The sequence below is a fragment of the Mesoplodon densirostris genome, chromosome 8, assembly GCF_025265405.1.
Source record: "Mesoplodon densirostris isolate mMesDen1 chromosome 8, mMesDen1 primary haplotype, whole genome shotgun sequence".
NCBI lineage: Eukaryota > Metazoa > Chordata > Mammalia > Artiodactyla > Ziphiidae > Mesoplodon > Mesoplodon densirostris.
Window position 1 is genome coordinate 3,276,982 of NC_082668.1, and position 283,051 is coordinate 3,560,032.

A 283,051-nucleotide genomic window follows, 5' to 3' on the forward strand; every position below is an offset into this window, starting at 1 on the left:
GCTCTGCAGGAACCTTGGCACTTCGTGGGCTCCAGATGCACCGGCCACCGTGCTTCCTCACACAGGTTGGGCCACGTGCGTCCTCCGCCTGCCGCACCCCGGCCCCCCAACCACCTACAATTACTGCTCAACCTTCAGACCTCACCCCCAATATCCGTTTTTTTAGGGAAACCTTCCTGGCCCTCCACACAACATCAGGAACGTCCGCCAGTTTGGAAAACATCCCACTCTTCTGCCGTCCGTCCCACATAGCAGGGTAATTAACTAATGTCCAGCGTCTGTTTCTCGCTCTGGACCGTGGCTGGTTGCTGCCGTACCCCGCGCCCGCTGCACAGGCCCCATTCGTATTTGTCGCAACCATACACGCGTGAGTGAACTCCCGCCTTTCCCCGGAGAAATAAACGTCAGGTCCCGCAACGCAGCTCCAAAAGAACTTTAGACGCGCAAGTCCGCCCCGGCGCCCGCGAAGCGAGGCTGTGGGACCCGCTTGGAACCGAACGCAAAGGTACCACATTGGGGGATTCTGGAACTCCAAGGCCCCCGACGTACGCGCAAACCCTGCGGACCACGGCGGTGCCCCCGGACCCTGCCCGCTTCCCCTTCCAGGATCCGCTGGAGGAGGCCTCGTTGGCCTTCTTCACGCCGCGCGGCCCTCGGCGCCGATGGGCCCTTGGCGGGGACTCGCCGCCACTGGGCTTCGCTGCCCCGATCCCCACGCTCCCGGCCTCCGCCCTAGCCTGCCCGCAGCCGCCCGCCCCGCCAGCCCGACTCCCCGCTTGTCGTACCTCGGAACCGCGCTGTCGCCGCCGCCGTCCGTGAGGCGTCCCGTCTCGGCCGCTGCCTCAGAGGGAGTTGCACTCCTCGTGCAGCCGCGGGTCCCGCCGGGTAACGGCCGTCCGCGGCCCGCCCACTGCCCGGCGGGGCGCTCCCATTGGCCGGTGCGCACAGAGGCGGCTCTGTGATTGGCCCGGCGTGCGGGCGCGAAGAGCGGAGTCACCTGCTGGGATTTTGCATTTCCCGTGGTGGGGGAGGGGAGACGTCTGGCCCGTGGGCTCAGCTCGCAACGACTCCCAGAGAGGCCTTAACTGCTCTGCAGCCCGCGACCCGTGACCTTCGACCCGTCTGGATGGCGCGGCTGTGCAAAGCCACTGGAGGAAAAAAGCTGGGCGGCGCTCCCCGCCACCGCCGGCAGGGGCCCAATTGGCCCCTGGTTCGGGCCCGGCGCCCGCCAGGTGCCGCGCCCACAGTGTCTGGACAGCCGGCCCTGGCTGCCCTCCTTGGACAGCTGTCCCCACCGACACGTGTCCCTTCTTCCTGTCTAACACAGCGTGTCCTCCCTCGAGGGGTCTTTTACAATATCATTAGCAGGGCCCGGGCTAGGGTGAGAGAATGAGGCATTTACTTGCCTTGGGCGCAGAATTTAAGGGGGCGTCAAAAATCTCGACAATCAAGATAAGTGATATTTTAATGCAGTCGTTGAAGGCAATCAAAAGTAATGAAAAATCCAAGATGGACAAAATAGCCCCATCAGCACTCCTAATTTTTCCTTCTGCCTCAGGCTCTAACATGGCTCCTCAACGGACTGTTATCCTGTCTTTAAAAATGTTCACTTTTTTCATCATGAATTTTTTGCATGGATTTTGACTTTTGCTTAAATCATGTTGTTTAAAATCGTTTCAGGTTGCATTAAAATCTTAGTTTTTGGATGCCATCTCCAGATAGCCCCCACTAGCCCTGGGGCAGTGGGGTCCTTGCTTCTGGTAGTTTCTGGTGTCTGTGTGCGTAGCCTGAAGCACTGCGTTTGCTGCCCGGCAGCTCTTACATAATTGATTGGGGGCAAGTGTGGCGTTTTTATGAAATCTGTCAATCTCTTTGTGATTTAATGCAGTGATTTTAACCCCATTTCAGGTTCAGAATAATGGTATTTACACAGTAGTTTTTACTTGTTTGTTTGTTTTTTTAAAGTCAGGACAGTGGTTACTTTTCTTATTTTTTTGAAGTAAAGTCGATTACAATATTGTGTTAGTTTCTGCTATACAGCAAAGTGACTCAATTATACATATAATATTCTTTTCTTATGGTTTATCATAGGATATTGAATATAGTTCTCCGTGCGATACAGTAGGACCTTGTTGTTTATCCACTGTATATACAATAGCTTACATCTGCTCACCCCTTTACGTGCCTTTTATGATTTGATTATTTTAACATTTCCTTTTTTATATCTTTTAAATATTTTAACATTATTAAAGTCACATGTATTTAATGTAGAAAATTCAGGAAAATGTAAAGAAGAAAATGGAAATTCCCTATAAACCTACTTCTCACAGAACCTCACTTTGGAGGCTACAAACGTGACATGATTTTGCTGAATGACTCTTTTACTGTGTTGTAGAACCTGACTTTTACATTTTATTTATCACTTTTCATCTGTATTAAGTAAGATGGAGCTGTAGCAGGTAGTAGACCATGAAACTTGTCTGTATCCTCTGTTCTGTCCCCATTCTCATAAACACTGTCATGAGTTTGGTCAAAAACATGATGAAGGCTGTGATCAAAGTTAGTAACATAACAAGAAACATATTTTCATTTATGAAAGGTTTAGAATCAGTCTTGTTAGTTCCCCAACCAGTGATTTAACCCAGGCCCCCTGCGGAAGTGTGTAGTCTTAACCACTGGACCGCCAGGCAATTACCAATGTTACTCTCCTTTTGAAAGTTGGGAAAATCATAAATTTCATAAATTTGGATAACTGGCCTCTAGGGCTCTGAAAGAAACAGGAATGGTGGAACAAGGAAATTTGATGAAGAAAAAAGTGAGGAGTGAGTGGTTCAGCGAATTAAGCTATGGTTTTGCTGATGGGCTTGTAACGTGAACACGTTAACACCTGAAGAACACATGAAGACCCTCGAGGTTGGTCCTCTCAAGCAGAGATGAGCCTTAAACACCCAAATTTGCAACTTTCTGGGCCTTCTGTAGTAGGGGAAGAATGGAATCTTTCTCTCTGGACTGTGAAGTGTCAAGATATTGAAGAGCATCATGGAAAGGGATGCTGGGCTGCATCTGGAGGCCGACTTGGGAGCAGGGGACTCAGGCTAGGAACCCACACACTTGTGCCTGACCCTGTGGCTACAACAGTGATTCCTAAATTGTGCTCTGCAGAGTCCTGGTCCCAGAAGGCTCTGAAAAAAAAAAAAAGACAGGTTCCATGATCAAACAGTTTGGGAAATTGTACCTGGTCCATTTTCCTCTTAAGGAGTCCCAGTGACATTCACAAGTAAATACTCCTCAACAAGCCAACCCATTGAGTGTTATAATTGAGTGTTACCGAAGAATATTTATTTATAGAATTCTCTTTACTAATATTCCTAGGAATTAGTAGTTATAGTTGGGAAACACTGGACTTATAGTAATAGTAGTAGAATAATGAAGAAGCAACATGTGCTACCATTTCTTGAGTGCTGTGCAGCAGACACTGTTGTAAGCATTGAACCTCTGGTGCTGAACAAGACTTTGACCTCCCAGCAGAGCAGAATGGTTACAGGGGCGGGCTGGAATCCTATTGCTAATTCTAATCTAGGGTCCTCCATTTCATAGTTGTGTCCCTTCAAGCAAGTTGCCTGATTTTTCTGTGCCTCGGTTACCTTAGTTATAAACATGGAGGCAGTAAGAGTGCCCACCTCAATGGATTATTGCAAAGATTAAACATGATTGTAGATGTAGGGGAGGTAGTGACATAATCAGATTTTTAAAAATTTGAATAGATTGGAGGTGTGAAGGACACTGAACAGAGAAGACCAGGCAAGGGTACTTTGCCAATGATAATGGCCTGGTCCAGAGGAATAGCTATGGTGATGGGAAAAAGGATGGATTTGTGAGGTATTTTGTAAGTAGAATCGATAGAGCTGTGTGCTTGAGATCGGAGTGGAGGTGGGTGAGGGAGAGGAAGGGATCAAAAATAACGTGGGCTCCGGACTAGGCTGGTGGCATGGATGCTGCTGCCTTTGTAGTGGTAAGGATCTGGGGAAGAGAATCATGCAGCTGGGGCTGGGGAGTGGGAGAGGGACAAGGAATTCAGTTTATATCGGAAGACTTGGCTTTGTAAGCTGAACTGGATTTTGTATTTCTATACTCTGCTTATTGTCTTTTGTAATCTTTCATTAAGTAACCCTTTCCTGATCCTCCTCAATGCCCTTTGCTGGGCCCTCCTCCTTCACCCAACCCCTGTCAGGTTGTTCTTAGCTCTTCCTGTGCCCTCTAATTATTTACACTTTCTCCCTAGGCAAGTCTAGAAAATCCCCTCTTTGCTGATGACCCCTAAATCTACATCTCCAACCTGGGTCTCTTCCGCGAGTTCCATGCTCAGTTCTCTGCCATCCTGGAGGGATGCAGGATGCCTTCCAGTGGAGGATGAGAGATGGTAAATAAAACAAAATCTCTTGTGTGATAGACAGTGATAATTTGAGAAAAATGAATCAGAAAAGGGAATGGGAATTGTTGAGGCCTGGCCATTTTAAATAGGGTGGTTGGGGAAGCACTCACTATTCCATGCCACAGCTGTTTTTATGTTTCATTAGCTTCTCAAACTTGATGTGGCCTAAATGGAACTCCTAAGCCCTCCTCTTTGACTTACTGTTTCTGGAGGACTACATTTCACTTTCACTGTTGCATCAGGTAAGATCTTACTGTTACGTTGTAGTGTGCATCTCAGGCATGGGGGTCGTTTCTATTATTACACATGAACCCATCTGCTAGGTGTCAAGAGATTGATTCTGCACGAATGATTTTTTCCTAGGTACTCCTATAATATTTCAATGTGTTTATTTGACTATTCCATTTAGATAGCGTAAGTTACATTCATACATATTAAATCATATTTGGTAAGTAAATTGAAATGCTTAGGTTTTTTAAATTATTTTTTTATTTTTTGGCCATACCATGTGGCATGTGGGATCTTAGTTCCCTGAAGAGGGATCGAACCCGTGTGCCCTGCAGTGGAAGGGCAGAGTCTTAACCACTGGACCACCAGGGAAGTCCCGGTTTGTTTTAATTATACTTAAATTATTTTTCTAATTCTAAAATAAGCATGGACAAACTTAGATTTAAAACAAAGACATGCTACTGATGCAGAATCGAGTGGACGTGTAGAAGCTAGTACTATGACTGAAAAAGTAAAGAAAAAAAGAGACTGGGAGGAGGTGTGGTGTGAATTTCATAATAAATATTGATTTCAGTTTTCTGGGAAGAGCAAAATGAAAGCGTGCTTTGTTACATAAAAAATGTTTAAAGGGCTTCCCTGGTGGCGCAGTGGTTGAGAGTCCGCCTGCCGATGCAGGGGACACGGGTTCGTGTCCTGGTCTGGGAAGATCCCACATGCCGCGGAGCGGCTGGGCCCGTGAGCCATGGCCGCTGAGCCTGCGTGTCCGGAGCCTGTGCTCCGCAACGGGAGAGGCCACAACAGTGAGAGGCCTGCGTACTGCAAAAAAAAAAAAAAAGTTTAAAGATGACAATATTAAGAGAAATTTTCAGCAAATACATAGTATGATGGTTTAGAAAATATGTCCACAAATTCTTTGATACTCTTTCCTTTAATATCTAGGGATGCTGCTCTACATCCTACAATGCTCAGGACAGACACCCAGCACCCAGGAGTGATGTGGCCCAGGACATCAGTGGTTTGAGGCTGAGAAACGCCGGGTTACAGGGATGAAAAAAGCAGCAACAAATTCCCAACAGCCACAGGAAACGTTTTATTCTATGAAAGAAATTTAAAAATTGTGTTCTAGCTTCCTGTGGATGAGGAAGTTTGTGCAACATGGATTTGCTGTGTCTGTAAGGATTGGCACAAGGGGTACCAAACTACAGGTTTGACTTCCTTCCGAGCCACTGATTTGAGAAACACCATCTTCCCAGGGCTGGTGAGACAAGCAAGAGTCGCTTCTTCACCAACTGTGAGACTTGCCTAGGCTCTGGTTTCCTCATCGGTGATATGGACTTAATAATAGCATCTACCTCTTTAGGGTTTTCATGAAAATCAAATGAGTGAAAATATGTAAAAGCATCTAACTAACTGCCAGGCATGTCTAAATGACATATAAGTGTTTGCTGTTATTAGTGTTATTTGTGAGCCAGATGGATATTTCACTGGTTAAACATGTTTGTATGAAGATGTGGAAGGAACGTTAGAGGTAAGACAATGGAGTAGACGTTTCTCTTCTGCTGGCTGGAAGGACACTGCAGGAAGTGTCACTGCAGGAGCTCCCCTTTCTGGTTCCTTCTGTTGTGCTTTCTTCCTCCTTGTTCACGGGGCACCTGTGGTGAGCAATTCAGGTCACCTGGTGGTGCTACCCTCAACCAAAATTTCTCCCAGTCTCCCAGTCTCGGCCCAAGTTTTCCTGTCTCCTGATGTCAGCCCTCTGTCACCCTGTAACCTGTCTGCCCCTAGTGAGTAGTGGCCCCAACCCCTCCAATGAGGTCTCAGTCCCAGTTTGTCGCATTCTCGGGTTCTTTAGATCCTCTTTCATCCGTAGTAGTGAATCCCCTATTATGAGTTAATCATTCTTTACATTACACTTTCCCTGTTCCAATTACTGGGTGGCTTCTGTTTTTGGAGCAGACCGATGCACTGCATTCTTGAAACAACTTGGAACGTTTAATGCTCATTAAGTAGAATTTCAAACTAAGTCTTTTGAAACCAATCATCCTAAAACGTGTTCTAACAAATCTTACGTAAATATAGGAACCTGTGGGGAGTTGGAGCTGTCCTGGGATTAATGCAGAGTAGGTTTCCACATACAAACATTGTTTTTTGAATATGCAGCAGCTATAGCAGGTCTGTGGCACTGATGTGTGGATTAGTGATTGGATAGTTTTATGTATGGAACACTCAAGAAGATCTGAATATCCTCGGCACGAGGAGACCGAATTTCTCTTACCCAGTGACATGTAGCTTTGCGTATCCCAGCTCCAGACAGTGCTGGGGGACGGAACTTCGTGACCTCTAGCACTCTGCTGGGAATGTTCTCTTAATTATATATAATTAAGGAAAATGGAATAATTATATATTCCAATTCATGTCTAGCAGTCCACAATGGGTATAGTTATGGATGATGTTATCTTGGTTTGCACTTGCTAATATCCTGAAAAGCTGGCCTGCTGAGCCAGCCTTATGTGAAACCCAACGTATACAAAAGAGTAACTGAAAATCAGCAAGTAGCCCAACATCCTTTACTTTTGTCCTCAGAGTTACTGCCTCTACTCTGGTCTGTAACTTCTTCAGTTTACTTTTTATTCTAAGAGTGCTGATTCTTCTAAGTGTTCTATTCTTATTCACTGTGAATACACCTTTTTTAAATAGAGAAAGAAAAGTGCATTGATTTGATATGCTAAAAAAATAAAAAGATGATCCAAAATATACAGAACAATTAGTATGGAATAAAGATATTTCTCAGTGGGAAAAAATTAAAACCATATTGCTGAAGTCTTTCAACATTTCACTTTTTAATTTTTCCAACAGTACACTCTTTAAAAGAAGTTAACAACTTCAATTCCAAATATAAGGATTCAATAACGCGAATGAAAAGCTGTCATTTTCAGTGAAGCTGTTGCCTAATTACCCTGGAAAAAAGTATTCTTTTGATTGAACTGATGCAAAAATCCCTTAGAAAAGCTTCATTTTTGCCTGTAAAGAGTCTTCTTAAGGTCACTTTTACTTCTAGACCATTCCCTTGTTTCTAATGAAAGAGTTTTGCTTGGTAATGGCTTGTGGTTCCACAGTGTTTTGTGTATGAAAAGCGTAGACTAAGAGATACTACTGAAGTCGCTCAAATTGTAGATTCTGCCACAAAAGGAAGTCCCAACACTGAAACATTTCCCCTTAATGTTCAGCAAGACACATGAAAAGAAAACTCAAGTCCCACTTTCATCTTTACTTTGATCACCATTTAAAATGGCGTGAAGAGGCTGCTGCACGGTCGGAAACAGCTCCACGGCCCAGTGTGCTTATTAAATGGCCTGCAGGTTCGGAGCGGCCGCCCCAGCCCGGGTTGCAGTCTGCAGACAGAGGCATCTGGTTGCTGCTGGGGGTCCCGGGGCTGAGCCGGGTGCTCCCCGGGGGTGTTCTCTCAGAAGCAGGGGAAGAAGCAGTGCTCCCAGACAGCAACAGAACAGCGTGCGAAACAATGCTCTCCATCCACCCAATCATTTCCTGTTCAGAACTGGCCTTTACTGCTGGGACAAGAGGACACTCCTGTTGGCTTTCATTTTTTCCAGACGCTTCACTAAGTGGCCATTGCTCACCTCAAGCTCTTCTGTTTTGTCCAATGCAGAGCGAAGCTGGAAATAAAGGCAAAAGGCAGTGAGCTTGGATTCCAAGCCTACTGAAAAACAAATTACGACCCAGACCCACCGAGATTCTAAAAATACACATATACCGACACGTGTGTATACGTATATTTCTTAATTTAAAAAGGAACACAAGGCACAAGATTCTGGCCTCATGAGTAACTAGGGAAGTTTCCTCTTCTGAAATAGTTAGACCCCAGTCAGAGCACAGTCTTGGGGATCCTGATGGTCTCACAGAAGGTGAGGCAAACAAACAAACAAGAGCTGAGCCAGACCAGCTGCGGGAGGTGATCCCCACAGCCCTGGGCAGCTGGGTGCTAGGGCTCTGCAGCCAGAAACCAAAGTGGGAATGCCTGAGGCCAGGATGATCCTACCCGGGCCAGGGCCACAGAGCCTGGGGTTCACAGCAGGAGCCACAACAGCAGAGAGCTGCATGGACCGTCAGGCAGTGAGGAAGAGTGGAGGTGCCCTAAGGCGGGGGTTCACAGCCCTGTGATTGTGGAGACATGCATCATTAGAACAGAGTCTACAGTTCTGCTTCTGATCCAAAACCCTCCAGGAGGGTGGGCAGGGTCCTGAGACAGGTTAAACGGCCCTGCCCTGCCTTTCACCAGCAGAGGCAGAAGCAGAAGCAGAAGCCCTTTTTGTAGAAATTTCCCCAAGTCAGGCCTGGAGTATAAATTCAAGTATATAAATTCAAATCAAGCATAATCTCATAAAACACCAAACACATGGGACAAACCATTTGAGTCAACAGAAGCAATAAACAACAGAAATAGACCCCAAAGACTGAACGTGTTTCAGTCGTCAGTGTGGAAAACAGAACAGCTGTGTATGAAATCTTTAAAGAAATAAGGATGCAATCAACAAAGGCACCATAAACAGGAAACAATCAGGAATGAGAATACGAAACAAAAGGAGGTGAAATGGAAGATCTACAAAAACTGTACATTATGCAACGTTGGGAGGTAAGGAGATGGGAAATGGAAAAGACAGATGGTAGAGAAATGCAGAGGGTCCATGAGAAGATCTGGTATCCTCTGATCAGAGTCCCAGGGGGAGGTTGGAGTCTAGGGAAGAGGAGTTACTGAAGGAGATCGTGGTTGAAAAATTTCCAAAATTTATTTAGAAAAAAGACCTCACAGATCAAAGAAACACAACATATCCCAAGCAGAACGAATAGCAGTAAACCCACATTTTAACACATTAGAATGAACTGTAGAAAATCAAAGGCAAAGAGAATGGCAGAGCAGCTAGAGAGGGGAAAAAAAAAAGATCACCTAAAAAGAGTCAGAATGACAGATTTCTTAGCAGAAGCCAGAAGATGGTGGCATGATAGTTGCAATCACCATAGATAGAAAAACCACTGACAGGTGATTCTGGCTCTAAGCTCCTAATTGGCTGAACTACAATTTCCTTTCTGGTGTGAGCACAGTCCTTCAGAGAGGTTTGGGCAGAATGATTCGGCCGCAGATTTCCCGGCGGTAAATCCCCCCTCTGCTCTCCCAACTAGAATATCATTACCCATTCTTTTCCTAGAAATAGCCTAGAAAAGTTACCTCTCTTTGAAGTTTCCGTTTTTCAGCCTTGAGTTCATCTTCTATCTTTTCAGCATTTTCAGCAGCCAATTTATAACGTGATACTTGGCTTTCTAACCTTATGACCTGAAAGGAAAGGAAAAATCATGTGTATAAATTGATAGGCCTGTTTTCTTTCCCCGACTGCTTTACTATATTTGCGATCAAAAGGTATAACTTAATAAAATGAGAGAAAACACCATGACAATAGTTATGATCTAGCATTTGGGACTATTACAGAGGTTCTAGGCACGCAAGCTATGGGTTCATATTTATGAGCAAGCCAGTACTGACACCCATCAGGGACTCATTTCCCCCGTGACCCTTGTCCCCAGTGTGGTTCCCGCAGTGCAGATCCCATGACACCATCTCTCCCCGATGTGGGTCGATCCTGCAGAAGCAGGCTGGTGAGGCAACGGCTCCACCAGGACCTCAGCTCCAGTCTAATCTCTCCCAGGGTTGGTGGGTGGGGAAGCAGGAAAGGGAGGAGAGAGGCAAGGGGCTCAGAGAGCAGGGTGACGGAAGGCGGCTCTGGGGTGGCATCTGCGGCCAGAGACTCAGCCTGCCCTCAAAGGCATGCTTCCGAACACGCGTCGCTTTCTAGGTGCGCTTCTCATCTTCGTCTCTACAAAAATTCCAAAAAGTTCCAGCCACATATACCTACAATGGAGGGGGTAACAGTACCTGCTTGTATCTCTCCCTTCGGTTAGGACACAGTCGGTCCCAGGGCCCAGCACGCTGGAGGCATGAGCGCCCCAAATCTAGGGACCAGAGCGAGCTGCTGGGCTGGGAGGGAAAGAGGGAAAATCCAGGCAAAAGGGACATCCCTGCATGAAGCGTTTTGTAATTAACCGATTGTTTTATTTTTATTTTAAAGAACTGTCAAAAAAAACCCTAACCACATTAGGTACTTTCTGCAACTAACTGTGTTTATGAAGGATTAGTATCGATTGTAACAGCCCAGATCCTAGTTATGACCTCTCCCTCCTCACGTCCTCTCCTTGTAGGAAATACACGAGAGACTTGCTGCCTTGTTTATCCCCCTTAGGACCTTTTTTGGTTCTAAAATTCTCGGCTTCTTTTTGTCCTCAGCCCTCAAGCCTTTCTAGCAAATAAAACTTCAGTTAATCCTCAGTTGGGCGGCCAGTGATTGCTTACAACTGTGCACGTACATTTTGTTCTAATGCAGTTATCTCTTGCTCAGATTTTGCAAGTTTAAATTTGAGGTCGCTGATCTGTCTGTTGGCATCCCCTAAAGGTTGAAAGAGAAGGAAAATCTGTTAAGCTCTTGGGCTTTGAAAATGTTAAAACAATAGTTACTGGGAACCAAGCCCTTACTTTATAATCGTTTTGCCAATCTGTAAGTCCTGGCCTGTGGCCTCACAACTGAGGAGGCGCTCTTTCTCCGCAGCAGGGAGAGCGCCCTTGAGCAAAGAAGGCAAAGAAATGGTAGGGGGAAGGGGGGAGGGGGAAGGGGAGAGAGATTGGGCCTGCTTTTGTCCCCGTAAGCTTCTTTCTAGTTTACTGGCACAGAAAAATACCTTCCGATTTCCCCATACAACCAGCAGATCCAAAGACTGCATTCAGCGTAGTAAACGTGGTTTCTAGCAGCGCGTCAGCTGGTGGCACCTGTTCTGTTTCTTAGGCTCAGACAGAAACATCCTTGCTCTGCCCACCTGCCCATCCTTGTTCTAGCCCACAAGGAAACATCTTTGTGCTTCTGTACTCAGGGCTTTTGGGGGGACGTTGGGAACACCGGCTGTTCCTTGCCACGATAGTTTTTCTCCTCCCGCATTAGTACAATAAAAATCGCACATGGCAAAGGGATTTCTTCTACACGAGGATTGACATTTACTTTGTAGATCCATCACATGCACGTCCATCCCGTTTTGTAAGACCCCATCTTCCGGGTGCAGACTGTCTAATCTGATATTCCTCTGTCTCTCTTCCAGCTGCCCTTTGAGTTTCTTAATCTGAAAACATCCACCAATAAAGCACGTTAATTTCTCTATTCTAAATGAGACGAGAGCCTATCAGAAAGGAAGCTGCATGTAACGTAAAAGCCCACACCCCCTAAGTACAATCCGATGTTGCCTTGCAGTTATTTCGTGTGTCTCAAAGGGGCCAGAGAGACAGGGGTTCCGTAATGAAGCAGGAGAGAAATGTAGTAAGACATTACAATCCACCAGGAAGACGGGGGAGTCTCTCCCGTTTCATAAAGGAACAAACCCAAATAAATAAATGAAAAACCTTGTGCCAGTTAGTACTCTTCTTAGAAAGTAATAGTAGTATACAGGATGAAAATGGAATTCTATTTACTGTAACAGGCATGCATTATTTTGTAACTCTGGGCGAGAAGTTATATCTAAGGTTGAAGTTCCTCTCGAATTCAGGAGGAGATTTTCCATAAAACAGTTCTGAGTGTTTATCTACAAGTTCATAAATCAGTGCACGATTCACCTTTGCTTTATTCACTAAAAAGCCAGGAAGGGCCACCTGGAGCCTTCCAGGCACAGCAGTGCTGTCCCCAACAGAACCCAAACAGGTTGTAGGTTTGCCACCTGCAGAGAGCTGGCCTCTACATAGCTTTCTTCCTTCTGAGAGAGACACACGCACATAGAGTAGCTGGAATTGCAGTTAACAGCCGTGACTGTAGAATCTTCTGCTACGTAATGGGGTGTCTCCCAGCCCTTGCTCTGTGAACCTCTCATCTCTGCGGACTTGTTGGAAGTCCCCCCAAACACCGACAGGAGCACAGCAGACCCCCAGTGACATACAAACCATCGGTGCATGCTGCTTTAAGAACACAAGTACAGAATTACCATGGACATATGTTTTTAAAAGATCACAGGCACTTCATGAGAATCCTCCCACCACACTGGGTGCCTTATCCAATTTTGAAAGAAATCTTCAAATCTTGTAAAAAGCGAGGCAAATACCTTTGATTAGGCTTACGTGGGAAAATGAGAGACATTGAGCTTCCTTAGAAAGTGATTGTGGAATAATTTAATACTACCCTGCATACGAAAAAGACCAAATAGGACAACTGTGTAGTATTTCCCGAGGCAGAAGAGATCAAGGAAGGTAAACTATAGTTGAAACAACTTGGATCAGCTGTAACAAAGAAATACCTGCTGGACAGGGGTGCTGACCACTGAGAGATTACAAAAGTGACTTTTACAGGCCAGTGGAAGAGGAAGGGTGTTGGAATGTCTGGGGAACACCCTTGCCACTCAATGCTTAATCAAGGCCTTCTACATAAATCTTTATTTTAAGCAGCAATTCATGTAGCATGTACCAAATTCAGACCAAGGCCTTGAATCTTTGGGACATCCTCTCTAAATCTGATATGATTTCTGATGTTTTACTTGAGTAAGAACATTAAGAACACTGGTTGGCTTGGTAATTATTTTCAGCCACGATGCATCAGGGGTTTCCTGATGAAGCAAGAAGCTAGAATGGGAAGGTTCCCGGTTTCAGGCGCCCCGTTCCAGAACTCGTAAAGTAATAAAAAGATCGTTACCTGTTCCAATAAGCATTCCCGTTCATCAACAAGCTTTTTCAACCTAATATCTAAAGAAATCAGAAAGATACAGGTTTAGGTGACTCCATGGACTGCCCCTTTCAGCAGATTGCTAAACTGAAGAAGGAGCATTGGGGTTAGTGAAACTGATGATGAAGGTATTACACACGTACCACAGCGAATGAGGCCACAGACAGGACGGGGGAGGAATTCAGCCAAGGGGGGTGAACTGCGGCAACCTCCCACACATGCTTGTCTCGTCAGGGCAGCATCCGGCTGCATGCAAACAGGCTAGTCTTCTACTCTGGGTTAGCATGCAAGAGCTCTAGGGCCAAACCACACTGCAACACAAGATCTCACAAGGCTTCACGGTTTAACATCATTAGCAAGGTACAAACACACTGAGCATCGGGATCCAATATCACCAGCATTTTCGTTAGCCTTGACTTCCCAAGTTTCCATCCCACGAGTGTGGAGCTTCCTCATTTCTCCCAAAGACTCACCAGTGTCAGAGTTCTGACTCTGTCTACGAACCCTAAGTGTGCTGAGAGCACATCTGGGAACCCGCTTTGCTGCTATTCTTTTGAGGAAGAACGCAGCAATAACTTAGGTTTCTGTCATTCTTCCCACCCCAGATGCAGAAGTTTGCATATACATAAGCACCTAGAAATCCCCCAAACAACTCTCTGAAGGGGCATTGAGTAATACATTCTCCAGAGTACAGAGAGGAAACCAAGACCCAGGGAGGATTTTAGGGGCAAAACCCTACACCAGTTTCAGGGCAAAGCAGGACGACGTGATGGTGGCGGGTGCTCACGTGTGCTGTGCCCTGTGTGCCAGGCGCTGTCCCAGCCACTCACACCACCTCCCGTGAAGCCCTCCAGGTGGGCACGGCTGACACGTCCCTCTTCTACAGATGAGGACCCAGGCCCGGCAGCTTTCCTAAAGCCCCAGGGCTGCACCCCTAACCCCTGCACCCACTGTTTTCCTAAACGCAGCCCTCTGAGTCAGACCGGACTCCTGGCCGGAGGCTCTTCTTCCCGAGGCGGCAGGGCTCTCACACTGCCCAGGTTCTGATTAGCCGTGTGAAATGGAAATAATTCATACGAAACGCACCTTTGCTTTCATTAAAAAATCATCTATCCACATTCTAATCCAAGTTACGTGTTTTCGCTAATTGTTTTTCCAAACATCCGAAATTGCTATTTTGAAAGGCACAATAACACAATAAATGAAAATAGAAAATGTTACGCATAAGATACATTGATAATCCTTCTGAGTTCCGTTCTAATTTCCATACAAACTGCTTCTGACAGGTGTTTTATTCTGTCCTTTCCATAAATGCACCCAACACTGAAACAAAAATTAAAAATAAATTGAAAACCTGGCTCTCTTATTCAATATCACTTTTCATTTTATCTTGTATATTTTATATTCCTATATACAAAAACCACAGGCATCATAAGAAACATTGAATATATCAGAAAGAGATTTGAGGCTCACATATCTATTTACAATTTTATTATTATTTTTCTGTTAGAAGACTTCAAATATCTTAGACAGCAAGTAAAAAAATTGTTAAAATGTAATAATAGTGCTAACAATAAAAAACAAGCGCGGGCTTCCCTGGTGGCGCAGTGGTTGAGAGTCCGCCTGCCGATGGAGGGGATGTGGGTTCGTGCCCAGGTCCAGGAGGATCCCACATGCCGCAGAGCGGCTGGGCCCGTGAGCCATGGCCGCTGAGCCTGCGCGTCCGGAGCCTGTGCTCCGCAACGGGAGAGGCCACAGCAGTGAGAGGCCCGCGTACCGCAAAAAAAAAAAAAAAAATCTGACCTTTAGTCTTATAGTGAAAATAGGAAAAATGGAGAGCGACAAATGGAACTTTTAAGGAAGAGAAATTTTAAAACAGAAGTGGAGAAGATTAAAACTAAATAGTTTCAGGAAACTGGAAAAAAGAGAGAAGCAAAATTGTTTGCTATAAAGAAAATAAGCACTGAAATAAGTCAGAGAAAGACAGACAGTATATGTTATCACTTATATGTAGAATTTGAAAAATAAAACAAACGAATGAATATAACAAAACAGAAACAGACTCACAGATGGTAACTAGTGGTCACCAGTGGGGAGAGGGAAGGAGGGAGGGGCAAGATGGAACAGAGGATTAAGAGGTACAAACTACTATGTGTAAAATAAATAAGCTACGGGGGCATATTGTATAGCACAGGAAATACAGTCACTATATTATAATAACTTTAAATAGAGTGTAATCCATAAAAATATCGAAACACTATGTTATACACCCGAAACGAACATAATATTGTAAATCAACTATACTTCAATAAAAAAAGAATTCAAAAAAGAAGTGAAGATGAGTACTGCTGTTTTTACAGTCTTAAAAGTCAACAAGTCTAACCTGTGAAGTGAACAGTGGTGCATGACTGGCAATTACTGTGATACTCAGCAAGAGTGCTGCAAACCTATACTCACTAAACAGCCTTGCTCATCATTGGTCTCTAACACCCAAATGATAAGCATTAAAGAAAATGAAGTCACACTGTCTCGAACTCAGAGTTTTCTTTTACACTGGGAAGTTCAAATCAATTGGCAATTAAAGTTATTTTAGTAACGTTGTTAAAGGATTTCATTTTTTTTAATCTGTTTTTTATATATTAAATTCCACCACACTTTCTGGTGTGAACTTTAGAGACCGGTAAAACAAGGAACAAAGTGGCAAGGCCATACAGTCAGTCACAGGGGCAGCAAGCAAGCACCGGGACCCCCCAGCCCTGCTCCAGAGGGGCTTGCGTGTTGTGACCGCGTCTGTCCAGGCTGTAAAGGTCAACCACCAGCAACAACCATGGTCACTGAGCACTTACTCTCTAGTGCTTTACTGGGTCTGATCCTCACCACCACTCTAAAAGGCAGGTTCTAACCCCAATTTCAGAGAGTAAAATGAGACACAGTAAGGCTAAGTAGCTTACTCATCATAATATATTATCAGCAGGATAATTTTCATTCTGTGGGTTAATTTCACCCAATCCTGGGCCTCAGGCCTCCTCTCCCCATTGCAGAGCAAGTCACCTCCCTCCATATTCGCAAAGATAATGATCAGAAGACCGACATCTCAGGAAATCCACTGAGTGTGGTCCTTTCTCTGCTCCCTCCTTGCACTGACTTAATTTGATTATAATCCATGTGGTCAGTTTTCAACTTCCCCAGGGCTAGCCTCCCACGCCAGGATCGCCCCTCCTTTCCGTAAAAGGCAGAACAGGGACAGGCTGCTGAAGAGGTCTGTACAGATGGCAACTCCCTACAGCAGCTGCTGCTTCAGTTCAGCAGAACAGCTGAAGACTTTCACGTCTCAAAAAATTCGTTCGTCTTTGATGTAAGAGGGGCAGAGAGGGTGAAAGGGAGAGGGCGAAAGAGTTTTTCTCCTGAAAGACTGTCCTCCCTGTATAAGGTCAGCACACTGAATAAGCACATATTCTGAATGGAGCACGCTCACAAACACCCCTGCCTTTCCTTCTGGAGCCCGGACATTTGGAATGAATCTTACTGTTGTGTTCCCTTGTTTCGATGGCCATGGTGGCATGTCATACAAGGCGGTCTCCTAGAAAAGGAATCTATCAATGGAAAACAGGAACCCTAAACTGTCTAAACACCCAGAAGCAGCATTCCAGGGTCCTAGTGACAGTGGAAATTTAAATGTTCGGGTCATTAGGTTTTCCATTAATTGGAAATACTCAATGTTATAGAAAGTAGTCAATGCAAGATATCCCATTCTTAAACACTCTTTTCAAAAATTTTACTGCTTCCCAACCTTTGTATGTTATAAAATAGCCTATAATTCAAAATGCTCAGTTACCTTTCCCTATTTTTTACAGAAACTCATAGTTATACTTACATATTTTGGAAGGAAGATTAACATTTTACATACAGTAGGCATGTTCTGGTTTGGGGTTGAAAAATATCCCAGCTTTTTGATTTAAAGTATCAGTGATCGATGCTTTTCTCTGTTCTGCATTATAGTGAAACCTCAGTGGTCCAGGTTCCTCTGGGGTTGCGGCTGACAGGTCACCTTCTGATTCTTTTCTGAGTCTGAATTGTTTGACATTGCGATCTTTCCAAATGGCCTTATACACTTCCACACCTTCCTACACTGAATATACCAAAGGTAACCATTTCTTGATAATTCAGGGGCCTTCACATGCACATTAATTACTGTGTGGGGCTGTAACAGCATCTCGCCCTCGGAGCAGAGTAACTGATGTCCATAATGAAGGCTCTTAGATTATCAGGGATGGTTTGGCCCTTTAGAATCCTTACCTTCTTTTTTGCTGACTTTCCAATTCTCTGCTGCTTCCACTAGAGATTGGGTCCTACGTGCTTGTTCATGGGCAGAGCGCCTTCCATATAGGAAGTGATCTACATGTTTATTGATTAAATGAGGGATGGACACTTGAGACTGCTGGCTGGCTGGCTGGAGGGATGGGAAGCCTATAATAATGCCCTTAAATGTGCTGTTGAAAAACATGGGGAAGAAAGGAAAGAACTTAAAATGGTTTGATGATCTCACCACTGAGTGAGTTTGGCTGTTGAATCACTTCCCCAGAGGCCTTTAAAAGTAGGAAGGAGAGCTGTTTCCCAATGTGCATTCCGGTATGAACGCAGCTTTGCTAAAGTTAGAGATACCAACTTTAAAGTCCTTTGCAGCCCTTGGACTTGATTCTCTAGCAAGCCCCACAGTTTTCTATTTATATGGCACAAGTGGAGAGAACTGATCAGTCCCACTATCCTCTGCTTCAGGACACTTATGCAGAAATAGTCAATGTTTATTTGAAATTCTCATCATTCTCTTCAAAACATTCTAAGTATTGGCACCTGTAAGCAAAGCAACAAGATGGAGACCTTTCTCAACTGGGCTCTTCATCAGAACCACGGACCACAGGAGATTCTATGAGGAAAGATCTTACTCAAGGGTGGTCCAACACTAGTCCCAGTCTAGACGCCGGGGGAGAAGCTATTCACTACTGACGATGGATATTACGCATGAGGCCTCCATAGAACCCCAATTGGGAATTAGCAACCCAGAGGTAGATAAAAGTAGATTAAAGATGATATTATGTAGCCACAGTCAGAATTCAAGTAGCACAAGAGTGATCACAGGCTTGTAAAATTATAACATGTTTTTATTTCAAATTTTGTTGAGGTATTGGTCATTTTTGCACTCAATTATGTCTTGTAACAATAATACAAAGTCATATGATCTCATAAAGTGTCAACAGCATTCAAACTGTACATTCCTCTGTAATTTTAATATTCTATAATGGTTTTTAATTTAACTTTACAATTATTTTTAAAATGTTTCTTTATATAGAAAATATATATCTTGTTCAGGAAGATCAAAACAAGAAATTTCTGGTAAGAATATACTGAAAAACAACAAATGAAAATATTTATACAAGAATACCAAGTGATTCAACTATTTAAAATATCCTGTTAGAGTCTAATCAGAAGTTTGCACAAGAATAGCATCCTTTTGTCTTGCTCTACTGAATAATGATTAGACAAATACAAAGAGAAGTAATTTTAAGGTTAAAAAAATAAATTTTAGAAATGATTCTCCCTAGCCAAATACTGCAGTAGGAAATGCAATTACAACATGTATCTCTTCCAGAAAAAAAAAAAAAAAAAGAAGTCTTTGTATAAAATGACTTTGGTACATAATTGTCATGAAGTCAAAATCTCCTACAAAATAAATTCAGGTATCCTCAAGAATGATATCCAAAAGTATTGGTCTGAGATAAAATACTTATATGAGGTAAAGGCAAGTAAGCTATCCCTAGTGCTGTAAGATGTTTATTTGCTATCCCTAACATGATTAATTATTGTCCTAACATGCAAATCTCATCATTCAGTGACCTATAAGCTGTTTGGCCGTTTATGCACTTTTTAAATAAAATACCATACAGGTTATATTATACATATCAAGATCAAATATGAAAGCACATATATTTAAATGAGACACCTTCATTTAAAGCATACTCATAATGTGGAAATCTCAGGATACTATTTGGTCACTTCAATTAGATGTTGATACATTTGGTCAAGAATATGCACATTCATATCAGCTTAAGGCAAAAGCTAAATATTTTGATGCTGATTTTAAGCAGAAATAAAACAGTGTACATTATTGTTTGATGCTCTTGGAATGCTCTCCATTAGAACTAACTCCAGTAACAGAAGTGTCCTTCTCATCTGGGTGATAACCTTAGTGATGAAACAGAAATCTACAGGTAACAGTCTATAGCTTCAAGGATTAGATAACTTGGTGGTGGATTGTCATTTGGTGCATCTATACCAATCTAGAACATTTTCTGGGTCTCACCGGTGGAGTCTCTCACGGTTGGACTTGCTGTGCAGTCCTGGTCCCTCCCCAAGACCCCACCTCAACCTACGACAAGGTACACTCCTCTTTGTTTCTGCCCTTCCCGTGTCCACCTCTCATCTCCTCCCTGCTTTCTGAATTAAAGTCCCCCACCTCGCCTGCTGGTGCCACGTCATCATTTTCTAGACCACTGCTATCTGGAACCTTCCTGACTGTCTGACCTAGATTTTCCGATGTCACATGCTCTTCTGTGCCTTCTGTTTGACAGGCATCGTTAATGTTCTTTGAGGGACCTTCATCTTGGAGCAGGGTGCTGCCTGGTGCTTCCTCACTGTCTGGACCTGGAGGACGGCTGGGAGCGGTGCCATCTTCTTCAGCATCATCTTTTACAGCACCTTCCTCTAACTCTTTATTACTGGCACTGGTGCCTGATGACTGAACTGTATTATGGGCAAAATCCAACGTGTCTCCATCAGCTACTGCTTTCCTTGTCTTAGTGTTTACACCAGAATCGTCTTGGTTAAGTCCTCCATCCAACCCAATTTTAGGATTTTCTGGACCATCGGCATTTTTACTGCTTCCTACCGCAGTGTTCTGTTCTGGGTTTTTAGTGACCTCATTTTGTGCTTCTACAACTGGTTTTTTGTCAGTAAACTTTACCTGCTCTTCTTTCACTTCACTGAAATCTGGGTTTTGAAATGTTAACTCTTTCTGAACATCTTTGGTTTCTACAGGTGCTGGTGATTTTTTCTTCTTGTTTTTCTTTTTCTTGTTCTTCGTTTTCTTGTGCGACGAATCCAGTGCCTCTCCCTGTGGGTCATTCTTTTCTTCATCGGGCTCTTTCACATCTAGGGGTTCACTTTCAGCATCTACCGTACTTGGACCTGGCACCTCCTGAGGGCTGCTTCTGGCTTCTGGAGAACAAGGAATGGCTTGGACTTCCAGCTTGGTTGGTTTCTCATCCCTTAATTTTCTTCCCTTACCCTCCTCTTCATTGCTCGCCCCACCTACCTCTGTGCTCTGAATTGGGACCTCCTTGGGCTCAGCTACTTCCTGGTTGGTGAGTTCTTTCTCTAAATCATGCCCTGAGCTTGGGTCCAAGCCTTCTGGAGCATCTACCTCACATGTTTCCTGGTGACTCACGGTGTCAGCGATACCCCTTGGGGGACTTGAGGCCACTGTGCCCACCTGCTCCCCCAACCCAGTGAGCCCTGCCTCCGGCACAGCCTCTGCGGGGTTCCCGCTCTGTTCCCCAGGGTCTGCACTGCTCTCCCCTCCAACTTCAGGTATGTGCAAAGCAGCAGCCTCCTGACGTGGTTCTATGCTCATCTCTTCCAAGCTGGTTTCAAAATCTTCCTGTGTTTCTTTTTCCCACTCTTCTGCATATTCTTTACTTTGGTTTTTGATATCCAAGGCATTACTGCGGCCCTGCCCAATCCTAGGACCTGGGATTTCACCATCTAGTTCACTGTTTATGACCTCACTTGACTCAACCTGCTCTGTGTTTTCAAAGAAGGAAGTGTCCTCCAGAATTTGGCTTTGAACCTGTTCCTCTTTCTCAGAATTGACTAACGTTCCCGGGGAGGGGGCACTGTCTTCAGAGGTTTTCTGGTCCTCGGCAGTGTCACCAGGATGTAACACCTCTGTGTCCACACAGTCCTTTCCTGGGTCCTCTTTGGGCTGTCTTTGCTCAGTGTTCTGCAAGATTTCTCTTTTCCCCTCATTCTCCACCATTTCAATTTTCACCTCCACTTCATTGGCTCTTCCTAAAAGACCATTGAGAAAGTTGAAGGGACCCCATGATGTGGTTGACCACACAACATATATTACAACGTAAACACATGTTCTCTTTCCCAGCCAACCCCGCTCCTAAAGAGAGAGAGCCATCAGAGAAGCACGCGGACAGAAGCCTCTGCCAGTTCTGTGCGGCAAAGCAGCCATCGCGTTAGCAAATGTTGGATCAGCGGAGGCCACTGCCACCGTGTCAAAGGCAAGAGTGGCTGCTGGTGCCACCTGGGGTGAACTGACTTTCAAAGGTGAAGTTAAGTTTTAACAAATAAGAAAGAGCTCTGGATCAGGCAGCCAAACTCTCCAAGATGAGGGGGTTCAGAAGGACGGAAGGTTCGTGGTCCCCATTCTCATTTCTGGATGCACACGGGGACCCCACTCCTACTCTTCCAGCTGTCAAACTGCACTGAATATCACGCAGCTCTGAGAGCAGCTTTCAAATAATTTTTAAAAGAAACATTCAGTTCACCTTAAGAAACTCAGCCTCAAGGTCAATCTCAAGGGAAGCCACTTTTGAAATAGCTCCTGGAGGTAAAAAGAACTCCACCCCCCACCCCCCCCCGCCCCCCGTCACTGTCTTCCTGGGGAAGCAGCCCGTGCCCTCAACACTTGCACCTTTCCTGGAGGGAAGGGGGCCGGTTACAGCAGGAGGGGAGCGTCTCAGATCAAGAGACCGCTTAATTAGATGTAAATCAATCAGCGATCAAAGAATTATGAATGAAAGAACCTGCTGCTGCTTTGGAATGAACAGTTACAGTCAGTTACATTTTGGATTCTCCACACAAACAACATCGCAGCATATGAGCTACCACCACGATGCTGAAAGTCAGAGCTCGGTGATTTACGACCAGCGGTCTCCAGGAAGATGGAGAGCCCGGCAGGATTCTATTCAGAGTCAGCTTTGCCTCACCCCTTAAAAATCTCTAGTATTGCATACGTTTTATAATGTACATTTTATATTAACTAAATATTACACAAATATAAATAAAAAATAAACATATATCTTGGGAAGTTCCTGCAATTCTTTACGGGGATATGTGATCAAAAAACACATGGAGGGCTTCCCTGGTGGCGCAGTGGTTGAGAGTCCGCCTGCCGATGCAGGGGACACAGGTTCGTGCCCCAGTTCGGGAAGATCCCACATGCTGCGGAGCGGCTGGGCCCGTGAGCCATGGCCGCTGAGCCTGCGCGTCCGGAGCCTGTGCTCCACAGCGGGAGAGGCCACAGCAGTGAGAGGCCCGTGTACCGAAACAAAAACAAAAACAAAAACAAAAACACATGGAGACCACTTACAAAACCGATGTTTCTAGCTCTTTAAGTGTTCATTACACGACAGTTATCAAGGATTTATAAAATGTATATTTGAACAAGAGCAGCATGATAAATTCTAGCTGCTCAGGTAGGGAACATAAAGGTAGGATGGACATTCATCAATTTATCTTCCCTCAGCAACTCTGACACAACGAAAAGAGCTGTTTCTTGAATAGTCATCAAGGTAATGAGGCACCTTCCCGGAAAGTCAGTCCTGGGAAGCTGGGGCCTACAGGTCCTCTTCATGTCCATGAAGAACCTTCCAAATGGAAACTACAGCCATGGTCCCTGACCTTATCCCAGCCTCACTGTGAAAAGCTGGAAATGGTTGCAAGCGAGGCCTTACTTGCTGGCTACAACTTCAGGCCGCCCACCACATGCAGAAGGTTTATCCCAAAGCCAAGTATATTACGACAAATATTAATTGGTGAATCTTTTCAGATATTTGAAAACTGTGTAAAATATTCCTACAATATATTGGGTTTCCCAATTTACATTCTTTCAGAAGTAAAAATGTGACATACAAAGGAACATCACCTCTGACAAAGGGGCAGACGTTTTCAGACTCTTGTTGGTAAGGAAAGCCCTCCGCAATGACCACACTCACCACCCAGGGCTCCCTGTCCATCTCCCTCACCACCCAGGGCTACTTGTCCATCTGCTGTCCACAGGCACTTCAGACTCTCAAAATGCTTAATGGTGCACAGGATTTGCAGCACTGGCTTGCAAATACAGTCAACTAACTTACTTTACGGCTCTGCTATTCTGATCTTTTGACAATTCTGTAACAGAATAAGTCACAACGCTGTGTTTGGCACATAACTGAAGAAAACCAAATACAACAGAACTGTCAACACGGTCACTTAATTTTGAGATTATTTTCCTTGTATTCACAGTCTCACTGGCAGCTTTGAGAAGCAAAAGAAATGTATTCTTAAGCCATCGGTGGTGAGCACTGAACAGAGGTACATGCCAGACAGCACACGTGGGTGATGGCATCGTTTGACAAGGAAGTTCCCATGAAGTGACAGAACAAAGGGCATGCTGGGTGATTGTTAATCGATCAGTGATGATTACATCAACTCCACCAATGCATGGAAGGTGAACCAGTGCTGACTGGAAGATGCAAGGATCAAAGGAAAACAAGTACTTACCTAGCGTCCCATCCCCTGTTGTCTTGAGGGCATTTAACTCTTCCTTTGTCATCTTTGTAGAACCTTGATAGCCAACATTATTTAGAGGGTCTGAAGTCTCTCCATTGGTAGCTATTTCTGAATTTAGGATTATTCCATGTTTCTGGGAATAAAAACAGGCTCATCGTAAGTGATACTAGGTTAAACTTTATTTTATAAATAATAATTTAAAAAACCCCTATTTTTCCCTAAGCAGAGGAAAACTCTACAGAGACAGAGGAGCGCTAGGCTCCACCCCTGTAAATATTCTATCAACACACACTGATCTGGGATGTCTTCCTCCAGGGTCCTTCTTCCTTACATGATCCCAGCCACGTCTTAATGTGCTGGTGACAAAACACTTTCCTCGGGCATCCTTTTTCACTGTAGGCTGCCAGAAAGTGGAGCATCAAGCAAATCACTATAAAGTGGTCTTTACCTCTAAAACCCCGGCTGTGTTCTTTAAAAGGACGGAGAAATATGTACGTGTTCTGAAAGGAATGATGAAACTTGGCTGGAATTCGTGCTCACGACACAGCAAAACACTTTAAACCCAGTGACGCTTCACAATGCCAGGATGCCCCCCTCACCCGGGATCACCCCCTCTCTTACGCCCTCCTGCCGCCCATAGCTCTTTCTCTTCTGCTTGGAGGAATTCCCAGCCCTGTACTCACACCCTGGCGAGGAGAAGTACTGTGAATCTGAGCCCTAAGCCTGTTCCCTGCTGGCTTACTGCTCTGGCCTTGACCCTTCATTATAAGTAGCTGACATGGATGTTTCCATTGGCTGACGCGCCAGCCCATGGCCATACCCCCTAGACTCAACACCGCCTTCCTCGGTGCCGAGAGTCCACCCAGAGCTCTGACCCCCGCTGCTGGCCGTTGGTTTATTTTACTCAGTTTCCAGCCAGCAGCTGAAGACCCCTTGATATGGTCCAGACAGAACTTTCCTACCATCCTCGGGGTCTCCAAGTCGAACTAGCGTCAGCCACGCCACTCTTCAGCTACAGAGGTCCTTATGTTCGAGACTTTAATATAAGAAAGAAATACATTCTCTAACTTGGAGTAACGTCCTGGAGAATTTACTGGTGAGTTTGAGAAAAAATTTAGACAGCCTATCAAAAAAATTCTTGGAAATCAGAGTTGCTTTCAAGATCAGATATGCCTATAAATATCTAAAGACAATCAGCCCCACGGAATCCACGCTGACTTCACATGTCTCTTTGGGGTCAGTTAACTCAAGATTTGATTTTATTAACAGAACTAAAATCAACGACATAAAATTAATGAACACCACTATCCACACACATTCGTCCTTGAGAATCCTGGAATTTGCTGTTGTCGCCTGGATTTTTTAAAACTGTACTTTGGCTTCGTACCTTTAATTCCTCTTTCAGCACGACTACTTCTTCTCTAAGATCGTCTCGTTCACTCCTTATGGAATCAAAGAACTCTTTCTGCCTCTCTAATGCCTGAGTGTGTAGCGGAGCAAAGAGAGAGAAGATTCGCACAGGTGAGCAGACGACTTCAGAAGCAGGACTAGCAAGGAGGCTTCTACTATGTAAAAGGCTAACATCGGCAGGGCATTTGACAGACTTTGCTTAAAGATATAAACACAATGCAGTGTTAAGCTCTGCACTTAGTTTACGCCAGCCAAGAAACGTCGCTGTGCATGCTCCCTGAAAGACCTTAACGTTCTGAAGTATGCTCTCTGTTTTACACCCTCTCCTGGCTTAGTCTGTGGCTTCACGGCATAGTCGGAGAAGGAACAGAAGCCATGCACCCATTTAAGTGAGGGATAAATAAAGGAAAAGAAGAAACGTTTACAACCCCCCAGTGACAACTATTTTAGGAATTTAGACTATTTTTGTACGTTGATTCTCGGTGTTTGTTGTCACAGATAAACATAAAGTGGTCCTGAAGCAAACACAACGCACACACAGACATGCGCACAAAATCTTAAATAAGCGTCGGTGAGCATATCAAAGTGAAGGCAAGGTGCAGCTTCACGATGGAAAGGCGCTGACGTTTGCTTCAGCATCTAGAGATTGTTATCAGAGCCGTGTGGAGTGAGTCGCCGTGTTTTGGAAGCCGTTTGGCATCGCGGAGCACAGCCGTCACTTTATTAAGCGTGTTCTTTCTCCCTACGCGTCACTCCTAAATGCAGACGGGCTGCCTCTTCTTTCCCTGTGGAGGGAGAGGGGCTGACAGCTCCCTGGGGAGGCTCAAGGTGGGGATGCGTGAGGCACAGCGCCTGCCACCTTGCAGCTTCCTCAAAGCCCTTGGAGAAAAAGCCCAGGCAACAGGGGACAGGGAATTCCGGAGGTCTGAGCCTCCACGTGTGAACCTGCCCAGCGTGCCTTCCTCACTCCTTTGATCTCTGCACCGCTGGCTGCTCACAGGCAGGCAGGGAGCCCGGGAATGCTGACCAAAGGAGAATCTCCACGTTGGAAGTCCACTTCCAATTTGGAGTTAATGTCAATTTGGGTAAGTTCGTGTAGTCTCTCTTTTATTCGTTTTGTGTCCCACGGGGGTCACATGCAAACTCATACAAGCCTTTTTGCAAACCAAAGATTCTGAAAGCATTCAATTTGCTAAGCAGACTGCCCACTTGAACAGATTTCAAAGACTTGAGAATCCTACCCCTATCTTTTTGTCTTTCCATTCTATTGTTTCCTGAAGATCAGAAATCTCCCTGATATAACTCGCCTGTTTCTGCTGTAGCTGTCGGATTTCCTGAAGAATAGGAACAGATAGAAAGAAAGCAGATACAGGGTTAAATGGGAAGAAACTCTGCAGTGTAGACAACCCCTGAGCCAGCAAGCGCCCTTGGAGGTCCCAGCACCATTTTTCCTCGCTGATCCCAAGTTCGTTCTCAGGATGCTGGGACTTTATCCTTGTCCTTTTCCCCAGCTCCAAGTGTAGGAAGAAAACCAGCTGGAGTGAAATTCTCACTTACAGGCACTAGAGTTCTAACCAAATTAAAAAAGTAAAAAATCAAGCCTGTATTAGTTTCTTTTTGTCGCTGTAACAAATTACCATAAATTCAGTGGCTTAGAACAACACAAACTTATTTTCTTACAGTTCTGGGGCTCAGAAGTTCAAAATGAGTCTTATGGTAACCCCAAGGCATGGGCAGGCCTGGGCTCTTTTCTGGAGGCTCGGGGCAGGGGAGAATCTATTTCCCCCTTTTTTTAGTTCCTAGATGTGCCCACAGTCCTTGGTCTGTGGCCCCTTCCTCACGTGGCTCTGACCTCTGCCCCCGTGGTCACATCTCCTATTCTGCCTTTGACTTTCCTGCCTCCTTCTTGCAAGGACCCTTTGGATCACTCTGGGTCCATGCAGATGATACAGGATAATCTCCCATCACAAGGTCCTTAACTTAATCACATCTGCAAAGTCCCTTTGTCTGAGTAAGGTGACGTAGTCACAGTTCCAGGGATTAGGACATGGACATCTTGGGGGGCATGATTCGGTCTGCCACACCTCCTCAAACAAATAGAAAACCACCAAAGAATGAGAATCTTCACTAATAAAAGGAACTGTCTCCTCAAGCAAGGCATAGAGAATTTGCCTAAACTCAATTTTCAAGAAAACTGGTAGCTCTAGTAATGACCCAACAAGATGCTCCTAAGTCACACACAAAGGAAAAAAAAGAACAGAAAAGAAAAACAGGAAAAACTACTCACCTCAAGCATTTCTTCTCTTTGCTTCAGGGCCTCTTTCACCTCAGCAAACTGAAACTGGAGGATACTGTGGGCATGCTTTTCCCTTTCAAATTCCTATAAAGGAGGAGAGCATTCAAGTTCCCGTGGAATCACATTTTTCTGTCACTCTAGTTCACGTTCTTATGATTTACCTTTACCTGGAACAAATCACCTGTTACCATATCATCACAGTTTTCAAGGCCTTTTTAAAAAATAAATTTATTTATTTTTTTTGTTTTTAGTTTTGGCGGTGCTGGGTCTTCGTTGCTGCGCACGGGCTTTCTCTAGTTGTGGCGAGCAGGGGCTACTCTTCGTTGTGGTGCGCGGGCTTCTCATTGCGGTGGCTTCCCTTGTTTCAGAGCATGGGCTCTAGGTGCGCAGGCTCAGTAGTTGTGGCACGCAGGCTCAGTAGTTGTGGCTTGTGGGCTCTAGAGCACAGGCTTCAGCAGTTGTGGCTCACGGGCTCTAGAGTGCAGGCTCAGTAGTTGTGGCACATGGGCTTAGTTGCTCTGCTACATGTGGGATCTTCCCGGCCCAGGGCTCGAACCCGTGTCCCCTGCATTGGCAGGTGGATTCTTAACCACTGTGCCACCAGGGGGGCCCTCAAGGCTTTTTTAACAACATGAACCAGTTTCTCTGCATTTTCTAGAAGACACCCCTACGATCTACTGTAAAATTAACCTGAGGACAAACATATGGACACCAAGGGGGGAAAGGGGCGGGGATGGTGGTGGTGTGGGATGAATTGGGAGATTGGGATTGACATGTATACACTAATATGTATTAAATGGATGACTAATAAGAACCTGCTGTATAAAAAAATAAATAAAATAAAATTCAAAAAAAAATTAACCTGAGGAGTTGATGCAGCTGACAGTATGACCCGATTTCTTTACAGGTAAGCCGTGCCCTGGGAAGGCCCCCCAGGCTGTCTGCTGAGGGCCTGGAGGAGGCAGCTTTGCAAAAGAGCGGTAATAAAATCATCCGAGTTTGAAATACGCCGATGAATACTCTTTGGGGCAAAAAGGGATGGTCTACCTTGGCAAGTTTATCTCACTAACAGTAGGCAGTCAGCTCTGTACCTCAGAGACAAAATAGAAACAGGCGGGGGAAGCAAAGCCCTTGTCAGCACAAAGCCGCTCCCCCAGTCCAACCCTTCCCTGCATGAAACTCATCCCTGCGCCCGGGCAACACGCTCTTCTTGTCTCCCACTCAGCTCAGCACAGGAGTGCAGTGCCTAATGATGGTGTGGTGCCCACCTAGCTGCCAACAGTTTAGGGAACAGCAGGGAACACCTTCCCTCGATTCATTACCAGTTATTTTAGAAGGGATTTGACCTTAGCTCACCCTGGCATCCTGTGCTCACCCACTTTCTGAAGTCTGGGAGTGACTGGACCCTCCTAGCTGTGACAAAGACATGTCTGTCAGGCTTTCCTTCGCCCATGGTCCCCACCTTGGGTCAACGTTCCAGGATCACCCCATTTCTCTGAAATTAGATTTGGGGCTTCTTGGTCTACTTCCTGATGCCTAAATGAGGGCATTCTAGGAGTATTTAGAATGCACTACAGTACTGTTCCACCCAGGTGGGTTCAGAATATGCTCTCTGCTCCTAAATTATGAATTAGTTTCAAAGAAAGCTTTCATGACATCAGGTCTCATAAGAAGTTTCTCCTTTGTTTCAGAGGTCAGTTATCAGGAACTTCATGGACAAAATTCTTCTTTAGCTTCTAACTCAACTACAGTAGTGAAAGAAGGAGGCCCTTGAGTTGTTATGGTATTTGGCTTTAACCCTTGGGATTTAGAGGATATAGCTAGTTAGGAAAAAAAAAGATAATGATACTCACAAATTAAATTTTCTATTTATCTCAGCAACTCTGAAAAATTGGATAATATTCTAGGATTTGACAAACCAACTAATTCCTTACAACATGAAAAACAAGTATTCCTTGCTGTCTCACAAACAACAGCTAAGCCCAGCCTTCACCAAATCAGCCTGCTGTCATTAATTTCAACACATGCTCATGCTTTTTGTTGATATCGTAAGTTAACATATTAATTCCAGTGGTTCTTAATGAAAGCCCAAATAAGGTTCTACCCTTTTCTGAGGTTAATGAAGGTTTTTAATTCTCAAGTGGAGTAACCGTGTCTTTTCCCAATCAGCAGAAAACAAATGAATATAATTTTCTTAAAATCCTTGATACTTGCAACTATTTCTCTCTGGTGTTGAGATAACAAAATAAGAATGAAGAAATGTATATTAACAGGAAAATCTTGAAGCATCTAATTGTGCTTTGTCCAAGCATGCTGGGTCTTTCGTAGGCACGTTTTTTCATGGTTATGATTTTACCTTACATGCAAAATGCACAAATGTCCTCCTAGTAAAATTGTCTCTAGTTTACATATTGAAATTGTGCATACCAATATTGCAAGTCCCTCAGCAAAGAGCATGGTATTCTTATTCTTATATGTTTGGGCTTCCAGGGCAAGTGGAGAACTATTGTTTTTAAAAAAGCCACACACACACAAATATATACATACACGTGTATAACATGTATATACCATATACCAAATATATATACATATACATACACACATTCTACCATTCTTACTTATACCATACGTATATCCTCCCATCCTTACATATATCATTTATATATATAGTCTACTATAATTACATATACCATTTATATACATATGCCTGTGTATATATATATTCTCCCATTCTTACATATACCATTTACATGTATATTCTCCTTTTCTTTTCTTTTTTTTTTTTTTTTTTTTTTTTTGCGGTATGTGGGCCTCTCACTGTTGTGGCCTCTCCCGTTGCGGAGCACAGGCTCCGGACGTGCAGGCTCAGAGGCCATGGCTCACGGGCCCAGCCGCTCCGCGGCATGTGGGATCTTCCCGGACCGGGGCACGAACCTGTGTCCCCTGTATCGGCAGGCGGACTCTCAACCACTGCACCACCAGGGAAGCCCATCTCTCATCTTTACATACACCGTTTATATATCTATATATTCTCCGTCCTTACACATAGCATTTATACATATATACACTCTACCCTCTTTCTCGCATGAGCACATACTTTGCTTTTCTCCTCGTACTGCCGCCTGGACTCAGCCAGCTGCTCTTCAAGCTCCAGCATCGTGTCCTTTAGCGTATCGACCTGGTACATAAAGTTTGTCTTCTCATTGTCTAGCTGAGCGTTGGAAACCATGGCCTTCTTATATTTTTCTTCAACTTCTGCTAGTGAGTCCTGCAGAAAATAGGTCATGTTTTTGAACTTGTAGTAAGGAAACAAAAACACATATTAGTTCAGTATTTTTAACAAAACCTCCAAAAATGCAGCCCTAAATTTAGACTTTATTTCTTAGAGCAAATGAATCAGAAGAAGAAACACATGGCAATGTGAAATGCCCCAAAAGTCTCCCTTTTCAATTTGCTCCAATTCTCATGACCCAGGAAATTAGTTACTAACTGTGTGTAGGGATGAAGATAACTGACAGTCATTAGGACAAGGCGGACGCTGCGTGGAAGGGGATCTGGTCACAGAGGCAGCAGAGCCCTGGCTGTGGGAATCTGATTCTGTTGCCCGCTGTACAGCTGTCGGAAGTAACCACTCAAGACACGTGACCAGAACCTGGGACAGAGCCAGTGCTGGGGAGGGGGAGTGCAACACCTCCCACCAGTGGCCCACTGTCCCCACTGGGGCTTATGAACCAGGAAAGGCTTAAGTGGAAGTTCGGACGTTCAACCCATAGGAAAACTCAACAAGGTACACAGGCCTCACCGGGTAGGTCCTGGAGAGACAAAGCTCATTCCTTTGAAAAGACAACCAGGCAAAGAGGCCTGCGAAGTAAACGTGCCCCCCTCAACCCAGGGGCTCACACACCGGCAGGGCAGGCAACAGAGTACAGCAGCGTGTGGATCCCGGAGCACAGACCAGCGGGAGACGACTCTGGGAGAACAGAGAGCAGCATCCCAGGTGCAAAGGACCCTGAGCTATAGAATGGCGGGCACTGGCGGGTCGGGCGTGCGTCAGGTGCTCCCAGGAGGCTCTGCGGAGACCAGCGCTGCCCTCGCCTGCACTTGCAAACCAGGGCAAGGATTTCAGGTGGGACCAGTGACTCCTGTGCTGCTTCCATGGCTCTCTTTCCAACTCCAGTAGGAGTTGAAAGCCAGAATCTTAATTTCCCCCCCTTTTTAAAGAGCGGTGACAAATAGGAAACTGATTAATTAGTCATGTGATTTGGCGCCCCTGGGATACTGAACTCAGACTGGTTTGGGGGTACTTTCTCAGGAGCTGGAAAGGAAGGAACAGATTTACCATCTCTTGCTAGACTCATGAGCTGCCCGAGCTGCCCTGTGAAGCCAGAGAATAAAGTCCCTGACGCCCCACCTCACTTCCAGGGAGCCTGGCAACTCAATTTCCTGGTCGGCACAATGCAGTAATTCCACATTCTACAAGTACCGTGTATTTACTCAAATAAATCCAAGAAGATACACATTCAGACATTGCTTCGGTTAGTAAAATGGCACAGTATGCAAATAATTTGTGTGTTTCAAAAGCACAGCAACAGAACTTCCTTATCGGGAGACATCAGGTGTTTTGAGAAGCAAATTAAGTTGAAGCGCTCCTTGTACGTAAGGACTGCGGAAAGTGAAGAAAACCAAAAACCCTTCTTCAAGTGTAGGGTATGCTTCTGTGGGAAATGAGAAACTGGGTTGAAGCCAGCTGTGGTGGGGAGGTGAGTCCAAGACATGCACCAGGAAACACGTTAGTAACATCTGCTAACGAGGAGTTACAGTTCTCGAGTCTTGGTTTCAAAGCTGCCTTTGGGAACACCCTGAGCACACACCCTCGTGCTACTCGCATTCCTGCCACTTTGAGGTCTAGAGTCTGGGGCCTCTGTAGAGCAAGCATGCAGTCTGAATGCCTTCTGTAGGATTTTTAAAAGTTAAGCTGGGTTAATATCACGAGTCCACACTTCCGTAAGCTGGTACCTTCATCTCTTTCAATCCCTGCTTGTATTTGCCTTCTACATCCTGAATCTGGTCCTTTAACTCATTGAGTTCCTGGGGGAAATGGCAAAAAAGGCAAATGATGTCAAAGGGAAAAATGGACAGAGACCACAGAGAAGGAGAGGCGATCCTCTGAGTCTTTTCTACTTCTGGGCGGTTTCCTTATTTGAGTAGTTGGAGCAGCAATCTTCTTTTAACTTTTTTAAGCGTTAAAAGGAAAATAAGATGAATTTCAACACTACAAAGATGAAAATTTAGGCGTATCTCATATGATATTTTCACACAATTTTATCAAAGGTATGTGTCTTCATATATTTTTACACAATTTTATAAAACAGGCAAATGAGCTTCTGAAAATGGAACACGTTAATTTACTCACATTTAACAGTTCATTCAAGCTCTTTGAGTTCTGCTCTGTGCTACATACAGTAAGATAGTGAAGACAGAAATCAGCAAAGTCTTGTCCCTGCCCTTACAGAGCCCAAGGACTCTACTTTCCCATCTCGTTCACCGCCACATTCCCAGGGTCTGGTGTCTGGCGTGAGCTGGAGTTGCAATAAATCCTTACTGAACGACTGAATCATGCTCACAACCCAAGACCAGACACAGATTATGACTGCAGCGAACTCTACTTCAAGGCGGGAAAGGATGACCAAAGGGCTGCAGGAGGCCGAGGGACCACACAGGGAAGGACATTTCAGGAACAGCAGTCAAAACATCGTTCTTATAAAGCACAGGAGTTGGAAGGCGTCTGCAGGGGGACCTAGTCCCACTGGTCCTGATGCTTAAGCTCTTGTCTGGCCTCCCTGGCAGATGTCATCCATCTGTTCAGGTAGCACCAACGGAAGCTTGTTCCCTTTCACCAGTTTTCATTACTAGAAAGCCTGTCCGTAAATGAAGCCCAATCTGACCCAGAAGCGTCTCCCTGGCCTTGGCGCTCTCTCCAGAGGACAGGAGGTCTGGTGACTCAGCCCTCCCTCTGCACAGCCTCCTTTTCAGACGCAACGTCCCTAGTTACTTTAACAAGCAGAGGCCTATTTCTCTGTCACACACTCAGTGTTGAGGATGCAACAGAGAACAGTGTCCACAGACCGGTGGAGAAGGAAAAGTCACTAAAATACCATGATGGGGTCTACTGAAGGCATATTACGCATATCACAAAGGGAACGGAAGGGCACGCTGCAGGCAGAGGGCGGGGATGCGCGAGGGGCGCGGTGGTACCTGTCGGGGGCAGCGAGTAATCTGTGTCCAGCACCTTCCAATGCTGTGGGCAGAATGTCCACTCCTGCTCTGTGTACAGAGGTGGCTGAGCACCTCAGGGCAGCGTGGTGAGGGGTCTCGCCCAGGTGTGCCCGGGGAGCTGAGGGATCCCAGCGCAGGTGTGCTGGCCCTACCGGGGCGGGGAAGTCAGGGGCGGCTCCCTGCAGGAACCAGAACCGGGCCGGGCCCAACTGTTACTAGAACACCAAGCTTAATGGGAAGGAGGGGAGACCAGACTGAGAAGAAGGAGCTGGAACTTTACAAATTAAATCCTATTTCACTTGAAGACTGATTTTCACAGGTTTCTCTAGGTCATGCGTAAGTAGAGAGCCTTACCTTGATTTCCCTAATGGAGGCCTCGGTGTCAATGGAGATGGAGGTGTCCCCGCTGCCCCTTCGAGAGGAGGTCCCACCCAGGGAGGCCAGTGTGGCTGCAGACAGGCTGGGCAGGCCACGAGACCCCTACAAAGTGGCAAACAGCAAATGGGATTTCAGCCCAAACCAAAATTATTTCTTAGTCTACTATGATGGTACCTTTACTTGAATTCACTTTCCAAATTGGAAAAATCTTCGGTGGGTTTATGGTGAGCAACAAAAAGGGGTTCATCTCGAGGGGCCTCACGGATCCTCGGGGTTTGTCTGGATTAACTGTAAGCTCCATGGCTGGGCCCATTGTGAATTCCTTCACTGTTCTGCAGGTTTAACATACACACTGGAAATGACCCCCCCCCCCGGGGGGGCCCTAAAGGTTGTGTGTTGCCTGGTGAGCCACCCACTAGTCCTGTTCATTCCATGGTGAAATTCTTTATTAAAGATCAAGCAATATATTTTCTTGTTAGTTTCATCCATACATTTCGGGACCCTCATAGTTTATAGATGACACAATATAAAGCTCTACAGAAATTCCTTACCTTCTCTGTGAAGTCTTTTTCTGGTCTCTCTTCAACCTGGAGAAGAAAATGGATAAATAGTAAATACTTAAAAGCATTAAACGGAGAATCTGGATTTAGGGAGTAAGATAATAATAAAATAAAGCATCAGCTTCCTTTGTGATTTTAAACACTCTTTTGCCGTGAGACTCTCGGATACGCTGGTGTCACAGCGGTGGCCCACGGGCAGCTCAGTGAGCCTGGTTGAATTTCACCGCGTGGTTTTTCAACTTTCACAATTTCCACAGGAAGACGATTTGTGAATGAACTGAATCTGAACAGGATGACTTGACCAGTTTCTACGTGTGTGCAGGCCACAGTGTGGGACAGGACAGGCACCAGCCTCGTTCACCCACCACAGTTACTATGATCGGAATGTGAGAATATGACCAGGGTTCTGGGGGCTGGAAGACGCAACCACACAGAGTTTTAATTTTGACTATCACTAAACGTGGTCTCCAAAGCAAGAGAAAGCAGTGGGGCCAACTGCAGCTGTTCCACTGCTTCTGAGTAACTGAGTCACTGTGAAAATTCTAGTTTAAACATTTTGAGACAGACACCCAGATGTGGGGAGCTGGCTGGGGGTGGGTGACGGTACAGGAGAATTTGCTGGGTGAAAAGGGGGACCCCAAGAATTTGGCTTTTCAAAATCTTTCCTGTTTGGACTGTCTCTGAATCCTCTCTTTTCCCTCCTGCAAGCAGGGGTCTCTGCGGGACCCCCAGCAGCCTGTGGAGCCCCAAGACAGCACATCTGCTTCAACCCTATGGGAGACCCCTGCCCTGTGAGGGTCTGTTGGGGTCAACAGTCTCAGGCTGCACTGGTGCTCTTTCTTTCTTTGCTTAGCATCCAATGAAAGGCCAACTTTCTCTTCTTTTTTTTTTTCTTCCTTTTTTTGGGCACATTGAGGGCTCCTTTCCGAAAGCCCATGGGAAAGGTCCCAGAGGGCGAGAGAACCCTGCACCAAGTTGTCTCCAGACTCTCTGGATTTTCCCAACATGCCTCCAATCCCACCTCCTGTAGCTCAGAGGTTCTTAAATTTGATGGCCAGGGAGTCAACTAAAGATGCCCGTGATGGGTGGGATCACACCTTTGATTCAGGAGACCTCATGAGTGAGCTGGGACCCTGCAGTCACCCTTGACTGCTTACGCCACAGACCACCCAGACTGCAGGTGGACAAATCCTAACGGGTCTGGGTCCAAGGCCACCGCAGAGCGGCTCATGAACAGGTCAACTGCCCACAACGCCGTCACGCACGGGGCATGTGGGTGCAGGCGCTAAGCACAGGTCAGGATGCCGTAGTGGCGGCGATTTCCTGTAAAGATGAGCACTTCCTGTCCTCTGCCCACCCTGCGCCCGTGCTAGGCTGGATGCCCACATCCTCACCATCCTGTCCCCCACCAAGGCGGCGCACTGACTGCCACCTTCTCTCCTTCACGCTCCTCAAACCTTCTTTCCAAGGGCAGGATGCCTGAAGTAACCGCTAGAATAACACAGCAAAGTGTGAGAGCTAATCAGCCGACCAAGGGGATCAGATGGAATCATACAAAATACTTAATTCAAAAGAAGGCAACTTCTGAAACCAGCTCTGAGCTCAGGAGAGTCAAGCTCAAGGGTCTTCTGCTCGACAGATCCAATTTTGCCCCCGGGTCTGGCTCCAAATCCACTGCACCTGGTCTCACGCACCCAGCTCACACCTGGGTCTTCAGCAAGAACTTTCTACTCTCAGCTAACCAGTCTCCTTCTTGTCCTGAGGACAGGGCGTGAAGGAGCTGCAGCCCCCAGGCCAGCGGGATGACCCTCGCTGGCCTCACTCCCAGCTTGCTAAATAAGCCCCTGGGCGGGTGGGGCTTTGGATTCTGGCATTGCCTCCGCCCAGAGGACTCTCCTCTCCACTGGGCCACAGCCGGCTGGCCTCCAAGGACAGGAGATTTCCAGACACTCTTGGCCACGTGCATCCTTTTTCACTCTCGATGTGGCAGTCACAGCCTGTTAGGTAAAGACAGCTCACTCACTACCATGTCGCACACCGCCTGCCATTTGTTGGCACGTGCGTTTAGTGTGTGTAAACTTATATATTTATATTTTTTCAGATGTGCATGTCACACCAGTCTAACTAGATATTCTGGAACATCTGTAGATGGCCTACAATTGAGATGGTTCTATCTCATCCTCCCTGGCAGAGCCCCAGGGAGCCCCCGACCAACATTCTGAGTCATGAGGATGATTTTAGCATTTCAAGTGTGGGTCTCCTCTCCACTTGGGAATACAAATATTCCTGAAAATTTCAAACAACGAAGGAAAAGCTAACTGTCCAGCCCTTGCTCTGCTGCAGAATCCATTCATTAGATCTCCTGGACACAAGGCCTTTATTCCCTAGAATAAGTTAGTTTGCAGAACAAATATTAATGAGATGAAAATAAAGAGGGTAATTTAACTGTTGGTGCAAAGGGAAGATTCAGTTGAACAGACTATCAAGCTACCGTGAGAAGCCTGTTGCTGTTTTGCTCTGCAATTTAAATAGTGTCTTTCCTGACTGTTCATCAGCAATAGATAAATATTGCCTAGAGAAATGAAGCTCCAGAAATCCTATGTTCACCTACAAAGACATCCGTGCCCATAAAAGAAGGACCCCACTTTCTTTTTTGTAGTATTTCTTGTGAGAAAGATGAGAAGAACTATACACCAGACCCCAAAGCACTGGTTTCCTGGGGGCCTTTAGCATAGCTTTGTTCTGCATTGTTTCACCATAAACACAAACACTGCTTTCGTAATTTGCAAAACACCAAATAAGGGAGAAAAACCCTAAAACCATAGCTTTCTCTTTAGTTTAAAAGTAGTTTGAAAAAAGCCTTTTTTCTGAAATAGATATCGAACTCAGAATGTGAAAATTCAGGACATGTTTTTAAGTAGAGACCACGGAGGGAAAAATTAAGCTCTCAATGAGATTTATAGCCAATCTATGCTTGACTATTGTTTCCAATCTGTATTTTACGTATCAGGGTGACTGACGTTTGTCTGTTTTCTGAATGACAAGGGACACGTATATTTGCCAGCCTTCCTGCAACCTAAGAAGTGCGCGGAGCCCCATGGAAAGTGGTGCAGTTTTGGTTGGGGGAGGGATGGATTGGGAGCTTGGGATTAGCAGATGCAAACTATTATATACTGAATGGATAAACAACAAGGTCCTACTGTATAGCACAGGGAACTGAACTATATTTAATATCCTGTGATAAACCATAGTGGAAAAGAATATGAAAAAGAATAACCACCACTTTTCTGTACAGCAGAAATTAACGCAACATTGTAAATCAACTATATTTCAATAAAACAGAAGGAAGGAAGGAAGGAAAGGAAAGAAGGAAGGCAAGGCAAGAGGAAGGGAGGGAGGGAGGGAGGGAGGGAGGGAGAAAAGCCGCGCAGCAGCATGGAGCCATTGCAGTCCCACCGGATGCCACTAGATGGCAGCCTGCGTCGAGCGGAGTGGGACCAGCCCAGGGAGCCTTGGTCAGGCAGGGCACCCCTCACTGCCCCTAACAAAGGAACAGATAAGTAACCCTGACGGTGAGTTTAATTTGACATAAAGCATAGTGCTTTATCTCTGAAAATAATATACAAAGAAACAGAATAGATGGAAGGGTTTTAAACACTGTCGTTTCTGCTGCATGATGTGACCCAGGGCATGCAGCGGACCACACGTGCCCCAACATGCTGCAGCCCACGGCAGCACGGGACCTGGGACGAGCCACAGGACCTCGGGGACATCGCCTTCTTATCCGAGGAAGGGCGGCAGCACCACAGACCTTGCAGCCTGTTAGCCTTCTTACTCTCATTTACCGAGCAGTACTAAACGTTTTAGGTCAGTGCGAAAACTCTATAGTAACAGGCTTATGAAACATGCAAACCAGTATTTTAAATCACAGTGGAGTGTATAAAAAGGCATCTTTTAAAATCTACGGGAGGTAGTCACTTCCAAAAAATTTCTGTGAACTTTTAAATTATGGCAACTCTTCCTTTCAGAAACAAACGCTTAACGTAGCACGTTAAATATTTTATTAATTCCAACCTTCTAAAATCGTGTCTAAGTGAGCATACTATTTAGGCCCACTTAAATACAATGTCTGGTGCGGTTTCAAATTCCAAGTTTTCCGTATCACCACCTGGCTTGCCCACCTTCCTCAAGACAGAGTACAGTAGGTGGGCGTGGGAAGACCCTAGCAAGGGGGCCAGGGACAAAGGGACTTTTCCTCGCGGTGCCCCAAGGCCCAGATGGGAAATGGGATCACGGAAGCAGTGTCATCAGGGGTCCCCCTCGAGAAACCAAGTGACAGTACCGAACGCTGCTCAGAAAACACCCATTTTAAGGGTAATTTTCCGTCAGATATAAACAGCAGTGGAGGCTACCATCAGAATGGAAATTTCTGGTTTTAAATCCGATAATATTGACCTCATCCTGAATGACTGGTCCTTGAACTCCTGTATTTATAATTCAAGACCTGTTTTTCCACCTGGTTCCTGCTTCCAACTCTTCCCACGACACAGAACGTGAGTCATTACAGTCTTTTGTTTTTCTGACTCAGATGGGGCTGAGATTCCTGTTCACCACCAATGCTTCTCTGAAAACACACTGGCACGTGAACCTGGGCGCCACGCAGGACACCCCTGACCTGTGCTTCCGTGACCCGGCAGGTTCGCTGGGTTCTGAGGCCTGGACGACACAGCTGCGTCGGCCCCTCTAGGCGAGGCCCTCTGCCGGTCTGTTCTCCGGGCCTGGATTACCCAGACGCCCGAGTCCAGCTCCCTGGAAGCATCCTGCCTTCTTCCCTCGAGCCCGTGCTCTGAGTTCTAAACTGTATTGCGCCCATTTGCTGACGTCTGCCTCTCCAGCCTGTGGGTCTGTGAGGGGAGCAGGTGTGTTCCTCACCACTGCAACCCTGTGTCTAGAACATTTGATAAACACTGGCTGAATGAACGGACCCCAACTTCCTCAAGAGAAAGATTCTGAAGAAGAAAATAGGGCTCACCTACAGAACGTGAAAAATGAGATGAGGTTCCATAGTGTATGCCCTTCTGAGATGGGGCGGGCACCCTCTCTGCTCCCCACGAAGTTGGAGGACCCGGGGGGTGGGGCACACTTCGCATCTTTGGATGCTGAGGTACCTTTATTTTCTCAAAGTGGGGCAAGCTATCACTTCCCTCACTCTGGTTACTTTTGTTCTTGGACAGGGCGCCCCTCGCCCGCCCCCTGGGGCACCAGCCTACATCCCACACCCACAGCCTCCCAGGGCTGCCCCTGCCCCGGCTTGTACTTCCTCCCGGAGAGGCCCCTGCCCCCTGCCCTCACCCGTACCACCCCCTAGAACCATATTCCTGATGGATCACCAGGATCATTCTCCCCGAGCCATAGTGGACAACACTCACAGCCCTGGAAAACTCGCCCAGGAGAAGCAGGTTATCAACCCAAATCTTTTCTTGTTTTTGTTTTTCAAGCATATCATTACTCGTCTTTCCAGGTGGAGTTCAGGAAGTCTATGTGCCTGGCCAGGTGTCCCCAGCCAGGAATGAGAGCTGTGACATCTTAACCTGGGTCTTGGAACTCCCTGCCCCCTTCCTGCTCTGCGTCCTTCTGAGAGGCCAGGAGGGGTGGGCCACTCACCCCACGGGCCTCTCCCTGGGCACCGCCTGTCCCTGCAGCTCCTCCCTCCCAGGCAGGAGGACCAGGGGAGTCTCAGCAGAAGTTTCCTGGTCTCTTTCCAATCAACAAGGCCAAATGCATCCACTTACACTGTTCGTCTCGCAAGCCCAAAATGCAAACTCCCAGCCCTTTCCAGGGGTGTGACTGTCCAGGCTCAGAAAATAGAAATGGGGCAGATTCCGTGGAAGAGGACTGAGGTTTGGAAGCACAGAGCAGAGGGTTCACTCAGCTCTGTCCTCCAGACTCTCTGCAGAGGCCAGGAATGCTGTCCGCGCTCTATCCTTCAGATGACCGGGAGCCACCATAACTGCGTGGAAGTGCCCTGTGCGGTACACAGGTGTCTCTGCCTTCTGAGGGCCACACCCAGAGGCGTCCTCAGCTCTGACGCCCCACACCTGCGTGAGGTGCCCGGATGCTGACCTCTGCTCACTAACCGTGCCAACCTGAGTCAGTCAACCTTTGTAAATGAGCAGCTGAGTCAGGGGAGAAAGGAGACGGAACCGATGACCTGTGTGTAATGAACTGAAAAATCAGCTCAGTCAAGCCCCTGGGGGTCTTGCAAACCCAGGGCTCTCAAGGGACCAAGGGACGGTGGCGGAGGTCTTGCCAGGCCCCCCAGTTACCAAAAGACCTCCGCCTCTCGTCCTCAGGCCCCAGGGACACGGGCACGATGAACGCTCACCTCTCGTGTCCACTAAACTCACTTTGCAGGAGTAAACTGTTGTCAGATTTAGGAAGCAGATGACAGAGGAATTCGTATGTGGTTTCAGTCTCTTCCGTCCGGGGAACTAGACTGCGTTGCTATGCTGTGACTTCATCCTGATGCCCGAATAAACCCAAAGACATCAGACCATCACGGGCTCCCAGTTCCCTGCTTCGCTTGAGCTGCGCCAGGCAGGGAGCCCAGGAGGGGTCAGGCCTCAGCTTCTTCTGATGACTGTGAACTTTCGTGTTCCCCAAAGTGAGTGCCAGAGAGCGAGCATTACGCCTGAGGACGAGCGGCTCTCCACGTCAGATCTATCGTGGGAAAACACCGATGACTTGCATCGGAAACACGCAAGCAAGGGCCTGAAGGCGGAGGCAGGCAGGCAGGCAGGTCCGCGCAGATGGGGGCTGCTGACCTCGGAGCAGGGATCCCTCAGTTCACAAACGCTGCGCTTCAGTCCTGTCGGCCACGTGCAGAAGAAGCGACTCGCCAGGTTTTGAACACTGAACGTACATGATATGGAACAGCTGGATATCTTACTCTCCCTGCTTGACTGGTCCTGGCTGGAGCAGTAAGCAGTGGACTTTGTGGGGTGTCCATCACCCCACGTTTCCTGCCCCACCTGAGCGCGGTCAGGAAGCGGCTTCTCCTATTCCCCTCATTGCTGGGGGGCGAGGGGGGCAGCTCTCAATTCCACAGAGAAACAGGCTCTCCTGTTCTAATACTTGCCTGCCTCATCTATCTTTTGTTTTCTCACCCACGATGTGTAAATGGCGGAGAGAACGTTTCTCTACTAGCAGGAAAGCATCAGGGCAAGCCCAGTGACGAATGGCTCTGGTCTTGGCCTTGGAGTCAGGGAAAGCAGGGCAGGCGTGGGGGGACCGAGGCCCCCGATTCAGCAACACGGGCTCAGTCTGCAAAAGGGATCCATCCCTCTGTTTGCGTCGCCAGAAGAAGCAGATGTCTGCATTTGGTGTGAAGCCTCCTGGCTTTAAAAGGCTGCATCTAATTTCAAAAACAAATCAGCAGCACCCCATGGGTGCACGTGTGCAGGTGGGCGACTCAGCCCCACGGCCTCTTCTCTGATGACCAGGAACACTTCCTGAAGTTTAGACATCGAGGCGTCTAACTGTGGTGTTGTGTGAGTGAGTTACAAACCACAGTCAAGCTCCAAGTTCAACTTTGCCCGTCTTCGCCGCCTTCTGCCCAGGGTCTAACAGGAGGGGTCCTGGCCCTTGGTGTGGCAGCCCCCGTGGTGCAGGGCTGGCATGCACACCGCTCGGCACACAGCCCAGCCCCTGTCCACTGGACGTCCTTCCCTGGTCACTGTTTCAGCCCCCCTTCCCAAATGTCCCCCGGGCAGATGTGCCCTGCCAATCCCTTATGGTCAAGAGAACAATACAGTTGCCTCATACAAAGCATCAGATGCAGTGAAACTGTCCAAAATACCAAAGACCATGGGAAAACCACACAATAATGAGACTTAAATGATGGAGGCTAGGTAGCAGGACCCCTTGCTTTCTGAAGCAGAACTTGGGTCATCTCAGGCCGGGTGACAAACAGGAGAGCAGCTCTGTCGTTTGTTTCACAGGCACTGAACAAAGGACCAACAGGACAGTGGGGGATGGAACAGAGCTAGGGACGCTGTGGCACTCGCAGGCCGACGCTTTATCCTAAAAACTGTTGGGCTCCAGTAACAGGTAACGTTCCAAACAAAATGTTTAAAAGTGAACCCTTCAATCTAATGGTACAAATGGACTTACTTACAAAACAGAAATCGAGTCACAGATGTAGAAAACAAACTTATGGTTACCAGGGGGGAAAGCGGGGAGCGGGGGAAGGAGGGGTAAACTGGGAGATTGGGACTGACATCCACACACTACTATATATGAAACAGCTAACTAATAAGGACCTACTGTGTAGCACAGGGAACTCTTCTCAATACTCTGTAATGGCCTATATGGAAAAAGAATCTAAGAAAGAGTGGATACATGTGTATGTATAACTGATTCACTGTGCTGTACATCTAAAACTAAGACAACACTGTAAATCAACTACACCCCAATTAAAAAAAGATAAGTTAACTGCGACAGATACAAAAAGAGCCTTCAAATTTTTAAATCATAAAAAAACGCATCCAGGCACATGGCTACATTTCTCCCGCACTGCGCAAAGTTCCCATCTCCCAGTGAGACCGCCATCTCTTCAGCGCTGTCAGCAGCTTCCTAGATGGTCCTTTGCAAACTGAGCAGTGCAATTCTCAGCTCACTGAATAGTCATTTTCTAAATTTGGAAGCATCTTCCCCAATCCTGCTTTTGCTTAGACCTGAAATAAATCATGGAAAGCCTTCCTACTTTCTCCCGGTTCAGGCGTTTGCAGGTGCAGGGGGTCTTCTTACGGGACAGAGGAGTGAAGGGTCCGGGGGGGGGGGCAGGGAAGGGAGGAAGTGGACGGCAGCAAGGGCGAGAGGCCCACTCACCACTGGGCTGGCCCGCGCCGAGCTGCCTCTCGAGGAGCTGCGGGAGCTGGACTTGAAGTGGCCGCTGTGCTCCGAGGGCTGCCCACCCAGCTGGCCGCGGGACACGCAGACGGAAACAAAGGAACAGGTCAGCGAAGATGCAAGGAGGACGGAGGCCACGAGACAAAGGCTCCGGTTAGCTGTGAGGCCAGCCAGGCGCAGCCCAGAAAGGAAGGAGAGGTTAGTGCGGCCGCTGGCCGGCCCTGGGAAAGGAGGCTGTGTCTTCCCAGCATCGACATGTGGCCACTCAGAACACAAAACTTAATCACACTATCAAAAGAACACAGATTTCTTGGTTAGTAGGAAGAAAGTAACACAGAGCATCTGTTCAGCTGGGGTGTGGAGGACACCTAGTTTCGGCGCAGAAAAGCCTCCACGATGTGGAAGAGACAGGTCTTGAGAACGTTGAGCTGCCTGCCGGCACAGAAACTGAAGAGCCAGACAAGCGGGGCTGGCTTCGGGGCAAAATGCAAAAGTTTGCTTCTCTACTATCTTTGCAAGTGAATACAAAATAAGATTTAGGGTTAATACGAAATCAGGCAAGGCTTTTTAAAGTGCCACAGGACCTTCTATCTGGTGGCCTGCGTGTACATCTGTCTGTCTACCCATCTACCTAAACTTTCTCTCTTCTAGTAAAGGAAAACACCAGCAACTCGTGTAGCTGGAGGCTATGCCCTCTTAACTTTGATTTGTATTCACATTTGTGATAGCCCTAAATGCATTTTCAGTTTAACAATAACAACAAAATCTTACCTTCCTATATGTGTACATATACCCCTTATCCCCGCCCTCCCACCCTCCCTATCCCACCCCTCTAGGTGGTCACAAAGCACCGAGCTGATCTCCCTGTGCTATGCGGCTGCTTCCCACTAGCTATCTATTTTACGTTTGGTAGTATATATATGTCCATGCCTCTCTCTCACTTCGTCCCAGCTTCCCCTTAAGCCTGCCCCGTGTCCTCAAGTCCATTCTCTACGTCTGCGTCTTTATTCCTGTCCTGCCCCTAGGTTCTTCAGAACCATTTTTTTTACATTCCATACATATGTGTTAGCATATGGTACTTGTTTTTCTCTTTCTGAGTTACTTCACTCTGTATGATAGACTCTAAGTCCATCCACCTCACTACAAGTCACTTTGCTATACAGCAGAATCTAACACCACATTGTAAAGCAATTATACTCCAATAAAGATGTTTTAAAAAGTATGTACCTATCTGAAGAATATCATAAAATAAAAGCACTTCATGAGACCTTAAAAAGAAAATCTTACCTTCCTCTTGAACAAGGCAGGGCGGGGGGAGGGCGGGAGGGGAGGCGGAACTCGAACACCATTTAGGACCACAGGCACTGGCAGACTGAGAAGCTGGTCTTCGAGGCCTGTGCGGACTGTCCTCTCCCTGCCCCCAGGCCCCCTGGAGACCCGCAGGCACCATTCCTACTGCAGGTTATACGGGGCCACAAAACTTCAGGCACCAGCGACTGAGAAGCTGGTCTTCGAGGCCTGTGCGGACTGTCCTCTCCCTGCCCCCAGGCCCCCTGGAGACCCGCAGGCACCATTCCTACTGCAGATTATACGGGGCCACAAACCTTCAGGGGTGCTCTAGATCCTTATCGTAAATACCATCTCAGTTTGCCTGTTTATCCACCAGAGAGGAATTCCCCAGGGCAGAGTCTGTGTCTATTTTGTTCCCTGCTGAATCCCCAGCGACCAGAGAGGCCTGGCACACAGTAGGTACTTGAGCAATACTTGTTGAATGAACCATTTCAAGTTTAGGCTGTAAATAGCCTTGGTCAAGATGAGCGAATTCCCCAGACCCATCTTGCCTGGACTCATTCCTATGTTGGATAAATATTTATTGTGTATTTACACTTAGGTGTAAGATGCTATTTCAGATGCACAGGTAATACAGCTGTACATACACTGTAAGAATCACTGTCGTGTATGGCACATACAAGAAATCTACCAGCATTACTAGGCTCACCTTTTAGCTTTATTGTTCAAAATAAAGGAAAACACCTAACGTCAGCACTTTAAAGCAGAAGTATTTTGCCTTCCGGTTTGCTGATACAAGAGAGAGGAAAACTTCCTCCTGTAGACAAATCCTAGTGTATCCTGTCATTCGAGTCCTGGTTTATGGTGCTGAGATATGACAGATTGTTGTTAATACGGTTTATCTCTGACCCAAGTTTCCCCAACTCCTGAGTCTCAAAATCATCCGATCTGATTTGATCATGCGGAAAAGGATAAGTGTGAAGTCTGTGTCACTGTGGTCCATGTGGCACCTTTGAAGTCACCCATACTCTGGAGTCAGCGTGGCTAATGTGGGCTGAAGTAAGTTATTCAATAGCAAGATCTGAGTCCAGGGTCCGTCTCTTATCGGCCATGAGACCTTGCGAAAGCTACATATCTTGTCATCTATGTCATGAAGTAGAGACGCTGACCACACAGGTTCTGAGGATTATGCAAGAGAATACAAGCTGGGCTTTTCTCAAGCTGTCACTTTCTGCTAGAAGCAACTTTCACGGCTCCTGGACCAACTGGCATCGGTGGTGATGACCGCTTCCCAGAGGGTCAGAACTAAGGAGGTCACGTCACACACGGCCAAGAGTCCTTCCTACAACATGCACACAGCTTACTAATGGTAAGGAAGGTACCGAATAGAGAGGTTTTGAAGCAAAACCGTTCTACTTTCAAGAACCAGTCATTTAATCATTTAACTGTAATTGTAATTAGTCCTTTAATTGTAAACACATACTGTGTCTGAGGCTAATTTCTTGGGAGAATGGAGATGGGGACAAGTCTTTGAAAGTGGGCTCAGGACTGTCTTGGGCAGGCCTGGGGTCAGCCTGGACTCAGCTCACAGTACTACAAGTCAGGACAGGAGGGACCCCCAAGGCGCAGTGTCCTCACATTTTTGTAGGTGTTATTTGTCAGCGGCCACAGCTCCTAGCTGCATAGAGAGCCTGGGGAGACAGCCTTCCTGGGCGTGGGGAACTCCGCATCCCCTTGCAGGGCTATCCTGAGGGCTGGGGGTGGGGTGGAGATGGGAAAGGATGAGAGGTCAGTGAACCTTCCCTCCCACCAGGCCTGCTGATCTGTGGCTGGCACACAGCTGATGGCCCAGAGATCTCTTCTGAGGGATTTTATCCTGGGGTTCAATTTGTCCCGTTTAATCCAGCAAACGCATGCTGTGCTCCTTTTGCAAGAGAGTGCAGTGTTAGGTGCAGAAAAAAAAATATCTTTTGATTCTCTTTTATTTCTTCAGGCTGGTGTGAGACCAGGGACGTGAGCCCTATTTTAGGCATTCTGCTGTCGGGACAAGAAGACCTTTTACTTCCTAACTCCCTAAAGCCATACCTCCCAGGCAGTTCCTACAGGAGGGTTTAAAGCACCAAATAACTGCTACACAAAAGAGCAATCAGCGATGCCAGTCACAGTGCCCCGAAGGTCAGGAATCAGCTACTTGAAAAAGTCCAGCTACAGAGGCAACACTTAAAGAGAATCTATGGGACGTACATCCCGCCAGACATTAGAAGTTCTGCTTTGGTGCCTGGGAAGATCCATTCTCTTAAAGAATTAGGCTGCTGCCTGTTACTGATAAAAGAAAATCAGTTAGTTGCATTTTACCCGTCCTATAGGCCTGAACTATCTCATCCATTAGGTATGGTTTATGAGATTTTTAAGGGCCTACAAAAATATTTAAGAACTTGGAAAAAGATTTAATATAGCGGGTTCAATGGCATTAAAATTTTATGCAATATAAAATTGTTCAATGCAAGTGTTTAATTAGATGTCAACAAAAACTCCTGCTACGTGGGACTGACACATACACACCACTACGTATAAGACGGATAACTAATATGGACCTACTGTACAGCACAGAGAACTCTGCTCAATACTCTGTAATGGCCTATATGGGAAAAGAATCTAAAAAAGAGTGGACATATGTATAACTGATTCACTTTGCTGTACACCTAAAACTAACACAACACTGTAAATCAACTATACCCCAATAAAAATTTTTTAAACTCATGTTACATCAATTATTATAATTAACATTTATAAAAACTACATTCTGAAGAAAACTGTAGGCTACCCTGGCTTACTTCATAAGAATTCCTGAATATTCATGACTGGAGAAATATAATATATCATAAAGCTGGATCATTTAGCCAATTAATTAAGTAGTCAATTACTTCCAAAAGCAAAATTATAAAAGCACTTTCAAGTATTTCTTAAGCCATCATAGTTCATGTGGGGCGTGGATGCATCTTTCTAGGATTTGTGCAGGAGCCTCAGGATGCAGAAGCATCTGCCCCTGGGGAGGGCTGATTGGGTCCAATGCCCAGTTTCAACTGATCCTCAGGACAGGTCAATCAGTTTCCTCACTTCCATGGGCTGATCCCATTTTGTTTACCTTTATCCTTCATTCATTCACTCATCTTTTTCATTCAACAAGTATTTCTTGTACAACTACTACACCTTTATTGAGAAACCCTATCACTTCAAATCCTTCAAAGAGGTGAAAAGACAACAAAATAAAAAAAGGAAATTCCTTATGTGTAATATTCTAGTCCTTAAATTTGTTCATCTTCCTCGATCATCCAGAGGTGAGAATAATTTGTGGCCTGTTGAATTCCCTTTTGACTCTTTGACTCCTTTTATTATTATAAGATCACTTCATCCCTTGTTGCAGGCAAAGAGCAGATGAAACTCAATTAAGATGAATTCTCCCTTTGACCTCAACATAAACTGATGAGTGAGGACATTAAACTAACCACCAAAGGCTATATGACTTACGTTATCCATGACCCTTATTATCATGGAAAACTGGGATGAGACACTGTTTCCTCCCTATAACGCTGGTTAGTTATCTCCCAGGGCTGAAGCTGTGCTGAGAGAGTCACCCCAGGGTCATGCAGCAGAAAGCTCGGGAAACACAGAAAGTGCCTTACAGCGTGGGAACCGCAGGCACTGCTCCGCCGAGCCCCACCGAGACTGCTCTCATCCGACACAGACGCCTGTGACGAAAACAGACTGTCAGGACAGGACACCTTTCCTCTCTCCATCGTCACCCAGGAAACACTGAAATGTAAGCTAAGGAAGAGTGACACATGCCAGGAACACGTCCTGAAAAACGTCACAATGGAAGACATGCAGGAAAGGCTCAAAACCACCTCCACAGGCAAAGACTGTGCAGCAAAAAAACAGGGTCGTGCAAAAGTACAAGTGAGAGAAGTTTTAGTTGCTGTCAACCAACTGGCATGCAATGAAATCTCCTTTAAATCTATGACTCTGAAAAATATTCCTTGCTAAGTAAAAACTTGTTAATCTAGATTTAAAACGAGCAGATAGTTCAAATATCCTGAATTTTCTCATGGCATCCTCATAGTTGATGCTTAGAAAGTTACTCCAATATGAAGTGACTTTGTAATAAAAAGAGCATGTTGATTATAGCTCAATTGTTTTATAATTCTTTAAGAATTGCTAACTAGAGAATAGAACATTTCATTAACTTGAAAATCCTATGTAATTAATCACTAAGGGTAAATGAGGGTAAACAGGAGCTTATAATACCATGAATGGAACTTTAATTTTCCCTATTTCTCCTTGAGGACACAGCGGGTTTGCTGGACCAGTTATACATCTAATTCATAAGTGTGCAATCTGATGGAAATTCAGAAAGTTATTAACAATAAGAGTATAGCTACTTTGAATACTTAAGTTTCCTGCAGGGCATAAGTACCTGGTACTTAAAACTGGAAATTTCCAAGATAATATAACATAATGGAGTAGTATCTGTTAAGGTTACCAAAGCAATCAAAAGCTATCTTTCTTTTTTGCCAATAGATTAAGTAAATGTTGCCAATACTTTATTCCTGCTAACAATCCTATACAAACACGTGTCTTCCCCAGCTATTGTCAACTGTCGGGAGAAATAAACCCCAGATCTGGCCAAAGGGGGCTGCCAAGTGTAAACTCCACAGAAAGGGGTAATTCACCCCCAGAAGGGCTGCAAACAGGTAAGTCCACCGCACTCAGAGCAGGTGTTTGGTGGGGGAGGGGCGCGCATGCGCGCTGAGGGGCGGGGGGGGCGGTTAGGCGGAGTCGGGGGGTGATGGGCGGAGGGGGCAGGAGCGGGCAAGGGGTTGTGGGAAGCACACGCACCCGGTAACTCCCAGCCGGCCGGGCAGCGCCGTACATACAGGAGGGCTGGAGGATGAAAGCAAATGGCAGGTTTTTAAACCCTTGAAAAAACAGCAACAAATAATAGTGATAAGGTAATCATGATGCTTTTGGTGATCATGACAGCCAAGTTATTGTACGGCTGTTAGAAGGGAAAGAAGTCCACAAAGGCACCATGCCTTCAATACCTCTGATAGATAGAAACCCACACTTACAAGAAAAATAAACATGAGATGATTTTTAACTTTAAAAATAGTGAACTTCCCCAGAACCTCTGAAATACGGCTACTTTCGGGCATCTCTTTTCAGGCATTCCTAGAAGAAAGGGTCAGGGAGCGAGATAGAATGGTGACAATGTCAACGACACCAACAAGAGCCCAAACCCACGACTCAAAATCCCAGGTGAGGAAAGCACTTGGGGGTGTTAATACACAGACTTCCCCACAGCAACAGTGGGGCAGGAAGAGCCTGTTTGCTTCTATCAGAGGATCCCAGCAACAGCCTCCAAGATACACAGGAGCTGTAGGGGGGCTTCAGCTGCCCAGGGCTGGCACGTCTCTGGCACAGGGGAACCCACACCCGAACAGAGACGGAGCCTGTGCAGGGTGTGCTGGAACACAAGGGCAGCTCGCTGGTGTGACCTGAGCCTCACCTCCGAAGAGCATCATAACCTGTTTACTGGCAGAGGCCACGGAGAGCCCAGGGCAGGGGGCGCACAAGCTGGTCAGGGAACATGCAGGAACAGGGATGAATCACTCAGCAACGCAAGAGACACGACAGTGCAGGGAGATGGCAGTTCAACCTCCATAACGTGATGTGTTCTTGGAGCTCGGCCTCCAACCTCCACCTACGAGAACAGGACTCCTATACCTGGAGCTAAAAAGGCCAAGCACCTCGGGGATGGCCTTGTACAAACAGGAAACACAGCGGAGAGCGAGCCAGAGAAATAACGCTGTTCTCCCCACTTTCCAAGACGGAGGAGTTAAGATTATGCACAAAAGCCTTCCAAATTGCTTCCTGGATACATTTACAGGAGAAAAATGTGTTTTTAAAAAACAAAGGAAACCCCAAATGGGGAACAATTGCTGGAAAAGGAGGAGAGACCCAAGAGACCAATTTTTTGGACTTGAGATTTTGAAATATACATTTAATAGAGCCTCCTTTTCCCTAAACTCCTTTTTTAAAAAAATTGTAAGGTCTTAAATTATTTTGGATTTGCTTTAAAAGGATGAGAAAAGTCTTAGCCAGTTAGTCAAGCCAATTGAAACATCTACTAAGCTTTGCTCTTTGGACTTCACATGGGAAAGGCTTAAGTATCCACGTCCATTTAATCAGCAATTCAAGTGACAACAGAAGGAAAGAAGAGGGAAGAATGATGTGAAAATGAGGACAGACCCGGTTTCCATTCTGGGCAGCCGGGGGTTTGGGAGCAAGGCCACGACTGAGAAGCCCGAAGTCGGAGCGGCAAAGTCCCTGTAATCAGAGAAAACGGGCGGGAGGGGAAAAAGGCTCACAGCTTTATTTCATCTCAAAGGCATCATCAATTCACACGAAACTGACTTCTGCAACAAGATCGGTAAAGGACATGCACTTGCCGGGAAGAGAGAATGAGGGGAAGGAAATAAAGACAGTCCAGTTAACTGACCAAACTATTACCTGGGACTAAATTAGGACTTGTGAGTCTACACATAGGCAAAAACAGGTTGCATTAATTTGAATTGATAGCAAGGTCAGTGGGGTTTTGAAGGTCTTTCTAATGCAAATTCTAATTTTTACAGTTTGGTGGGAAAAACTCAAAATCAGGAATTTGCAGAGATAGTAACCTCAATTCTACGTAATAAAATATTTCATTGGAGATGATCTCGGGCTTGGTTAGGTATTTACACAATGCACATGTGTTCAGTATTCACAGAAGACATGATAGATTCAGTGGTACATTTCTGAGACCAACAGTCTATACAAGATTTCTGGGGAATACTACTATATAAATTAGCGGTTTCCCCAAATAAAATGTTCTATCCACATTAAAAGACCCTTGAAGAGGAGGCTAGCTGTTTCAGATTTCCATGTCAGCAGTATTCTACTGATCACACAAACCCAGGGCAGCCCTTTAAAGGGGATGAAGTAGCTCTGCTCAGGTAACTTGGTGGCACCCTAAGACACTTCCCCGTCCTTTCGAGACCCCGTAACTTGTGCCTGTCGTTCCTATGCCTTGGATCAGGTGCACCAGAATGACCTGAGGGGCAGGCAAGCGGAATCCTGGGGTGGGCAGGGAGGAAGTTTCTAATATTTTAACACAAACCCTGAAACTTGTTCCAGTGGTTGGGAGAATGCCCTGGGTAGAAGCCATGTTGTCAATTAATTTTGGTGAATAAATTCACATCCAAGTATTAGATAACTAACACCATGTTCTATTTTACAGAAAGTATCTACACTTGGAAGTAAAGTTTTCTGAATGACGAAGTGCTCTTTTCAAAAGCAAAATCTCCCGCTGAATTAAGAAAATGCACACAATACACAAAAAACTCAAGGTGTCAAAACCCGCCAATCCTTTGGTGCTTACCAGATCTTATATTCAGCCAGAGTTCACATACTAGGGGAAGGCAGGGTTGGTGTATTTATTATTATGGGGGGCAGCGGTGGGAGTTTGGGGCGTGGGCAAGCTGATGGGGAGACGGAGAAGCTGCAGCAGTGTCTGGAACGCCCCCTTCCGCCCTCCCCACGCAGCAGGAGTAGAAAGTTGGGGGCGGGGCTGAGGCACGACAGGGGTGAGGACGAAGGGAGGACTAGGGTGAGACTACCGTGGCTCTACCTGGTTAGTTTCTATTTATTCTTTCTTTTCCCCTACGTATTCTTTAAGATTCAGTTGACATTCTTTGTTATGACACTTCCTGGCAAAATCAGTTTCTGTACTAGTGCGAGGGGCGGGGGACGGGGAGGGGGTCTGTATTCTGTTTTAGAAGTAAATGCTTCCGGAGGATCTAATTCACCTGCTTGTCTCTGTGACTTCCCTACCTGAACTAGTTCCCTAATATTTGCTGAGTGAATACAAATCTCACCGAGGCAGGATAAACAAGCCTTACCTATTAGGGCTCTTAAATAATTGAGAAATATTTGCCTATCAAGATTGGTGTATGTTCTTAAAGTATGGGAAGGAATGTTATTGTGTGGACGTTTGGATTTGATTTGATTTTCATTCCAAGTCTATTCCATCCTTGTGAAATTGCCCCAAATATGCATGTACCCTGCAAAGTAATTCTGCTTTCAAGAATTCTCAAGGAAAAAATTTCAGGGCTTTCTTCTTTCCCTTTTGATTAATTCCAACTACTAAACAGCCACATACTTTCTTTCACCGTACCTAACCCAACACCACAATTTGTATTCAAACATTTGAATCTGAATTCAAATGCAAGAGAATGGGCTAAATCCGAATTAAATATATCGTGTTAATTACCACCCCAAAATGGACTTTAACAGTTATCCAAATGAAACTTCATAAAATAGACACTCAAAGAGAAAAGAGAGTAGAATTTACACATATAGGATTGCATGCTACAAAACCTGTAGTTTCTGCAGAGAGGATGTGAAAGATTTAAATGGAAACCAACCAAGGTGTCCTCTCTGGATGATGACAAAGTAGAGAATCTGCTGTCACCGCTGTAGCTGGAATTCTGAGCAGCAAAGAAGACAAGGTAAGTGATGAGCACTTCCTTACTCTCCCCAAAGCACCACCTGTCCCGGTCAAAAGGCAAATATGGAATGACACAACCAAACCAGTATTAGTATTCCAGGAATGCAGAGGCAGCTAGAGAACTGATACCCGCTACTACAGCAGAAACTCTTAACCACTAGGGGTTCTAAGCTGTGTTTTACTTTTCAGTGTTTATATCTCAGTGAGGTTGTGTGATTTAACTATTATCATTATTTAACTATTTATATTTAAATTTAGCTATTATTATCTGTAATTCCTTGCTAAATCTCATGATGGACCATCTATAACCTTAGTCTAGACTTTCCATATGACATCTCTTCTTAGGTAACTAAAATTCCATTTATTGCACAATTTTCACTCTTTCCTCAGCCCAGCACGTCTGAGGGCTACAGCTCAGCCCTGAAGCTCCAGGGAGGAAACAAACATCATCAGTCTGGGCATCTTGTTCCTGCCCACAGACTGGTACTTCTGACGTCTATGAAATTTCTCATTCCCATCCAATTTTTCTCCAAGCCCATCCTTACACTGTTCCTGGAGTTTTCTGCTCCTATATAAGATGCTACATTAGAAGTACGTTACTTGGTCCTTCAATCATTGTATTGGGTTGGCCGAAAAGTTTGTTTGGGTTTTTTGTAACCCGAACGAACTTTTTGGCCAATGTAGTATTTCTCGATTATTTATTAAATCAATTTTATATCCAATTTCACTCTGTGGTGAACAGTTTTATAATCAAGTTCTTTTGCATCTGATTTCTAGAGGCATTACTTAATCTTAACTAAATCGTAAGGCACACTTCTACCATTTCAACATAAAAATCAAAGATTAAAATATATGGATATATGTACAACATAAAGCTTGATGCCACCTTGTATGGTCACAAACATGCTGGCAACTACATGTTTGGGATGCTCTAGAGAAGAATGTAATATTGGGTAGAAGTTGGACTAAAGAACTTCTAAAGTAACTTCCAACTCTGAACTGTGATTCTTTGTGATCAATCTGGTGAAACTATGCATTTAGGGTGAAAAGTTACTAACGTAGTCAATTTAACCCCAACAAGCAGTGGGAAGCCATCAGAGCTCCTGTCCTATAAAGCCAGCACTAAACAGCCCTCAGGGCTGCTGAGCACAGGAAGCAAAACTGTCAACATCCTGTAAGAACGGAAAGGATGTTGCTTGCTTCTGTCCCCGGAGTGCTGTATTACCTTAAAGAAAAACGTAACAGAGCTTGAGAAAGTCCAAAGGCTGTCAGTGCAAAAGGCAACATAAAGAGGAAGACACAGCCTTTAAACTGGGAGGATTTTTTAGTTTGGAATGAGAAAAGCTTAGCTGAAACAGAAGTGTATGCAATCTTTAATAGGAACGAGAAGGTAAAACCTGACTGGCCAGTTTCAGAACGCTAAGAGGGTGTCCCGTTACCCCTTTGAAACCTGAAAATATAATTTAAATGTATATATGATATTGCTTAATATAATTAAGGCAAATGAAAAGAAATACTGTTTTATACAGCTAGTAATAAATTTATGACTACAAGAAAATAAATGAAGCAAATGCAGGAACAGGAAGATTTTAGATAATTTAATGTATAAGAGATCTGCAGCAGGTCAGGAAACTGAATTAAAATGTATCTGGTTTAACCACCTGAAATCCCCAATGACTTCCTTAGGAAACCCTGAGACCTCCCCCACTTCTTCCTGACTGCCCTGCTATTGGTTCATTTCTTCTCCTCTCTCCCCTGGGACAGCATCCCTCAGCTCCTCTTCCACTTCCTACCCTGGAGCTGTGAGCACTGCGAGCATCACTGTTCAGCAAAACACAGGCTCTAGGGTATGTGTCTTTGAAATTACCAATGAGAGAGGTGGACAACAGTGGAAATGTTGAACTTAAGTATATTTGAGAGTGGAATACACTTCATATGCACATTACACACATACACCCAGGGCAATAAAATAATGACGGAGCTAGTACTTAATTCGACCTTTTAATACCTAAGAGATTCCTTTCAATGTCCATCTGTTACCTTAACACTTAGAATGTTAGAAGACGAACAGTCTAAAAAAACAACCAACTGAAAAACATTAGTTTTCATTCTATCATGCACACACACACACACACAACTACTATAACACAGGAAAGAACCAAAGAAGCTAAATTTAGCGATATTTTAAAAAAGCTTTGCAGCAACCTGTTTGAATTTTGTGTCATGCAAATTTACTAACCCTGCCAGATCTTCTATTCAGGGCCTGTGATCCATATAATTCTCCATCATAACCATTTGTCTGTTTCAGCGAAGAAAAGGAGAAAAACGGACATCAGTATACAAATGCAGACACAGGTACAGACGAGCAGGGAAGAATTCGCCGGGTATGAAGTGAGTTTCTGGAGTCGAGCGGATGGACAAGGCCAGGGTAGCACACATCCCGGCAGGCCCCCCGCTGCCTCCACGCTCCTGATCTGCTCGACTGCGCCTCAGGAGAAACCAGCCCCGTAGGCGGATCACATCACCCTCTTGGTGTCACCGGCGACTATGGGGCACTCACTAGGGGACGGGAGGAAATGCCAAGTCCCCATAGAGTGAGGCGCACGGGCCTGGGTGCCCTTGCTTTCCTTGGCAGTTTTTGGTTCTAGTTTTGTGCTGATGATGCGGGAATCCCAGCCTGTGAGGAGCCTGGATGCCAGGCAACGTGGGCTGATGACCTCCACCTGAGTCAATTTGTCTTGAGTTCTTGGTTCAGCGTGAAGTCCTTAAAAACCACGGCTCATCATGAAACTGTATTCAGAAGATTCAGAGAGAGCTTCTACTCAATTTATAGATGCAAATGTTCATCATGGAAAAAATGTCTATCATGGCAGTATATCCTCTCTATCAGTTTTTCATTCATCCAGTCCTCCTACTTTATTTTTCAAAGTGAAATCTGAGCACATATTTCATGATTTCATACTTTGTTCTCCAGAAAAAAAGAGAACGATTCAGTTAAGCATAGGCTTGTCTCCCTTCTCTTCCCGATTCCCAGCCTAAGCTCGGGCTCTAGAACTGCTCTCATTCATCTATAAGGAAATTTCTGCTGATTCAAGATAAGAGCTGCCAAGTGTCAGGGACATAACCAGCTCCTGAGACAGAAAAAGGAGAAGCAGTCCCCACAAATGCTAAAAATGGAAGGAGATGCCAGGGGATCATGGATCTGAGTTGAGATTCCAAGTAGAAGCTTTGTCATATGACTTTAGGCAAGTTATTTAATCCACTGGAACCTCTACCTCCTTGGCTGTGAAAACATGCAGGGTAATAAATACTTTACAAGGCCACTGTGAGGATTAAAGCTGATTAAAATGAGTGCCCAGATCAGTGCTGACTGTATGGGTAAGTGCTTGGTACCGAGGAAGGACAGGATACGTTTCCTTGTTAAAAGTTCGGGGGAGGGGAGACGGTTCAGCACATATTATGCAGCTGTGACGTTGATGAAGAATAAATATATGGATTTCCAGGCAGATTATAAATCCAGATTCATGAAACCCTGACTATAAAACTGTGTACTTGTGTTACAATTCAAAAGCAAGTCTATTTGAAGTTTCTAAATGAAAAAGGGTATGTAGAAATCCTTCAGAATTAAAAATTAAAACTATGAGTACATTAAAACATTTTTCTTGTGTGTGTGTGTGTGTGTGGTACGCTGTCCTCTCACTGTTGTGGCCTCTCCCATTGCGGAGCACAGGCTCTGGACGCGCAGGCTCAGCGGCCATGGCTCATGGGCCCAGCCGCTCCGCGGCATGTGGGATCTTCCCAGATCAGGGCACGAACCCGTGTCCCCTGCATCGGCAGGCGGACTCACAACCACTGCGCCACCAGGGAAGCCCTAAAACATTTCTGAAATAAATTTGATAGTAAAAAACCTTTGGCGATTGGCAGGAATTTTATTCAGTCTAATTTCCTTTTTTTCTCTCTCGAGAGAAATAATCTTGCACGTCAAGGACTTGTATATTTCAGACCTCAGTCTTATTCCTTTGATATCTGTTTAGAAGCTAGTTTCTGGAAAAAATTAATATTGAAGGCTAACATCAATCAATTTTAGATGATTTTTACCTTGCTAATAAATAAGGAAGAAAAATGTATTACATATATAAACCCTCTGGCTTTCCACTGTTGCTTATAAAATACATACTGCTGTAGATGGATTTTTCCTTTTTGATCTTCTCATTCTCTTATTTAGCCTGCAGCGTAAAGCAGAGGGTGGGTGAAGGTTGGGAGAGCAAATGCCCTCCTTCAGTTGTCCCTTTCTCTTCTGGCCTTCCACGAAAATGCAGGAAAAACCCTTCTTTTGAAGGCTTTGTGGAACATCCACACTTTTCTGTTGTAATGAAACTCTGTCATGGAGAATGTATCCCTACAACGTATTCCCAAATCTGTAGACCTCACCAACAACATCTCTGTAGTGAGAAGTACTTTGACCTTGTTAAATAACACACCAACTTTCTCCTCTTGGGTCGTTTTTCTGTGTTGAATTCAGATGGGTGGAGCTGTTTTTAGTGGCATAAGAGGGTAATAAGGAGAGTTGAAATGAACTGTAACAACATTAGAATAAAAAGTCCACAGAAGGCATATATCACCTTCATCTTAAGTCAGGTCTCGGATGTTCACCTAGCTTTGTTTTACACAATTTTTTTCAACACTCCTCAGACCACCTGCATCCTGGTCACGGGGCGTGCTTCCCATCCCAGGACATCGGAATACCCAGAGGCCTGGGAATATGCATTTTAACAAGTTCCCCAGGTGAATCTTACATATAGTAACATTGAGAAGCACTGCTCTAAGACAGAACAAAATAAAGACATTCACCAATCAGCATTTTCTAAAAGAGGATAAGTAAGATATAAGAATAAATGTCCCATCAAAACCAGTTATTCTAATGGTAACTTGTGATTAGTCAGAATGCTAACCACTACATGCAGCGCTGTCAAAGCATAACCAGCTTCATGCGTGACCATGCAAAAGGCAACTGTTATTATTTTAATGAATAGTTTTAGGTATTCTACTGAGTCAAAAGACAGAGCACCTTCAGGGGCATTAGAGATGGGAAACAAAATAAGAAAGGCAAAATCAAAGCTTTGACGTGCAATCCTTGATGCACTCAATTTAGTTTTAAAGTGGAGAACAGCAGCCTCACTGGGAGACTCTGGGGACAAGTGTGCTGTGCCGATGTACGGTCCTGTTAATTATCATCTTAAGGGTAAAAATATATTTTGAAAACCAGAGTTTGCTAGATATTTTTTCAATGCAATGGAATGAATGAAGCACAAAATCCTTTTGGAAAAAGTTCTTCAAGTGAAGAAGTGTATAATCCGCTATAATAATTTCAGTGCTGAGTCACTTTAATGCTGAGTGTGATTAATGCTGGTGAGATTACATTTTTCTTCCTTTTAGTGTAATTTAAGTTTACAGGTTTTCAGAAAGCATAAGGCATACAAACTCTTCTAGATGGATGTAAGAAGGGAAATTCTGAATTTAAATCTAAAGGCTTCGTTTTTGTTACTGGGTTTGGGGTCTTTCTCAAAGAGCACTTTCTGGCCAAAGAGCCATCTGGGACATTTAATTTGAAAGGATACAGATTAGAAAATAATAAATTTTTCATTAGATAAAATGACTTTAAATTCAATCTTTTAAAGGAAATGTAGAGGCTTGGGAATTCTTGATCTGATTTGAGTTCCCTGAAGAAGACACCATCTTTCCCATCTGGTGTCTGCAGCTGCTACCCCAAAGCCTGGCAGACAGCGGTGCTCACAGGCCGCCGGGTGCGGGAGATGGTCAAGCACCCACACCTGGGTTCCAGACCCACCCATGAGGGTCAGAGCTGTACCCAGGAGGCCCTGGGAAGAAGAGAGCTCACTGTGGTGTGTGCACCTGCCCTCCGGCTCTCAGTCCCCAGGTAAGAACAGGTGCGTGGCATGTGTGTCTTTTAAAACAAAGGTATACAAATGTTCATGAGATTAGTGGAAAGCCACAGGTTATTATCTCCCACGCAACACTATTAGGATCAGGCCACATGTCTGCCCAATCATCTCACCCAAGCGTAGGGACCCCCGTACTCCACGTCAGGCTGCGACTGTCAGAGGTGGGATAGGAGAGAAAAACAACAGAAAAGAGTTGCCCAAAATCAATTAAAAAGCTACGTAAGGCATAACGGAAACATAAAACAAAAAACAGGCAATCTTGAAAATCTTAATGAAATTAAATTTTTTTCATGACTTCTAGGATCTCATATGTATTTACAAACGCAATTACATTAGCATTACCATAAAATCCATTAGCATTAAATAAAACTTCCATGGCAGATGTTGCTCTAATTCATGGAATCTGAAGCAGTCTGAGCAATCCTTTCTCCTCCTCTACCTAAAACATTCTATTTATGTTAGGCAAAAGGTCAACAGATGTGTCACTCTCAATTTTTAAGTAAAGAAAATAAAGTACTAATGATATCTAAATCTAGGTTTTCTGAGAATGTCCAAACAAACGCTAGAAAAAAAAATTTCTTCCATTTTTAAGGGTTGATCATCACTGTCAGTGGAGTGAAGGCCTGTATTTTGAGAAAGTCAAGAGAGAAAAGATAGGGTCTTTGAACTTTGCAAACGAAAGATTTCCAAATATTAAAAGATGAAAAACAGCAGAAACTGGCCCTACGCAGAGATGGACTGAGATGAGCCCCCCCTGGCGGGGGAGGCGCAGTGGGGACCCTGCTTGCCCACCAACCAGGAGAGGCCATTTCCCGGCCCCCGAGGGGCTTTGGGATTGATGCTATCACAGAACCCTGGCCCTGAGCAGGCCTCCTCGCTGCTCTGGGCTTGTTCTATGTCTGTAAAAATTAGAAGGCTTGACTCTTATCCCTAGGATCCAAGTTCTCAAGGTCTGTGATGTTTAACGAGAGTTATTTCTTTAGATCAAGTGCATCACGGGAAACAGCAGGGGAGCACGCCACCCGGCTAATGACGAAAACCCATCCACTGCTGACTTTCCACCTTCTCCCCGTCTCTTACTCAGCACCCTAATTGTGGAGCTCCTCCATAAACTTTTATAGCCTAAAACAAATAGGCTTGTATCTTGGCAAAGAATGGTGTCCAGCACAGAGATTTAGCTCATTTCTGGTTAAAATCGTTGAAAATGATATAAATGCTATAAACACCCAAACAACCACTAATAATACAATAGTTTTAAGCTCTTTGGGATCAGGGAACCCTCTGAGAATCTTAAGAAAGTGACATTATTTTCCTAGAAAAATGCAAGTACAAACAAAATCTTGAATTTCAAGGAGGATCGCAGATGGAAAATGCTGTTTTGAAAGAGAGTTTGGGTTCTTTCTCCAGTCTCTCTCCTTTTCTCTCTTGAGCCCAAAACAGTCAGGTTTTGCCCTCACTATTTCCATCAAAAGTGCCCTTGTCAAGCTCACCAACGTCTTGGCCAGTGGTCATGTGAGTCCTGTGCTCACATGATCACGCCCCTTCTCCTTGAAAAGGTAACTTCTTCACTTGGTTTCAAGGACCCGACCTTCTCCTGTGCCTGCTGGACGGCTGTAATTTCCGACCCTTGTCTACAGATTCTGCAAACTGAGTTTTGCATTGATAATGTTTAGGTTACATAAATCTTACTTCCTCTTGCGTGAATCATGTCAGAGGGTATGTGAGGAAGTTACAACTACATGGCTAAGGAGAAAGTTTCAAATAGCAAGGAAGCTCTTTAACTGACTTCACCTTTGAACTGTAACTTTCCGGTAAAACCACGATGGATATGCTTTTGGCACCTTCAGGACAATGACAACTGTTAACAGCAAAGCGACAGTGTACAGCCATCCTTTGCTATCTGCGGGGGGTTGGTTCCAGGACCCCCCCAGATACCAGAATCTGCAGATGCTCAAGTCCCTTATATAAAATGGCGTAGTATTTGCATATAACCTACGCACACCCTCCTGTACACATTCAGTCATCTCTAGATTACTTGTAATACCTAATACGATGTAAATGCTACATGAATAGTTGTAAATACAATGTAAAATGCTATGTAAATAATTGCCAGTTCAAGTTTTGCTTTATGGAACTTTCTGGAATTTTTCCCTCCAAATATTTTTAATCCGTGATTGGTTGAATCATGCAGAACCTGGGTACATGGAAGGCTGCCTGTATCACCTTTATAGTTTATTGTTATAAACAGCTAAATTAAATGTACATTTGGTGCGTATATAAGAAGGCTAGGAGTTACATCACGATTTAATTGCCACGGTGATTAAAAACAAGCCTTGTGCCCCATACAGTCCTTCAGTAAAATGGAGTGGCTGCGTTGAGACCGAATTATTACCAGCAGAGAGATGCAGCTTTAATCCAGTGGTAAACCTCACTGACACGCTCAGATTAATTCACTGACTTAAAGGACTAAGCAAAACACGTTTTTCTCTACTTCACTTCCCAAAGCATGCCATGTTTTCAAGTATAATTATGAAGATTTTTGGAAGGTTTAAGGAAAAATGTGTATCTGTGTTTATCAACCATCAGGCTGTCAGTGATGAAGAGATTTCATTATAGTTGATGAAAAGGAAGGGCTCCTGAGGCCCCAGGCTGGATGGATTCAGTGTGCTCCGGTTTTCCACCGGCAGCCTACAGCAGCTCTCAAGGAGCTATGGGAAACATCACTGAATAACAGTTACTTTAACTTGTAGTTACTTTAACTGAGATTCCAATTTGCTGGCGAGCACGTGGACTTCCATTAGGGCAGAATGAGCCTCCATGCTCCCCTTCACCGCGCTAGCAATGAGGCAACTTACTCTAAATGGGGCAGCTTTGTGATGTGGACCAACATGAAGAAATGAGGACTTCCTCTCGGGGGAGAAAGACAACAAAACTGCTCACGCGTATCAATAATCTCTCTACATCACAAAGAAACATCCCATCACTGAACAGATTTTAAATAAGCACCTTAGTTAGATACTGACTATAAGGCTACAGGGATAACGAACAAGAACTTTGAATGCAGGGATGGAAGGGCCAGGGACGTGGACACAGACTGTACCATGCAAACTCCACCATCCTGGTTACTGACCCTCAGACTTCCGCGGCTACCCGCTGACATGCGCTCATCTTCATCAGACGCCTAGTAAAAAGAAAGGATGAAAACAACCATGAGGCGATGCTGTAACAGACACAGAGAAACCAATGACCAGCTCTCGGGGAAGCGGCTGAGCCGACACATGGCAGGGGGGCAGATCAGGCCCCTCTGAAAATCTCAGTGCACGTGAGCCTGGGTTTTCGCCAGAAGGGCTTTGTTTGTGCACCTCTGTTTAACAGAAGACTGTTTCTGCATAACATGACTTTAATTTCACTACAGTGATGCTGTTCACTTCGCTGGTAACCTACAAACATGTAGCTTAATGCATATTACTCTGCAAATTATCCATGGGTATTCAGTAACAAAAAAAGCACTACAACTGTCATGAATACATTAATACTCAGAAAATTTTCAAACACCCTCCCCTCACCAAAGTCAGGTCACAATGCTAAAAGCTGAGTTCACAGTCTTTGTTTAGGTAACAGTATAAGTGTTAGTTAATTTCTTTCATAAGTATCATTAAGATATAGATATAGATACAGATCTATAGATAGATGTACATACATATATAGATAGATGGATAGAGAGACAATTTATGTATTTCAGCCATTAAAACTGCAAATCAGACTTCAGTCAAAACGCCGAGGTAATGAATGAACACGGTACTAACCGACGTGTTTCTTCTGGATCTACGGGAGTAGCGCTCACTGTCTTCCTACCAAAGCAACGGAGGACACAGCACCGAAAGGTTAGGGCAGACACAGGAGAAGGCTTAGATACTCCATAATACAGTATTTCTGATATAAATGTCAAACAAACATTTTCTTTGCTTTTGCTTAAAGGCTTCAATTAAACCACTGGGGGAAAATGTTTTCTTCTAAAAGTGGGTGGGGGGCTTAGGCACACAAATAATCGGCATATTTCATTTTGGCTTTAAAAACAAGTGCATGTTGAGTGAAAAGCAGGGTCTTAATTTTTTCCGAATTGAATGTGGTCCATTTAAATCAGCCTACTTTTCTTCTTACGTTCAAAACCTTACTCACTTCTCTTCAGGAATCGGAAGAGAAATCATTTTCGTAAGAGACCCAATTCGGATGCCACCCTATCGATTATATTTTGTGCATTCTGAGGTGCTCCATTTTGCATCTGGACGTCTCTGAAGTTGGGGCATATCTTATCATCAAAGTTGCTCACGATTATAACTAGCAAATTTTTTTTTCTTTCTCAGTGGTATATAAAACACTGACACATCTTTTAACCGTGTCTTACGATTTGATAAACATACATCTGCCTGTGCCATATACACTTAGAATGATGGTTTACACGTGACAGAGTTTGAAGTTAATAACTTTTTAAATAGAGGAGTTGTGTGCTCTTTATATTTCAACAACTGTTTTCTTTTATATTATACACAGATCTCTAAATGTTAGGTAATTTTATACTCCCTTAGATTATTTTATGTGTAAGGGACACCTAATAGGACAGTTCCATACTGGTCAGGTTCTCAAATGCTACAGGTATGTGATGATGTCCATGAGGCCAGTCAGCAAGGTGACAAGGACAGGAAGAGGTGGGGAGTGCTCAGGTGGATGAATTCATGAGAGAAGGCATGAAGCTGTGCTCCCTCGGGACCAGTGGACAGCTCTTGGAATCCCCCTCTTCTAGAACCTCCCGCCAGGAGGCAAGATCTCCCCCTGGGAGGGTCGTAAGGACAGGGGTATCGTGAGGGGCGGGCCAGCTCTTAACCGACTAAGGAGGACAGCTAAGTCGTGCCAGGAAACAAGGTGAGAAGGTAAAGGAATTTTCTCACCAGAGGACAGTGGTTTCTCAGGCACAGCGGATGAGGTTGGGGGGGGGGGTACCCAGCAGCGAAGTATAGAGGTCGGAATGGGGTGACCGGGCAGCTGACTGCAATCGTGAGTGAAAGAAATGCAGCATCACGCATCCCCCTGGATTCCAACTAGAGCTGGCTGGACTGGATGCTCATGGGAAGGTTCTCACGCCGGGGGCACACGCCCAGCCTGAGTGTCCCTGGTGGGGAGTCCACTGCAGAGGAGATCGGGGTCATGGTCGGGGTGGAGACCCTCACAAACGCTGGCCTGGAAGCTCCAGGAGTCAGCCGCTACTGAACAGACCTGACACCAACCCTGGCCAGGGCACCTTCTAACCAGGCTTCACGTGGGATGTAAACAACCAGGCCAGATGCAAGCATGCCCAGCAGGAAATCGCTCAGTATCAAATTAGGGTGCAACAGGGACCTAGCCATGTAATTAAACTGCGGAAGAATCCAATTACAAACCATTTAAGCTTTTAAAAATCAGATTCAAGGCCTACCATCCATTGCTCGATGTCGCCCCACTTTGTATCCAGCCCATAATATTTCTACAGACAGAAGGGAAAGAAAATTAGGCAAGAAGTGCACAGGTAATCGCACAGGACACTGTTCTGACATGCATTTCCAAACCGTTGCCAAGCCTCAGGGTCAAGGTAGCATGCCAAGGCAAAGCAGGGAAGCACATGGTCAGGCTCTGACCCCCACGCAGCCTGTGAGCCTGTGAAGACAGACCCTCCCAACCCGCTCCCTGGGGGAAGACAAGAGAGCCCAGGACGAAGCAGTCCTGGAGCGAGGGGGTGGCCTCTGTAGAGACCAGGAACTCAAACTGAGCCCAGCAGCTTTCAAGCCCCTCTGTAAAGCTGTCCCTGCCTTCAGAGCAGGTGTACTGCGGGAATAAAGCGCGATTTAAGAGAAGCCAAAGCCATTCCCGTGTTGCTACAAAAGGAATGAGAACACCAGAGGAAAGCGGGAGAAATGGTGTGCTGCCCCTAGATTTCTGGTACCCTTGCTCCAGCTATCTGATAGCCATGTTAAATTTAGGCCCTCGAGAATTTCTAGGCTGTGGACGTCTTTATAACATGCCACTGATGGCAAGATGACCAAGCAGGCTGTTGCAGAAGAGGTCTTGGCCCAGGCAAGAAAAGTTCTGCTTGGTGTTTTCTTTAGCCAACACCTCCATGGTTTCAGCTTGCCTGTCTAAACCGCAATGGCCCAAGTTAGAAACAGAAAAGCAGATTCAGGGTGGCTACTACTGTTACTAAATACAGTAATTCCAAATTCAGGTGGGAACCCAGGTAGACTCTCAAATAATGGGGCTTTGCTGTCCTCCTCACTTTTCCCTCAATTTCCAATAAGAAAAACAAGAAACAACCATCCAAACCTCCCTATTGTAGGACACAGATGGGATTTTCCTCTTACACGTGAAAAGCTTATAATCAGAAGAAAAAAACTGGATGCTAGAGTATACGACAATTTTTGACATGGTTTTACAATTACCAAAACAGGCTGCTGCTAGGTGTGGTTTAGGTTCCATTTATTTTGAAGGGCGGCCAGATTTAATATATATATATGGCTCTACGATGGCCTTGCCCCTTTCTCTTAGAGGTGGCAGCAAGTAGAAAACTGGAAGAAGGAAATCGGGAGGGAGAATGTAACGATGCTTTAAAAAATTCAAACAGGGCTTCCCTGGTGGCGCAGTGGTTGGGAGTCCGCCTGCCGATGCAGGGGACGGGGGTTCCTGCCCCAGTCTGGAAAGATCCCACATGCCGCGGAGCGGCTGGGCCCGTGAGCCATGGCCGGTGAGCCTGTGCGTCCAGAGCCTGTGCTCCGCAAGGGGAGAGGCCACAGCAGTGGAAGGCCCAAGTAACGCAAAACAAACAAACAAACAAACAAACAAACAAAAATTCAAACAATACAGAGCCCTAAGATCCGGAGCACATAAGCCAAATCTTTTTCCGTAAGTTCCTTTCCTTAGACTATAAATCGAGAAAGGAAATAAACGTACACACTTCCTAAAGTCATGTTTTAACATCAGTTTCAGTGAAATGCAACGGCTTAAAGCTATTCTGCGTTCAATTCATGTTAGTCCCACCCACTCTCACTGTCAAATTCCAGATATGAAAATTTGATGCCATCAACCCTCCTTTATCTCATGGCTTAACTGCAAAGACAGAAAGAAAATGTGGTTTTTAAAAAGGAGGGGGCCTATAGAAATTGACAAACAGTAAATTCCAAAAGGAGTCTGTGTTATCCGATTTTCTATTTCCATATTTCCCTTTTTGGCCAATTTTATACCCATATCAAATACTGCATTCTACCTATTGTTCTTTTTAGGACAAAAATAAGAATCAGTATTTAAAGTCTTTCATCGAGTCCACAGGTGGCCTTATAAACAGCTGCTGTAACTCTACAGCTGCATCTCCACGCCATTCCATGGAGGGAGGACACCCCTGCCAACAGTACGTGCGGTTAACGAGTAGTCCTGGTGTTAATAGCTGGCAGTGACAGCACGGCAAACTCTAGAAAGTGTACGATGTTGCACGCGTAAACTGCTATGATTAGCCAGCGAGTCATGCAGAAGGAAGCAAAAGCCAGATGAACGCAGAAGTGCTCGACTTTCAGAAACAGCTTTGATTCCGTAGGAGAGAAACCGTGATGGATGTAGCTGATGGGCTGGGACAGAGACTTACTGCTTCCTTTTCCGTTTCCTGAGTCTCAGTGACAAGGAAAGCCTTCCCTTCGCTTGGACACGTCTTTATGATAAAAATGTGTATCTGTTTTCCCATGGAGGGCTTCCTGTGCTCCCTCTGGTTGTACTTTGTATACAAATGACCATTCTGACAAAGTTCTAAGGGTGTATCCCTGGTGAGTTGGTAAAAGGAAAATAATCTCGATCCAGCACCAGATGGGAATGAATCAAAGTGGAAATGACCAGATAGGAGTTCCTTGTCTAGGTTTTAGGCAATTATGTCCTGCTCCATCGGATACTGCGATGGTTCCCAGCCTTGTCTTTTACCTATGAAATTCTTACCTAGATTCTCTGTGTATGGGTTGGAACTCTAGCTTCAATATACATTTCCAAGTGGACCCTGCAAAAACTAACAAAGTCCAGATAGATTCTGGCACCTACTTAACTGGTTTCTTAACACTCTGGGGGACAGTAGTTATGCAGAGTGAGGGGGGCAGGAAGGAAAGGCAATTTGGAACTGTAGCTGGTAAAGGAATCCAAAAACAGAATTTTAAAGTTACTGATATAGGGTATTTAAAGGGTCGGCACGTTCTAACCTATGGAATTAAGTCACCTTGTTTTGATTTTCTTGGTTGCTCTCAAAGACAAATATAGTCCTTCTTTATCTATAAACTAAATAAATTTGTAAAAACGAAGCTATTACAGGTGTCGTAAGTAACAACAATTCATTCTGGGGAAAGACTCACCGTGAACACTTTCTATAAGTTCTCAGGGAACCGCTTACTCCTTCCTTCTTTATTGCTGGATCAGGAGTCACTGACTTGGTTGTTTTCCTCTTTATTTTCTGTGTCTGGCCTGCTCAGTGCATTTATTTCTAAACCTCAGCTGCTTTTACAAAATACTAGGAAACAAGAGAATATTGGGGATAGAAGGCAGGTGTGTTTTAAGCTGTTGGATTTTACTGTTATATCATCATTTTCTTTTTTTACTCAGATTTTAAATCAGTATGTAATAATCTCCTAATGTATGGTAATATGCCTTGATAGCTTAAACCCTTTCTAATAAAATTATATGAGAGGATAATCTTTCTTTTTAAATATCTGATTTCAAAAGGTTTTCCAAACTCTGAGGTGTGATTTTTATTTTGTCTTAGAGTTAATTTTTCTTCTTCAACAATTTTCTAATTTCTTGAGAAAAGGGAGATGGGAAAAGCTTTCAGTACACAGGAATGTGTGCTGACGGCTGCTTTGCGTGTGGGCTGAAGTGGGGACCTAGGCGTTCTTGTTCAAACCAATTCATAATAAATAAAGCAGTAAAAGAAGCAGTAAGAACTTGGATGAGTTTTCAATCAAAGGTGTTATTTCTGAAAGGTGACCAGGTCCTTGGCAAGGGAAAAAGAGTACATGCAAATTAGAAAATAAAGAAGGAAGAGCCTACCTTTTGAACCTGATAGATCTATAGAGAAGGGCAAAAGAAATTGGGAAAGAAATATAAAATACAGTTACAGAAGTACAAACATCAGAAAGAAAGGTTCTGTAAGTACCTAGAAATATGAATAAAAGCCATACTGGAAAAAAGGTGAAAACTGGTAAAATATGAATGAAAAAAACCTCTTGAAGTCTCACTGAAATAATCAGTAATTTCATAACAGATTTTACATTCTGTTTTAGATATACTGGTGAAACACAGGCATGTCCACACAAGTCTACAAGAATCCTGCTACTATTCTAATGCAGAAGTTTGTATAACCTGTTACCGTTAATGGGAAAAAGAACTTCATCTTCAATTTAAAATTTCTTTTCACCGTGATCAAAGTTTAATAAAAAAGTACAGAAATTTAATTGGAAAGTCAACTGGTCAAATTCACACAGAGTGAAGAAAGAGGCTTTCACGTTCTGATTCTGATGCAGAATACGTGGAAAATTCAACAGATACAAACAGAATACCAGGAAAATTCCAGCCAAATGGAGCGATCACTGGAATATAACTGAAAAAAATTTGAAAAGCTTATTATCATGCCTTGACATATTAGTTTGCTCTAGAGCTTTCTCCTAATTTTGTAGTAATCTCTAGGTAAGACTGAGATGTCTACTCCACCCATACATTCATTCATCCATTCAACAAAACTCTGACTAAGTCAGGCATTGACCAAGGCACTGCCACAACTACAAGACTTGAGACTCGGTGTTTCTCGGTGGGTGAGTGCAGATCAATATATTCAACACTACGACTACTGAACATTTTTCCTCCAACAGAAATGTTTATCAGGTCAGTAGCAACAAGAGATACACTCTGATCATCATGAGATCACCTGGGCATCATACCACCATTTTTTTCCCATTAGTGTAGGTTCTCGAACAAAGTAAAAGGTTCACTCAGATTTCCCAAATATCTACATATTCTCCCTAATAAATCCATTAAAAAGGAGCTCATAATCCTTTGAAACAGCCCCCAAGCACAGCCAATGTAGTTGGTTCTCACCATCCGCACGGGTGAAAAGAGCCATTCTGGAGGGTGCAGTGGGCGGCTAGGAGGGCTGGGGTGCCTGGGCCATCTGGACAGATCTGCAGCCGGCTCGAGGCCCCCATGTCCTCAGGGTCTGCTGGGGCTTGATGACAGGTCTACACTCCTCCAGCACTGATGACACTTCTCACCTCTCCTCTGTGCGCACTCTCATGCTGGCCTTGGAGGGTCCCAGGCACTAGTGTGGCTTCAACCACGACTCATCTCTGACACCCCCCAGTGGTGTGGCCAGCTTCCTGCCCTCCTGAGCCCCCAGCGACAGTCACTGCTCTCCAGGCATTCACAGCCTACGTCTGCCTGCAGCCGAGCTGACCTCCCTGTTAAGGAAAGCCTTGGTCCTGCTCAGAAGCACCTGTGCAGAGGTAGGGTGGCTCACCAGCCGGTGGAAACAGGGATTGTGTTTCTCAATTTTTACACCAAAATATCAACCCTACTAGTTAAACACGGGTCTTCCAAAGCATATTCATTTCCACTTAATCAACAACTTAAAATGCCAGTGCCTGGGCTATCAGATTGTATAACCTCAGATTGTGGTGCTATTTCTAATAATAGGCCCGGAGATGTGATATGCAGAGGGGAGACCGAGGGATGTTGTCTGTACACCAACCTCAGTCCTAAAAGCGCGTCCCCAAACCTGCAAGCTTGTCTGTCTCCTCTCTCTAGATGTGCACACGAACGCCCATGCACACCCACGGGCCCACTTGTGCCCACTCCCCCAGCCCGGGACACGGGTCACGTCAAGAATCAGCTAGACGAACAGCTGCTGCTCCCGTGTTCTCGGTAACACTCAGCGGACACAAAGGTCCGTTCTGTGTTTATATGACGAGCCCTGAATCAGCACCAAGGAAAAAAACTTGTTTTTCAAGGTGCACATCTGCTTGCAAAACGCCAAGGACTTCGTGGATCTTCCCCCGCCTTGGTGGCGAGTGGCAGCGTGCTCTCTGCCGAGGTTAATCCCAAGGGTAACACACTGACGCCGCCCTTTGTTTTCGCTGTTGGTTATACACTTGATCTGGAGGCAGAGGATGTACTGGGAAGACTACAAGCTTGGCAGCTTTTCCAGGTCCAGATCTGCATCCTGGCCAGCCACTCGCTCAGCTTCTGGGAAAACTGTCTAATTAAGGTCCGTCTTCCTCGCCTGTCAATAAAACCCAGACAGACCCCTCTCCAGACTGACAGCACCCAGTCCCGGCACCGCCACATGCCAGGGGCTCCAGGAGGTCCCTGCCAGGCCCCCCACCCTACCCCAGATCTCTCTGACTACGAATAAAAGATACGTGTATTTTATTTTAAACCTTTCAAATGTGTTTTGAGGAAGCAGACATACGCTTTAAATGGCAATGCGCTTCTGTCCCAAGCACACTGAATTTATGATAGCAAAACTGTCCTTTGTATGAGTCAGTGCTCCTGGGATCACACATCGATACAAACCACCGGGCAGAGCCAGGGCCCTCTCTCCATCCTCCAGGCCTCTGCCATCTGACTCTCATCACCCACGGGGCCTTCTTGCCCGTCCTGGCTTTCCCCACCTGCAGCTTCCTCGTCCAGGGTCTGCACTCACCCACCGTGCTGCCCGGAGTTACTTTCTCTGCTTCCTGCCTGACCGATACAGGCCCCCCACCCAGGGTGTCATTCTGCACCTAGATAATTCACAGCGTGGGGCTGGGCCATCAGGCACACGGCCTGATCCTGAGAAAGGTCCCTGGAAACATGTTCCCACGTCTGAAAGCATCTCCGCGGTGGCTGAATGCTGAGGGCACCCAATTAGCAAACTGTTTCTGTGTGAGACCTTCCATGGAACTTGAATCACGACAAAACATTTTCATCCCTGTCAACCACCCAAATGTCTTTACCGCAAGAATAAAGAATTTCACTGCAAACTATTATATAGAGGATGGATAAACAACAAGGAATACATTCAATACCCTGTGATAAACCATAAGGGAAAAGAATATGAAAAAATGTTGGTATATGTGTAACCGAATCACTTTGCTGTACAGCAAAAACTAACACAACACTGTAAATCAACTATACTTCAATAAAATAAATTAAAAAAAAAGAATTTCAAGATTCTAATGCCATCTACTAACCAACGACACTGTGTGTCTGACCGAGTGAGGCAAATTGTGGCATTTTAAATCAGATTTCCCAGGTTTTAATCAAATTTTCTCTGCAAAGCCTGAGGTCCTTAGCAGGCACCAGACACCCCAGGGCAGGCCACGATGCACAGGAGCTGGACTTGAATCTCAGCTCCTGCCAGGCCAGGTTACTTCAGTCCTCCGGGCTCCCCTGTCCTGAGAGTACAGTGGGGCTCCCACGGCCTGGCGAGGCTGCTGTGAGGGGCAGGGCTGTGCCTGGCGCGGCAGGCGGCGGGGGACCCTCCACACGGTCCCCCCTCCCCCCACCGACATCCAATGCCCATTTAATGATACCAAAATTAAATGGCCCTGACTTAGTTTCCCATCTTTGGGTAGCAACTGCAGTTTGTTTTTGTTTTTTGTTTTTTGCGGTATGCGGGCCTCTCACTGCTGTGGCCTCTCTTATTGCGGAGCACAGGCTCCGGACACGCAGGCTCAGCGGCCATGGCTCACGGGCCCAGCCGCTCCGCGGCATGTGGGATCTTCCCAGACCGGGGCACGAACCCGTGTCCCCTGCATCGGCAGGCGGACTCTCAACCACTGCGCCACCAGGGAAGCCCTAGCAACTGCAGTTTTGCGACTTGAAATATTGCAACCGAAGTGCAGGAGTTCGGCAGCAGGTCACTCTGCAGAATTAAATGCAATGGGAGGGGACTTTCTGTAACTCCAAGGGGGAAAAGGGTGCTTTGCTTTGAAAGGAGGCCCTTCAAATAAGTGGTTTCTTACTTAGCCAAATTCCTCTTAACTTTCATTTTCTAAATCAAGAACTTCTGCCAAAGAACTCTGTAAGAGGCTGCTTATGTTATCAACTATATATTTAATTCAATTCTGCCCATAATTAAGGCTAGAATATATTATAACTTGGAAGATAGATATGTATGTATATACTATGTAATTCATTTTGGCCTTGATTTTGTAGAAATTTTACCTTTGTGAGAGTAACTTTCTCTCACTTGTGAGACAAATGATAAAATGATTATCATTGATAACACCACCAACAAAACCAAAGGCAGGCCCCCTGACAGGTCAAGGTCATCTTTCCCGAGTCCAGTGGTCCAGCTCCAACAACAGAGTGGAGGGGACAGCCACAGGCCACCAGAAACACTACCAGGCGGCCACTCAGTCAAATGTGGCAAATCCTGGAGGGGCAACAATGTATTTTGAAAAATTCTTCTTACAGCTCTTTTAAGGCCTTAATATAAAAAAGACTGGGGGCTGGAGGGAAAGCCGGGGAAGCAGAGGAAGGAATGAGCCTCTGCTGGCTCTGGAGAATGCAGCCTCACCCTGCAAACTGTGATGAAGCCACTGCGTTAACCCCCGAGCTTCCCTGCCAGTTGGTTTCCAAAGCAGAGGGGAGGGGCTGGCAGTGTCCTGCACACGGGGGCTTTGCAAGTAGCTACCGAATGGACAGGAATATTCTAAACAGACATCGATGCCAGGCAGTTTGAAAAATCAATTTGTTATTTAAAATCTCTAACTTAGGGAATTCCCTGGCGGTCCAGTGGTTAGGACTTGGCGCTTTCACTGCTGGGGCCCGGGTTTGATCCCTGGTCAGGGAACTGACATCTCGCAAGCCACACGGCTCGGCTCAATCAATCAACCAATCAATCAATCAAATCTCTAACTTAAAAACCAGTCCAGGCTAAGAGAACTATTCCATTAGGTGGCCTCCAACGAGTACTCTTTATGTCAGAGTCTGGTGCCCGGCTGTTGGCTGCCGTCAGGGTGATTCCTAAAGCCCAGGTGACACTGTCTCAGACAGGTTAAGTGACAAAGGTCTACAAAACAACACCACCTGTCCCTTTTCTCCAACTTCCAGTCCAAATACTCCTCCCCATAGAAGTATTTCTTCTTCACATCCCCAAGTGATGCCTAAAATACGGTCGAGGTGTGGCTGCCCCTCTGCTCGGGCCACTTCCCAACATCACCGCTGCCGTGTTGTGTGGCCTTTCTCTCAGGGACATGTCCCCTCCATCCCCATCACTCTGGGGGCCACCTTGGTGGCCCCCACCCTCCCGTCATCAGAACCCAGGTATGACTCTCCTAACTAACCCCCTGGGCTTGAGTTTCTAGTAACCTTCAACAGATTCTTGGAGCCACGTGGGAGAGGTTTCCTCCTCAAGTTCAAGCCTGGCCACACCCCTCCCCCAGAGTACACACGTCCACGCAGAGCGGCAAACCCCGCAGTCAGGCAGGGGACGACAATGAGCACCTCGCCTCTACAGGGAACGTGACCTTGGGAACCTGGCAGAAACTGCAGTCATTTTATGAGAAACTGGAAATCCAGAGTTTCATCTGAGACCTCACAAGTTTTAAGACACCGGTTCGACTTTGAAAATTTGGCTACATGAACCAAACCAGACTCTGAGTATGAAAATCATCCCTGGGGAAAGCAGCTGGCTGCCTCTCCAACACAATACATTCAAATCTTCCAAACAAGCAGAGCCGCCGGTGGGCCTGGCACGTGGGCCTGGCACGGCTGCTCCCTAGACCCCGCGAGGCCGAGGTCCACGGGAGAAGGCGGAGACCATGGAGAGGGAGTCGCTCATTTGCTGCGTGGACTTCAAGGTCACAGGAAAGCCCACCCCTTGAACTGCGAGTGAGAGAGCCCTCACGCTGCCCACGTGGCTTCTGGCTCCGGCTCAAGGTGGTGAAAGAAAGTAGCAAACAGCATTAACAGGTGTGTAAACACATTAATATCCACCTTCCCAGGAGGGCAGTTTCTTTCCTGATTATTTCATCCAGTGTTTATTCTGTTCTCTGTATCACACACAGGCTTCAGGCCTCATGAAACCTATGAAAAAGTGTAAAAACCACAGGGGAAGTATTTTAAATGAGACTGGTTAGCCTAAATAAATAATAACCTGTTCTTCTTTCACATTTTAATTCAGAGGATGGGCATTCTAGCTCAACAGTTAGAACCTCAAGTCCAGAGCCAGCATCTCTTGGTTCCTTCCGGCCAGAAGGCTGGGCCGGGGAGATCCACGTGGGCAAGTGCTCTGTGCGGAGGCTCGTCCCAGGATCCGACAGGTTGAGTGTCCAGGATGGGCCATCTGGCATCCGCATGCTATGCCATGCCCTGGCCTGACCTTGAACCAAAGTCACAGGCACAGGTGCCTTCAAATCGAGAGCAACATCAGAGGGGCAGGTGCCCCCGCGCGGGCCCGCTCTGCCTGGAAGGAACCCTCCCGCGAGAACCGACGAGGAGCCCGGCGTTACCTCTTTCTGCTGCCGTTCCAGCTCCTTCATCCTGATCTCTCGGGCCTCTGCTCGTGCCGCGCGCTTTGCCGCCAGCCTGGCCTCCGCCTGCAACAGACCCGGAGATGGCATTAGGAGACAGACCAGCGGCTCCTGTCCAGGACACGGCTAACAATGATGCTCTTGTTCAGAGGTTAATACATAGTAACACAGACTTGTAAGCGTTAAAAGGGTCCAGGAATCACAGTCACCATTGTTACAGTAATCACGATTGCTCCCTTTTATTGCCCCCTTACTAAATGCCAATGGGTGCTATTCTGAGGGCTTCATGTATATTATGCCATGGACTCCTCGTACCAGCCCTACTGGGGAGATGGTGTTACCACACCCAGTTAATAGACAAGGGAACTAGGGCACAGGGAGGGTAGGGCGCCCACGGTCACACAGCCCATAAGTGGCAGGGCTGGGCGGTCTGCCTTCCTCTGGAGCGATGACAGATGAGTGCACAGAGCAAAGCACTAGAGCTGGACAAGACCCCAGGTCACTGGTTGAACCCCTCCCTTTACAGACCAGGAAGCAGAGGCCCGGAGAGGCCGCCAGACCTGTCCAAGGTCACAGGGCTGAGACTCTGCCCCTGCTTTCCAGAACTCCTGTCCAGTCACCCCTCACTACTCCCCGCTGCCCCCCAGGCACCTGAGCACTGGGAAGCCCATCTTTTCTCAAGCAAGACATCTTCCACCAGAGCAGAGTGGTTCCAGCTGTTAAATTAAAACAAAATCTGGCTCCATTTAACTACCTGTCAACTTGCAGCTGATTTGCCCTATTCTACTCAAGAGCATCTAAAACGCTTGACCAGGACCAGCCAACGTTGTCGGACGTGGCACTTGAACCTGGTTTCACATTCTACAAATCTCGAGCTTATTCATTATCACAGGTGACAAAACGGCCCAGTGAGGTGAACGGTGCAAGGCTATCAGGATCCAGGTTTTCTGGTGTCAAACAAATCCATCCTTTCCACTTAATTTTTTTTTTTTTTTTTTTTTTTTTTTTTTTTTTTGCAGTATGCGGGCCTCTCACTGTTGTGGCCTCTCCTGCTGCAGAGCACAGGCTCCAGACGCGCAGGCTCAGCGGCCATGGCTCATGGGCCCAGCTGCTCCGCGGCATGTGGGATCCTCCCGGACCGGGGCACGAACCCGTGTCCCCTGCAGCAGCAGGTGGACTCTCAACCACTGCGCCACCAGGGAAGCCCTCCACTTAATTTTTTATGGGAATACACTTGTGATTCTTCCAACAGTTCTAACAGCTTTCGCTGTTCCCTAGGTCATCTTAAAACGGGGCCATCGGAGACGGCCACGTGCTTCTGATGTGGTCATTGGGGCCAGCAAGCAGTGAGGTGGCCCAAATGTCCTGTTGTCCAGTTTCTTCCCAAAGGTCAGGCACCCTGTACCGCAGGCTCCCACCAGGACCGTGGCTCCTCATGTCAAGGATGTCCCTTGCCCTCACCCCACAATTATATTGCACAGAACTACAAATGCGTCTTCTAAGTTCTAATCTAAGCTGAAAACTGACCGCAGCTGATCTGTCAAGATTAGCTAGCTAATGTCCTCATAAGGAATTTATTCTATAACACGCTTCATTCATGTGGTTTCTTTTTTTTTTTTTTTTTTTTTGCGGTACGCGGGCCTCTCACTGCTGTGGCCTCTCCCTCTGTGGAGCACAGGCTCCGGACGCGCAGGCTCAGCAGCCATGGCTCACGGGCCCAGCCGCTCCGAGGCATGTGGGATCCTCCCGGACCGGGGCACGAACCCGTGTCCCCCGCATCAGCAGGCGGACTCCCAACCACCGCGCCACCAGGGAAGCCCCACGTGGTTTCTTTATCAACCCAAGCCCATGTCCTTCGAATCAAGGATGTCAAAAATCACAACTGCATCAGAACTTTGATACCTCATTGCCATTTTCAATTTTCTAACCCACGTTACATTGTGTGATGAGCCATTCGCTCAGGGTCTATAAAAAGATCCAGCCAAAACGGAGGGGAGAGGAGGGGAGAGGAGGGGAGGGGAGGGGAAGCTTTGGTAGACCGACCTCTGGGTACACTGACTCCCTGCAGCCCCATCAACGGGCCGGGAAGAGGTCTGTGTCCACGCTGAGTACAGCTGCCTCTCCAGCCCTTCCTGGGCTCCCTGGCTGTTGGCCCAGGTTCTAAGCCGGTGTGGACCAGGCAGCCACAGCCCATCAGCTTGGGGAGGGGGCGGTGAGGAACAGCGAGGGGATTCAGGAAAAGAGAAGGGAGGGCATGGAGGAAGAAGAGGGGGGTGGAGGAGTGAGAAAGTGAGAAAGAGGCTGGAAGAAGGAGGGGCTGCCAGGGGGGGACAGGGGAGAGAGGTGTGTGGCAGGCAGAATTCTAGGGTGGCCTCCGAGATTCCCGTCACCGCGGTACGTGCTCTGCATTCTCCTCTCCCCTTGAGTGTGGCCAGAACGGTGAGTACGACAGATGTCACTCCTGTGACTGGGTTACATTATACTGCAAAGAGAAACGTACTAGTAATGAAGGTCCCTCATCCGCTGACTTTGAGTTCATCAAAACAGAGCTCCATTGTGGGCCTGACCTCATCAGGTGAGCCCCGGAAAAGTGGGCCTGGAGGTCAGACAGAGACTCCTGCCGGCCTCGCAAAAGCAAGCTGCCATGTGCGAGGGGGCCTGTGAGGGGTCGCATGACAAACAGTGAGAGCGGCCCAGCTGACAGCCATCGGGAAAATGGGACCTCAGTCCAAGAGCAGGAGGTGAATGCCACCAACAACCACGTGAGCCGGGAACAGGACTGAGCTCCAGAACGGATGCAGCCTGGCCGAGACTTTGACCGCAGCCTTGGGAGACCCTGGGCAGAGGGACCCAGTAGGCTGTGCCCAAACTCCTGACCCACGGGAACTGTGAGATAATCAGCATGTGTTGCTCTAAGCTGCCACATTTGTGGGTATCTGTCCCGCATCAGCAGACGACTGACACGAGGCGGTGAGGCCTGGGATGATTCCTGCTCACACGTGGGTGCCTCTGTGACTAAGGAGCCCGAGCCCCTGCACGCCCACCTCCTCCCCAGCCTGTCCGGCCAGCCCCCTCCTCTGCTTGAACTCCTCTTGGGACTGGAGCAAAGATCCTCGAAGAGACCACCTCTCTAAGCAGGTGGTCCCTGCCACCTGAGATGGCCTCCCCACCAGACTGGCAGGCCTCCAAAATCATGTCCCATCAGACCCCAGCTACTCTGGTGGGCCTCTACCCACCAGCAAAGGGCTCCCGTCATGGCCCACCTCCTCTCTGGTCCTCACGTCCACCCAGCATGTCTGTCCTGTCCATGAGAACAACCCCCGACCTGAGGGACCTGGCCTTGGGTTGACAAAGGGACCACATGAATGAATCAAGTTACAGGACAAGCTCCCTGTGAGGACACGAGCTAGCCAACCCTGAAGACAGATCGATATGGTCAAGCTTCACCTTAGATTAGAATGTGGAAAGGAGATAAATAATTCAGTACAGTTTCAAATGCTTGCAGTCACTGCCATATGAAGCACCTACATCTCACAGGATTCTGACATGACTCATATGTGGAGAACAAGGCTCTCATAACACAGGAAGTGGTAACAACCATGCTTGCTTCTGGGACTCTGGCTAAAAGCTAACAGATACATAAGCCAACGTTTGAAGGGGCACAAAACCTATGCACAGCCAACTTCATTAGCACAAAACCAGTATCAGCAGAATAACCCCAACACAACCTAAGATGCCTAAAAGAAAAACCACACAGAGCTCTGACAACACAATTCACTCTAAAACGCCGACATTGCCAAGAACACAAAACAGCCAGACACAGAGCATCACAGATGATGCTGATTTAAGACAGCATCAGAGGAAATGTTTGATAAGATCAGTCGTTCAATGAACAGAGAGTACAGAATAGCGATGGTCCACCCTGGTGACCTGCAGGCATGAGTTCATTCCCCCCAAAACTTCCAGGGAGGCCCAGCCCTGCCCTCTAGTTGCTGACCATCAGGCGAGCGGTTCCAGGGGTCGGTGTGCCCCTGGCCAGGGCTTCGGTGATGCAGGACAAATCCGCTGCAGACTGACACTTTTATAAAATATAAACTCACGCTTGAGGGCACAGCCAGGTCACACTGTTTGAGTCTCCAAATGCACACTTTCACTTTCTGTCCCTCGCCTGTAGGGGACTGCAGCTTCCTGGCCATCAGCACTCCAGCCCAAGCCTCGCAGCACTGCCGAGACTGCAGGGGAAGGACTTTCAACGTGCAGTCTGGGGCCCCAGTCTCAGGGGGTGCACACAAAGCTCTCGGGGACCACGTACAAGTGACAAGTGCTACGGTGGGTAAGAAACCGTGCTGGGGCTGCTCTGGAGGAGAACGTAACCCGTCCGGGTGTCGGGAAGGCGTCCTGGAGGACGGGAGCCCGAAGCCAACGCTGAGGGGCAAAGAGGAGAAGGCCAGGCGAGGGGGCGGGCAGCAAGGGGCCAGGACGGGGCGGCGGAGTCCCGAGGGCCCGGCTGCCCGCGCCAGCCTCAGCCCCGCTACCTGGAACCTCATCTTGAAGGAACGCGGAACCACTGACGGGTCTGAAGAAGGCAGAGCACAGCGGGGTCTGACTTTCGCTTTAGAAACGTGGCTCTGGCTGAACGTGGGGACCAGGAGCGGGGTGGGGAGGGCGGCGTGAGACCCAGGAAGTGAGGAGAGGCTGCTTCTGAGCGGGGGGTTGGGGGGAGCCCGAGAACATGAACCACGTGCCAAGGACGAAGCCGGGCGGAGAGGCGAGAGGGCCCTGGAGGGAACGTCAGGAGCCCAGGGTCCCAAGGAGGCCCACGCGGCCCCAGGAGCCAGCCCGCGCCCCGACGGATGCCACTCCCCCAAACCCGAACCCAGGCACACGGTCTGCTGACGCCTCCGGCCTCGGAGGTGGGGCATTTTTCCACCCTGACCCCCTCCCCGCCGCGCTCCCAACCTCAAGGGAGACGACAGTGGCCGAAGGGCAAGGATGGAGCCAAGGAGACGGACCTATGGCATTTAGGGTACAAACAATAAAATGCACAGGGCTGTAAAGCAAGGTTTGGGAAACGAGGCTTCCCAGGCTCCCCGTCCCCCCACCCGCGATGGCTGTCAGCCGTCGTCCTTCAGCTCCCACTGGAGGTCAAGGTCCGTGGGTCCTCCACTGGCTACTAGCCCCCAGCCCGCTCGCTGTGACCACACGGTGCTGGCAGGGCCGCGCTCCCACCCAGAGCTTGGTGGCCGGGCCCGTCCAGCTGCTCGTCCCTCAGCCCACTGTCCTCGAAAGGGGCTCTGGAACAGGCGTTGCTCCGGACCCCAAATCCTCCTTTTTTGGTCCAAGAGCATGTTTGTTGAGATACACGCTGAGACATGCAAGGATGACGTCATACGACCTCGCTCAGGTGGGGAAAGTGGCCTCAGGCTGGCAGCTGTGGGGCTGGTGGCAGGAAGCGGGGCCCTTGTGCCCCAGCGGCGGCCCCTGGGGCTTGTGAAAGATGCAGAGTCTCCAGCCCCAACCCAGACCCGCTGAGTCAGGGCCTCGGGTGCAGCCAGTCTGGGCTTCAACCCGCCCCCACGGAGCTGGCTGCTCCCCCCCAGTGCGACGACCTCTGCTTTCTGTTATCCCATCTCCGCTTGGGTGTGTTTGACATTGTTCATAATAAATAGCAAACATTTTTGAAGGAAGGAAGGCGGTGGGGGAAGGGAGCAGAGGCTGAAAGGGAGAGAAAGGGAGGGAAGGAAAGAAACGAAGAAGCCCCAAGGCCAAGCTCACTGCTGCGAGACGGTCCCCTGGCGCCCTCGCTAAAAACCCTTGCAGCGTTGCCCCCCAGCCCTCACCAGCGGGCGCACCTCCAGGATTAGGGAGGAGGGGAGACAGCGGCTGACCCAGCCAGGCCTCCTCTGACGAGATGGAGGCTCCCTGGCCTTCTCAGGACCGCCCAGGGTTGGTGGGGAACGCACGCCAGAGTCCCAGCCCCCTCACAGGGGACACAGTCCCCCAGGATCCTACCGTCCTGACCTGGAACCTCATAAACAGAGCTTTACAGACACGGGGCTTTCAAGCAAGGCACCCTCTGACGGTGGAGATGGTTGGGAAGAGAAGATTCCTTTTATCACCAAAGTTGCCTCCTAATAATTCTAAAAAGCTGAACCCTTGATTCCAAAGTTCCACTTTTACAGTTTATTTTACCAGAGATAGATAAGACAACACGCTCTGACACTAAGGTGATACGTATGGTCTGAGAGATGCTAAAAACACACAAAGAAGCACGAGTCTGAGCCCCAAGGCCTTCTAAACAAATGGCTAAAAACAGCCAGGCGCACCCAGCCAGGGTCTGGGACACCAGCCCTACAGCACCCTGCAGGTCCAGGGGTGGAAGCACGGAGGCCACCGGCCAAGGGTCCGGCCACAGGGGTGCACAGGCTGGCTGAGGAGGCAGACAACCAAAGTGATGCTTCTCTCTGAAATGCCCTCTCTCGGCGGCCCAGACCCGGGCTGGGCTGGAGAAAGGCTGGAGGGTTATGTGAAAACGTCACCGGCAAAAACAGCAGTTACTTTGGTGATGGGTCTCTGCACTAGGCCGAGGGCTTGATCAGCTCTAGTTCTAGATCGGACCACAGAGCAGAAGTGGATTCTACCAGAGCGGGACACAAAAGTCAGCGGATAAACAGATGCACGCCTCTTCTAGCAGTGACCCTGACGGGCCTCCTGCTCGGAGCACCAGAAACTCCCAGCTGCAATAAAACTGTCATCCAGAGACAATGGCTGCTCCTTTCTTCAGGGTCAGGGAACTCAGGGACAGCCCCCTGCTTGGCCTGGGGATTGAGCAAAACTAAAAGAGAAGTTATGCGCCAGGACGGGAGGAGAACGCCCTGGGTGAGGCGTGCCCTGCCCTCCGAGCCCGGCCCCTGCACAGCTTCCTTCCTCCCTGACCTCCTGTCTGTGCTGGAGGTTTTGTAAGCAGTGGTGGACACTGCCCGAGGGTGCAGCAACCACACACCGCCCCCAGTACCCTGCACCCCAATTCCAGTGACGTCGGGGGCTCTAAGAGCTCTGATAATATCTGTATCCTTTTGTGGCTCCTAGCCGTTCAGCTCCACATCATGATCTTCGAAAAGCACAAACACGATAAACATTGATGGAACCGAAGTCCTGCCTGCTTGGAGACGACAGAGGTGCCCAGGACGTAGTCTCAACAGCTTTCTAAAAAGCCCCACACGACTTCCGGAGTCCTGACTCTGTCTGCATACTTCCTGAGCATCGAAGCTTTCCTGGGATTCAAGCATGGTGTGGAATTCTATATCCCAAGACCTCTCACCCCGCAGTCCCAGAAAAAGTTCTTATTCTGTTCTTAAATTCTCCTGGGGTTCCAGAATTCTACATGGAACCTGGAAGGGGTTTATGAGCCATAACTCTAGGATGACTCTTGAGAAATGGGCCTGAGCTGCGTCATCATTTCCTCCACCTAGAAGGAGAAAGCCCTGGAGCCTGGAAAGGCACCGAGATGATGCTCTGGGAGCCGCTCCCAGTCTGCCCCGCAGAGCCCGGGGAGACTTATTACTCATTACTGACGTGCAAATCAGTGACCCTAATGCTCTGTGATGGCAGAATTTTCTTCAGGCCACGTGATATGTTACCACTGTAGTTTGTAACCTCTTGGGAAAAGTTAAAGGATGTATTTAAGGTTCACTCATGTGAATATAATAGGAATATCATGCAGTTGAAGCCTGCAGTGTGACAAAGAACTGGTTCTGCTTAGAAACAAGCAGGGGCCCTCTGTCTCCACGTGTGACTGTTCCTGGGAATGAGGAAGGACTACAGCTCCTGTTGGGCAAGGCTGAAAGCTCAGAGTCGCTGGTGAACACACACAGCCCCGTGTTAAAGTGTTTTACAACATGCTGCAGACAGTGCAAAGGAGCCATGAGGCTGTGATACAGAATCCCTTTCCTGACTTGCCTTTTTTTTTTTTCCTTTTTTTCTTGAAGTAGAACTGAGTTACAATGTTGTGTTAGTTTCAGGTATACAGCAAAGTGATTCAGTTATTTTTTTCATATTGTATTCTATTATAGGTTATTACAAGATATTAAATATAATTCCCTGTGCTGTAAGATATATCCTTGTTGCTTATCTATCTTATATACAGTAGTTAGTATCTGTTAATCCCAAACTCCTCATTTGTTCTCCCTCCCTCCCTCCCTTTCCCTTTTGGTAACCATAAGTTTGCTTTCTAAGTCTGTGAGTCTGTTTCTGTTTTGTACATAGATTCATTTGTATTATTATTAGATTCCACATGTAAGTGACATCATATGGTATTTGTCTTTCTCTGTCTGACTTCACTAAGTATGACAATATCTAGGTCCCTCCATGTTGCTGCAAATGGCATTATTTCATTCTTTTTTATGGCTGAGTAATATTCCGTTGTGTATATATACACCACATCTTCTATCCATTCCTCTGTCCATGGACCTTTAGGTTGTTTCATATCTTGGCTACTGTAAATAGTGATGCTATGAACACTGGGGTGCATGTATCTTTTTGAATTAGAGTTTTTGTCTTTTCTGGATATATGCCCAGGAGTGGGATTGCTGGATCATATGACAACTCTATTTTTGGTTTTTAAAGGAACCTTCATAGTGGCCGCACCAACTTACATCCCCACCGGCAGTGTGGGAGGGTTCCCCTTTCTCCACATCCCCTCCAGCATTTATTACTTGTAGACTTTTTAATGATGGCCATTCTGGCTGGTGTGAGGTGATACCCCATTGTGTTTTTAATTTGCATTTCTCTAATAATTAGTGATGTTGAGCACCTTTTCACGTGCCTGTTGGCCATCTGTATGTCTTCTTTGAAGAAATGTCTATTTAGGTCTTCTGTCCATATTTTGGTTGGGTTGTTTGTTTTATTGAGTTGTATGAGCTGTGTGTATATTTTGGATATTAAGCCCTTGTCAGTCGCATCCTTTGCATGTATTTTCTCCCAGTCCGTAGGTTGTCTTTTCCTTTTGTTTATGGTTTCCTTTGTTGTGCAAAAGCTTTTAAGTTTAATTAGTTCCCATTTGTTTATTTTTGCTTTTATTTCTTTTGCCTTGGGAGACTGTTTTTGGGAGATCTAAGAAAATATCGCTATAATTTGTCAGAGAATATTTTGCCTACGTTCTTCTCTTCTAGGAGTTTTATGGTGTCATGTCTTATATTTAGGTCTTTAAACCATTTTGAGTTTATTTTTGTATATGGTGTGAGGGAGTGTTCTAATTTCACTGATTTACATGCAGCTGTCCAGTTTTCCCAGCACCACTTGTTGAAGAGACTGTGTTTTCTCCACTGTATATTCTTGCCTCCTCTGTTGTAGATTAATTGACCGTAAGTGTGTGGGTTTATTTATGGGCTCTCTATTCTGTTCCATTGGTCTATATGTTTGTTTTTGTGCCAATATCACGCTGTTCTGATTACTGTGGTTTTGTAGTACTGTCTGAAGTCTGGTAAGGTTATCTGCAGGGAAGCCCCAGCAGATAACTTTTATTATCACCTTGGTTAAGTTTATTCCTAGGTATTTTTTTATGTGATTTTAAACAAGATTTTTTTTTACTTTATCTTCCTGATACTTCCTTATTCGTGTAAAGAAATGCAGCAGATTTCTGTGTATTAATCTTGTATCCTGCTGCCTTGCTGAATTCATTTATTAGTTCTAACAGTTTCTGTGTGGAGACTTTAGGGTTTCTCTATATAGAGTGTCATCTAATCTACAAATAGTGACAATTTTACCTCTTCCCTTCCAATTTGGATACCTTGTATTTCTTTTTCTTGTCTGGTTGCTATGACTAGGACTTCCAATACTACGTTGAATAGAAGTGGTAAGAGTGGGCATCCTTATCTTGTTCCTGAATTTAGTGGGAAGGCTTTCAGCTTTTCACCACTGAGTATGTTGGCTGTGGGTTTGTCGTAAATGGCTTTTATTATGTTGAGATATGTCCCCTCTATAACCACTTTGGTGAGAGTTTTTATCATGAATGGAATGTTGAATTTTGTCATATGCTTTTTCTGCATCTATTGAGATGATCAGGTGGTTTTTGTCTTTCCTTTTGTTGATGTGGTGTATCACATTGATTGATTTGCGTATGTTGAACCATCCTTGCAACCCCAGAATGAATCCAACTTGATTATGTGTATGATCCTTTTTATGTATTGTTGTATTTAGTTTGCTAATATTTTGTTGAGGATTTTTGCATCTATATTCATCAAAGATACTGGCCTGCAATTTTGTTTTTTTTGTAGTGTCTTTGTCTGGTTTTGGTGTCAGGGTGGTGGTGGCTTCACAGAATGAATTTGGGAGTGTTCCCTCTTCCTTTCAATTTTTTTGGAATAGTTTGAGAAGGATACCTATAATAAGTTCTTCCTTGTATGTTTGGTAGAATTCCCAAGTGAAGTCATCTAGTCCTGGACTTTTGTTTGCAGGGAGGTTTTTTTCTTTTTTTTTAAAATTACAGATTCTATTTCACTTCTAGTAATCAGTCTGTTCAAATTAGCCGTTTCTTCCTGACTCAGTTTTGGCAGGCTGTATGTTTCTAGAAACTTGTCCATGTCTTCTAGGTTGTCCAATTCATTGGCATATAACTGTTCACAGTATTCTCTTATAATTCTTTGTATTTCTGTGGTCTCAGTTGTTATTTCTCCTCTTTCATTTCTTATTTTGTTTATTTGGGTCCTCCCTCTTTTCTTCTTGGTGAGCCTGCCTAGAGGTTTGTTGATTTTGTTTATCTTTTTAAAAAACCAGCTCTTGGTTTTATTGATCTTTTCTTTTTTTTTTTTTTTTTCTTTTTGCGGTATGCGGGCCTCTCACTGTTGTGGCCTCTCCCGTTGCGGAGCACAGGCTCCGGATGCGCAGGCCCAGCGGCCATGGCTCACGGGCCCAGCCGCTCCGCGGCATATGGGATCCTCCCAGACCGGGGCACGAACCCGCATCCCCTGCATCGGCAGGCGGACTCTCAACCACTGCGCCACCAGGGAGGCCCCGATCTTTTCTATTTTTTAATCTCTATTTTATTTATTTCCTCTCTGGTCTTTACGATTTTCCTGAGTTGACTTTGCTATAGGAAGCGGCAACCGCTACCAACTTTTGTTTTCTCTGTAAACCCCCAACTCCTCATATGCAGTAGATTCTAAAAATGGTTTGCTATTCAAAGCAACCAAGCAGACTGGGCAGTGTGTTCTCCTGAACAGGCAGGAACAGGAGAGGGAGCGTATACCAGCTGGCAGCTCAGAAGCAGTGGCGATCCTGGCCTGTGTACCACGTGTCCACGGCCCCTGTGTCCCTCAGCTGCCACGTGCATTTTACTCCACTCTCAACATCTCACCTTTCCAAACCCCTCGCTCAGGCAATCACAATAAGTTCCCCCACGAGGGGTCCTGCTCTTTACAGCCATGACTGTAATTATGATGGCCACGGACAAGAAGGCACTTTGGGATGACAGTTGTCAATGGGGGAAGTGCCAACGCTTGAGAGGGCTTTCTGGAACTGTTGGGGGCGGTGCTGGGACGTCACAGTGACTGGAGGAGGGGACTAATGGCATTTAGGGGCAGGGTGTGGTATGCCAACCATCCTGTACTCAGGCCTGCACAATGAGGAACTTCCCCATTGGCTACTCAGGCAGATAGAAAAACCACATTATAACTTTCAGACCTACAAATTCATTCCAACTCACTTATAAATTCAAAATACATTCTGAGTAGTTTTAACATACACTGAATATTCCAGGGATGCAATCTGCATGGAAATCAAGGGAAGATCATACATGGCTTTGTTCAGAACCTTCCCAAGAGTTACTCTCAATATTCACATTCTATCACTGCAATTTACTTTCATTTTATTTCTTTTTAATGTTACAGTTAAAACATTATATTGACTTGCAATTATGTGTGAAGGGAGATTTGACCACCTAGGAACTTCATTTCAGGTTAGGAATAAGGATGTTAAAAGCTTGTTATAAAAAAGGGGCATTGGGTCTGACAGAGCTGCAAACCACAGTTTTAAAACTTCGGGGTGGGATGGGGGGAATGAACCCCTCTACGGCACAGCCATGATTGTTGAAACAGCCCAGGCACAGGTTCAGGGCACAGGTCTGGGGGCCAGTGCTTAAGCCACAAAATAAACAAGACACATTATCAATTTTACTTGACGATTTGGAGGACATAAAGTTAAGGACTAAAGTTTAACTGGTTACTTAAAACACTATGTTTCCATCAAAATCAAATCAGATGAGTTATGGACTGTAAAATGATCATGGAATTTTATGATAAAACAGCAGCCTTCAAAGAAGCCTTTACCTTGCAAGGCCACTTTACGTCACTGCTTGTGAGGGGCTGGCTCGTAGGGGACCAGGTGGAAAAGCTACCTCTCACGGCTGTGGCTGTGGTGTTCTCAGCGGGGCCCTGAGTTTCCAAAGACAGAGACTGTCCAGAGAGGGGTCTCGAGACCAAGCTACCAGCGCTGGCTCTGTTGCTGACCCATTATGTGAACTTGGACAAACTGCATCACTTTTGAACATTAGCCCTCAATACCGGGGGCAAGGGGACCAGGTGACGTGATCTCTGGGTGCTCCCTTTGCCTCTGAAATGCTATGTCTCTACACTGGGGTGAATTCTTTGCACCCTGAGACTGTCCATCGAGTTCTCTTTCCCCATTTTGCTACTGGAAATCTCCTGACCTTGCTTCTCAGAAAAACATACCAGAATAACAAACATTTTAATCAGGAACAAAATTATTCATGTTCCTTTATCGAGAGCAGACTAATGACCTTTACCTATTCAAACTTCACAACACAATCTTTGGCTTAACAACGACCCACACTCAAGCTGATGAATAAAAACAGTGCACAGTATCTTCCATGCAAATAAATTCTCCTCTTGTTGTTAATACATTTAAAATTTTTTTCTGAGATGAGTGATGTTCACACTTCCTTCAACAGTCTCAACATATTGGAGTTACAAGCAAGGGCGTGATGGCCACAAATAACCTTGTGTGGGACCGACAGGACCGACGGGTGGCAGGTAAGAGCAGCCTGGCCTCACCTGTGCAGCTCTCCAGGTGACAGGTTCCCTCCAGCCAATGCCTCTGGGCTCCATACCCTTCACTTCACCTGCTCCACTCAGGGTCTTCCTTGCAAACTCCACACCTTTAAGGTGACACAAAACACTAACATTGCTCCTTCTCAGCATAAGGCTGGACCCTCCAGCAGCTCCACACTTTCCCATGTAGGCAGCACACAACAGCCTTTCCTATGCTCAAGTGATTCTCCTGGAACCAGCTAGGAAAGAGCCAGAAGGCATCATTTCCATCCTCAACAAGTTCGTCTGTCTGGATGGTGGTGAGGAGCTGTACAGCACGCGGGAATGAGGCTGCTGCCCAGCAGCTCCCAGCGTGGCTTGACGCAAGTGACAGCTAAAAAGTGGGTACAGTATGAAAAAGAGAAAAATAAAAATTTCTGCAGCTCTGTCATTTCTACTATTCCTCTCCTTATTTAGAAAAAATACAGTTCATTGAGTGTTCTTTTGTCTGAAAAACTACCAGACATAGAAAGGAAACGTTAATGAAATGAAGACTTCTCAGTATGCACTCTGGAGCAAGGTCTTGTGTCCTAACAGGCTACCTTAGTAAAAAGAAACCCTTCAGCCCTGATACTGGGGTTGTGAGGCCCCAGGAGAGCCTGGCAAGAGCAATGATACTCGCTGACTGCCTGCCAGACCCTGCCCGAGCATCGTGTATGGTGGTGACATCATCAGCACCAGCTCTGAACCAGCAGGGCTGGGTCTGAACTGGCCCCCACTGCCTGCTGGCTGTGTGGCCTTGGGAAAGTCCCCTGAACTTTCTGATTCCGTTTTCTCTTTATGTGTAAGTGGAAATAACCAAACCACCTCTGAGGTTATGCAAGGGGGAAGGGAAGACTTCTACAGAAAACACTTAACAGGGCTGACACGGCAGGGGTTTGGGAGATGCTACCTACTGTTACTACCTACACAGCGTCTTCTATGACGACAGTGTGAATTCAGCTCACAGGAGGTTTAAAGCAGCAGGAGAAGAGAAACATGCTGAAGCACTCACCAGGAGAAAGAGTGCTGGGGAAATTTCAGAGGAGGCAGCTGGAGACTACCCACCCACAACAAAAGCCCACTCCTACTTCTCTTCCCACAGGAAGATTACACATCCACTGGCCAGAGATAATAAAACAGATGTGAGGATCAGAAATGATGTTGCTTTGATAAGCTCTATTACACAAACATATAAATGAAATATTTTAGTTAAAATGAAAAGTCAATCTTCCTTACAGTAATTTAAACTACAACTAGAGTAGTTGTACTTTAGCGTCCAAACAAAACTATTTATATGGCTTTAAAGTTGTCAGTTACAGTACTAAGGAGAAAACCACTTGAAACTCTGGCCCTCCTCCGAATGAATACATGAGGTGCAGAAAGGGGATTTTAGTGGTGGTATGCAATCAAGCACATGGCAATTCTGAATCACTTAATCTTGGATGTAGTCAAAATTGTGCTTTGTTTAACTTAGAAGAAGTTCATTTACTTAATTTTATCTAGACTGTCTGAATAATGAAAGTTCTGGTAAATCCATTCCATGAAAATATGGAAATAAGCTGCTTTAAAACACACACACACAGAGTAAACTTTGGGTGGCCCAGAGTAAAAGCAGTAAAGTAATAAAAATTCCTCTTCTCCCTGACCCACGTCTAACATATAGTGAGATGTAACAGGCTTACTGCCTTAACAGGTTAGTATTTCGAACCTTATGGCCAATGGGGCTCCAAGATTAAAACTTTTAAATATGATCAGATATTTTGGAAACACTGGCATATGAGTAACTAGTCATAAACATTTCCTTTCAATAAAGATGTTTAATAAATAAATAAATAAATAAAGTCTGTGGGTTCTGGAAAAAAAAAAAAAAAAACACATTTCCTTTGCTGAGTCACACAGCCTGATTTTTCAGGGATAAGAATTTCCTCTTGAACATTGCCTTTTGAGGAGCAAACACATCGCACCAACATGTAGCCTCATAATTCTGTAGAAACCAGATAAGAACCTCACTCTAATCAGGTAATACACCAATCAACTTTGCCTGAAAACACTTCAGCCGCTATAAATAACTCGATTTCCTGTGCTCACTGTAAGTGGCAGTTTAGACGCAGGGTTTACAAAAAGTTTGCTAAGGAGGCTTCCACTACTTTGATATTAGTTCAGGCTGAACAGAAACTAACCCTTAAAGAAAAAGGGAAGTTGCGTCTCCATCTTTGCCCTAGTGGGACACTCTTACTATTATAAGAAAAGACCTAACTTACTGTTTTTATATCTTAACTGTTTGGGAAAATGATTCGTCTAAAGCAAACCATGATTCCAATGCTCAAAGGTCTCCTGTTGAGCCCAGCAGGGTCGGCCCCCCAGCACTGGGTTCACCCACCCCCGTTCATCCACATGTCCCCTGGCCACCAGGACCTGGGGACCTGCACACTGGTACCTACAGCAAGATGAGACTCGGGGGTCCACGTTCTACCCTAACAGCCTCTCTCAGAATGGGGCTGGCCGTCTGTGAGGACTTAGTGCTAATCGGTATGTGGAAAACGACCAGAGGTGACACAACCCGGCACGAACATGGGGAAGTTACAAAAGTTAAAGAAACATGGTATCTACACTGTCCTCTCCTGCAAGGAGCCTGGACTTCCTGCTTGGATCCTGCTTTTTTCTTTGCCCCGTGAGATGGAGCTGGACAAATCTATCTCCTCCTGCCAACCCAGCTCTGGCCTCACACCCAGGTGGCCCCGGCCCTCCTCCTCCTCTGGAGACCCCTGTTCCCGGGACACAGGGTCTCTGGGCACAGAACACAAGCCAGCACAAGCCAGTCTGAAATGCCCACCGTTCTTCCGCTGGAACACTACCGCCTAGGATGGCTGCTGAGCGACTCCTTCTGACACATCCCACCCCACCCCACCGGTCCTTCAGCAACGGTTTCCTTTTCTTTTCTTTCTTTTTTTTTTTTTTTTTTTTTTTTTTTTGCAGTACGTGGGCCTCTCACTGTTGTGGCCTCTCCCGTTGCGGAGCACAGGCTCCGGACGCGCAGGCTCAGCGGCCGTGGCTCACAGGCCCAGCCACTCCGCGGCATGTGGGATCCTCCCGGACCGGGGCACGAACCCGTGTCCCCTGCATCGGCAGGCGGACTCTCAACCACTGTGCCACCAGGGAAGCCCAACGGTTTCCTTTTCAACCATTAACCTCAAAAAACAGTCCTGCTCTAAAAAAGTTTTTGCTGCTATTTACTTGAGCAAGTTCACAATTGATTACTGAAAACCCCTAGGACCAAATGTGTTTCAGAATTCAACATTTTTGGATTTTAGAAAGGTAACAAGATGCATACACCATATATTCTGTAACAACCCAGAGTAACAGCCCTTAGTCAAGAACCTTAACAGGGCTGCAGAGAAATGTACGAATATTCACACTAAGAAGAATAAAGACTGAAAATAGCCTCCCATCAGCCAAATGGGACCTGAGGACCTTGGCACAGATCCCTACAATAAGATGAGACTTGGGGGCCGCGAATAGCCTCCTATCACTGCTAACAACTTACAAAAAAGAGAAACAACTTCTGATTTTCAGAGCTTACTGGATCCTGGAACTCGGGGTAGGAGAAGGTGGGCTGTGCCCACCGAGCACCTCCTCAATCAGCAGCTGTTCCGGTCTCTCCTGTCACCAACTCCCAGCAGCACCTCTGTGACGCATCTCAACCAGATCCAGTCCCAGGGTTAAGTGAAGGGTTAATGAGACCGTGCAGCCAGCGCCTTCGGGTGACAGGTGTTATTTCTACTCCTGCCTCTGACGGCCTGGCGCTCCCTTCCTCACATCCTGTTCTCCATGGTCACTCTTTTCTTCTCCTTGCCCAGCAGTTCATTCCTCTGAGCTCAAATCTTGCCCAGGATTAACATCAGCCTGTTCTTGCCATGTATGGTTTGCCCAGGCGGCTCCTGGGGAGCTTGGGCATCTCTCAGTGGCATTCCCATCCTTCTTTCTTCCAAGGGCCCTTCCCTGATGGTGATTCAAGGATCTCTCTGTAGGTTCCCAGGTAGGTTAAGGGGTAGAAACCAGCTCCAAAGGCCTGGTCCAGGGGTGGAACGTTATGTCAGGTCAGAGGAGCACACTAAGGAGGACCTGAAAAATATCCACCCACCTGTCCTCGGCAAGGAGTGTAATTTTCAAGTGTGTATTCATCAGAATCTATTTCTACACCCCTCTCTGGTGTTGACCGGGAAGCTCTGGGCAGGGCAGTCTTATTCATCTTGAATCTTCCACAAACACCCAGTAGGTGATTAATTCCTACCTGGTGAAGGAGTGACTATTTGGGGTTCACACTTTTATCAAGGTTCCACACAGGCCGGATAATGTGGAAATCTAGGGTCTCTCTCTCCCTGTCTGTAGTACTAACTTAATGATGTGCTTCTTTTCCAGACTACGCCCTTTCACCTTTAAATATTCCCATCCATCAACCACAAGCCACGTGAAAAGCGGTAGTTACAAACCTTCCCCACCTCACCCCCTGCCCGATTTTAATGCCAAACGACTCCCACATCCACGGTTCTAACGCTGGGTGCTGAGCCGGATAACTGCAAAATCCCCCAGAGGGAGGATCCCCTCCGGACCCGGCGACCCCAGGAGACCAGCCAGAGTGGATCTGGGAACTGGGGTCCTTGGGGGAACTAGAGAAACCGGGTGCAACCCATTAGTTCTAAGGCCCAGCGCAGGGTAAGTGCTCCAAGCCACCCAGCCACTGGGGGTGCCAGCCTCAAAGTGAGGGCACCGCCTCTGGGCACCAGTTCCTAGGTGCTGTATTTTGTAAAACATCAAACTAGCAGTTCTGAGCGAAACTCTAGACCACGCGCAGGTCTCACACCTCGGCTGGATCCACGGCCGAGTCACGCAGCTGGGCAGAGCCCGTCAAAAGGCCGTAACTGCGGGCATAAGGGACCAGACGAAGTTCCTTTCCGTCCGCTGAGGGGCGTTGCCCAGGGAAATGTGCTTTCCAGGGCGCAAGGGGGGGACAGTGCACACCGAGCCGCGAACTGAACCGAGAGCAGGCCACCCCCCCGCCCATGCTCGCGTGGGGACGTTCGTTTAAGGGGGTCCCCGGCCAGGCGAGGCAGCCCCACACCTTCCCGGGCACAGATGATTGCGGCGGAAGGTGCCGCCTGCCCTTGGCTCCTAGAACATCAACAACGACCAAACACTGGCAATCAGAACCAAAAGTTTCGAAAATGTGTTTTCTTCTTACCAGTCTCTGAGCTTCTGGGCTCAGACAGTCTATTTCCTGGTTCTGCGCGGCCGCAGGGTTGGTCATCCTGCCGGCTGCAGGTCCACCTTCTCACACAGCAGGGAAAGGGAGCCAACGCCCGGCTCCCCGGATCCGCGGGCAGGCCGGCTCTCAGCGCAGCCACATGCCGAGAACGGCGGGGCTACTGCCCGGACACAAATCCGCGCGTCGGGACGGGAACCTCGCCCTTCCCAAGGCGGGGTCGCGCCTCCGCGGTTCCGGGGCTGGAGTGCGGCCGCAGGGGCGGGGCGCAGGTGACGGAGCCCGGGAGCCCGCGGGCCTGGGGTGGCGGCACCCGGGAGAAGAGCAGTTGGTGCCGCCCCCAGCCCTCCACCCACGAGGGTCCCGCCCGCGCTCCACCACGCACCCCGCCCGCCCCGTTCTCAGCGAGCGCTCCTCCCCACGCCCCAGCGGCGCGGTTATTAATCACCACCCAGCCCTCCTCCGCCCCCCTCCCGAAAGGCGGGGGGGGGGGAAAGACCCCAGCCGGCCCCGCCCACAGCCCCGTCGGCCGCCCACCCGCCCTCCGAGAGAGGACGAGCTGGGAGGCCTCGGAAGACGGGGGAGGAGTGGGGAGGCGCCCGCGCGTGGCCTGGGTCGCCCTGGGGAGGAGCCTACGCGGGGGAGGGTTCTGGGCGAGGGGCGGGGTCCTCTGGTGGAGGAGCCAGAGCGGGGCGGGGTCCCGGGGGCGGGGCCCGCGGCGGATTGCCTCTCAGACCCCGCCCCCGGCCCCCTCGCCGTCGGTGTTGCGCTCCCGCCCCAAGGTGTTCTCCAAATTCAGGCCGAAGTGAGCTTCTAAGGACGCTGCTACCTCGCCCGAGCCCCGCGGCACCTGCTGGTCGGGGTGCCCAGCTAACGCGTCACCCGGAGAAAGGGCCGGCTTCCAGGGCGACCACACCGCGCGGCCCGCGCGGGTAAGAGCAAGCATCCGAGGGCCGGGTGCGGCCCCGCCCGCCTCCCCCTCCGCAGGCGGCGGCAGAAGAACGCGGTTTGGCGTGGATGCGGCGTCTCAGAGCCGGGGGGCTGCACCGGCCAGGGATCCGGCGGGAGGTCGTGCGGTGCAGGGGCCGATCCGAGGTCCCCGCCGGGCGCCGCGCGGGGAGGGCGTGGAGAGGAGCGTCCAGCGGCGGGATGGGGCCCCGGCCGCCCAGCACGCGCCTCCTCCAGCCGCAGAACTCGCGTCGCTCGTTCTTTAGCAGTTCTACATACAAAGCAACGAAACGTCTCCTGACCTCGCCAGGCGAAGCAGAAGCGACGGGCAGGAAGCGACGCAGATTTTCATCGGAATGCCAACCTGCCCTGGCCCAGCCCGCTGCCTGTGGCGCCTGGAAGCTTTCCGCGCCCCCCCGCCCCGCCCCGCCTCCTACCCTGCGTCCAGGCGGCCCCGGGCCCTTCCTGCCCATGCTCTGGGGGCACGTTTTCGGAGGCCGTTCTCAGAAAGACCACCTCCCCGCCCCCGAAACGAGAACTTAAGAATAGAGCGGCTGGGCCTAATTCTCTGCAAAGGCGGCTCCAGCGAAATCCTCGACAGATCGCAAATATACATTTAAACGTTACAGTCCCCCAGTTCCCCACTCTCTGCCCCACTCACCTCCTCCTCGGTAACACGTTAGCGCAAGGCCCGTGTGCACTCGCCTTCCCGCTCTGGCTTCAGGGCAGGGGCTCTGGAAGGAAGGGTGTATGTGTTGGGGGGCGTAGGGGGGTGGGGAACAGAGAAGGTTCTGAGGGACCGAGGTCCTAACCTAGGAGAGGGTAGGGACAGCAGAAAAGCAAGGCCGAGTAAAGACCCAAAGTGGCCTCTGCGGGAGAAACAGCAGGTTTCCACTTTGATGAGCTGGAACACAGCGCCAAGCCTTGTTGGATAGCAGCGTTAGGTTGGCAAGAATAATTTTCAAAGATCGAAATGCATACCTTTAATACCTTGTTTTCTTGCTATAACACTTAAAATATGTCAGTGCGTTACAGTTCTTGATTCTATAGAGTTAAACTGGTTGGCAAAAATAATTTTAAGCTGTTCTACATAAACAAGTACGGGACTTAGGGAATCTTTGGTGGAAAGCAAAGATGATTTTAGTTAAGAGCTCCACAGATGAGAATGATAGCCAGTTAATAAAATCGCCTTCTGGGAGTCTTCAGTTTGAATATTCTGATCTAGATAAGCAAATTCTAGAGCTACTTGCCACCTGGAACCTTATGACCACATCTCCCTGAGCAGGGCACAAGGAACAGGCTTGTTTTGTCCTGACTGTCACAGGGCAGTGCCTGTAGACACCTGCACCCTCCCCAGCTCCCAGGTGGCCGTCCAATGGCTACTTACCAGTTTTATGAAAACCACACAGGGAAGGGGTTAAGTGGCTCTGGAATTAAACCATCGGGCTCAGTTCTTCTCTGCCACTTACTGTGGGATCATGACTAAGCTATGTAGCCCCTGTGTCTCGAGTCTCATCTGAAACATGACAGTGATAATGCAAGTGCCCAAGGCGGAGGGGAGGACCCCCAATGAGCACAGTCAGGGGAGCCGCCTTGCTGCCTCTCAGCCCGCTGTCTTCTCCTGGCCTCCAGGCGCCCAGGCCTTCCTGCCCTTCTCCGCAGCAGGAAGGAAGCTGGGCAACAACAGGTTTAAATGGCTGAGGACTGGGAGAGATTGTGGGTAGCCCCAGAGAAGACACCAAACGCACAGCCTCCACAAAAGCTGGGAGAGGGCCTGGCTGGAGGACGCTATCATGGAGGAAGAAGCAACTGGTTGACTAGTTTTATTTCCAGGAACAAACGAACAATACCAACAATAAAATAGTGATAGTAAAGGCACAAGAGATTTCTGATTCTACTAAGCAGTAGCAAATTAGAGAAAACTGCTTTGCTAACATCCTTCTAGATGAGAGGCCTCTATGTTCTGACATGTGTTCCAGCCCAGCCATACCGTGAAGATGGCTCAGACCCATCCCAGCTGTAGGGAAATGTCAGTCTGTATTTTAAGTGGTGCTGAATTCACACTTCTTGGTGTTACTTAGACCCCGGGGCCCCAGAACAAAGTGTAGAGGGTCTAGTTGCCTTCTGTTCATTTTGACATAAGTAGCTCTCTAGTGAAAAGTGCCCCTTAGGAAGCCCCTTCCCAGGCAGTCTCCACCCCCCGCTTTTTTTGTGTGTGTGTGTGGTACGCGGGCCTCTCACTGTTGTGGCCTCTCCCGTTGCTGAGCACAGGCTCCGGACGCGCAGGCTCAGTGGCCATGGCTCACGGGCCCAGCCGCTCCGGGGCATGTGGGATCTTCCTGGACCGGAGCATGAACCCGTGTCCCCTGCATCGGCAGGCGGACTCTCAACCACTGTGCCACCAGGGAAGCCGCCCCTTTTTTTAAACTCAGCAAGGCCACTTGGGAGGATGATTACTGAGTGACTGGAGCCTAGAAACTTGGTGCTGGGAAAGTCCACACGGAAGTCAAAGAAAGTGACATTTTGTAGAACGGAAGCCATGGACGTGCACTAGTATATTTTTACCCCAGTGCTCACAGCTCTAAAGACCACTTGGCTGAATAATCTAAATCCTTTAGCTTGAGGAAGACAAAACTAAAACCACCTAAGAGTGTCAGGTGAGAAGAAATCAGACAAGAAGCCCCAGGTTTTAAGTGTCCATCGACAGATGAAAGGATAAAGAAGACGTGGCACATATATACAATGGAATATTACTCAGCCATAAAAAGAAACAAAACTGAGTTATTTGGAGTGAGGTGGATGGACCTAGAGTCTGTCATACAGAGTGAAGTAAGTCAGAAAGAGAAAAACAAATACCATACACTAGCACATATATATGGAATCTAAAGGAAAAAAATGGTTCTGAAGAACCTAGGGGCAGGACAGGAATAAAGATGCAGATGTAGAGAATGGACTTGAGGACACGGGGAGGGGGAAGGGTAAGCTGGGACCAAGTGAGAGAGTGGCATGGACTTATATATACACTACCAAATGTAAAACAGATACCTAGTGGGAAGCAGCCTCATAGCACAGGGAGATCAGCTGGGTGCTTTGTGACCACCTAGAGGGGTGGGATAGGGAGGGTGGGAGGGAGACGCAAGAGGGAGGGGATATGGGGATATATGTATATGTATAGCTGATTCACTTTGTTATACAGTAGAAACTAACTGTTGTAAAGCAATTATACTCCAATAAAGATGTTAAAAAAAAAAAAAAGAAGCCCCAGGTTTCCATCCTCAGAGAGGTTGGCGGAAGAAACCCAGGGCGCCTTTGAATGGTCTGAGCAGCATGCGGGCTGGGGAGGCGTAAGGAAGAGGGTGGCCATCCATCCGGACTGCACCAGTGTGGGCCCAGGGTCTTTATATAAAGAGCTGTGAGGTCAATGACAGGTTCAGCATTCCCTTCTTTAGGTCAAGATCCCACTTCTAGCAGGTGGACTCTATTTCCAGCCCCTTCCAAGCTGCTGGGCAGTCACTGACCTGCAAGCACCCAGTCACTGTTTAAACCCAGGGACTCTGTCCTGAGAGGCACCTTAGGTTTTGTGGAAGCTCTGTCTTGGGCATTCCTAAAAGCCACCATGGTTGTGGTGCTCTGAGCCCTCTCAACAGAAGTGTAATGTCGAAAATCTCAAAAGCAGTTCTCTGATGTGCAATAAGATTACACGCAGGAACTTAATTCCTTAAGGGAGCCCCTAGAAGAGAACAAAAGGGAAGCAGAATGATCTAATTTTGCTCTAGGAACCTCATACTCATAGCTAACCAGCAAATGCCACAACATTTAACCACTTTGGGGTCACACCCAAACTTGGTTTACTGGTCTTCATGGTGCTGGGCTGCTTCTGGGTTCACTAGCTTTGCTTCCTGCTGTGGCTGGTGCTAAGTGCTAGAGCAACGGAGACAAACCCTTCCAGGATGTAGCACAAGGCAGAGGGCAGGCAGGGGAGGGCAGAGTGGTTCCTGGCTGCACCCCTAGTTAATAACCCACACAAAACCATTTTCCACATCACAGCCACAACAGCTGTTTTTCATGAACATGAATCCCTAGCCATACTGATTACAGCAGAATAAACATCTCTATATTACTTCTACAAACAGTGAGTTTACATGTATGTTATAACTTTATATGGATCCTTCTGACTAATATAAAAACCACTTCATATTATAAAGCTGGTTCATGAAGTGACTACCCAGATTTGCACGGCACCTGTCAGTTTACAAAGCATTTTACACAGGCACACCTCAGAGACATTGTGGGCTGGGCTCCAGACCACTGCAGTAACGTGAATATCACAATAAAGGGAGTCACACGAGTTTTATGGCATCCCAGAGCATATAAAAGTTACGTTTGCACTACACTGTAGTCTTTTAAGCATGCCAGAGCATTGTGTCTAAAAAACAATGTACATACCTTAATTTAAAAGCACTTTATTGCTGGGCTTCCCTGGTGGCACAGTGGTTGAGAGTCTGCCTGCCCTCACTCTCCCCAGAGACTATGAGTGGGCTCTTCCAAAATGGGAGCAGGTGCTCACCTCACAGATGGATGGATGGATGGATGATTCTCCCAGGAAAATGCAGGAAAGGACTTTGATAGGTTATCATTAACTCTCATTGATCTTAAGTATTTTATATTTTTGGTAGCAACTGAGAATAGAAACTCTCTTTTTAAAACGGCATGACTTTTAGATTTTTTTTTCTTTTTTTTGCATAACTACCTGGCATGCAGCAATTCACCACACTTTTTTTTCATTTTGTATATATTTTGGAAATCCCTTTGGATTTTCTAAGGAAGGTGATGAGCTTGAATTTTGGTTGCCCTGAACCTGAAGTGGGGTAGAAAGCCTTGAGGAAGGTGTCCAACGGGCACTTTGGCACCAGAAGTATGAACCGGTTTAAGGTGGTGATAAAAATGGTAGCATGCATATAACAGAAAAGAGGCTGAAGGAAGGAATCTGGGGACTCCTACATTTAACGAATGAGAGAGTGTCAAGAACAAGCCAAGAAAGACAACGGGTAGTCAGGGAAACAGAAAATTAGAGGCGCCTTCTGGAAGCCACTATTCAGAAGGCTGGCGTGAATGCTGGTGTTAAGGTAGATGGAGTGAAGAGGGCAGGGTCGAGAAAGCCTTTAATTTGCAACTAGAAAAACACCAGCTATTGTATCCTCTTATTGAAATTCTACATTTAAGCATTTTCAATGGTTCGTGCACACAAAATAAATGGCACGTTACAGCCTCGGAGGAAGACAGAATCAAGAAGAAGGTTTTGGGTGGGAAGAGATTTGTTCATGTGTCCATCTGTTTTTAAGGATGGAAGAGACTTGAGCCAGTTTGGGGGCTGGAAAGTGGGAGTTAAAGGAGATTGAGCCAAAACAGGGTGGGCGTGTGGGAGACTGCTGACTAAGGGACAGTGGTGAGGGCATTTCTGGACTTTCAGGATTTGGCCTGATTCTGAGCTAAATGGGGATGAGAAAACCAAAGTAGCCAGGAGAGGACAGATAACAAGAAGCACAGTCCTGGTGCAGAGACTGGACAGAACTGAGGGACGAGGAAGGGTGGGAGGAGCAGAGATTGAAGGACCCGCCAGAGAGCTACCTCTGGTCCAGCCAGGGTGATGCTATTTTCAGTACCTGAGCCCAGAGCCCTTCCATGGGACTCCAGAAGGCCCAATAATGCTGCCACAGGGTAAAATCTGTCCACAGTTAAAATAATTTCTAATTTATTTTACCCTGGAATTAAGTTCATCTCCAAAAGTGTCCAGCAATAAGTCCATAGCAATCTTGGAGGGGGGAGGGATGTAGCCATTTTTTCAATCCATTCCTCAGAACTGTTGACCCTTAAGACCAGACCAGAAGATCACAGAAACCCCCCACCATATACTGTGCCCAAGGAAATGGCCACAAACACCTCCAATAAAGCACCTCTTAGGAAAACCAGTTCTGTTTTTCATGAACACAACACACTGCAAATATCACCCAATTATTTTCTAAAAATATTGAGAACAAAACAACTCAAATCCATTACATATTTCTCAATCACATAGGAAAAGACTTTAAGTCAACCCTAATGCAAAGAAAAAATATCTATATATGCACTCAGAATAGTCCATTTAAGAAACTTTTGATTGGGCTTCCCTGGTGGCGCAGTGGTTGAGAGTCCGCCTGCCGATGCAGGGGACGCGGGTTCGTGCCCCGGTCTGGGAGGATTCCGCATGCCGTGGAGCGGCTGGGCCCGTGAACCATGGCCGCTGAGCCTGCGAGTCTGGAGCCTGTGCTCCACAATGGGAGAGGCCCGCGTACCGAAAAAAACAAACAAAAAAAAAACTTTTGATCAAAATAGATAGTAAAATAGGGAAAATAGGCTTTACTTTCAACAACTGTATTCACTAGCTAACAGAACACCCCACTGATAAGAAATAAATGAAACGCTTCAAAATATATTTAGGAATATAAAATGATGGTTAAAAAACAGAAGCAAAATTTCTTCTAGATTCTCACCGATTTATTTGGCTCTGGCCTTAGTAATCTTGCCTATGAGTTTAACATTCTAGGAGAGATAGAATGTGCCTAACAATCAGAGCCATGAAACAAATCTTTACCCTGCTAGCTGAAAAATCCAGAAATCAATCAGGCTACAAATGTGATTGACAAATGTCAGTCACAGAAAGGAAGTGTGGGGAACACAGGAGTTTATAATCTAAATTTAAACAGTACCCATAGCAAATAGGGAAATTTGAGGGCACATAGGGTGAATTCAAAGGTTTAAAATCCAGGCACTCCTACTAAACAGCTTGACTTGAAGACAACCTGACTTCAGGACAAAAATATCAGAAGTAAGCAACCTTCCAACCTAAGGTACAGAAATTTCTGAAAGAGCATCCCTAAAATAATCCTTCTAAGAAAATGAATTTTCCTAAAGGAAAATAAAGACTGTAACACACTTTAGCACAGCACTAAAAACACATGCCCACACCCTAAAATAAGGGTTTTCCCTTCTGCATTTTAGCCCCTGAAACAAAGGGCAAAGAAAAGTCATCAACTGTTAGCCTCCAGGAAAGTACCAGATTATGGGCACCTTTTTATCATCAATCCGTATGAACCAGATATCTTTCCAACAGACTTAACATAGAACATAAAAGCCTCACCTTTGAAAAATGAAGATTTTAGATCAAGTTTAGGGACGAGTGAAGAATAGCCATCTGGAGAGACATGTTTAGCGTGAGAGTGGAAATTCTGGAATAACAGGAGATCAAATAGCCACTCTTGACCACGTCACCTCTGAGTGCCAGCCGAGAGGTCAATTAAAGGCACCTTTATACCCGCCACCTCACTGGGCAGCTTTGACCCGCCTACCTTAATGGAAGGGCGTGGTTACCTAAGCCCATTGTGGATTTTCCAAAGCCTCTTTTGACCCGTGGGTTTGACTTTAGTTAGTCAGATTACACTGAAGCCCCTTCCTCTTATCCCCACTTCTGTTGAGGCGTTTGTATTAAATATGGGGTGAGGCTTTATGAGGAAACTCTAATATAAATATAGAGCAGGGTTTCTTAATAGCGGCACTATTGACATTTTGGGTGAAATAATTCTTTGCTGGGGTGCCGTCCTGTGCATCAGAGGATGACTAGCAGCATCCCTGGCCTCCACACACTAGATGCCAGTGACACTCTGCACCCCACCTGAATGACCAAAGGTGTCCCCAGACATTTGCCACATGTCCTCTGGGAGGGAAAGAGAACCCTGTTGAGAACCCCTGATCTAGAGGGTTTGAGCCTTCATCCAAGGCACTCACACTGTAGAAGGACACTGATTTATCAACTTACGTAGACAAGTCACCTCAACAAATAAACAGCTAAACATGCACAGAAATAATGATCAAGACAGAAATATTTCAACACGTTCTCTAATGTCCATAGCCCTCTTTTTTTTTCAAGTAAGAACTCAAAAGCAGGGCTGGGTGCCGTAGTCAGGAAGGAAGTCAGCACCAGACACTGAAAGGAGCCACAGGGTGGGAAGTTTGAGGCTGAGATTTCAGATGTGGTACAGTCATGCCAAGACCAAGGGTGTAATGGTGGAGGTGGGCTGGAAGGAAGAACGTTGTAAGTGAGAAGGTCGAAGAACTGAGTTTTGCCTCCTGACCCTTTGGGAAGGCCCAATCAAAAAGGGGCAAGTGATGGAGCGCAAAGCCAGAGCCGGGGCGCGAGCAGCCGGCACAGTCAACACAGCACAAAAGTCCTCAAACCTCCAAAGCAGAGGTTTGGGAGAAAAGCTGGTTGGAATCCCTGCTCTGTCGCTTACTAGGTTGTAGTTTCCGGCAACTCCTGTGACCTCTTCAGCTTCCCATGTGACACAGGAGAGACGCAGCCACCAGGCAGGTGACAGATAAACGGTGGGACCCCAGGCTGGCACCTGCCACACACTCTGCCTGTTATTCTAAAGAACACAGATTAGTTTTCCTGCAGATAAGAGACTCTGGAATTACAATTTACATACAGGTTTAGACAAACCATAGGTAGAGTCCCGAGTCACTTAACTGGCTCGGATTAGGTTTAAGGCTTTAGTGTCTGCATTTTTGAGCACTTGGAGCTTTGCCCTCTTTCTAGAACCTCCCCCCTCCACGCCCAGAATTTTGGGCTTATTTTGGCCAGAACCAAGCTTCTGGCATCGTTGGTCCTTAGACAAGTGCACTGTGAATACAACTCTGTACAAATGTACGAATGTAGACAAAGACTGGAAGGAAATGCAGTAAACGAAAGAGCTGCTCTATTTAAGTGATGGATTCGTGGGAATTTTATTGCTTTTCAGAATACCCTTAGATATTGTTTGAATGCTCTTTTTTTATATAATAGTTTAAGGAACTTGAACTTTATTCAGGAGGCAGTAAAGGACCCACTGAAAGTGTATGAACAGGGAAGTAGGATTTTGTTTGAACAAAGAACCTGTAGGCTACAAAAAAGTTAAAAATCACCCTCATTATTCTTTTGCAAAAATTTCTTGGCCGGTCTCACTATTTATTCTTCCAAGTTAGCTTTTAACTTTAAGCCAACCTTGTCCCTTACACTGGGATTTTATTTGAATTACGTTATACTTATAAATTATTTGGGATGGATTAATATCTTTTTAATACCGAGTCTTCTAATTCAGAAACAAGGTATCTCTCTCTCCATTTTTTAATCTGTGTCCTTCAGTATATTGTTATACTTTCCTTCATATAGGTCCTACATATTTCTTTATTCCTAAATGCTCTTTTGAATGGGATCATATCTTCTGGCCATTATTTTAAAAAATTATTGTGGCATATGGGAATGCTATGGATTTTTTTTTTTTTTGGAAGTAGGGAAACTTGTTCCCTGAACATATTCTTTTAATTAATTAATTAATTAACTTTACCTTTTTATTTTATGTATAGTTGATTAACAATGTTGTGTTAGTTTCAGGTGTACAGCAAAGTGATTCAGTTATACATATACATGTATCTATTCGTTTTCAAATTCTTTTCCCATTTAGGTTGCTACATAATACTGAGCAGAGTTCCCTGTGCTATACAGTAGGGCCTTGTTGGTTATCCATTTTAAATATAGCCATGTGTACATGTCAATCCCAAACTCTCTAACTATCCCTTTCCCTCACCCTTCCCCCCTGCTATGGATTTTTGTTTATATCATCACAAATTATTTCATTGAACTCTGTTTTAGACTGATTTTTTTGGATTGGCTATGTACATTATCTGCAAGTAGTTACAAATTGTATCTATTCCTTTTCAGTAGTTATATTGCGGATTTCTTTATCCTGTCTGAACATCAGAACTCCCATCATTATAATGTTACAGTAGCCCTGGTCTGCCATCTCTTCTTAAATTGGATATTCTGCAATTAGGGAAGTAATAAGGACTCAGCAGCTTTGTGGGTTTGTGCTTGCACTGTAATAATACAGGACAGGACACCAGCCTTATTAGCATTTAAACAGCATTAAAGTTGCCTATAAAGTAAACAGAGAATTTGTTGTCAGTCACCTGATAAAGCCCCTGAAAGGAAAGAAATTATAAGTCTCAGAACAAGACACTCTTGCCTAAAGGCCACAATCTAATTTTGACCAATAAAAGATAAACAGGCAAAGCGACTTGAAGATTAGTACTGAAGTCAGTGAAAAGTTTATTATTGTGAGTGTTACCATACAATTGTTTTCTGCAGGGAGAGGCCCTGTGGAGGGATGACACTCAGATTCTGGGGCCAACACTGCGTGAGCGGGAAGCCACACCCCTGCCTAGAACTTGCTGTTGGTCTCGGGCCAGTTAACCTCTCTATGCCTTGGTTTCCTCATCTGTCAAATAGGAGTAACAATGGCACCCAGTTCATACCATTTATAAGGATTAAATGAGTGATTATTCATAATCAGTATTTAAATAAATAAAATGCTGGCTGTGAGCATAGCGCTTGGTTTACAAAAGGCACAATGTTAAAAAGTACTCCAAGGCGCATTTCACCTAAATCTCATGTAACCAGTCACCATTTACAAAGGGCTGTGGGAATTAACTTTTGTCCCAGACCAAGGGCCCCTCCCTCTTGCCTTCCGGCCCCACCCCACTGTGGCTTCTATCTCAGCCTGCATCTCTGCGGGCCCGGAACCCACAGCCTGCAGGGCACACACTGGTGCAGGGGAAATATATGAGCTTGTTAAGCCCATGGAACTGGAAGACTAACTGGAATTCTAAGTCGTGAGGCTCTAGTAGGAGCAAAGCCATTATTACTTTTCTAGAACGAGTGGCCTGAACTTTGGGACAGTTATTGTCTTTCAGGCCCCCAGTCACTGCCTGGTTGAGAGCTGTGCCCCAGATGGCTGGACTGGACTGTGTCTGCAAAGAATGGAATTAGGCAACAGAAGCCCAGGAACTTCTCTTTTTGGGCAAAGAGACTCTCTTATGGTACAATTTTTGAAAAAGAAGAAATTGTTCCACAGTGAAGCAACTGAGAGTTTTGAATAAAAATATTCAAAGTTTTCAGTTCTAATATTCTACAGTTATTTAAAATACATTTAAGGGGATTCCCTGGTGGCGCAGTGGTTGAGAGTCCGCCTGCCAATGCAGGGGACGCGGGTTCGTGCCCCGGTCTGGGAGGATCCCATGTGCCGTGGAGCGGCTGGGCCCGTGAGCCATGGCCGCTGAGCCTGCGCGTCCGGAGCCTGTGCTCCGCAACGGGAGAGGCCACAACAGTGAGAGGCCCGTGTACCGCAAAAAAAAAAATTAAAATAAAATGTAATAGAACTATCTCTGTCTTTCAGCATCTTTATCTCTGGAAGGAGGCAAAGGGGAGTAGGCAGTGAAGAACGGGAGAAAGCAGGGAGACACAGACACACTTGGGAGAGGGTCGGCCGCCAGCGGCTGCCTCTTGGTGGTCACCGGCAAGCATTCCCGAGGGGCCTGCGCTAAAGGTTTCATGTTGGCTTAATAATGTCAGACAACCTGAGGGTCCACTGAATGGATAAATACATGTGGTGTATCCATACAATGGAATATTACTGGGCCTTAAACAAAGGAAATTCCGATACATGCTTCAATGTGGATGAAGCCTTGAAAACATTATGCAAGGTGAAATAAGCCAGATGCAAAAGGACAAATATTGTATGATTTCACTCACAGGAGATACCTAGAATTGTCAAATTTATACAGAAAGTAGAAGGTGGTTGCCAGGGGCTGGAGGGGACATAGGAATGAGATTTAGTGTTCAATGGATGCGGTTCCATTTGGGAAGATGAGAAGAGCTCTGGAGATGGGTGGTGGTGACGGCTGCACAACCGTGTGAGTGTACTTAATCCTACTGAATTGTACACTTAAAAATAGTTAAGATGGGGAATTTTATGTTACGTCTATTGTACCACAATAAAAAATAATTTATATTAAAAGTTTTACACTGTTAAGAAAGTGGCCAAATCGACCTTGGGATATCTACTTTATGGCATCCCTTCTGGCTATAAAAATGGTGTCTATGATGAGTATGTAATAGAATGCAAAATGCTTATGACAATGTTGAGTGCACACACACTCAATACACACACACACACTAATAACATCTATGAAAAAATAAACAACAACAAAGACCTTAAGGAAATAAATCAAAATAGAGCCATGGTTGTCTTTATGTTATAATGCTTTTTGTTTCCTTCTATTTTCCAATGATTATTTTGTTATGCATGTACTACTTTTAAAGGGGGAAAATAACACAGAATTTTATTTTTCTCTGTAACTTTATTTGAAAAGAAAGGAAGAATGAAAAGAAAAACCTTTATGCCTTTTGTTCCTAGAGGCTTTTAAACCTAAAAGGAAACTGAAATTAATTAGGCTGCCCACCACTTTCACTTCTTTCCTATTTTTGTACCATGGATGCCCCTGGCAGGCTGGTGAAGCCTGTGGCCATTCTCAGAATGGTATTTTTTTTAATTAATTAATTTTTGGCTGCGTTGGGTCTTCGTTGCTGCACGCGGGCGTTCTCTAGTTGTGGCAAGTGGGGACTACTCGTCTTTGTGGTGCGCGGGCTTCTCACTGCGGGGGCTTCTCTTGTTGCGGAGCCTGGGCTCTAGGCAGGCGGGCTCAGTAGTTGTGGCACGCGGGCTCAGTAGTTGTGGTGCACGGGCTTAGTTGCTCCACGGCACTTGGGATCTTCCCGGACCAGGGCTCAAACCCACATCCCCTGCATTGGCAGGCGGATTCCCAACCACTGAGCTACCAGGGAAGTCCCAGAATGGTATTTTTAAATGCTTAAAACAAAGTATATAGGGTTACAAAGGAAAGTGATTATTCTGAAGCATATTATCAAAATATATTTTTAAATTGTGATATATCGTATCAATCACAGTCCAGACAGGAAAAAAGGAAATTACACCAGTGCTATTAATAGGAGCAATTTAATACAGGTGTTGGATGACTGAGAAGGCAAAGGGGACTCGGGTAACACAGAGGTAATACTTTGTGGAACAGCTAGGGCTGGGGGAACAAAGGGCTCGGTTAGCATACCCCAAAGGCTCGGGAGGCACTGTGCTCCAGAATCTCCTATGCGGCTCCATGACGGTGGTTTCTGAGAGCATGAAAAATACTAGAAATGGAACCGACCGCGGCTGCCTGGGTGGAGGCCGTTGCTGGGGTGATGCTCACAGAAACAGGAGGCAGACAAGGAGGAGTGGGTCCTGTCTCCTTCCTTGGCCTCACAGTTGCCCTCTAGGGCCTGGGCAGAGCCCGGGGAGATGAGGTGTGTAACAGGGCTCCAGCCCCAGCATCACAGGGCTGGGAAGAAGCGGGGTTTGGAGCAGAGAGGCAACAGCTTAATAACTAGCCCAAATACGAGCTTCTTTCTTAGTGTACTGAGTGACAAGAGCTCATATCCACCATGATATCGACACGGCCCTGTACATTTCCACAGCTGTCTGCAACCACCGAAAACTGACATAAAAATAGTTGGTCCTTGGTGATGAAATCACACACACTTCTAAAGTTTTGGGCCTACATTCATAATTGGAGGTAATGCTGCTTTTTTTTTCCGATCCGATTTCAGGGATCCTTTGAAATCTAAACAAAGACACTTGGAGGACGATTGGACCCAAAGTTAAGAATCTTTCTGGTATTTCAAGATGTCGAATACAGTTCTTTTTCTTCCTTAATTTTTGCTTAAAAAAGTCACATGACTGGGCTTCCCGGGTGGCGCAGTGGTTGAGAGTCCGCCTGCCGATGCAGGGTACGTGGGTTTGTGCCCCGGTCTGGGAAGATCCCACATGCCACGGAGTGGCTGGGCCTGTGAGCCATGGCCGCTGAGCCTGTGCGTCCAGAGCCTGTGCTCCGCAACGGGAGAGGCCACAACAGTGAGAGGCCCGTGTACCGCAAAGAAAAAAAAAAAAGTCACATGACTGATCACATGATCGATCACTGATACCAGGTTTCTTTTTATGCTTTGGAAGGGAAAATAATACTACCGCAAATTCACGCCTTGGTGCATCTCTCTAACTGATATTATAAACCATCCTGCAGATAGTAAATAGTAATTTTTGCATTTCGTTGATCATATTATGCCTATTTCTGAATGCCACAGAAAATAAAGTAGACACACAACTGTGCTTACATCCTCACCTGCTCTCCTGGGGGACATGGATTCCTGGGTGGCCTTCAGAGCTCTTTCCTGTAAGGTCCCCTCTCAGCCCCACCACTTTGACTGTGACCCAGATGTCCCCCAACACCAGGTCTCTATTTCTTTTCTCTTGACTTATCCAAGTTTCAGCCCACCTGCCAGGTGGACATCTCTACCCGGAGGTCCCAAAGTCACCTCAAGCTCGAGACGTATTCAAAACGGAACTTGTGTCACCTCCAAGGGTCTTTCCTCTGCATTTCCTCCTCCGAGGGGGCACTACCAGCCAGTGCCTCCTGAGAAGGCTTTCTCTAATGTCTCTGGGCTTCAGTTCCCTCATCAGGGAAGGAGAGGTAGTAACAGTCACAACCTCCGGGGCTGTTGTAAGGACTCAACGTGCTGCCAGGTCTTGACATCAGTAAACGCCCGCCCCTGCGAGGCTGGTGCTCTCCCCGCCCCCGCCGGCAGTGCATCACCAAGTCGGCTTCCTCTCCTAATGTCACTTCGATGTGCCCCCAGGGCCACTGCCTTAACCCGGCCTCAGCGTGACTCCTCAGAATGATCAGAATTGTCCCCAGTGCCCACCCCACCCCCCATACTGCTGCAGAGTCTTCTCATCCACTCATTCAGTCAGTCATCACGTGTGGGTGAGGGCTGCCACGGGTCAGAGACCACGGATGTAACAGTGAGCAAGGAGCAGCCACACCTCCGGGGGAAAGACTGATGTTAAATAATTGCCAACTAAGTAATTAATTGTCATGGTAAGTGCCATGACATTCAATGAAAATACGCAGACAGACGCAGACAGAAAATACAGCATTGTGTTTCTAAGGAAACAAGAGGTGATTCCAAGCAGGGAGGGGTGGGGAGGGAGAGCCCTCCTGTGAGACCTGTGAGGCTTCCCTCTGAGAGCCGGGCAAAGGGCAAACTCCCACACATCACCAAGCCTTCTAGATGCCGGCCTGGCGTCCTGCCACCAGCCACTCAATCATTGCCCTTAAATCCCACAGACCAGCGACAGAAGACTGCCGCCTGGTGCTGACTTCAAACCTTTGAGACAGAATCCCCATGTTTCTTTTTTTCCACGAAGACAATTTATAAAAACGTAACGGTAATTGTAATCAAGGAGGACCCAACCCTCAGCTGAGGAACTTTGGTAACAAGCTCATTTATGTCAGAGTTTTAGTGAGTATAGAAACAAGATCACTCTTCCGTCCCCCAGATGGAATATACACGCATTGGTAAGTCTACTCTTAATCTATAAAGTTTGAACAATTCCACCGACTGTAGAAGCATTTCATCATGCTCTAAGAAGAAATGAAAAACTGTAACTATTTACTAGAGTCACTGAAAGTCAGTATTTTCTGGCTTATCTATAGCAATACTTGAAAATACAAGGTAAATCACATTGCAAGGTTTTGTTTAGAGTTTCAAGCTAAGGGAAATATTTTAAAATATATATCATCAATTCTAAGATATTTGTAAGGTCTTATTTCAATATATGATAAAGTAGGTATTCTCTTAGAATAACCAGAATAATAAACCAAATATAAAACGAACTTAAATTTAGGTCAAAATTTTTTTAAGGGCAAGACAAAATTTGTGTTATGCAGGTGCAGAAAATTTTCTGCTTTCCAGTTTGAACAAGTAATAGGATCATAGTGGATACCTAAGAATTTTTAAATCTTTGATTTCTATCAATTTTTTATTTTTCAAATCTTAAATTTCTCATTGAACACAAAAGTCTAACTCTGTTGCCTAAGAACCACATTTTCCATTTCTATGTTAAGAAGCTTTATGTTGTCTACCACATTTAAAAAGTCACTAACAAGGGCTTCCCTGGTGGCACAGTGGTTGAGAATCTGCCTGCTAATGCAGGAGACACGGGTTTGAGCCCTGGTCTGGGAAGATCCCACATGCCACAGAGCAACTAGGCCTGTGAGCCACAACTACTGAGCCTGCGCGTCTGGAGCCTGTGCTCCGCAACAAGAGAGGCCGCGATAGTGAGAGGCCCGTGCACTGCGATGAAGAGTGGCCCCCGCTTGCCACAACTAGAGAAAGCCCTCGCACAGAAATGAAGACCCAACACAGCAAAAAAATAATAATAAATTAATTAATAAACTTCTACCCCCAACATCTTAAAAGAAAAAAAAAGTCACTAACAAGACAAGAAATTGAGGGCACTGACCCTTCCTCTGTAAAGGGTCCATCAGTGACTATATGTCCTGAGACTGAGCTGCTTGTGGTGGGCTTCCATAGACTTCTAGAAACTGTGAGGACCTAATACAGTACCGTTCACACCGCTGCAGAGATTAGAATGAGAAGAAACTCTCAACCTGGTGAACAGTGAAAAAGCCTTAAGAAAAATGTTGCCACACCGGTCATTCATGTCACTCTAACTGTAATTTACTTAGAGAGGTGGTCTAAGATATTTCACAAGGGAAACACGCACACGCATGCCCAGACTCATGTAAGGCCTGTACTGAGCAGGGGCCCTAGCCCCTGGCCAGCTTCTCCGAGGGGACCACGGAAGTGCGGGGAAGGAGCAAGGAGCTGGCGGGAGGCCCACTGCAGCCCCTGAGCCTTGGCAGGGCTCCCTGAACCGGCCCCTTCTCCTGCCCCCAGCTCTTCCTGCCGCATTTCTCTGTGGTTGTCGTGAGAATACGAAAGACTCAACACAAATGTCATTGCAGTGGTTCACCTCTGATTGGAAAGTGTCTGACTTAAGTGTCCAACAGCGAGAGAGAATCTATTCTGTGCCATACTGGGTTTCTGACATGTGACAAAAAAAATAGCTTTCGTGGGACCATGGGCAGTGCCTGGTTTGTTTTCATAGGTTGAGGCTAAGTGCTTCAGAGCCCGAACTGATGTGAAAAGTCTCTGGCTCTTGGATTTGCACCTCTGCATGGCAGCTTGGAACCACCCACTACCACTTGCAGGGTATGTGAGCAGTGCACGTTGTTACACGGTCCTCAGCTGACACCACAAGCCGACACAAGCTCACTGCTTATCACTTGCAAAGGGGGATACTGGTGTTACAGCAACAATCGCCATGCGAACCAGAAGGGGTTCCCTTAGTTCAGGATCCCGGGACCCTTTTTGGATGCAATGGACTGGTTCTCCATATATGACCTGAAGATATTGTGAGTCTCTTCAGATACAACAAGGGGGTGGACGGGAACCTTGGAAGGGAAGGTTCGCTGTAAGCACCCCCCTGGCACCCGTGTGCTACGCTCAGCACCTCCGCTGAACTCTCAAATGAAACATTTCTCCATGAGGCTGATGACAAAAACAAGTGATAATACTGTGTACCAGATGCTATTGAAATGCCTGACATGCTTTATTCTGCTATTTCTCACAATAGCCCCATCAAGAGAAAGGATCCCACTCTCCGATTTGGGACCAAGGCAGAGACGGGGTGAGTGGCTCGTCAAGGTCCTGTAACCAGGGGGCAGTGCAGCCGGATGTAGCCCAGGATGCAGAACCGGCAGGAATGTGGTCCCCAAACCTTCACCAGATGGTCTCTGAATGCTGTGTCAGATGCTGCATTGGCACTTTACGGGTTTATCTCATTTAAGCCTCAACAGCCCTGAAAGGTGGGTATAATTATTGCCGGGCATCTGTGCGGGAACCGTGGCTGGGGGTTGAGTGATGGACTCCAGCTGACACAGGTTCAAGACCGCACGGCCGCACCAGGAGCTCAGCTGTGCTGCCCTCCCCATAGTCCTGGCTCTTTCCTACCCCATCCCTGTCTCCATCGGACAAATGTTTTCTTTCTTTCTTCAAACCACAGCTGGAAGGGGCCTCCAGACATGATCTGGCCTGGTCGCTGCTTCCAGCAGATGTCACTATACCAGTCTTGACAAGTGACCTGTCCAAGGTCACACGGCCAAGTAGCCACACCTAGAACAGAGCAATCTCCGTTTCAACAACACCACTTTCTGCCCTGCCAGTTGTGTTATAACAGCGGCAAATAGCTTTACTGGGGACATTTCAGGCTTTTTCCTCTCGGTGAAAAAAACCAGTTGACAAATCATCCTTAGATAATGCGTTATTTTTTCCCTTTTGGAATTACAACCATCTACCCACCATTTGTCAAATGTCCAAGAACACAGGAAACGTACTCCTCCCAGCTGGTTTTTGTTAATGGCTCGGTGTCTAATATTCAGATTTGTCCAGACTCTCATGATCTCCTGCCAGAAGCTGACTCAAGCCCACTCTCCAGGCAGTGGTGAGCGAGGCTTTGTGTCCAGCAGACACATCTCACACAGGGGTGGAAGCTGAGAACTTGTAGGCTTCTGCTCGTCAGCAACTGTTTCCTAGGGAACAGTGTGGTGGAACAGCCAGTCGGTGTTTAAGGGGATTGTGTTACTTTTAAAGAGAGGAGTGTGCGCGTATGCATTTACCAGAGGTAGAGTCATCTTTTTGGTCCCACTTAAGTCCAACCTTCTGCTCTCATTCATCTGATCAAAGTACTGTGACGGCTTCAACATCTTATAAGATAAGCCCAGTGGAGAACCTATTTTAGGGCTATCAAGCACCTGGGTAGGCATGTTTCTTTCAGGCAATGAGGCAGATGTTCAACTCCTAATCTCAACTGAGAAAACATATTTGCAATAGCTATGAAATGGGTTAATAAGCAATCTACAAATCACCAAAAAAAAAATTAAATAAATACTAATACTCCAAGACATGTTTTGGCAATTTGAAAAAGAACTTCCAAAAACGAAGAATAAAAAAGCCACCAGCTTTTAGCTCTCAAATTTACAAAGGCTAAGAATAATCACAGCACTTAATCTTGTGGTGAGGAAGACACTTTCTTTCAGACAACACAGATGCCAACGTAAACTGATATAGCCTTTCAGGAAAGCAGCTTGGAAACAAATATCAGGGTTCTCACACATGTTTTCACTTTTAAAATCTATATTTGCACTTCTAATATTCTAATTTAAGGAAATCATTTGAAGTACAAAACATTATTTACTCTTAAAGACATTCACTAAAATGTTACTCACAACTGAGAGAAAAAAAAAAAAACCTGTAAAAAAACCTTTCCAAGTCCAACAACAGGAAAACGAAGACATGATGGAACACCCTCAGTGCCATATTCTGTGGCCATTAAAACGTTTTTCAGAGCATTTGATACCAAGGTTGCACTAATTTCTTTCCTTAAGAAAGACAATAAAGAATGCAGTATTTCCAAATATACAATTGAGACTATGTTCAAAAACATCCATAGATAAAAGAACGGAGGGGAATAAAACCAAATGTTATTCTTGGTCACAGTAGGGGGCATAATTTTTATATTATATAATTGTCTGAATTTTCCTTATTATTTTCTATAATAAACATGTATTACAGTTAATGTAATAAATTAAACATTTCCTTTCATCAGCAACTATTAGCTTTGTTGGTAATTTCTTCATTTATTCAGCCAAAAACCTGTTGTAAACCAAACTTCAGGATAAATGCTGTCAGGAGACTATGCGGTGAGTGTGAATGCTCCCACCCCAGCCTGGGGAAGTCAGAGAGGGCTTCCTGGAGGAAGGGCGAACTGAGTCTAGAAGGATGGAAAGGGATGGGAGACACTGTTTGGCAGCTCAGTACGTTTGCAGTGCAAGGTGCTGGGGGAGAGAGATGGGAGATGTGGGAGGGGAGGGGAGGGGGAGGGGAGGGGGAGGGAGGGGGAGGGGAGGCTGAGAGGCCCCTGGTGTTATGGGGGAGGGGGAGGGGGAGGGTGGAGAGGAGGCTGAGAGGCCCCTGGTGTTATCCTAAGACTTGTAACTTTACCCTGGAAGCTACAGGGAGTCATTAAGGGTGGTAAAGAGGGAGACTGTGGCGTGAGGTCTGTGTTTGCTAGGGATCCCTGGGACACCAAGATGAAGACCGGTTTGAGGCGGGGGTCAGTCTGGGAAGCCCACAGGCCAGGAAGCTACCAAGGCAATCACGTGAGGTGAGCAGGCCTCAGCCAGGCCGTGTTCACAGCTCCACAGTGGCAGGAACATGGGGGGGCGGTCCTGGCTCAGGTGGCCGTGAGCGCGTAGGGACGCGAGACACCGGAGGGTCAGCGGCTGGTTGGAGATGGAAAGCCTCAGAGTTGGGGGTTGGGGATGTCGGGTCGTCAGGCCGAGCTCAAAGGGGGGTCAGGGCGGGACGTGGAGACATCGTGAGGGGTGTTAGCGCCGTGAGTGTGGCCGGAGTGGCACAGAGAACAGCCTGGGACGGGGCAGAGGAGAAGGACCGGGGCGGGGGCGCGAAACACATGGTCGGAGGGTCAAACGGCAGGAGGGGAGGCTGAGAGGCCAGCCCGGTGTCACGAACACGGCTCCCCGGCTCCTGGTTAGGTGGATTCAGGCCCGGGTCAATCCCAGGTGGAAACCGTGGGTACCACACAGCGGACGGCGACGGGCGCGTGAACGAGTCGTGCTCCCATGTATGACGTCAGGAAGACCGCTTCTCCGCCCGCTCTGTGGCCTCCGCAGAGCAGCGGGCTTGCCTCCCGCCCGCAGGCCTCCTGCCCATCCTCCCCGCCGCCCGCCGCCCGCCCCGTCTCCAGAAGAGAGAAAATTCCCAGCGCCCAGAGAGGGGCCGGAGGAATAAAGTGCCGATCAGCAGGGACTGCCCAGTACCTGTACAGCAGTAACGACGGCTGTGCCCTGCTTGCCCTGCTTCCCCGGCGGTGGCGATGTCCTTACACAGCCAGCCTGCCCGAGTGCTCGACGTGGGGGACAGGAGTCCGACTCCAGAGCTTGTCGCGTGCCTGGGTTCTCTTACTTAATTTTTACCGCAGCCCCTGAATTACAGCCATTTTCCAAGTAAGGTCGTGGAGGCAAAAAAAGGCGAGATAACTTGCCCCAAGTCATGTGCCTGGTCAGTGGTGTGGCCGGACCCTGCGGGCTCCTCCACCAGGAAGGCCCTGGCGCCTGGGTGTTTTGAACCTTGAACCAGAGACACACGGGGTCAGGGGCCACGGGAGCAGCAGGGGAGTTGCCGTGGAAACCCTGCGTCAGAGGCAGTCCTGTAAATCAAGCCCCAGGGGAAGAATGGGCCGCTGTCCCAGCTCTTCTGGACAGTAAGGATTGCCTGCCCCCCTTGCCGCAGGGAGATGGTGTCACCTACCCAGGCTTGGGGGCTTCTCTCTGCTGCACCAGCCAACTCAGCCTGCTGAAGGATGTCGAACAACCCCCCTCTGCAAACACATAAGATCGCTTCTACAGAGTTTTAATACTAACAAAGTTTATAAAGAGCATATATTTGTTGCTGTACACCTGAAACTAAGACAACATTGTAAGTCAACTGTAGTCCAATATAAAAGAAAAGTTTTTTAAAAACAGCATATGTGTGCTTTGTTTTTGTAGTACCTTTTGGCAGTTTCATGGCAGGAAATGAGTTGCTCAGCATAAAAACCCTCCTTTAAATGTTGTGCTGATAATCCGTAAGGCATCAGATTAAGATATTTTGAGTTGCAGCTGTCTCTGGGAACCAACTCATTCTTGTGAGAAGAGTGGATTCCCATGCTGACTCTGAAGTCTGGGAGAAACGTCAGGATCCCTATGTTTTGTAGATTACAGATTACTTTATTTATATGTTTTATTCAAAATCACAGGCTCTTAAATTAAAATTATTTCAAAATATAAAAACATCAGAACAATTCACTCCAGTAAATAAGAAAATTAGCATTTTTTCTTTTTAAACTAAATTACTATTGTATTTTACCTTAATGTTTATTTGAAACCCTTAGACTTTAGTTTCGTTAACTTCAAAAAGCATCAGTAAATAGTTTATTCCACAATAAGAAATGCTGCATTATTTAACAGTAAGAAGCTTATTTAAATGTTTCATAAATAATTTAAATTGTATGCGTTCTTTATGATACGTGAGAAACTTAAAAATCTTTCAGCGTCAGCACAGTGCAGTGGGCTGATAATAACCCTCAAATCGTTTATTAGTTTCCAGAAAAAAAACCTACATGCAATTTTATGAATGGAAATTCTTGGCTGTCATGAAACTCTGCAAGGTAATGGAAAACTAAATCAAGGGGGCATGTAAATCAGTATGCTCCAAAAAATGCTCACATCATTTGAACCCAGTGATTTCACTTCCAGCCACGAACAGAGATGCAGGCAAAGATGATTAAATGTGAATGTTTCTCTCCATATTATTTATAGCAGAGGGAAATAGGGGCGGAAGGAAATAAACTGTGGTAAATATAGATAGAACACTATAAAGCTACTGGGTAGAAAAAGTGCATTTAGAATGATTATGTTATAAAATGATATTTTATCAAATTCTAGAATTTATCAATTTTAAAATTCTATAAAATGCTCAAAATTCTAGAATTCAAACAAAAAAGTTCAAAGAAGGCAGCAAAACACACTCCCAGAGACCAGACCTTCACACCTTCAAGGAAGTCCATTCAGTTTTTGAGCAGCATTACTTGCTAGAAAGTTCCTTTTTAAATAGAATGAAGCCTAGCTTCCTTGGAGCTTCTGAACCTTGTACAGAACGCAGCCTGTTTCTCCCAAAGGCGGCAGTGATGCCCTTGAACATGCTGTCTCATCACCAGACCCCAGCCCCTGGACATCTGCTCCTACAGGGCTGTCTGTTAGTGGAAGAGGGGTGCCCACCCTCTGGCCAGCGACCTGTCTGTCTCTTTTCTTTTCCCCTGACCACACCTATTCACAGCACTGTCAGGAAGGTGAAAGTAAAAGGCCTGGTTTGTAACAAGCACTCGGTAAAGTCCAGTCATGATTTTTAACAAGATTTTCAGCTCCTAGAACAGCCTTTTGCCTTGAAGTGATCCTTGTGGGGACAGTAGGTCTGAGTATCCAAGAGGAGATGCAGGGGATGCTGCCTGAAGCAGCAAACTGGTCTGAAAACGAAGGTGCTTTCAGAGCTCGGGGCAGAACCATTGTAACTGGACCAGGGGATCGGCAGTGGAGTCTGGGACTGAAGAGCAGCCATCAGCAAAGCCTTGGGCGGGCGAATGGCAGGCACACGCGGAGACAGAACCATGCAGGATAGGAATCCAGGGTCCCCGCCACAAGCCTGACCCTGATCTCTGCCCCTCCATCTCCACTCCTGGATCCCTGAGGTTCAGTCCACCGTGGTCCTTCACTGAACCCTCAGGCTCAGATCATCAGGGAACTCCCTGCTGCAAGGTCCCAGTGACATTCTTCTACTTGTGCCCCTTTGGGTCTTTCTGCAGCATGAGACACTGTCAGCTTCCCTCACGCGTCTGGATGACTCTCCTCTGCCCCGGCTCCTGGTGTGTGCCAGGTGACGCTTCAGCTCCCCTTTGTCCGTCCAAGGCCCCCCAGCGCTCCGTCCTCAGCACCCCACTCTCCTGATCTCCTTAGGAGACCTCATGGGCCCATGTGGCTCCGACCATCCCTGAATGAGATGACTCCCAATTGCAGGCCCATGTGTCTGAACGTTTGCTAGATCTTTCCATTCGGGCAGCCCTCAGCTACCTCAAACACAACACTTTCAGAAGGCAACTGAACTCTTCCCTATTCCCCAACCTGCCCCACCAACCCACTGGCTCCCCAGTCTGAATAAATGGTACCATCACAGTGCACCATCCTCCCCCAAGCCCAGAAGTCAAGCTGTTCACCTCTTTCCCTCCTTGTCTTACAGAATGGCCACAATCTTTATCAATCATGTTTTAAAGCCCAAAATTCTAGTCATTTTAGTTAAACAAGTTCCAGGTGTTAACGGTAACCAGTGCATTTTAATTCAGAGAAAATAGGTTTCACTATAAATAGCCAGATGGAGAAAGGGGGCATAAAACTGTCCTAGATATAAGGTATTATTAATGGATTTTACTGCAGAACAAACAAGTATTTCAGGTCAGCTTATGACCTATGGTTATACATCTTCAAGTCCCAAGAGAAAGGAAAAAAATACTTTCTGTAGTTGGGCCTGAAAAAAAATGTCTTTCCTTATCTTGTTGAAGGCCTTAAGAGCACAGGACACACACCACACACTTCAACCCCGAAGAACAAAATCATACATGTGACACTTAAGGACACTGTCCCTGGTTGCATACTCTCCTCCAAAAATTCATGTCCACCCAGAACCTGTGACTGTGCCCTTGTTCGGAAATGGGCTAAGATGCAATCAAGCTAAGACGAAGTCATCCTGGATTGCAGATGGGCCCTCATCCGATGACTGGTGTCCTTATACGAAGAGAGAAGCCTGAACACAGAGACACAGACAGACAGGGAGAAAGCTCTGTGAAGACGGAGGCAGAGGTTGGAGGGATGTGTGTACAAGCCAAGGCACCCCAAGGTTCCGGTGACCCCCAGAAACTGGAGAGAGGCAATGAACAGACTCTCCCTCAGAGCCTCCGGAAGAAACTAACCTTACTGACACCTTGATTTCAGGCTTCTGGCCTCCAGAACTGTGAGAGAATACATTTACGCTGTCTTAAGCCACCCAGTTTGTAGCGGTTACGGCAGCCTCAGGACACTGATACAAACACACTGTCATATGTTGCCCTGGGCACACCCGTCTTCAGATAGATTTTATATTTTGCCCAAAGGAATTTGGTGACTCCTATTCTGGGGACTCACAGGTACCTGGGTCGGGAGAGCCTTTGCCAGGCAGCCTGGCCATGTAACTGCAGATGGTGGACTCAGAAAACCGAGAAACACTGCCATCTTTCTTTTTGCACCTGTCCCTGGGCAGGGCACGCTGGATGTACTCCCCATGACTGGTATGTCTCTGTCACAGACCTCAGCTTCATTTCAAAATCCCATTGACGGCGACAAGGCCGTCGGTATCCTCATCACTCTTCTGCTTCTGCCCAAGAGGGTCAGCAGGAAGGCCAAAGACGGCACCATGGGTGAGGACAGAGGCACCCATACAGCAACGTCCCCTGGGCAGGGACTGCAGGTGGACCAGGGGCCCAGAGCAAGACAGAGGGGTAAGGAAGAGTGAGCGGCCAAGTCCCAGATTCAACTAGGATCCAGAAGGAGAGAGGGGGTGCTGGGGAGGGCAGCCCGACAGCTGAAGACCAACCCTCCTTTATACCAGGGCGCCAGGGCCGTGCCTGGGCTGGGGATGCAACAGAAAGGGTCCAACCCCACATCACGAGCTGGGTGTCTGACTTCCAGAAAGATGGAGACAGGGGTTCTCTCTCGGGAGTGGCCTCGATTTCTTGTGCTTATTCTTCTCTTATATTGTTGGTCTTTACAACTTCTCGGAGTTTTTTGTATCAGGAATATCAGCCTTAGTGATTCAAGTTGCAAATATTTTTTTCTGTTGTTTGACTTTCTTTTGATCTGTTTTTAATGTTGGCTTTCACCATAATGAATACACGTAAACATTCACGTTTACATAAGACAAATGTAAACATCTTTTCTTTTGTAACTCCTATGTTTTGTATCTTACTTTGAAAGGCTTTCCAATATTATTTCAAAATTCTCTCATTATTTCTTCTTGTAATTTTATGGTTTCATTTTTTTATATTTAAATCTTTGATTTTCTTATTTTAAGTTGTGAAGCATTAGCTGACTTAATCTTATTCCACATAATTTGCCATTTGTGCCCAAGCAATTATTTAATAATCTATCTTTCCCCAATGGTTTGAAATGCTCCTTTTGCCATATATTTCTTTATTTACTTCTGCATTTCCTATTTTGTACCTCACCTACCTGCCTGTTCTGAGATGTATGCCCAGGACCATATAGTTTTATTTATTACAGATTTATAATGTGTTTAATATCTTAAGGCTAATCCCCCTAGGAATTTTACTTTTTTGGAATTTCCTGGTTATTATTGCTTGCTAATTTTTCTGTACATATCTTAGAATCAGGTTGTCTAGTTCCAAAAGAAAGCCTATTGCTATTTTGATTGGAACTGCCATTATGTAGATTAATGTGGGAGGCTTGATCTTTTTCTGAAGTTAAGTCATCCCACTGAAGAACACAGTATGCCTGTCCTACTATTGAAATCTTTGGCATCTCTAAGTAATGTTTTAAAGATGACTTCACATAAACTGTGCTGATGTTAACCTTACTCCTTGGTATTTTATGTATTCTGCAGCTATTAAATGAGGCTTTTTCTTCCATTATAGCTTCTAACTGGTCATTGCATGATTATATGGAGGCTACTGATTTCGGTGCAGTACTTTACAGCCAACCAACCTACTGGATTCTTGCATGGTTTGTAATCGCTTTTCAGGTGGTCCTGTTGGTCACAGCATTTCCACACTGGTTTTAACCTTAGTCCTACAGCTCAATGGGTACAATGTTCACTGCCAGTTCTTTTGTGTAGTGTTTTCCTTATTTCTTGGTTGCACTGATTCTCGAACTTGGGGTTTCAAAAAATACCAGCAACTCGGTGGCAACAGCAGAGCACCTGACTTAATTAGTGTGGGGTGTGGCCTGGGCACAGGGATTTGTAAAGGATCTCTAGGTGATTCCATTGAGCAACATTACATGGAAGACACTGTCTTTAATAGTTTATTCAAGAGGGGCTTATGGCAGTGATATTCCTGAGTTCTTGCATTTTCAAAACTGGGATTTTATTTCCGTACACATCCTTTCAGAGAAACTCTATGCATATATAAACAAATACAACATTTTTCCTCCTCAATTTTTTTTTTTTTTTTTTTTTTTTTTTTGCGGTATGCGGGCCTCTCACTGCTGTGGCCCCCCCCCCCGTTGCGGAGCGCAGGCTCCGGACGCGCAGGCCCAGCGGCCATGGCTCACGGGCCCAGCCGCTCCGCGGCATATGGGATCCTCCCAGACCGGGGCACGAACCCGTATCCCCTGCATCGGCAGGCGGACTCTCAACCACTGCGCCACCAGGGAGGCCCCCTCCTCAAATTTGAATGACAGTTTGGGGTATACTATTCTTGGTCATCCTTCCTTTTCTTAGCTTTGTGGCTATTACTCCAACTGTCTTTCACTTTGTTTTTAAAAAAATTTTTTTTTGGCTGCGTTGGGTCTTTGTTGCTGTGCACAGGCTTTCTCTAGTTGGGGCAAGCGGGGGCTACTCTTCGTTGCGGTGCACAGGCTTCTCATTGCGGTGGCTTCTCTTGTTGCAGAGCACGGGCTCTAGGCGTGTGGGCTTCAGTAGTTGTGGCACGTGGGGTCAGTAGTTGTGGCTCGCAGGCTCTAGAGCGCAGGCTCAGTAGTAATGGCTCACGGGCTTAGTTGTCCCGCGGAACGTAGGATCTTCCCAGACTAGGGATCAAACCTGTGTCCCCTGTGCTGGCAGGTGGATTCTTAACCACTGAGCCACCAGGGAAGTCCCTTGTCTTTTACTTTGATTGTTACCATGGAGAAGTCTGAGGCCAGCATGAATACTTTTCCCCTCATGTGTGACTTGATCTTTTTGCCTAGTTTCCCGTGGAAATCTTTATTATGGCTGTCTAGAAACTTTATTAGACTATGTCTTGGTATTGACTGTACTATGACTCTATTTTCTGGGTCACAGTGTAAATTTAAATCTTCTTTTCTTTCTGAGATGTTTTATTAATTTATATTTTGAAATATTTATGCTGTTCTGTTTATTTTGGCTTCTTCAGAGATTCTAATTTTGCATGTTAAATCTCCTTTGCCTGTCTTACTAATCACAGCAGCATCTACAAATGCTTAAAAAGTAAAAGTCTGTACAGGTATAAGGCATATTTATTTTTGTCCTATAGGCTTACTTCTCCAAAGTGAAATGCATACTCTTCTCATTATATTTTTTCTCATCCTTTTTTAGTTTCTATTTTTATTTGTACTGTACAATGAATTAACTTTCATTGTGGTAGTGCATGTATAATTTACGAATAAGTAACCATACGTGTGTTGGATGGATATTCCATCAGAAATCTGCTGCTGTCCTCCACAATACTTGGTGTCGATACAGAAGTACTGAGCACTGTGGCTTTGAGGTGTCTGAGGCCCACAGCCAAGAACCACTGTTTTCAAAATCTAGCCAAAGTCTTGTACATATAGTTGCTCAATAAATATTAGTCGTTTTACTGATCTTGGAAGGTAATATTTCAATAATATAATAAACCATGTATCTCAACTTCGTCCTCCAAAAACGGCATAAATGTAATTTGAGTAAATCTATTCAAAGATTTCAAAATCCATGCCCCCCGCAAAAAAATCCATGCCTCACTCCTGCCCAGTATAATAGCTAGTACCTTTCCTTTAATTATTCTTACTTTAACCCTTAACTGCATACAAAAGAAGGCTGCGGTCTCAAACAACCAAAAGGGAAAATTATGTAGGTCGCACTGATTTGCTTAGGCAATTTTTGCTTTATTTGGTTTTTAATATATAATACAATTGCCACCAAAAATTGGTCTTTTTTTTTTTTTTTTTTTAGGCTACATAGGTAATTCGTGCCAGGTAGATCTTCCTCCTCCCCATCTTCCCAATCCCTACACACAAATTACAGGTCCAGGGAGTCAAGGTCAAAAACCAAAGGAAACAAGAGAGAAACAACCTTAATAACAAAACTGACAGTCTACTGCATGAATAAACCTCAGAGTGGGAACCAAGAGCTTACATTTCAGAAAATAAGAAGAGACCAGAAAGAGATGCCTGCCCTGTTGGAATTATGGGTTTTGTTCAGTAATAATCTGAGGAGAAAAAAGTAGTCTTTCTCTTGTTTTGTCTTTTATTATTTCAACTGAGGGTTTGGATATCTTTGGATATAAAAAGATATAAGGGCTTCCCTGGTGGCACAGTGGTTGAGAGTCCGCCTGCCGATGCAGGGGACACGGGTTCGTGCCACGGTCCGGGAAGATCCCACATGCCGTGGAGTGGCTGGGCCCGTGAGCCATGGCTGCTGAGCCTGCGGGTCCGGAGCCTGTGCTCCGCAAGGGAGAGGCCACAACAGTGAGAGGCCCAAGTACCGCAAAAAAAAAAAAAAAAAAAAAAAAAAAAAGATATAAAAATATCTTTGGATACTTTTCCTTTTGTTCATATGATTGGGTTTCAATCAACACTGAGCTGGTATGTTTTCTACAGGGAATACACAGAACTGTCTTTGGTTAAATCATATTATGAGGTTAAAAAGATGAACTATATACATACAATCACAACACAAGCAAGCAGATCAGCTTCCGTGGATTTAGATTTAGACAACCTTCCCCATGTGCTTTGGTGGCCTGGAGAGTCTTCTAAAATCACTGTAACCTTGCTAGGCAATTGCGATTTCAAAAAATTATTTTTGTTGTGCCCTAGAATAGTAGTTCCTAAGTCAATCTGGGCACAAAAATAGTTTTTCAGTCGTCCGAGATGTCCACGCCCCAGCCCGGGCTCGCCCCCAGCTCTGAGCACCCCTGGCTGAGTGACCTCCCAGAGGGGCCACGTCTCAAGCCACCATGTGCTGGTTTCTAAGCTACTGACTCACATGGTAAAAGAATAACTAACAGTTTAAAATGCCTTTCATGTGCCAGACACCCTTAACATTGAAAAAAAGTCACTTGTAAACTGAAACCAACTAAATATTATAAATACTGAAATAAATTGAAAACATTAAGATCCACTCGATAACAACTCGATCCACTGTTGGGGCCGATCTAAAGTTTGATCTGAAGTAATTTCATTCCAGATTAAGATTTTACTGCCACTGCATGTCACAGCCATTTGTCCATTTCCTAAAATTGTCAGGTTGCTCTAATGATGAACGTGTAAGTGATCTCCTCCCTGAACAGACAGGCCTTGTTGGGGCTAAAGAACTGTAAGCACCTCCTCACTGAAGCATTTAAATATAGTAAGAAGGGGACATCAGGCCTGATGGAGTGAGGTCAGCCCTGCCCGGGAGAGCTGCCAGGAAACCTGGCAGCAAGTCTGGGTCCTGACAGCGAATCGATGTGTAGCCTTGGGCGAGTCCTAGGCCCTCTGAGTCTGGTTTTTCAAATGAAGGAGATGGGCTGGAAATAAATTATCTCTAAGACCCCTTCCAGATCTAAGTTATTATGATGGCTTGATTTAATGCCATGCATCTAGGAGAGCACTTGTCACCTGGCCCTGTTTGATCTGAGCGGAGAGCTCAGTGATGCTTTATGCACCATTTTTAGAGCCAGAACTTTGGCGGGAACAGCTGCTCTCCACCAAGTCACGGAGCCCAAGTGCCTCCCCGCTAGGAAGCACCTCCGGGTCGACCCGCCCTCGTGGCATCCGCAGGCCGGGTGACAGAATGGAAAGGAATGAGGTGATGAATGGCTCTCAAACAAAAAGCTGGGCTCAGAGCTATTTGCAGACAGACAGAGACTCAGGAAAGCCTGAGGTCGCCAGCCCGGCTTTCCTATCTGCTGACCCAGCTGCTGCTTCCAGGGCAGATGACCACAGTGCGCCAGGCCGAGTGACAGGCCGGAGGCGTGGAGGAGCCGGGCGCACCCTCAAGCCTCCCCAAGGGCTGCCCACCCCACGGCCCGTAAGCGTGGCTGACACCCGAGAGCTGTCATCTGCTGGCGTCGTTCTGATGGTCCCCGACTGCAGGGAAGCCTTGACCATGGGTGCCCAGAAGTGGAGCAGACTTGCCAGGTCCCCAGGGAGCTGCCTCTGATGAGGTCACACATCTAGATTAGAACGTTTTCCAGTCCTAAGACTGTGAAGGGACCCGGACAGAAGGGGAGGCTCACTGCCCACGACCACCTTCCCTTCCTGGTGAAATGGGGGCGACGGACAGGGTGCCTGTGGATAAGGCACAAGGGCGGGTTACAGGGAAGCATGATCGTGTGTGTGTGTGTGTGTGTGTGTGTGTGTGTGTGTGTGTGTGTGTGTGTGTGTGTGTGTGTGTGTGTGTGTGTGTGTGTGTGTGTGTGTGTGTGTGTGTGTGTGTGTGTGTGTGTGTGTTAACAGCTTTACCGGGGTATAATTCACACACCAGTCACCTCCTTTGGGTGTACAATTCAAGGATTTTCGGTACATTTACAGAGCAGTGCAACCATCGCCGCACTAATTTTAGAACATTTCCATCACCCCAGAGATATCTGTTTTATATAATCTTTTTGGTATGATCTGTTTGTAGACACACTCCCTGGAAGCATATTTAGCCTGGCCTGAAAATTATACCAAATCAAGAGTTTACTGGATTTTTTGCTGCCTCCAAGGTCACCATGGAGAAGTGGCCCAAAGTGATCCCTTTCTCTCCTTAACTTTGTACATTTTTAATGTATTGCCCTCGATCTTCTATACAGCTAAACTCCTTCACAGAATGACCCCCATTTTCTCTTTTTTAATTCCTTTCCCATCCCCACCTCCCATCTGGCACTCCCCACCTCGCCCCTGCAGTCCGATCCTGCCTCAACTTCCCTCTCTCCCTACACCCTTTTCTTTTATGGTAAAATACACATAACATAAAATTTACCATCTTAACCATTTTTAGGTGTACACTTCAGTGGCATTACGTATATTCACGTTGTTGTACAACCATCACCACCACCCATTTCCAGAACTATTTTCATCTTCCTCAACTGAAAGTCTCTTCCCATTAAAGACCAACTCCCCCTCGCCCTCCCCCTGCCCCTGGCCCCCACCATCTCCTTCCTATCTGTAGATTCCACCTCATATAAGTGGAATCATGCAGTCTCTGTCCTTTTGTGACTGTCTTATATCACTTAGCATAATGTCTTCAGGGTTCATCCATGATGTAGCATGTGACAGAACTTCCTTCCTTTTTTCCAAACTTAAGACTATATTACCCACACTGTACATTTCATCCCTATGACTCATTTACTTTCTAACTGAGAGTTAGTACCTCTTAATTCCCCTTCCCTATTTCACTTGTCCCCCATCCCCCTCCCCTCTGGTGACCACCTGTTTGTTCTCTGTATCTATGACTCTGTTTCTATTTTGTTATGTTTGTTCAGTTGTTTTGGTTTTTAGATTCCACATTTAACTGAAATCACACAGGATTTGTCTTCCTCTGACTTATTTAGCATAATACCCTCTAGATCCATTCATGTTGTCACAAATGGCAAGATTTCATTCTTTTTTATGGCTGAGTAGTATCCTATTGTGTGTATATGTATGTATGTGTGTGTATATATATATATATACACACACACACAAACACACACACACCACCTCTTCTTTATTCATTTGTCTATCCATGGAAACTTAGGTTTCTTCCGTATCTTGGCCATTGTAAATGATGCTGCAAAGAGCACTGGTGTGCATATGTCTTTTTTTTTTTTTTTTGGCTGTGCCACATGGCATGCGGGATCCCAACCAGGGATCCAACCCCTGCCCCCTGCGTTGGGAGTGCAGTCTTAACCACTGGACCTCCAGGGAAGTCCCACATATGTCTTTTTGAATTAGTGTTTTGGTTTTCTTTGGAAAAATACCCAGAAGTGGAATTGCTGGATTGTATGGTAGTTTTATTTTTAATTTTTTGAGGAAACTCCAGATTGCTTTCCATAGTAGCTGCACCAATTTACATTCCCACCAACAGTGCACAAAGCTTCCTTTTGCTCCACATCCTCGCCAACCCTTGTTACTTCTTGTCTTTTTTTTTATAATAGCCATTCTGACAGGTGTGAGGTGGTATCTCATTGTGGTTTTTACTTTCATTTCCCTGATTAGTGATGTTTCTCATGTGTCTGGAGCTATCTGTATGTATTCTTTGAAAAAATGTCTATTCAGGTCCTCTGCCCATTGTTTAATTGGGTTGTTTGTTTTTTGGATATTAGTTTTATGAGTTCTTTCTATATTTTGGATATTAACCACTTACTTATTGGACATACCATTTGCAAATATTTTCTCCCATTCAGTAGGTGGCTTTTGTTTTGTTGATAGTTTCCTTAGCTATGCAAGAGCTTTTCAGTTTCACATGGTCCCATTTGTTTATTTTTGGTTTTGGCTTTTGTTTCCCTTGCCTGAGGAGACAGATCCATAAAACTATTGCTAAGTCTGATGTCAAAGAGAGTATTGTCTATGTTTTCTTCTATGAGTTTTATGGTTTCAGGTCTTATATTTAAGCCTTTAGTCCATTTTGAGTTTATTTCTGCATATGGTGTGAGAAAGTAGTCTACTTTAATATTTTTGCATGTCGCTGCTGGTGTTCCTGACACCATTTATTGAAGAAGTAGTTTTTTCCCAACTGTATATTTTTGTCTGCTTTGTTGTAGATTAATTGACCATATAAGTGTGGGTTAATTTCTGGACTCTCTATTCTGTTCCATTGAGCTATGTAGCTGTTCTTGTGCTAATACCATACTGTTTTGATTACTGCAGCTTTGTGGTATAGTTAGAAACCATGGAGCATGGCTCAGGGAGCAAGGTTAGGTTGTTTATTTGAGATTTTTCTTGTTTCCTGAAAAAGGTTTGTACTGTTTTAAACTTTCATCTTAGAACTGCTTTGGCTGTGTCCCATAGATTTTGGGTTGCTGTGTTTCCATTTTCATTTGTCTCCAGGTATTTTTTAATTTCCTCTTTGATTTCTTCCAGTGACCCACTGGCTATTCAGTAGCATATTTTTTAGCCTCCATGTGTTTGTGTTTTTTACAGGTTTTTTCTTATAGTTGATTTCTAGTCTCATGGCATTATAGTTGGAAAAGATGCTTGGTATGATTTCAATCTTCTTAAATTTATTGAGACTTCTTTTGTGGCCTAGCATGTGATCTATCCTGGAGAATGTTCCATGAGCACTTGAAAGGAATGTGTATTCTGCTGCTTTTGTCTGGAATATTCTATATAGATCTGTTAAGTCCATCAGGTCTAATGTATTGCTTAAGGCCAGTGTTTCTTTATTGATTTTTCTGTCTGGATGATCTGAGAATTTCCTTCTTTTTATAGGATGGATAATATTCCCTTGTAAATATATATCACACTTTGTTTATCCATTCATACTTTGATGAAAACTTGGGTTGCTTCCACCTCTTAGCTATTGTGAATAATGCTCCTATGAACAAGGGTGTACAGATATCTGTTCCAGATACTGATTTCAATTCTTTTGGATATGTACCCAGAAGTGGAATTGCTGTATCATAAAGTAATTCTATGTTAAATTTTTTAAGGGACGCTTTTCTCTTGAAACTACTCCAATCGGGTGTCCACCCTTACTACTCCACCGAACCAGCTCTCATCAAGGTCACTTCCAAATCCAATGGTCACTTCTCAGCCCTAGCCTTCCCCAACCCATGGGTGTTACCTGACACAGGTGATCCCTTCTTTCTATAGATAGTTTCCTCACTTGGCATCTGGGATAGCATTCAGCCTGACTTGCTGGTTCCTTACCTTAGTGACCTCTCAACACTGGCCCTTGTTCCCTTGGTGATGTCATCTATACTCACACCATCAATACATTGGTGACTCCCAAGTTTATATCCCCAGCTGAGATCTTGCTCTTGAGTTCCAAGCTCACATCCACCTGCCTCGTTTACTTTCCCGTTGTATGTCAAATAAGATTTTCAGATGTTACATGTGCAAAAATCAACTCCTGACTCCCTGATTTCTCAGTTTTCCCCATCTCAGAAAGTGAAAGCCCCATAGCTTTTTGGATGGGCAAGTTTGCAGTGGAAGGACCTGTACACACAGATCACTAAAAGCGGGACCACCAGTGAGGAACTCCCGATGTGACACAACAGGAAGCACACAGCACCACCTATGAGGGAAAGGTTTGCCAGAATCTGGAGGAGCCCCTTGAGTGACGCTGCCCAAGGCACCTCGCCACAGGTGGCTCCTGGGCAGGTGAGCTACCGAACAAGTGTGCCGCCAGTGCAAAAGGCACTGGATTTCAAGGCTCAGTGCCTTAGAAAGAATGTAAGTCTAGACTGTAGGACAGGCTAATGGTCGAGTGACTTGGTTTCTGAAAGAACATGGTGGGGAGAAGGGAGCTTCCATGGATTAAAAGATGCTTAGGGGCAGCCCTTGATGCTGGACTATGTGTAGATCCTGATTTGAAGAAACTAATTGTAAAATGATATTTTTGAGATAATAAAAATCATAAATGTTTACTATGTTTGGGTATTAGATGATACAATGAATTAATGTCAGTTTTGCCATGTGTGAAAGCATTGTGGTCACATAAGAAAACGTTCCTGCTGTTAAGTTATGCATACTGACGTGTGTAAGAGTGAGGCAACATAGTATCTGGAATTTGCTTATTATGAGCAAAGGAAAAAAGAAAAAGCTGGATGAAGCAAATATGGTGAAATCTTATTGAATCTAGATGATGGATGGATGGGTGCTCATTGTACTAGTCTCCCTAATTTGGGGTACGTTTGAAATTTTTTACATTAGAATTCATTTTTATAAACCTCCAACTTAAAGAGTGTGATACAACTTGTAGAAGTGAACGTCAATGTACCCCTTAGGGACCATGAGTTAACCTCTGGGTTCCCTGCATCAAAAATCCACACCCCAGAGGGACCCGGGGAGCATTTCAGAGGAGCATGTGGGGGAGAGCAGAGTTGTCAAGAGAGGTAACTAGGTCTTCCCCCCTAAAACTGACAGGTACTCAGCTCCCAGACTGGTTTCTGTCAGACCTCAGCATCCCTCTTCTGGTCGCTCAGGGCAAAACCCCTGGGGTCTCCTTTTGGTGTCTCTTTTCCTCACCTATCCCATGGCCAATCTGGGCTGCACAGGCATGTGGAATCCGACCACCTCTCACCACCCCCACTGCTCCTCTCTGGCTCAGCGACCATCACCTCTCACCCTGGGTCACTGCCTCCAGCCTGGTCCCTGCTTCTGCCCTCACGTCCTCCTGTCTGCTCCTCCTGCAGGGCTAGCCCTGCTCAGGCAGGTGATGGCCATGCATACAAGAGTCGGTCTGCAGGGTGTGCTCTGGGGTTCTGCGGTGCACAAACTGCACGGCCATCCACGGTGGTCCTGCACATGGCACCATGAAGAATCCTCTTAAGACACAGGCCAGAGCAGGCCGTCTTCCACTGGAGCTGTCCAACAGCCACGCATCTCACGAGGAGAGAAAGCTCAAGCCTCACCACGTCCTGGAAGGCCCCACAGGAGGTAGCCCCCAGCAGTCTCTCTCCCTGGGTCACAGCCTCCCCACTCAGGCCTGCTCTCAAGCTGTGGCCTTCGCACCTGCTGTTCCGTCTACCTGGGATAACGCCTTGTCAGGGAGCCCCCCCACCGATAAGCCATCACAAGGGCAGCCCCATTTCCCTCCTTACACCTCTCCTCCTGCTTTTCTGAAAAGCCCTTTCAACCCCTGACATGCTGCAGAGCTGCCAGTTTGGAAGTTTATCTTTAGGGTTACAGGGGTGGGGACTTTGCCTGAGCACTGCTGTGTCTCCAGCACAGTGGATGTGATCAGTAAAATCGGCCCAGTGGCCGGAGGGCTATTTGTAAGTGAGGTTGTTGAGGTAAGCACCACGTCTTCTCCTTCTGTGGCCCCGGCACACTGTACCTGCAGGGGCTAGTCAAGACTTGTTTGTCAGGTCAGAGAAGGAGTGAATACCTGAGGCAACAGGGACATGAACAAAAAGACAACCCAGGGTTCATACCAGCCCCGTGGCTATTCCACGGGGGGAGAAAGGAGACATTGAACAGAGGAATAAATAAAATGAAAAGTAAAAAATGTCAAGCTCCTTTGCAGTCCGCTATCAACGGTGGCCTGAAAAATACCATCTTCCTTTTGAAAATAAAATCTAAAAATACATGGAGAATGCCCTCAGGTTGACCCATAATTGCATCTACCATCACCGCGCTCTCAGCTGAGTACAGCTAATTAAATAGTGCTCATTCCATGGGTGGGGAGAGAGGGAACTGGTCCGGGGCCGGGCTGTCTACCACCAGCTCTGAGCTAAGTGGGGGTCCCCAGTGGGGGCCATGGATGCTCGCAGACTGTGGCCCTGGCTCTCCCCTCCAGCTCCTGCAGAAGCCACGGGCCTGGCAGCCACGCCGCTGACCACAGAAGTAAGGCAACGGGTGACAGCCTCCTCTCTGTTTTCAGTCCTGACTGTTCTGAGAATCCCTTTGGGGCAGCCAGAATGGCGGAACAGATGTATCTCATGGCAATGTGGTACCCAGAAGGGAGAAAGAGAAAAAAATCCTGAAAAGATGTGAGTCTTTCAGGAATTTGAGAAAATGAGGGGAGAGGTAATAAACTGCTTGATTTCATTGCTTTTTCCTTCCTTTCCATGGCAGCCTGCCATCGCTTCCTGCTTGGTGAGGACCCTCTCCAGATAAGTCCTCCCTGGGTCTACACAGCTGGGGTGGTGATGGGGGCACAGGTGGTTTCTAGGAAAAATGGTTTCAGTAGCTCATCACCAGAAAGCATGAGAGGCGAAGAAAAGTTGGAGTCATGTGACTTGTCCAAGTTCACAAAGCAAATATCCTGAGAGGCGAGATTAAACTTCAGGTCTTCTGAACTGAAGGTGTCTTTTTTTTTTTTTTTTTTTTTTTTGCGGCTGAGCCTTGTGGCATTGGGATCCTAGTTCCCCGACCAGGGATAGAACCCAGGCCCTCTGCATTGGAAGCGCAGAGTCTTAACCACTGGACCACCAGGGAAGTACCTGAAAGGTGTCTTTTATACCAGCCTGTGGTGGGCACTCTGGACACCGTTGGTGAGCTGCCACATGCTTTCAGAAAAGAAAATCCCTAAAGTAGGGAAAGAGGAGAATTATGGCATCAGGAAAGAGCCAGCAGGTGCCAGGAAGATGTGCCAGACAGTCATGGCCGCTCCCAGGCTCCTGCAATCTTAAAACACAAGTGCCACGTGGGACATGCAGGAAAAGGTCAGGTTCAGGGCTTGCCTCCACCCACATTAAGTCGTTCAAATGTAACTAACACAGGAACAAAATGAGGGCAATGTTACAATCCAAACGAAGAAAGCAAAACAAAGCAAGACGACCAGTGTCCTCAGGTACTGCCTCAGTTTGAGGTTGGGACGCTGCCGTAGTCAGGGGCAGCCCTCAGTACTTCAGAATATCAAGGAGAAGAGTAAGTTCTTCCCCCAGGTTCTGGAACATTCAACAAGCAGAGGTGGCTTCTACATCAAGAAGAGTCTGAAAGGCAGTCTCGGCAGCAGCCCCGACTGCTCCTAACAATTCCTGTGAAGGCTGAGAAGAGGCAAAGGCCCATTCCATCTCAGCTGAGACGCAGGCCAGGGCCGGGCCCGGGGGGGCCCTCCCGCTAACGAAACGCTGGCTGAGGGGACTGGAAGCAGCTCTCCGCGTGGTGCTCTCAGGCGCTGTCTTAAGGGACAGAACATGCTCAGAACCAGGGCCCCACGCAGCCCCTGCCCCCCACCCAGCCACACACCCTGGGGGCTGCCCCACCTAAGGGGAGGGGCCCTCTCCTGTCCCAGCAGCGCACCTGTGGGGCGGGTCTTCCTTCCTTTTCTGCTTTGCACAGAGGCCGTCCCATCAGCCAGGGGAGCCATTCAGCACGCTCCCTGCCGCCTGTGCCTGAAACATGTGCCATTTCAGGGCAGAGGTGTTAAGAGCCAGTGAACAAGTCGCTGTGGCCTCCGCCCAGAAGCCCTTGGGAAGGAAGTCACTATCGGGCAGTGTCCCTGCGAGGCCACAGTGAGCCCCTCAGACATGTGATGGGTGTCTACTGTGGGCAGGAGGGAAACTTCTGTCGTTTCAGACCTCTCAGGCTTGCGGTGTTTGTTACCACATCGAAACCTAGCCTATCCTGATGACACAAGGGTTTCAACTATTAACACTAAAGAAAAGAGAATTCAATGTGAAAAAAGTCAAACATGGAAAATACTAGTATACTATAACTGGGTAGGTTTACAATTAAGCTAATAACTGTTGAGAACCTTTATAAACTGAAGATTTCACCAAATGCATAAAGCAAAATGATGAGAAGTAAAGGAAAAACCAACAGATGGATAAGGCAAGTCATTTCTCCTTTCTACGACCGTCTCTTCACTTTTGATATGGGAATGATATTACCAACCTTAGTCTGCTCAGGCTGCTATAACAAAAAGCCACATAAACGACTTAAACAACCGTTTAAACAACAGTTCTAGGAGGCTAGAAGTCCAAGATCAAGGTGCCAGCAAGTGTGGCTAAGGGTGAGGGCTCTCCTCCTGGCTTGTGGACGGCCGCCCTCTCCTGTGTGCTCACGTGGCCTCTTCTTTGTGTGCACACGGAGAGCGAGCTCTTCATACAAGGACACCAGCCCTATAGGATCAGGGGCTCACCTTTATGGCCTCATTTAATCTTAATTACTTCCTTTGAGGCCCCATCTCCAAATACAGCTATACTGGGGATTAGGGCTTCAACATATGAATTTGGGGCAGGGGTTGGGGTGGGGACCGACATTCAGTCTATACGCGGCCTTACGGTGTCACCCTGAAGATCTAGCGAGTTAATCAAGGGGTATTAACCACTCAGTAAACGCTGCTACCACTCCCTCTGTTGTTGTTATTCTGATCTTACTACCAAGGGTGCCCGCAATGAGCAATCAACCTCAGGAAAAGAAGAAAAGGACCGTATCATAGGACGAAGAGCTAGGCCACAGCTCAGGGAGAACTGCAATTCCGAACCCTCCCTAGAATCCGATGAACGCTGACTTGTGTGGATTTCACGCTGACATTTTCTAGGGAAAGGTTTATAATTCTCTGCCATTTAGACATTTCGTCTTTAGCAGTCTGGTCTGCATTTTTTTCTCTGATTTTTCTCACATTCTATGGCTCATTGTTATTTAAGATAATTTCTAAAAGACAGGTACTGTGTTTTCCCTTCTTTCCACTAGACGTTTCCCCTCAAGTCTTTGCTCACTTTAACAGTAGAAAAGCAGGGAACACAATTAGCAAAAAACATGTCCACTGAACCTCAGGTATTTAGGTTTAACTGCAAAATGAGCTTCAGCTGACTGAAGGTGATTGTTTTCCGCATATAGATTTCTTTACAATGTCACATGTTCAAGAGCACTTCTAGGCCAGACTTGTGCTTTGAAAAACTGAGATCTCGTCTCAAACTAGGCAATAAATGACTCGACTATGAAAAGTGACAGTGAGTTAAGATGAAAAAATCATTATTCTTTCCATTCGTCGTGTAAGACCTCCATTCAGTAATGACCCACACTTTAGTCTCCCCCTACCCCCTCCAAAAAAGAAAGAGAATTATCTTCCCAAGCATATCTCATCCCCACTGGGGAGGCAGCAAGGCCTCTCCTGGCTGCACCACGAGAAAACTGGAAGATGGAGATGAAAACTGGAAAACGTCCCTTCTGGTGGGAGGTGGGAGGAGGGGGACCGGGTGTGGGGCAGGGAGGTGTCGGCATATCCAGGCCACAGCAGTGAGTGAGCAGTACACTCAAAGGGGCTGGAGACCCAGAGACCCACCGCGCCGGCGTCCCCACAGCGAGGAGAAGCAGAAAAGGCCATAGGTTTTGGCCAGGAAGAGGCCGGGTCAGGTGCCACAACACCCAGGGCTTCCCGGTCCCTACTCTCAAGTTCACCGGATGCACCAAATAACTCGCTTTTTGTATTCACACTTAAAAAAGAATGACGCACCCACCGATGAGCTTTAGGGTGACCCAGGATATCTGCATAGCATCAAAGTATCGCTCTCCGAATGTGCGGATGATGGTGATGGTTTCAACCTAGGACCACACATTCTTTGATACCCCTCCCTCCAGGACGTGGAACAGAAGTCCCCTCCCCTGAGATGGACTGGATTTAGGGACTTGCTTCCTGAGGACAGAGCAGGGAAAGGGAAAACAGTAACTCTGCTGTGGAGGAACCGGGCAGACCCCACCTTAGGTCAGAGGTCAGGGTTGACGTCGTCAGGGATGTCATGCGGGTATCATGTGCCCCTGAGGTGATATGAGCCGAAGGGCACCTCTGAACTCTTCCCCAAATCCACAACCTCAGTCTAATCAGGCAAATCCAAACTGAGGAACGTTCTACTGAATGCATAGCTGACACTCTTCAAAAGTGCCTGGAAACCATCACAGATTGGAAGAGACAAAGGCAACACAATGACAAAATGCAATGTGGGATCCTGGAATGGATCCTGGAACAGAAAGAAGACTTTAGTCAAAAAACTGGGCAATCTGTACAAAGTCTGTAGTTTAGTAAACAAAACATTGCTTAGAACAGGTTATGCCTTCTTTTAATTGTCAGCCTAGCTAAGCTTTCTGGTTTACAAGGCACATCTCCAACATTTAATCATTTTAATTTCCATCTGCATGCCCAACCCTCCTCTGACATGTTACACCGGCATCACTCTCCTCCTAATGTTTTCAGTTCCTCCTGGTGTGTGCTAGGCTTTTTAGAACCACAGCACTTAGGTGAGGTTAAGGTCAGGCAAAGACAGCTATTTATTGCACCTGGCAGGGTATATGAATACACCTAAATTCCTCTAGTCCAAACCCTGCTGCCCAACAGGGAAACCGCACAGGAGAATGTTCTACAAACCTGCTCCAAGTTACTTCAGCCCCTGGTAGAGTGCCACCAACCTTAGCAGAGCTTCCCTGGACACAATGAATGTCTTTTTAGGGAGTGCAAGCTCGGGGCACTGGCAACGTGCAGTGGAACCCGATGGCCCACGTGCTGTCCAAAGGCCACCACTAAGATCATTCAAAGATTATTTCCAAGTGCCAACCTCACAAAACAAGTCAATGGAGAAACATGAGGGGGAAAAGTCTAAAAAGGAGGAGTTGGAAGAGGGAACGATTGTAAGCGTGATCAGGAAAGGATTGAAAGTTCTGCTTTATTTCTCCTTCCAGCTCCTGTTACATGAACGGTGGATAAGGTCACTGACCAAACCGGCCAAGGTGGAGGTGGGGGGAATCAGAATGGACACTTCAGGAGTCAACACCTTGCCAGATTAGATCCTGCTAGCAACAGCTTTCTGGAAAATCTTCATTGACACCCAAGCGACCATCAAAGATATTTAATAATCTTGTTCTAGTTTCAAAAGAATCTGTATTTTCAAACGTTACTGTGAAGTAGGGCTAATTCCACCCATTCATCCATCCATCCATCCATCCATTCAATCATTCATTCATTCATCCATCCATTCATTTGTTCACTCACTCACTCACCATTAACCCCAGTAACTGAGCATCTGCTGGGTGCCAGGAGGCTGACCCTCAGGGCTGGTGGCCGCAGCCAGGCTCTTAGGAGGAGGGGAGATGGGAGGGGAGCCTGTGAGAGGGGGCAGCTCCTCAACAAGCACGTTCACTCAGCCTGAAAGTTATGATAATATTCACATTTGTTACTGAAACAAGCCATTGACTCCTCAGGCATTTGAGGAGGAAAAGGCTTTACTATTCTAATCGGGAATATTAGCGTAAAGGGCATTCTTCACCTCTCTAATCAGACTCACTAATTGCATCGTTTTATCGAAGGCAGAGCTTCTCAAACTTTGGGGTGTATCAGAACCACCCAGACGGCTCTCAGGACAGAGAGCAGGGCCCCACCCCAAGGCTTGGACTCAGTCGGGTGTGGGAGGGCCCAAGAAGCAGCACTGCTAACGGGTCGGAGGGGTGCTGATACTGAGTCTGGAGGCCACATTTTGAGAACCGCTGATCCAAGGTACAATCAGCCACCCTCAGTTCCAGCCCAGCGTGCTTCGTTCACCCAGAGTAGGTTTGAATAACTTAACAGCTACTGTTTCAGAGAAGCTCTGTGAACGTCCTCAAGGGACCAGAACCCCTCTGGGTGACAGGCTGACCTGATTCCACCCCATGAGGACCAGTGGTCCTTGCTGGTTTCCTGTACAGGTAACTCGGCAAAATGCAAGAGCAGGTACAGAGCCAAAGAGACACCAGTTACTGCGAAGTCCAAGTAAAGGTTGAAGAGTCCAGGGCCCTCCTTTGTCCTTGAGGGCCTCCCGTGGGCCAGGGGCAGGGTTCACTAGCAACTGGACCAGGCGCAGCCCCCAGAGAGCACACAGTCTGCCAGGGAGGAGAGAGCCGAGAAAAGGACATAGCAACCCAGCCGACACATGAGACAGGAGGAGCTGGGGACACTGGGAAGGATGCACGTCTCAGGCCCAGGGTGGGAGACAGGCAGGCCTGGGTCTTCCCAGAGGAAGTGACCTCTGTGGGGAGGGAGGCCCAGACCTCGGCTGCTGATGGGCACATACTCTCGTGAGTTCTCCCAACCACCACCGTCCTCATCCTACAGCTGAGGAACTGAAGCTTCAAGACAGCAAAGGACCCATGTCCCAGATCCAGCTGGCGGCAGAGCTGGGCCTGCTTATACGTCTCTGGAAGAAATGAATCATCCACCACGGAACGCGGCCAGGGCCCGAGACAGGGAGCACAGTGATCATCTAAACAATGCCCATGAAATCCTCTAACGGGTCAGGTGTACCCTCACCCGAAAGAATTCAAAATTTAAAAAGTTGAATACAGAACAGTATAAACAGAATTAATTATAACTGTACAACATATGATGTATATAATATGTTGTGCTTTTTACCTGTTACATTTTTCTATATTAGATCGTATTTAAAAAGCAGGCTAGTATAGAGCACAATGCTAAACTGCAAGGCAACTCCCCACTCTATCCTGTATTCAGGATAATTCATTATCTGCCTCATGCTGTTTAGGGAAAGTAGGAAAAGATGTTTAGGAAAGAAAAAATAGATTTAAATTGTGACACTATTCACAAAACAAAAGTCTAAGTAAAAAAGATGTATTAAACTCAAAGGAATCCTAAAGCTGAATTTTCAAAGAATGAGAGGGATGCTGTATGTGTGCATTTTCCTTCACAAACTGTACATAAAAACAGAAGCAGGAGGCTTCCCTGGTGGCTCAGTGGTTAAGAATATGCCTGCCACTGCAGGGCACATAGGTTCGAGCCCTGGTCCAGGAAGATCCCACATGCCGAGGAGCAACTAAGCCCGTGTGCCACAACTACTGAGCCTGCGCTCTAGAGCCTGCGAGCCACAACTACTGAGCCCGCGTGCCACAACTACTGAAGCCCACACGCCTAGAGCCCGTGCTCCCAACAAGAGAAGCCACTGCAGCGAGAAGCCCGCAGACCACAACGAAGAGTAGCCCCCGCTTGCCGCAACCAGAGAAAAGCCCGCGTGCAGCAGCAAAGACCCAACACAGTCAAAAATAAAATAAATAAAATAATAAATAATAAATAAATAAATAAATAAATAAACAGAAGCAGGAGGTCTAAACGTGGGAGGGGAATATGATGGAACACAGAACATCAGCATGGTTAACAGTCTCTTCCTGTCTCATCCTTGCAGCCTCAGTGGTGATTCACAGGCCTTCGGACCAAGGGAATCCAGAGAGAACAGAGCCCCGGGATGGGCGAGGGCGTGGGGGGGGGGGGGAGGGGGAGGTGGTGAGCCACTGGGACGGCTGATTTTTCCGGTTCTTTCCCTGGGAACAGGAAGAACGGGGAGATGGAGGCTGTACAGAACTCTCTAAAGAGCAAGCAGCAAGGAAAGGCAGGTGTCCTGCTGAGCGTGAGCAACAAAGACCCTGGCACGCAGTGGGGTCCTCACAGGGCCCAGGTCTGGTCATCTGTTTTAACAATTTCAGCTACGAATGACAAAAGCAACATGCCTCTTAGGAGACACGGGGACAATTTTAACCTTGTGGAATTGTGCTGGTCACTGGTCTTCGTGTTGCTCAACACCCAGCCCCCTTGTGATCTGGGGGGCCTCTCCAGGGGGTCTGGAGTTTTAATGGGCTGCCAGAGCTCCCCCAGCGGTGAGGCTGAAGTGGGGTCCTCCCTGTCCGTCCACCTGCAGCGCACCTGGGATTCTGCATGAGCAGGTGATGCAGGCGGGTGCGCTACGGTCATGCCCAGCCTCAGAGACCTCCTGGCTCTTAAAGAACAAGGTGGCAGCTTGGACCCCCTCCCTTGGCTGTGGGGGGCTGCCCTGTCCCTGCCCCTTTGGGCACATCAAGTCCACCAGAAGCATCATCCCAGGCCTGGCCACTTACTGGCCTGACGTTTCTCCCAGGCTGCTCTCCTTCTCCCAGGCGGTGGGCGTCCGTACGGAAATGCCACCCTCAGGGTTACAGGATGGCGGGGTCACAGGCAGATGTGCTTAGCTGAATCCAGGCAGCGCCCGGCAGCGTCTCTCCTTCCTCGGAGGCCTCTTGCTGACTCCCCAGAATGAAGCCGGAAGGCACCAGGCAAAGCCCGTGGGCTGTGGGGACTGGACCCTAGCTGGCTCGGAAGGTCAAGCCTGTGGCCCCCCGACCTCTTGGCAGAGCTGGCTCCCGGAAGTGCTCACGGGAGGGCCACGTGAACGATGCCACCATGGCCCTGTTATCCCTGGAGCACGCCTGAGCCGTCGGCCTGGGGCTTTTCCTGGAGAGAAAGACAACACAGAACTGACACAGCCTGGTGGCCTGCATCATCGCTCTGTGGTCCCAACGGAATCGGGCCTGACGCTGGCCTGGCCGTCCTGGAGCACACCCATTATCAGGGGGAAAACGGGTGTCTCCGACGGGCAGAAGGGAGCCACGAGGGCCCATAGGATGTCACGCAAAGGACCCCCTCTCACCAGCCCCCACCTTCATGTCAACCCATCTTCCGTAGGCCTGCCATTCGGGGTCCATTCCATCCCCCCCTTTTTAGCTTCTCCCCACGCTGCTCCCACGCCACTGTCAACTCAAGCGCCCTCTGGCACACAGCAAAGTGTAACCAAATTTGCAGCTGAAGTCCCAGCTTCCTGAGTCTGCACAGCTTTTCCTAAAACAGCTCCACCATGGCCTTCCAGAGTACGCAGGCCCTTCCTACTAATTTCCGGGAGGGTTAAGTGGGGAAGCTCCAAGGAGAATGTAGTTTGGTCAGCTGGTTCTTTTTGCCTTCCTGGGGAGCAGCCACTGACAAGAGTTGAGAGCAAAGGATCCAGGTTTCTGGAGATGAGGCGTGCAGTTCAGAGCTAAGGTACAAACCCAGTGGAGATGGGGAACGTACAACAAGGGTTCTCCAGGGGGCCATTTTGCCTCCTGGGATGCTGTTAAATACCCCACTATGTACAGAAACCTCCCGGCATCCGGCCCAATGTCAGTAATCCCGAGGCTGAGAAACCCTGACTTAAAAGTAAGAGGAAAAACCTGAGAAACTGGAATGAAGATTTGGAAGGCTGCGTGGCCACCACCTCATCCCAGCTCATGTGGCCGTTTCATTCTGGAGCTGGCTCCAGGCATGGGTGAAAAATAGGCAGGTAACTTAGTACCTTCTGAGAGGTCAGATAAGCCCAAAGATAAATGGTGCAGGACAGCGCCTGGGTGAAATGGCCCGTTATCTCCAGGAAGGTAACCAGAGGCACGACAGCAAGGCTTGGCTGCCTGACAATGAAGAAGCTCGAAAAATCTGATGGCATCTTACTACTGGTTCTTCAGTTCAAGGCCAAGAAGCAAAACTACTGTTGAAAACAGAGGGTCCTTTCTATCTAAATGCCAAAGAATTGTAATAAGCTCTAAACTATAAGAAAGGCCACAGAGGTCTGACACTAAAGAATACTTATCTACTGAGTGTATAAAAAGCAACTGCCGTAGTGCGTTTATTCTGAGTTCACTGAACCAGTCCCAAGGGCCGCCTGTGTCCTCCTGACACACAGGAGATTGTCTTTCCTGTATTTTTCTCACAACTTTTGTACAGACTGCTCCCTTTTCTCTCCCCTTGACCCCCGCCTCTCATTCCAGCCCTCAACTTATGAGGGAGGGATTCACCCCTGCCTCTGCATCAGTAGTTCCTGAGGCAGATCCTGGCCAGTCCAGCAGGGGACTGGCGTCCCTTGGTAGAGGTGAAGGGAGAAAATAACTACCGTTGGGTTAGCACCTACCAGGTACCTGGTAGATGCTCTGCATTTCCCGGCACGGCTCATTACTACAACCAGCAGATAATGGTTTTCCTCTGTCACAGACAAAGGAAAGGAGGCTCGGATACGCTCACCTGCCTACAGACACACGACTTCAAAAGGCTGACTGTGCTTCTCCCACTGCCCCGAACCTCCTCCCCACGCTGGACTGACTTCCGGCCTGTGGGACGCCAGCCCTGTGCACCTGCATTCCCATTTCACTCCTCTCCTATCATGAGACTCAATACCTTCTGCACTATAGAGCACACCTCTATGACAGCAAATTTCAACAAAGAATAAGTCATTACCCTAGAGCTGTGCTGTCCAATATGGCAGCCACCAACCATAGGTGGCTAATTAACTTTAAAGGAATTAAAATTAAGTACAATTTAAACTGCACTTTGTCAGCTGCACTAGCCACACTTCAAGTGCTCGATTACTCCACAGGGCTAGTGGTTGCCGTGACGCACAGCACAGAGACAGAACGTCTCCATCAACACAGGAAGCCCCACTGGCCATCACTGCTCTGGGCGACTTAAAAGTGTATCTGGGTGATTCCAAGCACTATCTTAGGGCATCCAGGGTGGAGTCATATGAGTTGTTCAATCAACATGGAAATTCCATCTCTCTGAGTGTCAACTTGGAAAATTCCACATCTTCTCATGTGCCTAAGGGACGTCACAAAAGAAGGTGAACAGTAAAAAGCAACCAAGGGTAAGGGTGGAAAAGCTGATAAACGTAGGTGAGGAAGGTTGAAAGTATAATGAGCGGGCTTCCCTGGTGGCGCAGTGGTGGAGAGTCCGCCTGCCGATGCAGGGGACACGGGTTCGTGCCCCGGTCCGGGAAGATCCCACGTGCTGCGGAGCAGCTGGGCCCGTGAGCCATGGCCGCTGAGCCTGCGCGTCTGGAGCCTGTGCTCCGCAACGGGAGAGGCCACAACAGTGAGAGCCTCGCGTACCGCAAAAAAAAAAAAAAAAAAAAAAGAAGCATAATGAGCAACTTTAGATCTCCTGGTTTCTTTATGCTGAAATATTATCATGACCACTGTGTGATTTTTCATTCACTCCCCCAAGCCAAGAAGTGGGTGGAAACACTGCAATATAATACGTCAGTGGAGGTTCTGGACGGTTCTGGCGCTTCCATACTTGCTGATCCAGGGGTTTACCCACTGCCAAGACCATATCACATTCTGCCTACCTAAACTCTCCAGGTTTTCTGTATTTGTTTCATGGAGAGTATATCTCACACCTTAGAGAATTTTCCGAACAAATAAATGAATTATCCTTGATGCCTGAAGCTATGAAAATCTTATTTTTTATAACTTTCTTTGTTTGCTCACCTAATTTGACATTGATTCCACTCTCAGTAAAAGAGCACTGTGATGACTAGTTCTCTTGTTTGGGCTGTATGGACATTACATCTTCCTTGGTATGTCTCAGATTATTTTTCAACTTTCTTCTCAATCCCTTCTACCCCCTTAATCAAAAACAAAACTCTATCTGTAAATTAGAGAGGTTTGACTTGTTAGCATTAAGCAGCATTTCCTCCCAACACTGACCCTGGCCTGGAAGGCACTGGCCTTGAAGACAAGGGGGCTCGGATTCAAGTCCAGGCTGTGTGCCAGTGTCCTGAGGGACGACTTAACGTCTGGTGCCAACACTTCAGCCACCCCACTGCACCCCAGGTGGCGTCCTGGTCGCATCTTCTGGCATCTCCCCTCCTGGCCTTTGCTCAAATTGTTCTCACAGTTTTTTAGTGCCTCATTCTCACATCTGAATGGATCCAAGGATCACCACCCATCTGGGAAAGGCTCCAAGATGAAAGACAAAGGCCACAGCACACAAAGGGCAAAAAGAAAGAGACCATAATGTAGGGAACAAAAGCAACTTTCAGGAAAACCCAGAAAACCAAAAATGAATATTCCTCAGAATGATAAGAAAAGGTACTGCATTAGTGAATCAAAAAGGATGCTATAAAAATGGAACAAAGACCCCAAACAAACAAAAATCTTAGCAATTAAATATAGAACAGGTAAGTTTAATAGAAGGAGTGGAAGATAAAGTTGAGTTATCACCCATAAAGTATCACCAAAAGATAAAAAGCTAGAAAATGAGGGGGAAAGGGAAGTTATTTCCAACAACAGGAGTTCCTTTAAAAGAGAACAGAGAAGATGGTGGGAAGGGGACAATTTTCAGAAAATTTTCCAGAATTTTAGGATACAAATTTCCAGATTGAATGAACCCAGTGAATGCTTAATAAATGGAAAAATAAGATCTAGAATACTGAGGATCAAGAGAAGATCCTAAAAGCTTATAGAGTGTAAAACCAGATATTATACAAGATACTGAAAATATATAAGGCATCAAATTCTCAAAGCAATCCTGAAAGCTAGAATAAAATGGAAAAAAGTCTTCAAAATTGTGGTAGAAAATAGTGTTAATTATACTTTTTGATTTTTATTATTTTATTTTATCAAATAGGTAACACAGTCTCATGGTTCAAATATCAAAAGAGTATGAAAAGTTACACTTAACAAATCTGCTCCCACTTACATCTCCACATTTCTTTTACTATACTTTCTGCCAGTGTTTCTTTCTGTAAATGCAGGCAAATTACAGCTTTTCTCACATAAGGGACAGCATGCTATCTACACTTTCCGTACATTGCTTTTTTTAGTTAACAGTACGTGCTGGAAATCATGTCAAAGAATACATAGAAATCTCTGTCATTCTTTGGAAATTTATTTTTAACCTAGAACTCTATACTCAGACAAACTATCAAGTATTAAGGTAGAATAAAGACATTTTCAGACATGCAAGCACTTAGAAAAGGCGTTCTCTCTCAGAAAGCTACTGAAGGATGTGCTCCAGCAAAATGAGTTAGTACGGATCCAGCAACAACAAGAACAAAGAAGTGGCAAAAGGAGTTCTCAGAATGGCGGCAAAGGGAACGGCAGCTGAAGCAAATCCTGAGAGCACTCAGAGCAGAGTGGGTCTAGAGGACAGAGCTCTCCAGGGGGTAGATCTCCAGGAGGGAATAAAATGGAACTGATACATTTGTTTAATCACATAGAAAATAATATTGTGAGGGGTTCTATTGAAACGTTTGTGAGGAATTAGGTATGATAGATATGCAGAGAGATGAGCAGTTGGGAAAAAAGAAAGAGAAAGAATTAACCCCAGAAAAAGCGGAAAGTTGTGCAAGGAAAAATGTTATAGTATACTACGTGGCTCTGCAGTTAGCACTATCATGTTACATCACCATCACCACTAGTGTTTACTGAGCATGTGTCAGTCATCATTCTGAGGTCCTTTCATGAAATACCTCATATACCCAATAACCACCTTGTGAGAAGTATACTGTTAAAATTTTCCCATCTTACACAGGAGGGAATGGAAGCACAGAGGGGTTAAGTAACTTGCTCTAGGTCATGGAACAAGTAGAAGGATCAGGAACTGAGCCCAGGAAACCTGACCGTAGCACCCACACTCCTAACCAGCCTACTGTTCTGCCAGTGACCACTGATCTAACCTAAAAGTACAATGTAACTATGGTGTGAAGATAAGGAGAAAGAAAGGTGGGGAGAGGACCTGAGCTAGACCTACAGATCCCAAGTCCGCATCCTCAAACCAGGGGGCCAGCAGATAGTACCTAAAATTGAAAAACCAATAAATAGTGCATATGCATATTATTTACAGACATGGAGCTACTTACCAGATCATTTAGGCTCTTGTAAGGCCATTAAGAGCTTGGCTTTTACTGAGGGATATGAAAAGTCATTATGACACGATCTGACATATTTTAAAAGGACCACCAGCTGCTGTGTGGAGAAGGGCCTGGAGTATGGGACCAGGGTGAAAACATATATTACTTTAATTCAATAAAAATTAAGTTTTAAAGATGAAAGAATGAAAAAAAGAAGACACAGTAAAAAAAAAAAAAAAAAAAAAAAAGACACAGTAAGGCAGAGAAGAATATGGGACTCACCCATGAAATGTTATGCCTGATGGCTCAGAGGTCAGTTGGGGATGACAGTCCCCAAGATGGGAAGCAAGTCAGCTTGGCTTCAGGGCACCACCTGGAATAGGGCCTTGGCTGGAGCCAAGACACTGATCCCAGGAAACAGCCTGGATGATGAACTGGCACCTCTTAGTCAGCAGATGACCTTAGCATCTAGGACCCTTTTTCTCTATGTCAAATAGAGATACTCTATACTCTTCTGATGGGATATCATATAATTACAGGGGTGAAGTTTCTGGGAGTACCTGGCACACCTTAGGCCTTAAAAGCAACTCAAGTACTTCCCTGGTGGTCCAGTGGCTAAGACTCTGCGCTCCCAATGCAGGGGGCCTGGGTTCGATCCCTGGTCAGGGAACTAGATCCCACATGGGAACAAGAGTTTGCATGCTGCAACTAAGACCCGGCACAGCCAAATAAATACATAAATAAAAATTTTTTTTTTTTTTTAAAAGCAACCTCTGTCCCCATCTCTCCCCTTTCCCCTCCTGAACCCTGACAAGGCTCACAGGTTAACTGGCTCAACTAGAATCCAGGCCTTCTGATTTCCATTCTATCGAGCAGACTCTTCAGGTCCTCCACATGCATTCACAGTCCTGACTACTGAACCCATGAGTCACTAAAGATTCACCCAGAAAAGGGAGAGGGAGACAGCTGGCCCTATGACAGAAATAGCTGTGGGGTGGGGCCCAGAAGGCATCGGGGGCCAGTGGGACTGTCCACCCCTGAGTTTCCAATTCCAACTCCATCCAGAACCATCTTGTCGGGAATCACGGAAACAGCCCAAGGTCACAGGCACGGTGCTTGCCTTTCCCCTGACAGCTCAGACTGTGATAAAAATCCGCCTGGAATGCTTGCTTCGTCACATTCCTAATGCTTGTTATTGATCCACCAAGATGTGTGTGGCTGTCTTAGGAAGATCCACTAGGCAAGGGCCTGGTAGTTGTGTTAGAGTCTGGGGCAGGGCTGTGTGTGCAGTGCCAGGTGCTGAATGCCCCTCACCTGTTCCCCACCTGGAAGGTGGGCCCTGATACCACCCCCAGTCCCAAACCACTGGCCACGCCGGATTTCACCCTCCAGTCAGTGTCTGACAGGTTTGCATCCACCAGCCAGCCTCAGAAAAGCAAATTCACTGGGAAAAAAGGTATGAAGGTGATGGTTCAAATGAAGTGAAACTGGCTGCAGCAACAAGCCTGTGTTGTAAACGCCGGTGTGATCTCACCTGAGGTCAGGGTCTGCACCAGGGTACCAGCAGCGTGTCACACCAGCTGGGCTCCCTCCCGGACTGCGTGACCCCAGAGGCGCCAGGCCTGCTGAGAGCCGGACAAAGGTGAAGTGGAGGCCCAAACTGAACCAGATTTCCAGGCCACCCTGCAAAAGGGCTTGTGCACCCAACCCCCAGACTGGCCCTCGAATGGCCTTGAGGCTTGAGGAGAAAAGGAGTCAGGGTCCCTCAAGACAGGGTGATCTGTGGGCACTATTTGGGAAGGACGGGAGGTGGGGGGACAGCAAATGAAAGGGGGCTTTAGGATTAGAATGTCCTTTATTCATGGGACCACCCAGAATGAGACATGGAGACTGTCCTAAGTTGGGGTGCCCAGAGGCAGAGCCTGAGGCAGGGATTTGGATGTGAGTGATCTACCAGGGAGCACGGCCGGCAGGGGGGTGTGCGGAGGCAGATGGGGCAGGGAAGGAGGTGGACTCAGGCTGCCCTCGGGCCCTCCCCCGGGGAGCCCTGGAGTGTGAACTGCACCACAGAGTTGGTTCCACTGGGAGGCAAGTGGGCTGGGGGTGGAGCTTTTTGTGTCCTCACATCCCGGGGTCAATCGCTGTGGGCTGCCCCTGGGGTGGGAGGTCTTACCCCCTCCCCTGCAAAGTGACCCCACCCAGTTGCCATGGGCACTTCTCTAGTGAAGGGGGGCCATGAGCCCAGAACAGCCACACTCACAGGCCAGGGGTCGACACCCTCCAACAGGGGGGAATCTGGGAGGTGCACCAGCGTCCCCGGGGCGATCATGGGCCCAGAGGGCAGCGTCCCAGTGGGACCACCTAGGAGAGCAGGCCACGGGAAACAGTCATGGGGGAGGTCTCCGTGCTGTGAGCGAGGAAGGGAAACCGACCAGCGTTCACGGCCGCAGAGAGGATGCTAGGCTCACCGCGAGGACCATCTAATGTCTCCTGCACAGCTTGCACAGCCGACTTCCTGTGTGCTGGAAAGGCCTTCTCCACTGGAGAGGAATACTTTGAATTGCCTCGGGCATTGTGAGAGCAAGATCATTTCAGTCAGCAGCAGAGCGCTGAATGAGAGGTTTGGGATGCTACCAAAACTCATCAGCAGAATGTTCAAGGCGCTGGGAGAGAAAAATATATCTGCTTTCAAAGCACCTCTCCCTGGGACGTGAGAAACGCTGCTCGAGCTTCTCAAAAGTGCTTACTGGACCTTCTTCCTGAAAACATCTTGCCTGAATCCCGCCTCAGACAAGACAGTGAGAGACAAGCTGCTCGTGCTAAGGCAGCTACAGTGTTTTAAAGTTACAACTCCATTTACTATAAACTTGCCTGGAGTGAAACCATAAACTAACTGCAGAAATATAAATGCAGCGCTTCCACTGGGTTCCTGCTTCCCGCTCCTGCCCAGAGAGTCCAAAGCCCTCAGCAGGGAAGCCAGCTCTCCAGCAGGGCCCTGCCTTGGCCGCTCCGGGCTCCCTGTCCCAGACTCCATCACCTCTGCCTGGAATTCTCCACTTATCCTCTGAGTGCACATTCCAGGGGGCCTGACCCGAGTCCACCCCACCCCCTGCCACTTTCTTAAGGCCTCCTGGGTTTGTCCAGGCCCCCATACCTCCCCAAGTGCTTCGGGGGAGGCCAACTCCCCCCACTTCCAGGATGGGCCTGACTGATCACAGGGTAAACCCCCTCTGCCCCACTGCCACGCCGCTGAGTCCACTGTCCTGGTCACAGAGCTTGGCTCAGGGGCGGCCTGGGAGATGCTTCTAGCTCTCAGGACGGAGCCACCGAAAGAGAAGGAGTGTGGGCTCAGGAGCGGCGGCCTGGGAACGCGGCAGCCAGTCCACCGAAAGCAAGGCGGCCTGAGGATGAGGCCACCCGCAGAGGACGGCGCAGCAGAGCCAGCTGCAGAGGAGCCATGGAGAAAAGGGGCCACCGCGCTGGTGAGGCTGCCCGGGAATCCGTCCTCCAGCCAAATCATTTCCCCTTGTGGAGGCCAGTCCAGGTCAGGGATTCTATCACTTCAAGACTAACTCAAAATGCCACTTCCCCCAGGAGGCCTCCTCTGATTGCCTGTCTTAGTCCTGTGAATAAATTGTAACTCTCTCATTTCGAAACCTTCAGGGAACAATATCCTTTAAATCTCAGATCTCTTCCTGTCTTCTATTTTTGTTATTGATCTATGTCAGACCCCAACTCCTGGAGGGCAGATGCTCTTCAGGTCCATCCCTGAATCCCAGTCTCCCTAGGACAGGGCTTTGGAGGGCATGTATCTGCTGAATCAATGAGCAAACACGAAAGCACGGAACTTAAGACGATTTTGTTAATTTTTATAAGAACTCTCGAGAACTTCATGCTGAATAGATATTTGCCATTTGAATAGTGATTCTAAGTTTCACAGCTGGGAAATAGAATTCAATTTGTAGTAAAACATAAAGTGTTGCACCAGCTCCTTCCAACACCACAGATACGTGCCATTCAGCACTTGGAACAGCCACATCTATGGCTGGTTTTATTGGAAGGATGTGTGCGTGAATAGCCCTCGCATTTAGCTAGTTACTTTATGTCTGCTACTCACTTTCTTTAATCCTGACAGCCTCGGGGATTTCTTCTTCCCCATTTTCCAGGTGAGAACATGGAGGCTGGGAGGGGGCTGAGTAGGATCGCACAGCTCACGAGGAGCTCTGTATAGTTTCGAGCCCAGGTCCGATGCCCACGTCTGAATTGGCCACCGCCAACTGCGTCCCCTGGCTGGGAGGCAGGACCGCGGGTTCCCAGGACTCAGGACCTCAAGGCTGTCCACCCGAGCAGCCCCTGGCCTTCCTTTTCTGTCTGTTTTTATACAATCCAGCAGATACGAGGTGGACTTAGGGAACCCTCATTCTCCTTCCTTTGACCGTAACCACTGCCAGAAAGACAAGGCTCACGGATCATGTCACCTCAGGCCTCCCAGAGAACACCTGTTTGGTTTTATGTTTAAATACATACTTAAAGGGCCGTCCTCACAGGGGGTGGGGGTTATGTTCAAGCTACTACATTTAGCAAATGTCTATATTTAGGGCTTCCCTGGTGGCGCAGTGGTTGAGCGTCCGCCTGCCGAGGCAGGGGACGCAGGTTCGTGCCCCGGTCCGGGAAGATCCCACATGCCGCGGAGCTCCTGGGCCTGTGAGCCATGGCCGCTGAGCCTGGGCGTCCGGAGCCTGTGCTCCGCAACGGGAGAGACCACGACAGTGAGAGGCCCGCGTATCACAAAAAAAATAAAAGTCTGTATTTAGCCAAATGTACTGTAAGTGCCTTGTACCTCTTTTGTTTTTCAGGCAATGCAACAGAGACTTAGGAGCACCTACTATGTGCCTGGCTCTGTGTTGAGCTCTGGGGATACGAAAGTAAGACATTGCCTGCCTGGTGGTCACCTTCTACGGGGGGCAGACCAGTGAACAAATAATGCTGAGGCCACGTGACTACCACAGCAGGCGTAGGGAGTGAGAGCTAGTGGAACCCGAGTGAAGGCAGGGAGACTTCCGCCCCGGGGTGGTGTAGGAGGTCTCACAGAGGACACAAATCTACCGTGGGCTTTACGGGTGAATAGGAGTTTTCCTGGAAAGACTTTCTCTTCGCATAGGGAGAAAAACAAAAGTGTTCATTCATCCAGTAGTCAACAAATACTGATTCACAGCCATGTGTCCATAAAAGCGAAATCACCTAAGAACTGGTTACAGAGTAGACCTCCATAAATAGCTGACTGAGGCAACCAGACACCTCAACCTAAATCGCCTGGACTTTTTTCCAGGTGATGATAATGACATGCAGACAAACTCCACCACACTCCAACACCTGGAGAAGAGGGTACCAGGAAGGTGGCACTGCCTCTGCATATACATGCTCTATAGTGAGCACACTGGGTGCACAATTCAAAAGGTACAAAAGGGTACACTGTAAAAAAACAAGCGTGTCCACTGTGGGCCCAAGGAATCACGCCCCTTCCCAGGGAAGCTCCTGCCACCAATCTGCTGGGCATCTTTGCCAACATCACCGTTTGTTTAACCTGAAGGCTGAATCCTTGTGGGAGAAAAAGGCACTTGTATAGCTACGCGGGCGGTGCACCTTTTGTTCGCCACACTTCAAGTTCATCACCGACCATTATAATAAACTCTGTCCGGGAAACTTTGAGGAGAACCTCTAGGCGTGCCTGAACCCGTCTGCACGCGGTCCAGAAACAAGATTCACGGGGACCCCGGTTCGTGCCCAAGCTGCACCTTGGGTGTCAATTGAGACGACAACTGGTTATCGACAGGAGCGGGTCATTTCGCCAGGGCCATGTGGCCTCCGGGGACTGTCCTCGGGCCTCCAGGATCGGGCCTACATCACCCTCACCATGCGGCGCAACACAGCGGGGCTCTCGTTCGCCCCCCTACCCGGCCGGCCCGGGGCCACATTGCGCGGGGTGGGGGGGCGGCGGCCAAAGGGAGCTGGCGACATGGGGGGAGGGGTCGGTGCCGCCAGCCTGTCCCCGCGGCGGAGGACCGGCGCCCGGCCCACCGAGGTCCCGGCCTGGCCCGCGCCCCGTCCGCGGCGCCGGCGGACCGACGGATAGCGGACAGATAGATGCCTGACAGCTACGGCGGCGCCCCCAGCGCCCGCGCCCCGGCCCCGCCGCTCACCTCGCGCGCAATCTGGTTCAGCGCGTCGTCCTCCGCCGTCAGTCGCTCGCGGTTGGGGAGCCGCTTGCGCCCCGAGCCCTGGGTGCCCATGTCCACCGGCCGCGTCGCCCGCTGCGCCGCGGGACCGTGGCTCCCGCCGCCCACGCCCCTCTCGGTGTGGCCGGGCCCCGCTCCGCCCCTCCCTCCGCCGCGGCGTCATGGCGTCAGCGGGCGCGGGCCGGGGACGCGGGGACGCGGGGACGCGGGGGACAGGGGCTGGGGCCGCCGGTGGGAGGAGCACGGGAACTCGAGCGCCGGGGACAGCAGGGACGCGGGGACGCGCCGGAGAGGGCACCGGGGAGCTGGGTGCGCTGGGACTCCGGGGTCCAGGGACGCGGGCGCTGGGGGGCTGGGGGCGCGGGGACGCCGGGGGACCGTGAGCATGCAGATGGCGGGAGGTTTGGGATGGCTGGGGGGCGGGGACGCGTGGGGCAAGGACACTGGGAGTGCCGGTGGAAACTGGGGCTGGGGGCGCGAGGTCACGCCGGAGCGGCGGGACACGGGGCCCAGGACGCCGGCGACCCGCGGGGACAAGGGCTGGGGATGCGAGTGGGGTGCAGGGACGCTGGGGGACAGTGAGCGTGGAAACGGCAGCAGACTTGGGATGGCTGGGGGTCGGCGGCGCGTGGGCGCAGGGGTCGGGGTGATGAAGGCTTGGGGTGCCGGTGGGGACGGGGCAAGGGACCACGGAGGGTTCGGAGGCGGGAGGGCGGGAAGCTGGAGCTCGAGATGCCTGGAGGGGTCTGGGCCGGCGGGGCGGGGGACACTGGAGGGTGGACCCCCCTGGTAATCGTGGGCTGACCTCACCAGGGCAGCGGTCACTTCATCGGGGGGCGCTGGAGGGCTCGCGGGGAGGGACTGGGCTGCAGAGAGGGGTTTGCACCCAGGGGTGGGTGCAGGGACGTGGTTCAAACCTGCGCCCCAGGTGAAGTGGGGTCTGGCCTCACAGATGGGTGAAAGCTGGTTCTAGGGTCAGGCTCAGGGGAGGTCAGATCCCGCTCTGTGGGATCTCGCCAGCCCCCTGAGCCTTACAGCACGTTCAGAACCCCCGTGTTGATGTGGGCGTTTCCTTCTTCACCGGCGTGTTTTCTGGGACCTGCCACTTCACTCCTGTGTCCCCAGCTTCTAGGAAAAGGTCTGAAACATCAGCTGCTCTCAAGAAGTAGATATTGAAAAGGGAATGACTACTTGAGCTTTACCTTCCACTCTCTAAAGGTGGATTTAAAATTGAATAGGAGGATCAGGTGAGGTTTACAAAGCCATTACCTTCTTTTCCAGGGTAAGCACCGGAGTAATTGTTAGCTGTCTGTACTGAATTAAGGAAGAAGAAATGCGCTGGCCGAAGCACAGTAACCAAAAGTTAGTGGTATATTTGGGGTATGGGGAGATCTTTAATGCGGCTAGGGAAGAATGGAAGGGCAGGGCCATCCTGATGTGATTTTCCCCCTAGAGCTGAGTACAGTTAACATTTTGGTATATTTCTAACCAAGTGACATGACCAGGTTGGTTTGGGCTCTTAGAAAGTAACCTGGGAGCTGGATGGAGGAGGGAACAGAAAGGGGACCCGGCAGTGGCAGAGGAGGATGCTGGAGGTTTAGTGCAGGGAAAAGATGGTGGGGGAGTGACACAGGAGGGAGGAACCAGGTTCCATTGCTTAGGACACCTGAGTGGACTTCAGTGGGGTGGGTCGACAGGGCAGTTGGTATTAGGGCTGTGACCTTGTTCATTACTGTACTCCTGGAGCTTTCATACACATGACACAGCGGAGGGACTGAGGAAATACCTGTTGATTGAGTCTTCCATGTCCATGACACCACTTAGGACCCCATACTCCTTAGGTGACATGGTCCTGGTTGGAGGACCATCTCTTGCTCTGCCCTCAGCCCTGCTGGAGGCTCGCTGCTCCCTCAGCCCGTGATGCCTGGTGAAGACTCTGTCTTTGCTCAGGCTCATTCCCATGGCTTCACTCATTCATTCCCCCACACCTGCTGCCTGGCAGGTGCAGCCGGAAGCTGCGGCAGAACTGCAAAGGACACAGAGAGAGCCGCTGTTCTCTCAGGACTTACCTGAGAGACCCGGAACTCCTCCTCCAAAGCCACATCCAAGCTCCAACGTCTCCTTTCTTTTTTGATGGACATCTATACACTAATATGTATCAAATGGATAACTAATAAGAACCTGCTGTATAAAAAATAAATGAAATAAAATTCACAAAAATTTGTTTTTAATTTTTTTTTTTTTTTTTGGCTGCACTACGTGGCATGCAGGATCTTGGTTCCCTGACCAAGGATCAAACCCATGCCCCATGCAGTGGAAGTGCAGAGTCTTAACCAGTCTTAACCCGTCTCCGTTCTGGAGGAAGTCTTCCCAACTCTCCAGGCTGCCCCTTACTTTCCTCACTGGTCTTCCTCAGAACATCAAGTGACTATTCTAGCACTTGAATTCTTCTGTGCTGATCTGATGATGTGAGGAGGGTAGGAACCGACCTTGTCTTGCTCATCTTTCCGCCCTCACTGGGGACTGAATATGCCACTGTTTCAATCATAATGAGAGCGTCTGGCTGACTTTGGGGACTGAGTCCAGGTCCCAACCCCCTCCTCACCATCCCAATTGGGTTTTGTACAGAGACAGGGGACTCACTGCCTCAGGGACTGACTGGAGGTATTTCTGAATAGTTCAGTCCCTACACTGTGTTCTCAGACACTAGGGTGAATTCTGTCTCCCATCTCTCCCCCATCAGCCACCCACATCTGGGAAAGGCCAATCTTTTGGGAATCATCAGAACCAATGTTGCTGGTCCTCAGGTGGTCCCATGATGTCATGACCTCCTGAACCACCATCCTCATGCTTCCTCCTTTGATGACGTGCTCTACCACTGTCTGCTTCTCCCTTTGGAATCAGTTCTTGCCTTTAAATGGAAATATGATAGCTGCATTGTCAGGGTGGGGGCAGTCCATGTAAAGATGTATCTCAGGGCTCGACACACAGGCAATCAATAAGTGGTCCTCCAGCTCCTCTCCCCAAAGACCTGGGTCTTCAGTGAATAGGGCAGCAGCTCCCGCTGGGGCGTGGGGAGGTGGGCAAGGACATTAGGCAGCTTTGTGGCTGTCACCTGTTCTTGGGGTGTCCCTTGAAGGATACAGAAACCTGCAAGACCCCATCCATCAGGCTGAGCCACGGGCTTACCAAGAAGCTGTGGCTTTTTTATTTGCTCTGGACTCTCAGCCTCTCCTGCATGGTAGTCCACGAACTTGCTTCTACCTAGAAGACTGTATTGTGCCCCCAGCACCACCTAGCCCCTCCCATGTGGCCCTTTTCTTATTCCAGGTCATTATACTACCCACAAGGGGTTACTTCAGAGAAGCCACATCAGAAGTCTGATGTCCCGGGCAAGAGAATCAATATATTCATCTCCAAGCCTGGTACTGAGGCTCTTCACAAAGATACAGATGCCCTTCAGGAAGGGTCCATGAATACGTGAAGGCAGCCTCGGTGACGGGCACCACACAGGGGACCCCACATGGACTTTCCACTCCCGACACAGTGTTCCTTTTGTTTGGGACCTCATTAGGCAAGCCTGTGCGCCGGCTGGGGGAAGAAGTTAATGGGCGTCTCTGGAGGAGTCATCCAGGCTGGAGGGTGACTCAGAGCTGCTCTGATAGGGCCCTCTGAAGGACAGTCACATGGCCGTGAGCTGACTCACTGGGGTCCATTGAGAAAGCCTTCCATGTGGTTCAAACATCATTCACACATGTCCCAGCCTTGCTCTTCCAATTAACAGAGGATGGAAAAACCTCCCTTGGATTACAGCTGGAGAAAGGCTAGGGAGAATCACAGCCACTCACAAGGATGGCTTGAAAGGCAGTGGACAGAACACGGAGCCAAAAGCATGCCCAGAGGGGAGCTGGCTGAGGTCAGCGTCGCCACCACGCCTGGGAGGTTAATGGTTTGTCTCCAGTGGCCTGCTGGCCTTTGTCTCTTTCCTCTCTCGGCATCTCAAAGCAGAAAATTTGACTGATCCTTCACCCAACCCAATCTTGTCATTCTAAATGCCTCTTCTCTCCCAGGATACCACCACTTCCAGTTATGTTTTCATGTCTCTTGGAGTTAACACTTTGGAATCACGTTGGATTTTTAAATTTATCTTATCCTTCATCTCTGATTGATTCTATCCCTATCCCCCTTCCGCATCTTTGCTGACTTCATGATGTTCTGTACCTGGTTCACCTTGCCACACCTGTGGGTGACTTGCAGTAAATCATCTCCTGAACTTGAGGTCTCCAGGGTTGGATGCATGAGACAATACACTGGGGTGCAGGAGAAACATACTAGAACTTCCATTAATATGTATTTTAAACTAAAAATAAGAATGTTATAGATCAAATGTTAATGTATGATCTATAACCTCACTTTAAGTGGTCACAGGTCATGTCATAATGATACACAAGGTACTCCCAGGGGCTGCTAATGGCATTCTCTCTCATGAGAGCATTTTCAGAATATTTTGATGTATTTGCATGAACAAGAAATGGATTTATGGGTTACATAATCTAGTTTTAACTAAAACTCAAAGGGTAGATAAATGGCTTCAAAGGATTTAAAAGATTCTCAGGAAAATATTTCCCCCAAATCACAGACAAACAAGAGAATAAGAGACATATTTCTAACTCAGGAGGAACTCTTCATTGGTCTCAATATTAGGTTATTAGATATGATGAGAACAATGAATAATCATCCCAAACAATTTGAAACACAAATTTACATTTCCTATTATTAATGATTAACCTCATTTTTAGTGGATATTGTGCCCTGATATAACAGATGAAAATAGATTATGAACATAATTTACACATAAATAAACATATAAAATGTGGGGTGTATTTTAAAATATTTGGTGATTGAGTTCATGATAAAAAAAGTCTGGTTTCTAGATCAATAATTCTTAAATTTGGGAGGATTGTGAACTCCTTTGAAAATAATCTGATAAAGGTGGATTCCTCTCACCCACCAAAAAAAAAAAAAGAAGGAAGAAGGTAAAGGGTACCTAAACAGGAAATTGAGCACAATTTTAAAGGGTGGTGCTTTGAAGTCCATCCGTGGGCCATCAGAGCTCCCACTCTGTGCTGTCCCTATGTGAGCCTTCCTAACTACCAAAGCCAGAATAACCTTCCAAAGTACACTCCATCACGTTGCACACTCCAAACGTCAGAATGGCTCCATCGTAGCCTTTGCAGTAATTCTGGAGATTCCCAATAGGTGTCAAATGTGTTACTGGTAATTCATGACTAGTGATGGTTAAAATGCTGAAGTTTGTGAAATTATTGGCAATAAGTGTTATTACCATAATAATTTTACTTCCACTGAGTGCTACCGAGTGGCAGGAATTTTGCACAAATGAGGTGCTTTGGCAGGAGGATGTCACATTCAGGATAATTACATACCATGCTTGTCTCCAGGGAGAAAAGCTGAGAGTGGCTGTCCTCTTGCACACAGAACGGCTCCTTAGCCAACCCCTTCAGTCAGCTCTCCGCAGCACTCTTGGGATAGCGTTCCTGAGCCCCAAACCCAGGATTGTCTTTTCATCCCCCAAGAGGCCCTTATTCAGGGTCATGGGTCCATGGGTGTTTAGAAAATGTTCGTGGCTTGACTGAATAAAGAGCCCTTTCACATGGTGCTATATAAAATAGGATGTGAAGACCAATTTTCTTTTTATTTGTGCAAGAGAAATGCTACAAATACTCACTGACTGACACTGATACCAATTTTCTCCTCACATGGGATTTATTAACTATTAATTCAGTTGGTTTTAAAAATAAGGACTTTTCACTTCTAGTGATGGAGAGGAAGCTTACCTCAAACTAATCCTCCTGTCAATAATCATTATAAACCTCAAACAAAATATAAAAGTACCCACTGAAGAGTAATCAAAGCAGATAGAGACTGGAGTGGCTACAACCTTTGAATTAAGGGAAGTAAAAGGTGACATCTGCTTCCCCAGAGGATATTCTCCAGTCCTCAAGGCGCACTGGGAAAAGAATTCAAGAGTTATTGGATTGGGAATAGATGTTAGTGTCTGAGACTACAAGTACGGCTGGCAATTTAGTGAGGAAATTCCAGAAAAAGGGATGCAGAGAGGGTTAAGCCTCAAGATCTGCATACTAACTTATGTAGAAACCATGGCTGAGTCCTGAACAATGCGTGTGCAGAGTGAAACTCCAGGAAATTCACACGGAAGCTGGAAGCCTGGAAGAACTGAGCAGAGATTTCAGCAGCTGTCCCATGCTAGGAAGACAAAGTTAGGAATTCAAGTCCTATCAAGTTAGAGGGCTTGGCAAACACCTTGAGCCTTTCATGGAAACCACAGAAGGAGTATGCCTTAATAGTAAGATGACATTAGAGGACTAAGGGCTATGACAGGAAAATCAAAATACACATGCTGTAGCAAAGCCTAGAACCAAGTCTCTACAAGATCAAGGTGCTATGAAGGGTTGAGGTAACTTCCCTCCCTGATAGAACCAAATTCAGCACTCTTCAAAAGAAGATAATAGAATCCAGAGTCTCTGAAATGTAACGTCCTCTATGTTCAATATACAATAAAAAATTACTAGACACAAGAAGAATCAAGAAAATGAGGCTCACAGTCAAGAAAAAAATAATCAGTTGGAAAAGATTCACAGATGACCTCGATGTGGAAATTAGCAGAGGAGTACTATAAAATAACTATGAGAAAGATGGATATAATGGAAGAAGACATAGGGAATTTAAGGAAAGATTTAGTGACTCTAAAAATGAACCAAATGGAAATTGTAGAACTGAAAAATACAATGCTTTCCAATTTAAAAAATCTTTGAATAGTATTAGCAATAGATTGGATAATGTAGAAGAAAGGATCAGTGAACCTGAGGAATGGTCAGTAAAATTACCCAAACTGAAGGACAGAGTGAAAAAGACATTTAAAAAAAACAGGTTACAGGGATTCAGGCTACCACAGTGGTCACTTGATTTTAATAAGGCACCAAGAAAATTCAGTGAAGAAAGGAAAATCTTTTTTTGGTAAGTGGAGCCAAAACCACTGGATATGTATAGAGAAAATAAAGTTTGACCCTTAACTAACACCTTACACAATAATTAAATCATGAAATATTTTCGACCTAAACTTAAAAGCTAAAGCTGTAAAATTTCTAGAAGAAAATCTAGGAGAATGTTTTTGAAAACTTGGGGTAGGCAAAGATTTCCTGGACAGTGTTTAAACAGCACTAATCATCAAATCCAAAATTGATAAATTGGATTTTGTCACAATTAAAATTTTCTGCTTATATAAAAACTTCAGTAAGAAAATGAAAACACAGGGCACAGACTGGGAGAAAATATCCTCAGTATGTAAATGTGACAAAGCACTTCTATCCAGAATGTAGAAAGACTTCCTACAAATCAATAGGAAAAAGATAAGTTATTTAAATAACAGGCAAGAGATTTGAATACTTAAACAGACACTTTATATAAGAAGATATACAGAGAGTGTGGAGAAAAGGGAACACTCTTACACTGTTCGTGGGAATGTAAATTCGTGCAGCCACTGTGGAGAGCAGTATGGAGGTTCCTTTAAAAAATTAAAAATAGAACTACCATATGACCCAGCAATCCCACTCCTGGGCATATATTCCAGAAAAGATGAAAACTCTAATTTGAAAAGATACATGCACCCCAGTGTTCATAGCATCACTATTTACAATAGCCAAGACATGGAAGCAACCTAAATGTCTATCGACAGATGAATGCATAAAGAAGATGTGGTATATATATACCACGGAATATTATTCAGCCATAAAAAGGAATGAAATAATATCATTTGCAACAACTTGGATGGATCTAGAGATTATCATACTAAGTGAAGTAAGTCAGAGAAATACAAATACCATATGATACCACTTATATGTGGAATCTTAAAAAATGATACAAATGAACTTATTTATGACACAGAAACAGACTCACAAACATAGAAAACAAATTTATGGTTCCTGAAAGAGAAAGGGAAGTAGAGGGATAAATTAGGAGTTTGGGATTAACAGATACACACTACTATATGTAAAATAAATAAACAGCAAGGACCTACTGTATGGCCCAGGGAACTATATTCAGTATCTTGAAATAACCTATAATGGAAAAGAATTGGAAAAAGAATATATATATATATGTATATGTATAACGGAATTACTTTGCTCTACACCTGAAACTAACACAACACTGTAAATTAACTACACGTCAATAAAAAATTGTTTGTTTAGAAAAAAAAGAGGTGGGCTTCACTGGTGGCGCAGTGGTTGAGACTCCTCCTGCCGATGCAGGGGACACGGGTTCGTGTCCCGGTCCAGGAAGATCCCACATGCCACGGAGCGGCTGGGCCCGTGAGCCATGGACGCTGAGCCTGCACATCCGGAGCATGTGCTCCGCAACGGGAGAGGCCACAACAGTGAGAGGCCCGCGTACGGCAAAAAAAAAAAAAAAGAGGATCTACAAATGACCAAAAAGTATAGGAAAACTGTTGAACATGCTTATCATGCAAAATGAAACCACAGTGAGATACCACTTCACATCCGCTGGAATTCTACCATTGGAAAGACTGACAAGACCACATGTGGTTGAGTATGTCAAGCAACTGGGACTCTCACTCGTTGCCGGTGGGAGTATGAAATTGTATCGCTGCTCTGGAATGCTGTTTGGAAGTTTCTTAGAAACTTACCCTGTAACCCGGTCATTCAAGTCATTGGTATTTACCCAAGAGACATGAAAGCATGTCCACAAAAAGACATGCACAAGAATGTTCATAATAGCCCAAAGCTGAAAACAACCCAATGTCCATCAACAGGTGAGCAGATAAGCAAATTATAGTTATAGATGTACTACTACTCAGCAAAATAAACTAACAAACCCCTAATACAGGCAACAATTTGGTTGAAGCTCCAAAACATGATGTTGAGTGAAAGAAGCCAGACACAAAAAAGTATATATTGAATGGTTCTCTTTATATGAAATTCTGGAACAGGCAACACTAAGCTATGGTGTTAGAAATTAGAATAGTGGTTGCCTTTGCAGGGTGAGTGGATTGACTACAAAGGGGCACAAGGAAACTTTTTGGGGTGATGGAAATATTCTATATCTTCAGTGAGGTGTTTGCTGTGTAGAGAGATGAACTGTCCAGTTTTATCTGGACATAAGGGGCTTCCTGAGACGTGGGACTTTCAGATTTCAAACAGGGATAGTCCCAGGAAAACTGGAACCAGTTGGTCACCTTACATATGTGCATGTAAGCATTTGTCACAACTCGTAGAATTTTTGCATGCATGTCTACATGCATGTCCAAGAGCATGCACACTTAAAATTTGTGCAACTTATTATGTGTTGATTATACAATTAAAAAAAGAGTATTTAAAGAAATGATGATGGGAAAACAACCAAACCAATGAAAACATAAGCAGGCAACAGAAGAGAGCATTTGTCCTTTAGGCATCGTATTAAACTCATGGTTTTAATGTAATGGCTTTTGGAAAGACCATAACCTAACACATCGCTGACTACCCATCACTGACTACACATCACTTCCTACAGGATGTGGAGATGCTGTATAAAAAGAGACACTGTGAAGGGATATTTGGTGTCAGCCTATTTGACACCTGTCTCCTGGGAGGGTTTAAGAGGTTGGGGAGATTCCATCTATTTCTCCCCTATTACTTGTTGTGGGGTCTCAGGTACCCACTTGCATGCTGTTTTCCTGCAGAAGGACTGCAGGTAACATCAGGACACAGAAACAAAAAGGTGATTTTCTCACAGTCCAGTTCGGCTCATTGTGGCAGCTGTGAAAGGAATCGTGAAGCTCACTCCTTTTATTCCTCTCCTGCCAATTCTTCCCATTTCCCGTGGTCCTTTCTCCCTGTGAGCTTTTCTGTTCTCGTGGTCACTGAGCATCTGTAACCTGGAGGGCAGAGCCATGGAATTCCAGGCTGTGTTTGATCTGCCCTGTTTTCTGTTTGGTACCGCACGGGTGATCATAGTCGTGGGCTGGTACCTGTGCAGTGTTTGACCGTTTGTATACATCTGTACATTTGGTGAGTCCTTTTTTTTCTTCTGCTTTGCAGCCAAGCCTAATTATTTTTTAACTGAAGTATAGTTGATTTACAATATTATATTAGTTTCAGGTGTACTACATAGTGATTCAATATTTTTATAGATTATACTCCATTTAAAGTTATTATAACATATTGGCTACATACTCCATGCTGTACAATATATCCTTGTAGCTTATTTATTGGTGAGGCATCTTGAGTAGGAAGTCACCGAGTTTCTCCACTACTTACATGGACCAGTTAGTGAATGTAGCTTTTCCCCTTGAGGAATCGCTGTATTTATGAGCAAAACAGCATCCTTATCAACTACTCAACTCCAGTCCTCCAAAGCGGAAATTGAGCACAGATGTTTCAGATCTTCTTCATTATTATAGGAAGATGCTCGCCATATTTTTGGCAGTAGCTTTTAAGAGTACACTGTATGGTGGATTTGCCAATTTTTAAATAGGACAAACATTTCACCAAGTTTTGGTTATACTGAAGAGTGCTCTGAAGACTTTCTTGTGAGGAATTCACTGGAAATTTCTCTACATGAAGATAACGCCGAACAATTGAAAACACTCCAGAGGGTCCCGAGCTTTACCTTGTTTTACTCTCCACCATAACAGCGCTCAAGGGTTCTGGGCCAAGATGAAGCTCTCTGTGCCGGCACTCGGGCTATTTTAGGAACATAAGAGAAAAATAGTTTACCACTTACTCATTTGCAGTCTGTGCTCAAGTTAAGTTCTTTATATCTTTCTAACCCAGACAAAGAACAGTTTATAAAATTTGCTACAAGCAGTCTGTAAAATTTAGCTTTGCCTCAAGCAGAGCAAAGGTTATATGGTTTTCTGCTTAGGAATTTTTTTTTTTTCTCACAGTAAAATCTAATCACAATGCAAGTTAACATCTCTGGGATGATTAAATGAAATCACAACCCTGCAAAGAGCCTGGCAGATTCCAGAACGCTGGAAATGTACATCAGGGAACCTACTATGTGCAGTAGAGAGAGACCGGAGAAAGAGGAGGATGAGCAAGACCCCGTTCCTGTCTCCAGTGGGTCTCAAGGTGGCAAAAGGAGGGATAAAATCGCTTTGCTCCAACGGAGCACCTCGCTGGGAAAATCAGGAAGGAGCACTTGCTTTGTGGATGGATAGGATTTATTCCCACGGGAAGAAGCTGTATCCAAGGAAAGCCCAGGCAGGGAGGCTGTGAGCTGCATCCTTGCTTTTACACGGGCCTCTTGGGCCATGGTTTCACTGCCTGAAGGGGAATATTTTGTGTGAAACCTCGAAGGGTAGCAGGATGCACTATCCCCAAATATGCCTTTTTGGCTTGAGGCTTATTCTGAGCTGATTATTTTGAGAAACAGCAGACACAGGGAAAGCTCAGCAAACAGAGTAGAAGTTGCCCTTTTGTAAGTGAAATCTACACGTGTAAAGGGTATCTCCATGTATAAGGGGGTCTCCTTCCCTGTACCAGGAATAGAGGATGACTCTAAATCACAGGAAACGCGTATCAATGGCGAAGGCACAGCCTAGAGCTGCATAATAACCTCACTCTGTTTACCTGCTCATCTCCTGTATGAACCTCCCACCTTTTTTCTTGTGTCATTAGCTGAAGATGGTATTTAAGCTGGTGGCTGAGGCCCCCTGAAGAGTTACTCATTTTTTCCCTGGGGACCTCCCACATATAGGTGAGGTAAACGTGTTAATAAACTTCTGTTTGTTTTTCTCTTGGTACTGTTTTATTTTAGGGACCTCAGCCAAGAACTCAGAAGGGCAAAGGTTGGATTGTTTTTTCTGCTCTGCCGCCACCTCTGTCTCCCTCCAGGGACCGCCGTCTTGTTACTGGGAGAAGGGGACTCAGGATCCTTGCTCAGCACCAGACCTTAGCTGCTGACCAAAGCCGCTGGCTGCCCTGATGGGACAGAGATGAGAAGCCAGCTCCCCAGAAGGAAGGCCTCTGGCCATGGGGAGGAGGGGCAGGGCCGGAGGAGGCGGGACAGGGCTGAGGATTGGGTCGGGGCCAATCGCTGAAGGAGGGAAGGCCTCCAGAACAGGCCCAGATAAGGGCACAAAGATGTGGCCCTGCGAAGCCGGGAGAGAACAAAGAAGAGACCAGCAGGGCCACGTGTCCACAGGTCTGCTTGGGTGAGTATGAGTGTGTGTGCGTGTGTGTGTGTGTGTGTGCGTGTGTGTGTGTGTGTGTGTGTGTGTGTGTGTGTGTGTGTGTGAAGGTACCTCATCAACTTCCCACTTCCCAGTCTTGAGCAAGAACTTGCTTTTGTCTTTCTGGGTAGACTGGCTGGGGAGGAAACCATCCATTCAACTTATTTCAAATTATCAAAATCTATTCCAGATTCAAATTCTTTCATTTCCTAAAGGCAATGGGGCATTCATTCATTCATTTATTCATTCATTCACATGGCCCTTTAATTCTGTGCTTGGCCTTGCTTCAGGTGGGAAGCCTGACTTTTGTGTTTCTGTGGTTTTCACTTACCCACCGTTCACTCCATCACTCACCAATTGGATAAGTATTTATAGAATGTCCCCTGGGAACAGGCAAGCGGGAACCCTCCATCCTTTGGTGGAGCCCAGGGTGAGGCGGTCCTTTTCCGGTGTCCTTGAGACCCCCTTCCTCACTCTCGATCACAGCGTTTCCTGTGGTTATCAGGGTTTCCATGGCTACCATTCCTGGTGGAAAGAATCGTCTGCCGTGGAGGCTCACCGCAGCCTCTGCGCCCCATCCTGCCTCCTGGGAAGGTGTCTTCCGTACTCTGCCATGTTCTGGGGAGACTCACCGTGTCCTCAGGCCGCAGTATTTAGGGAGAAGAATCCTTCACAGCAAACCTGGGGAGGAAAAAAGAGAAACGGAGTCAGATCAGACATCTGCCTTCCCCTGCCTGACTTTCCGTGTTGGCACCTGTTCCAATGTATCTGCTGCACTTTTCATGGGGGTGGGGAGGTGGGCACTGTGTGCTTTTGATGATTCTGATTATCTTTTATACTCTTGGGGGCCTTACCCATTTATTCTTTTTTTTTTAATCTTTATTAGAGTATAATTGCTTTGCAATGGTGTGTTAGTTTCTGCTGTATAACAAAGTGAATCAGCTATTAGTATACATATATCCCCATATCCCCTCCCTCTTGCGTCTCCCTCCCACCCTCCCTATCCCACCCTCTAGGTGGTCACAAAGCACCGAGCTGATCTCCCTGTGCTATGCGGCTGCTTCCCACTAGCTTTGTATTTTACGTTTGGTAGTGTCTATATATCCATGCCACTCTCTCACTTCGTCCCAGCTTACCCTTCCCCCTCCCCACATCCTCAAGGACCTAGGGGCAGGACAGGAATACCCCTCTATTCTTATTGCAACCTGTATTGTACTGCTGACATGAATAATTTACTTTTTATATTGTTGTTGAACTTTGTGAAGTTTTCTTTGGCCTCCTCAGTACACAGGAAGCTCCCCGAGGGTATTTCTTGGTGACCCTGTAGGTTTCTGACACAGTTCTGGGGACTCGGGAAGGTTTTTGATAAGCACAGAATGAAGGATAAGTTTTGAGATCTACTGTGTAAGAGAAGAGATGTGTCCGCTCCATCTTGTGTTGGTCGGACTGCTCTCGGGAGTTTGGTCTAGTTCAGGAAGTAAACTTGAGTGGGACACAGGCAAAGCATCCAGAAGGCAACTGGGAGAACTTCGTGATGGGAGGAAGCTGAGCAGAGCGGACTGTCTGGGGAGAGGGGGCCGAGGAACAGGAGTGGGTGCAATGGAAGGAAGGAAGGGCCTCCTCAGCCTCAGGCCCCAAGGGAGGACAGGGACGCCTTGGCCAGCATGGAGAGCCTCCAAAGGACTCCTCTCCCCGCCGAGGAGGGGCTGGTATGGGGCTGGGCGAGTTTTCCCCCATGTGTGTTTCATGAACCACTAATTCCGAGGCATGATAATAGGTGCTCCATGAAAAATGTGTATGGGCTCCAGTAAATGTGGGAAATGCTGGTTTAAACAAAGTTGAACAGGTTGCAATACAGGGGCTTCTCGGGATCTTCTGTGTACAGATGGCATTGAGTCTCCGAGAAGGGATTGCAGGGAATAGTCATTCCAAACCCATCTGACCTTGGACCCTTGCCGTGGAAACACATCACAGGTCTAGAATTCACAGAGCCCACTTTGGGGATAACAGAGTACAGTCTGACAAGACCGAGGCCAAGGGCTCTTCCAGTTGAGAGTTTGCAACAGAGAGGTTCATCCACTGAGCTGGGTGCCTGCCTCACTGGAGCTTTCTGTGGCTGCCTCCATCCATTCGGGCTGTAAGAGAACACCACTGACTGGGTGACTTATAGACAACAGGCATTTATTTTTCACTGTCCTGGAGGCTGGGAAGTCCAAGATCATGGTGCTGGCAGGTATAGTGGCTGGTGGGGTCCGCTTCCTGGTTCAAAGACCGTCATCTTCTCACTGTGTCCTCACAGGGTGGAGGGGATGGGCGCTCTCTCTGGGGCCTCTTTTATAAGGACACTAATCCTCCACCCTCATGACCTAATCCCTTCCCAAAGGCCCCACCACCCAACACCATCACACTGGGGATTAGGTTTCAACACATGAATTTTTCACGGGGGTACAGATATTTAGTCCATAGCAGTGGCTTTCTGGACAGGCTCGGGCATATTTCCTCTCTGGAATCAGCATGCATTTTAGGCACACCTGCTCTGAGGAGATGAAACAATATGAGAGCAGATTGGTTGTTGTGCTCTGGAGTTTGTAGGCCGTGTGTGGCAGTTTAATGGTAATTATTAATGTGACAGCCATCACTCGGCAGGGGACTCGTCCTCCTCATGAGGCCCCCTTCTGCTCAGAGCTTCCTCCTTCCACCATGTTTGTTCACGGTCCCCCACCCTCATCCACCTCCTCCAGCTTCCTCAACCGTTGATGGGCTCTGGGTGACCGTGTGGGACTTTGGGAAGAAGAGGGGGAGAGACTGACGGTCAGGCAGGGCTGGTCCCTTGTCAATTCCAGAACTGCGGGCTGCTGTGAGTGCAGAGAAGCAGACAAGAGATGGGGGATGCAGAGAGGACCCCCTGGGGGTGACAGCTCTTCATTTACTGGTTCCAGGCCTGGCTGCCCTCCGCTTCCATGAACAACCTCAGTAGCTATCTAATAAAATTCCTTTTACTCCAGCTAGCTTGAATTGGTTTGGTAACTTGCAACCAAAAAAAACTGTTTTCAAAACCCCCTTTCGGGACTTCCCTCGTGGCACAGTGGTTAAGGAGCCGCCTGCCAATGCAGGGGGCATGGGTTCGAGCCCTGGTCTGGGAAGATCCCACATGCCGCGGAGCAACTAAGCCCGTGCGCCACAACTACTGAGCCTACGTGCCGCAACTACTGAGCCTGTGTGCCACAACTACTGAGTCTGCATGCCTAGAGCCCGTACTCTGCAACAAGAGAAGCCACTGCAATGAGAAGCCCGTGCTCTGCAATGAAGAGTAGTCCCCGCTCGCCACAACTAGAGAAAGCCCGCGTGCAGCAACAAAGACCCAATGCAGCCAAAAATAATAAATACATAAAATAAAATAAAATTAATTTATTAAAAAAAAGAAATATAAAAAAAATAATCCCCTCTTAGGCTTCCCTCGTGGCGCAGTGGTTGAGAGTCCGCCTGCCGATGCAGGGGACACGGGTTCGTGCCCCGGTCCAGGAAGATCTCACATGCAGCGGAGCGGCTGGGCCCGTGAGCCATGGCCGCTGAGCCTGAGCGTCCGGAGCCTGTGCTCCGCAATGGGAGAAGCCACAACAGTGAGAGGCCCGTGTACCGCAAAAAAAAAAAAAAAAAAAAAAACCCTCTTGAGTGCATTTTTTAGACTCTGTGCTGGGTCTTATCCAAACCTGATATTTCAGTACTCACAACTTCCTGTGGCTAAGGCCCAACTTTATTCTTTTTTTTTTTTTTTTAAAGAATAAGCACTTTAATTAATTAATTAATTTATTTATGGTCGCTGTGCACGGCATGTGGGATCTTAGTTCCCCGACCAGGGTGTGAAATCTTGCCCCCTGCATTGGAAGCGCGGAGTCCTAACCACTGGACCTATTCATCTTTTACAGATGGAGGAACTGAGGTTCGGAGAGCTCATGTGACCTGCCAAAGTCACACAACCAGCAAAGGTCAGAGCAGTCGCCAACCGCAGTCTGTCAGACACCAAGGCCATGCCCTGAACCTCTCTCTGTGCTTGCCGAGCTGTATTTTTCTCTCCTCAGTGGGGAGGGCCAGGCGGAGGACAGGTGGGCCCTAGACTGCCCTCTACCGGGGGGAGGTTGCAGCTTCAGGGGTGAGAGGTGGGAGCCCCACTGCTCCGGGGGTTACCCTGTCCGCAGAGTGGGTGGAGGGAGCTGGGCGGCCATGGGGAGCCCCGCCCCTGCTGGAGGTTGGGGAGGTGATCTCCAGGCGAGGACCCCTGCCTGGTGCCTGGTGCCCGGTGCCTGGTGCCCGGTGGCCCCTGTCTCCCACGGGGCTTTGCGGCACCACCTCAGCCTACACCACCGCTCGCCACTCCGCGTTCAGCCAGCAGGGCAGGGACTCTGTGTTGCCAATTCTTCAGCTGTTAAGAGTGACGAAGATGTCAGTGGCAGGGAATGCTGGCCATACAGCAGATCTCATGGGAGCAGGACTGAAGTGATTCAGGGTTCGCTGCCGTTCCAGGGACCAAATTACAGTCGGCCACCTCCCTGGAGTGCCACGCTGTCACAACTCCACTGCCCTCTTCCTTCTCTCTGCCGGCCTTCTTGGTTTCTGCTGTTGTGGCCAAATGCTTAACCAGAGACTAAACTGTCTTAGTCACTTGGAGCTAACATAGTGAGTGTGCATCCGTGTTACCAGCATTACCTCTGCTGGGTAAACTTTGTGCACAGCCTCTGTCACCTGGGGCCCAGGTGGGGGTCTAACGGGGGGCTAGCATTACAGAGTGTGACCTGTGCAGACACGCAGGGCTGTGCTCCGGAAGACTCCAGGACCGGCCTGATGTTCTGTGTCGGACTATTAACCTCCCAAAGGGCACGGGTACTGCACTGGGCTAAGTTCTGTACTGGTGTCCGGGGGCTGATGTAACAAACCTCCACAGACTGGAGGGCTTAAAACAACAGAAATTTGTGGTCTCACAGTCCTGGAGGCTTGGAAGTCAAGGTGTGGGTAGGGTTGGTTCCTTCTGGAAGCTCTGAGGACAATCTGTTCCATGCCACTCTCCTGGCTTCCGGTGGTTACTGGGAATCCTTGATGTTCCTTGGACACAAATTTGGGGGACACTCTTCAACGCAGTACAGTCGTCTGGAGTCTAAAGGCCTCCTCTGGATTCAGGAACCCCCAAAGGACCAGGCCTGGGGCAAATGCCCGAATTGCTTTTCACAGAAACAGACCTACACAAAAGCAGGTTGGTTGACATTCTCATGAGTATTTATGACGTCCAAGGTGTTATGAGTTGAATTGTGTCCCTCAAGAATTCAAATGTTGAAGTCCTAAGCCCCAGCGCCTCAAAATGTGACCTTATTTGGAGAGAGGGTCTTTACAGAGGTCATCAGGTTGCGGTGAGTTCGTTAGGGTGGGCCATGGACCCATATGACAGGTGTCCTTATCAAAGGGGAAGTTTGGGCACAGACACACAATCACGGGGAGAAGGCCTCCTGAGGATGGAGCCAGAGATGGAGGTGATGCTTCTATAATACAAGCCAAAGAATGGCGAAGGTTGCAGCACGCCCCCCGAGGCAGGGGAGAGGCCTGAAACAGCTTCCTTCTCTCAACCTCAGAGGGAACCGATCGGCCGACACAAAGGTTGGGTGGACAAAGTGCTATTTCTCCACTTTTTATGGGAGATGCGTTTTCCCAATGTCTGGATCTTCCTTTACTCCTGCCTGGCTGCCTCTGGACATGACCAAGAGCATCCTGGCTGAGTCCCCCTTGCCTCGCCCGCTTGCTTGCCCTGGCTGAGAACGTGGGCACAACAGCCTGTGGCCTCTGCTGTTGGTCACACCACCCAAGGCTCCTCAGGAGTAGAATGTGACCCCTCCAATGAGCCTCTGAGCTTGGGAGGGTCAGGGGTAAGTGGGTGCTGAGAAGGTCTATTCCAGAGCCTCTTCCTTAGGGAGGTCAGCCAGGGAATCTCAGTGAAAGCTGAGGAACCACCGGAAAAGGAAAGGAAACCCAACAGCCTGGGGCTCAGACAGCCCTTAGATATAAGGAGCTCACGTCTCACACGTGTATCTAAATCGAGCTGAATTCCTGCCCCTCCTCCACACTTCCTACGCTGTCAGCTTTGCGTTTTCCCAAGGCTGCCTTGTGTGCATCACAGCCGGCTGGGCAGGAGGGTGAGTAATTTTACTGTCAGCATGAAGTGTAGCTAAAATCAGCCGATGAACTAAAGAACTGAATCGTTTCCTCAATTCTGCCCTCCGGGTCCTAGGTGCTTTCTGCGTGTGGGGAAGAAGCTGAGTCAAAGGCTGTATTATTGTCCAGCCCATAGGTACATATTCCCAGTTTACTCCCCAGAAAAACGTACGTTCTCAGTGGCAGTTTCTGGAAGTGTCTCAACTCTCCTTCAGTGAAGGAGTCTGTGTATGGAGCCAGTCCCCATAAATAGGTGTTTAACCTACCTAAGTCCCAGCACCCCATGGCCCAATCACAGCTTGGTTTCCCCCTTAAACAAATACAATCCAACAACTAAAGGTACTTATAAAAGTGATTCCAGGGCGTCTCTGTTGGCGCAGTGGTTGAGAGTCCGCCCGCTGATGCAGGGGACACGGGTTCGTGCCCCGGTCCGGGAAGATCCCACATGCCGTGGAGCGGCTGGGCCCGTGAGCCATGGCCGCTGAGCCTGCGCGTCCGGAGCCTGTGCTCCGCAACGGGAGGGGCCACAACAGTGAGAGGCCCGCGTACCGCAAAAAAAAAAAAAAAAAAAAGTGACTCCAGGGGAAATTCCAGTCCTAGTAACTGTGCAGGAGCTTTTACTGGACTAATCTCCCCACAAAGAGCAACGATAAACTCTGGATAAAACGTAAAACACTGTTTCAGGACACTGGAGAGTGATGTGAGAAGCAAAAACTGCAGGGGATTTGACCCTTGAAGGAAGGGAACTGATCTCGATGAGATCCATGTGAATGGGACGTTCCTCAGAGGGGGAGGGCCCTTCCTGGTCTGCTCAGGGAGGGGCAGTTAGAACTTACAGGTCTGAGAAGTCAGAGGATGGAGTTTGGCTGCCTGAGTGGCTGGAAAATGAGGGGTGAAATCTTGGTTTACTGAGAGTTTTTGTCAGGAATGGGAGTTGGAATTTGTAAATGCTTTTTCTGCATCTACTGATATGATCATGCGATTTTTCTTTTTTAGCGTCTTGATGTGATGAATTACATTAACTGATTCTTGAATGTTGAACCAGCCTTGCACACCTGGGATAAATCCCACTTGGTCATGGTGTATAATTCTTTTTATCATTGTTGGATTTCATTTGAGAATATTTTGGTGAGGATTTTTGCATCTATGTTCAGAAGAGATATTGGTCTGTAGTTTTCTTGTAATATCTTTGGTTTTGGTATTAGGATAATGCTGGCCTCATAGGATGAATTAGGAAGTACTTCCTCTGATTCTATCCTCTGAAAGAGATTGTAGAGAATTGGTATAATTTCTTCCTTACATGCTTGGTAGAATTTACAAGTGAACGCATCTGGGCCTGGAGCTTTCTGTTTTGCAAGATTATTAATTATTGATTCAACTTCTTTATAATAACTATAGGCCTATTTAGATTGTTTATTTCTTCTTGTGTGAGTTTTGGCACACTGGATTTTTCAAGGAACTGGTCCATTTCATCTAGGTTACCAAATTTGTGGGCATAGAGTCGTTCATAGCACTCTTTTATTATCGTTAAATATCCATGGGATCTGAGTGATGTCCGCTCTTTCATTTCCAATATTAGTGACTTATTTGTTCTTTCATTTTTCTCAGCCTGGCTAGAGGCTTTTGGTTTCTTTGACTTTTTTCTATTGATTTCTAATTTTCAATTTCATTGATTTCTGCTCTCATTGTTTCTTCTGCTAACTTTGTATTCAATTTGCTCTTCTTTTTCTAGTTTCTAAGGTGGAAACTTAGATTATCGATTTTCAGTCTTCTTTTCTAATATATGCATTCAATTCTATAAATTTCCCTCTAAGCACTACTTTCACTGCACCCCACAATTTTGATAAGCTGTGTTTTCATTTTCATCTTGTTAAATATCTTTTGAAATTTCTATTGTGATTTCTTCTTTGACTCATGTGTTATTTAGCAGTATGTTGTTTAATCTCTATGAATTTGGAGATTTTCCAGTTATTAATGTCTATTTTAATTCCACTGTGGTCTGAGAGCAGACACTATATGAATTCTATTATGTTAAATTTGTTAAGATGTGTTTTATGACCCAGAATGTGGTCTGTCTCAGTGAACGTTCCATGTGAGCTTGAGAAACATGTGTATTCTGCTGTTGTTGGATGCAGAGGTGAAATCTTAAAAAGAAGGGAGGTCCAAAATATTGCATATTAATGCTCCTCAAATCCTTAACTGACGCCTCAAGAGCTCATACACAGGTGAGGCTTCAAGAAACCCAGAGGAAAGCAATGCCTGTAAGGTTTAAAGAGCTGAGCAGAGATTTCAGCTGCTGCCGCCTTGCTGCAGGGGAGAGTGAGTTTAGAGTTTAAGTTCTGCAGAGTAGAGGGGCCTGGTGGATCCCTCAGACTTTCCACCGAAACCCCAGAAGGGCCTCAGCTTAGGAACAAAGACTACGTGCCAGCAGTAAGATTCACCCCAGGATTAAAGGCAAACCAAGCTCCCCAACAAGGTGTAAAGCAAAGTTTCCACAAGTTCAAGATGATCCACAGTAATTTAACTGACTTCTAGAATCAGCTCAACACTTTTCAAAGGAAAAGAATCCAGAATCTCAGCAACACATCATTCACAATATGATACACTATAACAATTCCCAGACATATGGAGAATCAGGAAAATGTGACCCATGGTCAAGAAAAACACAAAACAACCAATCAGTAGGAAAAGACCCACAAACTAACCATATGTTGGAATTAGTAGATAAGGAGTCTAAAATACTATGGTGAACACAGTAAAGAATCTGTAGGGAAGGATGCATATAGTGAGTGAAGAAGTGGCAAATTTCAGGAGAGATTTAGAGATTCTAGAAAAGAACCAAATGGAAACCATAGAACTGAAAAATACAATCTAATGTACTTAAAAAACCAGTAAAGAAGATGGAATAGAATACTAAAAGTACTTGATTAAATCAAAAGGAGAAGGACAGAGGAAAAAGAACAGAGGAAACAAACAGAAAACAAACGGCAAGATGGCAGACTTAAGCAGAACGCTATCAATAATTATATTAAAGGTAGACAGACCAGACGCTAAACTGGAAGGCAGACAGGATCAAAAAGTTAATACTCAGCTCTGTATAATATTTCTAAGAGATGTACTTTAAGCATGAAGACAGGCTGAAAATCAAAGTATGGAAAAGATATATTGGCTCACTTTGCCCTGCAGGGGGTGGGTCCCTACCTCTTTCCTTCCTTGCGAGTCCCATGCCTCACTATCCACTTTCCCAAGTCAGCCCCGTAAGGCCTGGAGTCAGGCTGGCCCGGAAATAGGCTCCATGGAAGGCAGGGTGAGGGAGGAAGCAGAGAAGGCAAAGACAGAATTCCCTTTGAGGGAGGGGTCCCCAACGCCTGGGCCAAGGACCAGTACTGGTCCATGGCCTTGGGAACCAGGCCGCACAGCAGGAGGTGAGCGGCAGGTGAGTGAGCGAAGCTTCATCTGTATTTACAGCTGCTCTCCACTGCTCTCCATCTCTCCCCATCTCTCCCCATGGCTCCCCATCGCTCCCCATGGCTCCCCATGGCTCCCCATGGCTCCCCATGGCTCCCCATCCCTCTTCATCTCTCCCCATCGCTCCCCATCGCTCCCCCTTGCTCCCCATTGCTCCCCATCGCTCCCCATCGCTCCCCATCACTCCCCATCGCTCCCCATTGCTCCCCACTGCTCCCCATCTCTCCCCATCACTCCCCATCGCTCCCCATCGCCCCCCATCACCCCCCCATGGCTCCCCATGGCTCCCTATCGCTCCCCATCTCTCCCCATCGCTCCCCATCTCTCCCCACTGCTCCCCACGGCTCCCCATGGCTCCCCATGGCTCCCCATCGCCCCCCATCGCTCCCCATGGCTCCCCATGTCTCCCCATTGCTCCCCATCGCTCCCCATCACTCCCCATCGCTCTCCATTGCTCCCCATTGCTCCCCACATCTCCCCATCGCTCCCCACTGCTCCCCATCACTCCTCATGGCTCCCCATCACTCCCCATGGCTCCCCATTGCTCCCCACCTCTCCCCATCACTCCCCATTGCTCCCCATCACTCCCCATCACTCCCCATGGCTCTCCATGGCTCCCCATTGCTCCCCATCACTCCCCATGGCTCCCCATGGCTCCCCATGGCTCCCCACCGCTCCCCATCACTCCCCATTGCTCCCCACTGCTCCCCATCATTCCCCATCGCTCCCCATCACTCCCCATCACTCCCCATCGCTCCCCATCGCTCCCCATCGCTCCCCACTGCTCCCCATCACTACCCACGGCTCCCCATCGCTCCCCATGGCTCCCCATGGCTCCCCATCACTCCCCATGGCTCCCCATCACTCCCCATCACTCCCCATCTCTCCCCACCACTCCCCATTGCTCCCCATCACTCCCCATTGCTCCCCACCGCTCCCCATGGCTCTGCATCACTTGCATTACCGCCTGAACCATCCCCCCCACAACCCCCCACCATCCATGGAAAAATTATCTTCCATGTAACCAGTCCCTGGTGCCAAAAAGTTTGGGGACCGCTGCTCTAAGGTATACAGTGGGAAAGATGGGATGGGAAATGTGTTCACACTAATAAATGTTCCCCCCAATTGGCAGCTGCATTCAAAACATTTATTTACAAGTGGTGTACTTGGAAGTTAAAACATAGTGTCCCCCTGAGACAAGAAATGAGGCCTAGGTTCTTAAGCCCCAGGTTATGATGTACAGTTAGATTGTTACATGTTTTATCAAGCATATTCAGGAAATGGCCACTCATTGAACTGAATGAGGTGGGGTTAGGGGCAGTGTCAGCTTCAGGATGTCAATCCCTGATCTGGGAGCAGACTGAGTTCTTCATGTATCAAGTCTTTCTGCATCTCCAACCCCTCTGCCCACCGGCCGCTGCCTCCTGGCCTGGGTGCACACACTGGTGGCGTGGTTTGCTTTGCGGGGCCAGACCCAGCCCCGAGGCCTGCAGGGAAGTGGGCTTAGGTCTACTAGGGACTTCTGCCATCTCAGAATCTAGAAGTCAGGGGCACGGGTTTTAAGTAGTCATGTCGCTTGGTTCCATGGACTCCGCTCCCATGAGGAAGGCACGGCTGGAAGGAGGCCAGCAGAGGGCCCTCTGGGGAGTGGCCCACAGGCTGGGGTTGCTGTGAGGATGAGGATGAAATCAGAGACTCTGAGTTAAGGACTTAGCACAGTGTTGGTGCATCGTCTGTGCTCAATAAAGAGTACCTACGCTGGTTTGCTATGTTTCTAGTCTTTATGGAATTGGACAAGGCCTCTCCACCCTCACCCCGGCTACCCACCCCAGACTGCACTCGCTGGCGGTCTCCTCTAGCGCCCCCTAGTGTGGGGTTCTAGGGCTCGCGCTGTGCTCACACTACCTCTGGGGCTGGGAAAGCCTTTCCTTCTCTGGGCCAGTGCATAAGTTTCTCATCCGTCTGTCCATCTGTGTGTCAGTATTTCCCCCTGGAAATACCCATCTCTCTTCCCTCCGGCCAAGCGGGGTGTCTCCTCTGCCTGCGCCCTCTGCCCCTGTGGACCGTGTCTGAACCAGGGCAGCCCCCTTCCTCGGTGTGGTCCCTGTCCCATCCCTGCAGCCCTGGGCACCCCGGGGCAGGGCTTTGCTTCGTTTGCTTTCCTCCCCTCTGCTCTGCCCAGTCTGGCTGGCAGCCATGCACTGAACTGATTGTTGAGCTGAGGAATTTCACTTGGTGTTCAGAAACCCCTGCTGGAATTTTCCATTGAGATAAGTGAGGGTGCAGGTTTCGGGGCAAGGCTGGAGGTCATTCCTGCTTATCTCAAAGGCCTTAGGAGATAAGAACATTCCGGAAGATCTGCACCTCAGATAGCTATCACACTATGAGATCGATCCTTAGCTACAGCCCAGCAAGGCGGCCTCAAGGAGGAAGAGGAGGCGCCTCTTCCCCCAAATCCCTAGAGTGGGTCACTGGGCACATCTACTGGAAAGCTGTGTTGATCATCTGAGCCAGGGGGGTCCTTTTACAAGGAGGTCTGGGCGGACAGTTGGCAGTGTTGGTTACAAGCCCTGATAACAGCTTCAAAAATCTCAGAAATGTTTATGCAGCAGTGGGTCAGGCATTCACCAAGTGACCCCAGGAGGACAAACGGGCGGGAAGTTACAAAAGGCTGATGTTTGAACTGTCTCAGGATTTCAAATCCTAGAATCTAGAATCCACCGTGGATATCTGAGCAGGGACTGGGACATGAGTCAGCAGGGCTGTTGCTGGGTTCTTCAGCCACTGGGTGCTCAGGCCAGATAGTCCCCAGGGGCCCCTTCAGCTCCAAAATTCTGTAATTTTGCATTTCTTTTGAAGGGGTAATGTGCCCATGAGTGTACGTGTCTGAATCTGTGGCCTGATTAATTGGTGCGGTGGAAATTCTTCCTGTTAATGTCAATACAGGAAAGTTGACAAATGCCAAGAGAGAAAGTTAAAAGTTGGTACAGCCATATAAAAATAATATTAATTTTGGTCACGTAAGCAAATTGCTTATGTACCGTCTTTGATTAGTTTCCACCATAAGCAGTGATAATTCTGGGGTGCAGGTCTCAGTGGGGTGAGAAGGTCTGTGTTCTAAGTCTCCATCCTCCCCACCAGGGACTTCGTTTGTCCCCGAGCCTCACTCACACAACCTCACGGGAAAGCCTCCTCTGATTTAAGCATGAGTGCCCCTGGCTTTGCTCTCTGTGCCCTGAGACCAAATCACAGAGGCCAGAGGTGAAGGGAACTCCCTCACCTTAGAGGTGAGAAAACAGGTGTCGAGAGGGGAGTGACTTGCCAAGGTCTCTGCAGGAGGAACCCACAGGTTTCAGGGAAAAACCCACCCAAATGACAGCTGTGCAGGGTGACCCTAAGACCACAGAAGCAATCAGCCCCCAGGCCCTCCTGAGTATCTGAGTCCTGGCCTCTCATGGTGCCCCTGGGCCTTTCGAGGTGAGAAGAGGTCGGCTGTTTGGGACTGGCCTGAGTCCAGGCCCCGGGGGAGGTTCTCGCCACCTGCCAGTGGTGTGCTTTCCCTCTGCGTCACCTGGTGGGGGAAGCAGTGCCCTCCCTCTGTGTGCTCCGGCTCGGATCCGAGGCAGACAGGATTCTAGATGGCTCCCGAGATTCCCACCCCAGGTGTCCACATGCTGGATAATCCCCTCCTTTGAGAGTGCCCAGGGCCTGGATACAATGATGCCACCTTGAGATTAGGTCATAGTACATGCCAAAGGGGAAGAGGTTTTTTGCAGATGTAACTAAGGTCCCTCATCAGCTGACTCTGAGTGAAGGAAAGGGAGATTGTGCCCGGTGGGCCTGACCTAATCAGGTGAGGCCTGTGATCATGGGTCTGGAAGTCAGAGAGAGATCCTGATGGCCTCGAGGAAGCAAGCTGCTGTGTGTGAGAGCGCCTGGGGGCTTGTCGCTTTTATGGGGGCCTCTAAGAGCTGAGAGTGCCCTCTGACTGGCAGCCAGTAGCAAAACGGGACTTCAGTCCTACAACAGCAAAGGACTGGGTTCCACCAAGATTACATGAACTTGCAGTGGACCTTGGGCTCCAGAAGGGATGCAGCCCTGCCGACACCTTGACCACAGCCTGTGAGACCCTGAGCACAGGACCCATTAGGCTGTGCCCAGATTCCTGACCCACGGGAACTGTGAGATAATAAGCGTGGGTCGTAGGCGACCGTGTTGGTGGTTGCCTGTTACAGGCTGACAGACAAGCACCCGGGCCCCGAGCCCCCATCCACCCCGAGGCTGTCAGAGTGCTGGGTTGGTTCTGCTCCAGGCTGTGGTGGGAGCGTCATGAACTTGGGGCTCTTTCCTCTGCGCCCGGGAGTGACACGTCCTCCCCTGGGGCGGTCACTGAGGGTTCTGGGGCCACAGGTCACAGAATTCTTAATGCAGTTTTATTTCATAGCGATTAACCAGAAGTTCTCTGCGAGGCCTCTTCCGCTGGAAAATTGAGGGAGGGCTTCTCAACTTGTGTCCAGTGCAGGGACCTTGGTCGCCCGCAGTCACAGAGAGGATTTGGGTGAGATGCCCGCTCTCCCAGATGTCTTCTTTCTACTCCCGCTCCTCTGCGAGATGGGCGCTGGGGACCTTGCTGGGCAGGGTGACCGGAGACCTCACGGCAGCGTCGGGAGGGGGAGGGGGCAGAGAAGACTGACGCGAGTGGCTCTTCTAGGGGTTTCCAGCTGCCCCCCTGGCGTATCTGGGCTCCCCAGACCTCTCCAGGATCTTTGCACGCCCCTGCCCTCGAGGGTGGGCAGGGAGGGCGTGTGCGCGGCTGTGAGCAGGGGGCCTGTGTGTCCCCGTCCCCCCCCATCTCCTCCGCTGCCCTCCAGCTGGGACCCTCCCTAACATGATCCATGGCGGCTGGAGAGTCACATGGGAGCTTTTGAAAGGACCCCAAAATCTCTTCTTTGGGCAGGGTCTGGCTTTCAAACCTACTGTCTGACTGCGGGCGCAAAACTCCCATTTGGGGTGTTAGACGCTGGTTATTGACTATTTTGTCTCTTGCATTCCTGCCACAAAACTGATCTTTACAGCTCCCTCCCATTTTGTGCCCCTATCAACCTGCAGGAAGGTGGATGCTTCACGATAACTGGGGGGACGCCCATCCCCGTGAGAGAAAAGCACCTTCACCTGCATCAGAGCTGGACCCTCTGTCACACGGGTTCTCTGGGCAGAGCAGCGGGTCAGCACCCAGACCTTTGGTTCCCGGTCTGCGGGTCGGGGATGAGGAGCTCATTCAAAAGGGGAGAGAGGTTCTCAGTCTCCAAAGTGACAGGACAGTTATGTGCTGGCACCCAGGGAGGTGGCTGCATCCTGGACGAAATGACTGTGTGGGGGAAGAACCCCTGTCCCCAGGGTGGTGCGGGTGCAGCTGAGAGAAGCTGGCCCTGGAGGGATGGTGGGAGGGAGTCCCCACTGGAACCTACACAGGTGTCCCCTCCAACAGAAGACCCCAGGACCCCTCAGGGCACGGGGGAACCACGGAGCTGACAGAGCGTGTCTCACTGAAATCAAGGTGAGTTATGAGAACATAAAGAAAGCCAGCTTTCTGCACACTGCGTCTGCAGACAGATTCGTGACCGACAAATTTCTACCTTTCTCAGCATCTGGCTCCCCCTACCCCAGTGCTCGGAGACTCTGAAAATCTCATCTCAAAGAGGCTATTCCATCATTGCTGAGGCGGGAAATTCCACAACTAGAGTCGTGTGAAGAATTTGGAAGGACCAGGAAAAAGTCCCCTGCCCTCTCTCTTGTGCCCAGACCCTCCCACCTCCGGGGAGATGCAGTCAGGTTGCTGGGAGAAGGCATCAGGGAAATACAGCAACCCCCGAAGCATCCAGGCAGGATGGGCTGGTCTGACCCCAGGACCAGGACACCCTGCCTTGCCCCTGGTTCCAGGCTCAGGGCCCCCAGAGCAGGCGCCCAGCTGTTTGTGGCAGGAATGAATTCATTTGACCCAAATACTTCCTTCTCTTCTGGGCTACTAGTTTCAAGCGCCACAAAGAGCCCCACAGCTCGAAGGAGAAGCAGAGGGAAATAAATGAGCATTGAAATGCGACTCGTAACAAAACTGAGAAACTCAGGTGGAGCTGGGTGACCGGATGGAGCGCGACTTCCGGCAGGTGCCCAGGTGCACCCGCAGCGCCTGCATTAAGGTCCAGCCTCCTGCTGCCCCAGGTGACTACCTGACCACGGCGGACCTTGCCCTGAGAGCCTCTTGGGAAGGGAGGAGGCCTGACCTTGGGGGAGGGGGCTGGGCATCGCCTTGGACCGAGGCTGCGGCCTCTCACCTGTTTTCTGTGAGCCTCTGCCTGGCCCCGGGGCCACGGCCACGCCCCAGCCCGCCTGTTGAGGGAACAAAACTTTCCCCTGGCCAGAAGCGGGGAGAAAGGGGACACACACGTAGGGGCCCTGTGGGACCCGGTGATGACAGGGTGTCAGGCTCACTGGAAGTGACCAGGCCTGGGGAACAGGTGAGTCATTGTTTAAGCTTCTGCGTGCTTTGTCGAGTGTGTGAGTGTATCTGTGTGCGAATATCGATGGCTGTCTGTTTGTATCTGTGTGTCTGTGTGCATGTATGTGGGTGTGAGTGTATCTGTGGGTGTGAGTGTATCTGTGGGTGTGAGTGTATCCGTGTGTGTCATGTGTGCCTGCACCTTTGTGTCTGACGTGTGTCTGTGCACGAGCCCCAGTGCACAGAACCAAAAGGGCGAAGTGAAGAGCCAGGAGTGTGTTCTGAGCACCAGAGGTGTCCTTACTTGTCCCGATGGCTTGCTAGGTCAGGGTCCCGGAAGGAGGTTCCTATTTAAAGAGTGGCCTCTGGGAAAATCCAGTTAAAGGCTTGAACGTAATGAATAGGAGCCCTTACAGGAATCCATTTCAAACGGATCGCGATGCCCAGCGCTACCGACTGACCTCAGAGTAAACAACTGCACAGTAATCCCTGCGTTCCTTACACGCCTGGGTGGGCGGGGAGAGCTGGAGGAGGACTCGGCAGATCAGATGCTTCCCTGGAGCGACCCTCCCCCAGGAAGACTGGTTTGGACTTGCAATCTCTCCTTTTTCCCTTGGTGCAAGGAGATGAGCTTGTCAGAAATGAAAAACCCGAAACCGAAATGCTCCGGAGGGTGTCTCTGTTGGCCCCGATCACGAATGTGGCATTCTTGAGATCATCTCTGTGTTTAGAGACACGTCAGTAACCCTATCTTCATGAAATTCCAGGGGCCCAGTCAGGAGTCACATTTTTCAGTTGGAGCCCTCTCTGAACAGAGGGCTTCAACCTCTAATCAATGTGTAATCACACGAAAACGCATACATGAAAATGCTTACTGCAGTCTTATTTATTACAGAGAAAAAACAATTAAAGCCAAGTAAAAATCCAGTAACAGAGAAATAGTTCAGGAAATTGGAATCGTTGTAGGGGTATTATGAGGTCATTAAACACACATAGGTCGAATGTATCTACAACATAGGCAGTAATGTGGAAAACCGCCCTTGATATGTCTTACTTTTTTTTTTAATGTAGGATGCATAATTTTATGTTAAAATGATGGTTTGTTTGTTTTTAAGATTCTTACACAAAAAACTAGAAGAAAGTAGGCAAAATACTATCCCTTGTTGTATTAAGGGTGTGGGATTATGGGTAATTTCATTTTTTTCATATTGACAATTATGTGTTTATATTTATTGAAAAATAATGTTTTTAGATAAAGAGATGTGTCACCTGTATGTGGTATCATAGTAATGGTATGTTTATTCATACTCCACCAATTTTGGTTAATTCAGACATGTTTGGGGCTAAAGATTTTCTTGACTTAAGGAGAGTTTTATTAATTAGTGCACATAAATAGCAAGGAAAAGTTAAAAGAGTATCTTTAAATACTTGAGAATTGCTGTAGGTGTGTTAGAACTTTCTCTTTATGTAAAATTACAGCACAAATCAGTGGAATATCTGCTTCTAAGCAGGTGCTTTAAGTACTTTCGCAAGAAACAAGGTATTAGCCTGGGGTGGCACAGAAACCTGGGGAATTCCATTCTTAAAAGTGTTCCTTTTTTCCAGCTTTATTGAGACAATTGACATATATAAAACATTGGATAAATTTAAGGTATGTTACGTGTTGATTGGGTACATTTACATATTGCAAAAACACCTCCACCCCGTCACATAATTGCCATTTCTTTTTTGTGGTGAGAACACTTAAGATCTACTCTCTTAATACTTTTCGAGTGTATAATACCGTATTAGCTCTAATCATCATGCTGTACATGAGATCCCCAGTACTTGTGAATCTTACAACTGAAGTTTGCACCCTTTTACCAATATCACCCCATTTCCCACACACACCCCAGCCTCTGGTCACCACCACTCTACTCTCTGTTTCTCTACTTTAGGCCAAAAAAAAAAAAAGTCGTTTATAAGTGAGGGCTTGCTACTGAGCTGACCGCCTTTTGGACAATGAGGTCAGGCCAGTGGCTCCCCGGCAGGCTCATTGCACCAGCGGTTCTTGGTGTGGATGGAGCGCAGGTCCCGCTGCCTCTGTAAGTGACTGAAATGATGCTCGTGCCTGGTGAATCCAGTGTGGACATGAAGGCAGCCTGTTCTGGCTTTAAAAAAAATTTTTTTTTAATTTGTTTTATTGAAGTATAGTTGATTTACAATGTTGTGTGAATTTCTGCTGTACAGCAAAGTGATTCAATTATATATATATATATATATATATATATATATATATATATATATATATATATATATATATACATTCCTTTTCATACTCTTTTCCATTATGGTTTATCCCGGGATAGTGAATATAATTCCCTGTGCTATACAGTAGGACCTTATTGTTTATCCATCCGATATATAATAGTTTGCATCTGCTCATCCCAAGCTCCCAGTCCATCTCTCCCCCAGCCCCCATCCTCCTCCTTGAGCCTGCTCTGGCTTGGACTCCTGCATCTTTCTCTTAGAGAAGCTGCTGGGCCTCTCTGTAGGGTGGGGTAACGCCAGGACCCCCGGAGGTTTCTTGCTCCGCTTCAGTAGAAACCTGTGTGCAGCCGAGCCGTGCAGGGGCCCTGAGCACGGTCACCTGCTCCTTGGTGGAGATGGCGGGTCCATTAGCCTTGGTCCCCTCCTCCCCCGCAGTGTTGTAGGGCAAGGGCTCCCTGCCCAACAAGCATAGAAGCCAACACTATGGCACTGGCTTTTGAGAAAAGACAGAGCTTTTTTTTTTTTTTTTTTTTTTTTTTTTGCGGTATGCGGGCCTCTCACTGTTGTGGCCTCTCCCGTTGCGGAGCACAGGCTCCGGATGCGCAGGCCCAGCGGCCATGGCTCACGGGCCCAGCCGCTCCGCGGCATATGGGATCCTCCCAGACCGGGGCACGAACCCGCATCCCCTGCATCGGCAGGCGGACTCTCAACCACTGCGCCACCAGGGAGGCCCAAGACAGAGCTTTAATTCGAGGTCGACCGGCAAGGCTCTCAAACGTGTCTCTGCAATCCACGTTTGGGGCAAACTTTAAGGGTTTCAGGGAATTTTAAACTTGGAAGCGAACTGGCTAGTCTTGAATCAGTCCCTATAAGCTACGCGTGCGCTCCTGGAAGCCAGATTTTCCTTATTAAAGGACCTGTCCTTCGTAAAGGGCTCTGGTGGCAACATTTCTATTCTTTGTGAGTTCCCTAGTCTGGAGCTTCTTGGCTCTGGCGTCATCCTGGAGACGTGGGGCCCCGCCTTGCGCATGCGCAGTGCTGTCTCTGTACAGTAACTCCGGGTTTGATTAGTCAACCCACCTCTTTAAGGAGGCGAAATCACTTTAAGTTGGTCAAGGTTTTACGTGCTGTTACAGCAGCCTCCTCTGAATACGTTGTCTGAATCTGAATGCGAGGTTGCCTTTAAACCTGTAACTTTCTGCTTTTCTTGGTCACTCGGGCTGAGCTGCCTGGAGGAAGCTGGTCCCAGCACCTGCTGGATGCCCCTCATCTGGTCTCTCTTTCTACAGAGATCCCAGCCCACTTTTTTTTTTGTGTGGTACGCCGGCCTCTCACTGTTGCGGCCTCTCCCGTTGCGGAGCACAGGCTCCGGACGCGCAGGCCCAGCGGCCATGGCTCACGGGCCCAGCCGCTCCGCGGCATGTGGGATCTTCCCGGATCAGGGCACGAACCCGTGTCCCCTGCATCGGCAGGTGGACTCTCAACCACTGCGCCACCAGGGAAGCCCCCAGCCCACTGTTTGACAAGCTCCCTGGGGTTGGACTGGCCGTGCAAACTATGCGGTGGAAACAGCATGTCTGTCTGGCTATGACTTGCTAGGCCATCCCCACGGATATGCACGAGACATTTATTGAGCACCTACTGTAATCTCAGTGGATACTGTCCTTGCTTTCGTGAGCAGTTATAGCCCGGCGAGAGAGAGAACCAAGAAAAAAATAATTCTACGAATTAAGGTAGAGTTGGAAACAGATCATTTCCATCAAGAAGAGGAACAGGGAGCTGTAGGCCCCACGATGCAGAGACTCTTCTCTCTTTTATGAACTGCTATTTATGGGGACTGGACACACGATCGGGGATGAGGGAGTGGGGTAAGGGTGGCAGCTGTGAGACCAGACAGGAGGCTGTGGTGGGAGAGGGATTTGCAACAAGGTGAACAGAGAGAAGAGAGCAGATGTAGCAGCTTCACCGTAAGGCAAATTCCCCAGATGACTAGGCAGTGGGGTTGACAGATAAGCAGCTCCAGCAACCTCTGAACTTTGAGCCAACCGCTTTTTGTTATCTTTCCTTCGGTGTCAATCCTCATTCCGGACTCTGATTTGCCCTTTGGCCTGTAGAGCTGAATCATAGGCTGTCATTTTATCCCTGGAGGGCCAGCCACTTTGGGGGGCGCCCCCATTTGTTCCTGGTGTTTATTTTATTTTGCCTTGGAGTTTAATTTCTACCAGTGGATCAGAAATCTGTAGAAGGACTGCTTTGAATTCCTGCATGGGTGGTGGGTTCTGGAGAGAGGACTGGCCCCTGCAGAACTCCATTCCCCAACCCCCGGGACAGCTGTGGGTCTGCAGGATGCAGAGGAAGTTGCAGGGTGCCCTGGCGGGATGTCATCCGTTGACACAATTAGGCATCATCCCCGATGGTGAAACTTGAGAGCATCCCATTGAAGATGGGGTTCCAGACATGCTTTCCAATAACCATTCAGCTCTGCTGTGTCCCTTTCGCCAGGGAGTGGATGGGCCTGTGAACCCTTCTCTGCCAGACCCTGTAACTCCAGTCACTTTCTGTTTAGAAAGTCTTGTTGGTATTTAGGACTCAGTCCTATTTGTTTTTAAACTTTGATCCCAAACTCGATTCTTTTCCTTTTGTCCCCGCAGGGCAGACCAGACCAGTCTGTGGCTGTGGCTGCTTGTTGGGGACAGCGAGGGAACAGGGTCTGCTTCCTACTGCTCTCTCTTTTCTCCCTCCCTCTTCAAAATTCCTTCCCTTCCTCCATTCCCACCCACTGCAGTAAGGTGGGAGAGGCTCTGTTCACTGGACGGGCTAGCTCTGAGGTGGGTTTGGGTATTTTTCAGGGGAAGCTTTTCTCTAGATGCAATCCAGATAATAGACAAAGACAAAATGATAACAGTAGAATGCCACCAGTTTGCAGCCCCCTAATGAGACAGTGGACAAAGGGACAGTTTTCAATGGCTGCTAACATCACAAAGAGACCACCGGACATTATTTGCCTCCTGGGGAAATGCACACCACACTCACGACAATATTCTTGCCAAAAGATAGCCTATATCCAATCAGATTTCTGTTCTGAGCCACCAAGCTACAGAAAATCAGGGTTCAAGGGAACACATTTATTGACAACATAGGGATGCAATCAGCAAAATCCAGACTGGAAACTACAGGGCAATCTGATTTCTTCAACAAATAAATTACAGAGAAAAAGAGGATGCATGTACATAAACTGAGATTTGCAGGAGAATTAATAGGATGTCTAGGAATTCCCTCAAACTAATCTTCGGAGGAAGGGGGCTTTGGGGATGTGGGTGAAACAAGATTGGCTACAGCTGATTCTTGTGGAGGTGGATGATGGAGACCTGAGGTCCACCAGAACGACCTCCCTCCTCTCTGTTCTGGTGCATGCCTGAAATTTTCTACAATGAAAACATGTGCAGCGTTTGCCCCAATTAATTTTGATCACAGAGCCATTTTTCTCCAGGGCCTATCACTGTGGGTTCTGAGGCTTTCAATACAGTGGGAAGGACCGCAGTGTTGTGAGATCCTTGAAACACCAAGCTTTTTTGTAAACAGATTTTCTTGAAACATCAATTTTAATCCATGAACCACAACTGAGAGAGTGCTGTACCTTTGAGGTATTTCAGAACCTTTTTGGAATAAGTCATAGGTTTTTCAAAAGTGAGGGGTGGTGGAAAGAGGACAGTGAGCCGGTATGATGACTAGCACACGATCACTACTTTGTAGATACGAAGCCGTTCATATGCATTGGCCCCTGCCGGGCACCGTGGACTCGCTTTCCAAGCACCTCACAACACTTTCACCCTGTCTGGGGGTGAAAACCCCTACTTCCCGCCTAAAATAGGGAAACCCAGTGTGTGCTTTGTGCCAGTCCTCTCAGGAGGCAGCCATCCTGGTGGAAGAGACACTGGGAACAAAAGCTTTGGTATGAAGTTTGGACTCCGCTATGGATAAGCCTTCCGTTTCTCTGTGTCCACTCATTCATTCATTCAGTCACCCATCCATTCAGTCACTCACAGCAGGTGTATATTATAGCTATTGTTCACCCCACTTTCCAGAAGGGGAGATGGGGTGCAGAGTGTCAAGCCAGGTGCCTCTGACTTGGAGCTCCATTCCATTCAAGGCTGTTTGTATTCAGCCAGGGCAGCAGCAGCCCGGGGGTGCCCTTGCTGAGATTATTTGGCATCTGACATTCAGCCCCCGTCCATCATTGTCTCTCTGCAGGGCATGGCACAGGTGGATGGGGCCCCCCAGCCCAGGGCTGCCCTGGGCCAGCCCTGCATCTTCAAGCTAGTTCTCCTGGGCAGTGGTTCTGTAGGCAAGTCCAGCTTGGCTCTCCGGTATGTGAAGAATGACTTCAAGAGCATCCTGCCGACCGTGGGATGTAAGTAACGGGACGGGCCACCCTTCCTTCATCTCCTGGTGGGGAAGCCAGGGCTGCTGACCCACATGTGGGGCACCTGGGGACGAGGCCACCTGGGAATTTCCCAGGCTCTCCTGGAGCCTCGGGCAGTGCCTGGCACTTGCAGGGAGGGCATGAGGTCCACCCCAGGCAGGCATGCACACGGAATCCAGAACTCAGACAGGTTTCAGCTCAACTGGAGTCTGCGGGGACCGGGGAGGGGGCGGGTAGTGTATCAGGGACAGAGTTTCTGGCCCCAAAGAGTTGGGTGTGTGAGGGCTTCTGCTGATGGAAGGGGGAGCCCAGAAGAAGAACCTGCCCCCAGGCTCTGCCACTCAGCCCCCTACACAAGCCGGCCTCCCACCCTGGCTGGTTGCTCTCCTGCTAACGCTGATCCCTTTCTGCCTGGACTCGGCTCACCCACCTGGTCTGGGCTGGCGGATAGGGTGGGTGCTGTAGGAAGGGACAACAGGGAGGGAGGCCCCTCTCACTGCACTGCTTAAAGAGGATAGCAAGTCATGGCTTTCAGAGGGGAGGGGCTTTGGCACATCTGTGGACAACTGGTCTCCTTCACATCCTGTCTGGGGGTGAAAAGCCCCACTTCCCCCCTAAAATAGGGAAACCCAGTGTGCTTTGTGCCAGTCCTCTCGGGAGGCAGCCGTCATGGTGGAAGAGACACCTCACTGGGAACGAAAGCTTCGGTTTGAAATTTGGACTCCGCTATGGATAAGCCTTCCGTTTCTCTGTGTCCACTCATTCATTCATTCAGTCACCCATCCATTCATTCCCTCACTCAGCAAGTATCTGTTGGGTGTGGCCTCTGTCGCAGGCCCACATTAGGTGTGGAGGATTCTCTAAGATGCCAAGCAGACACACCAACATAGAAACAGAGCACAAAATTCAGCAAACGGTATTAACTCCTTGGGGGCCCTCAATCTTCTCAGGAGGGTGGTTCTCAGGAACCATAGTCCCTGAGGAATATGGGGCCCGAAGGGATCTGCCAGGGCCAGGCCCCCAGCAATAGCGGTGAGCAGGGCAGAGGCAGGGTGAAGGTCTGGCCCCAGGACGGGAACGCGGGCAGAGCCGGTAAAGACCGTGGATCCAGGCCGGCTGAGGGGCACGCAGCGCCACCTCTTCTCCATCAGCGGGAAAGCTGACACCGCCCACCCGTGATATCAGACTGGGCTTTAAAAAAATACAACAAAGTGCCAAGTCTGGCTTCAAGGTGGGTTTCGCTGAGAGCAGAGACCACAGAAGGGGGCCAGGCCAAGCTGGGATATCGAGGGCTGTGTGCCTGGGTGTGAACCTGGATTCCAAGTCAGGGGAGGGAGACTGCAGGGACCAGACCGGGCGGTTTGTCAGGTTGGATCTCACTCTAAGGCCGAGGTCTGAGGCCACGGCTCACAGGCTCACTTGTGTTTGCCAGTAAGGTTGTACGGGGACACAGCCCACTCATTCATGCCTGTGTATCCTCTGTGGCTGCTTTCCGTCTGGAAGGGCGGCTTTGAGTTGATTGCTGGCAGCCGTGACAGTGCATCCCTCGAAGCCTAAAGTGTTTACTACAGGGAACGTCCCCCCAAAAGTTTAGGACCCCTGCTCGAGAGCCGGTATCCTGGGAGGCGGTGGGCGGCCAGGGGCTGGGCTCCAGCGGGCATGGAGTGGCCTGGGGACTCGCTGTGAGCTGAGAACTTAGCTCAGTGGGCCCAGGGAGGCCTGCAACTCTGACCTACCTTGTGGGGCAGAAGAGGCCCCATAAACACAGAGCCAGGCTGAGCCTGCGGGCGGTGCTGGCGTTCTGTATTTCTGGGGAGGGAAAGGGGAACGCAGACAAGTTCGCTAACTCTCCCAAGCGAAAAACCCGCAGGTCCGGCGCGCTGCAGCTCGTGGACGCTGGGTGGGGTGCCCTGTCTCCCCGACCCCAGTCACCTCCACTGCTTCCTTTAGCTCCAGCAAGTCGGGGGCCAAGCTGTCACCCTCCCCAGGCTGTCCAAGTCACCCTGCTCTCTTCAGGGGTCCTACGAGGGTCAGGAGGGTGCACAGAGCCTGGACTCGGGTCAGGGTGGGGGGCCTTTGCTTGGGTGGCAGGCCGGGGTGCGCCCTCTCCACTCCTGGTCCTCTGCCTGGCCCCGGCCCTCCTCCTCCTGCCCGTGCCCCTCCCACAGGCCCGGGCTCATCTCCCCAGGACCCCGCCTCTGCCCTGGGGCTGGTGCCCTAGGCCTTGGCTTCCTGGGCTGCCGGTGGGAGGGTGTGGATCAGTGTTGTGGCCCGCAGCCCTCTAGGTGAGTCTAGCGGTCCTTTATTCAATCAGCCACCAGCCTGTTTATTGAGCACCTACTAGGTGCCAGCCACTGAGCTGGGTGTAAGGGACATAGAGATGAGTACGCCTTCCTTTGCTGTGAGGAGCTAAATCCCCTGTGGGAATGACGGTCTCCGCCACGTACATCTCTGGGCCTACTTCACATGCCTTGTACACCTTGTGACCTTTGCAGGGGATATTATAAGGATTATTACGTTATTATAGAAATAAATAAATAATATTATTTATTATAATATGATATTTAGTCACGTATTATATTCTACGTGATTTTATTAATTATTATGCTATGATAATTATTATATTATTATAAAAGCAGACATCTCCCCTTTTTTGGTTGTTTTTTGTTTTGGCCACACCGCGCAGCATGTGGGATCTTAGTTCCCTGACCAGGGATCGAACCTGCGCCCCCTGCTTTGGAAGTGTGGAGTCTTAACCACCGGACTGCCAGGGAAGTTCCCTGAATTTTCAGAGGAGGCAATGGACCACGAGTATCCCTTTAATCTAAGGGAGACAGTCTGTGTTGTACAGAAACCCTTTGAAGGCAGACACACCCATTGCTTTCTCACTACGGCTTGGTGGTGGTGCCTTGCTCAGGGCTTGGCTTGCAGGAAGCCCTTGGTAAATATGAGCCGAACTTACAAATGAGGGGACAGGGGACGGCCGAGGGCAAGGGCCTAGGCTCTCAGCACCATGCTTTCATCTGTAAAATGGAATGCACAGTTCTCTCTATGGGGGGTGAGGGCTTCGTGAAAGGTCGATCAAGGATGTCAAGTCACGGGTCACCACGTTATGACTTAGGGTTGGGATGCTGAAAACTCGACCTCTGTGCACCAGTGCTGAATTGTATCTCAGAGACAGAGTTTGGGGTGAAGTAGAAAAGAATAGCTTTATTGCTTTGCCAGGCAAAGGGGGAGAGAGCAGGCTCCTGCCCTTGAAAACTGTGGGTCCCAAGCCGGGAGGATTTAGTGAGGAGTTTTATAACAATGGCTCAAGGCCAGGGTTGCTGATGAGGACCAGGGTGTATGCAGGGCCTGCACTCCTTTAATGTGGCCTCAGGTGGTCTCTTGATGAGGTTATCAAACCGTGATCTTCTCTGGAATGAAGTATGCTGACATCTATTTGTTGGGGGTTTTAGTTCTGTAAGGAACTCAAAGATATTGTTATATGTATCCCTTTTTAAAAAAATAAATTTATTTATTTTATTTTATTTATTTTTGGCTGCACTGGGTCTTCGTTGCCACACACGGGCTTTCTCTAGTTGCGGAGAGCGGGGGCTGCTCTTCGTTGCGGTGCGCAGGCTTCTCATTGCGGTGGCTCTCTCATTGCGGAGCATGGGCTCTAGGCCCACGGGCTTCAGTAGCTGTGGCATGTGGCCTCAGTAGTTGTGGCTTGAGGGCTCCAGAGCCCAGGCTCAGTAGTTGTGGCGCACGGGCTTAGTTGCTCCGCGGCATGTGGGATCTTCCCTGACCAGGGCTCGAACCCGTGTCCCCTGCATTGGCAGGTGGGTTCTTAACCATCGCGCCACCAGGGAAGCCCTATGTGTTTCCCTTGAGGCGGAACCAGGGCCCTGCCCCAAGGCTGCTCTATTGTTTCTTGGCTGCCCCTCCCTTGTCTCTGCATCCCCTCCCTTCCCTGATTAGCAACAGTTTGAACCTGCCCTCTGGAACTCAGGGAAGGTCATAGGGGCTGGAGTCTGTTCCCTGCAAACAGAAGCGGGGGGCATGGAGAGGCGTCCGTGCCCAGGAGCCCCACAGGGTCCTGCTCGGCCTCAGTTGTCACCCTTTCCTGCCACCCCCTTTCCTCAGACGGCCACCCTCACACTCCCGAGGGCAGGGGTGGGACCAGGGCCTGGCACGTCTTTGGTGGTGCTGCCTTCAGCGCAAGACACTCCAGCCCTGGGGAAGAGCGGGGGTCCCTGGGCCCCTCCAGAGGGTCTGGATCTGTTGGTGAGTGTGTGGAGTGGCCCCGCAGTGGAGGGTTACACAAGCACTGGGCACAGCTCTGCAGAACAGCGCCTGCGCCAAGACAGGGTTCCAGCTGCCCGGCGGCAAGACCTGTCCTTCCAGAGGAAGCTGGAGCCGTACCTGTGACAGGCGGTGACAGACTCTTGTACCCAAAGCAGAGCCAGGGTAGAATTGAGCACAGCCTCCCGAGGGCGTGGCCTGCTGGGAGGAGACCAGAACCCCCTGAACTCCTGGCTGCCCCAGCACCACAAAGCCCACCAGGCCCACCTGAGAGAGGGGCTGGCAGGGGAGGTGGGCAGCTGCCCAAAGCGCTTATGGTGGCTGGGGGCTTGGAGCACCAAGAGCTTCCGAAGATCCCACTGAGCTCCCGCAGACCCCTCATCCTGGAATCTTGAGGGCAGCAGCAGGGGACATTCTGGCCCATTTCCCTCCCCTGCATGGTTTAGTGACATCTTTGGAGGGGTGGTGACATCTAGTGCTCGTGTTCGGATTTGCTGGCAGAAGCCAGTTTGGACCAGCTGGGCCTTGCCTGGTGCAGCAAAGGTGCACAAGGTACTGGATTTCTCCCCACCTCCCTTCCCTGCTGAATGAAACATTGCTGGAGCCCAGGTGACCCTGAGAAGTCACCCATGTTGTGTTCCCTTCCACCAGGAAGCAGCTCGTGACTTTTACAGAAAAGAGAGCGCTGCAGAGAGGGCTTCAGTGAGCAGGATCGGCCGTTTATTTAAATAAAAAGGTCAAAAAACAAAACCTTTCCTTGTGTTAACATTTAGTTGAGACACCTTTTAATTGGGGGCAACAGAATGCAAGTTGAAGAACAACCCCCAGTGAATTCTCTTGTCATTCGTTGCCCACTGGGGGTCCGTTCAGCTCAGCAAGTGGAAGGCACACCCGCTTCCAGAGGCTGGGGAGGGGGCCGGAAGCGTCCCCAAGTGTCCCCACCGCTGGGGCTCCTGTGTTGAGGTCTGTGCTGGGGCCAGAGGAGGCTGGAGCCCTGTGTCGCCATATAAAGCAGTGCCAGGTGGCCCCGGTTCAGAGTATCGTCTGGTAAAAACGTGCCGGTGGGTCATCACCACCAGCGTATTCTAGAAACGTGGACACTTCCGGGTTCTGGGCCCGGTCCTGCTCCCACACCCCAGCTTGTTGCCAACTTCATTTCAGGAAAAATCTCCCAGTCTGTTTGAATATCTTGGAAGTTTATTTTTTAATCACTTTTTGGCTTTAGCTGTGAACAGGTAGAAAATGTGGTCAGTGGGTTTCTGAACAAGGAAGGTAGTACATGTGGGCTCTTTTGTGGGTTGGAGCCAGGAGTTCACGGGGTAGGGGGTGGAAGTTTGCTTCGGATACCAGCCCAGGGGCCCACTTGGGGGGTCTGTGTCTCTCTCCAGGGGAGACGAGGTGCTGCGGTCTGTGAATATCCAACAGCCAGTCATGCCACGTCATTGCTCCGTGTGAAAACCCTGCGCTCCTTGGAAACCGGTTGGGATTTTACATTGATTTAAACTCAACCACCAGCCATCGTTTTCAGAGTAGAAAAGGAAAATATCAGAAGCTCAGATTGTTAAGCAAAGGAGGCAAACCTGAATTTTATGCCCACCTGTAACCTGGCAGTGATGTGACTTTTAGGATGAAACCAAAATCGCACACGCAGAAGTGTGATTTGACCTGATAACAAACAGACAAAGGGTGTGGATAAAAGGCTGCTGTTCCCAGACAATGAGCTGGGAGAGCGGAGAGGGAGGGGAGGAAGGGGCGTCAGGTGCCCCACCCTGCACCTCGTCTCTTTTCTCCTGGGTTTGACCACCGCCCTGGGAAGAGGGCATTATTGACTCTTGGTAAAGGAGGAGGCTGGGATCTCTAAGGCTGAGGCAAGTCGACAGAGTTTGTTGCAGCTGATAGACTTCCCTCCAAGGCCCAGGCGTGGCCCTCACCCTCATGACCTCAACAGTCTTAATGGAGCTTCTGTCCTGCTCAGTCCTGACAGTAGCCCTGTATGAGCTGGGAGCTGTCAGTCCTACTGTTGAGCTGAAGACGGCAGCTTTGTTTGACCTGGTGTGGTGTTCTGCTGGGCTGTCATAACAAACACCACAAACTGGGTGCCTTAAATGACAGAGGTTTATTCTCATAGTCCTGGGGGCTGGAAGCCCAAAGGCGAGGTGTTGGCAAAGTAGGTTTCATCCTGAGCCCTCTTTTCTTGGCTTATGGGTAGCTGCCATCTAGGTAACTGACTGTGTGCTTACATGGCCTCTTCTTTGTGTTTGCATGGAAGGGAGGGGAGAGAGAGAGAGAGAGAGCAGACAGACAGACAGAGACAGAGAGACAGAGAGAGGAGACAGAGGGAAGAAGACAGAGAGAGAGACAGTGAGAGAGAGGGAGTGCATTCTTACAGAGGCACTAATCCCACCCTGAGGGCCCCACCCTCACGACCTCACGTAAGCCTAATCGCCTCCCTAAAGCTCCATCTCCAAATACTATCATGCTGAGGGTTAGGGCTTCTATATGTGAATTTTGGGAGGATACAATCATGCAGTCCATAACACCTAGGAAGTGTATCTGACTTCAACTTTGTGGACAAGCAGAAAAATGCAGGATGGGCAGGCAGAGGGTGGATCAGCGGTTTCCATTTAGGAGTCACCCCAAACTAGATTCTCATGAGAGAGAATCATGATCTTACCCTTTCTATGCTAAAAATCTCAGTCCAGACTTGTCTCTTATTCTCTGTCTGTAGCAGATTGAATTGTGTCCCCCAAAAGATTCGTCCTCCTCCTAATTCCCAGTGCCCGTGAATGTGGCTTTATTTGGAAAAAGGGTGTTTGCAGATGTAACTAGTTAAGGATATTCCTGGATTTCAGGTGAGCCCTGAATCCCATGACCAGTGTCTCTATAACAGGAGAACACAAAGATGCAGAGGGGTTGGCTATGTGAAGACAGAGGCAGAGACGGGAGAGATGCATCTACAAGCCAGGGACCACCGACGGTTGCTGGTCCCCACCAGGAGCCAGGAGGAGGCGTGGAACAGATTCCCTCTCAGAACTTCTGGAAGGAACCAACACTGGAAACACCTTGATTTTGGACCTCTGGCCCCCAGAACTGAAAGAATAAATGTCTGCTGTTTTTAGCCACCCTTTTTGTGGTTATTTGTTATGACAACCCCGGGACACTAACACACTGGCCTTGGAGTGAAAAATTTAACTTCAAGCATGTGGCTACATTTACCAGAATCTACCAACAAGCTTCCAGCCCAGCCCGGGTCTGGGCAGGGCAGAAGCTTTGCCTGGAGTCTCACTCCTGGCCCCTCCCAGTCCCTGGTCTATTTCTGTATATGACATACCCCATACGCTATGGGAGCAGAACATCTTTTTTAAAATTTATTTTATTGAAGTATAGTTGATTTCTGCTGTACAGAAAATGACTCAGTTATACATATGTATATTCTTTTTCATTCTTTTCCATTATGGTTTATCACAGGATATTGAATATAGTTCCCTGTGCTATACAGTAGGACCTTGTTGTTTATCCATCCTATATATACTAGTTTGCATCCATCCCTCCCTCTCCTCCTCTCTCCCTTTGCAACCACAAGTCTGTTCTCTATGTCTGTGAGTCTGTTTCTGTTTTGTAAATAGTTTACTTGTGTCATGTTTTAGATTCCACATATAAGTGATATCATGTGGCATTTGTCTTTCTCTTTCTGGCCTACTTCATTTAGTATGATAATCTGTAGGTCCATCCATTGCTGCAAATGACATTATTTCATTCTTTTTATGACTGAGTAAAGTTCCATTGTTTATATGTACCGCATCTTTATCCATTCATCTGTCGATGAACATTAGGTTGTTTCCATGTCTTGGCTATTGTGAATAGTGCTGCTGTGAACATTGGGGTGCATGTATCTTTTTGAATTATAGTTTTGTTCAGATATATGCCTAGGAATAGGATCGCTGGATCATATGGCAACTCTTATTAGTTCTTTGAGGAACCCTCATACTGTTTTCCATAGCGGCTGCACCAATTTACATTCTGGGGACAATATCCTGGTGTTAGTAAATAACTATCTTAAAGTCACAACACTTTGGAAAGCTATGCTAAGGGGAAAGCAGTCTTCAAATGAAAGGTGGATTGCCCAATATGTTGAATGAATGGTTTGGGGATAGATCTTTTGTTGTGTGTACTTATTAAGCAGGGATAAGAATGCATAAAAGTCCTTGCCCTCCAGATGCTCACTGTCCCCAGGGGTGACAGGTGAGAACACAGAAGTCTACCTGTGCAGTGGGTGAGTGATGAGCACAGGGGGGCTACTATAGACCACTCCCGGGGAAGGGGGTCCCAGCACTGCCCCAAGGGCTCACACTCAAAGACCCGGTGGACATGTAGGGAGGTGGGAAAGAGGAAGGATTCCACGCAGAGAGGTCAGTGGAGAAGGGAGGTCAGCAGGGAGAGCTGTGGATCAGGCCGGGGAGTTAGCAGGAGACCAGGAAGGATGCAGGGGAGGAGCTGGTGTGACCGTCAGCATGCCAGCTACCTCGCTGGACACCCACGGGGTGACCCTGGTTGTCAGAGACCCTTCCATGCCACACATAGTCCTGGCATCCTATTTGAATAGGACCCTGAGCGTCTATCTTCCCACCCAAAGCCTCTATGGAATCTGCAAAGGTCTGCAGCAAATTCCTTACAACTCTTTGCTTTTTCTGGAAAATGCCATCTTCTAGAAGAGGTGTTTGCTGAGCCTTCCCCACTGAGGGTGACAGGAAGCACAGGGCTGGCTGTCTCTGGCTGGTTTGCTGAGCCCAGGGCTCACGCTGGTCCAGGCTGAGCCGTGGATAAAGACCTCGTCCTCCACGTAAAACTCCTTCTGGGCTTCTGTTTCAGGTGCGTTCTTCACAAAGGTGGTGGATTTGGGGGCTGCGTCTCTGAAGTTTGAGATCTGGGACACGGCTGGCCAGGAAAAGTACCACAGCGTCTGCCACCTCTACTTCAGGGGTGCCAATGCTGCGCTTTTGGTGTATGATGTCACCAGGAAGGTGAGGCTCACCTGGGTGTGTCCCCGCCCTCCCAGGACGCCACCTTCTGGAGGCATGATGTGACTGACCTGTGCTGGTGCTTTATGTTAAAATCGTGAGCACCAGTGGAGAATCCTTCAGTGAAAGTCAGTCACCTCCTCCAGGAAGCCCTCCCTGACAACCCCTCTTCCTGATGCACAGTTAGGTTTGTGCACCTCCGTGGTCCTCTTGGAGTACCCAGAACAGTGCACCCCCATCCATCACTCACGATTCCTTGGGTGCCCACTGAGCTGGTGAGGGGGGGTGTTATGAAAACAGGATACAGCCCCTGGCTGCATATCCACTCTACAGAATATCATCGGGCCAAACAGAAGTGAGCAGATGCTTAGTGCACTAGCGGGGAAGGGTAGGGTTCTATGGGAGTTAACAGGAGGGGCACCATACTTCCTGCAGGAAGGCTCTAGCTGAGACGTTGGGAGAAGCAGGATTAGCCCTGTTGGGCAGGGCCGGGCAGGGAGGTGGCGGTAGGCATGTGAGCGGCGGGGGTGGGGGGGGGAAGGGAGTTCTGGTCAGAGGGCAGTGCTGGTGGAATTAAGGAGGTCGAGTGCCGTGCACGGAGCCCCTGCAGTGCTGAGAGCAGGCCTACAGGGTCAGCATGGCTGCTGGGGAGAGGGGCTGCATGGGACCCAGGGCAGAGGCCCCGTTCCCGGGTCTGTGGGGCACTGCAGTTAGGATCAGGGTTTTGGGTGACAGCCACTTCCCCACAAAGTGGTCCTTGAGGGCATCCAGGAGCAGAGGCCTCTAGAGCTCCAGGTCTGACTCGGAACCTCCTGCAGCCCCCGGCCTCTTGCTGGCTGGGTGGGGACAGAGCTGCCTTCGGCCCAGACCACCCGAGGCCAGAGGAAGACCAGCCACCCCTGCTCAAGGGGCAGAACAGCCCTTGGGGCCCGACATAAGGCCAGTTGGATCACGTGCCGTTTTATGTTAAAATCGTGACAACCAGTAGATTCCTTCAGTGAAAGTTGGTCACCTCCTCCAGGAAGCCCTCCCTGACAGCCCCGCTTCCTGCTGCATGGTTGGGTTTGCGCCCCTCCGTGGTCCTCCCAGAGTACCCAGAACAGTGCACCCCCATCCATCCCTCACGATTCCTTGGGTGGGTCACTTGGATCCTGTGTTTTATGCAGGGTAGCCACCGACACTTGCCTTGTCTTTCCTGGGATGGCAGAGGAAGACCACCGGGTTTGCCTGATGGTCCTGTTTTCCTATCTCAGGGTTCCTTCTGCAAGGCGCAGCAGTGGCTGAAGGACCTGGAGGAGGAGTTCCGCCCGGGAGAAGTCGTGGTGATGCTGGTCGGCAACAAGACAGACCTCGACCAGGAGCGGGAGGTGACCTTGGAGGTGGGCCTGGGGACGGTCACTATGTCCCCGGAGCGGGAGGTGACCTTGGAGGTGGGCCTGGGGATGGTCACTATGTCCCCGGTGCAGGAGGTGACCTTGGAGGTGGGCCTGGGGATGGTCACTATGTCCCCAGTGTAGGAGCAGGGAGGGGCCCCAGACACACATGTCCACCTGCCCACACACTCATACACACACACACCCTACACGCGCACACACACACGTACCACTTCAGTTTCCCTCCTGGGCAGAGGTTTCTGGTCTCTCCTGGGAAGGTCAGAGCCAGAGGTGGTTGCTCCTGGCTGCGGGGAGAGCTGTGAGCATCACCGCAGCCTCCCGAGGGCTGGCAGGGGCGGGCGCAGTGCAGGGAACGGTTTCCATGAGGAAACCACGACCCTTCCCACCCTCTCTCCTTCTTTGAGTAATGCGGGTTTCAGATCTTTCTCTTTGTGTTCAATAAACTACTCAAGAAGGGCCAAATCCTGGGCTTCCCTGGTGGCGCAGTGGTTGAGAGCCCACCTGCCGATGCGGGGGACGCCGGTTCGTGCCCTGGTCCGGGAAGAGCCTACATGCCGTGGTGCGGCTGGGCCCGTGAGCCATGGCCGCTGAGCCTGTGCGTCCGGAGGCTGTGCTCCACAACGGGAGAGGCCACAACAGTGAGAGGCCCAAGTACCTCAAAAATGAGGGGCAAATCCAAATTTTTTGCTAGGAAATGAGCAAGGGAGAGAGAACCCGAAAGCTGCAGTTCTTCTGTAAAATGACCAACAGCAGAATAAATACTCTAGGCAGTTGCTTGTAAAGCGATGAGAGCCTGGAGCAAGCAGGGAGCAAGGGGTTCGTGTGTGTGTGTGTGTGTGTGTGTGTGTGTACAGGACTGTGTGTACAGTGGTGTCTGCATGTGTGTGTGTGTGTGTACAGGACGTGTGTGTACAGTGGTGTCTGCGTGTGTGTATGTGGGTGTGGGTTTTAGGAGAGGCTCTGGGAGGAGGGGCAGATGAGGGGAGAGCAGGAGGGGGAGGGAGTCTGGGGGCAGGGGGCGGCCAGAGGAGGCCCTGCTGAGCAGGTGCTGGGGCTCAGAGGCAGAGATCCCAGCGCTGGTGTTGGGATTGGGGGCTTTATTCCGGGGCAGCCTCGAGTCCCTGGGGTGGGGACCTGATGGGTGATTTAGGAAGAGCGTATGGAGCCCAGGTCAGGCCGAGCTGGGAGACGGGGCCTGGGTGGGGAGACCCGTTGGAGGCCGGGGGCCCAGCTCAGGGGCGGGAGGGGCCTCCTCTCCGCTCTCCCAGGACCCCTGCCTGCGGGAGGGAGACCCCGTGGCTTAGACTGCACAGAAGCGGCCACCCTGGGGCCTGGGCTGTAGACCCTGGGCCCCCAGACCCCACCCTGGCTTCTGGCTCCCTCTGAGCTCCCACTGAGCTGGGCCTTGGGGGCGGGGGGGCGGGGGGGTCGGGGGGCAGACCCCGGAGCTGCAGGTGCCTCGGCTGGGGCAGAGGCCAAGCTGACCTGTGGTCAGTGCAGCTTTTACATTGATTTTGGGGCTTTTCATCTTAAAATAATTCCAGAATTACAAAAATTGTTGCAAAAATAGCACAAAAAGTTGCTGTCTGCCCTTCTCCAAGCTTTCCCAAGTGTTAACATCTCACATAAGCTCAGAGCAACGAGCAAATCAGGAAACGACCGTTCAAACTTCCTTACAGATCTTGTGCAGATTTTATCATTTTTCCCACCAATGCCCTTCTCTTGGTTCGGGGAAACCTGCTCCTAGATCTGGCCGTGGAGAGCGCTCCCCTCCGCTGGCCCTGTCACCCCGCCCTGTTATTCTTTGAGCTCTTCCTTCCTTTCTGGCTCACCAAGTTGTTCCAGGGTCATCTTGTCCTTTCTTGGCCCCAGCCCTGGAATCAATCATTTCCCCAAAGAGCCCTGGTTCCTAGTGTCGGGGAATGAATTTAGGAGTCAAGATCTGTGCACTGGATGTGCTCATTCCACGGGGGGTGAGGTAACGGTGGCTCCCATCCTGGGGAGCCTCCAGGACAAACTGACGTACGGAGGGCTGGGGACCTGCAATTTAGGGGCCAGAGGCTCATTGGACCTGAGGACAAACCCCTAAAATGACCCCATCTGGAACCCCCAAGCTAGTTGGGCAAAGGGGGATATTTGAGTTTCATTCATGTGACCCAGATATGAGCTACTTGAAATCACCGAGTCTTCAGCTGTACCAGGTTGCCTTGTCCTTTAAAATACAAGTAATAATGTCCCCATCCCTCTGTGTCTGGGAAAGGGCTGAGAAGCTCATTGGGGGGTGGTGAAGAGCAAAGCTCTGCGGGCCAGGCTGGGGGTGGGGGGAGTAGACACCGCTGGGTGCCATGCTGTGGGCACGGCCGGCCCAGCCCCCAGGGGCCGGCTCAGTGTCAGGCACTGAGCACTGCACCTCCTGGGAGGGTCCGGAGGCGAGGGGCCTGCACGGGGAGGCCCCCAGGTCCTCCTTCACTACCGCATTCCCATGAACGCTTCTCCGCTTCTCAGCCACACGAGCAGCCCTGGTGTTTCCCAGATGCCCTTGCTCCGTACACCCTTCGCTCCACGTGGGCCAGACCCCTGTGGGACGGTGGTGGGGGACCCAGAGAAGGGCCGGGCTCCCACCAGGCTGTCCCCACTCCCCTTCCACGTTGCCTCTGTTCTCACTTGGCTTCAGAGCCCACCGGTGCCAGAGAGCCGTGGTAGGGGCGGGAACCTCGCCAAGGAAAGCATCCTTGGACCCCGCTGGGGGTGCCGGGCTCCCCTGCCAGCGAGCACCCTCCCTCCCTGCCCTGCCCTGCTCCGTGGTCTGGGCCCCCTTCTCTGGGAGCCCCAGGAACAGAGCTTGAGGAATGATGTTCTCTGCTGGTGCAATTGTTTCTCGGTGTTTCTTGGGTCTTCCTGTTAGAAGCCGTCTAAGTGTTCGTGGGAAATTTCTGATGATTAATGTGGGCTTTCCGTGGCCGTTTCCGTCAGGAAGGGAGGGAGTTTGCAGAGAGCAAGGGGTTGCTGTTCATGGAAACCTCGGCCAAACTGAACCACCAGGTGACTGAAGTCTTCAGTGCTGTCGGTGAGTGACCAGCCTCCGACCCCAGAGCAGGGGGTGGGGGGACCATCACTGGGTCTTCAACAGGTCTTCTTCTCTGGCGACCTGGGACCCAGCAGAACATCCCCAGGGCCTGGAAAGTGGGCAGGAGTCAAGGGCCCGTGTTTCCTGCTTCCTGGAAAACATCAGGGAGGGTGGGACCCTGGGGGATGCCACGTGTGCAAGGCGAGTGCTGGGCTGGGTTGGGGGACTTTCCTCCCAACCAGGCCACGTCCTTCTCCTTCTGTCGTCCACAGCCCGAGAGCTTTTGCAGAGAGAAGAGAAGAAGGAGGGCCAGAGGCAGCGGGGAGATGCACGGCTGGCTCTGAATGAGACGCCCCCGGGGCGGGGCAGATGCTGCGCCCGCTAGAAGGGGCCCCTCCAGGAAAGGCCGTGGGGAGGATGCGCCCAGCCCACAACCCACTGGTCCGCAGGGCGAGTCACCGCCAGCTCCATGTCGATTGTGGTACTTATCCCGATTCACCGTCGATGCTGGCTTGCTCCTGAGTCCTAGAGGCTCTGGAAGAGGGCCTCCTCCCCATAGAATAACCATCTCCCAAGCTGGTGGGAATCATTCAGGAGAGGGTCCCATGTCCAAGGCTCCCAGAGGGTGTCCGCTCCACCTGTCAGACACCAGATACCGACTGAATCCCGGATGTCCTGGGGGGTGGGCACGCGTGACCCTGCCCTTAGCTGCCTGGCCACCGGACACTGGAGAATGAAATGGTCAGAGGGGAAATAAAGATCGGAAAATCACCCAGCACGCACTTGGTGTTGGGCAGGGGGCTGCCCGGGGGCTTGGGGCCCCCCTGCTCCTGGGAGGTGGGAGAGGGGATGGCAGGCCCAGCGCAGGGGGCAGTGCCAGGAGAGCTGGCGCGACCATCACGGGGCTGGGTCCATCGTCACCGCATCTCTGTGAGGCTTCCCCGAGGGACGGTGCCTGACGGAGGGCAGCTGGGGATGGGGGTGGCGGAGTCAGGCCCCCCCCCTCTGCTCCTTCTTGCTGTGAATGCCAAGTGGTGCTTGTGCAACACGCGCCAGGACTCAGACTTGGAGCCCAGGTGCAACTTGTACCGCGTATGAGTGTTTCTCCGAAAAGTAAACCGATTTCTGTCATGTGGTCCTTTTTATTTTTCCAAATGTTTTTTAATTGTGGTAAAAGTCACATAATAGAAAACATACTATTTTAACCACATTTAACTGTACAGTTCTGGGGCACTAAGTACAGTCACATTGTCGTGCAGTTCTCACATCATCCACCTCCTGAAGTTTTCACTTTCTTAAGCGGAAACTCTGTCCCCATTCCCCCGCCCCACCTCCCCTCCCCTGATCCTGGAATCTATCAATGTACTTTCTGACTCTATGAATCTGGCTATTCTACGTACCTCGTGTAAGTGGAATCACACAGTATTTGTCTGCACCTACTGTCTATTGGAATGCATTTTTAGGGTTAACTTTATATCACGTGGTCTTCGGTGAGTTTCTAAGCTGGGGGTCTGTTCCCGCACATCCTCTAGGAGGGCTCATGGTGAGTAAATACTGAGGGGCCCCAGGCGGCGGGCTGTGGCTGAGGTGGGCACAGGACATCTTTCTGGTGGTGACACCTCATGTGGTCACCTCGTTCCTGCCTTTAGAGAGGCCCGATGGCCCTCCTGTATGAAATTTTAAATAAGACGACATTGTCATCCCCCTGAAAAAGGTGGCTTCACTATATCAACTGTAACTTCTATATCAACAGAAGGACAAACGTAAAGCGTCCTTCCCCATTGACGCTGAGCTCCTGGACGTCCCAAAAGCACTCACGCGGTTTTTTTTCCTAGACAATTTCCAGGTGAAACCTGACAGCTTGGTGCTGTGTGCCCTGCGGTTTCTGACTGCAGTGAAGCTCTGTATGCGACTGTTCCCTCGTAGTGAAGTACGTGAGGTGTGAGCCCCTCTGTGTAAGGCTGTGTCCTCACGCCGTCTGTTCCCCCACTCTGGGGGAGCAGGGCTGGGATCCCTTCTGCAAAGGGCGGGACCCACGTCGGAGGCGGCGGGAGGCTGAGGTGGCCCCTGGCCACTAGATGGCGCGCCAGCATCGCCGAAGGCAAACCCCACCGCCCCTGGTGTTTGCGTCCTGAGTGCTGCTTTGCTGACAGTAAGGCTTTCAGAGGAGTATCTGACCCATCCATGATGAAATAGGAAGTGGGGAAATAATGATATTTGTAGGATGCCCACATTTCTGATTGTTTTTCTCCCGTCTTGCCAGGCTAGTAACACTGTGCTAGAATTTATTATTAAAACATGTTCTTTGACTCATTGCCACCTGGCATCCTTTCACGCTTCCCTCCCTTCCCCCAAGATGGGATGGGGTGCGTTGTGATCCTGGAGCTGGGTTCCCCATTGCCGGATGTGATAGCCCCTTTTCCTCCCCTTCTCCCCCACGAGGCAGGTGGGGCTCAGCCCTGCAATGGAATCACCTGGGAGCCTTTGCAGGCAGCATCTCTGTGCCCGCCAGAAGCCCTGGTTAAATCCGTCTGCAGTGCGGCTTGAGCCCTGGGAGTTTTGAGCCCACCTGGTGACCTAATATTCAGATAAGGGGGCGCTCTGCCATGAGGGCAGGGGTTTGTCTGTCCTTCCTCTCGTGGGGCTCCAGGTGCCTGGTACGATGTCTGGTACATGCCAGGCGCTCAACAAATATGTGTCCAAGAGAGGATACGAGCCGATATTCCCAGTGATGTAAAGAAAAGGCAGGTTCTTCTACAAACAGCCTCCACCCCGGCCACCGCAGACGTTTATGGAAGCCTCTCTCTGTGTCAGTGCTTCTCCCACCTGATCTCAGCCCGTCCTGGACCGTGAGGTGGTGGTAGGGGGCGTGGGCGTACAGCCTGGGGGGCGATGAGCCCATGGGGTTGCAGATGCTCAGGGGAGGCTGGTGGGTGAGCTCACCGTCCCGCCCGCATCCAGGGAAGCTGCTCCAACCCTTCTCATGAGCCGGGGTGTGTGTGCGCGTGCGTGTATGTGGGTGTGCATGTGCGTGTGCGCATGTGTGAGTGTGCGTGCTCATGATGGAGGCAGGAAGCACAGAGAGGACGAGAAGCAGCATCTGGGCGCAGCCCTGCTGTCCTGTCTGTAGCCGTGACCCTTCCCGTCCCCCTCTGCTTCTAATGCCTCCTCCAACTTCCCTGGAAGAGCCCCCTGTGCCCAGAGGGCTGACTCAGGAATCCATTCTTTTTCATTTTCTTTTTTTTTGGTACCTTTTTTTTTTTTGCGGTACATGGGCCTCTCACTGTTGTGGCCTCTCCCTTTGTGGAGCACAGGCTCCAGACGTGCAGGCTCAGCGGCCATGGCTCACGGGCCCAGCCGCTCCCCGGCATGTGGGATCTTCCCGGACCGGGGCACGAACCCGTGTCCCCTGCATCGGCAGGCAGACTCTCAACCACTGCGTCACCAGGGAAGCCCCTTTGGTACCGTTTTTAAAAAAATAATTAATTATTTTTGTCTGCGTTGGATCTTTGTTGCTGCGCGCAGTCTTTCTCTAGTTGCGGCGAGCAGGGGCTACTCTTTGTTGTGGTGCGTGGGCTTATTATGGTGGCTTCTCTTGTTGTGGAGCACAGGTTCTAGGCACGTGGGATCTTCCCAGGCCAGGGCTCGAACCCGTGTCCGCTGCATCGGCAGGCGGATTCTTAACTGCTGTGCCACCAGGGAGGCCCCATTTTTTTTCTTTTAAAATGTATTCCCTTTTTGAAGGTCTCAGTGGCCAAACTTAGGACAATTTGAGCATCAAGAATGATTTGTAAGTTGCTGAACAAAAAAGAAAAAAAAAAGGGAGGAAAGGAGAAAAAAGGAGAAATATGTCCTTTAGAAGAACCCCGCTCATACATGTGGAAGGAATTAGAGAATCACCATTGTACAACCCATAATATAACAGTTGATCCCAGAGAAGGTATTCCGTAGGTGTACATCACTGGCCGTGAGCTCTTTGGGAAACAGGCTAGTGCCATGAGTCCCCAGGACCTCTGCGGATCGCATAGTGAGCAGACGGGGAACCCGAGAGATTTTTACAGTTGAGAGATCCTCTCCGTAAAGGGCCAGACTTGGCACCAGTCAGAGCGGGGCCCAGAGCCCACCATCAGGTACGATGCTGTAGGACAGACACAGAGCATTCATGCCCTCAGTGGTAACCGAGTCCAGTTCTGCCCCTAGACCCGCTGCCCAGATGACAGGAAATACAGTGGGGGGGGGGCGGGGGGAGACAGAAGAACAGGGTAACAGCACGTGGGGGAGCAGTTGACAGGTCACACGTATGGATCCGTTCTACAAAGTAACACATCTGGGCCTTTGTGAAAGTCAATGTTGTGACAAAATGAGATGATCCGGGAGTGACGAGAAATAACTAAGGGTGACCTTGAGATTAGATTGGAGCCTGGCTTCCAAAAAAAAAAAAAAAAAAGAAAGAAAAGACAACTAAGATTTTCTTGCCTTATTTGGGGATTTTTGAGTATGGACTAAAAACTCGATGATGTTAAGGAATTATTACAAAATGTTTTAGGCATGGTGATAATTTTGTGGTTACGTAGGAGGTTGTCCTTAGTTTGAGGAGAAAGATGCTGAGATTTCTAGGGGAAATATGATGTCTACAGCTTACTTCCAAGAGTTAGAGAGAAGGGGAGGTGGCGGGGTGAGAAAGTAAATACAGTGAGAATTGCAGAATTTAGTGCAAGGTATTAGACGTCATCATAATATTTTTGTGATTTCTTGTAAGTTTGAAAACTTTCATAATAAGAATTTGTAGAAAACATAACATCTTCCACCTCTCTACTTCTCTGGGCTCAGAAGATATATTTGTTTCCTGGGGCTTCCCTGACAGGGTATCACACACTGGGTGGCTGGAATCTGGAGCCCTTCATCACACTGATGTTTCCATGTCTGCGTCATGTGGGGCTGTGAACTCTTTTGTTTAAAGTGTACGACTGAGTGGCGTTTAGCACAGTCACCACCTCGGGCCAGTTCCCAGACACTTTCATCCCCACAAGGAAACCCTGTACCCATGGAGCAGACCCCAGCCCTTGGCAGCCACCAAGCTACTTCCGTCTCTATGGATTTGCCTCCTCTGGACCTTTCATATAAATGGAATCATCCACTGTGGGACCTTTTGTGTCTGGCTTCTTTCACTTTGTGTCATGCTTTCAAGGTTCATCCATGTGGTAGCATTTGAAAGAACTTCCTTTTCATGGCTGAATAATAATCCATTGTGTGGATGGACCATGTTCTGTTATCCATTCGTCTATCGATGGGTATTGGGTTGTTTCTACCTTTTTGGCTGTTGTAAATTGTGCTGCTATGAACATTCCTGTACAAGTATTTATTTGAACACCGGTTCTCAGCTCTCTGGGGTATGTACCCACGAGTGGTAAGGGCCGTGTGCTAAATCCAGGTTTAACTTTTGAAGAACCGCCAAACTGCTTTCCTGGGCTCTCCACGCTGCCTGCCCTGGAAGCAGACCTGGCCGCCCTCCTGTTCCCCCGTGTGCATCCACCCTGGAGAGGTGCCGACGCTGCGGGAGCTCTCCCCTGGGAGGGGACGGGCCTCCGGCCTCCCTCTGGCCTCCCTGTGGCTGGGAAGGGGAGCAGCCCTGGTGCAGCTCCATTTGGGTGGTCCGGGCCAGCTCAGCCTCCTCCAGCTGGCCAGTGAGTGTGACCCGCCTTCCTTGATTTGGAGCAGGGATGGCTGGTGTCTGGGGTCCTGTGGGCTTGCTCTGCCTCCCGAGCCCTCCTGAGTGTGGATGGACAGAAGCAGTCCCATGGTCCGGGCAGGCTCCTGGGACCCTGCAGGCAGAGGCCTGATGGGCCCTGAGCTCTGGGTTCAGAAGCAAGTGGTTAAACCTGCCCTGCCCCCCACCCCAGTGCTGGACTAGGGGGTGCGCCTTGGAGAAGGGGGTTTACGCTCACAGAGCATCCACACTTGTTGGCTGCACCAACCTGAGCTCAGGAGTGAGGTGGGGTGGTTACTAGCCCCAGGTTCAGGCGTGGGAACCGGGGCTCCGAGAAGTTAGCGGCTGGGCTCAGTCACCCAGTTTGTGCCTGTGTGTTCCCCGAAGCCAAAGCGAGTTCCCTCTGAGACAGGACACAGGGACGTCCCCGTGCGATTTGAAAGGGACGCAAGCTGGGGTTGAAATACTTGAACCTAAGAGTACTGGAAACAAGCCACCCGTGCTTCTTTTTCTCCCCCGAGTACCAACAGGGAGGGGAAAAGTCCTGGGGCAGAGAGAGGGCAGGGCAGGCCGGGGGGCGGGGCTGCCCTCCTCTGGGGCCTCCTGCGTGGTGGCCTCATGCAGTGCACAGCCTGAGCAGCCGTTCAAGGCGGCTTGGGGCAGGGTGGTAGGAGCTGCAGCGACCGAGGACATCCCAGCCTCCCTTCTCCATGCTGGGCGCCCCTGAACAAGTCCTAGAGCCTCTGGGCTCTAAGGGTCCTCTATGCTAACATCCCACAAGGGAAAGCACCTCCCACTTTGTCCCCACACAGACACTTGTAAACAAGGCCAGCTGCTTTTATTGGGACTGAAGGGGACGTAGCCTGTGGAGGAGGGGGCGGGGGGCTGGAGGCAGGCTCCTGGGGCTATTCCTGGAGGAGCTGAGCTGTCAGCCACCCTGGGAAGGCTCAGCGCCTCCTGCCAGGGGGAAGCAGACGGGCAGGCGCTGGAGGCCAGGCTTTGGTCCATCCCCCAGGGCTGCTCTCCTCCGGCCAAAGCGGCCCACAGGCCGGATTCCACGGCCCGTGTACCAGGCAGGATTGATGTCGGGGGCTGGACAGAGAGAGAGCAGTGTGTGAATGCACGTGCCCTGGTGTGTGCAACCGCGGTGGCAGGGCCCAGTGCACGCGCTCAGCTCACTGCTGCTCAGTCGCCAGGCCCTGCTGGGACCCGCCCGCGCAGGAGGGGCGCCCAGAGGGCCTGGCCAGGCCGTTTCTGGGGGGCGCGGTGGCTTCTGGAGATGGGAATTCAAACTCCCCCTTCCCTTCCTGTCCCCACAAGCCTGTTCTCATGGGCAAAGTGGCCTCAGCCCCAGGCTGCCCTGGTGGTGAGGACTGAACCCCTCCCCCGAACGTCGGGCAGGGGCCCTTGGGAGCAGGTGTCAGGGACACTGTGTGGAGAGGTCTGGTGAGCAGGAGGCCGATCCCCCAGCCCTGGGGCACTTAGCAAGGATGGTGCCCTAGCTCAGGAGGCGGCCGGGCCCCCACCGCGACCCCGGGGCGGAGGGGTGGGAGGGCAGGCCGGGGGTCTGGGCACTCACTGCGGAGCTCCGTGGAGTGCGGGTGGGCCAGGCCCAGCAGCAGCAGGCACAGGAGCCAGGCCCCCGGTGCCTTCATCCCTCGGGCTCCTTGAGAGGCCCACTCGAGCTGGGGTCCCACACGGGAGGGCGCAGCCTGGGGCAGAGGTAAAGGTGAGAGCGCGTGAGGGCGCGGGCGCACAAAGCTGGGACCCTCAGGTAACGCGGGCGCTGCGCACGTCAGAGTGGACGTGCCCGTGTGCGTGAGCGTGTGTGTCTGTGAGTGCACGCGTGCATGGGTGTGCACCTGTGTACGACAGGGTGTGCATGTGTTTTCACGCCCCTGTGTACGTGAGGGGGTGTGCATGGGGTTACACGCGTGTGCAGGCAGCTGTGCTCTGCTGTGCGTTTCTCTGCTCTGCTGGAATGGCAGTGAGCGTAGAGGTAGCAGGCGACCTGGCTCTCTGCACAGTCCCTTGCTCCCCTGGGCACCCCACCCTCTCCTCCGTACGGTGAGCACTAGATGAGGTGACCACGTGTGTGGTGGCCTCTGCCGTGCTCAGTCATGTTTGCAAGGACCCTCTGTCATCAGAAGGAAGCCGGGAGGAACGAGAGCTGTGGATGTGGAGAGCGGGGCTCTCTTGGAACTGCCCCCATCTGTCTGCCTGTCTGTGTCAGGGAACCAGGAGTGCGGGAGGGCTCTGCGCCACTGTGGGTGTGCACACCTGGCCTCGGCAGGGAGGGCAGAGATGAGGGGGTTGGTGGGGAGCCGCCCGGAGGAGCCGGGGTTGCTGCAGAGGTGGATGGGGTGCGGCCCAACCTCAGGCGTGCCCAGGGAGGCGAGCCGAGGGGATGCTGAGCCTGGACCACGCTCGGGGGCCAGGACCCTGGTGCAGGGTTCTTTCCCTCCCTCGGCCCGGTTGCATCCTGCCCCGTGCCGGCTGGAGAATGTCAGCTGCCAGCCGGGCACTGTAGAAGTGTCATCATCTTCCATCCTTCCCAAGAGCACTCACCCTCCCCACGACCCCAGATCCCAGCTACTGAGTCTCCAAGATCAACCTGCAGCAGGTGGGACCTGTCCTCATGCAGCAGGACACCCCCAGTGCCAGTGTTGGGGGAGAGGGTGCTGCGGGCAACAGAGACACCCAGAAAACTCACTTCTCACCCTGCCGGGGCTGAGACCCTGAACAGCATCCATCCCGCAGACCTGGCAACTCCTTCCGCAGGTGCCCCCAGCTCATAGGGCTGGGTCTTCCCACCCCACCCACCCTTGGCACTTCAGGAACCCACAGAAGACGCCAGAGAGGCTGCCTGTTTCAGGGAGGACCCCTCTGCCGACCTTGGCTTTCCAGCCCCCGGAAAGTGCTCTCCATGCAAGAGATTTAAGATGCCCACCCCTTTCCTTTCCAGAGACATGCTGGGGTGTCTCACACTCAGTGGCGGGGGGACTCCAACTTAGAGGAAATGGAGGTGCCATCATCAAAGCAGAGTAATAAAGGGCGCTCCCTGGCGGTCCAATGTTTGGACTCGGCACTTTCACTGCTGGGGCCCAGGTTCAATCCCTGATCGGGGAACTAAGATCCCCACAGCCAAAAATAAAAATAAAAAAATAAAAAAGTGGAGTTATAAAGCGGTGCACCCAGAGACACTGGGGTGTTTGCTCCTCCCCCTGGGCTGGGACCCTCGCTGGGTGGAGGGTGTCTTAGGAGAACCCTGACAGCACCTGATACCAGAGGAAGGACCTGCCTCCTGAGAGTTGGAGGTTGGCTGTGGCCTGGCCGGCGGGATTCCTGGTCTGCATTCCCAGCAGAGTTGCCTGGACGGCTTCACCTTTTGTCTCCACCATGGGCAGCCTTGTGCACCGGGGCCCCGGCAGGCCGGCGTGGCCCTCAGGTGCACAACCGATGTGGTGGCTGCCCCGCCAGTCCTGGCTGCCAGGACTGACCCCTGCCCGGATGCGGAGGGAAGGTTGACAGAGGAGGGTGGGGTGTCAGGGACCCCCACCCTCTCCAGCACCCTGGGAGCTACTCACCGAGGTTCCCACGAGGCTGGCAAGTGCTGTGACCAGGAGCAGTGACCCAGGTGGCAGCCAGCTTCCCCCTTTTATAGTCCCAGGAGGAAGCAGTCGACCCGACACCCGCCCGTCCCTCCCCGCCCGCCTCCCTCACTGGGCGGCATCAGGAGAGAGTTGTTTTTTTTCTTTTCTTTCTTCTATTTTTTTTTTTAACTCTCATTAGCGATGTGATGTGTCCCTTCCTGGGTTATATAATTTCATTTGGGCTGAGTGGTTTTAAAACACATTAGCCTTCCTCCTTCATGCTTTGGGCAATTGCAGTCAGGTGCCACCAGCCTGGGTGCTCACAGCCGCGTGATGGCTGACGCAGAGGGGACCCCGCGGCTGTCTCCCTCCTCCTTTAAGTCCCAGTTTCCAATGCAAAGGTGAAGGGACAAGTCACCCGAGGCCCTCACAACTGAATGATATATCCTCATAATCCTTCCCAGGCACCTATGGGGATTTTCATAGCTGCATTCATTACATGCAAGCCACTTTCGTCCTGTTCCGATCACTGAAAAATTACTTTTTCTAGGCTTTTCCAGAATTGTCATAATTACTGTTTAAAATAAACAAGTTTATTATTATTATAAAACAAATACATGTATTTCCATTGTGAAATAAATAATAAATAAGTTTATTTTTATTATAAAAACTATTTATATACATTTGGAAATAACTTAGCACATACAGAAAGCTAGAAAAAAAAACCATCCATCATATCAGGGAATCCAGCCATTTATCACATGCGATATATTTCCTTCTCATGGGCTTTTCACATACTCTCTGGGTAGATTCATCGGACTTGTGCTATTTTAAATAACTGAGCACTGCTCTCCACTTCACTTGCCCTCAGAACTGAGCTCGTTCATATACTGAATAATCCTAGATTAGAGCAAAGGTCATTTAAGTGCTGTTGAGCATCATCTCAAAGAGCCTGTCCTGGGGAGGACACTTCCCGGGTTGCTCTCCTTGGACGTGTGCAGGGGCCACATGGCCCTTCCTGAGCCTCCGTCAGACTTTGAGGAAAGTTCCAGAGCAGTACCTGGACCCCAGAGGGTCAGTCACGGGCGCTTCTCCTTCCTGCCATGGCTGCCCATTCCTAGTGATGGAGGTTATATGGGTGGTGGGTTCCCAGAAAGTCTGGAGTCGGGGGGCGCTGGTGAGGGGGAGTGTATAAGGAGCGTGGCGGGTGGCTTCCACCCCGGGCTGCAGGCTGAGGCCACTGGGATGGATACTGTCAGAATGCCCAGGGGAGCTCAGGGTCTGCGATGGTCAGAGTGGCTCTTGTGAAGAGTGGTGATGGTGGAGAAGCACTGACATGAGGTGTGGTCCTGTCTCGAGGTGGGTCCTCTCCCTGCGGATGTGTGCACAGCACCTGGGCCTCAGGGGCAGTGGACACTGTGAGATCACAGCAGCTGGAGGCAGCTTCCTGGGCACCATCGTGGGAGCCTGTGTGTGTGTGTGTGTGTGTGTCAGCGTGTCTGTGAGTATGTGTGTGTGTGCACGTCGTGTGTGAGCGTGTGTGTGCGCACGTGCGTGTGTGTGTGAGTGTGCACGCGTGTGTGTGCAAGCATGTGTGGTGTGTGTGTGTATGTGTGCATGAGTGTGTGTGTGGGGGTAGTGAATCCTTCTCTTTCAGCCAAGCAGCTTCGTCTCAGTGCGGGTTGGTGCTGATAAAAGAAATGTTCACATATTGAGGTCTGGGGGAGTCGTTCTGGCTTATACATGCATTAACTTGAACCGTATGTTAACTAGAACATCCTGTTTGTGGCCCATCAAACATACATTGTACGTCTGCTCTAATCGTTAAAGAAAAGGGCTCACTGACCAGAAGTAAAGAATGTCCACATTAAAAATAAAGATGAAATGCCTCCCTTCCTGGGACGCCGATGCTGGTCCTCCTTTGATGATAAGACTCCCTTCCCAGGGCCAAGGCCATGCTGGCTTGCTGTGTACCTGCTGGTCTGTTTTTTTTTTAAACTTTGAAAGAATGTATCCCTGACTTGTTTAATATTAATGTTTTTTGTTCTGACAAGATACACAGCTGTTCTGAAAACCATGCTCCTCCAGAGCAGTTCCGGAGTTACCTGGGAGGCTGGCTTCCGGGCTGTAGCCCTCAGTTTGGCTCAGATAAATCTCTTTCCTATTCCTAGTATAGACTGTCGATTGATTATTTTGGTCGACAGGGTGGCATTGCTCCAGCCCCTGCGCCCACGGCTCTCTGCTCCGCCCTGCTGACAGAGGGGAATGATGTCCCATGTGGTCTCTGGTGGCAGCCATAAGAGGACCCAGAGTTACTGAGGGGGCACTTTGAGAACTGGAGGTGCTACTCTACTGCTCTCGCCAGGAACCCCCAAGCCCCAGGGGGCACCTGCAAGACGTTATTTACGAGAACACCTGGAGCCACAGTCTGCTGCTCCCTGGTCTGTATCTCTAGCTAGAAATTATTTATGGCAGGTGTGGGTGAACAGTACTCCACACACAGAGGCCTCAGATCTTTGGGGAGAGATGACAGTCTGGCTCCTGGGACCCCATGTCGGGTGTCTGTGAGGCGTACATGGCTGGATCCAGTGACCCGCTCCCTGCTGGTCCAACGGAGGGCTTCTCAGCAGGCTCGGTCCATCCCTGACTGGCCAGCACCTGGGACACACATCACCCTGCTCACTCTTGTGTCTAGAACCATGAGCTGTGGACGCTGCAGGGCTACAGTCAGAATCTGGGCTTAGAGAGGCAGGGGCGGGGGTGGAGACTCACCTCCTGAAATGCGCGATGAACGGCTCATGGTCAAGAGGGACGCTCCGAGAGGTCTCAAGGGCATGGCTGCCCCGAGCCACCCTGGGCCCTGCCCTTCCCTCCATCCTGAGAGGATGTTCCAGGTGCACCAGGCTGCTGTGAGCTGATGACGCTCCTACACTGGAAGAGCCACGTGGAGGAGACCCCCGTGTCCTCAGCATAGTTAGGAGAACCCCAGTCTTCGGGGTGGAAGTCACAGTTTTTTTTTTTTTTTTTTTTTTACGGTACGCGGGCCTCTCACCACTGCGGCCTCTCCCGTCGCGGAGCACAGGCTCCGGACGCGCAGGCTCAGCGGCCACGGCTCACGGGCCCAGCCGCTCCGTGGCACGCGGGATCCTCCTGGACCGGGGCACGAACCCGCGTCCCCTGCATCGGCAGGCGGACTCTCAACCACTGCGCCACCAGGGAAGCCCGAAGTCACAGTTTTGAGGCCTTTGAGCTTACACACTCACATGGTAGATTACCGGGTACACAGCGGGCACGCAGTAAGGGGCGTGATGACGGATGGTTTTTGTTCTGGCTTTTGGACCTAATGGTGCTCTGTAGGGGGTTGAATAGTGTCCTCCCTAATTCATGTCCACCCGGAACCTCAGATGCGACATTATTTGGAAATAGGGTCATTGCAGATGTAATTTGTTAAGACGAGATCATTCTGGTGTAAAGCGGGCCCTAAATCCAATCACTGGTGTCGTGATGAGAAGAGGACAGACAAGCAGAGACACACAAGGGAAGAGGCAATGTGGATTCTGAAGCAGAGACGGGAGGGATGCGGCCACGAGACCAGGCACAACGTCAAGGGCTGCCAGAAGCACCTGAGGCTGGGGGAGAAGCATGGGGCCATTTCCCCTGGCAGCCTCCAGAAGGAGCCAAGCCTGCCGATACCTTGATTTTGGACTTGCTCTCTTGACCTGTGAGGCAATGAATTTTTGTTGTTCTAAGCCACCTTGCTTGTCGTCCTCTGTTATGGCAGCCATGGAAAAACATGCATGCTCCATAAATGTGTCTGAGTGACTGATGACATGGTTCTTTCTGGCCCTTGTTCCTAGAAGAAACTAGAGTCTTTGTGGCTTTGGCCTGTGTGTTTCTTTTTTTTTTTTTCTCCAAGTACTTGATTCTTTATTTACCAGTTTTCAGAATAATTCATCAACTAGCATTCTCCAAAGATGACCAATGCACTTTTTTAGTATCTCCATGAGAATTTTAAGAAACTTAATGTCTTGCAATCCACAGAAGTGATTAATCTTTGTGAAGGTCAGATTCCTCCATCTTTGGCCAGTGAGGACTCCTTCGGTTGGCTCTTGTGTCCTTTCGTCACTGCCCTAGTGTTCCTCTGGACCCCTGGAAAGACACAGTCCTATCTGAGGTCTAGCTGCAGAAGAGCCCTGGTGAATGGAGTATTCAGTTATTGGCAAAGCTGCTTCTGAGGTAGATGGCTTCTGAAAATCCAAATTCTTGAGAAAATGTTAAAGCACTCATCTGTAAATTAGAAAGCTGTTTTTGAAGTCTGGGACATGTGGAAAGTGAGGTCCCTGAGGCCTGAGTGAGATGAAGTTATACTGAGAGGTGGGTGGGCAGTAGTGGAGCTCCCTTCCTTCTCCAAAAGGCAGTGGCTCCGGGGACCTGACTCTGCATCTGGCATCTGCAGCAGTGCCTTGCTCACGGCTCCCAGTCAGCTGGTTCCCAAGCTTCAAATGTGATGATGATGTGAGAAACATTATGTGCGTAGGAGCTGTGCATTAATCAGGGTTCTGCATAGAAACAGAACCAGTAAGGTGTGTGTGTGTGTGTGTGTGCGCGCACGTGTGTGTTTTCAAGGAGAAAGAGAAAGGGAGAGAGAGGGATTTTATGGAATAGCCTCATGTGACTTTGGGCCTGGCAAGTCTGAAATCCTCAGGGCAGCCGGCAGCCTGGAGACGAGGGAAGAGCTGATTTTCCCACCGGAAGCCCAGCGTAGTCGGCAGAATTCCCTCTTCCTCGGGAACCTCAATCTTTTTCCTCTTAAGGGCTTCAGCTGATTAGACGAGGCCCACCCACATTATGGCGTGTACTCTGTTAATCTCGCCTGAAAATCACCATCACAGCAACATCTAGACTGATGTTTGACTAAACATCTGGACTCCACAGCCAGGCCAAGATGACGCATAAAATTAACCATCACAGACGGCTGTGTTTGTGGTGATGGAGCAAAGTACTACTTTCTCCAGTGTGACTATTTCCTTGGGATTCTGAGCCCAGGTGCCACCGAGCTGCAAGTGTGGAAGGACTTGAGGGGTTGGCTTGTTTATTTACCCAAAAGGCTGCCTCTGGGCAGACTTTGCTATAGATGTTTTCAGGGGAATCTGGCAGCATCAGATTCCTCAGGCTGGCCCTTTCCCGAGAAGCCACAGCTATCAGGTAACTTCTGGAATGGACTTCACCTACTTACCCATAAATTAACTTGCAGGAGTCTTGGCTAAAAGTTAATATGTGAATGGATGTCCGGAGGAATGGACAAGGTTGCTGGTTGAGAGAGGATTCTGACTTTTTCTTTTCTTACCTTATTTTTTTAGCTTATCTATTTTTTTTTCTGTTTTCTTCCCAATAAAGCATAAAGACATCTCATAGGTAATAAAAATCCTCTATAAAAATAACTTTGGGGCTTCCCTGGTGGCGCAGTGGTTGAGAGTCCGCCTGCCGATGCAGGGGACACGGGTTCATGCCCCGGTCCGGGAAGAGCCCACATGCTGCGGAGCGGCTGGGCCCGTGAGCCATGGCCGCTGAGCCTGTGCGTCCGGAGCCTGTGCTCCGCAGGGGGAGAGGCCACAACAGTGAGAGGCCCGCGTAACGCAAAAAAAAAAAAAAAAAAAAAAAAAAAAACAACTTTGGAGATACAGGCATGTGAGCATGCTGAAAGATTACTTGGCTGCAGCCAGCCAGCTGAACGCAGAATGCCTGGTTGGCAGAGGCCAAGCCCTAAGATTCGTAGCGCTCCTTCAGCGACGGGTTATGAGGCCCCCAGCAAAGCAGCTTCTTCCTCACGGTGCTGCTGAGAAGTGAAAGTCCTTGGAACTTTCTGAAATGAAGGTTTGGTATAAAATTGTGGAATTGTAGCTCTTTGACTCATGGCTGGCTTGAAGTTGATGAGACCAGGGAGGTGACCTGTGAAATCACACTCTTCCCTAAGGACTTGCAGGAGACTGGGCGTCCTCTGGCGACCTGGGTGCTGGATGCTAGGTTATCTGAACAGAACGGTTTGTGCTGCCCATGCACAGCCCACCTTTAACCATGAAAGGTCTTTGGTAGATTCCTGCATTCAACTCCTCGTCATGCTTTTTTCTCTTTTCCACATTAAGGAGATGGACAGAGAAAAAGACTCTGGAGAAGTATTTTAACTACTGTTTAAATAGTGTCTCTCATGTCCACCCGGGGTCACAGTGAAGCCACTGGCTTCTCTTGCTCCCTGGTTGGAAGCAGGGGTATGACTCTCTGTACACCAGGGCCACTGGTCCCTGACCTGTGTTCCGCTCCCAGGAGAGATGTCTCTGGAATGGCCATCCGGTAGAAAAAGGAACTCTGGAGAATTCTCTCAAACAGTGGAATTTATAAAGACTATTGGGAATTAGATGAAAAATCCCCTCTTATTAGATGCCCTGGGAGCCAGAAACACAGCTGCCAGTGTGGCTTCTGTGTCTCCTGGAAATACAGGGGTGCCTGACACCCAGCAAAGCACTTTGAAGTTGAACCTTGTTTTTTTTTTTTTTTTTTTTTTTTTTTTTGCGGTACCTGGGCCTCTCACTGTTGCGGCCTCTCCCGCTGCGGAGCACAGGCTCCGGACGTGCAGGCTCAGCAGCCATGGCTCACGGGCCCAGCCGCTCCACGGCATGTGGGATCCTTCCGGACCAGGGCACGAACCCGTGTCCCCTGCATTGGCAGGCGGACTCTCAACCACTGTGCCACCAGGGAAGCCCCCCCCCCCTTTTTTTTTAATTGCAGTATAATTGATTTACAATATTGTGTTAGTTTTAGGGGTACAGTAAAGTGATTCAGATATACACACACACGCACATATATATATCTTTTCCATTATAGGTTATTACAAAATATTGAATATAGTTCCCTGTGCTATGCAGTAGGTTCTTGTTTTTTTTATCTATTTTATATATAGTAGTATATATCTGTTAATCACATACTCCTAATTTATTCCTTGCCCCCTTTCCCCTTTGGTAATCAGAACATTGTTTTCTATGTCTTTGAGTCTGTTTCTGTTTTGTAAATAAGTTCATTTGTATCATTTTTTTCTAGATTCCACATGGTATTTGTTTTTCTCTGTCTAGCTTACTTCACTTAGTATGATAATCTCTAGGTCCACCCATGTTGCTGAGAATGATATTATTTCATTCTTTTTATGACTAATATTCATATATATATATATATATATATATATATATATATATATATACCACATCTTCTTTATCTATTCATCTGTCAATGGACATTTAGGCTGATTCCATGTCTTGGCTATTGTAAGTAGTGCTGCTGTGAACATAGGGGTGCATGTATCTTTTTGAATTAGAGTTTTCATCTTGTCTGGATATATGCCCAGTAGTGGGATTGCTAGGTCATATGGTAGCTCTATTTTTAGTTTTTTAAGAAAGCTCCTGACTGTTCCCCATAGTGGCTGTACCAGTTTACATTCCCAACAGTGCAGGAGGGTTCCCTTTTCTCCACACCCTCTCTAGCATTTATTGTTTGTAGGTGTTTTTTTTGTTTGTTTTGGTTTTTTTTTGCAGTACACGGGCCTCTCACTGTTGTGGCCTCTCCTGTTACAGAGCACAGGCTCAGCGGCCATGGCTCACGGGCCCAGCCGCTCCGCGGCATGTGGGATCTTCCCGGACCGGGGCACGAACCCGTGTCCCCTGCATCGGCAGGTGGACTCTCCACCACTGCGCCACCAGGGAAGCCCTGTTTGTAGGTTTTTTGATGATGGTCATTCTGACTGGTGTAAGGTGATACCTCAATGTAGTTTTGATTTTCATTTCTCTAATAATTAGTGATGTTGAGCATCTTTTCATGTGCCTGTTGGCCACCTGTATGTCTTCTTTGGAGAAATGTCTATTTAAGTCTCCTGCAGATTTTTGGATTGGGCTGTGAGCCTTGGCTTTGAGTGAGAGATTGGATAGCAAGTCAGGAAGTGTCCTACTGAGAGAGGACAGGAGACTCTTCGTCATGTCAGCTCTTGGGGACACGGGCTTGGCTCTGTCCCTGTGCCTGTTTGACTGCAAAGGAAGCCCCCTCCCTCATCTCAGGGATGAGCCTTGGGGCTGTGTCTGGACCGAGCCAACGGCGTCACCCGTGGCAAAGCCAGCAGAACGTGGGCAGCTTGGGAGCCCTTTGAACTGCCAGCCTCCCTCGCTCTGCCTGGAGAGCTGCGGTCCTGCTCGGCCTTAGACGGTCCACGTGCCATCACTGTGTCAGTGTCATTGTCCTCACGTCTGCCAGCTCTTGGAAGACAGGGGTGGAGCCAGGCCACCGCCTAGCCTTAGGCCTGCATCCATCTGTGCTGCACAGCAGGAGCTCTAGGGACCCCCATCCACGTGGGCCCTGGCCAGAGACCCCTCGGTCCCCAGAGAAGCTGGCGCCAGCAGGGGTCCAAGGTGTGCCCGGAACTTTCCACCTGAACTTTCCCCTGCACCTTTCAATCCTTGGTCCTTTGCATATGAATGTTTACATACGTTACACATCACTTAAATTCTAGTCTTTATATTATCTTAGTTTTTCATTTACTCTTTCAATAGCATCCATGAACAAACACCACCCTTGTCTGCTCTCACCCCAAACCCTGTAGCTTTTACACAGGGGCCAAAAAGACACAACCACCAACCCCGAGAGAGCCTGGATTAAGGATGAAGAGCTGGGGTGGTGGGTAAGTGTCCTCTCGAGAGTCTGCCGGGGCTGGGGGCGGTGAGGCTGTTGTGAGGAGGGTCCCCGCGGACTGAGGGAGAGCACACCAGTCACGTGACGACGTCCTGGGGAAGGCACGGGAGGTGGGGGGAAATCTGCAATTTATTGGACACCCTCACATGGCAGAAAAAGCATCCCCTTTGGTGTTCCTGTAGTCCTGAGTCTGAATCTGCCTTCGCGCTACTAGCTTGGGCAAGTCTTATGACCTTTGTGGAATTTCTATTTTTTCACTCAGAAGACAAGCTGATGGCACCTACCTTGCAGGGCTGTTGTGTGGATTAGAGATAGTGACCCCTTTAGTGGCTTGGGGTCTGACTATGTCACGTCTCTAGTTTTTTTTATTGGTCTTTTACGTGCTCACCAGTCCTTGTCATCAGGATCCTTCCCACATCCCAGAAGAAAACAAGAGCTCTGGGGCTCCCTCAGCCTCAAACGTTCAGCCCTGTTTCCAAAGGCCGGGGGGGAGGGGTGCACGGCTGTGGCTGCTGCCACCAATGTCCCTGCTGGGAACCTGCTGTCTGGTGGCGGCGTGTCCCTTGCTGGGGTGGTGCCCAGGCTGCTGCGGATGCCACAGGTGCAGGACCGCCTTGACCTTGGGCTCGCATTACCGCTCAGTGAGGTCACGGGCCTGGCTCTTGATCCTGAAGCATTTCCACTGCGTCCGGGCGCTGGGCCCCGGGTGTCCGGTCACGGCCACTCACTGCCCGGGCACAGACCTCCTCCCCGCCTCCTTCCCTAAACCGGCACTACTGGAGGTTTCCTTGCACGGAGTGGGTCCTCTGGCCTTGAGTGGGGTGGTGAGCACCACTCCCGCTACTGGGAGAGGGAAGGAAAGAACTCGAGGGAAATTTCCACGAGGGCTGGGGGACAAGGGGAGGCAGGCAATGCCACCGGGATGGAACCGGGGAGGGCGGGTGTCTGTGTCCCCCAGCTCTCAGGGGTGAGGTGTGAGTGTGGCCAGGCTGCAGGCAGAGTCCCACGGTCTCTGTGGAGGCTGAGCTCCGAGGGGCAGGGGGCCGATCCTGTTTGCTCCATACTCTCTTTTGGGGGCTCTGGAAAGGGGTTCCACTGACTGGTTTCTGTAAACAGAAGATTTCCTAGTGTGACAACGGTGGGTTAAACGCTGGCTCCCAAAACTTACATCGCCATCCCAACTCCTGGAACCTGAGAACGTGACCTTACTTGGAACAGGGGCTTTGCTCAGGTAACTGGGGTAAAGATCTTGAGAGGAGGGGATTGTCCTGGACAATCCAGCTGGGCCCTAGATCCAATGACAAGTGTCCTTGTGAGAGAAAGGCAGAGGGGGGAGACGACACAGAGAAGACAGACAGACGAGGAGACGACACCAAGAAGAAGAACATGTGGAGGTAGGTGGGGGTTGGAGGGATGCGGCCACAAGCCTCGGACCGCTGGAGCCCCCAGAACCTGGAAGAGGCAAAGGACAGTTTCTCCTAGAGCTTCTGGAAGGAGTGCGGCCCTGCACACACCTTGATTTTGGACGTCTGGCCCCTGTGAGAGAACACATTTCTACTGTTTTAAGCAGCCCAGGTCGTAGTAATCTGTTCAAGCAGCCGCAGGGCCCATCGAGGTCAGGCTGTGGGCGGTGCCCGACTCCAAGACACAGCGGACCCGGTTTTTGCCAAGATGGTGAGTTAATGTGAGGTGCCGGCTCCTTTCACCGAACAAAATCTGCAGAAACTACTGAGTAAGAGAACAAACAATCCTAGGCTTTGAGAAGGGCCCTCAGGGAGGCCGAGAGCCACTTGGGAGGGAAGGTTTGGGGCAGTGTTGGCAGCAGCCGGGGTGGAGGGAGGCTGGGGTGAAGATAAAGGAGACGAACATCGTCTGGTCCTTCCACGCTGCTCAGCACCGCCTGCGGACGATCCTTGCCAACCCTCGCGAGCCCAAGGTCAAGGCAGTCCTGCACCTGTGGGGGCCGCAGCCTGGACCAGGGGTCAGCACAGATTTTCCATAAAGAGCCAGACAGGAAATATTCGGGTTTGTAGCACAAAAGCAACCACAGACACAAGGAAACATATGGACCTGGCCAGACTTGCTGACCTGGCCTGGACCGCTGGAGTGGGCGGCCTCGGGAGGGAGCAAGGGCAGAGAAGCTTTGGAGAAAAGAGAAGGGCTGCCCTGCCCTGCCTGGACATCGTCGCTCCAAACCCACAGGACTGTGGACCCCAGGCTGGGGAGCTGTCTCCTCTCAAGGTTCCCAGGGGCTCAAAGGAGAAGGCAAAGGGGGCCAGCGGTGGGGTTCATGGCGACCATCCTGATGCCCTGCGCTGCCCAGGCATGGCTGACAGAGCAGCCAGTACTCCCAGGGGACACGAGTCCTCAAGTCAAAACAATGGTCTCAAGAGAGCAATAACACACTGGACCACTCGTAACACTGGAAACAAAAGCACAGCATCCACGCAACACCACAGGGTGGTAAGACAAGCACGACGAGGGTACTGAGGTGACGGGGGTACGAGGCACGTGAAGCCAGATCTGACATCCTGGAAATAACCGAGTGGACATTTGGCATAAAAATATACCCCAAATAAGGGACACAGCCGCTGACGGAACGGAAGGGTTGGGGCATATGCAGAAGTCAGAGTGGCCAGCTTTTCCCAAAAGAATGTGAGGTTAAAGAGAGGGTAAAGCCTTGGCCGGAGCCCCTGGGAGGACGGAGTTGACCTGAGTGGATGCAGCAGGGTTTGTGGGTAAGATCGGAGCTCAGTAGGATGGGCTGACTTTGAGATGCCAGAGGAAGAGGCCGCTGGTCTGTGGTGGGGACCTCGGGGGGTCTGGGCTGCAATCCAGCCACAGGTGCCTAAAGCCGTGGGACCTGATGGGGATTGGAAAGGAGATTCGACATCAAGGGGCCGAGAGGGGCTGAGGAACCAGCGCAGGAGCTGGGAGAATTCACATCCCCGGCACCCTGGCCGCTGCCCACAAGATGGGTGCAGGTCCCTGGGCCATGCACACCGTCTGGGGCCTCTGCGGTGCTGCCGAGAGAATGAAAGAGTGAGTGTAGCCCTGACCCTAATCGGAGACCCCAGCGAGAGGCCTTCTGAAGGAGGGACGAATGTGCTTCCAGGTAGGAAGCTCTCTGAACTCAAGTTAGCAACGGAGCTAAGTGGCCACTAAGGTTCCGGGGCACAAGGCCTCACGTGCCTGTTACATCACACCCAGGGCAGTGCTGCAGGCCAGCCAGGACGGCTTCTTTCTTGACGCTAGGAGCGCACACTGACTTCAGTTTACGCTGTGAATAAGGAGGGGTGTACGGAAGCAAGGATCGAGCCTCTTTTGCTTACTGGAATCTTTTAATCATTTTCAGCTTTGAATTAGGAGCTGACTATTTCAAGCAGCTTTCATTCTGAGAGGGAGTTTCAGAGCCATCTTTTCTGCAAATCCCAGCACAACCTGAAGCCTAGTCATTCAGATCAACTCAGACGCTGGTTCTGAAAAGCACGCTGGAGCTGCCATGGGCCAGCCCGTCGATGACATGGTCTCTGCGGTGACTGTAATGCTATAGGCCCACTGGAAACGCGAATGGAGCTCGTGATGCAGAACCTGTAAACCATGGGTGGGGCTGTGTCCACAGTCAGTCTTAGTATCAAAGGCTCTTGGGCATCATTCATTCACCTCTTCTTTCAGTTACCACAGAACACAAACACCAAACCACTTGAGAGAGCGAAGTTAAAGCTGACCCAAAGTCACTTTGGAAAGTACCAGAGGATCACAGGGGAGGCGGCCTCATGCTCGGGGCTCTGTTTCGTCCTCTGCAAAATGCGCTGAGGATTCAATAAACTGGTCCCTCTGAAGCACACAGCCGTGCTCAGGGAGGGGAGACCGGGTTACTGTGCTCAAGGCAGCTGTGGAGGGGGTCCCAGCGGGCTCCCCTTCAAGCTGGATGAGCCACACAGACACCCAGACGTGTCCCAGACTGCCAGAATGTCCGAGGCGGAGCAGGACTTGGAGATCCTCTGCGGACCGACGGCAAGTGGCCTCCTGGATTCCACCGCAGTGAGTGGCAGTGCCAGGCTGGGCCCCGCCCGTCCAGACTCCGCCAGTGCCTCCCGGCAGGTGGTCTGCACCTGCACCCGGGCTTTGAGCAAATGCTCACTGGCTGCCGCTGGCATGCTCTGTCCTCGACCACGGTGTCCTTTCTCCCAGCCTGTGAAGCACACGCTGGGAACCTGCAGACTAGGTGTGTTTGTGTGAGGAGATGCAGGGGTCTATCCCTCCCTCTTATTCAGACGGACATGAGCTCAGTGACTTGTCCTGACGTCCCGTCGCACCCACACACCTGCCCTGGCTCCGACAGACACAGTCAGGGGTACACAGATGGCTGGTGCTGTCGCTGAGTCACCCCTTTTCCATTCTGGTCATGAAAGCAGCATAAGAAAGCCAGCAGTGAAAGGGGTAAAAGATCACTGAGCAAGAGCTTCTTTGTGTCCTTCAGAAAGCTTAAACCACATTGCCCTAAAGGAAAGACGCGTCAGCTTGGATGTTTCTCACGGATCAGAGCAGGTGGGCAGGGGCGGCCTTGGAGGTCATCAGAGAACGTGGGTGAAGAGCTGACGGTCTGAGAACCGCTGTCAGCTCACGGATGGGGCTTCCTCTCGTTCCTGCACTGGGCCGCGTGCACCGGGAAACGCGGGGCAGGTGGAGGGACACGAAGGCCGAGGTGGAGGACCACTCTGTTGCTCTGTCCTGTTCAGACCAACCTCTCCTTTAAGGGCTGGTGGGTCATCACGGGTTTCTGTGAACACACATGGACACGTCAGCATGCACAGGTGGGTACGCACACAGATACACGGGCGAGAGCACATGCACACTCATGCAGGCATGGGCACGGAAATACACGGGCGAGCACAGAGGAACATATAAACACACAGGTGTGCACACAGGTAGACACGCACTTAGTTATATGACTGGGTGTACATAAAAACACACACGGGCACGTACACAGACACACACACACGGGAGAGCACACAGCCGCACACAGCTGCACACATGGGCTTGCTGGTCAGAAGGCATCAGTCGACCCCCTGTCGGGTTTTTTTTTTTTTTTTTTTTTTTTTTCTTTTTGCGGTACATGGGCCTCTCACTGTTGTGGCCTCTCCCGTTGTGGAGCACAGGCTCCGGACGCGCAGGCCCAGCGGCCATGGCTCACGGGCCCAGCCGCTCCGCGGCATATGGGATCCTCCCAGATCGGGGCACGAACCCGTGTCCCCTGCATCAGCAGGCGAACTCTCAAACCACTGCGCCACCAGGGAGGCCCGGGTTTTTTTTTTATTCAATCTCTTTCTGCCTGTTTCCCCAGCTATGGGTCAATGACACCGGCCCTCATCAAATGGGCTGTAAAGAGGGGAAGTATGTGACAATCTAAAGCTCTGAAACACGGAAGGTGCGTTCTAATTTGAAAGCATGTAGACTTTCAAGCCCCCGCTGGAGATTTCTTATCGCCCGCCATCAGCCCCTGGGGATGGCCACGCTCTGGCCACGGTCCAGGTGGCCTCTTCCGGGCTCAGGTGGGGCCTGGCACCTGAGCCAGGTCATCTGGGGCGGCTTAACGCTGGCTGTATCGGACACGTGTGCCCCATTTCCCCGTCTGCCGACACAGGCTCGCACACAATCATCAGCAATGAGTCCTGTGAGATACATTGAAATCTCGTTTAAAAATGGAGTTTGTGGAAAGAACAGAGCGGTCGCTCCATCTTCCTGGACAGCGAAGCCGTCGACTCAGACTCTCGTAACCGGTATGGAGTCAGAATGACTGTTGAGTGGTCGCAGCCAGCGGGTGAGATGTGAGTGTGGACAGCTGTGGGGATGGGGGTGTTTGGACCCTGATGTTGGCCACTGAGACCTCATGCTCACCCCTGGGACGTGGGCATGACTCTGGGGTCCCTAGAGGTCAGCTGTCTCTCGCTGTTGCAGCCCTGTGTCTGTGAAGTGCCGTGGGCACTCCAGGCAGCTGACCGCGCCCATCAGAAAAGCTGGTGCTTTCACCAGGCTCTGGTGCGGCTGGAAACACCAAGGACCGTGGTGCCAGAGAAGGGCCTGCAGGGTGCACTTCTGTAGGCATCAAGGCCATGACCCCGCTGGTCCAGCCTGATGTTCCCTGGGCTTTGGGAGGAACCTCAAGCTCTTTCTGCAGAGAGCCCTCTCCCACGGAAGTCGAGGGACAGCCTTGACCCCAGCACCTGCACAGGTGGTTCAGCTGAATGACCTTTACAGCGCTGGGTGGGCAGGTGGGGCTGTGCAGGGAGTCCTCACTGCCTCATGCGCTGTCCCCGTCCCCAAGCCCAGAGCCCCCCAGGGCCAGGCGACCCCGTCACTGGTACACTGTGTACCTTTAAGAAATGTTTTCTATTTTCCTTTAGACCTTTTGCTGATTTTACTATGCCTGTTAGTGTACCCCAATTCTTTACTTTGAAAACTTAATATCAACACGTCAATCTGAGAGAATTTTAAAGCCGCCTCCGTGAAAAGAGAAAACTCACCGCAAAGCTGTGGTTGGCGGTTCCCTTCTTGCCATTGGGGTTTCTCTGTGTCAGGGATCCGCGGGACACGGATTTCCGATCGAAGGAGTCATCATCTTTGTCTTTGAGAAGAACAGGAGGGGGGTTGCTTATTAATCACAGACTTACCCCGAACAAGTGTCTTTGCTTCCTAAGAAATTTTAAAAGGAGCGTAAACGCAAATGCGCCGTCCAGGACGAAGCTGATGTCCTCGTCACCACCAAGACATCAAGGCAGGCTGATTACGTCCTGTGCTCTAGAAGGTGGGGAGCTGTGCCCCGTTATTAGGACGATTTACACTTGCAGGACAAGGAAACCACTGCTACCACCACCACCAACACCCTTATGTGCTTCAGGCAGCAAATTCCAGGTATCCAGACATCACGGCACGGCAACGGTCCCTGAGGGTGGCCAGAGGGCACTGGAGTGTCCTTCGGGCATCAGTGGCATGACATGCCGGGTCCCATGGGTTACGTAGAAATATGGGGCCCCGACTGGCCATGTTCACGCCCCTGAGCTCACCTCCCAGGCCTGGGGGACGAGGGAAGCAGGTGACTCTTACCTTGACTTCTGGGGTAATTACTGAGCTTTCTCCTCACAAGGTAGGGTGCAGCCGCCACCTGGAAGAAAGAAGCCGTCTCTGGGCGTCAGTACCTTGCTGTAATTGTCACAGGGACACCGGGGAGCTAGGTTTGGATTTCTCATCATTCCCGCACATTCGGATTCATCAGGGCAACTCTCTTCTGTTCCTGGGCAAAATTTGAACTTTTAACAATATTAAAATGCATGCTATCGATAAATTAAGCAACAAATGCCAGAATATAAAAGAGCTGCTTAGCTTTCGGAGAACTGCAACTTTGGGTGGGTACAGTGGAAAAAGCACGAATTTCAGCCCCACAGACAGGTTCAAATCCTACCGCTCCCCCTTACCCCCATGACAAGGACGAGCTACATATTCTCTGTGAACTGTCTCATCTGGAAAATGGGCCAGCAGCCCCTTTACAGGATATTGGAAGATTAACTGTGCCTAATACATTCTCAGCGCCCCATGGCCGCTGGGGCCCCCACCTTTCTTTCCCTCCCCCTTTCCTGTTGCTCACCTCTCTACTCTGGGCTAATTCATTCGCTGTTTTACCTCTTCAGGGGGCAAGCGAGAGCAAAATGGCCTGACTCCCTGCAAGTCCTGCCAATGCCTGGACCCCTGGGATTCAGCCTGGCTGGTTTTGTGGGCTGTACCAGGAGGCTGGCTGCAGACGCCTTCAGGCTGGGCTTCCCGGGACAGGTCAGGGAAGACCACAGCCCCGAGAAGAGGGTCAGGGTGGGGCTGGGAGGCCTGCCTGAGACCGTCTGTCGCTGGTCTGTGTGGTCTCAATCCAGTATGTCTACCTCCCTGACCCTCAGGCTCCTCATCGGTGCAACAGGGGCGATAGCCACACCTGCTTACCAGGTTTTTTGAATATCAAATGAAAGGATGGAAAAAAAATACCGTTTTTAACTATGAAGAGCTACCCACTGCCGCTGTCACGAGAAGCACAAATGGCTAGATGCTCGTTACAGCTCACAAGGGGCGTATCAGACAGCAGGCAGGACCCGGAGCAGACGCCCTGCTCTGTGGGCCCCCGGGACTGGCCCCGCCACCTGCAGCCCAGTCACACCCCCAAAACCCAGGAGCTCCTTCCTGCTCCCCCCCAGGCCGCCCCTCCCCCAGGCCCTGCAGCCCTTAACGGCGTCACCGTCTTCCTAATCAGCAGGCTGTGGGGCGTCCCACCCATACCCCACATCCATCCTTGTGCCGTTTCGTGCACACCGGCTCCCGTGCTTCGCTCCCACGGCCAGAACCCACAGCTCCCAGGGGAGGCCCGTCCCTGGGCCCTGGAGCCTGCTGTGCCTGTGAATGTTCGTCACCCAGGACAGGGGGGCGTGGGGGGCAGTACATGCCCAGCACCTGGCCCCTGTGATGTGCACTGTCTCCAAGGCTCTGTGTTCCTCTCAGTTATCCTGCCTGGGGTCACCCCTGGACTTGTCACGCTTCTGGAAAAGTCGGGCCAATCGTTTACCCACTTCCAGCCTCTCGAGCTTGGATGTAGTAACACATACCTTGACCTCATCCGAACGGTCTGCATTCGGATCCTTAGGACTCTGGCCAAACTTCCCAACAAGCTGGGGAAGAAATATCTGGAGAACAAGGAAGGAGCCTGTGCTTATGACTGCTCGTTTGACCTCCTGCCACAGGGCGGGCGAGCAGGACACATGGATGGTGTTCTCTTTAGTACTCGGTCTGGAAGGCCGGGATGGCACGTCAATACCCACAGAGCACACACCACTCCAGGGCTCTGCGCCCAGGGCTGCTGGGTTTAGCAAATTAAAGTACAGAACGCCCAGTTGGCTTTGAACTTCAGATAAACAATGATTAAATTATTTTAGTATAAGTATGTCCCAGATATTGCACGGGGTATACTTATACTAGAAGATGACTTGCTGTGAATCTGAAATTCAGATTTGATTGGGCATCCCGGTAGCCGCACCTGGGACTCCCCTAAGAGCATTTATCATCCTTCTGCCAGATTCCCTCATACTGTGATTTGCTGGAGATTCCCGACTTGAATCAGGGAGAAGGATATTGGTCTCAGGTCTCTGTCGTGGGCAGGTCCCCATCCTGCTACTCTGTCACACCCGCCTTGAAACAGCGCTTTTATTAAGCCCGCCAACACGAGGTGTTGTTCAGCTTGCTTCCTTTGGACTTTAAAGTGTGTGTGTGTGTGTGTGTGTGTGTGTGTGGACCACGTGGCTGTGTTTCCAATTCTCATGCAGGAGCTGAGGGTCCCCCCATATAGCACTCTTTTCCGTTAGAAACGACACTAGCAAATGAAAAGGAATCCCAGCACAGCCCACAGGTCACTGATACCAGGAACAGAGGTTGGCAGATTAAGGAGGAGGGTGGCGGCTGCCCCGGGGGCTCTCGCTGCCAGGCCCCGGGCTGCCCTGTGCTCCTGGCCAGGGCTCCAGGCACGACCCCAGGGCCCTGCGGCCCCTCCGCTCACCGGGAGGTTGGATTTCTTCCGGGGCTTTGCCGAGGTCCTCACAGAGAGCCCTGCAGCCTGCAAGGCTGCAATCCTGTACTCGATGTCTGAAACCTGGGGGAACCACAGACAGACAGACAGACAGATGTCACTTGGATGTCCTTTCTCAACGTCACAGGACAGGAGGAGCTGCTGCCCCCGATTCACCGATTTCATCGCGCTTCCCCTAAGATGGGTGACCCGCCCAGGGCCACTTCCTGGGTGCCCCATTTTCATCCGTCTTCCATGGGTGTCAGGAGGGTCACCCCCAGGCGGGAGAGGGGCTCCATGCATTTTCTGGGGGCTCATCCATGAGGGACGGAGGGAGGGGTAGTGACGGGGGGAGAGCTGAAGGCAGAAGCTCTGGGAACAGGAACCGGGCCCCCTTCAGGTCCGTCCAGATCCCTCCCGCAGCCCCAAACCCTTCCCATGGTCCTCGGGGCTCTCTGGAACCTGCCCTCCTCTCAGACACTCCCCTTCTCACTCCCTGGGCTCCGGCGCAGAGCTCCACTCCTGATCCCCGAACACGCCAGGTTCGACACCGCCTCGGGGCCTTCGCCCGGGCTGCCTTCTTGTATTATCCCCTCCTGACCACCCTTCGAGGCAGCCCCATCCGAGTGCTCCCTGGGGCCACCCTCTCCTCAGTCTCGTTGACTTGTTCTCTCTCTCCTCCCACTAAAAGCACAAGCTCCACGAACGCAGGGGCTTGGTCTGAGGTGCTCATAGCTGCATCTTTTGTGTCTACGCAACGCCTGCCGTACTTGGGATCCTGACTGAGAACTGTTTGCTCCACAAGAAGGAATAAATGACCGCGAAGTTCTCAGGCTCACTTGCGCCCCCTAAGGTGCACGGCCTGGGGATGCGCCCCGTCTTCCCCGGGGACGGAAGGGCACTTGCTGAAGAGAACAGAAGCTGGAATGAATGGACAGTGGGTGCTGGGTCCCCCGCCCTCGGATGGGCAGACCTCCTCTCCTCTGGGGCCACCAGGGGGAGGGCAGAGCAGAGCCCAATCACCTTGACGGTCTCTGGGAGACCCTGGCTCTGCCCTTTGACCTTTGCACACCACTAACACACCTCCTACCCTAACTCAAGCCCGGGACCCAAGTTTACAGGATGACCCTCGGTCAGAGTCTGGTCCTGAGCCCCGGGGCTGTCCTAAAATCTAAGCCTGCTCCTGGAGAAGCCCTCCTCATGGGGCAGGGAGGGGTAAGTGTCAGCATCTTCCTTCCGTGGCTGAAAACGCCACCTGTCTCTTGCCAACCTAAAAGGGAAAAGGGCAGGGGTGGGGCGCAGGGGGTGGCGTAGAGGGTGATTCCCACGGAAACCCCGAGAGCCTGTCCTGCAGCTGACAACGTGGGCTCCTGTGTGTGAGCCCTTCGGGGGGCTGACCACCCTTGCCAGGCCTCCAGGGCCCCCACTATCTATCTGGGGGAGCCACCTGCTCCCGGGGCCGCCGGGGCTACCTCGCTCTCTGTCCGCTGCACCTGAGAGGCCGTGGCGGCCACTCTGTCCTCCAGCTGCGACAGCTCCTCGTCCGTGGTCCTGCTGGGCTGCATGGGGTCCTGGGGGCCCCAGGGCCCTTTCTCCCGGCTGGGCGTTTGGCCTGCAGCTGTGCACACCTAGGAGAGGGAAGCGCCACATGTGACCACTAGCAGGGGAGACCGCAGGGCTCGCCCCAACACACGTCCCATCCTGAAGGTGCCCCTTTCGCTACACCCGGAGCTGCCTGGCCAGCCGGGCAGCCCGCGGTGGGGCGCCGTGTGCAGCCGGGGCCAGGCCGCTGGCTTAGGCACAAGCTGTTGATCCCTGGCCCCACCTCCGAGTGTGTTCCGCCGAGGTTGCTCAGGCAGCCTCACCTCCTGGGCGGCCCCGGGGAGGTCCTCGATGGGGGTGTTCCTGCCCTGCTCCGCCCCTTCGTCCTTGCCCTCCTCCTCGGATGAGGCCCGCTGGTCACCGGCGCGGCTGATCAAGGCTTCCAGTCTTAACTTTAGGGCCGCCTCTTCCATGTCGGCGCCTGTGGGCTTGCTGCCAGCTGGACACTGAAATGGACGAGTGGCTGATGTCAGTCGGCCGGTCACCTGGAAGCACTGAAAGCAGAAGCAGGGCTCCGGAAAGCACCCTGCCCCCAGCACCCCGGGGGCCTGGCTGGAGCTGTGGTCTCATCGACTCCCCACACGAGCTCGGCCAAGGCGCCCGTGCTGCCTGTCCTCCAGAACCAGGCCCTGAAGGGTGGGATGTTCCTGGCGATCCTAACAGCACCCAGGCCATCTGAGACGCACCATTTTTGAACTTCTCTCTGTTCCCAAACTGGGTCCCCAAGCCACTTCCTAGGGTTTAAGCATCCTTATGGCACCAAACCAAGACCTCAACCCAGACTGTCTGCATCTGCCAGTTGAGGCTACAGGGTGCTGACAAGTCTGTTCTCTGGGTTTTTCTCAGTCCCCCCGTGATAAGACTGAAGTACACAACGGCCGTGCGGTCTCAGCATCAGGGTTCAGGGGTGGGTCCTGAACTTGCATAAACGCAATGGCATTCATGTCCACTGTCCATGGTATGTCTCTGTGTACCAGGCTCTGTGTCCATGGTCTCTCCCACGAGCCTCCTGTCGGCTTTGCAAAGGAATCATACTCCTAGACACTGGTCTGGAGCTGACTGAGAAGTGTCTACAGAGTATCTGTGACTCTTGGAAAACTACAAAGTTGTGTGAACCTCACAGTGATGTTTCCTACGACACACTGAGCAGCACCCTTTACCACTCACTCCTTCTTGAATCTAGAGCCAGCGAAGTTTGTCACCCAGGGTGAGCTTGGATGAGATTCATACAACCCAGAATATCTATTTACCTGCCTTGGCTGCTGAGAAACTCAGAGCTAAACAGTGCTCATTTCTGGAAATCTCTTCTCCAGAGTTTAGCTAGGCTTCTGTTTCTTGAAACTATTTTTCAGGGTTGTATTGTTTGGTCATAATTTTCTAAGTCTCTACAAGGGGGTGGGAGTCCCTCATTGATTCCAGCTCTTACCTTAATTCTATAGGTGGGGAAAGGATGCTCAGAGCCCCTCCTTTGCCCGGCCTCACTCAGTAAGCGTCAGACCAGGGCCTGGACTGCAGTAAACTCCGGCTGCTACCCGTTCCTATACTCCGGCCAGTGGTTCACTGAGCAGCTATTTGTTTTGTTTGCTTGTGGACACGAGCTTTATGTGAAGGGATTTAGTGTGTCGATTTTAAGAAGTGACCAGAGTCATGTGAAAAAACCAGAAAAATGGCCAAATTATCCCAACTGCCCTTTACAGCCAAAATAACTTGAAAGTGGGTAATGAGATTTAAAAGTTAAGGGCAGGGGCTTCCCTGGTAGCAAAGTGGTTAAGAATCCACCTGCCAATGCAGGGGACACGAGTTTGATCCCTGGCCCAGGAAGATCCCACATACCATGGAGCCACTAAGCCAGTGCGCCACAACTACTGAGCCTGCGCTCTAGAGCCTGCAAGCCTAGAGCCCGTGACCACAACAGGAGAAGCCACCGCGATGAGAAGCCCGCGCACCACAACAAAGAGTTACCGCCACTCTCCACAACTAGAGAAAGCCTGCGCGCAGCAACGAAGACCCAACGCAGCCAAAAAAAAAAAAATGTTCAGGGCAATTCCATCCTACAGAGCTTGCTCAGGCCAAAAACCCTGGTGTCATCTGACCCCTCTCTTTCTCTTGTCCTGAATCCATCCCCGCTGGCTCTGCCTTCAACAGGACCCAGGGTCCGCCTCCTATCACCTCTGCTGCCCTGCCTGGTTCACCCGCCACCTTGTCCTGCCTGGACAATCCACCAGCCTCTTAACTGGCCTCCCGTTTCCACAGTCTGTTCTCAGTTTGCCAGGCAGAGGGCTCCCTGGGGGTCGGCGGGGGGACGTGAGCAGGGAGGCTGGTCGCTCATTCACTCACTGGCTGCTTCTCCTTTGGCCCACAAAGCTGACGTCAGAGTGTGAGGTGAGGGTCCCCCCAGGACCACCTTCCGGGACTCTGAGATCCCCCTCCCCGTCCCTTCCTTCGGGGAGCGAGTCACCCGCTGACGCTGCTGATGGGAGGGGGCTTCCGCACCACGACATTACTCACAGCCCCAGTGCCCGTCGGGCCGCCTTCCGGCCCCCTCGGCCCCGGGTGCCCCTGGCAAGCAGAGGGCAGTGCTGGCCATCACTTAATTTTCTCTGTGAATGGAACCAAGCAGCCTCGCAGACGAGTGCCGAGGGCTGGAGCGAGCCGACAGGGAAGCAGCACGTTTACTGGGATGCCTTTCTACAGGCTCCCAATTTCCTGAAGACGCTCAAAAATCAAATCTCCTCAGAGGCCACAATGGGTGAGGAGAACCCCTGTGATGTTCGGAGGGTAGATTCTATTGGGTCTGATGGGAATAAATCTTCTCTCAGAGTAAATGAGGTTGGGAAACTTCACAATCCCCTTGAGAAATGGGAACCTGAGGCCACCCCGGGCAGGAGCTGATGAGGGTGTGGGGTGGAGATTTATGAACTGCTGTCAGAAGGGGGTGTTGTTTCTACTTGGTAAATAAAAACCCCACACATAGACACACACACACACACATGCATGCATGTCCAACACACATGTATGCATACAGACACATATACACGTGATGGCAGCTGGCCAGCACGACAGGATACAGCTGGGGTGACCAAGGCATCTAAGTTTGAACCCCGAAAGCCCTATGTCCTGGGAACCCTTCGGTCCCTGGCAAAGAGGGGCACGGGTTGCCCTGGTGATGCTGGTGGAGGAGAGGGAGGCCCAGAGGGGGATCTGGGTCAGCCTCCAGGACGGGGTGGAGGCAGCCCGGGGTCTGGGCGGCTGGGGGTGAGCCCTGGGGTCCTGCGGGCTACCGGGCCTGCATGGGGGACACCTGCCAAAGACTCAGGTGAGAGGGCCTGTCCTGAAAGCATCCTGACGGGCAGAGGGCCTCTCCCAGACCTGCGCGGGGGCGCTTCAGAGTGTGCTCCCTGCTGGCCACGGGCTCTGGAGTTCCTCTCCTGAGAGCCCGGGCCTGTTTCCTCAGCTAAAACCCGGGGACTGAAACTCTGTCTCTGGGTCAGCCTGGCCCTGCCGGCCCACAGAGGGTGTCAGAGGAGGGCACCTCCGTGGGTGAAGGTGGCTGTGGCCGGGGGGTACGTGGCTCCCACTGCCCACCCCAGCTGCCGCCAGAGCTGATCTCCAGAGCCCTCGGGCGCTGCAGGGAGGGGGCCGGGTGCGGGACCAGGGCCATGGCTCAGGCAGACTCAGGGCAGGGCCTGGGCCTGAGCATCGCTGCCCCCACGCCCACAGCTACCCGGCTGTCTGTCTGTCTCTCAGACGCACATGTGCACATGCACTCGCGTTAGACCAAGGGTTCTGTTCCATTCACTCCCCAGAAGGTGGCCCCAGTGCGCTGGGTACACCCTCCCACACAGGGTGGGCAGGAGACCCCTGCCCGCTCCGACGGCCTGGACCCCCGGACACTGCAGGACCAAGCGAGGTCCCCGGGTTTCGCTGCTCTGACTTCCCAGCCCCTCTCTCATCACATCGGCACCAAAGGCTGCACACCTGCGCCCCTCTAAGTTCTCCTGCACCTTTGGCTGGGCCCACAGATGCCCAGGCTCCAAGCACATCGGACGGCAGGGGCCTGGACGGGGCAGACGCCCACCCCCCTCAGCTGTGTGGTGGAAACCCGCTCGGCTCTCTGAGCCCCATGCATGAGCTCCCGATCGAGAGCCTTCCTTGCAAAGCCCATGTTGGTGCCTCAACCTCCCTTAACAAAGGGGCTTCAGCGGGTCAGCAGGCGGTCCCCGGCTGACATGTACTTGTTCTGCTCAGAGATCTGCTGCCGAGGGAGGGATTCAGTGGCTGGAGGACAGAGCCGCTCCGGCCAGCAGGACGCCGGCACCTACCACCTCGGGAGCACCAAATTCCCAAGCAGTGGAAGGAAAGGTCATGCCACCATTCGTCATGTGCCCTGGGAAGGTAACTGTGAGGCCCATTTTCTGACAGCTGGGGTCCCGGAATGCCAAGCAGAAGCTGGGAGCAGTACCAGAAGTGGGGACGGGGGGCATTGGGAGGATGAATAAAGCAGGACAGGTGACACATTCGGCGTCATTGCCGTGGCGCAGCCATTGTCACTGCTGAGCCTGAGCCACACAGGAAGGTGTGAATTGATTATGCCAGGCTGCTCAAACTAAAAGTCAAGAGCCCCGGGTCACCGTGGGCCAGGAGGCCTGCCAGCTGATGACCTGAAAGTGCGACTGGCTGCCTTGAGTCACCAGCTCTTGAGTCACCGGAGTCTATTAACTCACAGGCCGGGAAATGAGAAAATCAATTCTACTGTTTTCTTCCAAGCCCAGCAGATGCATCTGGCCTGCCATTATCTCCTCTGTGGTCCACCTTGTTTTAAAAGAGGGAGATGGCTCCAGCAGGCTGGTAAGATGCTTTTGCATTGTTCGGCAGGTAATTAGTTTGATCTTCACAGCACCGAGGGCTCTGAGTGGGCAAATCTGTCCAGAGAAGAACACAAGCTGAGAAACTTCAACACGAGGGTTTCAGCGGGAGTGGCCCCAGCCCTCGCCTCGAGTGGCCGCTGGTAATTGAGACCAGCTGTGGGCATACTCATGGCATCTGAGAGGCAGCGATCAATACCTGGGAGGGGGGGGTGCTCAGCAGATAGTTTTGTGTCCCCGGGGAGCGTGGTGGGCATGAACCCATGGCAGGAGAATAAGAGCCGACCCAACCAGGGCCCGGCACTGGCACGGTGAAGTATCACCTCCAGAGCGAAAGAGAAAGAAAAGCATCCCACGATGAGAACTCAGAAAGTTCTCGTCCTGACAGAGGAGGGACAGGAGATGGGGGCAGCACAGAGCCGTGGAGAGACCACAGCCCTCGGAACGGGAGATGAGCTGCAGGCTGGTGGTTTTCTCTGAGCAAGAGTCTGTCCGCATGCCGCCAGGACAGCCTGGACACATCCTGGTTTTCCATCTGGGATCAAGAGCCGTTGGCCCCCTGTAGACACCCCCCAGGGGACACCTGTCTCTCAGGTGCTCAGGAGCCCAAAGCTGCTCGTGCCCCTCCCTTCAGCCAAAAGCGGGAGCCGCTCTGTCCCGTGTGAGCTCCGTCCAGGTAAATTACATGCTATCTGGACACACAGACGGCAACTTGGAAGGAACTTCTGGTGTTTTCAACTCGTTTGCAGCAAAACACAGATTTACAATTTAGGAATGCAGTACAGACAGAGGAGGAAAATGAGCTACTGTAATTTGGCACTGGTGAGGCTTTCATGGGGAAACCGAGTCAGTGTCTTTGGCCTGAGCTCTTGGGGCACCAGGGGCTCACTACCCACCACTTGGGGCAGGGTGCGTGCCAGGGCTCCGTTTCCTGCATCTCCTTGATCTCAGCCCCTTGGAAGCATCCGTCCTTGGTACCACATGCTGTGCTACCTTTGGCCTCTCTCAGCATGAGTGATTATTTATAGAAAGTCTTTGTTGAATATCCCTCACCCAGAAAGTCCTGACCACGAGTACAGACGCGAAGACAGGCAACAGGTCAGGGGAGGACCATTCAGACTGACCGCCATAGAACACTATTCTCGAGAACTCCCGAATCCCCACGGAACGTCCCTGGGTCTTCCCCGATGCACAGGGACACTACTGCCCTCTGGAGGCCGCTCTTTACACTGCCTGATTCCCTTTTCATAAAGACGCAGGTGAAGTCAGTCGAAGTAAATGAAGTCAAGAGAAAGAAATGAAGAAGAATTCCAGAGACAAGATATAAGCGTGAAACAGAGAATAATTTTCAAGGAGGCATAAAGGATGACTGGTGTCAGTAGGACTAAAGCTGCTAAATTAAAACCTTGCTGAAAATAGACAATTCAATTCTAGTCTTTATCCCATCGTCTTCTGGCCTGGACACTGGGAACTTCTCTGCCAGATGTGGTTCTGCCACCCAGGGAGGTCTCTGCCCTGGGGAGGTCTCTACCCTGGGGAGGTCTCTGCCCTGGGGAGGTCTCTACCCTGAGGAGGTCTCTGCCCTGGGGAGGTCTCTGCCCTGGGGAGGTCTCTACCCTGAGGAGGTCTCTGCCCTGGGGAGGTCTCTACCCTGGGGAGGTCTCTGCCCTGAGGAGGTCTCTGCCCTGGGGAGGTCTCCGTCCTGGCCGCACTGGCCCTCCACCATCATCCCCCAGCCTTCCCAGGGGCCAAGCCAGTCACTCCCTGGTCTGAATCAAAGGACACTTCCTTGCATCAGCATCTCCCCTGCTGTTCCATAAAAGAAGAGTGAGCCCCTGGGTTGAATGGCAGAGAGAGGGGTCTTCACTGCAGGCCTCCTTAGGGCTTTTCATGCCCTGCTGTGCTCAGGGCAAAGGGTCAGTGGCTTCTCTCAGAGATGGAGGTCGGAGCAGGAGGAACGTCCAGCCCCGGGGTCGGGCGATGCTTCCAGGTGACATTATAGGAGAGAGAGCCAGCTGGGCCCGCGGGCACTGACTCTGCAGAGGGAGACGCAGAGTTTAAAAACTCCATGCTTCTGCCCTGTTGACATTTTAGATCAATTTTAGAACAACCCCCCCCCCCAAAACAAATAACAAAACACCTGACACTGATTCACCAGCAAGCCATGCAAAGAAAGGTACCTTCTTGGGCTTCCCTGGTGGCACAGTGGTTGAGAGTCCGCCTGCCGATGCAGGGGACACGGGTTCGTGCCCCGTTCCAGGAAGATCCCACATGCCGCAGAGCGGCTGGGCCCGTGAGCCATGGCCGCTGAGCCTGCGCGTCCGGAGCCTGTGCTCCGCAACGGGAGAGGCCACGACAGTGAGAGGCCCGCGTACCGCAAAAAAAAAAAAAAAAAAAAAAAAAAAAAAAAAAAAGAAAGCCACCTTCTACAAGTCAGGTGCTCCCCTTCGCAGATCATTCATTTCCAGAGCACAGCTGTGAAGGGACTGAGGCTGGAAGGGCCCCTAACCTGTTCTAGGTCAGCTTAGACTGAGGAGAGGCCCCCCACCGTCCAAGCCCGGGAAGGGTGAGCCGCGGGCAGATCAGAGGGGGAAGCGGGTGCGGACGGAAGCAGAGGGCCCAGCAAAGGCCCGGCCCGCTGGCAGCCCCACGTGTCATCCCCAAGGCCCTGGAGAGCAGTCTGTAGCCTGTGGCTGCAGCGCTGGACCACACCCCTCGTCCCAGGGCTTCTGACATTGCACATCTCTGTGGGGCAGGCTCATGCAGTTTTATAGTTTTGAAGTACTTTTAATTTCTCAGAAATGAACTGATGTTAAGGTAAAAAGGCTCCACCCAAAGAAGCAACTAGAATGGTTCTTTCCAGCCACCTTACCTGGTTCTCAGACCAGGTCTGGCCTCTCCGTTTGGGATGGTGAGAGGCCACCCTCTGAGTCCAGATGCTTTCTTCATCTGAGGTGTCCACGTCGGCCAGATAGTGGGATGGGAGCTGCTCATTTCCAAGGACATTTGTTCCTTTGGAGGAAGAGTGGGTCTGGATTATTTGGAGTGAAAAGCTGAAAGCCAATGGGCATTTTCTCCAATGAAAAGAAAGAAGAAATCGAAGAAAACGGACACATGATTCTATTCCCTTGATATTATGGGGCTGAGATCCCTAAACCAAAATAAGAATGGAACAGAGTCCACGGTCCCACACAAGGAATTTCAGGAGAAGCCCCTGCCCCGGCCAGCACTCACCGGGGGGGCTCCAAGGTATGAAAGCCAGGTGGGCAAAGCAAATGGAATATAATTACATCACATGAGCTCCATGCGCCTCGGGCGTGGCAGACATGCGTCCCGGGAAGTTTCCACGAGTGGAGGTGACTTTGGGAAGTCTTTCCACGTTGGTCACTGGGGACTGCTTTTCCTGCCAGACTAGTGATTCGCAGACTCTCACGGGCACGGGTCACCTATGGTGTGGCCTGAGATGCTTATTCCTGGGCTCTGTTGGTGGAAGAGCCCCATGTTCTCACCAGAAAGTACCCCCAGAGCTCCAGGTTGGCCTGGAGGGCACCATATCCAGCCGTGCCGGGACGGGGAGGGCTTGACCCTCCTGTGGGGCGACCCACAGGAGCCAGTGTCCCAGGAATCAGTTGCACAAGCTGTTTCTGTGCTTGATGTGCAGCCGGCCACATGGCTCTGCCAGCACCCTGAACGACCTGGGGGCAAGGCCCTGAGCTCCAGGTGAGACTCCTGCCCCGTGGACACTCTGGTTTCAGCCTGGGAGATGTGTGCTAACGACCTGGCGATGCCATGTTGGATGCCTGGCCCCCGGGAGCTCATAACTGTGTGTTGTTTTAAGCTGGTAAGTTGGTGATAGGTCATGATGTCTCAAGGGCTAACAGATGCAACCATCCCAGTTAGAGCCCGCAACAGTGCGCCGAGTTAGGCCCTAACCCTATTTTACAACGAGGAAACCGAGGCACGGCGGTTCAGAGGTCGGATCACGTACACACCACACTCCTTGAAATCGCAGACCTCGTGGCTTGTCTGATGCACTATTAAGAGACAACACTGCGGATCTATCTCCAACACACGCTTTCCTACCACACTCGCCGTAAGACGCTCCCAATTTGAGACGAGGAGGTGACAAGTGTGTCTTAGAATCAATGAAATCGGGTGGCGAGTTGGTCGAAAGAGCTGGGCCTGAAACTCAGAGCTGCCTGTCTCCCAGGCGCATTTCCCAGCTCGATACTGTCTGTCGCAGCTCCTCCCTCTCCCCGCTGCCACCCCATCCACGTGCTGGGGTTGATTAGGGATCCTGGGAGGAAATGCGTGTGTCTGAGTCTTCATCCTATGACTTGGTCGATGTAGATTCACTTATTCACTGTTTATGGGGAAGTAAAACTCCCCTCCCACTGCCCCCAGACGCCTCCAGGATCCTAACGGGCGTGTGAATCATGAGATTACAGTCCCTGTAATATAATGAAAAGGGAAAATGGAAAGCGGGCCCATTTCCTGGCGGACGGCATCTTAACCACTTTTCCCCGGCAGCTGGTCCCACGCTGCAGCCACGTGGGAGCAGGTCGGTGGGAAGCAGCCTGTGCTGCTTCTGTGGTCTCATGTGCTCCTTCATCATTAGGGTGCCTGAACCCCCGGACCCCAGTGCACACTCCCCCAGGGCACAGGAACAGGCAGTGATTCGGGATTTCATTATGAAGCCGACTGTCTGACGACAAAATTAAACTGAGGATTTAAACTAGGGTCTCAGCACTTAGGGACCTCCCAAGTCATAGCTGGGAGGGAGGTGGCGGCCCAGGTTTGGAGCTGCCCTGTCCTGTGGTTAAGGTGGCCGGTCCGGGTGACCAGTCATCCTATCATCTCAGGGACACCTGCACGTCCCTACCCCACTCCTGCTCGATGTCCCCCCATCCAAGGTGGCAATGAGCTGTGTGGCCAGAGCGGGCGTCAATGCTGGTACTTCTGAGTGTTACCAGGGAAGCACCCAGCCCAGGGGAGCAGGGGTTGATGGCGTGTGCCAGGACTGCACATGCTGGACAATCACAGTGAAGGAAGGGGCTACGCATTGTAAATCAGTCAGGGGGCTGGCACAGATCGGGGTGGTGGGGCAGGGTGCCAGCGACCCTCTCCTCCATGCAGAGCCTGCATGGAAGACGGTGGCCAAGGGCACCTACCAGGTGTCGCAGTGGTCCCCGGGGCCGTCGTGCAAGACTCTCCCGGCAGGCGGAGCTCAGCGAGGGCGTCTGGTCTGGCAGGCGAGAGGCTGGCCATCTGCCCTTCCGGACCGGGGTGGCACCCAGAGGCCCTGGCATCAGCCTCGTCCAGGACCACGGGCTCCTGGGAGGTGGTCTCCTCTGTGCAGGGCTCATCTGTGAGGGCCTGAGCACATGGGGCCTGTTGGCAGGTTTTACTAGGAAAGGGCAGCTCCTTGGAATGTGGGACTTTCCAGTCCAAGTCTTGAGGGTTTCCAGGCATCATCTGACCAACCGAACACTGGACACCCCTCCTCTCTGCCCCTTGAGACTCAATTCCCTTTCATTTCAAAGGGCTCCGGACTTGCCGCTGGAGCAGGACCCGTGGCCCAAAGACCTTTTGGGTGCTGGCTCCCAGCTCCCTGCCCTGCTGTGCCCTTGCCCGCAGGTGTCTGCAGATCAGTCCCGGAAGACCGAGCCTGGCCCCAGCTCTGGGCTGGTGCCATTTGAGCCCGGGCACTGAGATGTCAGGGCTCCAGCTGAGGGGGTCCTCGCTCTGGGGCTCATGCCCCAGCTGCCTGTGCTGCGTGTGACGGTCCTGTGTGTGCCGGGCTCAGCCTCTAGTCCCTTTGGAAAGGGATCCTGTGAGGCTGAGAGGACCACCCCTTGTCCAGGTGAGGCGAGGGGATGGAGCCTCACGCAGGTTCCCCAGACCAAGGGCAAACAGCTAAGGAGCAGTGACTACATGGCCGGTCCTCCTGGGCGGCCCCCGTGGATGCCGTGTGTCCTGGTGTAATTATTAACAGCAGCCTATTCCACCCACAAGACTATCCTAGTTTGGGCAATGAAGCAGGGGACCCCACTCATCAGACGCAGCGGGTGCAGGCACCCGTCGGGCCCTGTCTGACCCCAGGGCGATGCTGCTCCTCTGGCCTCGCTCTTGAGTCTCGGGGGTTCTGCCTTCATTCAGGGACAGGCACCCGCCCGAACGCCCCAGGGCCCTGACTCATTTGCCCCGCACCCCACTTCTCCGAGCAGCCGACCCCGTCTCTCCAGGGACCAGAGGGTGTGACGTTTCTATGCCCCCCACCCCAGCTGTCCCCCTGCCTGTCACGCCCCCGTGGCCATCAGACTGTTTCCCAGAATGCTGTCCCCCACCTGGGGTCTGAAAACCTGTCGCCCAGGTTATCCTGGGATGGCTGGGGGCAGAAAAGGGAGCCCACTGACCTGCGGGTTGTCCACGGCCACTGAGACCAAGGACAGGCTTGGGGGGTGCCCACAGGACGAAGTGGAGTCGTCAGAGTCTGCCTCGAAGTCCAAGCCGTGAACGGGGAGGACACGCTTTTTCTGAGCAGGAAGGGATGCGGGAAAGAGGAGGCGAGGGAGGGTCAGCCTGACTGTGAGGGCCACACGCCCTCACCTCGGGCAGCGGGGAGGGCATCTCCAAGGGCACAGCCACCTTCTGTGGCGGTGCCGGGGGGCCACCCAGAGCCCCCCCGCCCCATCACAGGCTCTGCATCCCCAGCGCCTCTTAGAGGAGCAGAAGGAATCATCCGCTCAGCCCCTGACGGGCACACGGCTGCTCAGAGGTGCTGAGGACACAGCCCAGCAGTGCCGCCCTGGGGGGCAGGCAGGCTTCTCTGGGCTGATGGGTGCTTCTCACCCCTCACACTTTAGCGAATGAGGGGTGCCCAGCGCGGGGAAGCAGAGGGGGGAGGGGAGTTCCAGAGAGCTCCATCATCTTCAGATGCAAGAGCGGAGTTTATTCCAAATCCTTCCCTTATAGTGGTTTCCATCCTTTAAACGTATTGTGTAGGGAATATTCAACACTGGAGAGTATTCGCTGAGCTTCGTCAACGGGACATATAAAATTTTCTCATAAAAAGATGCCTACGGTCCCCAGGGACCAGCCGCGCGGACCAGCCGGCGTGGTTCTGAGAGACGCTGTCACCCTCCAAGGGTCTCCAGCCAACGTCACCGCCCGTCCCGCCCCTCCCCTCCCTGCTGCTGTCAACCTGCCCAGAAACCCCGGGGATTACTTTGCTTGTCTTTATCACCAAAAATAAGTTAAAAAAATAAGTGAAAGCAGAAGCAGACACCAATAAAAAACAAGGCTCGTGGCTGGCTATAAACAAAAGCAAGGAAGTTCACAGAGGCAAGCCGGAGGGGGTTTGCTTCCCTGCAAGGTGCAAAGGCTGTTTCCGGGGGATACCAGTGCCCTCACGACCACGTGCCCTGAGGACGCTGGCCGGATATCCAGGCAGGGCTGGAGGTCCAGGCAAGCCTCTCTGCAGGCCCCGCTCCCCTGCAGCTTGCTCTGGGGTTTCCTATGGCGAGACCTGTGCTGAGAGCACACTGCTGCTCGGTGCTCAGTGATCTCAGAGGCTGCGGGGCATGGTGAAGGCAGGCGGGTCTTCGGGCTCCTGCCCCGCGGAGTGCTGGAGAGCCTGAGCGTTTCAGGAAATCAGAACCCGAGCCTCCAGCATCTGGGAGGGCGGGGCTGGGGGAAGACTTACTTTGCTTCCAACGGGCTGGGCCTGGGCTACTGTGTCCTGTTCTCTGTCCTCATCCGTGTGCTCGCTGTCTCCACTTCTCCCTCCGGGGCCTGGCTCAGGTCCACCTGCAATGGACGCCTGCATGACTCCACCAGGAGAAGACCATCCGTCCATCCACCCACCCACCCCTCCATCTGCTGTGAAGCAACCAGGCAAGGCCGTCTACTGGCCTCCCAAAGACCTATCTGAGCATCAGTTAGAGCCGGTCTGAATCACAGCAGAAAACGAATACTCTGCATCAGTTTCACCAACGGTCACCTTCACTGACCGCTTCCTAAGCAGTCTGAAGACACCGCAGTGTGTGGGTGAAGCAGGCCTGGAGCTACATCACCTTTTCCCAAACTAACCTCCTCACTTTCAGTCTCATTCCACTTGCTTCTCAGCCCCGGGCCTCCCCGCCTCCCTTCTCTGCCCCCCAGGACGCCTTCCTCACCTGAGCCCCCAGGCCTGTCCCCCGACCCCCAGCACAGCCTCACTCCTCCCTCTTTTCCCCCGGTCACGCTGGCCTGGCCGGTGTTCTGTTCCCTCAGGTCACTACAGAAGAGTGATGAAGTGCATTCTGGGGTTTTAGTCTGGAAGCCCCATGGATCACCCACCTTCCCCAGGGGCCAGGGGCACCCCGGCATCCTTGTGAGCACAAAGGACTTACTGTTGACGTCAGGTGAGCTCTGCACTCGGTCAGGTAAACCTATAACCGAAGAAAAGCTCTCAGCAAAGACCCCGGCGGCCCTCACCAGCTACACCCGTGCGTTAGGCCCTGCCTGGACCAGCTTTCGAAACATTAACTTGAATCACTTCTTCTTCTTTTTTACGTTTGACTACTTCTTTTTATTAAAGGTACAACTTTCCCGATTTTGTGCTCTTTCCGTGTGCCCTTTCTTGGTGTGCTGCATTCACAGGTGCCAGCAGGGAGAATGCAGCCCCTGGACCATCACTCCACCCGAGACCCGCCTCACTGGGTCCGGAGCAGCGGCTGGAATCAGATTTTTTGTGGCCCCCCAGTGCCGCCTCCTGGCCCTCGGTGGTGACAGTTCTGAAACTGGCTGCTTCTGGGTGGCACTGGCTCCCAGCTCCGGACCCTGGCTGGGCGCCAGAATCCCCGTGACCTTTTACCTAATGCAGATTCCTGAGCCCACCCCAGTCCCTAGAAATCAGGACCTCCCGGGGCCAGGACCAGGTCCTCAGGGTTGTGACGTGGACTGTGGTTTCCCACTGTGAACGGGGCCCCCGGCGTTGAGACTCTCAGACGCTTCGCGGTGTGGCTTTTCGCGTGCTACCTGTGGTTCCCACACCTGAGCCCTGCGGTGACGGTGAAACCACACTCCTGCTGCACGGAGATCCCTCAGCTGGCTCCCGGCCGGCTGAGCGGGCATGGGGCCGTGGGTGCATGCGGCCGTGGGATTTACTGCTAGGCTCCAACCGAGACAGAAATATCGGCCATGAAGCAGCATCCTGGCGAGGAGGTGGGGAAAACTCCCCAAGTATAGGGTGACGGTGCCCCCCGCCCCACCGTGTCACCAGGACACTCCTAGTGACGCCAGCTGTCTCAGCACGGTTATCAGGAGAGCCACTCTTACTCTTAAAAATGTCCTGGTTTCGATGATTTATCATATGCCCCCTGCACCCCCGGCCCAAGGACGCCCCCGACCCCTGTGGTCTGTTGCTCCAGGTGACAAAAGCCATCACAGGTGAGGATGCCTCTCGGTGGTGTGTCCTAAATTCAACAATGTGCTAAGATTGCTCAGAAACACCTGTGCCAGGCCCAGTGCGTGTGCAAATGCCCTGAGGGTGGCTATGCCTACCTCCTGCATCTGCCTATCAACGTGGGGCTTTAAGGGGCACAAGACACAAGTAAGGTGCCTCTCCAGAAGGCCTGGGGGAGACGCCCAGGCTGGGGCACGGTGAGGACACCCCCAATCCCAGAAGCACCGCCTCCGATCGGGACGTGCAGGAGCTCCAGACCCCAGGGCATTCTCCTTGGTGCCCCAGATGGAGACGGTCAAGACACCGAGCCCCCAGATACCAGCCTGACAGGCCGTCACAGCCCGAAGGCCTGGCCAGGTGTTGGCAGAGCCTGGGACTCAGGTGACAGGGACAAGGCAAGAGCTTCCCGAAAACACCGCTCAGTTCTCTCCATTCAAGTTCAGGAGGCACTTCTAAGCTCAGGCAATCTCACATCCTTCCCCCGATATATCCCTCTACCCAAATGGCTTCAAGGTGGACAACACAGGTGAGCACACGTTTAGTGCAAGAACACCGTCTGGACCTCAAGTTCTTCATGGAATAAATACTTGGATTCAAAATATTAAAACAAACGACTGAGCTACAACCCGTCTCTTTTTTGCCAGCCGCTCCGCGGCATGTGGGATCCTCCCGGACCAGGGCACGAACCCGCATCCCCTGCATCAGCAGGCGGACTCCCAACCACTGTGCCACCAGGGAAGTCCAACAACCTATCTCTTTAAGTCTTGATGATCATCAGGCTCACGGGGAATGTTTGCTAAAGAGACAGAGTCTAGGCCCCGTACTGGATGCCCGGGGAGGAGGCTCACTCCTTACCTGCTCCCTGCAGCCGCCCGCAGAGGGACCGCACCACCTGGGCACCCCCGGAGTGCTGGAAGCGCGCTCTCACATGCCCGTAGTACCAGTCCAGGGAGCCCCTCTTCACCAGCCTGCAGAGACACAGAGCTCAGGCCCGGGCGGCACACACCCCCGTGTCCCGGAAGGGGCAGGCTGGGCCCCCCGCCAGCAGGGCCACTTGATCTCCAGGTCCCGGCTCACCTGGCCAGGTGGCAGGGGTCGCAGAGCCAGCCCTGCTCCTCTGGGGTGTGGCCGCAGCCTTTGCAGGTGAAGAGGCCGCAGTCCAGGCATTGCACCTTGGGGGTCTCGAGGAGCCGGTAGGGCTGCAGGCAGCGGGCGCAGTGGGTGTTGCTCAGCTGGGCCGTGTCTGAAAGCAGCTCCCACTTGGAGTTTTCCTCCTTAATCTTGCCTTTCAAACCCCTTAATAGGAAACAAGAAAATATTGGATGCCTTGTTTTTGCAACAGGCTTTAAATTCAAGGGCGAGCGCACGCACGCGCGCACACACACACACACACACACACACACAGACTCTCAGATGCAGAAACCAGTGACCCAAAGTCAGGTAGCACCATGACTTTCTTTCATTGCCAAAGGGCTGCGAACCACGCAGGTTCAGAATCACAGGGGAGGGCAGGCCCACAGCTGCCCGCACCACCTCACGTAACTCAGTGTAGTGGGAAGAGGATGCACAGAGGCCCTGGACCCCAGGTTGGTTCCCCAGCTCTGACCCTGAACCCGGAGCTTTTCTGATGCAGAGCCCAGAGCTTGGAGACTGTATAGCTGGATGAGTGTGGACCTGTGGCCACTAGCACCCAGTGTCCAAGCTCCGTCGGACCAGACGGGGTTGGCGGCTCTGGGAAACCAGCAGGGATGGGGCCCGGTAAGGTCCTGGGGATGTAGCTTGGTTGGGCCACACAGTTATCTAGAGCCCATCTGTGGCCCAGTTTAATTGTTTAGCAGGAGGTTAGAGAAGAGAGAAAAATCCAAGAGGTTGCTGGGCCGGTCAGAGCAGCTGCAGGAGGAGTCACAGAGGCTGGAGCAGGACGTCTCATTCAGCTGGTGGGCCGGGCCGACGCTCTCCTCTGTGAGGCCCAGGCCAGCCACACCTGCTCCGCCACCCTGGCCTGCATTAACTGTCCTGAGCTGCGGATGACACCAGGTAAGTGGAGGTCAGGTCGGCACCCTGCAGTAAGAGTTGAGAAGCTGAACCCACACAGCCAAGGAAAAAAGCCCAGTGGGGGCAGGAACCTAGGAAGAATACTGTCATCCACTGACTACAGGCTAGATAAAGCTGCATTGACAAGGCAGAGGAAGTGTCTTCCTTAAACAGCAGAGTACCTGGGGCCAGGTGGAAAGGGCCTAGTGTCCTCCACGTCCACTCATGATGTATCGGCTTCAGCCAGAAAACCTAAAGGCCACCCCTTGGCTGGGCAGGGCCTTGTCCAGCTTCTCTCCTAGCATGGGTCCCCCACTCTCCATCCAGGTAGAGCCAGACCCCCAGAAAGAAAGATGAGGACGTGTAGAGGTGCACTGCATCCCAGGATGTGAAGCCCTCTTAAATAAGAGCCCGCGAGAGTCCTGGGGTGGTGGCTAGAAACTTTCAGGTGTTGAATTTGGGGGAACAGATAATGATACTCTGCTTCAGATTCCTTTTTTGTGAATATATTTATTTGTAATATATATTATTTAAATTTTTTTTAATTTTAATTTTTAAAAATTAAAAAAAAATTTTATTGGAGTATTGTTGATGTACAATGCTGGGTTAGTTTCTGCTGTACAGCACAGTGAATCTGTTATACATATATCCATTCTTTCTTAGATTCTTTTACCATATAGGTCATTATAGAGTATTGAGTAGAGTTCCCTGTGCTGTACAGTAGGTCCTTATTAGTTATCTATTTTACATGTAGTAGTGTGTATATGTCAATCACAGTCTCCCAAGTTATCCCCCCTACCTCCCACCAGTCACCATAAGTTTGTTTTCTACATCTGTGACTCTGCGTCAGATTCTTTAAAACATAACTTCTCTTCTTCACAGCTGGAAAACAGCAGGGAGGGAAGAGGGGACCCCGCATTGGTCCAGCCGAGTAACACCAGATGCCTGCCAACCAGAGGGCACATCAACGGACCTGGAGGACCGTGGGGGGCCAGAGCCATCCATATACCCTGCTTATCACAATCACAGGGTCGACCAGATGTCCCTGCACTACAGGGAGGGACAAGCCCAACATGCAGCTATAAGTTAAGGTCACCTTCAGGAATAAAAGCTGCCCTGAATGTGATTTACTACACAGTAGTAGTAAACAGAGGAAGACTTGAAACTAGTCTGCTTGGTGTGCTGAGTGGGCATAAGAAAGAGGAGCAGGAGGTAAGAAGAGGCCAGGCTGGGCTGGAAAGACCACAGGCTATGTTCACGGAGGAGGAGAAGACTGGGCTAAAGTGAAGATGGAAAGGAACTGAGGTGGGCAATGGGGAGGAAAATGGGCAGAACATCAAGTCCAGGGATGCAGAACAGTGGTTCGAAGGTGTGGTCCAGGGACCTACAGGGGTACCTGAGACCCTGTGACAGGGTCCACAAGGTCAAAACTCTTCTCGTAATAACACTAAGGTGATATTTGTCTTTTTTGCTCTTTGACCCCTGCACCGGTGGTGCAAAAGCTATGGTGGGTGAAAGTTCTGGGGCCTCAGCACAGATCAAGCCAGAGGTACAGAGTGTATCAGCAGTCAATCTGCTCTTTGCCAGAAAAGAAAAGAAAGGAAAGCATGTCTTGATGAAGTGCGTCTTGAATTAAAAGTGTGTCAAGTGACAGTATTTGTTGCCACTGACAAAACTCAAGCTTTCAAGCTCAACGACTTTTGGAAAACTTTTATGTCTCTGCTGACTTGAGCCTGACAGTTTTCATCACTGAGAGGTTTCTGATAAGATCAGCAGTGATGTGATTTTTTGGGTTCTGTATAATGAAACGTGTCGATGTTTGGAAAGTCTGCATAGGTGTCATAAAATCACACGTGGATAGAAGATTGACTTCAAGTGCAAGATGGACCAATGGATTTCAATGTAACAGGAAGGGTAAAGTTCATTGACATGATTCCATGTCATTTCAGATTCCACATTGTAACTTCCTTTAAGAAACTACCAGTCATAGGGTTTTCATGTATTATCAAAACAATGTCCATAATTATGTGAAAAAGCTACTAAAACACTCCTGCTTTTTCCTACTACATATCTGTGTGAGGCTCGATTTTTTTCCAACACCTCAGACAAAACAACATATTACAACATATTGAATGCAGAAGAAATATCAGAATTCAGCTATCTCGGATTATGCCAGACATTAAAGGGATTTTCAAAAAATACAGAACAATGCCATTTTCCTCACTCATGTTTTTATTTTGGAAAAAAAGTTATTTTTCATAAAAATTTTATTTTGTTGTAAGGGGTTTATTGTTGTTTTAAATAAGTGAATGACTATTTTTAAAATGCCCAGTTTTAATTTTTTTTTTTTTTTTTTTTTTGCGGTATGCGGGCCTCTCACTGTTGTGGCCTCTCCCGTTGCGGAGCACAGGCTCTGGACGCGCAGGCTCAGCGGCCATGGCTCACGGGCCCAGCCGCTCCACGGCATGTGGGATTTCCCGGGACTGGGGCACGAACTCGTGTCCCCTGCATCGGCAGGCGGACTCTCAACCACTGCGCCACCAGGGAAGCCCCAGTTTTAATTTTTGATGGGATAAATATTGACATCTATAACCCAGCTAAACAAAAGCTCCTTGGGGTTCTCAGTAATTTAAGAATATAAAGGGTCCCTCAGACCAAAATGTTTGAGAACTGCTGATTTGGAAGCTACACATTTACTCTCCTAGAATGCAAAGAAAAGGGCTCAGGAGACAGAAATGCAGAGAGAAGATGATGGCCAAGGCAGAGAAGGGCAAACACCTGACGGGTAATAAGGCACACCTTGGAGATATTGTGGGTTCAGTTCCAGACCACTGCAACAAAATGAATATTGCAATAAAGGGAGTCACAGGAATTTCTTGGTTCCCCAGGGCAAATAAAAGTTATGCTTACACTACACTGAAGTCTATTAGGTGTGCAATAGCATTATGTTTGAAAAAATAATGCACATACCTTAATTAAAATATTTTCTTGTTAAAAATTGCTAACCTTCTTCTAAGTCATATTCTTTTTGCGGGTGGAGGGTCCTGCCTCTGTGTCGGTGGCTGCTGACTGATCAGGGTGGTGGGTGTTGAAGGCTAGGGCGGTGGCAGTGATTTCCTAAAATAAGACAACAATGAAGTTCGCTGCATGGACTCTTCGTTTCATGAACAATTTGTCTGTAGCACGCAACGCTATTTGATAGCAATTTACCCACAGTAGAACTTCTTTCAAAATTGGAGTCAATTCTCTCAAATCCTGTTGCTGCGTTATCGACTCAGTTTATGGAATATTCTAAATCCTTTGTTATCACTTCAACAATCTTCACACCATCTTCACCAGGAGTTGATCTATCTCAGGAAACCACTTTCTTTGCTCATCCATGAGAAGCAGCTCCTCATCTGTTCAAGTGGTATCATGAGATTGCAGCAATTCAGTCACATCTGGAGCCCCACTTCTAATTCTAGTTTTCTCACTGTGTCCACCACATCTGCAGTTACTTCCTCCACTGGAGTCTTGAACCTCTCAAAGTCATCCTTGAGAGTTGGAATCAACTTCTTACAAACTCCTGTGAATGTTGATACTTGGGTCTCTTCCCATGAATCATGGATGTTCTTCATGGCATCTAGAATGACAAATCCTTTCCAAGATGTTTTCAATTTACTTTTCCCAGATTCATCAGAGGAAATCAGTGTCTCTGGCAGCTATGGCCTCATGAAAGGCATTTCTTAAAGAATAAGACTTAGAATAAGACTTAAGTTACTCCTCAATCCATGGGCAGCAGAATGGATGTATCTTAGCAGGCATGAAAACAACATTAATCTCATTGTCCATCACCATCAGAGCTCTTGGGTGACCAGGTACATTGTCAATGAGCAGTATTATTTTGAAAGGAATCTTTTTCTGAGCAGTAGGTCTCATCAGTGAGCTTAAAATATTCAGTAAACTAGATTGTAAACAGATGTGCTGTCATCCAGGCTTTGTTGTTCCATTTATAGAGCACAGGAAGAGTAGATTTAGTATAGTTCTTCAGGGCCCTGGGGTTTTCAAAATGGTAAATGAGCCCTGGCTTCAACTTAAAGTCACCAGCTGCATTAGCCCCTAACAAGAGAGTCAGTCTGACTTTTGAAGCTTTGAAGCCACATATTGACTTCTCCTCTCAAGCTATGGAAGTCCTAGATGGCACCCAAAATCAAGGTGTTGGTGGGACTGGGATTCTTCCTGGAGGCTCAGGGGGAAGGTCTGTGCCCTTGCTTTCCCAGCTTCTAGGGGACAACTGTATTCACTGGCTCACGGCCCCTTCCTCCATCTCAGAGCCAGCAATGGCGGGTTGAGTCCTTCTCACCATGAATCACTCTTACGTTGTCCTGTGTCACCCCCCCTTCCATCTGTCAGGCCCCTTGTGGCCCACCTGGATAACCCAGGATTGTCTCCCTGTGTCCAGGCCCTGATTGGCATCCTTCCGTCTATCAGGCCCCTTGTGGCCACACTGGCCACCTGGATTACCCAGGATTGTCTCCCCATGCTGAGGCTCTGATTGGCACCCTTAATTGCACCTGCAGTCTTAATTCTCCTTTGCCAGGTAGCCCAGTATACTCACAGATTCGGGGGATTAGGACATGGGCATCTTTGGGGGCTCATTATTCTGCCATGGTTCTGAGGGGAAAATGTGTGAGCAGAGATCTCACTCCCAGCTGAGAGATTCCCAAATATAAAATCCACCCCCCCGCCATGCCATTCCTGAGAAAACAACATGAAGATGTGCTCCAGAGGACTGAAAATCGAATCTCAAGTATGACACTTAAGAATGAGGGTGAAAGGGCCAATGAGTCACAGAATTGAGACAAAAGTATTAAAAGTACATCAACCAAACTAAAGTGTCAGAGAGAATTGCTGAAAGAGGACAAACATAATGTAATAAGAACTGAAGAGCAATTACATGATCTAAGGTCCTGATTATATGAGCTAAGTATCAGGAATTATAATGAGGGAAATAGACACTTGCTAAAGTTCTTTGAGGTCTTCTGAAGAGAACGAGCAAACGATAATAAAAGGGATAAAGAGGAAATACGTGGTGATGTGTGAACAACAGCCCGCTGAGAGGGAGGCTCACAGGAATCTCAGAAGTGAGCTCAGACCAAAGTTAATCTCCAGGCTGCGCTGGCAGCTGACTTCCTGTTTCAGCCCCTGTGCTTTCAACCCTGGAGTTGCCTGTCTGTGGTGCCAGGTGGCCCAGCAAAGGGTGACCTCAAATTCCTTATTATTATTTATTTTTAAGGCAAGTCATGGTTTGCAAGCCATGTGTCACACCAGGAGCTCTTTCGTGGGTAATCTCAGGCATTCAGGTCTGTTTGCAAAGATTGCAAATCCACATCACCACCTGTTTGCCTTTCTGGGGAAGGTCCGCAGCCCTAATATTTGACTTGTGGGCTGTGCCCTTGAAAACAGGGTGTTCTATTTAGGTAAACTTGGGTCCTCACCCAGCAACATGAGTCACCCATGCATTCTCATTTATCCCTTTCCTATGTAAACTTTGGGATTTTTGTGTTTTTCTAATTTGGAAAACGTCTTTATCTTTCTGATTTTAAGACACTCTTTAGAGATCAAAGATATGAATCACTGCCATTTCTGTTAAAACTGTTTCTTCTAATTTTTAAAAAATTAAACATTTTCCTTTTAAATTCAGATGTACATATTTAGTCAATACTTATCAGTATTTTGTGTTGTGATGTCTACCTGTGTTGTCATATGTAGGCTTTTCCACTCCAAGATTATGTACATATTTACTTATATTTTCTTCCAATAATTTTCAGTTTCATGTTTTACATTTTTAATATATCAGTTATAAATCTAACTGAGGTCAAACTCCCTCCCCCAGCCCTGCACTCATGGTCAACTATTCCAACACTTAGCTTTAACTAATTCTTCCCTTTCTTACTGATATGAAATGTTACCACTGTATTAGATATTGTTATACATACTTGGTGGCATTTTAGGACTTTCATGTTGTTTTACTGATTATCTATATCTGTGAAAGGGGTAGCTGCCAGAACAGACCAGCGGAACATGAGGCAGACATAAGGATGTGCAGCCCTTGAGGGTAGGCTGTCTTTTCAAATAAAGGGAGCAAGATGTGCCAGAGGTTAGCAGGGTGTCAGGGACAAAGGAGAGGCTTTCTGTGTTTTTTTGTTTGTTTGTTCTTGCTTTTGTTTTTTTGTTCCAATATGGCCATTGATCCTACTGACATTCCAAGTAGGAGCTAGTGGGCAGAGAGGGAGTAACTGAGGCAGCTCCATGCTCCAGGAGCCGGGAGCAGACAGGAAAGGGCCAGAGCACAAGTAAGGGCCAGGAGAGGGAACACAGGGTGGGCCTGAACACAGGTAAGGATGGGGGCAGGATGGGGGGAGGTTACACCTGGTAGCCTTGAGCTTTCTGTGAGGAACTGGGTGAGCTCACTGCGACAGTGACCGGGGTCTGGAGGAGAGTGAAGGCTTGAGGAATTGCTTAAGAATTTTTGTGCATCTTTGGGTTTTGGATTCTCCAGAGGGTAGCATTGTGTTGATGGGAGGCCAGGAATAACATCACACCATGTACAGTAAACACCCCACTCCCGAGTCCCTGGTCACACATGCTGACTTCAGGGAGAGACTTATATCTGCCTGGGGCTAAATCAAAGGCCAGATGGCCTCGCCTTTCCTTCTCCTCGAATTCCCGAAATAGCCTGTGAGAAAAGCCGTTTGGAAGCTCCACCAGGCACCTGCCACTCAGCAGCTAGACCCCCAGGGACATCCTCCTGGTCAGTTCAGACGGTAGCTGTCCACACGGTCTGCCCACAGCCCCAGTCCCTGGAACAAGCGTGTTCTGTTTGAAATGTCCCGTTCGGAGGCTCATGGGGAAGATGCACCAAGATGCTCCAGCCTTTGCCCTTCACCACCGGATGGCCTCCATCTTCCCCATGGGGCTGGGGCTGTGAGAAGTCCTCTGCACAGGGCAGGAGGTCAGGCCCGGCCGAGGGGTCAGAGGCTGTCATGTGATGGAGATGGTCTACTGGGCATGAGGGCATTAGTGCTGGGGACCTGGGCCAGCTCACTGGTCACACACTTTGACAGCAGAAGCCAAAGAGGTGCTGGTCCTACCCCACAGGAGAAGGTGCCGGAGCCCTCACCCAGGCCCCATCTCAGCATCCTTTACAGGGTGATGCTCCCACATGGGGAGAAAAACTGAGCAGCAGTCCATCAAAATACATTTCTGTTAACTTTGTAAACACTAAAGGAAATGTATTCCTTTTTTTGTTTGATTGTTTCCTAATTGGTATATTTGGTGAATTGGCTATTTTAGCAAATCGCCTCTCCGGTAAACGTGCTGCTGGTGAATTGACCTTGAGCCCACACACTATGTCCACTTGACGTGTATTCAGGACAGGAAAGTTCTTTCCAAGTAATGCATGTGTTTGTTTCTTGGTTTCACGGTTTCCCCCCTATTAACTTTGTTCTGTCAAAAACCTCGGTAGGTGTTTTGAGCTGGGCCATCCATTTGGCATCTTTCAGAGTGTGTCAAAGACATCAAAAACTCATCTGATTGCTATACAGCTGAAACTAACACAACCTTGTAAATCAACTATATCTCAATAAAAATTAAAAACACAAACAAAAAACTCATCTGAACAAGCCCTGAGCAGCTCAGTTTGTTAAGGTCACCCACTTAGTTGTCACCTGAGGGCCCGTTTCTCCATTCAGCCCATTGTTGATTCACAGATTGGAGAATCAGGAACTGGGAGAAACTATGAGGACTCCAAGGAGTCGTGGAGAAGCCCAGACGTGTGCCAGAGAATGGGATATTGTGGTTGTAGGAAATGGACGATTAATGTTGGAACTGGTGAAAGGCACAGATTAACACTGAGCAGAGATTGGGAAGAGGAGGTTTATTATGTTTAAACTGTCTTCAGTTTCACTGTAGACTGCTGGTATTTTAGCCAACTTGCCCTGCAGAACCAATCTCAGCGTCCAGAACCCAAATGTCTTATTCGGAGCTTGTTTCCGCCACGTCCTTCCTAAGTCTCAGCACCCACCCGAGCAGAACTTGAACCCACACCCCGCGTGTCCTGGCCTCAGAACCACACGCCTGGGCCCTGCTCCCAGGGGTCACGGGGACCCTGGGGATAAGGCTTGTCACAGGCAGAGGCGGCTTCACCTCTTGTTACACAGTTAACCAATACCACAGTGAGCAAGAGACAAAAACATCAAAAAATAAACCCCACAAAATACCCTTCACTCAGCCCCCGCTGTTTACACGACTCTTCCCAAGTGTGTCAACAGGGGTCTGTGTCTGCACAGGAAGCACCAATCACGGGAAGGCTACTGGGGCTCCAGCATCCTTGCCTTGACTCTGATGTGGATTCTCTGAACCACCACCTCTCCATACTAGACCATTTCCAGGGACCATGTCCTGCGCTATTGTATTTAATAAGCTCACGATCTAATCGCACACGAAAGGTCAAGAAGACACAGCAGAGCGGCCGATCTGAAGGCCGCTTGAGCAGAAGGCCTCAGGCACTTCCGAACAAGGACATCACGCTGACCGTAACCGACTGGCCGGGGACCTGACCTGACCCGTAGGCCCCCCTAGAAGTGGAGGAAACACAACCTGGATCCTTAGGAGACTTCCTTTCCCAGCAGTAATTGGAGCTTGCCTGGGCATGTCTCCCTTTTACAGTGTGAAATGACTAGAGGAACATGGAAAATAAAGAGGAAGGGTGTCAGGAGGGCATCCCCCGTAGACAAGAAAGATAGGAATTTCTGCAAAACCACCTGGGCTCTGCCTGGTTGGAGGGAGGGGCTGACCCACTCAAGGGTCTCCCTGGAGGGCTGGGTTCCCCTCCCCTCTGATTGATCTGCAATTCTATATACGTATCGAATGGGAGGGTCTAAGCTGTCATTGAAAATAAAAGTACATCAACTATACTTCAATTAAAAAAAATAAAATAAAGTAAAAAAATAAAAGTGACAACAGCTGGGCTGCCTGGAGAGGCTGTGATCCCCAGAGCAAAGGCCAGGTGGGCTCTGTCACTGAAAGCGTGTGGCCCTGGGCCCCGGGTGCAGCCTCTAGGCCACGGCTGAAGCAGAGGGAGGGGACGAGGGGCAGGGCGGGCCCGATCAGCACGTGGACGCTGGCCAAGGGCAGCTCTGGGCCCCAGTCCTGGGGTTGTGGGGGGCTGAGTCAGGGCCCTAGACACCAGCGGGGAGAAAGCGCCTTCATAATGAAAACCCGGTTGGGGGTGACCTGCAGCCCAAGGCAGAGCAGAGGGTGGAGGGCTCCACAGAGGCAACAGGAAGCCTCGCGGTGCTGATCCAGACGCCTCCCCGCCACTGAGAGAGGCGCCGGGCTCCACCGAACGTGTTTCACTTAACAGTCTGTCGGTTCGTGTGGCCTCTGCTCTGTGTCGGGACCCAGAGACTCCCGCCGCTGCTCCTTCTGCCTCCGCTGGGGTCCGTCTTTCTGTCTGTGTCCTCCCTCCAGGGTGGTCTCCTCCAGGCCCATGGCTTTAAATACTGGGGCAGCTAAGTAATGATCCCTCTACCCCAGAAACGTGGTATGTCCTGGTTCTTAGAACCTGGAACTGTGTCTCAGGCCAAGAGGGACTCTGCAGGTGTGATTAACTTAAGGGATGTGAGATGGTGATGGGATTAGCTGGGTGGGCTCAGCATGATCGTGAGATCCTTCTGAGCAAAACAGGAGGGCAGGAGAGTCAGAGAGATGCGACGACGGAAGCAGAGGTCAGAAAGACAGAGACTGGAAGACGTCAGGCTGACGGCCTCGAAGAGGCAGGAGGGGCGGGAACCAAGGAGCGTGGGCGCCTCGAGACGTTGGCAGAGGCAAGGGAACCTCCAGAAGGCAGGCAGCCCCGCCCACACCTCGACTCCTGGACTCCAGTCGCGAGGGATTTGTGTGCTTTAAGCCACTGAGTCTGGAGTGATTACAGCAGCCACAGCGTCTGTAGGTGGATGCGCCCTCAGTCCTGTCTCGGCTGGGTTCCAGCCCCGCGTGTGGGGGGCTTCCCTGGCCACTTCGTGTCTAACAGGCAACCCAGGTCTGACCTGGGTCCTGGTCTCCTCCACACCTGCTCCACCCTTGTGTCCCCCAGGTGAGGTGACGACACCTCCATGCCCCAGTTACTCAGGCCATGGCTCTGGAGTGACCCTGACCTTGACGCCTCCCATACTCCACACCCCACATCCAACCCGTGGGCAAACTTGCAGGTGCCCCCTTCAAAGCTCATCTGACCGCTTCTCCGTAGCCCACGGCCTGCAGAGCAGAAGCCGGGTCTTGTTACTCCCCCGCCCGAAGGCCCGCAGCCACGTGGGGAAAGGCCCAAGTCCTGCCCGGGTCCTCAGCCCCCTGACGGCCTGTCCCCCATCACGGCTCCGACCTCCTCTCAGTGCTCCCCCACCAGGGGCCTTTCAGGCATTTCCTTGGCTACCTACCCACCTTGAGTCTTTATACAATGTCTCCTTTGCAATAGGCCTACTAACCTACAAAAGTCACCAAGACAACAGGGACCCCAGGGGACAGCTAAGCCTTGGAGGTCTGGTGGAGGAATATGCAAAGGCTGAGGGGCAGTAAGTAACGCCGGGTGGGTTTTAGCTCAGCCCACAGGGAGAGACATGCAAAATGGCGCTGGGGCCTCCATGCTGAGGACGAGGTGCCCCCAACACTGCTGGAAAGAGGCAGGAGTCAGCCTTTGTCCTAAACGCCCTTGCTCCCAGCTTCTGGGTGTTTCAGGCCAGCATCAAGGCTTTCCCTATTCATCACCTTTAGCTCTTTTATTCGTGCAATGCCGTGCCCTAAGCATCACCCCACTTAGGAGAGAATGTCACCCTGGGGCTGGATCAAGTTGAATTAAAACTATTCAGGGAATATCTGGCTCTCAGGAGGAAAGTCAGATCTCCTTGTTTTAATTAGGAAGAAACTTAATTAAAGTTTCTTAAGGCCAGAAAGCAGAATGTTTCCCAGTGCCCGGCTTCCGGCCAGTGTCCTGTACCCGAGCTCCTGCTGTCTGTCCACTCGGATGGCCGCCAGGCGACGGCCCCTCCGGAGGCCGCCGGGGCTGCACTGCGGGGGCCCAGCCACACACACTCACTCTAGTCTCTCCTCTTCTTTCCTTCGAAGGTCAAAGTCCCGCTGAACCACTTCCCAGACATGCTTGGCCTCTTCATCCGTGAGCGTGGAAAGATCCAGTTTTTTCCCCATCTCTGCTTCTCGTCAGGGTCACACCTGGAATAACACAGGACCAGAGCGTTCAGCCCAGGAAGCCCATGTGCAGATGCCGGCCAATTCACAAAGAAGAGGCAACACGGAAAGTGCTGATTTCCCAGCAGTTGGAACCTGGGTTACATGGTGTTAGAAAACAGGCAAATGGGTGTCTGGAAACGTATGCAGTCGAAATAAATGAACCCGTGCGTACAATCCCCATACCCCAGGAGTCAGACTTCAGATGACGTTATGCCCTTTTCGAGGACACTGAAGACCCCAATCAATGCCAAGAGGACAGAGGAAGGAAAACCCAAATGTCAAAAACCAAGAGAAGGAGAGCTTTACCGCCTCGCTTGCTACACAGAGTGTGCTCTGCGGACCAGCAGCATCTCCCGGAGCCTGTGAGACACTCAGACTCCCAGGCCCCGCCCAGCCCTCCTGACTCAGAATCCGCATCCTAACAAGACCTTCTGATGACACCTCCACCTGTCTCTCCCTCCCCCATCACGCCTGTCCCTTGAGTATTTCTTCACACCTCCTAACAGCTGGTGACATCACATATCGCGATGACGGCGACTTCTCCCTGGCACACGGGGGTGCTTTTCTGTGCTCCCACCTCTCTGGTCTTCATCAGGCCATACAGGGGCCCCTTGGCCAGAGACTGTGGCCACTACACCCAGTCCAGCTCTGCTGTGGGGGAAGATTCTGTTGGGGTGACAGGTTCCCTGTGGGCAACCGAGAGTTCAAGAACCTCTGTGCGACTTCAGCCAGTCTTCACTGAAGACTGAAATCTGCTTTTTAGGAACATCAGAGAAGGAATCCAATCTGTCTGCTCTCACTGGGAAACCTTAACACCAATCGGGAGACCCAATTTTGCTTCTGAATTCTGGGGAACATCTCCCTTTCACCAGTGCCGACCAGCCGAAAGTACTCTCTGCAGAAACGCGAACACAACTTGCTCTGTGTTAGAAAACTGCTTTGCTGTACAAGAGTTAATTATGAGTTATTTAAGTTAACTCTTGCTGTACAAGAGTTAATTATGAGTTAATTAAGAGTTAATTATGAAAAGTGACATTTTCTGAGCAACACTCGATACCAGCTAAAATGGAAATGTCCACAGAGATCCCATGGCTGTCAACTAAACGGTTTCCTGGCTTGTGCCTTAAAATCGGTGAAAAATAGTTTCTTAAATTTTTTGCACCGACCCCTCAGTATTTCCATCCTCAAGCACTGTGCTGACTGTGAACGATGCATCAAGAGGCTGCCCTGACGTGCCAGAATCATTCAAACTATTTTCATTACAGGTGACTTTAGATTTTGGACATGAAAACATTAAACCAAGACTGATTCCTGATGCTCCTCTAGAGGATACAGTTTCTGTTTTTAAAAAAACTGAACAAAAAGTCATTTGATGGGGCTTCCCTGGTGGTACAGTGGTTGAGAGTCTGCCTGCCGATGCAGGGGACACGGGTTCGTGCCCCAGTCCGGGAAGATCCCACATATCGCGGAGCGGCTGGGCCCGTGAGCCATGGCCGCTGAGCCTGCACATCTGGAGCCTGTGCTCCGCAACGGGAGAGGCCACAACAGTGAGAGGCCCACGTGCTGCAAAAAAAAAAAAAGTTTGGATGGATGACTGGGGTTTACTCATTTTTGTTTTTCACCATCGTTGAAAAAAATTCTATCACAAGAAGCCCATTCATTGAAATTCTCTTCCCAGAGCAGATGAAAGCCGTGACCATCAGCTGAGTAGTTATCATTCTCTCTCCTCTCCTAAAGGAAAAGCCACAATTCCAGGCCTTATTTCAAGAAACTAAAATTGTGAGGTGTGAGGGAGAAAAGCAAAACAAAAGGAAACAAGTGTATCTTTCTTGTCACGTAAGCTTAACCGTCTTAGAGCACGTCAGTGACTGATAAGGGATGGATGGAAAGGTCACTAGGAGTTAGAACTGCCACCCGGAGGCTTCACACCCACGGGATCCCCCCACCCCAGCCCCCTCTCAAGTCTGTTCCTTTTGTTTGATGTGTCTTTCTAATAAGGATGGTACTTGGTTTCCCAGCTCAGATAGCAAAGGCCATTGAGGCCTGGGAACGGCTGCGCACTGGACCAGGGAGGGTCCGGGCACCTCTGGCGAGGCGGGTGCCTGCCGGGGTCGGGTGGGGAAGAGGCCCGGCCTGGCTGCCTGCTGCCTGGAGGGATGCCGGGCAGCAACCTACTGAGATGTGAACAGGGGAGCCCAGCAGAGGGAAGCAGACAGCCTCCCACGCTTCAAGAGGACCATGGCACCATGGTTTAGCGCCATTTCGGAGGTTCCAGGGATGAGCCTGAATTGTTGAGGAAAGTGATATGTGTTCATGATGCTCTGTTTAATGAAGCAAGGAATGATGCAATACAGACTTTGAAAAACAAACATCCCACATAGCTAAACCAAGAGCAGACTGTTGGTACTTTTTGGATTAGACATTATCTGAAAAATTTTACTCTGGTGCCTAATTTTATTTTATTTATTTATTTATCTATTTAACATCTTTATTGCAGTATAATTGCTTTACAATGGTGTGTTTCTGCTGTATAACAAAGTGAATCAGCTATACATATACATACATCCCCATATCTCCTCCCTCTTGCGTCTCCCTCCCACCCTGCCTATCCCACCCCTCTAGGTGGTCACAAAGCACCGAGCTGATCTCCCTGGGCTATGCGGCTGCTTCCCACTAGCTATTTTACATTTGGTAGTGTATATATGTCCATGCCACTCTCTCACTTCTTCCCAGCTTACCCTTTCCCCTCCCCGTGTCCTCAAGTCCATTCCCTACATCTGCCTCTTTATTCCTGTCCTGCCCCTAGATTCTTCAGAACCTTTTTTTTTTTTAGATTCCATATACATGTGTTAGCATACGGTATTTGTTTTTCTCTTTCTGACTTACTTCACTCTGTATGACAGATTCTAGGTCCATCCACCTCACTACAAATAACTCAGTTTCGTTTCTTTTAATGGCTGAGTAATATTCCATTGTATATATGTGCCACATTTTCTTTATCCATTCATCTGTCGATGGACACTTAGGTTGCTTTCATGTCCTGGCTATTGTAAACAGCTGCAATGAACATTGTGGTACGTGACTCTTTTTGAATTATGGTTTTCTCAGGGTATATATGTGGTGCCTTTTTTTTTTTTTTTTTTTGCGGTACGCGGGCCTCTCACTGTTGCGGGCTCTCCCGTTGCGGAGCACAGGCTCTGGACCCGCAGGCTCAGCAGCCATGGCTCACGGGCCTAGCCGCTCCGTGGCATGTGGGATCTTCCCAGACCAGGGCACGAACCCGTGTCCCCTGCATCGGTAGGTGGACTCTCAACCACTGCGCCACCAGGGAAGCCCTGTGGTGCCTATTTTTAGCTCTGGCCCAACTTCTGGGTGAGCAGGAGGTGCAGGGAGAGGAGGGGAGGGAGGGTGATTCCAAATTTCAGACGCATCCCATATGTAAGATGCTGTGCCATGCAGTAAGGGACGTGATGCTTCCGAGAGAAGCATGTTCTCAGGACAGCCTGGGGTCAGGAGCCTGGCTCCCGACATGGGTCCACGACACGGGTGGTCCACGACATGGGTCTTTATCTACTGTGACCAAATCTTCCCATGTAGTGAATTAATGATGTGCAGAAGCTTAAAGCTATTTATTTATTTAAAGATTTTTTGATGTGGATCATTTTTAAAGTCTTTATTGAATTTGTTACAACATTGCTTCTCTTTTATGTTCTGTTTTTTTGGCCCCGAGGCATGTGGGATCTCAGTTCCCCAACCAGGGATTGAACCCGCACCCCCTGCACTGGAAGGTGAAGTCTTAACCACAGGACTGCCAGGGAAGTCCCAGCTTTTTATTATTTTTATTAATTTATTTTTTTCATTGTTGTTGTTGGTGGTGGTGATGATGGATGGTGGGGTGATGGTTTAAAGCTTTTAAAAAACTATCTTTAGAAAATAATCTGAAGTCGAATGGAGAGTATGTTTGATTTCAGTATTCAAAACGCATAAACCAAAAGTCACTGGCAATCGAGGAGTGTGTTGCTAGCACCCCTTCTGGCTTGCATCAGGCTGATGGGGGAACCTGGGGTATGGTGCAAGGGCAGCTCCTCTTCCAGGTACGGCCACGCTGAGAGATCCACGTGGATTCACGGAGGGGACAGCCTTTCAGCCACAATCATCTCTCTCCTCACTCCCCACTTTGCTTGCTCACCAAGACCCTGATCTCCACCCGGTATGCCTCCAACCGTAACAGTCGAGGGGGAACATGGCAGCAGAGGACATGCTGGACCCACAGCGGGGGCCCGACTCTGCCCTGCCCTAGCCTGGGGGAACCTCCCAGGGCGTGCGTGCTGGCGGGGGGCAGACCTCACCAGGCTCCACATGCTCCTGGCTCCACTTCGGTGCAGATAACGCCTAGTCATGAGCTTCCTGAACAAAACACTTTCAATTTGCGCCTGGTCCACGGCTAAGATTTAACCACATTTTTAATCTTTGAGACTGTTAGCCCTCCCCCATCGCTTAAAAGCTATAACGGAGAAAAGACAGTGTGACACTGAGGTTAGTGAGTTGGAAAGAGACAGAACAGGTTTTACCAAGTGGACATCCTGAACCCAGACCGCTGCATTTCAATGGTGGGTCATCTTTATCTGTTAAAGATTTGAGTTCACATTTTGGCCACATTAAAGGGAGATCTGGGCAGGGATCCCTCCTATACAAAGCTTGGGCTGGTGGCCCCCTGAGCCGGGAAGCGATGGCAATTATGAGGAGTCACCACCGCCTGAGCAGATAAACTTTGCAGCAAATCCAAGTTCCTCTTCAATGCCCAACAAACAACAGCAGGAATGCTCTCTGACTCAGAATCAGGTGGGCGGACTCTTGCTGATAAAGATGCGGGCACATTCCTGAGGGAAGGCCAGGTGCCAGCTGTGGTGGCCTCTGTGTTAACCCTTTGTGGCTGCTTCCCAAAGCTGGCCTGTGTGGTCACTTCCGCAGGCACGGCCTGCTGCCCATTGGCAGCAACCAAACCCCCAACCCTCGTCAGCTGCAAAGTGAGCACCTTCCCCCCGCCCCCTGCAGGTGCTCTGAAATCACTCCAGCAGCAAGGGCCCTGCAGCTTGCCTCCCACCTGCTCATTCTCTCCTTTCTCCCAGCTCCCTGGGAAGCTGCTGGAAACCTTGTTTACGCACGGACATAGTTTTGCACTTCCAGCTAAAGCCTCAGCTCTAGTCTCCACAGCAAGGATGGGTCCCAAGGTGACGCTGAGGGTCGAGGATGCAGCTGAGCTCCAGGAATTGGGTTCCTATCCCAGTTCGGGCACCAACCAGCCCTGCGACTTGGGACAAGTCCCCTTCCTCTCTGGGTCTCAGTTTTTCCATCTGTACCATGACCTCTATGTCTCTCTCCAGCCCTGGGTGATGCCAGGATATCAGGATTAAAGGGACAGGTTACAAGGTGGGTAGAGGGGAGCGGGCTCTTCCTCCAGAGATTGCTTCTGAAAAGAACGAGACAGCCCTGGAAGGCTGACCCAATGGCGTGAACTGGGGGCAGCCACGAGAAGTCACCACACTGTCATCCGAGGGCACTAAAGTCTCCCTTCTGTGTAGCCTACAAGGCTCTGGATCCTCTTCACCACCCCCAAGCCTTCCACTCAGCTGGCTTTAATTTTTCAGTCACTAATGCCTTAATCAATAAGACCCACCGACTGCTAGTCTATGTGCCTGGAATTGTCTTCAGTGAATCCTGCGGGGCACCTACCACTGCACCCAGATTTTGGATGTGGTGGAGCACAGGGACCTATGATTGGTGCTTGGATCTAAGGCATGAGGCCCTGGAGATTCAGGCATGGGGCTCTTGCCCAAGAGAGCTGTGTCTTACTGAAGTCAGCGGACTGGCTGACAATCCAGCGCAGGGCTGGACATAGGAGGACAGAGGTGAACGGGCTGAACCCAGGTGCCAATGTCACTGCTTTGCTGCCATGGCCTGCAAGCCCTGGCCTTCTCCTTGGGGCTTCATGGCCAAGCACAGTGCCACGTTTGCACCTGGTGGGCTAGTGGGGGCCTCACCTCCCCCCTTTATGATTCCAACCTCTCAGAAAGAAATGTGTAACTAAAATTTTAAAAAACAAACATAAAAATGCAAAGACCCCAACCCAACTGAAAATGAAATGGGGTTTTCAACGTTTGGTTAAGGTGAGTAGGACACACTGGGAAACTGCAGGGGATTTGTAAAGAGGTCTGGCTCAGGCAGGGACCTGGGGCCAGGGCCCGCTGTGTGACTCTCTTCCTCTACAGACCCTTCCCCCATCCCGATAGCAAGGTGGTGGGCCGTCGAGGGGCGTGTCAGCAAACAAAACATAATTCCAATAAAACTGGGGCTTTCAGAGGCCCCAAAGTCCAGGTCGCCTCCTCCCATATGCTCTGACACCACCCGGGCTCTCTCTCCGGGCAGGAAGGGTCTCTCCCCAAGCAGCCTCAGGCCCCTGGGCGACCAGCCAGAGTGAGGCTCCACCGAGGCTTGCAGCCTCAGCCCCGTCTGCGTGTACATCCGCAACAGGGCTTTTGATTAAAACCACTGTTTTGCTCCCTGAGGATCCAGACCAGTCTGATCAAGCTATCTGGGTGAAGCCTGGGTTTGGGGTTCGGTGGGTTGGACGCGTCCTCCTCATCAGCCGGGACCGAGGCCTGGGGCCCGCTGGGGGTGTTTTCACAGCGGCGGGGCTGCACCCAGCACTGCGGACCCGCCCTGAACCTGGGGCCTCCATCCCGGGCGCCATCGGACCCCGCCGTTCCCCCTTCTCCCCGAACTCACCGACTCCTTTACGGGGGCGTGTCGGCCCTGGCCCGGACCCCGGGGTTACTCTCTGCGGTCCTGCTACGGAGAGCAAGGCGACGGGCCGGGCGTCGGGTCGCGGTGCGTTGAGGCCAGGAGGGCAGATACGGGCCAGGCAGGGCGCACAGCGGAGGGAGGGGCGAGGTCCCGGAGGCATCCGCCGGGTCACGAGGACCGCGCCGCGCCGCGCCCCGCCCAGCTCCGGGAGCGCCGGGCACCTCCGGGTGCCGGCGGGGCGCGGGGCGGACACCCGGGGCGCCAGTGCCGGGCAGAGCCCATCGCTCCTCGCCCCCAGCCTACTTCGGGGAGGAAGGCAGGGAGGGTAGGGCTGAGCCCACACCTGGCGAGTCTGGAGACTGCCCGGTGATGCGGCCGCCGCCGTCCTGCCCTCGGCGCGAAGGGAGCCGCCGGCCTTTTTCGCCCTCGGAGCGCGCGGTACCTCGTTTAGCTCCCATCCCAACTCTGCGCGATTTACTCCGGTTTTACAGATGGGGAAACTGAGGCCCAGGAAAGAGGCTTCCCCAAGGCCACAGACTAACTCGTGGGAACGCCTTACTCTTAAGTGGGACTCTGGACCCCGTGTTTCCTGCAGACGCGCGCCCCTCCACGTCTCCCCTCCTGCCTGGACGCGGCTGCACCCGGAAGCTCAAACGCCAGTAGCCCCGCCACGGGGAGGGCACCGAGACCTTGCGCGCCAAAACAAGTCCCGCAAGTCACAGCCGCGGCTCGCGGCGGGGTCAGCATCCGCGCACAGACGGGGCGGGGGCAGGGGCGAGGGTGCCCTGCGTAACGCCCTCCGAGCTCCCGCGCCGCCGTCTCACTTTCCGCGCCCGGACTCGCGCTCAGGGGCGCCTCAAACCCGGAGCGTTCGGCGCACCACCACCAGCTCCAGCCACCGTGCCGCCTGCTTGTCCTTCCCAAATCCCCTGGACATTAAAGGGCGTCACCATCTTCCCTTTCCCTTCCGCAGTTGGGCGCATCAAAGCACTCCCCCCTCATCCTTCTCACTTACTACTGATAAAAAAAAGATCAAACAAAACTACATTCTTTCCCCCAGGAACTACTTTCGAAACTTTCCATATCTGCGAAATGGGGATAGGAATATAAATAAATACATAAATGATAAGTGCTGTTAGGTGAACAAATAGTGATATCTCCGTTTTACAGAGGAGGAAACTAAACCTTATAGGATCATTGTGATGTCACATTGGATAATTTATAAGGCACTTTCAAAAGCCACACAATTCTGCTCTGGTTACAGCTCTGGTTGTCTGCTGGGACCGCTGAAGCACTGTAAGTGCATGTGGGTATTTCTCTCCTCTGGGCTACATAGGCGCTCTGGCCAAGCGCCATCAACTGTGTGTGCGAACCTGGGAAGTAAGGTGACAGACACTTATACTTAACCCAGAGTTTCCAGAAACCCTGTGAGCCGGTTCTCATGTTTTTCATTTCCTTACCATATACTTTACTGTTGCTTATAAAATTAACAGATCCCTTAAAAGTCGGTATCAGGACCGTTTTTTTAAATATGCATTTTATCTTCCATTTTTAAAAAAATTGAAGTATAGTTGATTTACAATGTTGTGTTAGTTTCAGGTGTACAGCAAAGTGATTCAGGTATGCATATACAAATATCTAGTTTTTTTCAGATTCTTCTTCATTATGGATTATTACAAGATATTGAATATAGTTCCCCGTGCTATATAGTAAGTCCTTGTTGTTTATCTATTTTATATATAGTAGTGTGGATCTGTTAATCCCAAAGTCCTAACTTATCCTCCACTCCTTTCCCCTTTGGTAACCATAGTTTGTTTTCTAAGTCTGTGAGTCTATTTTTGTTTTGTAAATAAGTTCATTTGTACTATTTTTTAGATTCCACATATAAGTGATATCATGTGATATTTGTCTTTCTCTGACTGACTTTGCTTAGTATGATAATTTCTAGGTCCATCTTTGTTGCTGCAAATGGCACTATTTCATTCTTTTTTTTTTATTTTACAAATTTAATCAGTTATACATATACATATGTTCCCATATCCCCTCCCTTTTGCGTCTCCCTCCCACCCTCCCTATCCCACCCCTCCAGGCAGTCACAAAGAACCGAGCTGATCTCCCTGTGCTATGCGGCTGCTTCCCACTAGCTATCTACCTTATGTTTGGTAGTGTATATATGTCCATGCCGCTCTTTCACTTTGTCACAGCTTACCCTTCCCCCTCCCCATATCCTCAAGTCCATGCTCTAGTAGGTCTGTGTCTTTATTCCTGTCTTACTCCTATGTTCTTGATGACATTCTTTTTTCTTAAATTCCATATATATGTGTCAGCATACAGTATTTGTCTTTCTCTTTCTGACTTACTTCACTGTGTATGACAGACTCTAGGTCCATCCACCTCATTACAAATAGCTCAATTTCATTTCTTTTTATGGCTGAGTAATATTCCATTGTATATATGTGCCACATCTTCTTTACCCATTCATCCGATGATGGACACTTAGGTTGTTTCCATCTCCGGGCTATTGTAAATAGGGCTGCTATGAACATTTTGGTACATGTCTCTTTTTGAATTATGGTTTTCTCAGGGTATATGCCCAGTAGTGGGATTGCTGGGTCATATGGTAGTTCTATTTGTAGTTTTTTAAGGAACCTCCATACCGTTCTCCATAGTGGCTGTACCAATTCACATTCCCACCAGCAGTGCAAGAGTGTTCCCTTTTTTCCACACCCTCTCCAGCATTTATTGTTTCTAGATTTTTTGATGATGGCCATTCTGACTGGTGTGAGATGATATCTCATTGTAGTTTTGATTTGCATTTCTCTAATGAGTAAAGATGTTGAGCATCCTTTCATGTGTTTGTTGGCTGTCTGTATATCTTCTGTGGAGAAATGTCTATTTAGGTCTTCTGCCCATTTTTGGATTGGGTTGTTTGTTTTTTTGCTGTTGAGCTGCATGAGCTGCTTATAAATTTTGGAGATTAATCCTTTGTCAGTTGCTTCATTTGCAAATATTTTCTCCCATTCTGAGGGTTGTCTTTTGGTCTTGTTTATGGTTTCCTTTGCTGTGCAAAAGCTTTGAAGTTTCATTAGGTCCCATGTGTTTATTTTTGTCTTTATTTCCATTTCTCTAGGAGGTGGGTCCAAAAGGATCTTGCTGTGATTTATGTCATAGAGTGTTCTGCCTATGTTTTCCTCTAAGAGTTTGATAGTGTCTGGCCTTACATTTAGGTCTTTAATCCATTTTGAGCTTATTTTTGTGTATGGTGTTAGGGAGTGATCTAATCTCATACTTTTACATGTCCCTGTCCAGTTTTCCCAGCACCACTTATTGAAGAGACTGTCCTTTCTCCACTGTACATTCCTGCCTCCTTTATCAAAGATAAGGTGACCATATGTCCGTGGGTTTATCTCTGGGCTTTCTATCCTGTTCCATTGATCTATCTTTCTGTTTTTGTGCCAGTACCATACTGTCTTGATTACTGTAGCTTTGTAGTATAGTCTGAAGTCAGGGAGCCTGATTCCTCCAGCTCCATTTTTCGTTCTCAAGATTGCTTTGGCTATTCGGGGTCTTTTGTGTTTCCATACAAATTGTGAAATTTTTTGTTCTAGTTCTGTGAAAAATGCCATTGGTAGTTTGATAGGGATTGCATTGAATCTGTAGATTGCTTTGGGTAGTAGAGTCATTTTCACAATGTTGATTCTTCCAATCCAAGAACATGGTACATCTCTCCATCTATTTGTATCATCTTTAATTTCTTTCATCAGTGTCTTATAATTTTCTGCATACAGGTCTTTTGTCTCCTTAGGTAGGTTTATTCCTAGATATTTTATTCTTTTTGTTGCAATGGTAAATGGGAGTGTTTCCTTGATTTCACTTTTATATTTTTCATCATTAGTATATAGGAATGCCAGAGATTTCTGTGCATTAATTTTGTATCCTGCAACTTTACCAAATTCATTGATTAGCTCTAGTAGTTTTCTGGTAGCATCTTTAGGATTCTCTATGTATAGTATCATGTCATCTGCGAACAGTGACAGCTTTAGTTCTTCTTTTCCGATTTGGATTCCTTTTATTTCCTTTTCTTCTCTGATTGCTGTGGCTAAAACTTCCAAAACTATGTTGAATAAGAGTGGTGAGAGTGGGCAACCTTGTCTTGTTCCTGATCTTAGTGGAAATGGTTTCAATTTTTCACCATTGAGGACGATGCTGGCTGTGGGTTTGTCATATATGGCCTTTATTATGTTGAGGAAAGTTCCCTCTATGCCTACTTTCTGCAGGGTTTTTATCATAAATGGGTGTTGAATTTTGTCAAAAGCTTTCTCTGCATCTATTGAGATGATCATATGGTTTTTCTCCTTCAGTTTGTTAATATGGTGTATCACGTTGATTGATTTGCGTATATTGAAGAATCCTTGCATTCCTGGAATAAACCCCACTTGATCATGGTGTATGATCCTTTTAATGTGCTGTTGGATTCTGTTTGCTAGTATTTTGTTGAGGATTTTTGCATCTATGTTCATCAGTGATATTGGCCTGTAGTTTTCTTTCTTTGTGACATCCTTGTCTGGTTTTGGTATCAAGGTGATGGTGGCCTCGTAGAATGAGTTTGGGAGTGTTCCTCCCTCTGCTATATTTTGGAAGAGTTTGAGAAGGATAGGTGTTAGCTCTTCTCTAAATGCTTGATAGAATTCGCCTGTGAAGCCATCTGGTCCTGGGCTTTTGTTTGTCGGAAGATTTTTGATCACAGTTTCAATTTCAGTGCTTGTGATTGGTCTGTTCATATTTTCTATTTCTTCCTGATTCAGTCTTGGCAGGTTGTGCATTTCTAAGAATTTGTCCATTTCTTCCAGGTTGTCCATTTTATTGGCATAGAGTTGCTTATAGTAATCTCTCATGATCTTTTGTATTTCTGCAGTGTCAGTTGTTACTTCTCCTTTTTCATTTCTAATTCTATTGATTTGAGTCTTCTCCCTTTTTTTCTTGATGAGTCTGGCTAATGGTTTATCAATTTTGTTTATCTTCTCAAAGAACCAGCTTTTAGTTTTATTGATCTTTGCTATCGTTTCCTTCATTTCTTTTTCATTTATTTCTGATCTGATTTTTATGATTTCTTTCCTTCTGCTAACTTTGGGATGTTTTTGTTCTTCTTTCTCTAATTGCTTTAGGTGCAAGGTTAGGTTGTTTATTCGAGATGTTTCCTGTTTCTTAAGGTGGGATTGTATTGCCATAAACTTCCCTCTTAGAACTGCTTTTGCTGCATCCCATAGGTTTTGGGTCGTCGTGTCTCCATTGTCATTTGTTTCTAGGTATTTTTTAATTTCCTCTTTGATTTCTTCAGTGATCACTTCGTTATTAAGTAGTGTATTGTTTAGCCTCCATGTGTTTGTATGTTTTACAGCTCTTTTCCTGTAATTGATATCTAGTCTCATAGCATTGTGGTCGGAAAAGATACTTGATACAATTTCAATTTTCTTAAATTTACCAAGGCTTGATTTGTGACCCAAGATATGATCTATCCTGGAGAATGTTCCATGAGCACTTGAGAAAAATGTGTATTCTGTTGTTTTTGGATGGAATGTCCTATAAATATCAATTAAGTCCATCTTGTTTAATGTATCATTTAAAGCTTGTGTTTCCTTATTTATTTTCATTTTGGATGACCTGTCCATTGGTGAAAGTGGGGTGTTAAAGTCCCCTACTATGATTGTGTTACTGTCAATTTCTCCTTTTATGGCTTTTAATATTTCCCTTATGTATTGAGGTGCTCCTATGTTTGGTGCATAAATATTTACAATTGTTATATCTTCTTCTTGGATTGATCCCTTGATCATTATGTAGTGTCCTTCTTTGTCTCTTCTAGTAGTCTTTATTTTAAAGTCTATTTTGTCTGATATGAGAATTGCTACTCCAGCTTTCTTTTGGTTTCCATTTGCATGGAATATCTTTTTCCATCCCCTTACTTTCAGTCTGTATGTGTCTCTAGGTCTGAAGTGGGTCTCTTGTAGACAGCATATATATGGGTCTTGTTTTTGTATCCATTCAGCCAGTCTGTGTCTTTTGGTGGGAGCATTTAGTCCATTTACATTTAAGGTAATTATTGATATGTATGTTCCTATTCCCATTTTCTTAATTGTTTTGGGTTCGTTATTGTAGTTCTTTTCCTTCTGTTGTGTTTCTTGCTTAGAGAAGTTCCTTTAGCATTTGTTGTAAAGCTGGTTTGGTGGTGCTGAACTCTCTCAGCTTTTGCTTGTCTGTAAATGTTTTAATTTCTCCATCAAATCTGAATGAGATCCTTGCTGGGTAGAGTAATCTTGGTTGCAGGTTTTTCTCCTTCATCACTTTAATTATGTCCTGCCACTCCCTTCTGGCTTGTAGAGTTTCTGCTGAGAGATCAGCTGTTATCCTGATGGGGATTCCCTTGTGTGTTATTTGTTGTTTTTGCCTTGCTGCTTTTAATATGATTTCTTTGTGTTTAATTTTTGACAGTTTGATTAATATGTGTCTTGGTGTATTTCTCCTTGGATTTATTCTTTATGGGACTCTCTGTGCCTCCTGGACTTGATTAACTATTTCCTTTCCCATATTAGGGAAGTTTTCAACTATAATCTCTTCAAATATTTTCTCAGTCCCTTTCTTTTTCTCTTCTTCTTCTGGAACCCCTATAATTCGAATGTTGGTGCGTTTAATGTTGTCCCAGAGGTCTCTGAGACTGTCCTCTGTTCTTTTCATTCTTTTTTCTTTATTTTGCTGTGCAGCAGTTATTTCCACTATTTTATCTTCCACCTCACTTATCCGTTCTTCTGCCTCAGTTATTCTGCTATTGATCCCATGTAGAGTATTTTTTATTTCATGTATTGTGTTTTTAATCGATGCTTGATTCACCTTTAGTTCTTCTAGGTCCTTGTTAACTGTTTCTTGCATTTTGTCTATTCTATTTCCAAGATTTTGGATCATCTATTTCATTCTTTTTTATGGCTGAGAAGTATTCCATTGTATATATGTACCACATCTTCTGTCAGTGGACATTTAGGTTGCTTCCATGTCTTCTTGCCTATTGTAAACAGTGCTGCCAGGAACACTGGGGTGCAAGTATCTTTTCAAATGAGAGTTTTCATCTTTTTTGGATATATGCCCAGGAGTGGGATTGCTGGATCATCTGGTAACTCTATTTTTATTTTTTAGAGTAACTTCCATACTCTTGTCCATAGTTTTTAAATGTTTTTTATACTTTCATGCTTATTTATTTAAATTAGTGGGTTTTAAGTAATGTGTAAAACTGATACATGGTGATATGTGATAAAGATATATGGTAAAGAATATGACAGTGTGAAATGAAAAGTCAAACTTAATCTTATTTCTTCACCCAAGCCCACTTCCCAAAAACCATCATTAGCAGTGGTGCATTGTGTATTCTGCCCGAATTATTGTGTGTGGTTAAGCATGTGGGCTCTGGAACCAGCTGCAGGAGTTGGACCCCAGCTGAGCACATCCTCATTGGGCTGTTACTTAACCTCCCCCAGCCTCAATTCTCTCTTCTACACGTTGGGGATAGCAACAGGATCTACACAGTAGGGTCGTTCTGAATCAGTATACACAAAGCACTCGGATGAGACCTGCCATGAGGTGAGTGCTAGGTAGATATTAACCCCTGTTAGTATAGACCTGGTTCATTCTTTTTAATGGTTGCAGAGTAGCCACTGCATGAGTTTACCATCCTTATTCTACTGCTCTCCTACTGATGGACAGTTAACTTTGGATTTTTTGCTATTTAAAAATATTTCTGCTGTAAACATCTTGCGTATAATGTGTAATATCACTGGCATATACATATTTATGCTGGTACATAAAAGTAATTGTACCTACATATGTATCATTGTACATACATGCGAATACAAATATATCTATACAATAAAATCCTAACATTGAATTGCCGAGTAAAAGGATGTATGCAATTTTTAAGAGAAAATTCTAGAATTGAAAAAGTTTAAATTATTGAAACAATCTCAAAAATGACATAAATTTAGAAGTATGATACAAAAAAGTCCTTCTTCCAATTTGTAAGTTGCTGACGTGATGTTTTAGTATGTATTTTACAAACAAGGACAAACTTCTACAAAACTTCAATCCAGCCATCAGAATTGGTAAATGATATGCTGTTATGTATAATCATGAGAACCCTTTCCAATTTTGCCAGTTGTCTCAATGATTATCCTTTATTGTGAAGGATCCAGAATATCTTGATTTCTTTTTTTTTTTTTTTTTCGGTACGCAGGCCTCTCACTGTTGTGGCCTCTCCCGTTGTAGAGCAAGGCTCCGGACGTGCAGGCTCAGCGGCCATGGCTCACGGGCCCAGCCGCTCCGCGGCATGTGGGATCTTCCTGGACCGGGGCACGAACCGCATCCCCTGCATAGGCAGGCGGACTCTCAACCACTGTGCCACCAGGGAAGCCCTTGATTTCTTAATTTAGCTATTTACGGGGAGAAGGGAGGGGACAGAGAACAGAGGAGGGGAAAGGTAAGCAGTGGGGCTTGGTGGCTGCTGGCCAGGATCTTGTGCTCGGTTGTTTCTCCTTCTCCTGGTATTCTTGGCTTGCCTGAGCCTTACCTTTGGAGCCCTGGCCCCTTTCTAGCTTCTCAGGGCTCCCGGTGTGCCCCTTGGTGCTACCCTCTGGCTCCCTTTTTGCCCCTGCCCCTGTATCTGTCCTTCCTTGTTCACTTGCTACGGGCTGGCTTTCTTTTTTTAAGGCTATGTGGTCCAATCCTGTCTCTTACAGATGAGAAAACTGATGCTGAGAGAGGGGGTGGCATACACCCAAGGTCACACAGTGAGTTAGAGATGGCTCACCTCTCCAGCAGCAAGCCTCTCAATAAGCCATCACGGACCCTCAAGAAGTGTATGGACACCAGAGGGCAGTAGAGGGCCCCTCCCCGCTTCCTTGTCTTAAAGTGGCTGTAAGGAGACCCTGCCTTCTCTGAGATTTAGGGGTGGACACAGCAAGGAAGGCAGGATGGCTGTCTCGGCCATGCCGTCAGGAAGCTCACCATGGAAGATGGGCCTCAGGGGAGCGCCCTTTAATTTCACTGTTTGGAAGTCCCCCATCTTCAAGGATAGCTGGACAGGCAAGTCCTGTTGAGGGCTGGGCTGGGACTTCCCTCATCTCTGCTGGTAGAGAGGAGACCCCAATGGGGAGGAGGCCCCTGGCCCACCAGGGAGCATCCTGCAGTGTCTGGAAGTGCCAGCTTCCCCCGCGATGGCAGATGCAGGATTAGTGCTGAAAGGCCTGTGGTCCCCTATCCACCGCCCTTCTTGGGTCCTTGATACAGCTCACTGGCAGGCAGCAGTTAAATCCTTCCTGCCTTCTCCGCTGTCTAAATCCTCTGGGCTGGTTTGCCATTGGGCTAACCAGGGCATCTGGATTTTTGAGATGAACACCCAGGAAATTGAACACACATAAAGTACCACCCCCGATCCCAGCCATGTTCAGTAAACTATATTTTACAAGAAAACACATTTAAATGGTACAAATGAACTTATTTACAAAATAGAAATAGAGTCACAGATGTAGAAAACAAACATATGGTTACCAGGGGGGAAAGAGGGGTAGGGGAGGGATAAATTGGGAGATTGTGATTGACATATACACACTACGATATATGAAATAGAGAACTAATAAGGACCTACCGCATAGCACAGGGAACTCTAGTCAATACTCTGTAATGACCTATATGGGAAAAGAATCTCAAAAAGAGTGGATTTATGTATGTGTAGAACTGATTCACTTTGCTGTACAGCAGAAACTAACACAACATTGTACATCAACTAGATGCCAGTAAAAATTTTAAAAGAAAATGCATTTACCTCAAATACTGAATGATTTTCTTCCTTTTATAACTCTGAAAAACTGAGAAAAATCCCATTTTGGGAAGTGTTCTCCCGGTTTTGTGGTTATTCTCCTGGGCGGGGAATCCTAGGGCCTTTGAGGAGGTGTCACCTGACCCTGCTGCCCGCCCGCTCTTCAGCGCACAGGGCCCCGTGACTGCCGGTGGAGCACACACACAGTGACCCCTGAGCTGTATGTCTCGGGGTGGGGGGGGATCGGGGGTCAGAACCACTCCCAGGAAAGCGCCTGCCTGGTCATCTCCCAGCCTCTGCCTGCCTTCCCTCTTGTTTCCGAGCTCCAGCCCTTTTCAGAATGATGTCCCTGCCCCACTCACTTGCGCAAGTCCTACTCCTTTCGGGCGTCAGCTCAACTGTCCTCCCCTCAGAAAAACATTTCCTGCCTGTCCAGCCCTTCCCCCATCAGACTCCCCGTTATTCCCGTCACGTTCTTACAGAACCATTCTCATGGTTTACCCACCACGTGTGTGAGGTGCTCTGGTAACGTCTTTGCTCCCCTGCTCTAAGGTCCGGGAGCCCCAGGACTGGGATGTTCACTTTGACCTCCTGGCTGCCATACTTGGCCCATGGTTGGTCTTTGATGACTACCTGTTGAATAAATATTGTTCAGTAATCATAATTAAGTATTTTGATGATGCCCTTGATTTTAACTTTGACTGATGGGCATCTTCCAAACAGAGCTCTCTTCCCACCACCCAGGTGGACTAAGCTCAGGGCGCCTTCTGGGGAGAAATGTTGGTTGAGAAGAGGGCTGGTGGAAAGGTGGGATGCAGGGTTGGGAGAGGGAGACCTGCTTTCTTCTGGGGCCATCATTCCCCTCTTCCTCGCACCCTTCATCAGCCCGTACTGTGTTTTGAGATGGCAGCCCCCCAACTCAGCTCAGCCTCTTCCCCTATCTTGGGTTGGTCTGAGCTCATCCTTGCTTTTTCTCCCCAGGAAGGATGTGTCAGAGGGCAAGAAACAGTCCCCTTCTACTCAGAGCTGAACAGAATTCATTTGCCTGTTTCTATCCCACGTTCAATAGATCAGAAATGTAGGGTTTGCAAACTCATTTTGGCAAGTTGCTTTCCCGCCATCTGAACACATGAGGAATTAGATTTTGATAAGTGCTTAGAAGGAGCTCTAATTAGGCAGAGAGGCCAGCCAAGAAGAGGGAAAAATCTGAAGAATGAAGCCCTTGACTCTAAAGCCATCAGACCACTCAGGCTTTCAGGGTTTTGGAAGCTTCAGATCATGTGAGACATGAGCCAATGAGCACTTGTCTTTCCCTAGAGTAGCTTAATTAGGAGCTTTCACTATGAAGGGTTCAGGAATTGAGCAGAAATGGTTCAGACTGAAGGGAAAGAATTTAGGCAATAAAGTTTTATGCTCTATTCTCGGAAGACCCTCTTCTGCAAATCTCAGTTGTGTTTACGAAGGGAAGGAGCATGAAGGGAACTGATCCTCACTGAAGACCTACTGGGTGCCTGTGAGCACTGTCTGCTTGCCCGACTTATATAATATCAATTGTAGTGTGTGCCTGATCTGTACAGCATTAGTTGAGTTGGGTGCCTGACCTTGTACAGTATCAATTGTGTTGGGTGCCTGACCTGTACAGTATCAATTGTGTTGGGTGCCCGACCTACACAGTATCAGTTGAGTTGGGTGCTTGACCTATACAGTATCAATTGTGTTGGGTGCCCGACCTACACAGTATCAGTTGAGTTGGGTGCTTGACCTATACAGTATCAATTGTGTTGGGTGCCTGACCTACACAGTATCAGTTGAGTTAGGTGCCTGACCTATGCAGTATCAGTTGAATTGGGTGCCTGACTTATACAGTATCAATTGGGTTGTGCAGGTCAGGAAGCTAAGACACTAGCCCAAAGTCACTCAGTTAGAGAGGTGAGATCAGATTCAAATCCCCATCTGAGAGTCCCAAAGCCTAGACTTTCACCTTGCCCTGTGGCTCTCACCACAGCAAGAGTGACCAGCTCAGTTGGTGTTGGCATAACCAGAGGTAGAAAAGCTGTGAAGAGCAGACCTAGAAACTGAAACCCAGTAACCACCCTTCTGGTGGTTACTTGCCGGGGCACACGAGGGGAGTGGCTAGGTTAGCCCCTGAGAGCATCCTGCCCTCCATCATGCAGTGGTCACTTCCACCCCCGGGTTCCCAAGTCATGGCTGCTAAATCAGGCATTACAGTGACAATTCTTTCCACCCCTCCTTCACTTCCGTAATTCACAGAATGACCTGATTTCAGTTTTAACAGCGTAAGTTGCACTTCACATTGAACTCTCATATGAAAGTTCTGGAACATTTGCAGTGTTGCTAATGACCTTCCCCGCAGTGGAATCTGTCACAAGATCTCTCACTTGAGCTGCTGCTACCCTCACCCTCTCTGTCTGATGCCAGTACAGGCTCGGGAGTCAGTGCCAACTGGAATCCAACCCAGAACCGGGAGTGGGATTCCAACAGTACCTCACCCACTGCTTTCCCACCCCGTGGCCACATCCCAAAGCCCATGGCCAACCAAGAAATGTACCCCACCCCATCCTTAGCCCACGAATCCTCCCCTCACCCTTCCCCTAACCCCATATTCACCCCCATTTTTGTGTTAATGGTCCTGTTTCCCACACAGTCGCCACCACCTGAACCCCACACGCAGTTACAGTTTCTAGCTTCCTGACCCCAGGAATCCAAACGGGCTTGCTTGTTTCCTGGAGCACAAGCTATGCTTTCAATTTGGGGTGGAAACTTTATGTCAAACTGTGCTTTTGTGCCTTCACTTTTTCTCCTCCACCCATCCACAGTTCATCTTCCAAACTGGCTGAAATTCTACCAGCTCAGGAGGCCAAGCTAGGTCACTGGTTTTGAAATTAGCTTTGTAAGTGTATTTCCGGGTTCTGGAGATACCTGATTATAATTTTCAGGTTTTAAAGCCATTTAAAAACTTTAATAAAACCCCAACATCCTTGGGGAATGGAACAGCAGGCTCAAGTCTCTGTCCTTAGGGCCGAAATGTTTATCACGGCAGTGTTTAGAGAAATCCGTATCTCCTGCCATCTTGGGGCAGACTGTGCTGATAATCAGACACAGAATTTAATTGTAAGGGTGCCAGTGTAGGGGTTCCAGATAAAATACAGGATGCACAGTTAAATTTGAATTTTAGATAAATAATGAACATTTTTTGTGTGTATAAGCTTGTTCTAAATGTTTCATGGAGCATACATATTTATACTAAAATATTATTTGTTGTTTATCTGAAATTCAGATTTAACTGGGGATCTTGTACTATCTGGCAAATATGTGCCAGCACTACAGAGGGAGCACCCTGAGTATGTTTTCTATGCTAAAGTCAGGGCCTTGAGAGGGAAGTGCTGGCATCCTGTGACCTGGAATGGGGACATTTGGGTGGATGAGTCTGAGCTTGAACACCTAGACTTCCCAGAATGCTCTGGGCATAGAGAAGCAGCCCTTTTCCTCTCCCCAGAGGTACTGGTACCCAGAGACTAGGGAAGACTTCACCGGAGGTGGATGTCTTACAATAGGATGCTTATCCTCAAGATCTGTCCCCATCTCTCCTTATTTCCTCTAGATTAAAAACTGGGGCCAGTTCTCAGCAGAGCCTAAGAGGGAAAATAAAGTTCCTGCCCTGGGAATAAATAAGCTCCTCACTGACATAATGACAGGTCCTGGCTGGTATGTATCACCAAGTGACAGAGGGAAATGTGTGGGAATGAACCTTGAAATATTGAATTGAGTTTATTGATTTTCAAGAATTGCTCCCATGTGTCAGGATTTCACTTCCTGGCAAGGACACTTAGAGATTATCCAAACACACTGCTGAGATGGCTCTGCAAAGCTTGGGCATAACGTAAATGAGATGCAGGCACTGCAGTTGTCTTCCTAGAGTATTAAGTAAGAGCTTAGAGGGCTTAGGGAAGTAGGAATATGAGACTAGACTTATTATGTAAGATTGAAGACTCCACCACTTGGCTCTGCTCGCTGGGAGACCCCAGAGGACACTTGCTTCATCCAGGCAGTAAGGGACACACGGATGAGGGGAGTGCCTGCATCTTTGGGCAATCAGTGCTGGCTGTCCTCTGTCATTAGTGCTGACAGTAGGAGATTATGCCGTGGAACTGCCCTCCTTAGTGTCCAAGGGGATTCCATCATTCTGAAATAGCAGAGTCTGGTGGAGGTGCTCCATTACCAGAGGCAAGGTGGATGAAATTGTCACAATGGCAGAAAATCCACAAAGACAACCAGGGCCCCCTAGCTCAAAGGTATCTGTGGGACTGGCTAATAGACCATGGTAGTCCTTGGGGCTTAGAAGACTGGCATCCAATTAGGGCATTGCTAGATTGGTATATGCAGAAGAATTCAAGAACTGGTGAACAGAAGGTTGATTTCAGACGTTGCAATGAAAAATTACAATGCCACACCCAGTTTCCAGGTCTAAACCAGCTTCCAACCCCAGAGCCACTTGACTAAAGGAGAAAACAGGCCCCCTTGAGGACAGACCTTACGATGTCACTACACAATATATACCGTAATTATTCCACATTCCTTCCTTCAAGGGGCCTATGGCTGTTTACCAGAGTAACTGGAGAAGAGGAAATACCCAAACTTGGGAGGGAGATTGGACACAGATTCTGAGCTGCCACTCATCCAGGGAGTCACCACATCATCCGGGGAGTCACCACATCATCATCAGAAAAGAGGATCCGAAGCAGTTAGCTTTTACATGGGAAGGACAGCAGTACACCTGTTGTCCCAGGGCTGCATTAACTCTGCTTTCTGTTACAATATCATCCTCAGGAAACTTGACCATGCTTGTTCAACATATGGATGATCTTTTCCTAATTACACCTGGTGTACTGGATGTACTTGGGTGGGGCTCAGAGGATGGGGGAATTCTGTAGCAGGTTTAGGCATTAATGCAAACTTGGTTGGTCAGGGAACTAGAGGAAATAAGATGGGAAAATTGGAGACAGGAGCATGTGTGTGAATCTTGGGAATGGGTACCACAGGTGAATCTTGCATCTCAAGTCAATGCTCAGCAGAGGCCATCTCCAGTAGAAGGGACACTGAATGAATAGGTGTACTGGGTGACCCTTCCTGTGGAGGTCAGCCTCTGTGCTGGGCCACCTCAATGTTTACATGGGTCCAGCTGTACAGTCTCCCTCTCACCAAGGCTGATCTAGCTGCTTCTGTTGCTGAATATCTGACTGATGCTAAGCCCTTTATGTGGCACCATCCCTTGAGAAGATAACGTCCCCTGAAATTGCTGTGTACTAGGAGTATCTAATGGGGGTGGTCAAGAGATTAGAAAGTGTAATTATAAAGGACTTAAGATTTTGGTTCTGGAATAAGATGCATAGACTCAATTTCCCCTGCTCGTCTATCATAAAAACAAATAAATACCCTGGAAATTATTCAACACATGATACAAGGACTCTGAAAGATGGGTGGAAGAGGGTGGACTGGCCAGAGACCTCATGACTGGAGGGAGGACCATGTGGTGAGTTCCCTGGGTTTCCCTTTTATCTACTGCACTGCCCTGGGCTGGGTGCCAGAGAAACCTGCAACCAGAACCTCCAACAGGCATAGATTAAAAAAAACCCAAACCTGGAAAAGCCTTCTTTCTCTGGCTAAAGGACTGGGGAAGGGGAAGCCCGAGAGAGACTTAGTGAAGGGCTCCAGTCCCCACCCAACAACCCGGACCCCAGCAGGCAGTCTGATCTGTGAACAGTGATGACAGCACCCAGGCTCCAGGCCATCCCGGCCCCTCCATACCTGGGCCCCTGGTGGTCCATCTGCCCACAGCTATAGCAGCCATGAAGCTGTAACCAAACCAAGCTTGGGTCTGCTTGCCCATGTGCAGTAAAGCCAATCTACTGACACCGGGTTGTGGTGAAGGAAAGGGCAGTGTTTACTGCAAAAGCCAAGCACGAGTCCAGGCAGCTCGTGCTCAAAACCCCTGAGCCCCCGATGGGTTTCAGCAAAGCATTTTTAAAGACCAGGTGAGGGAGGGGTGTCCCAGGGTGTGTGATCAGCTAGTTCACAATTCTCTGATCAGTTGATGGTGAGTTAACAGGGTGGTGTCACAGGGGTTAACATTAGCAATCCTTAGGCACCAGTAGGTCTGGAGGCTACATGCTCATGGTCATCTAGTAGTTAATTTCTTCCATTTGGTGGTGGTTTTAGCATCTGTAAAACAACTCCGCAAAAGTGCTTCAGATACTATTACCTAGGTACCTCTAAGAGAAGCTACAGCAGAGGGTATGGGGGTGGGGGGTGGTCTGTGCTGGGAAGACAACATAGGGTCCTGCTCAGTTATAAAGCCATGTGCCTCTTTGCCCTCCACCCAGTGGCATAAGGAGACCTAGGCCAGTCGTTCCAGGTTCACCCAGTGAGGGCAGGTGGCCCAGGGCAGTGCCTTCTGGCCCCAGAGATGACACCAGCAGGGACTGAGAAGAGCCCCAGCAGCACGGGAAGAACGAAGCAGCCCCGGGTGACATGGCGAGGGCTCAGGACACAAAACTCTTGGCAGGCAGTCAATCTCTGAACTCCTTGTTATGGGGAAATGAAGCCCATGAATGTAGGCCAGAACCTACACTTCAACTAAACAGGTGACTGTTGCTAAAATAGAAGATTTTATTAGGATCGAGTTTCCTACCATAATAGCCAAAATGTCTAGGGTATAATACAAAATCACTGGTGCTACCAAGAACCAGGAAAACCACTGGATGAGAAAAGACAGTGAACTGAGGCCAGTACTTAGATGAATCAGATGTCGGACTTATCTGACAGGGGTTTTACTTCATTTTTTAAAAGGTATGTATGTATGTATGTATGTATGTATGTATTTATTTATTTATCTATCTATCTGTGCCGTGTGGCATGTGGGATCTTAGTTCCCCAACCAGGGCTTGAACCTGCAGTGGAAGTGTGGAGTCTTAAACACTGGACTGCAAGGGAAGTCCCCCTGACAAGGATTTTAAAGCAGCTGTCATATATCAATGTCAATGCTTCAAAATCAATGTCAGAAAGGCCTCAATAATCAATTAGAAGTTGCGGATTTATAAAACATTATTACTTAGAATTAGGAGACCAGGACGTCACCCACTCGCTGTGTGATCTTGGGGAAGATTTTCAACCTTACTGAGCCTTGATTTCTCTGTCTACAAGGTAGAAATAATATGTTTGACCTGGCAGGTGAGATGAATCATACAACAGCATGCTGGCAACACTGTTGGTCCCCACTCAACAACCATGTTCCTTCTGTACTCGCAGCACCTGCTCTCATGGAGAGAAGAGATGCTCCGAGCTGACGGTGCACAGCTCTCCAGCCTCCCTTGCACCTAGGATGGACCACAGGACACACTTCTGGATGATGGAGGTATGGGGGTAGAGGTTCCTGGAGAGAGCGTCCCTTCCAGAACAAAGCAGGAAAGCTTCATTCAGGGAAAGCCCTGTGTGTCTTATCCTTTCCCATTCTTTCTGCCTGGAACTTGGATGTGAGGTCTGGAGCTGCAGCAGGTATCTGGCAACCAGGAGGAGGCAGGCAAGGGTAGAAAGCCTACCTGCTAAGGCTCCTGGGGTGGAAAGACGAGCCTGGAGTCCTGAGCTGAGCTGTGCTCCTGGCCGGCAGTCAATCTCTGAACTCCTTGTTATGGGGAAAAACGAACACCTATGTATTGAGGCCACTGCCATTTGGGTTTTCTGAGCTTATGGCAGAAAGCACTCCTGGTTTAATGACAAAGGTGAGGAAGAGAGTGTTAGTGACAGTTTATTCAGTGCCAGGTACTGTGCTGAAGGATGACAGCCACCTTTAATCCTCACAGCTACCCAGGGAGGTCAGAGCCATTCCTGTCCCCGTTTCAGGGACGGCTGAGTAGGGGTGTGGGTGCCTGTCCAAGATGCAGGGTAAAAGCAGGAGGAGGGACAGGAGCGCATACACCCCACCTCCCTTGTGCTGTGGCTCAATAAACATCAGTGGTTAATATTTTCTTTGTCGTCGTTAAGGTTACATTAGAGGATTTTCATGTGTTTGTGTGAAAACTCTCAGGAGGGTCAGTGCTTATCTCACTGAAACTTCCTCGCTTTCTGCCCCTTTTCCTGCATCCTCACCTTCTGCCATGTGGGTAGCACATGGTGCACAGCCTCCTGCCCTAAAGGAGCTGGCAGGGCCAAGGTCAACCTGCTAAGGCTGCTGAGTCTGGCCTGGGCTTCTGCCCCACGAGCCCTGTTTTCCCACCCTTAACACGGGGACGCCTTGCTGCGCTCAGAGAGCATCGGCAGCCTTTGAGCGTAGTGCTGGGCGGTGGGCGGGAGGGGGGGTCCCCGTGCAGCGGGATTTCTGCGGTGTGAGTGAGGTCGCATGTCACCCTCACGAGCGGGACTCCCTCCCCATCCCACGCGCCCCCCGCCCACCCTTAGTCCACCTACCGCCTCCATCTGGGCCTGGCTGGGGCCTCAAAGGCTTTCCACCTGTGGCCCAAGAGCTTAACTCAAACGCATAATTAAAGACAGGGACTCGGTTTTCGGCTGGAGGGTGAGCGCCTCACAAGCCTGCAGGCGCCCTGCCCGCCCTCCCATGTGTGTCCCCTAGGGTGGGGCCCATGGGAGTCCGTCCGCCCACACCCAGGAGGAGCCAGTTGACAGCAGGGAAGCCCAAAGCTCTCCAGTGCCTCCGGCAACCCTCAGGGACACCCTTTCTGGTGGACTTACTTCCTCTGGGAACGAGGGGTCCGCACCTCCCACCCTTTGACCGGGGGAATCTCAGCAAAACCTTGCAGTTATGGTGCATCAGTGGCGACTAGGACCTCCAAGCCCAGAACACGGGATATATTGCTCCGTCCCCACAGTGTGATTCAAAATAAACCCGGACAGACCAGGGCGAAGTTCTGGTGATCCAGCACTGGCCCGCACCCCCCATCTCCTGCCAAGAGTTTTTATCCACAGTAGTTACTTGAATTTTGTTTTCGGTTTGGTTTTGTTTTTAATATCGAATTTAAGAAAAATCTCATCTCTTGGTGCACCTGCCCGGATTGTTGGTGGCCCAGGCCCCCCTGTGCCGGGATCCTCGGGAAATCACCTCCCAGTGGGCTGTCATTTGGGACCTGCAGGGACCGGCACCGGCATATCACATCACTTCACCCTCTGCTCCGGGTCCAGCCAGGAGAGTCCTGGGCCCTCCCGGGGTGGGGATGGTGCCAGTGCCGGGATTCCCCTCCATCCCCACAT

General features: G+C 49.1%; 4 protein-coding genes and 1 long non-coding RNA gene across 37 annotated transcripts; 2 read left to right on the plus strand and 3 right to left on the minus strand.

The window, feature by feature from the left end:
• Positions 1-7,476: 7,476 nt before the first annotated feature.
• LRRFIP1 (LRR binding FLII interacting protein 1) lies at positions 7,477-151,517 on the minus strand. Of its 30 annotated transcripts, XM_060107214.1 has the most exons (24): positions 151,354-151,517; positions 75,321-75,407; positions 68,878-68,895; positions 65,252-65,299; positions 63,588-63,632; positions 62,912-62,962; positions 59,895-59,933; positions 56,058-56,117; positions 50,110-50,154; positions 48,897-48,962; positions 43,903-43,992; positions 35,005-35,040; positions 34,430-34,555; positions 32,816-32,887; positions 30,897-31,067; positions 27,791-27,883; positions 26,745-26,837; positions 25,481-25,573; positions 24,085-24,226; positions 13,444-13,493; positions 11,776-11,893; positions 11,093-11,172; positions 9,903-10,007; positions 7,477-8,334 (listed from the first exon to the last, which is right to left on the minus strand). In XM_060107214.1, the coding sequence occupies exons 1-24, from the start codon at positions 151,441-151,443 to the stop codon at positions 8,224-8,226; spliced, it is 1,929 nt and encodes a 642-aa protein (XP_059963197.1). In that variant the 5' UTR covers positions 151,444-151,517; the 3' UTR covers positions 7,477-8,223. The 30 variants fall into 30 exon arrangements, with proteins under 30 accessions (XP_059963197.1, XP_059963192.1, XP_059963194.1 ...); XM_060107209.1 differs by lacking the exons at positions 25,481-25,573; positions 26,745-26,837; positions 56,058-56,117; positions 59,895-59,933; XM_060107182.1 differs by lacking the exons at positions 7,477-8,334; positions 9,903-10,007; positions 11,093-11,172; ... (4 more) ...; positions 56,058-56,117; positions 59,895-59,933 and adding an exon at positions 18,626-21,597.
• Positions 151,518-151,610: 93 nt separating this feature from the next.
• Positions 151,611-153,609, plus strand: LOC132495334 (uncharacterized). The gene is made up of 3 exons (XR_009533228.1): positions 151,611-151,698; positions 152,671-152,751; positions 153,392-153,609. It is a non-coding gene; the product is annotated as an uncharacterized LOC132495334 (long non-coding RNA).
• Positions 153,610-163,605: 9,996 nt separating this feature from the next.
• On the plus strand, positions 163,606-200,646 carry RAB17 (RAB17, member RAS oncogene family). The gene is made up of 6 exons (XM_060107174.1): positions 163,606-163,645; positions 186,324-186,483; positions 195,652-195,803; positions 197,054-197,179; positions 200,168-200,261; positions 200,534-200,646. Exons 2-6 carry the CDS (start codon positions 186,327-186,329, stop codon positions 200,644-200,646), a joined length of 642 nt encoding a protein of 213 aa, XP_059963157.1. The 5' UTR covers positions 163,606-163,645; positions 186,324-186,326.
• A 6,250-nt stretch (positions 200,647-206,896) lies between these two features.
• On the minus strand, positions 206,897-207,623 carry PRLH (prolactin releasing hormone). The gene is made up of 2 exons (XM_060105830.1): positions 207,548-207,623; positions 206,897-207,060 (listed from the first exon to the last, which is right to left on the minus strand). The coding sequence occupies exons 1-2, from the start codon at positions 207,621-207,623 to the stop codon at positions 206,897-206,899; spliced, it is 240 nt and encodes a 79-aa protein (XP_059961813.1).
• A 13,994-nt stretch (positions 207,624-221,617) lies between these two features.
• On the minus strand, positions 221,618-264,057 carry MLPH (melanophilin). Of its 4 annotated transcripts, none has more exons than XM_060106277.1 (16): positions 263,902-264,057; positions 256,964-257,097; positions 244,873-245,091; positions 244,651-244,763; positions 242,741-242,779; positions 242,053-242,156; positions 240,764-240,883; positions 239,519-239,723; positions 237,220-237,359; positions 229,746-229,976; positions 229,374-229,508; positions 227,872-227,964; positions 226,928-227,005; positions 225,393-225,450; positions 224,813-224,913; positions 221,618-223,068 (listed from the first exon to the last, which is right to left on the minus strand). In XM_060106277.1, exons 2-16 carry the CDS (start codon positions 257,071-257,073, stop codon positions 223,024-223,026), a joined length of 1,791 nt encoding a protein of 596 aa, XP_059962260.1. In that variant the 5' UTR covers positions 257,074-257,097; positions 263,902-264,057; the 3' UTR covers positions 221,618-223,023. The 4 variants fall into 4 exon arrangements, with proteins under 4 accessions (XP_059962260.1, XP_059962259.1, XP_059962261.1 ...); XM_060106276.1 differs by having other exon boundaries at positions 229,353-229,508; positions 263,902-264,055; XM_060106278.1 differs by having other exon boundaries at positions 229,353-229,508; positions 229,746-229,928; positions 263,902-264,053.
• Positions 264,058-283,051: the final 18,994 nt, after the last annotated feature.

Coding starts and splice junctions, on each gene's coding strand:
- LRRFIP1 (XM_060107182.1), bottom strand. CDS start 151,443: ATGGGCACCCAGGGCTCGGGGCGCAAGCGGCTCCCCAACCGCGAGCGA. Junction 75,408..151,353: donor TGAACCAGATTGCGCGCGAG/GTGAGCGGCGGG, acceptor GGTCTGTTGCAG/GCGGAGGCCAGGCTGGCGGC. Junction 35,041..43,902: donor CGGCGCGGGCCAGCCCAGTG/GTGAGTGGGCCT, acceptor TTTCTTCTCCAG/GTTGAAGAGAGACCAGAAAA.
- RAB17 (XM_060107174.1), top strand. CDS start 186,327: ATGGCACAGGTGGATGGGGCCCCCCAGCCCAGGGCTGCCCTGGGCCAG. Junction 195,804..197,053: donor TGTATGATGTCACCAGGAAG/GTGAGGCTCACC, acceptor TTCCTATCTCAG/GGTTCCTTCTGCAAGGCGCA. Junction 197,180..200,167: donor AGCGGGAGGTGACCTTGGAG/GTGGGCCTGGGG, acceptor CGTTTCCGTCAG/GAAGGGAGGGAGTTTGCAGA.
- PRLH (XM_060105830.1), bottom strand. CDS start 207,623: ATGAAGGCACCGGGGGCCTGGCTCCTGTGCCTGCTGCTGCTGGGCCTG. Junction 207,061..207,547: donor GCACTCCACGGAGCTCCGCA/GTGAGTGCCCAG, acceptor CTCTCTGTCCAG/CCCCCGACATCAATCCTGCC.
- MLPH (XM_060106276.1), bottom strand. CDS start 257,073: ATGGGGAAAAAACTGGATCTTTCCACGCTCACGGATGAAGAGGCCAAG. Junction 244,764..244,872: donor GACCCCTGCCACCTGGCCAG/GTGAGCCGGGAC, acceptor GTGTCTCTGCAG/GCTGGTGAAGAGGGGCTCCC. Junction 227,006..227,871: donor GGAAGAAATCCAACCTCCCG/GTGAGCGGAGGG, acceptor CTTGTTCTCCAG/ATATTTCTTCCCCAGCTTGT.